This window comes from Trichomycterus rosablanca, chromosome 18, assembly GCF_030014385.1.
Source record: "Trichomycterus rosablanca isolate fTriRos1 chromosome 18, fTriRos1.hap1, whole genome shotgun sequence".
Lineage (NCBI taxonomy): Eukaryota > Metazoa > Chordata > Actinopteri > Siluriformes > Trichomycteridae > Trichomycterus > Trichomycterus rosablanca.
In genome coordinates this window covers 7,627,089-7,882,574 of record NC_086005.1, presented here as the reverse complement: position 1 = coordinate 7,882,574, position 255,486 = coordinate 7,627,089, and the positions used below count along the sequence as shown (strand labels likewise).

The 255,486-nt window shown below is 38.4% G+C and overlaps 15 protein-coding genes and 1 long non-coding RNA gene across 34 annotated transcripts; 3 read left to right on the top strand and 13 right to left on the bottom strand.

The window, feature by feature from the left end:
• Nucleotides 1-1,685: 1,685 nt before the first annotated feature.
• nfil3 (nuclear factor, interleukin 3 regulated) lies at nt 1,686-7,587 on the bottom strand. Its single transcript, XM_063013964.1, has 2 exons — nt 7,450-7,587; nt 1,686-3,532 (listed from the first exon to the last, which is right to left on the bottom strand). Exon 2 carries the CDS (start codon nt 3,399-3,401, stop codon nt 2,040-2,042), a length of 1,362 nt encoding a protein of 453 aa, XP_062870034.1. The 5' UTR covers nt 3,402-3,532; nt 7,450-7,587; the 3' UTR covers nt 1,686-2,039.
• Nucleotides 7,588-16,043: 8,456 nt separating this feature from the next.
• On the bottom strand, nt 16,044-96,372 carry ror2 (receptor tyrosine kinase-like orphan receptor 2). The gene is made up of 9 exons (XM_063014257.1): nt 96,302-96,372; nt 46,516-46,599; nt 36,526-36,813; nt 33,645-33,675; nt 22,420-22,541; nt 20,224-20,538; nt 18,423-18,668; nt 18,100-18,305; nt 16,044-17,471 (listed from the first exon to the last, which is right to left on the bottom strand). The coding sequence occupies exons 1-9, from the start codon at nt 96,354-96,356 to the stop codon at nt 16,044-16,046; spliced, it is 2,775 nt and encodes a 924-aa protein (XP_062870327.1). The 5' UTR covers nt 96,357-96,372.
• A 2,296-nt stretch (nt 96,373-98,668) lies between these two features.
• Nucleotides 98,669-112,262, bottom strand: sptlc1 (serine palmitoyltransferase, long chain base subunit 1). Its single transcript, XM_063013772.1, has 15 exons — nt 112,209-112,262; nt 110,096-110,203; nt 109,412-109,506; nt 109,138-109,231; nt 106,566-106,638; nt 106,331-106,463; nt 105,999-106,128; nt 104,674-104,763; nt 104,393-104,500; nt 103,294-103,389; nt 102,513-102,609; nt 101,611-101,665; nt 100,882-100,999; nt 100,662-100,735; nt 98,669-99,977 (listed from the first exon to the last, which is right to left on the bottom strand). Exons 1-15 carry the CDS (start codon nt 112,260-112,262, stop codon nt 99,884-99,886), a joined length of 1,419 nt encoding a protein of 472 aa, XP_062869842.1. The 3' UTR covers nt 98,669-99,883.
• Nucleotides 112,263-117,536: 5,274 nt separating this feature from the next.
• Nucleotides 117,537-145,306, bottom strand: cdc42se2 (CDC42 small effector 2). Its single transcript, XM_063014288.1, has 5 exons — nt 145,093-145,306; nt 129,085-129,362; nt 120,006-120,107; nt 118,599-118,716; nt 117,537-118,479 (listed from the first exon to the last, which is right to left on the bottom strand). The coding sequence occupies exons 2-4, from the start codon at nt 129,136-129,138 to the stop codon at nt 118,615-118,617; spliced, it is 258 nt and encodes an 85-aa protein (XP_062870358.1). The 5' UTR covers nt 129,139-129,362; nt 145,093-145,306; the 3' UTR covers nt 117,537-118,479; nt 118,599-118,614.
• A 606-nt stretch (nt 145,307-145,912) lies between these two features.
• lyrm7 (LYR motif containing 7) lies at nt 145,913-151,285 on the bottom strand. Its single transcript, XM_063014197.1, has 5 exons — nt 151,236-151,285; nt 148,579-148,651; nt 147,737-147,807; nt 147,502-147,583; nt 145,913-147,343 (listed from the first exon to the last, which is right to left on the bottom strand). The coding sequence occupies exons 1-5, from the start codon at nt 151,251-151,253 to the stop codon at nt 147,273-147,275; spliced, it is 315 nt and encodes a 104-aa protein (XP_062870267.1). The 5' UTR covers nt 151,254-151,285; the 3' UTR covers nt 145,913-147,272.
• A 704-nt stretch (nt 151,286-151,989) lies between these two features.
• On the bottom strand, nt 151,990-157,269 carry mat2al (methionine adenosyltransferase II, alpha-like). Of its 2 annotated transcripts, XM_063014219.1 has the most exons (9): nt 157,145-157,269; nt 156,705-156,782; nt 155,576-155,698; nt 154,614-154,726; nt 154,093-154,236; nt 153,795-154,013; nt 153,033-153,215; nt 152,623-152,756; nt 151,990-152,408 (listed from the first exon to the last, which is right to left on the bottom strand). In XM_063014219.1, exons 1-9 carry the CDS (start codon nt 157,218-157,220, stop codon nt 152,306-152,308), a joined length of 1,173 nt encoding a protein of 390 aa, XP_062870289.1. In that variant the 5' UTR covers nt 157,221-157,269; the 3' UTR covers nt 151,990-152,305. The 2 variants fall into 2 exon arrangements, with proteins under 2 accessions (XP_062870289.1, XP_062870290.1); XM_063014220.1 differs by lacking the exon at nt 151,990-152,408 and having other exon boundaries at nt 152,619-152,756.
• A 3,615-nt stretch (nt 157,270-160,884) lies between these two features.
• Nucleotides 160,885-165,429, top strand: si:ch73-234b20.5 (uncharacterized protein LOC449923 homolog). The gene is made up of 3 exons (XM_063013784.1): nt 160,885-161,012; nt 163,544-163,705; nt 163,815-165,429. Exons 1-3 carry the CDS (start codon nt 161,010-161,012, stop codon nt 163,956-163,958), a joined length of 309 nt encoding a protein of 102 aa, XP_062869854.1. The 5' UTR covers nt 160,885-161,009; the 3' UTR covers nt 163,959-165,429.
• Nucleotides 165,430-165,443: 14 nt separating this feature from the next.
• hnrnpd (heterogeneous nuclear ribonucleoprotein D) lies at nt 165,444-174,901 on the bottom strand. 7 transcript variants are annotated; one of them, XR_010015229.1, is made up of 9 exons: nt 174,555-174,900; nt 171,957-172,125; nt 171,550-171,711; nt 169,969-170,100; nt 169,675-169,768; nt 167,816-167,959; nt 167,015-167,167; nt 166,576-166,677; nt 165,444-165,925 (listed from the first exon to the last, which is right to left on the bottom strand). XR_010015229.1 is itself a non-coding variant. In XM_063013780.1 (8 exons), exons 1-7 carry the CDS (start codon nt 174,680-174,682, stop codon nt 167,034-167,036), a joined length of 963 nt encoding a protein of 320 aa, XP_062869850.1. In that variant the 5' UTR covers nt 174,683-174,900; the 3' UTR covers nt 165,444-165,925; nt 167,015-167,033. The 7 variants fall into 7 exon arrangements, 4 of the variants coding, with proteins under 4 accessions (XP_062869850.1, XP_062869851.1, XP_062869852.1 ...); XR_010015231.1 differs by having other exon boundaries at nt 167,015-167,118; nt 174,555-174,899; XR_010015230.1 differs by having other exon boundaries at nt 165,907-165,925; nt 166,612-166,677.
• A 7,811-nt stretch (nt 174,902-182,712) lies between these two features.
• hnrnpdl (heterogeneous nuclear ribonucleoprotein D-like) lies at nt 182,713-186,779 on the bottom strand. 2 transcript variants are annotated; one of them, XR_010015251.1, is made up of 9 exons: nt 186,564-186,779; nt 185,668-185,836; nt 185,400-185,561; nt 185,125-185,256; nt 184,914-185,031; nt 184,333-184,497; nt 184,129-184,223; nt 183,639-183,743; nt 182,713-182,979 (listed from the first exon to the last, which is right to left on the bottom strand). XR_010015251.1 is itself a non-coding variant. In XM_063014116.1 (8 exons), exons 1-7 carry the CDS (start codon nt 186,653-186,655, stop codon nt 184,153-184,155), a joined length of 909 nt encoding a protein of 302 aa, XP_062870186.1. In that variant the 5' UTR covers nt 186,656-186,777; the 3' UTR covers nt 182,713-182,979; nt 184,129-184,152. The 2 variants fall into 2 exon arrangements, 1 of the variants encoding a protein (XP_062870186.1); XM_063014116.1 differs by lacking the exon at nt 183,639-183,743 and having other exon boundaries at nt 186,564-186,777.
• Nucleotides 186,780-188,137: 1,358 nt separating this feature from the next.
• enoph1 (enolase-phosphatase 1) lies at nt 188,138-194,592 on the top strand. 3 transcript variants are annotated; one of them, XR_010015244.1, is made up of 7 exons: nt 188,138-188,293; nt 188,399-188,500; nt 189,661-189,863; nt 190,840-190,972; nt 191,061-191,184; nt 192,280-192,547; nt 194,534-194,592. XR_010015244.1 is itself a non-coding variant. In XM_063014018.1 (6 exons), exons 1-6 carry the CDS (start codon nt 188,210-188,212, stop codon nt 192,417-192,419), a joined length of 786 nt encoding a protein of 261 aa, XP_062870088.1. In that variant the 5' UTR covers nt 188,138-188,209; the 3' UTR covers nt 192,420-192,951. The 3 variants fall into 3 exon arrangements, 1 of the variants encoding a protein (XP_062870088.1); XR_010015243.1 differs by lacking the exon at nt 194,534-194,592 and adding an exon at nt 193,207-193,424; XM_063014018.1 differs by lacking the exon at nt 194,534-194,592 and having other exon boundaries at nt 192,280-192,951.
• Nucleotides 194,593-194,661: 69 nt separating this feature from the next.
• On the bottom strand, nt 194,662-197,698 carry tmem150c (transmembrane protein 150C). Its single transcript, XM_063014020.1, has 7 exons — nt 197,625-197,698; nt 197,253-197,306; nt 196,765-196,797; nt 196,599-196,666; nt 195,325-195,452; nt 194,995-195,172; nt 194,662-194,872 (listed from the first exon to the last, which is right to left on the bottom strand). The coding sequence occupies exons 1-7, from the start codon at nt 197,696-197,698 to the stop codon at nt 194,664-194,666; spliced, it is 744 nt and encodes a 247-aa protein (XP_062870090.1). The 3' UTR covers nt 194,662-194,663.
• A 6,252-nt stretch (nt 197,699-203,950) lies between these two features.
• Nucleotides 203,951-207,184, bottom strand: LOC134332881 (stearoyl-CoA desaturase 5-like). Its single transcript, XM_063014712.1, has 5 exons — nt 206,995-207,184; nt 206,010-206,140; nt 205,137-205,342; nt 204,816-205,048; nt 203,951-204,170 (listed from the first exon to the last, which is right to left on the bottom strand). The coding sequence occupies exons 1-5, from the start codon at nt 207,182-207,184 to the stop codon at nt 203,980-203,982; spliced, it is 951 nt and encodes a 316-aa protein (XP_062870782.1). The 3' UTR covers nt 203,951-203,979.
• A 1,927-nt stretch (nt 207,185-209,111) lies between these two features.
• Nucleotides 209,112-229,001, bottom strand: sec31a (SEC31 homolog A, COPII coat complex component). Of its 8 annotated transcripts, none has more exons than XM_063014645.1 (29): nt 228,832-229,001; nt 226,066-226,145; nt 225,617-225,740; nt 224,573-224,771; nt 224,376-224,471; nt 223,967-224,107; nt 223,612-223,754; nt 223,222-223,321; nt 222,845-223,003; nt 222,549-222,701; nt 222,208-222,438; nt 221,683-221,757; nt 221,512-221,562; nt 220,334-220,954; nt 219,328-219,433; nt 219,044-219,222; nt 218,714-218,840; nt 217,675-217,820; nt 217,324-217,497; nt 217,065-217,244; nt 216,366-216,461; nt 214,821-214,914; nt 213,528-213,923; nt 212,948-212,983; nt 212,209-212,267; nt 211,359-211,604; nt 210,998-211,117; nt 210,843-210,914; nt 209,112-210,356 (listed from the first exon to the last, which is right to left on the bottom strand). In XM_063014645.1, the coding sequence occupies exons 2-29, from the start codon at nt 226,142-226,144 to the stop codon at nt 210,177-210,179; spliced, it is 4,383 nt and encodes a 1,460-aa protein (XP_062870715.1). In that variant the 5' UTR covers nt 226,145; nt 228,832-229,001; the 3' UTR covers nt 209,112-210,176. The 8 variants fall into 8 exon arrangements, with proteins under 8 accessions (XP_062870715.1, XP_062870717.1, XP_062870721.1 ...); XM_063014647.1 differs by having other exon boundaries at nt 213,573-213,923; XM_063014651.1 differs by having other exon boundaries at nt 220,334-220,516.
• Nucleotides 229,002-231,957: 2,956 nt separating this feature from the next.
• Nucleotides 231,958-232,846, bottom strand: LOC134332764 (uncharacterized). Its single transcript, XR_010015304.1, has 2 exons — nt 232,668-232,846; nt 231,958-232,083 (listed from the first exon to the last, which is right to left on the bottom strand). It is a non-coding gene; the product is annotated as an uncharacterized LOC134332764 (long non-coding RNA).
• A 587-nt stretch (nt 232,847-233,433) lies between these two features.
• snx30 (sorting nexin family member 30) lies at nt 233,434-249,001 on the top strand. 2 transcript variants are annotated; one of them, XM_063013891.1, is made up of 9 exons: nt 233,434-233,686; nt 236,259-236,447; nt 236,909-237,019; nt 238,300-238,458; nt 240,394-240,583; nt 241,127-241,326; nt 242,557-242,643; nt 243,344-243,496; nt 244,567-249,001. In XM_063013891.1, exons 1-9 carry the CDS (start codon nt 233,540-233,542, stop codon nt 244,636-244,638), a joined length of 1,308 nt encoding a protein of 435 aa, XP_062869961.1. In that variant the 5' UTR covers nt 233,434-233,539; the 3' UTR covers nt 244,639-249,001. The 2 variants fall into 2 exon arrangements, with proteins under 2 accessions (XP_062869961.1, XP_062869962.1); XM_063013892.1 differs by lacking the exon at nt 233,434-233,686 and having other exon boundaries at nt 236,300-236,508.
• A 1,094-nt stretch (nt 249,002-250,095) lies between these two features.
• On the bottom strand, nt 250,096-255,011 carry LOC134332307 (solute carrier family 46 member 2). The gene is made up of 4 exons (XM_063013893.1): nt 253,934-255,011; nt 252,476-252,559; nt 250,489-250,645; nt 250,096-250,361 (listed from the first exon to the last, which is right to left on the bottom strand). Exons 1-4 carry the CDS (start codon nt 254,904-254,906, stop codon nt 250,313-250,315), a joined length of 1,263 nt encoding a protein of 420 aa, XP_062869963.1. The 5' UTR covers nt 254,907-255,011; the 3' UTR covers nt 250,096-250,312.
• Between the last annotated feature and the right edge of the window lie 475 nt (nt 255,012-255,486).

Genomic DNA, 255,486 nt, shown 5'->3' with positions numbered 1-255,486 from the left:
ATAGGAAACATCTGGACTGCAGGCAGGCCAGTCATGCACATACACTGTGTCTATTAAGCCACACCGTTGTAGCGTGTGCGCTGTCTTGCTGAAATAACCATGGACCCAGGAAATAAGAGCACTGACGCCAGAATGTTCTAGCCTTTCCCTTTTCGAATTCCATTTACAATATTATTCATGGTAGATGGTGAAAGCCCTCAATTTTGATTGAGAAATGTTCTTTTTGAACTGATTAACAAGTCTCCCATGAAGCTGGTCACAAATTGAGGAGCCTTGACCCATTTGTGCTGGCAAAGTCTTCAGTGGATCCTCTTTTTAGATTCGATCATAATTATCTTATGTTACAATTCAACCTGCTTATTAAATAATGGTTTAATATTTATATAAACATTTTTATAAATGTTCTGTAAAATCTTATTTTGCCCATCACTACATTTTTAAGATTGTTGCAGGCATTAAATTAAAAAAATGTTTATTTATTTTTAAATTGCTACAGGGGCAAAACAAAAGTGAAAAGTTTAGGAGTTACCCCTTTTGCATACAGTGCTAGCAATCCTTCACAAGTAACTGTATTTAAAAAATACCTATTGACCATGTCAAAAGGGTGGAAAAGAAAGGTTCAGTTCTGGCTTTACTGATACATGAAATGAGGAGTGAGTGTCAGGTTGCTTCCATTGGAGACAACAAAGCCACATTTTGGCCGTGAATCACTCACAGGGATAATCTCTAATTTATTTAAATATTATCCACAAAGTGACCTTCAAAACGAATAGCAAATGGCAGCTGGAGTAAAGTGCATGGCGAGGACAGTTTGAAACAGGCAAATAAGCTTGGCCCACCTGATCATTTAATGGTTAGTGGGAGGCTCCCCCTCGCATTGAATTTGGTGACAAATCTGTAATGATTTGGGGGAACTTAAGCAAGGTTGGAATCATGTAGATTTGTCAGTGTGAAAAATTCTTGAATCAAGTCAAATAGTTAAACAGCCCTGTCAGAGCAATTTTTAGTGCAGGTCCCAACCCAGATAAAATCAGAAAGCTAAATCTTTGCTAAATCAGGTACACTGACCTGAAAAATATGCTATGATGATCCCTTATATGGGAGCAGCCGAAACAAAAAATATATATGCTTAATTGATTATAATAAATATATACTGTGCACTAAAGAAGTATGTGTTAACTTATTTTTACCTAGAAAATCAACAAAAAATCTAATTTAGCTACTGGGTTTTATAAAAGGTTGGCTTGCCTAATAAAATATCCATGCAGTATAGGGCCACTTTGCCACAAATGTAAAAATGTCCTAACAAAGTAGATTTAATTATTTCTAGGTAATAAATCAAGTTTAATTGATGTAAATCACTGAGACTGAATTTGAGCATTTCGTAACCCTGTTTACACCAGATGCAAATTTTTTTTTGCATAAATTAATTACACACAGCTTGTAAAACACATATAGTGACTTTTTAATTAATAGTACTTTCAGCTATTTAAATCGTAAGATCGTCATATTTCTTGAACATGCTTGAAATATCAAGTAAACTGTTCTTTTCTCTACTAGTTATTTAGTTTGAGACATTACCCACAATGCAAAACATGTTACTGTATGTGGTTTGAAAATCACCTGTCATATTTCTGGCTGGAGTCATACGTACAGTATTTGTACAATAAAGCATTACAATGCAGTTCCTTAAGCAATATTTATTTTATTAAGAGTTTATGAACATGAAAAAAATGCTACCTACTGTTCCGCAAAGGGAACCCAGGGTACAAAGTGTTAACCTCCATAGAAATTACACAGTAAACAAAGTTTAAAGGAGGCACTGTCAGTCTAGAGCTGCAGTTCATTCAAAATCTTTAGACAATTCATATCACATTACAATTTTAAACACCCTGGAAAGGTGAACGAGACAAAATGGTGCTTCAGTGCTTACGTACATTTGTTGTAAACAAACAAAAATAATAATAAAAAAACATACATTAATGTACAAATCTTAAAGACAACAGCATGAAAACTTGCATGTAGTAGCCCAACAAGCCTCAGTTTGAATAACATCCTTTCAAAAACAAGTCATGTTTAGTAGTGCTTTTGGTGGACTCAATAACGGACCCCTGACGTGTTGCAAAGAGTTTTTTTAGTGAGACCACTTCTGCCGACAGGTCAGAAATGCCTTTTTTCAAGTACAAGTTCTCGGATTCCGAGATGGTATAGCAGCCATCTCTAAGGTCAACCAGTTTGTTAGTCACAGGCCCGGGCGAGTCAGGGCAGAGTCTGTTCTTGTAGGCAACTGGTAGAACCTCTGGTTGGTTTTTGAGCCAGTACTCAGACTGTTGGCTCCAGTCCTGGATTCTGTTCGCCTGCGGGGACAATGGGCTAAGACCTGACTGGGTGTATTCTGGTGTAGTCCCATGACCTATCTGGTAGCATCCTCTCGCAGACATGTCGATTGGGGAAGACAACTTCACTGAGGTGTCGTAATCAGGATCGATAGACTCCACTTTGATCTGGCGGGCTCGGGACTTGATTCGCAGCTTGTGGGGCAGAGCTGAAGCGCTGGCATCTGGCACTTTGACAGCAGACACAATCACGCTCTTTTGGTCTGCACTGGAGGATGCCAGACCTCTAGGGACTTGCTGTTCATCTTCCCCATCCGAAGACTTGCTCACAATACCATCGTCTCCATCTGAGGTACGGGGGGAGTTGCTTGATGATCTGGTGAGTTGTAGGAAAGGGGATGGCTGGGAATAACTGTAGTGAGGATGGCTGTTCAGGTAATTTCTGTAAAGTTCATATGGACTGGATCTTTCTCTGGCGAAGCTGGCACTCTCATTGGCCTCTTGCTTGAAGATCTCGGGAGTCCTGCTTGAGTCTGATCCATCTGATGAGGTGCTGTGAGGTGAGTGCTTGATAACAGATATGCAGCTGCTGCTCAGACATGATGAATCCACCTCTTTGGGGTAGGGGCTTTTGTCACCGTCAGGCGACATCAATTCCTCAAACAGGGAGTTAGTAGCAGTGGAGATCTTTTGCACCTCCTGAGCATAGGCAGCTGAGCTTAACAATCCAAACTTTAACTTCAGGGACAAGAGCTCGGTTTTAAGCGAGGCGTTCTCTTCGCCCAGCGCCATCAGCTTGTTCTCCAGGACCATGTCGTTGATGCGGCGCTTCTCCCGAGAGCGCTTGGCCGCCTCATTGTTCTTGCGCCTCCGCTCCCAGTAAAGATTGTCCTTCTTTTCGTCTGGAATAAACTCTCGCTTTCTGCGGCACGTGTTTGCTTTGGCCTTGAAGGACATGTTGGGGAGGTTCTGACCGGTCAAGTCCCTGTCTGCACCCTGCAGAGCCACGGCTAAAACCAGGGCATCGTCTCTGTTGTAAGGAGGCTCGTTCTTAATGGCCTGCATATTGCTCAGTGATGTGATCCTGGTTGCATAAGCTCATAAGATCTCGCTCATTTGAAGCAGAAACACAGTCATCATAAACACACTAGACGAGTCATGGGTGCCAGTCTGGAGGAGATTTGATCTATGAGAACCTGTTGAAAAGACACATAATGAACAATGTTAGAAATGACAGAAGTATACAAATGTTAAGTAAAATCTGACTCTAACAATGGCTGACCTCAGTTTTTCCAAGCAGGGATGTCAGCTTCCCATAAAATATGCATGAGTCATTCATCATAAATCATCCTAAATTACAGGCTTACCGCAAGTAATGTTTATCAGCTTCAGATGTTCCAACAGCCTACTTATATTTATGGTGTGACAAAACTCGACCCTTACAACATTTCACCCATGAAAGTATTTTATTTAATGAATAGATAGTTGCGTACTAATAATTTAATCGTTTCAATCTGTTTTTTATACAGATGGATAAAAGAAGCCTAGAAACACAACAAACACTTATTCTGTCTGAAAATAATGTAACTCATGTACTTTGGCCCTTACAGTCACCAGATCTTTACCTAATTGAACACAGTGGGAGATTTTGGAAGGAACTGTTAGATGCAACACATCAAACACTATGAGAGAATATCTATCGGAAGCATGGGGAGTTCTGTCCGTCCAGTATTGTTTTTGAGATGTGTAGATTTTTTGGCAAGTCATTTATTCGTTGCTTGTTTTACCACCACTTTATCCTGGGTACGTTTGACAGGGCGAAAGTAGGAAACACCACAGACAGGTCGGGAATCAAACCAAGGATCTTCTTGCTGTGAAGTAACAGTGCTACCGTCCAAACCACCATGCCACCCTCTTTGGCAAATCACAATGAAGCAAATCTGGTTGCTTGTAGTGACCCAACACTTCACTAAGAAACATTATTTTGGTTATTTTGCTTTCATCTGTAACCAGTCTGTATCGTATTACAACCAAATATTCACTAAAACCAATTTATTCATTAATTAATTTATATTTAGTCTGTCATTTGTCAGTTTATCTCAGTGCCAGTCCACTGCAGGAAATCACACACTCACTTATGTCAAGCCACCTAGTGACACGTTTCAAAAGTAGATCTAATGCAGAGATCAGGATCAAACCTGGATTCTTGAAGGTGTGCTGTGCCAATCATAATCTGCAGCACTATCATGCACATTTTCTTCTGACAATGAAGTTATTAGAATATAAAATTAACGCACTAGATACATTTACTCATTATTCATCTTCACTGACTGCATTATACTGGTCAGGGTTGCGGTGGGTCCAACACCACTCAGATATACTTGGCACAAGGCAAGAACATCAACTCCAGGGCAACATCCACTTACTAATTCACAATAAGCGTAGTTAACCCAGATGTTTGCATGTTTGATAGGTGAACAGGAAAAACTATAGAAAACCTATTAAAAAACTATAGGAACATTCTAATCTCTATAACTGGAGGTGAGGAGCAAACTCAGATTCTTAGAGCTGTGCAGCACCAACGCTAACTTTGATTCTGTAAAAGTTCATTTTTGTTTGAGTGTTATGAATGGGTATTTGTGTGCCAGGTTCAGAGGGTAATGGTAGCAGCATGCTCTGGACAGCAGCACATTGTTCCTTTTGTATTTGAATTCCTCAGTGTTTCTGAAGCGTGACATCATGGCGGGTGCAGCAGTCTTGCTCTTGCCTCTGGCTCATCACATTCAGCAACCTTGTCAGCTGATAATGTTATGTACATTTCACTGAGTTGCTAATGCTCCAGTGCTCATTGTCACAATGTAATGAATTTCATTTTAAATATGTTGTATGGTACTGGTTCATATTACTCTAAAGAACTTAATCTTCCTACTAGGCTACTGGGCTTGTAATGTGAAACTGATATTAACAAGACACATTTTACTCAGCATTGTATATCATTTACATTTTACATTTTCTTCAGTTGCTAAATGCTGAAAATAGAAATTAATATAAAATATATCACTTTGATAGTGAACAATACACCCACCCCATTTACTGAAATCTGAAGCAGTGGCTTGGTTTTAGAGACCCCAAATAACCAGCAGCTTTAATTGATGAAATGCACGCCCAGTACAGTTAAAAAAGAACCCTTCGTTCCAGGGCGCCTAAAAATATAACGAGGAGTTACAAAACTTTTTAGGAAGGTGTTATATCATTTCTACAACACATTATGCAACTGCGCCGCGGCGGAGCGCCTCATGAGCACTGGCATGACGTCATCGGCTGGGGATCGGTTACGCAAAAAAAAGTAACACAAACAGCTATAGGACAGATTTAAATAAAGACTATTATATCATTTTACTCACTCAGTTCACTTAATCTTACAACAGTACTCGTATATCGGCATGATTAAGCAGGAGGATGTGATTAATAAATCGGATCTGGTTTGTTTTGGTTTTTAGGCAGGGGGGGATGGCATTGACCTTCAACGTGTCGGTGATGAACAAGCAGCCGCCTTGACTAATAATCAGGCGATCTGAACTGTCAATACCAGCAGTGGGGTATCGATCAGACCGAATGGGTTCTGTGCTTCACTAAAAATCATTTAAAACCCCCAGAAAGTTTAAAGGTAGGAGTAAGATGTGAACGCTGCAGGTTCGGGCCGGTGCGCCCTTGCTGAACAAAGGAATGCGAGCAGCCATCGTCACTATCACAATCACACGTGGCTGAACTGCAACAATTTACAGTAAAACGCAACAAACCGGGATCGTCTGAAACATGCTGCTTATACAGCACAATAATGCCCTAAAGTTATCACAGCGAGCACCACGAAAGAGCTTTTATGTCGCTTTAATAGGTGAAAAATTCAGCTCCAGATGCGTGTTTGTTTCAGGTGTTCGGCTGGAGGCTTTGTAATCCACTCACATTACAGGACGATCAGCGTGACTCTACAGCGCATGAGGTTTTTTTTAATCGTAGACAAACATCCACTGTGTCTTATCCGTTTAAGTAAAGCGATTAGACATAAACAAGTCCCGAACAGGAGTGTAAAACAATGCGTCCCACTGATCGGCCATAATAGCGCCGATACTGCACCGACACGAGCATGTAACAGTTTGTAAAGACTACAGCGCAACGTGTTTACGCATTTATCCAAGTGGAACAATAAATATAAAGAAAATACACTAAATTAGGGCTGTATGCTCTCCATAGCAGTTCATTCACAACCTCAAGATGCCCTTCATTCAGCATGGATTAGAATAATCGTGAGCGTCAGTCACCATACAAAGCAAATTACGCACCAGGTCTGTCTGTAAGCTTCTCACTGTAAATATCTCATTATTACTGCATTTGGGACACATTTACTGGTAATTTACTTGGGAAGAATGTTAGAGATGCTACAGAACTACAGCACCAGCATAAAAAAAAGCTGTTTATGTAATTTAATTGTATATATTATTTAAACCTTGACTTTTTGTTTCCTTTTTCAGCAACACGAGTAAAATGTGCAAGATCTGATGTATTTTGTGTTTACATTACGTATATACATTTTTAAAAATGTGAATCGTGTCACAATGTAATTCAATTGTATACATTATTTCAACCTAAATAATATAGATTGCATAAACAGAAGGTTGGCTTTTTGTTTCCTTCTTTTGGCAACACAAGTAAAATGTTGATCTGATGTATTATGAATGTACATTTCAATGAGGTTAATTCAAAATAATGTGAATTGTGTCACAATGCAATTCCAATTGTTTTAGTAGTTCCCAGCCTCTATGATTCATGTGCTTACGGGTCACAGAGCAAGTCTGAACGGTCAGTTGAATAGACATGGGAAAATGTAGTCGGTTAATCAGTTAAAATGAAGCAAATCTAAGCAACAGGATAAACGCTACATTCAGATAAACAACATATACATAAATATACTCCTACTTTACCAGCTGAAGATTCAGAAATAGACAAGTGTAGCCATTAAAAACAGCCAGTGTAACAGACTAAACAAACCAGCAACTGTCCAAATAATTCAGTCAGCTGCCCGTAATTGAAGTAATGAAAACATAAACATGCCTACCTTTTATTTCCCCAAGCTCTGTTCTATATTTCTCGGTATTAAACGGCGTGTATGAACTCTTCGTTTCATGAGCAGATAAATTCCGTTAACAGTGAGATAATTCTTCCCTGTTTCTCCTGCGCTCCTTCCCTCCTGACTGACTGCTGCCTCATGGATCTGTGTTAGTAGGTCACTGCAGAAATGTATTGGCAGCGTGTGCTGACTGACAGTTCTCTCAGCCAATAGGAATCCGGCATTTTCCAATTTAAACCAATGCTGTCTGTCTAATGCAAATGAATGAGCTCCTGTATGTTGGGATAGGAATTGCATGCAAAGTGTAACTGACCTAATGGAGCCGAAAATCCAAGAACTAGACGGAGGTATTCGGGGGAAAACCAGGCTGCTCGACTTAAGAGGTTATTGGTCTTGGGTTATTTTTAAGTCACAAGGAGAAACATGTTTAAATGTTTGCTCACTTGATCTTCAGATATTTATTTTTCATTCATTCGTTTGTACAGGCTTCTTAGAAAAAGCGCAAATCGAGCGCAGGAGAGAAAACATTTACACGTGGGGCTCAGAGAGTGGCACTGTCGCCTTGGGATCAAAGCCAGAATAACCCAAAATAACCTGGGTTCGATCCCCAGGTGGGCCGGTCTGGGTTCTTTCTGTGTAGAGTTTGCATGTTCTCCCCGTGTCTGTATGGGTTTCCTCCGGGTGCTCCGGTTTCCTCACACAGTCCAAAGACATGCAAGTGAGGTAAATGTGAAATACAAAATTGTCCATGATTGTGTTTGATATTAAAAACTTGTAAACTGATGGATCTTGTGTAACCAGTAATTAACATTTCTGTCATGAATGTAATCAAAGTGTGAGGTCAAAGGAAAGTGGAGCTCCTGGAGAAAACCCACTCGGTACAGGGGCAGAATTGACACACTGTTTATGTACACAGGACGTTGGAATGGGACCCAGGACCCATTTTGGTGTGCAACACATACACTACTAGTTGGGCCACCCTTTTTTATTTATATCAAAACAAAGTTAAAACTTGATTAAACAGGGATCACTAAAGTACATACCCTTTACCAAGTAAATACACTGCAAAAAGTTTTATAGAATTGAATCGTAATGTGGGTCAATCTGGTTGGCACTTTGGTCCTTTGGATGGATCAAATTCTATTGGACACATCACTGACATTTTACACTGTAAATAACTTTGATGTTGACTGACAACACAAAAAATCCACATACACATGGTCATGTATGTATTGGAACTTCACTTATCACGAAATTATGGGACCACATAGTTTGTTTGTTTTTTTTGTCAAAAAATAATGAAAATAGTAAAGAAAATGCCAGGGATTGACAGTCTCCATGACAATGTAAAAATAAATCCCATTATATTATAATTATAATATTACAACCCACCCACAATAACTTTATTTCTACCATTTTTGGATAGATAAGTGTGCTCCAATTATAAGATCTTAATAATGTCATGACATTTACATTCTCGGCATTTAGCAGACGCTTTTATCCAAAGCGAATTACAGTTGTGACAGTATACAATCTAAGCAAGTGAGGGTTAAGTGCCCAACAGTGGAAACCTGGCAGAGGTGGGGCTTGAACCGGCAACCTTCTGATTACTAGTCCAGTACCTTAACCACTAGGCTACAACTGCCCTGACATACAGATTTTTTTATTTTATTTAAAAAAATATTTTGACTTACGTAAACATTAACATATGTAAACATTTGATTAATTTTATTTTAAATCAAATGACCACCATTTACACCACCAATATTGGAATTATGTTGAAAAAGGAATAAATGGGATAGGTACATCCTTAGTTTACCTATGTCACCATACCTGTCAGAAAATATTATAATTATGCTACTATGATCAACACATAGGTAATTCATGTGGCTTTTAAATAGCATTTTACATTGTTTTCACTTAATTCCATGTTCAGATTGGTTGGCACACGTACACAGCTGTATTATACTGATTTAAAAAAAAAAAAGATAGATTTGACAGACAGGCGAGTTTTTAAATACATTCCACATTCCAATACAATGTTTAAATTTGTCTGTTTTGTCCAACTGTTATTAATGCACAATTTTAATGGTTACCTGCATGTAGTCTCGGAACAAACACCAATGGCTACCTCTACCGTCCTGTTTCAGAGACACAACCACATCACAACCTGATCACAACCTGCTTTATTTAGTTTCAAGCTTGGTCTGTGCGCCTCCTGCTGTTAGTAAAGAAAAATGCAGACCATAATGAAAATCAGTACGTTTTAATGATTATATAGATTATAAAGAAATATTAGGGGATAATCAATATAAATGTGGAGACAACAACTAAAGTCATTAACCAAATAACTCATGTATACCCAGACAGTGAATCATTTTTGGGATAAAGATCAAGATGATTTATTGCTTTTGTCGGTATGATGTATGATTAAAGAAGTTGCAGACACACCAACCCAGATAAGACAAAAGCTGAATTTACTGTTAGACAAATGCCAACTGATTACAACATGCTTTCACTGTGCATGTGCAAATACAATACCAAAAGGCTACAATATATACAATACTTTTTGTCACTATTGCCTTAATAAAGCTATGAAAAAGGACATTATGTGTTAGGCATGTGTATATGATAGCGCTACCCACTCAGTATATGCAAGTTTGCTTGCTCTCCCAGTGTCCCCGTGGGTTTCATCCGGGTGCCCCGGTTTCCTCCCAGAGTTCAAGGTGCAGTCAGGTCACCTGAAGCTATTATTTAAAAAAAAATTGTTGCAAAAGTTGCCCTTAGTGTGTGTGTGTGTGTGTGTGTGTGTGTGTGTGTGTGTGTGTGTCTGCCCTGTGATGGACTGGCAACCTGTCTGGGGTGTTTTCTGCCTTTCTCTTAATGAATCAGACCCACCACGACCCTGACCATGAAAACTTGTGGTAAAACAGACAATGAATGAATAAAGAAATCAATGAATGAAAATGCAAATCTGAAATTAATTATTGGTACCAGGTATAACACTTCTAATTAGACCTGATTAGTCTGTGGTGTGAATGCATACATGTTGACTATTATGGCACCAATTTTCCATGTGAATTATCCATATTTACATTTGAAGAGTCATTAAAAACAACATCACTTCTCAAAACAGAAACAAAGTGGAACGGAAACAAATAAGAACCAAACATTGGAAACTATGGAGTCTGAAATTATGTATTCAAAAATGGCAAATACAAAAATGTAGGCAAATCTGTACCATTTTACTAAAGACTGTCTTAACAATAAAGAACTGTGGGTGAAAATGTAACTGTAGAAGGTAATGTAATGCAAATAATTTCGGTAAACCAGAAAACAGAAAAATGTGGCATGACATGATTTATAGCATGGCAGACATAACCAAGAACCCATTGTTGTCTAGAACTAGGCAGTCACATTTTTGTAAAATAAGCAATCTTATGATGAGGAGAGATCTTCACCATGCTGCTTTTTATTAGCTTTGTAGCGTAGTTTGTGTGGCAAAAGGGGCAATGTTGAAACACGCCCTGACTCAGTAACAGTTTTGCTCATTTCTTTGGCCTTGATGATGGGAGTCTCTTCAGCATATGATTCATCCAACATGATTTGAGTACATCTATGTGGTGGGATGTAGCATGATTTCTTACATCCTCTGCAAAAGCAGTCTTTGTGGAACTCCAGGCCAGATCTTGAAAAGGCAAACTTGTCCACAGAGAGCCCATGTAAGGCCGCTCCGGCTAGGTGTCCTTGGTATTCAGTTTTTCTATTCCTGTTAGTGTAATAATGCTCTTGATCAGTCAGCATTTCACGTAGAGTAAATGGAGCAGGATTATGGTGCGAGTTTACTGCAGGATTATTAATGGGCACATGGATCCCCAAATGTCCACTGACATAGCTGTCTCTTGGATGAACAATATCCTGGACAGGTCTCATGTATGAAGCAATAGGGAAGCCCTCCATCTCAGATTTATAGACAGAATTGAAATCACATCCACTCGAGAGCGCACAGGACAAACTTTTTGGTGATGTTCTTGGTACAGATGCAGATGCTGGAAAATCAGCCCAAGATCCAAGATAAGAGTTACCGGACAGATCTCTGACTTGATGTTTCATCACAGCTTCATTAATACCGTGATAATTAAAGGCTGTTAGTGCTGCTTTGAGTTTCTGGTTTTCGCGGATGAGTTGTGTGGTGCGCGCCTCCAGCAGCCGCTCCTCCGTGCGCCTGCGCTCCCGAGATCTCCTCGCCGCTTCGTTATTGCGACTGCGCTTCAGCCAGTAATGATCGTCCTTCTGCTCGTCTGGAGTAAACTCCCGTTTTCGTCGCACTGGAACATTTGTTTTTAGCATTAAATCGCAGTTCAGTTCACGGTCGCAGTTCCAGTAGCAAGTTCTGGAATCCATAGTAGCAGCAGAGTTGCACAGAACACTTTATCTGATGTGCAGCAGAACACGTGCAGAATTCTAAAATGCAGATTTTAAATAAACTAGGACCTGTTTATGCGATTACAATCATAAAAATAAATCCAGCAAACAATGTCTGAGATTAAATACATTTTTTTGAACCTGCTCCTCCCTTGTTTGGAACCGCAAATTGCAGAACCGCCCACCAAGCAGCGCGCACACCTACACGATCACTGCACCAGATCACGCATACTTCATACGTTCTTATTTACAACTTTACAACTAGTGGTAAGTCCGGGGTAACACTGGGTGTCAGACATGAGGGTGTCAGACATGAGGGTGTCAGACGTGTGTATGAACACATTCTGAACCCACAGCCAGTTTATTAAAGCGCATTCTACACAAATCCAGTCACTAACTCAGACCTAAGAGTAGTGGCCGATCCACATGGCATCTTTTCATAAAGTGGAAAAGGAAAACAAACCTGGACAACAGGGGAACATCCAAAACATTGGTAGCCTAGTGTGTAGAGCTTTGGGCTATCAACTGAAAGGTTGAGTTCCAGCTCTGCCATGCAGCCACTGTTGGGTCCTTGAGCAAGACCCTTAATCCCCTCAGCTCCAGGGGTGCCATACAATGGCTGATATTATATATACAGTATATATTTTTTTAAATAGAAACAAACTAAGATACAAACTGTTACACGGTGGGGATACATTTATTGTGTTTATTTTTTTAAATATCACAAATGCCTAAAGATTTAGGCCTTAAAACTTTTTGTTTGCTTTACAATAATGGCATAACCAATTTCAACATTTCGTAGCCAGTTTTAAAATAGCCACGTCTCTTATCAGGTTAAAATCAATCCAGATAAGTAAGGCTGGCACATACAGAAATACACTTTGGTGTGCAGCCAGCTAACTGCATCTTTAAAAATAGTTTTGGACTCCTTAAAAATCTGTTTTTTTTTTTTTTGCTTAATTCATTAAATCTATAGCTTTGTCACCTTGTGCCAACCAAACCCATGCTGGAGCAAACTATCAATGATGTGTCCATATATAACTTATACACCTATTTTGCAAGCAGTTTGTAAGGTATATATGTTTTTCCCCTATGAAATGCTTTGAAGAGGGAGGGCAGCCTCAATTTATCTCAAATGACTTAAATGATTAAGGTCAAGGATCTGTGCCACTAGCTTTCCTTCATCCAAACCCATAAAAAAGCATTTCCTTGCTTTGTGCCCAGGGGTACAGTCATGCTGGAATAAGACAGGGCCTTCCCCAAACTGTTGTTAAGTCTAAAGGCATAACATTTATTTCTTAGAACTGATTTTCTACCTGTAAGCATTGGGTGTAGCAGAAAATTATAAAAATGCACATACTTTTAGCCATATATTGCACATTCAGAAAGGTGACCCAAATGCATTCATATACCAAACACACGTTTTTAAGCTTAAAAGTACTAAATAAAAATATGAATTCAGTATGTGTCACATATCGCTTTATTTGACACTCCTTGTTCCTGGATGTACACAATACATTGAGTAAGATCTGTTATAACTGCTTGGTAAAAAGCAAATATCTGATTTTCAACTAAATTCATGTAATATTACACACTAAACATAATGAGGGGAAAGGAAAAACAAAAATCAGTTTCTTTCCAAATAATTCATGACATAAATGACATTTTTACAACAGAAGTTTAACCTGAAAGTAACTTTAAAAACATCACACGGATGTTTTAATGGATAACACATGGGTGTTTGACACAAAACTAACATCTGTTCACCAGGTGGCACCTTTTTGGAACTAATCTGTTGTCTGCAATGAACCTGCTAAACTTGTTCCCCCTCTTTACAGGCCAAGCCAATCATGTCTGTATGTAGATGCCCATCCGCCCAATAGCACCACTGTGGATTTGAAACCTGGATCCCAGAGTTAGTGGGCTAGCGTAATTTACAGCTGTGCCACCCGAGCACTCGTGAGTAAAACTTTGAAGCTGAATTTTTAATTTATAAAAAACATGTGAGGGCCACGTGAGGCATGTACTGTGTGTTTGGTTTGATCTCTTTTATGAATGGGGAGGTCATTTGCTTACTCTTTAGCATAACATCTCTAAAGTTTAAATAAAGCAAAAATTGTAAAAAATAATAATCTTACTATTACAAATATATCTGAGCAGAAAAACATCTAAAAACAGTTCCAGGCTGGCTTGATTACATTCCTCCTTCTGATCACACTATAGACACACCCCTAAAGAATTTAAACTCCACCTCCTTCATTACCATTTACAGTTGCATATATGATGTATAAGACTCCTGTTAAATGACTTGTGTCTCCATATACCACTTGCAAAGGCATAAAACATACACTGATCAACCATAACATTAAAACCACCTCCTTGTTTCTACACTCACTGTTCATTTTATCAGCTCCACTTACCATATAGAAGCACTTTGTAGTTCTATAATTACTGACGGTAGACCATCTGTTTCTCTGCATGCTTTGTTAGCTCCCTTTCATGCTGTTCTTCAATGGTCAGGACCCCCACAGAGCAGGTATTATTTAGGTGGTGGATGATTCTCAGCACTGCAGTGACACTGACATGGTGGTGGTGTGTTAGTGTGTGTTGTGCTGGTATGAGTGGATCAGACACAGCAGCGCTGCTGGAGTTTTTAAATACCGTGTCCACTCAGTGTCCACTCTATTAGACAATCCTACATAAATGGTTCACCTTGTAGATGTAAAGTCAGAGTCGATCGCTCATCAATTGCTGCTGTTTGAGTTGGTCATCTTCTAGACCTTCATCAGTGGTCACAGGACGCTGCCCACGGGGCGCTGTTGGCCGGATGTTTTTGGTTTGTGAACTATTCTCATTCCAGCAGGGACAGTGAGGTGTTTAAAAACTGCATTGCTGTGTCTGATCCACTCAAACCAGCACAACACACACTAACACACCACCACCATGTCAGTGTCACTGCAGTGCTGAGAATGATTCACCACCCAAATAATACCTGTAGTGATCCTGGGAGAGTCCTGACCATTGAAGAACAGCATGAAAGGGGGCTAACAAAGCATGTACAGAAACAGCTGGACTACAGTCAGTAATTATAGAACTACAAAGTGCTTCTACATGGTAAGTGGAGTTGATAAAATGGACAGTGAGTGTAGAAACAAGGTGGTGGTTTTAATGTTATGGCTGATCGGTGTATGATTTAAGGTTTTTTATCTGTCTTCAGATTTGCACATGGTCTCAGTGTGGTGGGGCTCACAATCGTGCAGCTGTTTCCAGGGTCCAAATCAATGACGTCTAAATAGAGGCTCAGATATCTGCTGTTGTATCTGCCGTGTCGCTACTGCTGCAGTTAAAACTACATTTTTAAACTCATGTTATAGCACCACCCACGACTAGAGGATTAAACTGTATTGTAAAATACACTTGTATTAATTATCCATCAACATGTGAATGCGTATACAGCTAAAAACTTTATTTTGGGTGAAAATACCTCATAATATCAGTTATTCCATGTAAGATAAATGACAGTCAGAGTGCAAAGTGTGACAATCAATCTTATTTCCTTTCTATCTGACACTTCACAATAATTCAGGCAGTTTCGGTATAAAAAGTCTTGCATAGGCATAAACACATTTCCATACGCATGAATGCAGTAAACATAAGTCTTATTCTCATAGTAACTGAAAACATGAGATAAATATTGAGCACACCTGACGTTTCCAATATGATTGTTAAGTGAAAACACAACAGAAAATCTAACACATTAATGGGCGACGTATAAAAGTCCTCATAAAAATATAAAAATACAATAGTTCATGTTGCACAGCAACAGTAAGAACTGAAATTCTTCTGAATGGCTTCTGCAACAAACGTGATATAAAAAAAAAAAAGAGTCAATGCATCGTGTCAGCAACCCACCTACTGTAGAAAGGTGAGAAAATTCTTCATTGCAGGTGAAAAGCAGCAGGGTATAGCATTCACCAAGAGGTACAGCCTCCAAATGTGAAAAGTCATTTTAGTGAATGACATTCAGTTCAAAATAACATTCAGTTTTTGTCTCAATCAATAATTTCCCTTCACTGCTTGTTTATGCTGATGCTCATACTGGCAGAAGCTACAGTCACACTTCACAGAAAACCTCCCGCTAGATTCCAAAAGGCCACCTACGCCTCCAAATGCATGTCCATGTCATCGATGCGTGGGTTGTCGTTATCCCCTAGAAGCTCAGTTTCAGGGACTGACGAATTATCATTGTGCATGCCGTTCTGGGAGCCTCCATCAGCCGTGTTCTCATCGGACGCCTTGGCATCCTCGCTCAGTAGACCAGCCTTCTCAGTGCCGGACGCGTTGGACGGTGCTGTGGTCACGTAACCTGTGCTAGTAGAACCGCTGCCACTGTGGTGTGAGCCAGCCTTAGGAACCATCGGTGGGTGCATCTGCTGCGAGTGCATCTGCATAGGGATCTGCATGGGGTAGAAGTTCTGGAGGTATGGATAAGCCGGGACAGGCTGGTAGCCATTAACAGGGATGTAAAGCTGCTGTGGTACCATTGGTCTCATCTGACCTTTCATAGGCATAAACTGGGGCTGGGGGAAAGGAGAAGACTTCTTTGGGCTGACATAGCGGGCAGCGCTGATATTACTAACAGGGCTTGTGCTCAGAGAGCTGGTCTGTGTTGTGTTGCTGGCTCCAGAGGTCTGAGCTGAGCTGTTGTAGTTCGACAAGCTTTCCCAGGTACGTAGGCGCGCGTGGATGTCCTTAAAGCGTGGCCGCCGAGCAGGAAATTCATTCCAGCACTCCAGCATGAGTGTGTAGATCCAGGAAGGACAGTCATCGGGGCAGGACAAGACTTGTCTGTTGCGTACCATCTCAATCACATCCTGGTTAGAGTAGCCACAGTAGGGCTGCAGGCCATAGCTGAAGATCTCCCACAGCACCACACCATAGGACCAGATGTCAGAGTCAGTGGAGAACTTGCCATACATGATAGCCTCAGGAGACATCCAGCGGATTGGGAAAGGACTGTTGCCCATCAGTTTGTAGTAGTCAGCAGAGTAGACCTCACGGAACATCCCAAGGTCAAGAATCTTCACATTGAGCTTATCGCAGACAAGGATGTTCCGAGCAGCGAGGTCTTTATGGACTACATGATGACAGGACAGGTACTCCATCCCAGCTGCCACCTGGGTAACTATGTGTAAAAAGTCAGCTTGCTCGAGTGCTGACTTGACCGTTTTGTCATCATCAGAGCTGCCAACATCAGAGTGTGGTGAGCGCATGACCAAGAACTCATGGAGGTCCCCATAGCCAGAGTAGCTGAAGATCATACTCATGGGCTGCTCTTTGATCACTACACCTAAGAGACAAACAATATTGGGGTGCTGCAGACGGGAACGCAGCATAGCCTCATGACGGAACTCTTCCTGAAGAGCGCCCTCATCTTTGTCCTTGACTGTCTTTATAGCCACCACCTGGGTCTGCTCTCCTGGAGCCGTGCCGTAGAGATGGCCTTTGTAGACCTTCCCAAAGCGGTCCTCACCAAGCTCCTCCATGAAGCGCACAGCAGACAGGTTGATTTCTCTGAGCTTAGCCTGAGAAGAAAAGACAATATGCATTTTTAGTCTCACCAGTACTACCATGAGCACTTCTTTTAATGAGCCGGTACATACTTAGCACCATATTTTTTAAATAAAAACCAGAGATTAGCAGAATTAATTTATGACAAAAATTTTATTCATTTTCACACGTCTTAGTTAGATCTAGCTAAAACAGAATTAGGGAGTGAAGATGAAAATTGTCTACTGTCTAGGCTGTAACTGAACCAAGGGATAACCAAAAAGCCTGTCTCAGTTTAGCAACATGCCAAAGAAGGGCTATACCCTTTCAGGAGGTCAGTAAGATATGATGGGGCTAAACCATTTAGGGCTCAAGATCAAGACTTCTTGGTCTTGTCCTGCCCTACACACTTAAGTGTTGCCATATCTATGGGCAGTGGTAGCTTAGAGGTTAAGGTACTTGACTAGTAATCAAAAGGTTGTTGGTTCGAGCCCCACTACCACCAAGTCACCACTGTTGGGCCCCTGGGCAAGGCTCTCAACCCTCAATTGCCCTGATTCGTATTCAGTGATAAGTGTAAGTTGCTCTGGATAAAAGTGTCTGCTAAATGCTGAAAATGTAAATGTAAATATCTATTTCCAGCTGGACTATTAGACACATTACCTGATGCTTGTTCTGGTTGAGCAGTGGCAGCTCCATGTCCTGACTGGGTGAGCCAGTGAGTTGACGGCGTGGAGGAGAATCGATTGAGTCCTTCTGTTTGTTACGGCACATACACACCAGGAAGAACAGACAGGCAATGACCAGTGGGATTGCAATACTGGGGATAAGGATGTACAGGATCTCCTTCTTCATGTTCTCGGGCGGCTCTGGAGTTTAACACATGATGAAAAACATAAGAAAATAATATTCACAGCTTAAAGAATGAGTGATAAATCATTCAAGCATACATGGTGTAAATTAAAGTGACACATGATTCTACTCACTGCATGGGCGGACGTCACAGAGATCGATCCTGATGTGGGGGTCAAGAGTGAAGCACCAGGGGGCCTCCATCTGTCCCCCTGGATTTCTACAAAAGTTGTGGCCCCCTCTTAGCTCTGGGTACTCTGCAGGTGTCAGGTGATGGTTATGTGGATACTGGGTACTCCATGGCTGGCACTGGTGGCCTGACTTGGTTACACTAACAACGCCTCGGTAATTGGCTCCACTACCGTTAAAGCAGCTGTGATCTGGGGGAGAATCTTTCACAAGGATTGAAAATTAGAAAGTAAAAATACACCACAAATTTTACAAGAAGCTGCACAAACTTAATATATAGAGCAGTAATCGAATCCTGTGTGGTCTTATGCTTAAGCTCTTTATTACCACCAGAGGGCGCTCTTAATTCATGTTTCTTTCACATTCTCTACCTGACTCGTCACATTAATCAAACACAACAACTATCACAATATCAAAGAACTCAAGGATCCATCTTTAAAACTACATGGTGTACTTGACTAAGTTTGTCATACGAAATGTAACATTGTCAGCGGTGTTACTAATTAAAATGCTTTAAAAAAGGTGTAAATTTTCACAGGTGTTACCACCTTTCTGTGATCAGAAAATCAGAAAAAGTTGGGACAGTATGGAAAATGCAAATAAAATAAGAATGCAGTGTTCCTTACATTTACTTTGACTTTAATTTAATTGCAGACAGTCTGAACCCGAGATATTTAATTTTCATTTTGTCTGCTCAACTTTATTTCATTTGTTAATATACCTACATTACTCCATTTCAGGCCAGCAACACATTCCAAAAAAGTTGGGACAGGGCAATTTAGTGCTAGTAATGAGGTAAAACTAAATAATGATGTGATTTCAAAGAGGTGATTGTAATCAGGGTTTGGTACAAAAGCATCCAGGAAAGGCTAAGTCTTTGATGAGCAAAGATGGCCAGAGAATCTCCAGTTGGTCAACAAGTATGGTCTGCAGTCCTGACCTGTCCCCAATAGAGAACGTGTGGAGAATTTTGAAATGAAAAATGTGACAATGACGACCCCGTAGTGTTAAACATCTGATGACATGTTTGCAGGAAGAATGGGACAAAATAAAAGCTGAAACACTAAATCACTTGGTATCCTCGGTGCCAAAACGTCTTTTAAGTGTGGTGAAAAGGAATGGCAACATTACAAAGTGGTAAATGCTTTACTGTCCCAACTTCTTTTGGAATGTGTTGCAGGCCTGAAATGCAGGAATGGATGTTTATTAATAAATGAAATTAAGGTGACCAGATAAAACATGAAATCTCTCAGGTTCATCCTGTCTGCAATGAAATAAAAGTCAAAGTAAATGTAAGAAACTGTGTTTTTTTTATTATTATTATTTGCATTTTTCTTGCTGTCCTATGTTTCATGCTTTTTCTGATTTGGGGTTGTACTTCATGTAGGTGTTGGGTAAAATTATTAAATATGATTCTACTTTCCTTGTAACTAGGATGCAAAATAATCTTTTTGACTAAATGTAATGAATTAAGTCTAATTCAATGTTGTGTCTCTGGTGTTACAGTTTTTTGCTGGTAAAAAGTAATGGGCAAAGTCATCCAGATCATAAAAGCATAAAAAAAATCAACCACTGAGTTAAAAAACAATAATAACAAATATTTTTGTGGCATATATCATGCTAGCCCACCGTTTGAAAATTTCTGCTTTACTACATAAGCATCCAATCTTAGTTTAGTCTACAAACAGCCTACTGTCATCATCCAACATCCAGACAGAACTTATGGATTGCAGCAAGTCCACCTACATGTTCCCAGCCGGTCGCTGGGTACGCCAATGCGCATGCAGCTGGCAGCCTCAGGTGATCCTGGGTGGGGAAGCAGACGGCAGTTGGGCAGTTCCAGCTGCATGAGGATAAGTGGGTTGGAACGGGCGATGGTGTACTCGGCTTGGCATAGGTCGTTTTCCAGAGCCTCGCATTCATCCCTGCAGAGCTGCCGCTGACGAGGGCCCCTCGTGCCTTCCTCACACAGGGGAAAGACATAGTGGCAGAAGGAGGGGATGGCAAACTGTGAGCACTGGTCTGACAGATGTGTGGAGGTGCCAATCATGGTAAAGGCAGCTAGAGGTATAGGGAAAGAATGAGAAATTAAGCAAAGTAAGTAGACTGTATTAACAGGATTAACATGACCTTGGAGTTGAATGTAAAGAGATAAAAGATGTGATTACAGTGAGGTGAGTCAACCTTTTACTATATTCTAAACAAGTACGTGAGTTCATGTGTGTACACCAAGAGAATGGCACTAGTCTAACCACAAGACCCATGGCTCTGTTATGTTGTGGGGAATGTTTTTCTGGCATGGTGGGGGTGTACTTGCCTCCATAAAGGTCAGGGTCACTGCAAATGAATACTATTATGACTATTAAAATATTAATTTATATAACAATATTATACGCTAATAGGAATAGAGGTCACCAAATAGTTTGAAAAGTATGATAATGGTGTAAATCATGTTATAGCCTCTGCAATTACCAGATCTCAACTCAACTGAATAACTCTGGTACAGTTTGGACCATCTTGTAAGACAGTACTTCTATTACCTGTATCAAAACAGCCCCAGAGGAAATATCTGAATGGTACTCCCATCCCCCAGAACAGTTCCAGAGACTATTCTTAGTGCAATTAAGCTTTTCTGGCAGCTTGATAGTCCAACATCTTATTTTAATGTCACCATTGGGTATCTAGGAACCTCTTAAACATTAGTTTAATTTATTGATTTACTTTCCTCAAGTAACCTAGGTCTGAAGGAGAGAAACCTAACATAGAAAAACAGTTTCAGAAGTATTTTCTTTCATTAAACCACTTGAAAAAATACATTAAAAGATAAAAAGCCAAACTTGAAATCAACAAAATTATTTTAGGCCAAAAAAAAATCCCATTTAATTTTTCTTTAGTTTTTACAAACATTAAATTTCATTTTAAGTGGTTTAAATTAGAGAAAAATGCTACGTGACAAATGAGTTACTAAAATTGATTCTAACAAAGTCTGGCATCAGTTCCTCACAAAAAAAAACCCATTTTGATCTCTTTAACATGGCTGTTGAGAAAAGCTCTAGAGTTTTTACATATGATCCTTTCAGCTGTCTGCTGGGGCAATTTTCACCAGTTAGATTTGATGCATTACATACTTTTAAATGAGTACCATATACACACACGTCTGCATGTAATCCATTCCATATGCCTTCAAATACAAGTGCCCTGCAGTTAGACGTACTGGATATGGGAACGACACACAGTGCTGTGCATAAGGCTAATGTTCCTGCAACTGTGGCCACAAATCCTACGGGAAGAAAGTCAGGATGTTTACCTAAATGTTTAACAAAATGCCTGAAACTGACTGTGTGTCTACATGTGAACTACATAGACATGAATTAGATACCACTTCAAACTTGTTGATTAAAGTACAGCAGGATTTACACATTTAGATGTGCTTGTTAACATGGCAGTCTTCCGATTACAATAATTTTGGGAAGGTCAAAGTGATTTTCTCCTCCTGTAATTAATGATTTAAATACACACGCACCCAAAACCTGACAAAATATGCTGGATCAAAAATATACATACAGTGAACATATTATTATTAATTTGGTGCTATAAAAACTGTCCAGTCATGTAAGCTTAAGACATGGCCTTTTAATATATTTTTAGTAATTATGATTGAATAGTGACACTTCTTTATCCACACAAACAGGGTCAGTTTAAACGCAACCATTACAAAGCAAATAACATGCTTACAATTAAATTAAATATTTATTTCTTTTATTATTATTGAGTGTCTATTTTGCTCCACTTTTACTGAGCTGGTTGTGTTTACCTGCTGCCTTTAAGCTCAAAACATTTTAACAAAGGTTATCAATGACAATCAATGACATTGTTACTGTCTGTTTCCTTTTGAAATAAACCAGGGTGCCAGAATGACAAAATAAGTAGTTAAGCTTTTACCTGTGATACGGTTTTCACTTTCTCCTTGCATCTGCAGAGACTCCACATAAATGCTTCTGTTCCCGATAAAGCGAGCACAGGCGATGCCGCGATACGGCTGACAGAAGCCCTTCTCATGAGTCCTGAGTAACACAAAATATCAGAATAATTGTAATGAATGCTACCATCACCAGACCACCAGCTTTCAATAATGTTAATTTACTGAATATAACACTGATGTAAATTACACACTATGGCCTTCGCAGATACCAGACCTCAACCGAAATAAAACCCGAGGAAAATTTTGGACCAAGGTTCTAAATAGCCCCTAAAAAAAACACCTGTTTATAAAACATCTTTTGGGAACAAGTTATATCTCCTCACTACAGTCCCGAAGACCTGAGGTACCGAAGCTGTTTTGGAAGGTCATAGTGACTTAACACTTTACAAAGACATACAGTGTATCACAAAAGTGAGTACACCCCTCACATTTCTGCAGATATTTAAGTATATCTTTTCATGGGACAACACTGACAAAATGACACTTTGACACAATGAAAAGTAGTCTGTGTGCAGCTTATATAACAGTGTAAATTTATTCTTCCCTCAAAATAACTCAATATACAGCCATTAATGTCTAAACCACCGGCAACAAAAGTGAGTACACCCCTAAGAGACTACACCCCTAAATGTCCAAATTGAGCACTGCTTGTCATTTTCCCTCCAAAATGTCATGTGATTTGTTAGTGTTACTAGGTCTCAGGTGTGCATAGGGAGCAGGTGTGTTCAATTTAGTAGTACAGCTCTCACACTCTCTCATACTGGTCACTGAAAGTTCCAACATGGCACCTCATGGCAAAGAACTCTCTGAGGATCTTAAAAGACGAATTGTTGCGCTACATGAAGATGGCCAAGGCTACATGAAGATTGCCAACACCCTGAAACTGAGCTGCAGCACAGTGGCCAAGATCATCCAGCGTTTTAAAAGAGCAGGGTCCACTCAGAACAGACCTCGCGTTGGTCGTCCAAAGAAGCTGAGTGCACGTGCTCAGCGTCACATCCAACTGCTGTCTTTGAAAGATAGGCGCAGGAGTGCTGTCAGCATTGCTGCAGAGATTGAAAAGGTGGGGGGTCAGCCTGTCAGTGCTCAGACCATACGCCGCACACTACATCAAATTGGTCTGCATGGCCGTCACCCCAGAAGGAAGCCTCTTCTGAAGTCTCTACACAAGAAAGCCCACAAACAGTTTGCTGAAGACATGTCAACAAAGGACATGGATTACTGGAACCATGTCCTATGGTCTGATGAGACCAAGATTAATTTGTTTGGTTCAGATGGTCTCAAGCATGTGTGGCGGCAATCAGGTGATGAGTACAAAGATAAGTGTGTCATGCCTACAGTCAAGCATGGTGGTGGGAATGCCATGGTCTGGGGCTGCATGAGTGCAGCAGGTGTTGGGGAGTTACATTTCATTGAGGGACACATGAACTCCAATATGTACTGTGAAATACTGAAGCAGAGCATGATCCCCTCCCTCCGGAAACTGGGTCGCAGGGCAGTGTTCCAGCATGATAATGACCCCAAACACACCTCTAAGACGACCACTGCTTTATTGAAGAGGCTGAGGGTAAAGGTGATGGACTGGCCAAGCATGTCTCCAGACCTAAACCCAATAGAACATCTTTGGGGCATCCTCAAGCGGAAGGTGGAGGAGCGCAAAGTCTCGAATATCCGCCAGCTCCGTGATGTCGTCATGGAGGAGTGGAAAAGCATTCCAGTGGCAACCTGTGAAGCTCTGGTAAACTCCATGCCCAGGAGAGTTAAGGCAGTTCTGGGAAATAATGGTGGCCACACAAAATATTGACACTTCAGGAACTTTCACTAAGGGGTGTACTCACTTTTGTTGCCGGTGGTTTAGACATTAATGGCTGTATATTGAGTTATTTTGAGGGAAGAATAAATATACACTGTCATATAAGCTGCACACAGACTACTTTTCATTGTGTCAAAGTGTCATTTTGTCAGTGTTGTCCCATGAAAAGATATACTTAAATATCTGCAGAAATGTGAGGGGTGTACTCACTTTTGTGATACACTGTATGTGGGGTTTCTGCTTGCTACATATGTGTATAACAATTATAATTCAAAACATAGACGTTTACAATCTACATATTAGTACTGGTATGTTTAGTGCCAGTATGATGCATTATACCCAATACATTCAAGATGTGGATTTTACACAGAATAATTTTTAGCATCAGCTCAAAATGCTTAGAACATTACATTTCTTTTACAGAAACATATTTAGGCAGAGCTGTTATGCTAAACATGCATGATTACACCCAAAGCACAGGATTGAAACAAGGGAGGCTTGATGAAGGCATCAAGAACAAGCCAGCATTGTTCTTCAGCTTCACAACAACACTGAGAACTCATTACAGTTTCTACAGATCACTAACATACACCAATAATGTTGGGTTAAAGTCCAAATGTACAGATGTGGTAACAAAGCAACAACATTCACAATAACATTCCTTTTTTTGGGTTAATGCTGAAGAACTGCTTATGTTTTTTTTATAAGGACTAAGAAGTCACAATGATGCATCGCAGTAGAAACCCACAACATCCATGCATGTACTACAGCACCTCTTAACGATAATGAAGCTTCAAATTGGCACCATGCTGGTACTTGGATCTTATCGAGAGGAAGTGCTTGCAGGGGAAGGTACAATAAGAGCCACATTAAAAAAGAGCAGGTTTAAATACACACATACGTTTCTCAATATCAACATTTTGAAAGTCAACACCAGTACCAGTGAAACTGAACAATTATCATTAGCATTTCAGTCATTTGCAGGATCATTTGCAGTCCAGTTAATAGACTATGTTTTTCCTAGACTGCCTCAAAGCTCTGGAATTGTGCCCCAGAATATGCAGTCTCTATAAACATTTTTACAACTAAAATCAAAAGGTTTTAGCTCAACTAAATTTAATCTGTAAATATTTCATAGTTGAAGCATTTTGACATTTTTAAAAACATCAAATAAAGCTGAGAATTAATATTTATATATTTATTTTTGTAAATGGAACTAGCAGAAAGTATTCTTAGCTGAGTAACAATATTTAGACTTACACAGTATTTTATTAGTCATGGAGAATTTTAAGTAGGACTTTGGAAACCCATTAAAAGGCATCAACACCAACACAAAAATATTTTACAATGTATTGTTTTTTTTTGTGGTTTTTTTCCAATGTAGTAGATGCAGCACTGATTTGAAGCCAACATCTGGATCCTGAGCCAAACCATTCAAAAAGGCAGCTCCACTGATGCTTTACGAACTCAGTGTATTACATCTCCTGACCTCACTGACCCACAGCGCTAAGTGGAATCCTGGTGTTTAGAGAGATCCAGTACTGAAGTACAGTGGGTTGTGCAAGGACTGATGAATGTGGGTTTGTGGGTTCTGACTGAAGCAATCCAGCAGATCTCACACAGTTTGTTTATAGTGCTGTGCTATGCTGGAGCTTAACTGTTTTTCTCATCATCTATTTTATCTCATGCTGAATGAAATAGATCAGTACTGACAGACACATAAGAGCTATATGTTGTGGGAGAGCACCAGAAACTGGATATAGTTTACAGAATGTGGGACTGTACCAGTCCGCCTGTACTTATTGAACCAAGCCATCCTATATATCTAATCTCATCTGCCCCCATTCTACCTCCAGAATTTTAAGATCTTCTGACCAGTTGCTTTTAACTGTCCCACGCACTCGGACGAGGTCCAAAGCTGACCGGGCTTTCTCTGTGGCCACCCTGAAACTATTGAACAGCTTGTCACTTTTTATTAAGGCATCCCCTACAACTGATCGTTTTAAATCCAACTTGAAGACCTATTTATTTTCACAGGCTTTTGGGTTTTAGCATGGCTTTTTCTGTGCCGACTGTTTTATTTAAACTGATTTTTATTTTGCTATATGTCTTTTACTGTATTTTATGTCAATAATTTGCTTTATTATTGTTCTGATTTTATTGTACAGCGCCTTGGATGACACTTGAGGTCTTTGAAGGCACGTTATAAAAAAAAAAAAAAACCTGACTGGACTTGACTGACAGATGAATACATAAATTGTTGGTAAGTGTTTACCTGAATAGCTGCATGTATCATGCATGTATCGTGACATGCACAAGTGTTATGAAATTGCCATTGCTGTGCCAATTAATAAGAAGTTCTAATGTTTTGACCCATCAGTGTTTATTATGTATTTTGACAAAATGAAACATGTTAAAATCAAAGAAAAAGCTGGCAAAATTAACACTGGATCAAGGCTTGATTTATCAGCCATCACTTGAAATGTAGGCCAGTTACAGCAGGATATAAAAAGTGTACGTTTAAAACAGGGACAAACAGCATGGCCCCTTTTCTCATCCACCCAGGAGAAGCTTTTCTCATTTTTCCTTTGAATGTAGAAGCGATTTGATCCCGAACACATGCAGCAGTACCCCAGTTCCCATAGGACTTCTCAGGCTTTGTGTAAATGATGAGAGAAGTGCATGTCAGAAGAAAAAGCCCAAAGGTTTTCGTTATGAGAACTTGTACATCGTTTCTGTTCCAATTTTGAGGTTAGAATATGTGAACGTGTTTGTGAAGGGTTTTACAAAGCTTCCCCCCACAAGAATTTCTGCACTGTTCACATTTCGAGTTGCTAGTTTCGTTGTGGATTGATGCCAAAAAAACTGTTAATGTCCAAAAAAGCATGGTCCTGTTGACATCGATATCACATATGGTTACAATTTTGCTTTAGTTTAAAATAACTGGGAGGAATTTCCCTCCAGAAAATGTTTGAAGACTTCAGCTTAACAAGAAATAGATTTACTTCATACTGTGCTTGGCTAAAACAAGATGGGCAAAGACATATCTGCATAAACAGAAAAATGAAACAAACTGGTTAAAGTAATCCAAATCCTATAAAAGTATCCTGAGCCAATTCTTTACTTTTTCCTAAAAACATGGTAGTGTTACTAATCCACATCCAGAACCATGATCTGTTTACAAAAGTTGTCACACAACAAACACCAAGCTACTTAATACCATGAGGCAAATTAAACCACTTTTAACTTATTACTTAGGATTAGGGATGTAACGATACACTCTACCCACGGTGCGATACGATTCACGATACCGGGTTCACAATATGATATTTTCCCGATTTTTTAAAACAAAATGAAATTGAAGACAAATTATGACAAAGTTTCTTTTTGTTATTTCTCTTTAAAATATAATAAAATACTGTATTTGTGCTGTATTTATAATACCCTGTTTGTGTAAAAAGAAACTGAAATGAAATTTTAAAACAAATCCTACATTATATAAATAAACGAATAATACAAATAAAGAAAGTATCCTCACATGAATAAATTTGGCTGGAAAACTCTGAACCTGGCAACCCTGTAGTGACGTCAACCAGGTGAGGTGAATAGCGCCAGTGCCCTCTGCTGTTTAAAGTGAATATTGATTCATTGTACATGTCAACCGATTTGAATAGTGCCACATGTGAATTGATTTTTAACTGTCTTGTGGTGCACTGTTACATCACTACTTTCCAATTTATCCACTTTAAATTTGCACATGTAACGCCTCTTACCAAATATAAATATGCAAACCCTTCCTAGACAGATGCACTACACTTCACAACGTGGTCTAATACTAATGATAAGGGAAGAAGAGAAAAGCCAGTTGTCAACAACAACAGTGACAATATACCACAAATTCAACATGTAAATTTGAGCATGAAAGACAGGACAGGTCAGGTAACCTCAAAGTGTACGGTCATGAACGTTCTGCAGGGTCGGGTAGTTCCATTTTCCTGAGTAAACACAGATAAACCGTCTAACATTTATAAACAGATATTGATTTTAATATTTTACAAATGGTTATGGAGCTTGTTTGTGTGTCTTTGAGCAAAGAAACCATCTGTAGCTGTTTATTCCAAAGCCTTTTGTAAAAATATGCCTTCATGTGGTCTCAGCTCTCAGAGTCTCTCTACTGAGAGTTCCATCTTCTCATCTGGATGAAATCCGTGATCATTTTTCTCCTCCCAATATTTACGCACAGACGTCTTGGATGGTGTTACTTCAAAAGGACGAGCTCACAATGTGTCCTTGTAAATGCACATGGCAATAAAACATCTGGTCATTTTTGTAGGGGATCTTACAACAAATGCTTATAACTATTTTTTCTTAATCTGGTTTGCTCAACTTTTTTTTATTATCCTGGATTCTGTAAAGCTTTGAGACAATGTCTATTGTAAAACAGCGCTATACAAATAAATTTGACTTGACTTGAGTAATTTAGCGCCTTGTGAAATTAGCACATTAGGTCATAGACTACATTCAGGTTGTGCCATTTCTTTGGCAGACATAACATGCACTATTTAGCCATGTTACAGGCTCAGCTAAAACCTGACATGCAGAACAGGCCTCAGACTTCATATCCTGGTCTTGAACCAAGTTAAACAGAGGAGGTGTTGTACAGCACCCTGTGCAGGACCCTCCACCTGCTAAGAGCTGACACTCGTCAACTCTCTCCCAGTCCAGTAAAACAAGCACAATGTCCTTATTCAATAACCTAATGGCATCACATTCCCAAAAGTCACTCTTAAGTTCTCCAGCACATTGCAGCATTGTTCGAACGCTCAAGGGTAAAGTAATAGAATCATGGATGAGACAGAAGATCCTTAAAATTGCTCAGATGCCAATGTTCCCAGTGGAAAAGCAGCCCAAACAGAACTTGACAGTGGTCATATGGCTATGTTGCAAAAACGCCTAATCAGCTGTACCCCAGCAGGGCCAGTTCTGAAGGTTAAACACTGCAATACATGGGAAATGATTTCTTTTTACTTTTATCATTTAAGTAATTTTGTTTTTACTGCATTTCACAACACCTTATAAAAGATTATGATAAAACAATAAGAGTAGTTTTTAACACTGTATGAGAAAAAGGGCATGTATTAAATTTATTTGGTAAAAATGTTTCTTTTTATTACTTATATTATTATTGATGATAAAATAAATATTGTTCTACTTACATAAAGAAGTTGTGATTCTGATGTTAATGCAAGTTTAACAAATTAGCAATTATTGGTGCTTAATTTGTGCATTTGAAAATTACATAGGGGTCATTGGATGGCACACCAGCGTTATGCACTAGCCCAACATCATGAAGACCAGAATTCGAGTCTGACCAGTGCCAAACTGGACACAGTTGGGCATTTTTATTGGAGAGAAGCCCAGCTGAAGATTTACCTTTGAGCTTCCAGCACAAATGGTGGACTAATACAAAGTGCATAGTGTTCCTCCCTATTTAAACCCTTTTTAGCTAGCAGGGGTTCGGTGCATGCCATCGGGGAATTGAAATAGTTAACTGGGATTTTCAAAATTATATAGGCTGATTTTTTGGCACATTAATTTCAGCACATTTATAGTAGCATTAGATGTGAAATCTTAATCTTAATACCCTCCAGGACTTCATCAACCAAACACACTAATCGTTGCACTTTATCCATTACCATTACAGAGTCAGTATATAGTAAGAGCCCTGTTTTAGGTTACTATTCGCTGAGGGAAGGCTTGCTGGCATCACCACAAGATGGCAATAGTTACCACTGCTATAGTGCATATAAAAACACAACAGCACACACACCACAAAACAACATAACACACCCCCAACCCCACAAATACAAACGCTCATTATTAGGCAACAATGCAGGGCAGCAGTTATTTACAGTTTGGGAAATATATGAAGGGTCACTGAGAGACAAAAGCATTCCTCCTTAGTGGAATTTACAACACTGCCCTAATCAATCTGTGACCTAAGACCAACTACAGGATCTGCAAGTACAAGATCAGCCTCTGTTAAGAACTACACAAGACCAGTGCCACTCCTAGCGTACATAATTATTTGTATTTATTATTACAGTGAGGTCCTTCCATCATACTGGGATGGCTTAACTAGTTTTCTAAATGACTAATGCTGTGGACTACTGTCCAGATTATGAGCCAATATGTCTAGCCTAAAACATCTACCAGTTCCCTGCTTGTTTCCAATCTGCAAGTAATAAGCTAACTTTGTATGAAACTATGCTCTATCTGGACTAGTACATGGTCACTGATAATCCTAACGGACTATCAGGTTAGTTAAGAGTTAAGAGTCCCTTGGCCGTATTATTTAAAACAGGAGTGCCCAGCAGTGGTAGACCAGTTAACATCAGCCCTTACCCAGATCTGATACTACATTTCTTCCCAAGAGAATAATGATTTTACGGCTGGTCAGTTAATTATATTTTAATTGTCACCAAGATTTTTTGATTCTTTGATTAAATAAATAATATGAATATTATGATTTGTTCAATAAATCCAGCTCAGCTGCCTACTTGGTTGAATGCAGTAATGACATTATTTTGTAGTGTAATATGAAAAATTTCCATCATCATTATCAGGTATTAAATAATAGTCAGAGCTTAAGTGCTATGTGATTAGTGTATTACTCAAATTTAAAGTACAGAAGAAGCTTTTTCTTAATAAAAAAAAAATCACCACTTTATAGCACTTTGATGTCTATAAAGTGGGAATATAAAGAATTCCGAAACCATTCCACTTTAAAGAAATGCCTCCTCTGCTTGCCAAACAGCTATAAACATGCTGGAAAACTTACTCACTGAATCCATCGGCAAGTCAGAACAAAAGGGTACTTCACTTTACTTTACACATCACTCAAGAACCATGTGAGTTCCTTAAACTCATGGCATACCATCAGCATGAATTTCAGAAAACAATCCAGCAGGACCAGCAGGTAGCTGAATGCTTGACTTAATGGACTTATAACAAAAAAGCCTTTCATGTACATTTTAAAAGTACAGTGTTTTTACTTCATCTTCATCTGTAGCATATGTGTGAGTAACCCAGACAATAACTTTTCCAATAACTTCAACACATTTCCTGATACTGAGAAAGGAACCATACTGGGAGTCTTAGAAACGTGCATATAATATAAAAGAAGGCCAGTTTTTAAAGCAGTTAATGCACAGTATAAATGGGGTTGGGGTATATTAATTTCCATCAGCTGATTCAGTTCAGTAAAAGTTCAGACTGTTGATTTGAGACTTAAACCTTCAGCTTGCATGCACCAGTGAACTGTTCAAACACATTTGGAGAATGAATTTAAATCAGCACAAAAAATACTTTTTAATGTATCTGTATTTAAATTATACATGTATTTTTAATTAAAAACAACAGAACTATTAAACATTAAAATAATAAACAGAAGATGTGTGTCAGTATGGAGTCATGGTAAACTCCACATGTGGATCTGGGGGTAACTTTATTCATTTTTATTGATTGATTTATTCTATTTCTTTTATGCATTTTCTTCCAATTTAGTTTAGTCAATTTGTCTTCGGCTGCTGGGGATCCCCGATTGCAGTCGAGGTTGGTGTATTGCTGCTCACGCCTTCTCTGACCCACACGCAGCCTAACCTTTTTTCACCTATGCACTCTGCACAGGCACCTCTCTATCTGCCAATCAGGGTCCTTACACAGAGTTTGAAGAGCCCACCCACATAGTCCGGTCATCCCGCCCTCGCAGAAACGTGTCTGCTGCAGGCACTGCCAATTATGCCCACTAGATGGCGCCCAGCCGACCAGTTTCGAACCGAGGAGTTCGGAATCTCCGCGCTTGTGTGCTAGCGGAATATCCTGCTGTGCCACCTATTCATTTTATTATTATTTTTTCAAAAATGTTGGATATTTTAAATCATGTTCCTATAAAAGGTAGAAATCTGATTATAATCTTATAATATCTACACTAATCTTTATTAAAGAGCTTTAATTTACCAGCTGCATCGTTATTAACTTTGATTAGAATGTTTAGTTACTGCATAATAAACAACCTACCAGCTATTCTGTGTTTATGCTTATCTTACTGTTCTACATTACTGCCATGTTCAATACATTATGCTGTTTTTCTTAAATAAAGTATAAAGATGTGTTGACACAAAACTTTGTGTCATGTGTTTTCAGTTGTAACAGGATGCTTTAAGCTTAACAGAAATTGGCAAAATTTGCATCCATAATATTGGAGAATATAGGTGTGTAACTTTTTTTTATTTGTGGATTTTCTAAATCATGTTCCTATGAAAGTAGAAAACTGCTTATCATAATCTTATAAGGAAGAGGTTTAATATACCAACTGCATCTTTATAAATTTAGATTAGCAGTAATTTAGTTAATTTAGTGCCATTTTAGCTTCTGACACAAAGTTTAGACAACAAGAAAAAACCCTGTTGGGTTGCCAGTAGTCTCTTTTTGCCCACACAGTCAATACTAAACACACTGCTGTTGGATCAAAGTGTAATCTGAGAAAAACACCACTACCACCATTAAAAGGTTTTAATGTTTTCCTCAGCAGAAATGATGTCAGATAAGAGATTCCTCCAAATGCCTGGTCATCACTGACTGGAACTGAGATAAATCAGATATTAAGCACACCCTGGCCCTTCATGGACATTTTTCTTACCTCAGGAGGAATTCTCTTCTTTTATTTGGTTAATGCCAGGCACTATTTTGAGTCTAATTCAATTTAAAGAAGGTTGGCCCCCACTCAGATGTTAGAGATGACCAAGCTTAAAGTATTTCTTTCTGCACAGTAATGTCAGGAATACTAAGGACAAAATAGGCATAGTTGAAGGAATTTTATCAACACTGTTTTTAACCAGGATGGTATAAGATGGTAAGTTGTTATTGTATTAATGCTGTGTTTAGTTACCCTTCTTTTCTGGTAACAACCAAGAAAACTAAAAAGAAAGTGACAGCTCCCTAGACTTGCAAATTTAACCCTGAAAAATCTGTTACATTTCTAAAATCTGCTCTCTTAAATCGTAACTTTCTATTTACTATTTACACTATTTTTACTATGTTTGTTATAATAATGTTGTAAAACCTACATAGTAGACTTTTAAAACAGAAATGTTTACAGATGTATAGTGTATGATCATTACAATGTAAGATCATTTCAAACAAGCTACATTAGTAAATGTAAGTTAGTGTAAGTTTGTAGTTAGAAAATTAATATTTGATTAGTGGACTGAGTTTGTGCAACCTCAGGAAAACTTCTTACTGTCTCATAAAGTGTAATGCAACAGTGTATGAGGTGTCAACTATGGGCTGAGGAGCAGAAAGAACACTTACGCATCATCTGGGCCATGAGTTGGAGACTGACCTGTAAAAATCACAACAAAAGAGGATTAACCATAAGCTCACCTGAGCATCAAATAACTTACAGTACAGTCCTACAATTTACAAATTACATGTTTTAAAAAATTCTGTCCAAGCCTTTTTCTGAGAATTTGTAAAAATGTCTGGAAAGAAATCTGAAAGCTGATTAATATTAAATGTATTTATATTTTAAAGTTTTGTAAAAATGTTTTCTTAAAATATCTGACAAAAATTTTAAAGTGTCATGTCATGTTTTATTTAGTCTGTGCCGTTACCTACTAAAATAGTAGAATAGTTACCCACATAAAATTGTTGTTTGTTTGTTTTTGTAATGCCATGTTGTCATATCTACAACATTCAAGGCAGGAATTGGTGTTTTTTGCTAAATTTATTTGTTTTGTATTATATATGTGTATGTATATATATATATATATATATATATATATATATATATATATATATATATATATATATATATATATATTTATGTTTTCAGTTTTATATTATTAAGGAAATTGAGAACTGTTTCTGAATCATCTTAGGTGAAGATTTCTATTAATGTATTGTGCATTTGTAGTTTTTGTCTTTCATAGTTGTATTTTGGACATTCAATCAGGAAAGTGTGAGATTTCTCCTAATATTAAGTATTTGTGAGTTAATCTGGCATGGCCTATTCTACATCTACTGTATATTACTTGGTCCATAGTGTATTTTTGGTTTATTCCTGGTGTTGGGGTGAATCTCATGTAGTTTGTTTGTTTGTGTGTTCCAGGGAAGTTGCCATTTATTTTTTATGTATTCATTTAGAAGGGTTTGATGTCCATGGAGGGTAGTTTATAGTTAATGATTTTTTTTTTGTTGGATTCGTTCTCTAGCCAACTAATCAGCTCTTTCATTTCCTGAAATTCCACATTAAATTGTGATTATATTAATTAAATATTTAATTTATTTAATATATAATATTATATTAATATTAAATTAAATATTTGAATACTATTGAATTAACTACCTATAGTTTACTTTATATAAACCAAACTGAAATCCCACTATTTGTACCCATAACCAATACAAAGTAACTATATATACTGGACCAGTACTGTAAGTTCTCCTTTTTTGAAAATGTTCCTAGCCAATTTGCAACACTACTCAAAAAATGACCTAAAAACTACAGTTCATCTGCTTTTAAATTCTACATCTATCACCGTTAAACCCAATCAGTTATTTGGTAACATTATACAGGAAAAAGAAAGCAATTACATCTACCCAGGGCTCTCATTATACACATATTACAGCAATGTTCCGTATATATTTGCTCATTGCATTAATGACATCATGATGAACTTCTCGTTTAAGCAGGAGATTTTTCATCCACACCAGATTTTCAGTGTGAGCCGACTCAGAGCTAGCTCTGGTTTTCACTCGACCTTCTGCATTTAGTGCAGAAGAATAACAGCATTGTTACACTAATATAATTCTGGAGGGAAGCAAGAGTTACAATTCCAAACACGCTCCTAAACAGGCATGCAGGCGGCTGTTTTGGGGGCGGGGTGAGATAGGGCCTGTAACTGAATGTAAAACAAAAATAACGGTTTTATCCTTGATGCTAATACAAGTGTTGAATAATCAAACCCTTACTGCACTATGGTAGTGTAGTGTTCAGCAATCTCCTACCTGGTATGTCAACTTTTTCTGTAATGATGCTAATAAAGCCTCCGAAAAAGCAATTTTATATTCTATATACAGTATCTAGTTTCCCTAATAAATGTCCATGTGCACAATAAATCAACCCCAAGCCTCAGTACATGGTGGAACACACTTCTGACACCTCTCTTGTAAAATATTGACAATTCTTCTCATTCAAAAGCTTGTAGCGTATTGAGGTTTGATGGTTTTCATACTGCAACTTTGCTGTATATCCCACCAAAGATTTTCTATAGGATTTAAATCTGGAGACTAAGGAGACCACTCCAGAGCATTCCAGGATTGATTCCTTAACCAGGGTTTGGTTGACTTGGATGCGTGCCTGCTGGAAAGTCCAATAATCACCAAGGTTCAATTTCACCACAGAACATTCCACCCCAAAATGCCTTGGTATTTCCGTGAATCAATGATCACATGATCAAGCTTGCCAGTTTCTAAAGCAGAAAAACATCCCCACATCATTACTGACTAAGCTCCATGATTGACTGTGGGGATGGTATTGTTCTGGTCATAAGCCTTACCTTTCTTGCGCCAGACAAACCAGTGATCCATGTGACCAAACAGTTCCAGTTCTGATTTTTCACTCTATAAAACTGTGCCCCAGAACTCCACAGGCATATCCAAATTCCTTCTGGCTTATTCCAGTCGACCGTTTCTGTGCTACTTGGTCAAGAGTGGTGTGTGAAGTGGAGTCCAACCATGACGTGTGCGACCGCCACTTGGCCTGAGCGGTGTGGTAAATTATTATCAAAGTGTGACTATGAGACGAATCTGCATTTGTGTGAAATAACCGTCAGATTCACTCTGAAAGTGTCCACATCTATCTGTGTTTAGCTGGATTTTTCTCCTGTTTCACTTTTAAACTTGTGTTATAGCTCGGGGTTCTGAGAAATTGTGAGAATCAGCTTTTCCGAGAAAGTCTAAAACGCTTATCGTTAAAAAAGCGGGACCATGGAACGCATTAACAGGTTTCCCATACATCCTTATGGGAAAAAATACCTTGAAACTCAACTCTTTTAAACTCGACACCACTCTCAGAACCAATTGACGTTGAGTTTCAAGGTACCACTGTATTATTAAAGATCATCTGTGGTAACATCATACACCATACAGTGTGTACATGTTTAATAAATACTACATTCAAAACTCTTACCTAGGCGCACATAAAGAACCCCTGTAGCAGTAATAGTCTTGAGCGAGTTGGAAGCAACACACTGATAGTATCCTGTGTCAGTCGTGTCCAGATCCTGAATACGCAGTTTGGAGCCATACTCGTTTTTGCGGATTGAGATGCGGCCTTGTTCCTGCACCACGGGGGCGTCATTCTTTAGCCAGCGGATGGTGGGCCATGGGTTGCCTGTCACCTTGCAGTGCAGAGTGGCTGTCTGGCCCTGCATGATGGTCATGTTGCTTGGGGGCTCCACAAATTCCAGGAAGTGTCCTATGGAAAGGGGTGGCAAAAAGGGCACAAAGGTTAGAGTCCCCCGACCTTAAAATGTGTGAGAAACAGTTATGCTGAAGCAGAAAACAGCATTTCCTAAACTGCTGGAACAACACTTATTTTATATAATGCCAATCTTCCGGTTAATAGCCCAAAGCTCTACCCACTAGGCAACCACTGTCCCTAGTGTTAAGTTAAGTAGGTTAAGGTTGCCAGGACCATGATGAGTAGGTTTTTATGGATAATATTCAAGATTTTATTGTGCAGAATGAGGTCTGATTGCTCCTGCAACCCAAAGCAAAAGGCATAGTACATTAAGCCCTCATTATATATACATTTACACAGTATAAGCCTTAAATTTGTATTACGATTTAATTCATTGCACCCAAACACCAAATTAAGATTACACAGTAAACCGTACACATTTGCAGCTTAAAACATTTGTGATTTTCCTCCATTTACGTCTCGGTTACCAAAAATGCAGACTCCGTGATGAGAGACGTATGACACTGTGTCTCACAAAGCACAGAATTCCAGTGAGAGCGTGATCCGCCACATCTGGATTAGGTAACAGTGTATTTTTTTTTTTTCAACCCAAGAAACAAACATGCTGTTCTGTGCAGCTCCGGCTTGATGGCTGCGGGGTGAACAGGGGGCATGAGGAATGGGTTGGGTTGGTTGTGTTGGTTTTGCCGGACCGATGATACATGAATATTTTGTGAGACAACCACAAGAAATACTGACAGACCCAACTTATGACCTGTTAAAAATGAATATTTACAGTTTAGTTGGCAAAGTGCCATTCATTCACTGGTGCAAAATATCATCAAGTTGGAAAACTGAGCCTAATCATGTTCTAAGCCAACAACAAAAGAAGGACTGGTGAGTGTCAAATGAACCATCCCAAAAATGGAATGTACCTCAGTAAATCTGTTTATAATCTTTATATACAGAGTGGAGCTGCATTTTGTAGCTTTAGAATGCAGCAGATTTTATTTTGCTCAGTAAGATTTGCAAATAAGTGAGAGGTGACACGTTAGTGTTAGGGCAACATTAGTTTGCATGATGGAAGCTGGAAAGAAGCCTTCATAATACATAAAGGGCCAAAAATGTAGGGCTAGGGTAAGTACAAGGCAACTGTCCATTCAACTGATTTATTGATTCTGATCCGGAAACTAAGAATAGAGTTGAATAGAGTGTCTAATAAAAATATATTTAATTGACTCACTGTTTACTATAGTAGTATGTGGTTTGGGATGCTTTGCTCTTTATGCAGACGTAGAAATATAAATCTACATATAAAAGTATTCACTAAAAAACCCAGTTACTTCAAATGAAATAATGATTTGAAAATAATACCTAAAGATAACTAAGGAGGCTTTTTTAAATAAGTAATAAAATACTGATATAACAAACAAAATGTCTTTATTTATTTAGTTGTTTAACACCGTGTTTACACAGTGGTATATTCACAGCAGAAAGGGTTATTAATTATCATCCAATGTATCAGTCTACAGTCCTATTCAAGCACTGTTCTAATATGTTGGTCTTTAGATGTACCATATTCTGCCAAATGTCCTCATTTTGGGATAATGTGATGATCAAGACTGAGAGGGCAGGATGATGGAACCTCTGGTCAGCTTTAGTGTGAGAAACATGTGACCTCAGATCATGTGTGGAGCCAGACGAAGCTCAAATAAACACGAAGCGCCAGACCTCCACCTTATCAGCAAGACATGAGGACCCACTTCGGACACACCAACCCCCGTCCTGGCCAGCATGACTGAGGTTATGTCTGTTTAAGCCCTAGGTTACTCCTACAGGGCAGTACAAACATCTGACAAGGGAAACAACCCCATATGGAAGCCCTGAGTCTGAGCCAAGTAAGTAAATATACAAAAAATAATGCAAATGTCTACAAAAAAGAACACATAAAATCATTCTGAATCTTTTAAATCCTTCAGAATTCCTTCTAAATATTAGACACCCTACTAGGCTGGGTATCACACATGTGACAAAAGAAGTTAAACTGGGGCCTCGTCAGCTGAACAAAGCTCAAATCCTATAATGAGATGTTAAACTGTGTCCTACAAAAGACAGAAAACCACTAGTGTCCCAACAACGAATGGGTGATGACAGGTTGCGGCTCCATTTAATCCAGGGAATGATACGAATCGGAAGCAGGAGAAAAGGGACACTGGGTGTGTGAGGAAAACATGTTAGTACTTTACGCTGAGGAAAATAGCAGAAAGAGTAACAATGCTCGAACGATAAAAATAAATAAAACTGCCGGTAAAAGTGTTTAAGATAGTAATTGTGTGATGGGCACGTTGTAACAAGTCCTTTACAAGCTCAGATCCGCATCAGTGCAAATGATTTGTAATCTGACAGTTTTGGACACGCTCAAATGAGCAACTATACGGTGTGTTAAACTGTCTCATACCACTAAGAGAAACTGTTTTGACAACACTAACTACAGGACCTGTTTAACAAAAGGTCTATTATATCAGAAGTTAAAATTAATGGAACACTTAATCATTTAGTCCTTTCAGTAGTTTCATGCCAAGACAACTAATAACTGCAGTATTTACAGGGTTCACAGTTTTGTTCGATAACCATTAACATTTCCACGGTAATCGTATAAGCTGGTCAGAACTGCTGTTAAAATTATTAAGTACAGCTAAGCCATGCATGACACGAATAAATATAAAACACATAAAAAGCACCCAGATGGCACAGCGGGATATTCCGCTAGCACACCAGCTCCGAGATTCTGAACTCCTCGGTTCGAAACTCGGCATTGCCACCGGTCGGCTGGGTGCCATCTAGCAGGCATAATTGACAGAATGCATGGGTAAAAAAGGGTTCCACTCAAGACTGCGCACGGGTCAGAGGAGGCATGAGCAGCAATATACCCACCTCAACTGCAATCAGGGACCCCCCAGCAGCGGAAGACAATTGACTATACTAAAATTGCAGAAAATTCAGGGGGGGGGGGAACACATTAAACCAAAATCAAGAATGTTCAAAATATGTGATTTATTCAACCTCTTTTCTGTTCCATGTCATTCAGCACATTAATGCTTTTAGAAAAGCTGTGTAGACCGCTTAATGCCACCCTTCCTTCATGTAGTTGTCTGCTGTTGCCAGACAATCAAAACAGTACATTTTATGAACTAAACAACACTAATACACAGCAGTAAGGATTAATAAAGCTTAACATTTATTTATTTATTAGGATTTTAACGTCATGTTTTACACACTTTGGTTACATTCATGACAGAAACGGTAATTACTGGTTATACAAGATTCATCAGTTCACAAGTTTAATGTCAAACACAGACACGGGGAGAACATGCAAACTCCACTCAGAAAGGACCCGGACCACCTCAAAATTTGGGAAGGTTATTTAAAGATAGTGATTTGGATTATATTATATATGTTTAGAATGTCTCATAATTGCTGTACTTTTACCCATTTCTACAGAGTGTTTACTTTCCACCTAAACTAGCCAACTAGATCAGTGCAAGGGAGTCTGGTTAATGCCGTCAGTAATTAGATATTTCTAAAATGATCACCAACATGTTTTTTACTCCAATATTTATGTTAAGTAATATTTGGTGTATGTTAATAGCTGATCACAATATATTTTAGTGTGTGACTATGATAAAACCTCTTTATTTATACCCTGTAATAGACTAACGCTCTGTTCAGGGTGTACTTTCACCTTGTGCTTTGTGTTTATGGTTGACACAGGACACAACAAGACCCTAATCAGGATTACATTTACTAAAAGCATTTTAAGTTACTCTAGTAGCCTCTAGTTTTAACTGCTAATCACATGTGGTCGGTTATGAAATGAACAATTTCATCCTAAAGAAGGTTGTGGTGGGTCCAGATCCACCCAGAAACACTGAAAGCAAAGCAAGAATACATCCAGGACAAGGCACCAGTGCATTGTAGGTGAGTGGCATAAAAGTACACTAATTCTATTACCAAGTTACCTGCATATATATTAAAGTACTTTATAAAATTGTTATTGCAAATGTGTTACTATTTTAAGATTAAACTTCATATCTTCAAAACAATTCCTCAAAAGAGACTTTTTTAAACATGGGCTTTTTCTTGTAAACTGGCAGGGACAAGCACTGGCTTGCTGGGTTTCTGTTGAATTAGAGCAAAATATGTGGCCTTAAAAGGTGGCACAGCATAAAGCTTCTTTCTGCCAGGAGGACAAATCTTGTTTAAGTACACCAGGAGTTTCAGCAGACTGACGTGGTCCTGTCTGCTGGTTGATGTGCCCTGTTATGGTATAAGCAGACATTCCACTGGCTTTTGTTTACATTAATAATGCACCAGGCACTCTGGAGCAGACAGCAGACAGAATCAAATTTTACAAATTGTGAGTGTGAGTTTTTTAGAGTGATTTGAAAAATCTGATCACTAGCTACCACATCTGTACCATATGGGCAATTACCATTAATAATTCCAACACCCTTTTCCATAGGAAAAAAATTAATTTGAAAATATGTAAAAGTTATAATCAACAGTATACAGAGTAAATTGTGTATTCTATTACTGCCTGTAGCCCGTCTGTTACCTCCTGTAGCCCATTTATAAATTAGAATGGACATCCATAGGACTCCCACGAACCAGACATTAATTGGGTGGTGGACCATTCTCAGCCCTGCAATGACACTAACATGGTATAATTCATTAGAATGTTGGAATATTGTACTAGAATGAGTGCATTAAGTGCAGCAGTGGTGTTGGGATTTTGACAACCTGTTTACATTTCTATTACTGCCTCCTTATTAGAAACACAAGCCCTTTTAACACAGGGTGTTTACATTTTTAGCAGATGCTTTAATGCAAAGTGACTTTCAATTGTGACTGAATACAATGCAAGCAATTCAGGGTTAGGAGCCTTGCTCAGGGACCCAACAGTAAAAACTTAGCAGAGACTGGGCTTGAACCAGCAACCTTTCAATGTTACAAATATGGCCAACTTAGTCTGACTTTAATGATTCATTTGAGAACGTTCAGCCGACACATTTAACTTCACTTTTACCTCAGTTTTTTTTTAGAGTGAATCAGCACAGGAATGTGCACGGATAACACGACCAGCAATAAGAGACGCTTCTTAAAATGGCTGTGCTGAAGTGAGGGGGCTTGAGGCCGCTTGACGCAATGGAAAATCTGCAAACGGTGCCCAGCACCACAGAGAAGCACTCAACCATGATGTCACCAAAATGTTTAATGAAAGTTTCCTAGCCTGCTGTTTGGAGTATGTCCTCATACTCTCATGCTTAATCCATATTTTCCTCTTTGTGATAACCTTTTTAAATGAGCTTCCCTTCAAATCCTTTAAACTTCCTCTTATTCAGTGTTTTCTTGGCTTTGTCTGGGCAGCACGAGCAGGCAGACAGACTGAAGTGTGTTTGCTTGCTTGTTTGTGGGCAGCCATGATCAAGGTGTTAAACTATGTAGGTGGTGCCGTCAAGCCCCTCTAAGACTGCCTTGTCTCTCAATCAACCAAGGTTTAATGGGTGACAATTTGTGTGGACATGTGCTACCTACTTAGCCACCATGCCGCCCATTTCCATTTACAGCATTTAGCTCTTGAAGGTTATATTTCTTGCTCAGGGCCCAGCAGTGGCACCTTGGGGAGGGGGGGCTTGAACCACTGACCTTTTGAACACTAGTCCAGTACCTTAATCACTGAGCTACCACTGTCCATAAAGCTGAGACAATCAAGATTCGTTTTTTCCGGAATTACTGGTCACAATGCAGTGACACACCTCATACAGGACGTAAATCAAATTAGGTGCTAGGTGACCACAATTACTTAGACCAGCAATCAGCTAATGGCATCTGTCTTAAATAAAAGCATAGTAGGCCATTTTACGCATCATCCATTATTATCCACTAGCTGAGTCCAGCATTCTGAAAGATGGATACCAAGAACCGAAGACATAGAAATAAAGCAACAAGTGGACATTTAACATAAGACTCATCTAGAAAGCTTGGACAAATGGTGCTAACTGCCCTATTTTGTAAGCAACAACCTGTGCACAAGAGCGGCATTTCTTACTTTAAAGGAGACTGCATTCCTTTCTCCCACTGATCAATGGTCTTTTGGAATCCCAGCTACAGATGGTTTGAGCATTGTTGGGCTGACACTGCTTAATCAGTTGTCTATTGATAGTAACACCAGTATTTAGAAACTGCTTGCCTGGCGCTCCTAAATAGCAAAACCGAAAATCATTTCCCCCATTATTGATCATTTGCAAGTTTAATCTTTGCCTTTTTCCAGAGCTATCCACAGCTAGGGGTTCAAGACTGCATGGACCATGAGGGAATGAAATCCTGGCACAGTCTTCAAATGTCTTGAAGAAAGCTCTAGCTAGCCCATACCCTTCCAGAAAGTTAGTAAAAAGTAAGAATGGATTGGAAGAAAAAGGTTTAATGGTTAAAAAAAGGGTCTGATTTGGCAATCTGCAGTGTATTAATCCATCATCAATACTGTTCAGAAGCCAAATTCAGTGGTTGAAATCACATTATTGGCACTGATGTGTTCAGCTAAACAGAAGCGAATTGAAGATGCAAATCCAAAGCAAATAAATATCAACCCACAGCTTCCTCCTCCATTTAATGGCATGCCTTCCATCAGGCCAACACATATTTAACTGTGTAAATGGCTGAAGAGTGTGGTGAAATTCTAATGGCGCAGCCAAAAACGTCGAGCATATACAATTAACAAGTAAAAAGTCCAACTGAGCTGCACTGAGTCATCCCATATAACACGAGGCGATGACAGACGTGCACTTGCTCAGTGGGGTAAAAGAGATTATACAGTATTGAATTATTACTGGGTCCTATTGGCATTACTGCCCCATTTTTTTACTGCTTTGAAATCTGACTTCACTTTTCAGTATGTGTGGCCATTCCTCCCTATTTCTGCTTTGCTACAATGTGTAAAAATGTAGTGCCTTAAAATGTGAACTGTGAGTCTGCTTTCTGCTGTGCAAATTCAACAACCCAGATCTCTGTTAAGACTCAGAAACAGAGCAAAGGGTCAAACCCCATGTTAATAACTTTACTTTTGACTTTGTCCTGCTTTTAATTTGAAAAGAATGCATTTGAAACACACTCCTCATCACTTTATCATCTTGCTATTGTTTTAAGAAATAATTCCTGATTACATTAATCCCAAGACCCCCTATTGGCCTCGTGGCCAATACAAATAATTCTCCTTAGCACAATTTAGCACTTAGCACATTTTCCTGCTTCTATTAAATGGGGCTGGTGTACAAAGTGGTACACATATATTCCTACATGATTTATGTGTGGCGCATGCTCACGTACTGACACGCGCCCCAGCACAGACCACATTAAGCCATATATCAAGATCCAAATCTTCACAAGCAGCCTACATACTCGGTCTGACGTGTGTGACTAACCAGAGCATTGTAAATGCTCCTAAAGTCATTATTTTCTTTCATTCCACAGAATGAGGACTGCTGGGCTGTTAGTCGTCAGTGCTATTCATGAGGAGGAGATGGTATGTTTGGTTTCCAGGTACAGAACAGTGGTATGTGCAAACATAAGTCAAGACAAGAGGGGAGGAAGAGTGTCCAGTCTGTGTTAATTCATTATTTTAAGGTTAATGACTTCCGTGCCTTGTAATCATGAAGAACTACCCAAGCGTGTCCAAGGCCGGAAGTTTCAGGGATTGTTGATGGGTTAGGGCTGAAACTTTGAGGAACTTTAGAGGAACACCTGGACTTCTCAGTGAAAGAATCTAAAAGCATAACAGTGGAAGATTCCGAGCTATTCATAAGTATAAATAGAAAACTGGTAAGCATTAGACTCCACACAGAAACCAAATGTCTCTTCATTCCTTCATTTATTTATTTGTTTAAGCACCGATCCATCCTTTATCAGGGGCATGGCAGGTCTGATTCACCAGGGCGAAAAAGAGGAAACACCCCGGACAGGTCACCAGTTTATCACAGAGCAAACACACATACTGTACTTACACCTACAGCAAATTGTTTAGTAGCTCCAATTGGCTTGACTACATGTTTTTGGACTTGTGGGAGAAAACCAGAGCACACAGAGCAAACCCACACAGACACAAGGAGAACATGTAAACTCTACACAGTAAGGAGTTTGGCCACCCAGCTGGGGAATCAAACCCAAGCCCTTCTTGCTGTGAGGCAACAGTGATACCCACTGCCCCACCATGTCGCCCCATTAGAAATTTGTCTTATTTAAAATGTTTGGGTACATCCAACGAGCTAATACAGTCAACAAGCTATCCATCAAACGAAATAAGTAATATAAAGGCTGAAATAACAGTAATATTAATTTAAAAAATATTAATAACTTGGTGTTTATTATGTATTTAGCCAAATTATTTACAGTGTGCCTACCATGTTAAATCAGTTGAAATGTTATATGGACTGGCCACACTCAGTTCTGCATTTCAGCTAAAGTTTATACATGAATGTTCTGGTAATATATGCTGTTATAATGCCTGACATGAAGTGTTATGACTACTGAAAGCAGGATGCCACATCTGGCATGACTGGTTTATGACACTCTTATGTCAGTGTCATTACAGAGTTCAAGTAAAGTAAACATTTTCTATTTCGGATCAACCAAATTATTAACAGTGTGCATGTTAACTAAACAGCAGTGTGTCCCGCCCACAGCATATCCTTAATATTATCAGAAAATCCTGATGGGTCCCATATCCAAAAAAAATCAGTCCCAAAAAATTAAGGTTACTACAGGCCAAACACACACCAATTGGCCGCACTGATAGTAAGAAGTTGAGTACTAATTTAGAAGACAGGTTTTTTCATAGCAACCCACATTTTGTCCATGATTTTACTGCAACCCAGGCAACACAAACAATGCATCAAAATAAAACACAAGACAATATATACTTAATTAATGAAAATGGTCGCAATCTGTTCCCACTGTGGTTTACAATATGTAACGTAAAGCCTCCACAAGGAATGGTCGTGTACAAGTTCATTTTGTGTTTATGTGCCTGTTAAATTTGTTTATTTAATTATTATTTTTTTTCTCTGTGACCCCAGGGTTTGAAAAACCCTGGCCAAGAGTAGTATGACCCAGATAGTCCATGAGCATATACAAGGCCATGTAAGTTTTAAGCTGTAGGTTTTTTTTTTGGTTTTTTTTCCCCTCTCTTTTCCCCCAATTTTTATCCCCCAGTCTAGTCATGTCCAATTACCCTGAATGCGTCCTCTATACTGATTCGACCCTTCACCACTGACTGAGGACGCCTCTCAACTGACCTCCCCCTCCGGTACGCACAGTCAGTACAGATAGTGCATTTTTCACCTGCACGAGTAGAGTTCATATACTTGACACCCCCATCAGCATTATTCCTCAGCCCTGTGCAGGCGCCATCAGTCAGCCAGCAGGGGCCGCAGTCGCACCAGTTATGAGGACCTATGATTCGACTTTCTTACCTCTAACCCTGAACAACAGCCAATCGTTGTTCATGCTGCCGCCCATCCTAGTCGGAAAGGCAAAGCTGAGGTTCGATACGATGTATTCAAACCCCCCCCCCCCCCCCCCCCCCTCTGGTGAGCTAGCGTACTTTACCGCTGCGCCACCTGAGCGGCCTAAGCTGTAGGTTTTAAGTGAAACTGGTGTATGTACCTCCAGGGGTTGGCATGCCTCCACTCTGGGCCTCAGCCAGGGGCTCAATCTCTCCAGACTCCGACAGGTTCACATCGGCCACTGCTGAAAAGAGAAAGGGTTAGTGGTTCCCTCCTGACATGGTTTTGGCCCTACATGTTGCAATTTGTGCAGTTAAATTATTGATAAGTGTTGATGGATAGAGTTCTAAAAACCTCTTCATATTATCTTAATCTGGCTAATCCTCCTCAACAGCAGCCATACATACACGATAAGATTTCTTTCAACAAGAAATAACCAAAAGCCCATTTAAAGCAATAAAGCAAATCCCTGAGAGAGGAGGAAAACAAGAGCACGGGAAGAGCCAACACTGGTTTACATGTTAAAACGGATCGTAGCAGACACGCTACAAAGAATCAATAAACAGAGAAACAAATCATAGAAAATATTTTAGCTCCAGGGGGAAAAAAAATCAGCCATGGCAGATTCAAAAGGCATGGAAGCCACAAAACCAGAAATTTCATGGTGAAACGTGAACCGGGCTACAGGAGAACAATTTCATCTAATACAGATGTTGAGCATGAAAGGTTCCAAGTACTGTGATGCTAATGAGAGTGGGCATTGCCAAAGGTGGAGATTCTGAAACAGATGAGTTCATCCCTGTAACACTGACCAAAGGATCTGCTTATAAGTCATAAAACAGAGCAGTCGAGTATTGTGCTTTTGATGTAATACAAAGCGTACCTAGCATCCATTAATTACAGTATATAAATAAGACATAATGGCGCTGACACAGGACAGATAGCCCTAGAGTAATGATGTTTTATTGGTCTGATTACATCTGCATTACTGACTATATATAGTCTGCTCTTAATCAAAGTCATAACAATAATAATAATAATAGTAACTTTAGTGATAAACTGCTTCCCTGACACTTTTCTGAAAAACGTCTAGACAATTTTTAAACACAAGTGTTTTACTAATAATCACAAGTTGTACAGCTACATGGGTAGCAAGTGAGCCCCTGTAATGCATCCTCCATCAATCTTCACAGTGAAAGGGGGGGGGGGGGAATCTTCACAGTTAAGTCTTACTGTTGGTTTGGTGTATACACCGATAAGGCATAACATTAAAACCACCTCCTTGTTTCTACACTCACCGTCCATTTTATCAGCTCCACTTACCATATAGAAGCACTTTGTAGTTCTACAATTTCTGACTGTAGTCTATCGGTTTCTCTACATACTTTTTTAGCCTGCTTTCACTCTGTTCTTCTATGGTCAGGACCCCCATAGGACCACTACAGAGTAGGTATTATTTGGGTGGTGGATCATTCTCAGCACTGCAGTGACACTGACATGGTGGTGGTGTTAGTGTGTGTCGTGTTGTTATGAGCGGATCAGACACAATAATGCTGATGGAGTTAAGGGCTTTGCTCAAGGACCCAACAGTGGCTGCATAGCAGAGCCTGGATTTGAACCGTCAATCTTCCGGTTGATAGCCCAAAGCTCTACCCACTAGGCTACCACTGTCCCTAAGCTGGAAGGTTTAATAAGTTTGTCATCTATAATCAAAAACTAATTAAATTTATTCCAACCTAAAAAAAAAGAAAGAAAAAGTTTTTTTCTTTGACAATAAATTATCTGTAACAAGACAAGAAGTCATTTCTGCCAGCAGGTTTAACTGTCCTAATAACATATTATTTCTGAAAATACTCAAGCTAAAACAAATCCCTCCGCCTTTTTCTGTCTTTCCCGCCTGATACAGCAAGATCAAAAAGGATAGACGCCCAAACGTCGTGATTTACGCTGCTGTTATTTTTCATTCTGCTAATCTTTATGACAGCCTCGTATAAAGTGCTGTAGGAGTCTGTAAGTACGAAACCACATTTGGCACGAACCAAGCAGCTGCTTCACACTGGAATCGCCCATGTAATTATACAGCATTCTGTTAGCATGTAGCATTCACGAATGCTTTTCTGGCCTAGCTGTTAGCACATTAATAAAGACGTTGAAATTAGGTCAAATCTGGACTGTCACAATCAATTCGGTGCTCACAGGAAGACCACAGAATCAGACTTGTATAACCCTGAAAAACAATGATCTATTAACATCTGTAATTGATTTAATCGAAACGATCATTTGATTCATCCAGTGTTCTCTTTGAAGGGAACAGTTTAGGCTTCTATAGCACATGTACAACATTATACAAAAGTGTTTTCTCTTTAATTTCCAAACGTCAAAGAGAACATCTGTGAATCTGACTGGCTGTTCATTGTCAAAACACGTTTTATGGGCTCCAAATGTCCTCTATGCTCTATTTTTGTTCATTGTCATTTGATTTTATGGCTGTGTGTTTCCATCCAGCAAACTATTTGCATAAGCTCAGCTGACTGGAACACAAGATACAGGCTAGAATTCCTTGTAAGGTTTGTATTAAACACTGTCATAATTTAGTCATTAAAAAAATCCAAAATAAAGAATTTTTTTTTTACTGATTTTTATTTCATATTGATGCTGTTAAGTTAGTGATTTTAATTTACCAAAATCACCTGACATTTTAAAAGATACAGTATGTAAAAACAATGTGGAAATAATGGTATCTGGTCCAAAAAAGTAAAAAAATAAACAAAATAGTGATGTGTTATGTAGGTGTGTTTTATTATACAGTACACATACTGTACATATACACCAACCAGGTCCATAACATTATGACCACTGACAGGTATAGTGAATAACACTGATTATCTCTTCATCACGGCACCTGTTAGTGGGTAGGATATATTAGGATATATTAGCAAGAACATTTTATCCTCAAAGTTAATACAAATACGAATCCTGGTCTAAGGAAGGAACAGTGGTAAACCGCCAACAGGGTCATGGGCAGCCAAGGCTCATTGATGCACGTGGGAAGCGAAGGCTGGCCCGTGTGGTCCGATTAATGTGCTGGAAGCAGAAAAAATGGGCAAGCAGAAAGGATTTGAGCAAATTTGACAGGGGCCAAATTGTGAAGGCTAGACAACTGGATCAGATCATCTCCAAAACTGCAGCTCTTGTGGGGTGTTCCAGGTCTGCAGTGGTCAGTATCTATCAAAAGTGGTCTAAGGAAGGAACAGTGGTAAACCGCCGACAGGGTCATGGGCGGCCAAGGCTCATTGATGCACGTGGGAAGCGAAGGCTGGCCCGTGTGTTCTGATTCAACAGATGAGCTACTGTAGCTCAAATTGCTGAAGAAGTTAATGCTGGTTCTGATAGAAAGGTGTCAGAATACACAGTGCATCACAGTTGCAGGAATGTTTTGGCAGCAAAAGGGGGAGCAACACAATATTAGGAAGGTGGTCATAATGTTATGCCTTATCTGTGTGTGTATATATATATATATATATATATATATATTATAATTTTAAAAAAAAATTTTTTTTTTTTTTTAAGAAGGCTATCTTAGGTGTACCCCATTTTAATCAAAACCAAGAAGCTGCAATTATTCCATGGGAAACGTCTGGAAAAAATACTACCATAACTGATTCAGGCTGGAGTAAAATTACAGAGATATTCCAGGAATAATTATTAGCTAACCTCCTCATATAAAACTAATCACAAGTTTTGGCTGAAAGCACACTGGAGCATTTATTTAATACCCAATTTATACCGGTTTTAAGCCAAAATAACATAAAAAAAACAAGGAAATGCACTGTTATTGATTCAAAACACCAGTGTGACTGGTTTCTAAGCACTCACACAAACTACAACAGAGCCAAATGCCCCCTGTTGTGAAGTATGTGACAGAATTATTGATTCATTGACTTAAAAGTAGGTACATAAGGTGCTTATTATAAAATAAAATGTATATATTGTGTGTAAGAATTCTGATTTGCAAATTGCCAAGCACACTTAACTGATGTATTGAAACCAAACCAGTGCTTATTAGTGTCTATTAGAGCATCTGACAAAAACAGACCTCTTACAGACTAGCTAAACAGATTTCCCTAAATAAAATCTGACTACTAGCAACAGGAAATGATACTGCCGGACGAAGGAGAGATGGCAGCAGACTGTTTGAGCTGAACCATTAGAAATTGCAGGTTCATAGAGAGGCATGAGCTGAAGATGCTACAGTGTGAGGTTGAAGGATAAATAATAACTTTAAACAAAGCTAAAGCAAACATAAATGTGTAGTGTATGTAAGTATTACTGGATTTTTTGTAGTTGATCTATTGATCTGTAATGTGAACTAAATGTGTAAAGCTAATGACCACTTCATTTTGTACATCTGTCCGACAAGCTAAAAGCCCATATATTTTAAAGTCTGTCTACTAAAAACAGAAAATGAGAGAACATGCAAGCTGCACTTGGCACTGTGCTCCACTGTGTCCTGAGGGAAAGAACTCAGATGAATGAGCAACTGTTATTTGGCTGAAAACCAAAGCGATTATGAATGCTCACATGAACTGCCAAATGAAGACAGAGCTGTTAATTGTTTGAGTTTTTACAACAGCTACACAACTTCAGCATGCTTAAATCATCTGTCACACAGGTCTGAGTTAACAGCTCTTTAATTTACTGTATAAAGAAGTGGAACTAAAACAGGTGTGATTTAGCTTTAGCCGCATTTCTCTTTATGCTGGTCTTCACATTTTTGCAGTCTACACATTACTAGGCTCTTTATGTTTTTAAATGGGGGGCAGACTATTGCATTAAGGATTTCTGGGTTTAGTTTAGTGTTTAGTTTTTAATGCCATGTCTGCCCTTGGGTCATGTTCATGGCAGGAAAGTTGTGATATGTCATTTTTATAGGTTAACAAAAAGCCAGGTAGTCGCTATTCTGTTGTATGTCTGTTGTTCATTATACATGTTAGCTTTAGTTTTGTTATTGACAGGAATTTTAGGAATGTCTCTGCTTTTGTGTTGTTGAATAGTTTCTTAATGGTCTTCGCTGTTAAGGACTGTTGTCTCTCGCAGCCATAATTGACACATTCTAGCATCAATTGTTTTATTAAACTGAATTTAGCATGCTGCACAATATGGGGCAGCTTCACCATTTAATCAAAAACATGAGTTATTCTGGTGTGTTCAATATGACTTGTGTACACCGCTTGGTTCCAGAAGTTTCTGAGATTGACTGGCATCTTTTTCCATGATTTCTGAATCCACATGTGATGGGTGTGTGATGGACTACATGGTCTGAGGTGTCTAAGGTAAAGGGCAAATGCACTGTGTCACTTAATAGTATAAAAGTGAGGGTCAATCACAAATGTCCTAGTGGTCCTCTTAAATAATCAGAACATATAATAAAGTAAAATATTATTTAACATTATTATTATTATACATCAGCCATAACATTAAAACCACCTCCTTGATTGTACTCTCACTGTCCATTTTATCAGCTCCACTTACCATATAGAAGCACTTTGTAGTTCTAAACTTGTGGTGGATCATTCTCAGCACTGCAGTGACACTGACATGGTGGTGGTGTGTTAGTGTGTGTTGTGCTGGTATGAGTGGATCAGACACTGCAATGCTGTTGGAGTTTTTAAACATCTCAATGTCACTGCTGGACTGAGAATAGTCCACCAACCAAAAATATATCCAGCCAACAGTGCCCTGTAGGCAGCGTCCTGTGACCACTGATGAAGGTCTAGAAGATGACCGACTCAAACAGCAGCAATAGATGAGCGATCATCTCTGACTTTACATCTACAAGGTGGACCAACTAGGTAAGAGTGTCTAATAGAGTGGACAGTGAGTGGACACGGTATTTAAAAACTCAATCAGTGGTGCTGTGTCTGATCCACTCATACCAGCACAACACACACCAACACATCACCACCATGTCAGTGTCAGTGCAGTGCTGAGAATGAATGCAGAGAAACAGATTCACTGCAGTCAGTAATTGTAGAACTACAAAGTGCTTTTATATGATAAGTGGAGCTGATAAAATGGACAGTGAGTGTACAAACAAGGAGGTGGTTTTAATGTTATGGCTGATCAGGGTATATTTACTAAAGACTTCTGGAAATTGAAGCCAAAAGAAATTTTTGGTTTTTTGTTTTTTTTTTGTTTTTTTTGCCTGTACCACCCATTTTATCCTGATCAGAATCCAATTAAACAAAAAAAAAACAATAGGCTCAAGGCCAGAAATGCAATCTAGACAGGGCATCTGTCTATAACAAGACATAACCTCTATTTACAGGGTCTATAGATGACCTTTTACATACATACACACATACCTGACACACACATATAAAATCTATCTGTACAAGCTTCTGTACATTACCTCCACTTCTTCAATTCATTACTTGGAAACACCAAGAAAGTTTTTCCTGGCACACGTCATGCTGACCAATAAATAAACCTGCACACACCACAGCACCCTGGAGCTACATCTCTATAATAAACAATAACAGTATAGGCTAACTTCAGGCAGGCTTGCATTTGGGGTGCCTACACCAGAAAGGAGGGTGGACAAAAACAAAAGGACCAGTGTGGAGGCCCTGGTCAAAAGGCTGATCTGATATTCTTGGCTCAGCTTACCTGCCAGCGCTCAGGTCCTTGAATCGGCACCTTTCACAGCCCATTCTCCGTTTTCAGTAAACGCTGTGCCTGGCAACCGTCGTCACACAGGCTGCTCTCAAGCGCTCGTAAAGAGGTGACGGCAAACAGCACAGAGTCTGAACCCCCTCTCCAGAACTCCCTCTGGGGCACAGTCAGGTTCTGGGTCGTGGAAGAGGGGGTTGTACTATTGACCAGGCTGAAAATGCATGAGCTTGTTAACACTCCATTTTGCCCTAAAGAGGGTCGTTCTGTCTTAAGATGGGTGCCAGAGTAATAAAATAAAAAGAATGATGCAGAAAATCTGCTAAATGCCAAAAGTATAAATGAAAAAGTGCAGTGAACTAGAGCTGGCTGCCTCTAGGGGGGAAAAGTACATAAAATAATAATTCTTGCTGAGTAATGGTTACTCTATGTTCAGCAAATGTACTCACTCTCTTTTGCACATTTAGTTCGCAGAGCCTAACCCTAAACCCTAACCCTAAACCCTAACCCTAAACCCTAACCCAAGTCACAATACAAATCAGTGATTTTCAAAATAAACACATTTACACCAATTTGTTTAAAATCAGAGGGGCTTCGTGATCTTCAGGCAGAGATTGCTTCTAGATATTTGGTTGCCCCAGGCTTTATAGATAGAGGGAAACTTTATTTGTTAGCCCCCTTTCATGCTGTTCTACAGTGGTCAGCACTCTCCCAGGACCATTACAGAGCAGGTATTATTTGTGTGGTGGATCATTCTCAGCACTGCAGTGACACTGACATGGTGGTGGTGTGTTAGTGTGTGTTGTGCTGGTATGAGTGGATAAGACACAGCAGCGCTGCTGGAGTTTTTAAACTCCTTATTGTCACTGCTGGACTGAGAATAGTCCACCAACCAAAAATATCCAGCCAACAGCGCCCCATGGGCAGCGTCCTGTGACCACTGATGAAGGTCTAGAAGATGACCAACTCAAACAGCAGCAATAGATGAGCGATCGTCTCTGACTTTACATCTACAAGGTGAACCAACTAGGTAGGAGTGTCTAATAGAGTGGACGGTAAGTGGACACGGTATTTAAAAACTCCAGCAGCACTGCTGTCTGATCCACTCGTACCAGCACAACACACACTAACACACCACCACCATGTCAGTGTCACTGCAGTGCTGAGAATCATCCACCACCCAAATAATACCTGCTCTGTGGTGGTCATGTGGGGGTCCTGACCATTGAACAACAAACAGGCTAAAAGCAGGGTAAAAAAAAGTATGTAAAGAAACAGATGGACTACAGTCAGTAATTGTAGAACTACAAAGTGCTTCTATATGGTAAGTGGAGCTGATAAAATAGACAGTGAGTGTAGAAAGAAGTAGGTGGTTTTAATGTTTATGGCTGATCAGTGTATAATGTTTGGTAAATTTGTCCTGAAGCATCTCAGAGCCCATGTCTATTCATTTATGGGTACTGCCAAACAAAAGCAAGTCTGACAAATGACTGATCAATATTATACCATGATGATGAACTGCAGTATGTTTATGTATCATGAGCATGAACACACCAATATTACCTCATGTGTCACTATATTAATTAAATATTACATTTACAAACCACTATTTTCTTCCTCCTCCCATTCTTGTTGGGTTATATTTTTACCTTGGAAACACTGGAGGCCAACAACAAGCCTGAACAAGGTACAAGTCCATAGAAGGGCAGCATTCACTTGTTCACTGTTACTCCTATGGCAACTTACCAATGAGCATGAAGTGCAGGAGGTAAGTGAAGTACCCTGAGACATTATCCAGACCTGAAAATTGATTCTGGAAACCTGGAGTCCATACAATAACTATTTAACCTTGTAGCTGTTCTACTTTTTTTTGTTTGCAAAACCACAGCAAAATGTTGCGAATTCCATTATGTCATATATATATCACCGACCCCCAAATGCAACACACTTTGATTTGCTGATACCGTTTCCCCTGCCAAATCCCAAAGGAAGACGAACTATCAAAATCTGTACAAAACAGGTCTGCTAAATATTAAATAAAACTCTCTAATGTCTAACATGTCTGGAGATGCTCTTAGCTAATGGTGAGCTGCATGAAAAACAGCTCCTACAGGTGCCCGAAATCTGCCAGCCCGCAAATGATGTGACCTGGCAGAGATACACTGGGAAATATGTGAACCCTGGACTTTATTTCTTCTCCTGCTTCCCCTCTGTTCAGGAAATAAATAACAACCCATTCAACCTCCCACATCCAAAACTCCCCGACACATTTCTCAATGGGCCAGTAACTAGACTGCAATTTCATGAAGTCAAGTCTGAAAGGTTAGCCTTCAAGGTTTACGCTTGTTTAAAGACACGGCGCATGCTGGCTGTAAGCCATGTGCAGTACATTGTTGTTGTGTTACAATTATTGCCAAACGCTGTTAAAAAGGGAAATCTGATGACCTGATCTTTTGTGGCCTTTTTCAGCCTGGTATTAAACCAGCCTAGTAATTGGAAATGGTCCTTTACCAGGAGTGCAACACCACACTGCACTCTCGCCCTCTTGCTTAATTTCTAAACCCTTAAATTACACACTAAATTTCCCACCATGTAAGAAGCTTGTAATTACTCTGGTGATGTAATTTCATGCCAGCGTACATCCTGAAGGAACCCAGGCAGCAAAACGTGAGTTGCAAATGCATTCTAGCAAAGAGGGGGGGAAAACACTATCAACACAAAAGCTCTATTGTTCACACAGGAGGGTAGCGCTGAGACTCATAAACGTTAACAGTTTATTTCGTCACCATCTTATTACTTTAACTGTTACCCTGAGCCTATAAGCATTTGGTAATAACTCCACACAAGCCAGAGTAATACGGACCATACATGTCATACCTCACTGGCTAATTCCGTTAGCATGCTAAAATTACAAGCATGCTCAGCATACAACCATTACTGAAATTATCCATCACATCAAAGAGGAATGTAATAGCAGGTCAAGGGAATCAAACTGTAGTGGGCAACTGGGATTACAGGGCAAAAATGGGCACTTAAGATTTTCTGTTGATGGATGAGGACTGGAGGAAAATATGCAGACACAAACATTTTAACAACAGAGCACACCTTCATATGAAACATAATCAGACAGTTCTGTCTTTTCCTTTAGTCTGATTTTTAAAAATCATTTACAGAATAAAACAAGAGGAAACAATTTTAGAAACATCTTGAAACGTTTTACCCCCATGAAATGCTCACATCCAGTAAATTTCAGTGCACTTATTTTCATTTTTACCCCAGTGTTACCAATCTGTACGTTTTCCAACCCAACCTGAATCTGGACACATAAAGCAAGGATGCACCTCTTGTCACTTAAAGCACAACAGACACTTGAAATCCATCCAACTACGTGTTTCAGACTTTCTTTCTTCCCTGCTTTTCCCTACTTGTTCTCAATCTAGTCATCCCCATTTCCCTCTATTGGAAGCATGCCACTAGCAACCCCCCTCATTGGCCAGGGAGGGCTAAAACTATCCTACACCCCCTTCAATACACACATAGCCACCTGCATTTTTTCACCTGCCTTCAGTAAAATCTCAGAGAAAGCTACATCCTGTTTAGAGAGACATGCAAACGTCTCTAGATCATCCACTGGTAGTGAAGGCACCTTAACCAGCAAGCAGAGGCCATAACTGTGTTTGGGCCATACTGTCTTTCTCCCATACAAGCACAGCCAATCATGTCTGTGTGGGCATCTGGTTCATTGCTGGCACAACTGAGATTGGAATTCAGCCTGTATGGTAATGCCAGGTCTGAATCTTGTGGTCCCCAGACTTCTAGTGCAAACCATTCACTGGTATGACTTAATTGGTAATACTTTAATAGTCAGTGAAGTGTGATATGGTTAGCAATCAAAATCCAAAACTAGTTCTGTCTTTTGCATAACAATAGAAGTTCTCTATAGGATGGGCAGGATGATATTTCTTATTAAACCAATATTTCCCTTGATAACGTGACAAATAAGCAACAGAATTGAACACCTATGTTGTGATCTATGTGATCCTTTTAGCTATAAAAGCCACTCTATGCCTGTGGGAATTTATGCCTATTCAGTCAAAAGAGCATTTGTATAGCCGGGCACTGATGTCAGCCAAGAAAGCCTCAACTGATGTTCCAGTTTATTCCAAAGCTGTTCAGTTGGGCTGAGGTCAGGGCTCTGTGCAGGTCACTGGAGTTTCTCTAAACCAAACTTTTCCAAAAGTGGTAGCTGAACTCTTGTCAACGCAGGAGGTCCGGAAGTGTAGAACATGTCACATTGTGGTTGTTAAACTAAAAATATAGCAGGCGAGCAAAAAGGGTCAGTAGAGAAGGATACAGAGAGGATGAAGGTCAGGAGTAAGAGAGTGAATGAGCGTAAGAGAGCATAAGTGAGAGATGGCCGGACTCCATTGAAGACGTATGCTTTTTTGTAGCGAGACTGTAATTACATGCTAGCACTCAAGCTCTGCTCCTCAGATCTTCCACACAAATGATGAGATAATAACAGCTCTCCGAGCTCTCTCCACAGACATAAACTGCGCTCCGTACAACTCGCCAAGCTCTGTGTTTATCGACAGGAATTTTGGTAGTCATAACAAGGCCACTAAATATAAAAGTGAACAAAATGACGGCTGTGGTGAACAAAAAAAATGTCTCAATATCAGGTACATGTGTGCAGCAGCCCCCTAAAGTACCTTACACTGTAATTAGGCTAACTGCATGCTGTAACAGCAAGGCTGTGGATTCGACCACATGCTGCTGAGACTGATCATATCAGGTATCACCCATTGAGCACCAAGAAAAACAGAGGCCAATAGAGTTAGTTGGGTATCATGGCTCAAAATGCTTTATGTCCAAAGTACTGAATGTGAATCAACTGCAGCACAAAGCAAAGAAAAGGAAATTGTATTTAATATTTGGCACTAAATACATTTAACCAGTTAATTTATTATACTTATTATATTGTTTAACTTCTACATCCTGTCTGTGTGACTTGTGAATTATTTCTGCATAACCCTATTTTACAACAAATAACTGTCCTTAAAAGCTTTACAAAAATCCAGGTCCAAAACCCTTTCTGAGGAAGCCTACGGTGATGATTGCAAGAAGAATCTCTTCAAACATTATGAGGAGGAAACCTTAAGTGGACCAAGACTCAAACCCATCTATATAGATAGACGAGACTATATCTGTAACATATCAAAGAAGGTATACTTATTGTTGGTTATTATTATCTCCACTCAACTAGTGCAAACATTACAGGCTTCTGTAGTAAATACCCAGCATCAGATACCGATTTCAGCATCATATACTGTTTCTGAATGGGTTAAATAAGAAACCAAGTTCTGCAAAACGGAATTTAAATGTCTATAACCAACATTGCTAACATCTAGTTCATGATAAATAGAGACTTATATCATCAGGGGCTTAAACATGCAACCTACTCAGGGTGAACATTTTTCTGATGTTCAAATGATTCAAAAATTTCATGTTCTGCAAAGCAAAGCAGCTGTAAACACAAATTAAAGCCCATTTGCTGACATTGCTAACATAATCATCATTAATCATACAATATGCTTGTCAGACTTGGATTGTCAGTCTTTATGAATTATTACGATGCTGAAAAGTTTGAAATTCATCTACAAAGAAAAACATTTTCCAGCAAACTACACAGTCATGCATGTCTAATTAATCATAATGTCAGTTCCAGAGCCTGAAAGAGGGAGCAGAGAGACTGTAAGGGCATGCCAGGAAAAACCCTGGGGACATGCCAGGGTTATCAGGACAGTATTAAGATCAAAGGCTGCACTGGCCAAGACTTGTCATGGAAAATGACCATGAGGTATTTTTTTTAAATCAGGCCAGTCCATGACAACTCTGTCTATAGTAATCTGTTTGACATTTGAAATCAGTGTTTCTATGCACAAGTACAATATCTGCAGAAAATTATTAATTCACACTGAAATGCCAGGATGATAGGGCAATGCTAAACTAACAATCCAGCAAAGAGGTTAAACCAAAACTAACTCTTTTTATAGGTAAAAAAAAAACCCCAAAAAACTATGTAGTAGTTAAAGCTAATGAAAACAGACTGGATGTCTGGTAAAATAAACACAATAAACAAAAACAACACATAATACACATAGAAAAGCATTTTAAAATGAATTAAGTACAGTGGTACCTTAAAACTCAACGTCAATTGGTTCTGGGACTGGTGTTGAGTTTAAAAGGCATTGAGTTAAGGTATTTTTCCCATAAGGATGTATGGAAGACCTGTTAATGCGTTCCATGGTCCTGTGGACTTGCATATATTTTAGGCATATGTAAAATAATGGGGTTGTTTTTGACACTTATATACTAAAAAGAACACACATATAATATAAAAACACTGCATTAAAAAGCTGATTTTTACGATTTCTCAGAACCCCGGGCTGTAACACAAGTTTAAAAGTGAAACAGTGAGGAAAATCCAGATAAACACAGATACATGTGGAGCTTTCAGAGTGAATTTGACGGTTATTCCACACAAATGCAGATTCGTCTCATATGCGCACTTTGATGACGTATTGCCGCACCGCTCAAGTCGAGTGCTGGACAAAGCGGCTGTTCATTGTTAATTTGAAATTAAATAAGTACATTTTTAAAAAACAAGTTGAGTTTAAGGGTACAAATTTCTCAATGAAGGGCGTTGAGTCTCAAAGATTTTGAGTTAAGGGTTTTGAGTTACAAGCTACCACTGTACTAGATGTAACTTTTTTTTGTTCTTGTAGATTCATTAAACCAATTCTTTATTACATTAAGTTTAGTAGGGTCCTAAAGTCATATATAAGCAAAACAGTTCATTGGCACTGTCAGAATTAAATCACGTCAGGAATAACCTCACAGTTAATTGGTCAAGCCAGTACCTGCTGTATGTTTGAGATCCCTGAGCTTAGAGTTTATTTTATTTAAGTGGACATTCTTTCTAAATCACTTATTACTGCTAATAGAGTGAGGTATAAGCCATCTCTCTTAGCATCCACAAAAAATGCACAAACCACCATCAATGCCAGCAGTTCTCCATCAAGGCATTATGGTTAACCAAGTGATTCAGTTTTGGCCTGGTGTGAAGCAAAGAAGCCAAAGTTACTCCCCCGTTAGTTATTCTTGGCTCTCAAAATCATAGCCGGCTGGAGATGTGAATGGGTCATTAGAGATGTACAATGCTATTATTTTTTGGTAGCAGAATCACAGAGTGTGTTCTCTTAAGTGCCTTTTGCTCAACTCAGATCTTGCTGGTGTTTATAAATGGCCTGAAAGGGTCAGGCGAAGAGGAAGAAAAAGTTTACATAAGCTTTCCCAAAGAGCCAGAACCAAGAAAGATGCTCCATTCTTCTTTTCTGTCTTTACAAATCCTGGATAAATAAACATAATATAAATCCAGGGGGCAAGAGTTCCAAGTGAATGAGCAGCTTTTGTGGAAGATTTACCCTTTTTAATGCCTCCTATTCTTTTTTATTCAATTAGGTTCTAATTTTAAACTATCCCTAAAAGAAGAAAAGTTATCTTCCCATTTAAACACTTTACCATTTAAGTACACATTGTTTTATTTAAAGATCCTGAAGACGTAACATTATTTGGGGAAAATATATATGCACCCATATACTCAATAATCAAAACAAATCCGATGCTCACTGTTGTTTTTATATGTTGTCTCTATTGCAAGTCACATTTTCCTCTTGGCCACATTTCAAAGTATAGTTTAAGATTTAAAAGAATACAGCCAATCCAAATGTCTGAATAAAAGTTCAAAACAACATTATTGACAGGAAAGTGTAGACACCTCCTTTCCTGATTGGTCAAAGTCCAGTGGCTCATATAATTTAGTCCTGCCCCACCATTTACAAGGACTGAAACATCACAGAACCGCACAGAATGGAAACAAATTTCAAAATAAGATAAAACACTTTCATTGCATACACAAATACAAAGTAAATTAGCGAGTAATCCACCACTGCCAGGTTGCTGCTGTTGGGCCCTTGAGCAAGGCCCTTATCCCTCAATTGCTCAGACTGTATACGGTCACAGTACTGTAAGTCGCTTTGGAAAAGCGTCTGCAAAAAGCTGAAAATGTAAGTGTAAAAGAAAGCTGGATTTGTGTTTGTTTGTTTGTTAAATTTGATTTACAGTGGTCATAATGTCACCACTACCTGAATCTTTCATAATAACAAAGCTGTCTGTCCAGATACTGATCTTACTCAAAGCTACAAAGCTGTTCAGCACTTTATGGTGCAACGTTTTATCATGAGCCATAAGTGTGTCCAGTCTTAATTTTTCATTGGCTGCTTTTAAAGGAGCTTAATTCCCAACTGTTGTGGGAAGTGGAAGAAAAGTCACTGCATTAATTCATTAATTTAAATTGATGCCAATTATCCAAAGCAACTTACAATTCTAAATACTGAATACAATCCAAGCAATTGAGGGTTTGATGTCTTGTTCGAGGACCCAACAGTGGCGATCTAACTGAACCAGTGGCTTTCTGATCACTATTTCTGAGCTCACATTGCCCTATCAGGCTTTAAGTGCTGACATCAAAAGGTATTTGAAAAAAAGCAAGGCCTAAGGAATGCATACTGCTGGTGTGGTCTTTTGGAAGACAACTATGAATTCCTGCTTATAACAGTTAATAATGCAAGTAATCCTATGTAGAGAAGAATGTGAATGTATGGATATTAAAGGCACATGGCTAGACACAGTGTCTCTTAAGCCCAGGACTGCTTGCTGGTTGCATGGTTTTTTAGACTTTGGCTCCTCTGTTATTTAATTCTCCTCCTGGAAAACTCACAAAGAACACATCAGCCAAACTGTGAGCTCCAGCACTTCTTACTGACAGAGCCAGAACCGTAACCTTCGACCAGACTGTGTCGGCATGTTATATCTGCGCCAGTCCGGTATGACTGACGTGATGTTTGGAAGGCAGTATGGCATACGTTTCTGGAGAAAGGGGGACAGGCACCGGGCCAGCAGAGTGGTTTATCTTTGAGAATTTACAGACTACTTTGCTTTTATTAATTTTATTTTCCTCGCATACGTTTACTCTGTGGTTACAAACAGTGAAGAGATAAATTGTGTTTACATGATCAGGACTTCACCGAGACATATGGGTATGTGTGCCATTCTTGAAGTAATGCGCCCGGTTCTGAAAACAATCCGACAGAACTGCAACGGGTTTGTGTAAATACATGATGCTGGTTACCTTGTATGGGGCTGATTACAAACCAGCTTAAGGCTTGTAAAAAGAGATCTGCCACCTGTTCCACTACATTTGGGCATAAACTCGAGGATGTACTTTTTCCTCTGAGCACTGCTAAACCTGTTCTTGACTTGGGTTGCATAAGTTAACATGGTAACCTACTCGCCTCCGAGGTTGGGCTGCAAACCCATTCTGTGCAAATATCACAGTCCTCCCATGACAATTAACATCTAAGGAATGTTCCACATACATACATCATGTTCCAAAACTACCACCCAGATCTGTTCTGCAATAAAGAAATGGCATTTAAGTGAAACAAATACAAAACAGCAGGCAAGAAACTGGAACTGCTCAGCGCTGTCTTTAAACTGTATTCCATCTCTTCAACAAAACATGTTATAGATTTGATTTTTTAATTAGACTTAAGATAAATAGAACCCCCTGTGATGTTCCTGCATTAGGAGTGTATGGATAAAACCCTTCAGATGGTCTGTTGATTGTATATTGTAAATGTTTGTAAATGCTTATTCCACTGTGCCCTGTCTGTAATGTATATGCTATACTGTAGATCAAAGTATCAAAATGCACGGATGGGCTAAACATGCATACATTAAAAACTAGTCTCTAATGGCTACAAGATGAACTAAAGCAGCAGGTTAAAAGTGGAATAAATAGCTTGTGGGCTGTACGGCCAGTGCTTAATCAGTAATTATTGGAGTGATTAAAGTGTCAATGTAGTTCAAGCATTACATTATGGCCCTTTTCCACTGGCCACCCTAAGGAAAAGAACATTTTTAAATCCATGATCTCACATTTAGTGGTTGTTTGCATTGCCAGTGACCCGTACTGTACCTAAGTACCTAAATTGGGTTATCCTTCTTGACCAAGGACCAAGTGTACCAAAACGGGCTAAATGGGTGGAGTGAGACACAATGCACATGGTTGATTGGTCATTTACAATTGCCAGAAGAGTGAGAGTGTCATATTAAAATGATCAACTGCAGACGCCGCTCAGGTGCCGAAGCGGTCAAACACGCTAGCACACCAGAGCAGAGATTTCAAACTCGTCGGTTCAAAACTCAGCTCTGCCATTTGGCTGGGCTGGGCAGCTACATGAACAGCAATTGGCTGCTGTTCATGCAGGGTGTGGAGCCAGATAGGGACATAGGGAGTCGAGGAATAACGCTGATCAGGGTGTGGCTCTCCTTACAAAACACAAAGCTGATCCACATATGAACTAGAATCATGAAAAAATGCAGTCGGCTGTTGCACACGTCAGAGGGTGCGTGTGTCAGTCTTGCTCTCCTCAATCAGAAATGGAGATCAGCATCAGTAGAGAGGAAGCATAATGGATTTGGGTAATTGGATATGACTAGCTTGGGAGGAAAATTGAGGGGGGGGGTGCAAAAACAAATAATAAATAAATAAATCAACTGCAATAGACATTACTAATGCAGCGCAGTGTCCAAAATAAAGAGATCATTTACAGTTAGCGTAGCTTGGTTTTCTCTCAGAGTCTGGTAGAGAATACAGTCCTACCTCTAGCAAACTCTTCATACTAAAAGCACATTAGTTACAGTACAGATAGTTCTGTGTTTAGATGTGTACCGTGTCATACTGTGGAGGGTACCATACAATAGAAAAGGCTCAGAAAAGTAGCCGGTCTCTTCTGCACTTTCTCTGGTTGTTCTTTTAATACTTTGCAATGGCCACTTTATGGCATGAACACTAATAATTAACCAGTTTAAGTACAGTTAGTAAGTAAAGGAGTAATTCGCCCCAACATTGTGGGCCAAGCCCAGAGGGGCCCTTTTGTGTTTTTAAGGACCTGGAATGACAACAGTTTCTTTATGCAGCCGAGGACACTTAACTGCCTGTGCAAAAATGAAGGTTATGTCAGCGGGGTCCGTTTTACAACAGGTCTATTATTCTATTAGTGAGTCTAAGTAATCACCCTATTCAGCTCAGGACTAATGGCAGTGGTGGAAATATAAAGTATGTATTTAGTTTGGAGGAATGAAACACAGAGTCTAGTCTTGTTGAAGTTATTTTGTTATTTGTAGTGAACGTAAATATTTTATGCTATTTTATGCTTAGTGAATGGATTCACTGGACCTGCAAGCTGTAAATATGTTTACATGCACACTAGAAATTATCCTAATATTTCAAGATATTCTAATTATTCTAAAAGATGTGGATTTTAGCAGTACTAAAGATATTTAGGTCCAAAACAGCCCTGACCCGTCGAGGCATGGACTCCACTAGACCCCTGAAGGTGCGCTGTGGTATCTGGCACCAAGATGTTAGAAGCAGATCCTTTAACTCCTGTAAGTTAGTTTATTACAGGGGTCAGCATGGGCACCCTCACTGGTCTGTGGCTATGCAGCCCCATACGCAACAAACTGTGAAGGACTGTGTATTCTGACACCTTTCTATCAGAACCAGCATTAACTTCTTCAGCAATTTCAGCTACAGTAGCTCGTCTGTTGGATCGGACCACACGGGCCAGCCTTCGCTTCCCACGTGCATCAATGAGCCTTGGCCGCCCATGACCCTGTCGCCGGTTTACCGCTGTTCCTTTCTTGGACCACTTTTGATAGATACTGACCACTGCAGACCGGGAACACCCCACAAGAGCTGCAGTTTTGGAGATGCTCTGACCCAGTCGTCTAGCCATCACAATTTGGCCCTTGTCAAACTTGCTTGAATCCTTACGCTTTTCTGCTTCTAACACAGCAACTTTGAGGATAAAATGTTCACTTGCTGCCCAGTATATCCCACCCACTAACAGGTGCCGTGATAAAGAGATAGTGTTATTTACTTCACCTGTCAGTGCTCATAATGTTATGCCTGGCCGGTGTATTAGCATTAATTAAATTACTAAATTCAGTTAGCATTAATATTCAATATTAAGTAATATTAACAACATTTGTGTTATACAGCCCAATGTCTTTCTGCTTTGATTAAAACACAGCCAGTGCAGAGTGACAGCACTTCAAAATGTTATTTAGTAAATAACATCCAAGTGGCCAATACTTCCATTAACTTATTATAAATATACAGGTCTATACAGTGTACATAGAAACAATAGCATATTTCTCAGCACTTTTTTACCTCTCAGTCAATACAGTAGTTCCATTTTTAGCTACCTGACTGAAAAATACTGATGCTAATGCTAACAATCACTTTCAGCCGTAAAGACAACGTACACATATAAATAATTTGTGTCCTGTGTAGACATTCTTACATTGTAATTTACTGCCATGTTAAGCCTACACTGCTCCTGAAACTCAGCAATGTAAGCATAAATAACCTCACATTAGATGCTAGCTAATGTAGCTCATGTTTGATGGCAGGAAAAAGGAGAATAATTTGAAGACACTGCCTGCATTTCAAACACAACATATAAATCGAATTAGCTGAATCCTCATTCCAAGTTTATCTGAGGCTCCACGGAGCAAAGGTAAAAGTAAGAGTTACAGCTAAAGTTCTGTAGTTCATTTTCCTTGTCTGGAAGCACTTTTATGGTGTTCTTTACACACTCAGGATTTGGCAGGTACATGTAGAAATTACAAAAATATCCTTACACTTTGTACACCACTATGTGGTTCCTTTTTGACTCTTTACCAGCACTTTTCTGACCTAGTTTAGCACAATACAGTTTTAATGTCATGGATCAGTGTCCATACAACATGATTTATTTCACTGAAGATATATCAATATCTGTAAACAGCAGCTATTTATGTAATGTTTGACATTTCTTTTGTAATACATTTCTACAGATCAAAACAAGAAAGTAATGCTAGCCAGTGCAAAAGACTGAAACTCATTGGATGGATTTATTTCATTTAAACAGCTCTGAGCATGCATTTAGATTCAAACGCTAAAATTAAGCTGAAAGAGTTACATAAAGAAATAAACTTTGGTAGTCAATACCAATACCTTTCCTGTACTCTGGTTTTTTCCTACCATCCTGGAGTATTTAGATGAAAGACCGGCTGCTCTAAATTGTACCTAGGTATGGGTAAGTAAATGTGGGTCTGGGTTGCCTAGTCATGGATTGTCATGGAGTGTATTCCTGCCTTACGCCCATGAACCTAACCCAGAAAAACACAATTGATTCTTAGGTGCCAGGTCCAACCTTTTGACATCACTTCTAGTGCCTGATATTAGTAATGTCAGGCTATAAGCTTGGTAAGCAAAAAATGCAGTGTACAAGTCTGAGAGCAACACTTAGCGTTGTATCTGCAAGTTGTGCAAACATACAAATAGCAGTTTTAACATGGTGTAAACCAAAATCAACATAAGTACCACAGATCCTGGAGCACGACTAGAACATGATACATCATTGTTACAGGGTAACAAAAAAAACCAAAAACTCTGCCATCAACAGTAACTCTATAAGACACCAGAACTTAAAAGTGGGAATAACAAACTTCCAAATTACATGTTTGTGGTATTGGCTCTCATATTCTTCTATTAGGGGTTCTCACTAAATTATTCATGACCTTGCTGTCACCCACTGGTACAAATATGGCAAGACCCCAATATAACCTGTATTAAACACTCTGGTAAAAGACAAAAAAAACAACAATGGGCTGTTGTCATAGTAATTTAATAACATGATTTGAAGTCATCTACAGACACTCTAGCTGTTCATAAAGGTCTGTAAGACAGAGTGAATAAATGAGTATTTAAATATTTTAATTTATTTTGACTGTATGTAACCCACATGGACATACAAAGGACATGCCAAACCCTGCAAAGACCATCTATAGAACTAAAACCAATAAATAATTATCCAACAGGCATGGTTGTAGTTCTTTATTTCCTATAAAAAACACAGGACGAAGTTACAGTGAGAGCCAACTTTATTATGTTTAGAAGCTGTTACTAAACCCCAATAATGCCAAACCCTTACTATTGGTGTTCCTTAAAGTTTCCATAGTGGTCCTTATGCCTCCTTAGGAATTAAACTCACAAACTTATCATTGTAAGTACCTTAACTACACAGCTGCCCCATTGGAAAAACAAACTGTGCAGACAACAAGCAAGAACACTTTCAGGCCAGCAAGTGTGATTCCACATTTAACAACCTCTGCAGAGTAACTCACCCAGAGAGAAGTTTCAAACGAGACATGCCCCGTGTTTCCCACCTCGCTCAATGATGCACATGTGCTGCACTACAAACTGCTCACTGATAAAAAACATATCAGCAACATCAAATAGGATCCAAAGGCCTTCGAGGAGAAAGACCTGATCAAAGACTTAGTGCTCAGGGCGTCCGTGTGTGGGATTGTCTGTTTGAGTTTAAGTAAAGCCAAGGCCAGGGTAAGGCATGCAGTCTCAAGTAAACTAATCCAAACCAGGACAGGGAGAAGCATGGCAGCATCAGGGCAGCTCTGGCATCCATAAAGACAATGTTGCCAAATAAAGCTCCTTGCACAAGACCTGTTATGTCCAATATATACAAATGTGTTAAAGATTTATGAAAAAGACAAACCTGACTAGACTAGATGTTGTTGAAGCATTTTGATGGCATGGCTGGATAATGAATGGTTTGACAAGTATGAAAACGATGTTAACTTTGCAATCACTGAATCATAATCTTGTTAAACATTTCTGGAAGATTTTGGACTGAAATGTTGGACAACTCTCTCCACTACTTTTAATAATATTCCAATTAAGGGGATGTATTTTGGGAGAATGGTGTTCTAGTCCTTCAGTACAGTTTCACATACTTGCAAATTCTATGCCAAGGTGCCCTAAAGCTGTTGTGTATTAACACTTTAATAAAATCAACTCTTTTCTTTCTTTGGGTTGGCACCTTTCTGCGATGTATTGTGAACATATAAAGAACAATCGTTTTGATTTTTTGAACATAAGTCTGTGACTACTTTTCTAAGCATTTCTTCAATATTTATTCACAGCATTCACTAAAATTAGGAGGCCCCGCCCCAGTTTGGTAAAATCTATACAATGCTTTTTTCAGACAGACACCATCTGTATGACTGATTTAATTTAATTTTCTTCATGTACTGTAATTAATCCCAGGAATACACGGCGACTGTGCTGCATTCAACAAGACTCCAACCTCCCACTCTCTCCTCTGTGGCACTGCCATGTGCTCAGCAGATGTCCAAGAAAACAAAACCTAGAGCTTTTTTATGTTGTATCCCAGGCTCACCAATCTGTATAGTGGTTTTACCTGACAATATCTGACCTATGATTTAAAGGCTCATTAATAAACCATGGATGCCAGTTAACTGAACATAAAACTCTATTTTTTTAAGCACAGATATAATGCAGATTTGTGTACTGTCATACCACAACCAGAGGTTAAATCATTTAGACTCAGTCATATTTTTGGTGCTGAATACACTGTACATGTTCACTTAATTCACTTAATCTGCTTAAGAGCCATGACAAATCCAGTGTTGACTTTATGCAAACATTTTTGCGAGTGGTTCTAAGGAATGCCAGTCCTAAACAAACAGGCGCTTGTGAGGAGAGATGCACATCCAACAAGACTAACAGAAGATCTTTCTGGAAATTATAATCTAACGTCTTGTCCTTTAAGGATGACGAGCATGAAGTCCTACTTAATACATTAATGCAGTTGTGCACCATGACCACATCCTAGTGGCATGTCTAGGATGTTTCCTACTTGGCACCCATTGGGACCGGGATAGGCTACAGCTTATAGAGAATAATTGCTGTTGCAGGGCAGTCATGGGAGGGAGGGTGTATATGATTGAAGACCTGGAATGGACTGGTGCCCAGGGTATTCCCGCCCAGCACTCCCGGATGTGCAGTGACCCTGACCAGGTAAAGCAGTTGACAAAAATTAAATGAATTGAATGATCGCTGCTGCCAGATGTATACAGTTATATGGTATGTGCTTACAAAAAAAGTACAAACCAAGTTTAGAGGTTTTTAGAGATTTTAATAAACAACATTACTGCAGGTCCAACTTCAGCTATGCACATGTTTATTTTAATAAATTAAAATTAGATAAATTTTTTTCTTTTGCTAAGCCACATATGTTCTATGTGTCCATCAATTACTGACTGGACCAAATTGAGAAATACATGTATACAACATGCATCTCCGTTTAATCCTCTCACCCCATATTTGATCCCAACTGAGGTTGTAGGCATAAGACCACATTTGTGCTTGTAGTTAGTAAATTACAAACAAAACAAAAAAAAAACATCACAAAGTCAAAATTGGAGGAAAGCATTTATGGTTTAGAAGTCACCAGAGGAAGTCTTTACTGTCTGTGAACAACTGCAATTAAACTTAAAAGAGACTGAGCCCACTAACTGCCACACATCTCCTCTCCCGCCCACCACTCCAACTTTCATCAAACATAAACAATAAAGCAAGATAATACCGGCTGTATTTGGTCTATGAAATGATTTAAAACTGATGGCAATTTATCACAGTAGTCCCAGTTAAAAATTAATAATAATTTTAGTGAGTCTTCTTGTAGCAATATTGAGTATTAAAAATCTGCTAAAATAATAATATCCTTTGTATACAAATTCCTACTTGAATTGATGGATATTGCCATAAGTCCGGTCCAAAGCAATATCTGTTCTAGCTGGATTCCTGCAGCCAACTCACTATGAATAAATCCATTTAAGCAATGAGAGCCAGAAGGCTCCATCTATAGGGGCACATGAGAGGGCCGTCTGGTAAGCTTCATCTCCTTCCTCTACCTTTCTCCAGCTAAAACTCCCTCTCAAACCCCTCTCAAAACTTTCCTTCCTTCAGGACTCTTTGTTCTTTGTTGCCTGCCATCTCTAGCCACATTTAACCCCCTGTAAACAGCCCTTCCCTGTCCATTATTTCACTTTCAGTCCTGCAGCAAATGCCTTTTGGTCAGGCAAACTGGCTTTTTAAAGGGTGATGACCTCAACTGCCATGGTTATGGCTCTAGATCTGAGGACAGAGCCATACTGACCTTAAGTAAACAGATAGATTTTACATCAATGGTATTTTAACTATAGGGTCGACCCCCCCTTTGGGGACCCAAACACGCTGCTGGTGAGGTAGGAGTTTAAAAAAATAAGGAGTTGACTGATTGAAGGGGTTGCTGTTTCAGGATCAACACCAATATGCATAATTAGCAATCAAGTAGACAGTCAATAATATTACCATAATATTTAAATTATCATACACACCATGTTTTATATATCAGCTTTTTCAGACAGTACAAAAAGAATGCACACCATGTTTTAAATGTTGGGTATATCCGCTCTGTGATGAAGAAAAACTAATGTACCAGTTCTTTTAAATTGAAACATTTTTTACCCTATCAAGAAATTATGTTTATGCTCAATTTTATAGCAATTCATGGCCACAGGTCTAAGACCCATAATACTGGGTGTACCAAATAGTAATATTACTGAACAGCTCCAGGTGAAGTGGTGTGCCTAATGACATTGTGTAAGCAGCAAGTGACAAAAAGTTTGTGACTGCTTTAACCTTCCAGATTGATAGCTAGTGTAGTCTAAATGAGACTAATCTTGTGGGTAGAAATTCATAACGACTTTCTTAATGTGGAATAATAAGGGGTCAAATTTTTCAAGAAAAGGATTACTGGAATGCATGTATATGGTGGATCAAGAAAGTATCCAGGCTTAAATTTTCTTAAGATGTTTATAGAAATCAACTGGGAGTCTACCTGTTGCCATTCGAAATTATAGCACAGTGTATATTGTGGGATCCCATCAACCAGGTGGGGACAACAACCCTGTCAGGACAAAAACATGCCATTTTAAGGAACTACTTTGATCTACATTGATCTAACTCTGTCAAGGCATAGATCAGGGATGAAAAAAACTATATCTAAGGGTTGGTAGTGTTTCCACATGTTCAGCATAGCCTTAAACTTTCCCAGTGTTGGCCTTTCAGCTCAGTTGGATATCTGTACAAGAGCAGCCTTGGTCAGATTAGGTAAGAAAGAACCCAATAGTCACTTAAACAGAGCTCCAAAAGTTCTGTGCAGATATGGGAGAAGCTGTTGGACAGACAAATATCTCTGCAGCACTCCATAAATCAGGCCTTTATGGCAGAGTGGCTAGACAGAAGCTAATGTTGAGTAAAAGGCATGCAAAAGCATGTAAAAAACATCCTTTATAAAACCTCCTCTAGAGCACACAAACTCTGACTGAGGTGACAGTTCACAATTCAACATAACAATAACTCAAAGCACACAGCCAAAAAAAACACTTGGGAGGCCTCGGGGCAAGTCTCTGAATATCCCAGCCAAAGCCCAGACTTAAACTGCATTGAACAAATGTGGAGAAACCTGAAGGTGGCAGATCACAGACGCTCACTGTCCAATCTGACAAGACTTCTGCCATAAAGAGTGGCATAAACTGCCCGAATCCAGGTGTGCAAAAGGACTTGCATCTGGAATTAATGCCAAAGATATAGCATCTGATAACCTTTTTGATTGAAAGGTTTTTTTTACATAATTCATTTTTTTTTAATTTAGTGCAGTCAATTTGTCTTCCGCTGGTGAGAGATACCAGATTGCATCCATGAAGAGCATTTCGCTGTGCACGCCTCTTCCGACACGTGTACAGCCCTTCTCTTCTTGCCCCTGCATTGTGCACAGGCGTCTCTTCCGCCAATCAGGGTCCTTACACAGTGTATGAAGAGACCACCCCCACACAGTCCGGTCATCCCGCCCTAGCAGATACGGTGGCCAATTAGTAACTGCTGCAGGCACTGCCAATTATGTCTGCCAGATGGTGCCCAGCCGACCGGTGGCAACAGCAATTTTCGAACCGAGGAGTTCAGAATCTCGGCGGTGGTGAGCTAGTGGAATATCCCGCTGTGCCACCTGGGCGCCCGACATAATTTATTTTTAAAAACTCTTAAAACTTTGCTTTTTTACTTTGTGGGAGAATAATTGTAGATTGATAGATATAAAATTTTTCTTAAATCAGTATTAAATTCTTAACACAAAATGTGCAAAATTGAAGGGGCCGAATACTTTCTAAATCCACTGTAAATTACACGTACAGAGAGCTAAGCCCAAAAATGGCATGAATACCACTGATTCACTAAAAAAACAGGCATGTTAGCTTAAGTACTTTATAAATACTAAATGTGTTGAAGGATAATAAAAATATACCAACCATCAGGCAGCCCTTTGCTACTGATGTCATACACTTCAGCTCAGAGCATACCACACACCAGTGCAAAAAATTCATCACTGCTAACTGCTAGTCATATCCTTTTTGGCAGGCTTGTGAAAACCCAGGAGTGAAATAAACAGTTCAACCTCCCTCTGGCTTTGTGTGTTATATCATTATTATTTTAGTTTCCATATATAAAAGGCCCTGAAGTCAACCAGTACTTGGATTTGCTTTTGGATGTTGTTTTCACAGTGCATGCCTGTCCAACTTGTGGGCTTTCACTTGTGTACCTTACCGCACCTCACACAGAGTACACAGTCGATCCAGTCCTTTGATGGGTACAAAGCTGGCATAAACATACAAGGATTAGGTCAGCAAAGTTTGGATTTAGAAAAATCTGACCACCTCCAAACACCAGGCACATATCCTCTCAAGTCTGGCAGAACATTTTTCAGACACTTTGTCGTGGTATGAAGCGAAAAGAGGACTTAGGGGTAGCAAAATCCCACTAAGCACCGATACAGGGAGCCAACTGTGTGAAGATACATTCTTGGAAGTTACTATTCTTGGACATGTCTAGGCAATAGATGTTTAAAAATCAAGGCCACAAGGTAAGTGTGAAAGGAGTAAGGTTTCTTCAAGAAACCGCATTAAAGGGCATGAGCGATGTTGCTTGCTGGCTGGCTTTAATCAGTACTCTGTTCCAAACACACTGCCAAACCACATCGTAACTGATACTTCAGAGTGGTCCTCACTGAGGGGCAATGTTAAAAGGAAAACTCATGCCCATTGTGTTTGCTGCACCATCTCTGAGGTTTGTTAACATGATTCCATCATAGTCAGAAAACAACACTGATTTTGCAGTGGAAAAAAGCCGCACTTTACAAAAAAAAGAATCATAACCAGCATCATAGAGAAATAATTCTAAACAATCCCAAATGCATAAGGTCATGGTGGCTATCATAGTATAAACTATCACATATGGACAAAGCTTTTCAACTGACTAGAGTAAATAAAACAATATGACACCGTCACAAGTTTTATTAAATAAAACTCAAATCTGAACATTGTATAGCAGCTGTTTCTTACCCAGGGGAGGACAAGTGGAGTGAACTTTCACGCTTACTTTTAAACCAAGCTAGGCTCTGGTTTTTCCCAGCAGGACATCTGGATGCCATTTCTAGCTTTGCAAACTGCTTTTTAATTGCAGCATTAATCAGATGTCCAAAACACCATTCTAGAGGTCATCCAATAACGTTCCAGTTTATTTGATGAGTGCTTATCGTAACGGTGTTGAGAAGTTCAGTAAAGCTCTTATCTGGGATCAGTGCTAATTAGGCAATTATTGCTTCCTTAAAAAGAGAGAAAGGTTAAAATATCCAAGTGTTGCCATATCAAATTAAAATACCAAGCTACAAAATGACTTCCTGTGCAAAATAGCTTTCCTCTTTATGAAGAGTATCAAACTTAAGACATTTTAAACCAAGTCTTAATACTTGAGTCCAAATAAATCCAAACAGCCTACTCATTAGGAAGTCAGTATATCAGTATGGGTTGCACCAGGAAGGCAATCTGACATAAAAATAACTGTACCACATAATTTACACAGACCAGAATGATCCATTGTGGTGAACCCTAATATGGGAGCAGCAGAAAGGAGAAGCAGCCAGTATTGGCAACACATTAAAGAGTCATAGTGTTTGTCTGCATACGCCAGCATCCAGCTGATAAGGTTAAAAGATTACATAACTTGGCCAGTCTAACCAATTAGATCAAAGCTGCTTTACGATAGCATTTCAACAGGTTTAAGATGCTTACGGACAGCCGGATGGGTGCTTTGTGTGGTTTCGAGCCAGGCAGATTAGAAGTAGAAGTCACTTTACAAAACTCAGTCTTTTTGGAGATTGATGCTATGGCTAGTGTAAGAAAACACTGTTCTAAATAATATACAAAGGAGTACTTAATATTGTAAAAATATAGCAAACTAGCAATATAGTATGCCATTTTTAAAAGAACTCTGCTTTCAGGAGAGCACATGAGAAATGTTGAACAGTAGAGAAGCTTAATTTATGTCCTGGTGTTGAAGTGGTTGAGTTCTTAAATAACCACTTTCAAATAAACTGTAGAATTCTGTTGTGAGAAGCAGGTTTCTTATGTCACGGCATGTTAAATAAATAAATGTCTAAAAGGAAATCACCAACCTGAGGTAATTTTTTCACCCACTTTTTTCATCCATGTTGTCAAACAACAGCTATCAAACTAAAAGAGGTAGGGCTAGCATGGGCTTCCTGCAAAACACCTTAAGCCAGTAACCATTTTTTGATCACATGACTCATGACTGTGTTTATATTTTTTTGCTAAAGCTCTATTCTTCTTACAGCATTGACATAGAAGGGGTTTAAAAATCCCAAGAACATTCCTGATACACTCATAGAAGTACAACATGCACCACCATGTTGGTGTAACTGTAGTGATGAGTATGCTACACCACCCAATACACATCTATAAGTGGGACACCAATGGGGGTCCTTTTTGATTGTCAAATGAGGGGTGTCAAAAAGATTGTAAAAGATTGTGGGTATACAGTCACTGACTTTAGACAAAGTTCATCTTTATGGGATGTAAATACTGGAAAACTGTACTTTATAAAGTGCTTGGATGGTGTATTTTGTAAATGACCATTAAGTATTTATGTTTAATAAACATATGTTCACCTTTTGGAAAATAGCTACCAGAAATGCAAACTATTTGACAGATATTCCCAAACTTTTCTTTCAACAATGTGTAAATATTCATTAAGCTCTTATCTTAAAAATCTCCTATCTAAATTTTCAGAATTTGGGAGACACCAGTTCTTATACGTCTACCTCTTTCCTTCCTAATAAAACTAATAGGACAGTCACAATCCATGTCAAATGGCAACAAGGGGCACAATTTTATACAACCCCAAGGCAGCCTTTAGCACAGAGACAGATGTACTTGTCATTATTCCCAAGGTTTTGTAAGTTCGACAGACTACAGCTCCCACTGAGAGAACAGCAGGACTCTGTACCAATCCGATACTTAAAGGAGGAAACAGGAGACTCTAGAGGAAAAGAGGCCAAGCCTACATCTTCAGTATGCTCAGAGTAAATTACCATGGAGACTTGAGTGCAAGTATGAATGGGTAGAGGCTGATTTAGTGGGATCTGGTTTACAGCCGCTCAGCGAGCAGATCCACAGTGTCCTGTCAGTGTTTACAACTCTCAAGTTCTTCATGTGCTCGGTCAACTAGCCTTGGTTTCAGAGTACCTGTAAAAGACCATGGTCCACCTCACTAAGTGCTCAAGCAGACGCTGTAAAAATGTCAAGGTTGTTACAAGTCTCAACTGGCCTTCAGATCAAGTCTTTCAGTGACACAAAGAGTGGACAGGATGATCAAGAGATTTGAAGTACGCTTGACAGATTCAAAATTGTCATCAAAGATCTAGACTGTAACCTCTTGCTATACTACACTAGAAAACGCCACAGGTAATGCTCTTGTACTTTTCCTTAAGTTGATATTCTGGTTTAATTGCATAATTGGGCCTTGTGGTGGCAGCGTTTGCAGAAACTTAACTGCTTTACTCTAAGAAGAGGGCTCCTGGCGGTCATATTTGCACAACGGTCTGCAAGCCAAGACCACAGCTGCTTTAAGTTTACCTCATGGTGGAGGCAGCCAATAGCAAAATAGCAAGATCTCATGCAGGTGTTATTCAGACAGATTAGGTGCAGAGGGAAGACAGAGCAGTGTAATTAGACCAAATCATGATATAACATGGAAGCATGCAGCCATGGACTATATATCTGAGAGATGGTTTATCACTCACTCAGTTCTGATAACCTGGAAGCAAGTGTGACTGTGAGAATGTACAGTGTTTGCTCTACCAGATATGCTAAAAGTCAGAGAATGGATTAATCATTTTTCTATGGCTACCTAGTTGATATGGGTGTCTGGTTGAAGAGGTGCCCTCTCTTATGTAAATCGGACTCTGCTCTTACCAAGCAAGATCTATTTATGGGAGCCATGCTTAATCAACAAAAGCATTTACTGTGACCTGGGTGTTTCTCAAATAACACAAATACAAACTACTTACAAATGGAAAACATCTCGTACTTGTGCGATTATTCCTGAGAGTCAGGGTCATGAGAAGATAACATCAAAACACAACATCCAATGCCAAAGGACCCAAGCGTGACAGCAAAAGAACTGCAAAGCTTAACTGTATCTAATATAAGACACAGTTCACCAAATAACTGTAGCCAAATCCCAATGCAGCAAATGAAATAGATAGCCATGAAGACCTAAATCCTAAATCCTGGTTATTTGGTTCCAAAAAGCCATGTGATTACCTGTTTGTACAATACACAATCTTTAATCTGTTGGATTTCTCTTCTCGGTAGATGTATGGAATAGAACCACTAATAAACTATAGCCTTCAAACTATATTTATTGCCATGACTGGCATTAATATTAAAATAAACAGCAAGACACAGGAAAGTGTCTAATTATTTTATAGTTTAAAAATAGTAAACCGTTGCCAAACACAGGGTGTAAATGGTCACGTCTAAATATTTCAATCTCTAAGTAATATCAACATTATAATTAAAACAGCCCTTACAACTAACATTAAATACCATTTAAAAATATTTATGGGCCCAAGTTGTGAAACTATAAAGCAATGTAATGTAAAATATTCATAATGTAAGGAAAAGAAAAAAAATAGTATAAATTATGCCAATGTGTACATTAAAAAGAAACTGAATAAAAGGTTTAAAAACTTCAATTAACTATTTTATAAGCAGAAGAAGTACACAAGCCTTATATATAGCTTACAGCATTGAACATGTCGGTTTTAATTTTTTATTTTACAGCAGTATCACAGCAAAGCTATGGTAGAAGAAATAACTCAGAGTACCCTGCCGTCAAAAAGAAAAAGCTCTGAGATTCAGCATGAACATAGAAAAACCAAAAAGCATGAAGTCAGCTGTGAATTTTCTTGCCTCAAAATTTGATGTGTTCATAAAAGTTTAAATAATTTCTTGAGATTTATAAGATGTTATGATGTGTATTCAGCACACTGACACGTTTCCAACATTAACATCCTGGGGATTATAAACAGAGCTGACGGGAATGACCAGCTCTGGTATTGTTCAGCACTTTAACGGAAAAACCATGTCCTCAGCAGATCATAAAACATTACATCCACCTATAAGGTTTAATTATTATGGTCCTATTTAAGTATAAACCTTGTGCACACCTAATGTTTGTGCCAGTCAGAATCCCGGGGTTAGAATAAATATAATAAATAACAGACTACAAATGCAAAAAGTTGTTTTTGCAAGGATTACATAAAATATGTGAACACCTATTTAAATTATTAAATTCTGGCATTTCAGCCACACTTGTTGCTAAAAGGTGTATAAAATTAAATGATGCTCCCAATGTTGTGGCAACTCTACTGGAAAAGAATAAATAAGAACATTGATTGCAAACCAGTTTTACTGGTTTTAATATGTTCGTTGTTTTGGAATGGATTGTCCAAAAAGCTCATGGTTACTTATCGACATACCTTTGGGCATATAGATTAACCTGATGGTAGCTGGAATAAATGAAATGTCTGAGATGAGTGAACTACCTGGTAGAAGACATAGTCTGCATTTAAATCCAAGTTTATTACATCACTATTTATTTTAATTCAGCTAATGAAGGTTCAGAAGGTGAATTTAAAGAGATCACTATGACAAAATGTTTATGGTATTGCATAGCTACAAGCTTGGATTCTATTAATAAGTACAGTAGTGTTAATAAGAAATAAAAGTCACCTATACTAGTACAAATCCAGACCAAATTCCTTGGCCAGGAAGGTGAAAAAGATCCCAAGAGTTCCTTTAAAATAGCTCAGAAATTCCTGTGCAGAGATGGGAAAAGCTGTTGGACAGACAACCATCTCTGCAGCACCCCATAAATCAGGCCTTTATGGCAGTCGCAAGACGGAAGCCACTGTCAAAAAAGGTATATGACTGCTTGGAGTTTGCTGAACAGCATGTAAAAGACTCTGGCAACATAAGGAAAGTTTCTCTGATCTAAAAAGATGGAAATTCATTTGTTTGGGCAGAAAAGCAAGAAGTATGTCTAGCACAAAAACAGGCGCGGCACATAACCTGGCTAATACAATCGCTATGGTGCAAAATGGGAATGGCAGCATCATGCTGTGGGGGTGTTTCTCACTGCATGGACAGACTGGTAGAAATTAACGAGTGGATAAATTTAGCCCAATGCAGAAAAAGCCTTGAAAACCTTTCAGAGTAAATACAAACTCAGACTGAGGCGACGGTGCACTTCATGCAGCACAAACAACAATGGAGTGGGTCTCCTTATCCCTGAGTATCCTTAAATCCTTGTGTACAAAGCTAGTAGAGATGTATCCAAGAAAACTTGCAGCTGTATCACTGCCACAGAGGTTTCTACAAAGTATTGAACAAAAAGGCTGAATACCTTTGTGAATAAGAGATTTCAGGTATTGATTTTAATAACATTTAGGTAAAACTAGGCACTCGGGTGGCACAGCAGTAAATCATGCTAGCCATCTAAGACAGAGATCCAGGGGTCGAAGCCTGGATAAAACAAGGGGATATGTCAAGGACATTCGGTATGACGCAGTGCCAAGTAAGGTATACAGATTGATCCGCTGTGACAAGCCCTAAAAATATACATTCACCATATTACACCCTAATACAATTCAGTTATTTAAAATAGTTCATTACAACCTTAACATTATTACCTGCAACCAGCAGATGTTAGAGGTGTAACTATTTTGCTGTAGACGTCCTGCTGCAGATGATGATTTTACAAGCCTGTCTGAGTATTGGTGAGCAGCACCTGTGTGTAAGGCAGTCATTACAAACCTGGCTAAAGTTAAATGATGCTTGCACAAGAAACTGGCACAGTGGAATAGGCAAAAGCAATAAATTAGTTTAGCATCACAATTGTTTTGTGTCCTCTGTGTACTAATAAAATATTACTTAGTGCTTACAAGTATATTAGTAGTTGTTTTATACATATGTATATATATATATATATATATATATATATATATATATTTTTTTTTTTTTTTTTTTTGGTAATGCATTTTCTCCCTTTTTCTCCATTTTAGCGCATCCAAGTGCCAGATTGCATCACGCTTCCTCTCCACCAATGCCGATCCCCCCTCTGATTGAGGAGAACGAAGCTAACCCACACCACCCTCCACGTGGGCAGCAGCCGTATGCATTTTGTCACCTACACTTTGACGAGTACAATGCGACCAGCACTGTGTATGGAGAGTCACACCCTGACAGCACTCTTTTCCCGTCTCTGTGCAGGCACCATCAATCAGCCAGCAGAGGTCGTAATCGCATTAGTTATGAGAGAGTCCCTATACGGCTTTTTAATATCCCACCCCTATCTGAACAACAGGCCAATTGTTGTTCATGTGGCTGACTCAATACAATGTATTCGAGATCCCAACTCTGGTGTTCCAGCGTGTGTTTTTACTGTTTTTACTGCATATAAGTAGTTTTGCTTCAGAACATAAAACAGACAATCCCTTTCTACTGCTCAGATCAGAGTCTATGTCTATACTTTCACTACTCCATGTGATGTGATGTGATTGGCCACCGTCATGAAAGAGCATATGCAGATGTGAAAATAGAGTACATTTCTGGAACAAACCGAACAGGCAGTGTAATCCAGGTAATGACAAATTGCAGATGGTATCTTTGGAACAAATTTACTAGAGGAGGTTAAATCACATTTGATACAGTGCACATTTGATTATAGTTAGCCAAATGCTGTAAAGTCTAATAATTGCAAACTGGTTTAGAATATCAAGCACAAAACCATGCCTTGTGGTTTTAAAAAGTTGGCATCAAAATAGATTACACTGACTGAATAGGTCAGTTACTTTTAATATGAAGCTTATAAAATGCTAGTCAGTCAAATTGCTTCCCTGCTGGAGATGTCCTGTTATTGGAAAGTAAAACGTCCATGAGCACGAAGAGCTTAACCTTATAGCAGAAACCTACATGGGCGCTCAGAGCAGGATAGATAATTGATAACATGCATAAACAGTTCCGGGCCCAAACCTAATAATAACCGGATGGCTAATGCAATGGAACACAGTTCCAGCAGTCATGCTGTAAAATTTTGTGGAATGTTATTTAAGAACAGTGCAGGCTATTACAGTGGTAAAGGTGGAAATATTATCATCCATGGCTTTGGACAGGATGTTTGGGTGACTACTTTCTTTAAAAACATAATATTGCATGGTTTTATTAAGTCAGTGTGACATTTTATAGCTGTAACGTAAAAAGCCTTAAATAATAATGAAACAGAAATGAAATTTAATAGTAAGCAGTAGTTGTTTTACAAACAGAACATATTTTCAGATGTTCTATCAGATATAGCGCTTCACTTCTAAAATGCTCCACAATAGGAAACAAATCATGACATCAAGCAGACACCTACACCAGTGTATTTAAATTACCGCCTCAGCACACCATTTTACAAGCTCACAATAAAAGCCTACTAACAACACAAGCAGGACATGATGGCGACACCACACATTCAGTGGAGTGAATAAGATCAGGCTAAATCCTCTCAGAGGGAAACACTGATCCAATAGAAGAAAGAAAACACAAGAGGAGCCACTTGGTGAACACAATAGAGAGGGATTGAGTATCTCCAAGAGCAAAATGATCCACTGAAGAATGCTCTAGGTGGACTTGTTGATAATGGAGCTCTTCAGTCACCAACTGTCCCAGACTAAAGTACAAAAGGAAGCTTGTAAACATCCTGATACATTTCCAATTCCCCAGCTAGCAATTCCTTTGAATCTTAAGATGATTCAGATGGTCAAGTATCATCTTAAATGAATAAATATAGCTAATCAAGCCAATGTTAGGCGTTCGAGTGGCACAGCAGTACCATTCGAGTTCAACTACATCTACATAGACGTGATTGGCTATGTTTGAGGGGAGTGGGTATGCACTGGTGCCCTGTCCAGTGTATTCCTGCCTTGCACCCAGTGTTTCCTAGTGTAACCAGACCTGCCATGACCCTAACCAGGATAAAGCAATGATTAAACACAAGAAACTAATGCTAGAGGCAAGCTAGATTAGGTAATGCAATAAAAAAGGAACTTAATAACTATAATAACATTCTTGTGGTGGGGGGTAATAGATAAAATCTATCATTTTCATAGGATAATATGCTATTCCTGCACTGTATTAAATACATGCAAATACAATGCCGGTGACTGTAACTGCAGCATGAATGTTGGTGGCAGACATTAATTTCAGTGTGTCAGAAACTGTTGGTTTCCTGGGATTATAATGTGACTGGTTTGAGCCGACAGGAAGGATTTGGGAACTCAAAGTTAAATCCAACACATTTACAATCACAACATTTAACAGATGCTTTAATCCAAAGCAACTTACAGCTGTGATTATATACAAACCAAACAAGTGAGGGTGAATGCTGTGTTTAAGGACCGAAGAGTGGTAACCTGGCAGTGGTGGGGTTTAAACCAGCAACCTTTCAATTAGTTACCATTGAGCAATCACTGGCCTCAAAAATCAAGGAATCCATGCCATAAAGAATTGAAGCTGTTCTGGCAGCAAAGGAGGGGGGTCTACCCAGTATTAGTATAGTGTTTTGTATCAAGTGGACAGTAAATGTATTTTAATGGGAACAGTGCAACTATTTGAACCTTGTGGCAAATGTAAATTACTAAATCATAAACCAATGTATTATGGCACTACTGTTAAAAATTTATTCTGCTTATTTTTTCCAGCAGCCCCCTAATTGCTTCCAAGGCCCATAGTCTGAATAGCACTGCTCTAGAGCTTTCTTTATTAGAAAAGTAAAACGTTTTATTTATATTTCACTGCATTTATATTTTACTGTTTATTTTACTATGAGCTATGTAAATAACTGATCTTACACTGAGGCTCAGGGTATTTTGATTATTTGGTCTTTGCACGGGGAGTGACCGTTCGGCTATAATAAATCAGATAAAAGTAGGATATTTTGGGAAACCTATACTCATAAATGAACATGTGGTAGCCATAATAGCAAGAATAAAGAAAACGATTGTGTGCTTTAATCAGCGTTGTTCACCATGCTAGAGTGAAAAGGGTAATGCTGAGACAAGTACCAGGTACAGCACTAATACAATTATACAAAGAAAAACAATTTGAATTAGAAGAAGGAAGCTAAAAGGCTAAAGGTTTTGGGTATGAAGAATACCTTCAGGAAAGCTGTAGCTCAGACTGGGTAAATGACAACCATCAGTTTAAACTGCTAGGCATCATCTACTTCTGACGTTTACAGAAGAAACCCAGGAAACACTGATCTGCTGACTCAATCTCACACACTTCCAGTAAAATAACACTTTCACTGCTGAATGAATAACCCTCATCTGCTGTTATTTTCCTTGATTTAGAGAGACAGAGTATCGCCTAATGCCTTTAAGGCTATTTGGCCTCCGAGCAGTTTGGACAGATGGATAAAGTACACAAGTGCTGCAGAGGTGAGACACCATGAGAGGATAGAAAAGTAATGAAGCTGGCTGCCTAAGCCCTTTACACATCTGACTCAATACTAATGATTTTAGAGAAAAAACAAAAAGAAGTCAGGTGATACACTGGCACTGAAGAAAGCTTGTAATTGGCTACACTGCCCTACCGTCTGCCATAACAGAAAAGCTGTACAGCATTACCAGGATTTCGGATTCGGTGCTGACAGCAAGATCACTGTCGCTGGTGAAAGCAGTGATTATGGGATAACAGGTGGCAAACAAGAAAGCAAGTCACTGATGAAGTGTCTGTGTAAACTGCATTGAGCTGTGAGTTATGGTACAGCTTTGCATATTCAATTTTAAATCCGCAAATACCAACATCTATACAATATGTACATGTATAAATGACGCAGAAACCAGATTAGTGTGACAGGTGACAATTAAAAGTATATTCAGATGTTACATCCAAGAGACGTACTTAACATAGCCAGTTAAATATTAAAACACCTTGTTAACAAGAGAGGTCAGAGGAGAATGGCCAGACTAGTTCTAAATGACAAAACGGCTACAGTAATTCAAACAGCAACTCTACATCTGTGATGAGCAGAAAGGCATCTTGGAACCCACAAATCGTGTTGCTCTTCTGTCAGCCAAAGGCTCACAAGAACTGGACAGCAAATGGCATGTTCTGATGAACTGACATGCAAATGGTCGGGTCAGAATTTAGCATGAACACCTTTCCTATCAGTTGGCCAACATCAGGTTGCAATGATTGTGAAACATCACCACGTATTGTATAATTTCTTATTTAGCTTTGTCTGGATAACTCAGTCTCATACGCAAAGACACAAAATGATAAGCAGCCCTTGTTTATTCAAACCACAACCACATTCCCCAAAAGTCTCTCTTCTACATTCTTGCCTCCTCACTTTGCCTGTTCAAAGTTAAAATTCAAATCAAGATCATAAAATCAAAAGGTTAAACAAGTCTAGAAACTAAAACAAAAGGAGTTTGAAAACACAGATTTAATGAGAGAACAAATAAAACCGAACAGCTAGAAATCCTCAGTAAGCCGTTGCTTAAACAAGGTTTTCCTGGAAGTCTTTATCATCTGGCTTCTATTAATTGAGTTTAGGACTGCCTTCACAGTGTGTAGGGGGGGTTGGTGACATTTGGGAGCGAGGGAAGAGACACATTATGTGAGTCATCCAGCAAAACAGAATGAGTTAATTCTGACTGTTGTCCAGTAAATTCACGCTGGAGATCTGGCAGGAAATTATGCAAGTGTGGGTACAAGGGCATGGATGACATTATGGTATCATATGTGATTAATAAAGCAGAGAGGGGCATGAGGGGGGAAGAAATGACCAGGAAAAGCAAGCAAGCCCAATCATGAGCCATGAAACATTACAAATGCAAATCAATTAAACCAGGAGACACTAAAACGTTTATAAAAAACACTTCCCTAGTTTCCAGTCTTCCATTTCAATAAATGCTACAAATATTTTAAATAATTACAAATACTCTTCCCAAAACAATGCATTCTCCACTAAAGTAGTGCTTAACAACCTAAAATCTTATTAACATACCAGAATCTTCAAATGTGCACAAGAATGCACAAGTAACAAGCAGACAACCATAGGATTTCAGTATTGGTGTCTCAATCTGTTTTTATTCAATTTCTTAGTCATTTATTTAGCCATACCTAAACCTACAACGAAGTTGACATTAAATATTTTGCCCCAAAACGTTGTGCGTATGTCAAACCTAACAGTGTGTCAATCTTATCTTATTAATTACATATTAGGTTAAAGTAAAATAAGCTATTTGGGACACAGCCAAATTAGCAGGCCAGTCAACAAACAGCTTTGAATAATTTCAGTCTTAATGTGAATCCTTAAATAATCTGTTTCTAAATGATAATGATAACAGCCAAGTCTGAAATTTTTGTATCATTAATTAATTTTTCTGTAGGTAATATTCACAGATATCAAGCACACAGGATTCTAACTGGTCATAAGAAACATAGATGGTGTCAGAGCGCTGTAATATTCTGAATGTCAGGTGTGATGGATTTAATTTGTAGAGCATATAAAAGTGCTAGCACTCAAGCTAAATTTGCACTGTTATGATGAACTCAGATCCTCATTTTTACTGTCATTCAAGTAAAGTTAATCATTGTCAGGGGTAACGTTTTAACTAAAGTCAAAGACAGTGTTTGAAACTGGTTGTTATTAGTCAACAGATTCCTGTCAGCACCCAGATGTTTATTTGTCAGTACAAAATGAGATTTCTGTGTAATCCCTCTATTAAAGTTTGACAGTGCCAATCACCCAAGTTCAGTATTAAAACACTTTTAACTGACATCCCGATACAGCTGGTAATTTTGTGGTGTGCACACATGACAACTGCACTGATAAGTGTAACAAACTGAAACATTATAAACCCTGAAGCATCAAAACTGTGCCAAAAAACACAAAGCAGTTTCTATTAAAAGCTACTATTCCGACTGCATGGCTTGGTTTCTTCAGCTCTGCCAACACCTTTCAACCCAAACGCTGGTTAATAAACCCAGCCAGCATCGGATTAACTTCTGTCTTTATGGTACCAGTATGTCTTTCAAAGCTGGCTGGCAACACTGAGCTATTTAATCTGCTCTGAGGTTTTATCACTGTCTACATGTAATGGTGTTTTACCACATTCAAAAGAAAACTCCAGATGTTATCTCCATTTAAAAGCATTGATAACCCCTATCCTCACAGTGTCTTGGAGGCAGTAATTTTATCCAAATGCCAGAGTTAAAACAACGGTATCTGTCTCTTAAAGACAGGGTCTTACTTTAAAGTCAACACCACAACGCACAAGACAAAAATGTCAAAAGAGAATAAAAAAAAGTCACAGATCATAAAATCTATCAAAGGAATTTGGCTTAATGTGTGTCAAAATTCAACAGCGGATTTATGTTTCAGCAAAATAATTAGTATCTCGATTCTGTTTAAATATATTTTGGTTGTGTAGTATCTTTTTTTAAATGTGTAAACAATATTAATAGGGTATTTTTGCTATTGCTCAAACTAGCCCAAATAGAAACCAATAGAATTTAAGGTTTTAGATCATTCTATGCTATTCAAGCTATTCTTAGAACTGCTTATAAAAATTATTTTAGAATAATTGGACTTAGAGAGCAGATGTGCAGCCCCAGAGGTGTGAAGCAAACAAGTATAAGTACTTTGTTGCTGTGCTTTAGTATGATTTTTAAAATTTGTCGTTTATATAAGAGCTTCGTTAATTTCGTTCTTCGATGTTGCTGGAAGCTGTCTATATTACAGACAATTAAGATTCTACTCTGAAGACAAATCTACAGGCCAAACTGATTTGTCTTAAGATAACCATTAGGTTTTATGGCCACAAGTCTGAAGGTGGACAAAAGGCCAAAAGTCTGAAGGTGGTCAGAAGGTAGGGCATTTACTGTACGTATTACTAAGCATGATGGCAGTGATATGCTGCAATTCTGTTTCCAACCTGTGGAGCTGGTGCATTGCAGAAAGTGGTTGGAATCATGAGAAAGAATGCCGCAAATATATATTGCTGTATTGTTGTTGTTGAAATAGTGAAATAAGAATAGAATTGCAATTTTGCAACCTAGTCAATGTCCTGACTTAACAATATCAATAATATGTGAATTGAACTAAAAGGTCAAGTCTGTGCCAGAAAAACAACACATTTGGTTGAACCAGAATCTAAGTTTAAGAACTAAATATTATTAGAGAACTGTTTAAATTTAGTTTTAAAAGCTTTGGTGCTGGAATTACAACCTTTGCTATTAGACTGGTGGCCAATGTAAACAGCACAATTTCCGATTCCAGTAAAGTTTTAGGACTTTCTGAAGCGGTAAAACGTCCATGCATTTTAAGTCCTGCTAGCTGTGTTCTTTCCTGCATTCCTTCTCCAGCCTCCATCACCAAACTATGATTAGCTAAGCATCTGTGTGTCAAGAGCAGCAGACTTTGTCTAACAACTTGTAAAATGTCGGTTAGCCACATCACATGTAATTTCCTGGTAAGACTCTTTAACTACAAATGGTAATTATATGTGAAACAGCAATTCAATACCTGGTCATAAGGTATAGTGATGAGAAGACAACTTCAACACTGTACAAGTTAAAACTACCAACTACCATTGTCATATACATTACTATAGATAAATAGGTGGTAGTAATTGGTGACAGAGTCATAAAAATGTACATAGTCATGCAAACCAAAGCTTTCTATAGTGAATACAGTTACACACCCGGGGAAGTATGTGCTGAAATCCACATCAAGTATGTGTCCTGTGTGTGTTTACTGGCTAAATTAACAACAGACGGCACAACGTTGGTTAATGGCTCATTAGAGGACCAAACTGCTTCATGGCGCCTCAAACCATCTCCACAGCACATGTGGGAAATAGATGAAAATGTCCATTCCTATCAATAGAAAACTTAATACAATAAACAATGGTGACACATTAACTGTTATGGTTGGCTGCCAAAGATAAATACATGTGCCTGTTTTAAAATGGCTTTTAAATTCCTTAGATGTCATTAAAATGTTGTAAAATGGCACAGATGTTGAAAAGCACATAACGTAGCAAAAACAGTTAGCAAAATGATCATGTATACAATTTTCTAAATTAATACTTAACAAATATTAAGAATGCTGGCACACATGCTCACAACCTTCCTTCCTATAAAGTCTTACAAAAAAAACTTTCAGGGATTTTATTATAATTAGTTAGGGGAATAAATAAGTTCTTAACATGTGCAAACACTGACTAAAAGATACTCCCAAAAACTACAACTACTAGACTCTCACATGAGACATGTCCGATTTATTTTTAATTTTCAGTAAGAGCTAAAACCCATTACAGTTCTGATAAACTATGAACATTCCAGGCTTTCAGAGTTTAATTTTCACCAAGGCATAAACAAAACCTCAGTATTAAAGAGTTCATTTCAAGTTCACCAGGAACAAACCACATCCACCGCAGTTTTAAACACATGATTATGAAAGCTACACACAAAGTATTCCAATCTCTTGGGTCTGTCAGTGCTGAGCATAATTAGAGGACTTTTCGAACACATTCTTCTCTCTGAGCCAGGAGTTTAAAAATGCAGCTTTCAATCAACATTTTTTAACAGTTACTTTCTGCTGTGTGTCTTACAGGCTTTAGTACCAGGCTGCAATGCCATCTTATGGAATGCCAAAGCTGTAACGTGAACACCTGGAGAATTTTGTCTCGGTGTAGATGGAAACGTGATAGACACTCATAAAAGATCCTCTGTGCATTTGGCTGACTTCCATAATCTGGCTCATGTCTCCAACAGTGTGTGCTACATGTCCCTGACAGATCACTGTGAAGGGTATAATATACGTTATCTAGCTGTTACTGGAGGAGAGGCAGCATAAGATAAAAAAGCTGCTAGACTCTGGTGTCTAATTAAGTAGTGGGTCAACTTCCAAAAAACAATCATGACTATTTTTAGCTAAAATGTGATGGTGTCAAAACATTTAAAAGAAAAGTGCACTTAAATGTTATTACAAAAATATAATAAAAAGTTGTTAAGATATGGAACGGTAAAGAATACAAGCTTTAGAAACCTGCCTGTCCTGCCATCATTCAAATAGGTTTCCTCCAGGTAACATTTCTATTTGAGAGAACGATGAGTTCAGAATTTTATCAAAAAGTGCATTATGTCCAAACCCAGAAGCAAAAATATGGGATGGGGTTGACTATATTTCTCCTCCAAACAAATCATCATGAGGGTGCTAGAGTACGCTATCTCACCACCAGATTCAAATCGTAGCTGTGCTATCAGTTGACTGGGAGATGGATTGTCACCGTGTCCAGAAAATTCCTGCCTTGCAACCAGTGTTTTCCTATGAAACCATAAGCCTGACCAGAATAAAGTGTTTGATGAAAATGTAATCAAATAAAACAAATCATTGGAAATGTTGGCATCTATTTATAAAACATTTACATTTCTGGCATTTAGCAGATGCTTTTATCCAAAGTGACTTACAGTATACAGTCCCAGCAATTGAGGGTTAAGGGTCTTGCTCAAGGGCCTAACAGTGGCAACCTGGCAGTGATGGGGTTTGAACCAGTAACCCTTTGCTTACCAGTCTAGTACCTTAACCACTAGGCTACAACTGCCCAAACCTTTCCTCAGCAGCATTATGAAATGACCATATTATGTTCAGATACAGTTGAGACATGCAGCAATGTTTTTAAAAGCAAAAGTAAAAAAAAAACCGTCACTGTCACTGAACACAATTAAGCTTCAATTAAAAAGTCATTTATGCAAAAAAAAAGTAATGGTAAAGAGTAAACAAACCTTCCTGCACTTGTATATTTGCTTAGTAAACACATATTGCCTATTAAATACATGAGGTAAAGTGTAGGAATAAAAGCTTTGTTGTTGTGCACATTTATATTACAATTCTGCCCTAAAAGGAGAATATCTGAGTGAGCGGTAACACCTGCTTTTCTATTGCTGAAATTTTTAACCAGCAAACGGCAGCCAAAAAATCTCATAAATCATATCTGTCATCATCGAAGCATCTGTGCTTCGCTTTCATCTGTTTAACAATGAAAGTCGAGTGAACATTTGTGCCTAACCATCTTTTTAATAGCAAAACTATTCCTAATTCCCTCTTTTTCCCTATTTACTCATAAACTCACAAGACTCTGAGCATAGCGTGCAATCCCTCGCCTTGGAGAACATTACCGACCCTTTACAGCTCAACCGAGCCTCATGGCATTGCACCCACAGTGATATAATTAAAGTCTTACAAGGCAGCGAAATAAAGTCAGACAAACACCAACAAAATAATCTATCATTTCCTCAACTTGACACCACTTTTTAGTATTTATGGACAGGCTTTTGTCAAGAAGGATGTTTGCTATTACATTTAAGCACTTTATATTTTTGTAATTACTTTAATCCACAGAGGGAACGTTTCAGATTTTGGGTAAACAAATAGGTGCAGATTTTAAGGAACAGGTCAAGTTGACTGGAAATAGATGTCTGAAAGTGTTGTTTATTTGACTTGTCACTGACAGACTGCAATGAGTACACTCAGCCTGTGAGACATCACATGACATCCGACGACATGACACTAATGACATTTTCACTGACGGTTTTTAACCACAAATAAACAAATGTGTGTGTGATGCATTACTAGTACAGTCAGTTTGGGGGCAAACAGCTTAACCACAGGGAAGTGCACTTGTCGGTGCGGTCTTAGTGCAGGTCTTAAGCCTGAATAAAATACAAGAGGTTGCGTCAGGATGGTAATTTGGCGTAAAACTGTGTCAGATCAGGTATACAGACCAGAATGATTCACTGTGTCAACCACTAAATATGGAAGCAGCAAAAAGAGAGAGAATACAGAGCGGAGGAAAGACAGCATTTTATATCTGGCACAGATATAAACAGCTCTCAAATTAGCTGTTTCATCAAGCAGACCATGTCAAAGTTCCTCAAGTAAAAAGCCTCAAGTAATAAATATAGACCTTAAAAGAAACCTTCAGAAACACTAATGATACCATCAAATGTAGATGAAAAAGCTAAATGTGTTTTAAAAACAAATATCAGACTTTATTACAAATAAAAATAAAATAAAAAAACTACTTTAAAATGTGTTTAACCTACTCTCCTTCCATTAGCGTTCCACATAAAGAATTTGGAAAGGAAAAAATCACCATGCATAGAGACCAGATCCAGTTTTCCAGCATCAGGCAACCACATTAATATTTTTACTGAGGCTGAACATGCTTTAACGCTGATGGGGCTAAGTGTCAAAAACTGCCGTGTCAGCTTCACATCCAGTCCTCCTGACTACTGCTTAGCTACCACTGCTGCACATGGAAAACAATTGGTTTGGATATGACAGACTGTTTGCACAGTTTCAGAACAAATGAGAGCTTATCATTAAAGTCAGAATTAAGCTTGCATCAATCAGAGCTAAATGTTTTGTCAATGTTTATGTAAGAAGATACAATCGGCTCATGTCAATGGATTATCGCCTTGTGGTCGTCAGAGAGAGAGTTTAATCTGCACTGATCTGGTGTCATCAGATTCATTTTAGATTCAGGGATAAAACCCACTTCCTTTATGGTCTATTGTGAAATTTATGGCCGGTCCAGACATCTGTTCTGCCTGCCATCATCTGTTAAGATGTTAGTCAACTCAGTTCTGATGCATTCCTAGGAGCATAAATCAGAGAGGCCTGTGATATGTTACAATCCAATCCTCCACAATTTCATGCTGCAACACATTACATCTGGTAAACATAAAGTTGCATGTCTTACTTGCCACTCTGTTTTACGTTTTCGGGTTTTGAGACTTTACTATTTAAGAGACCCCCTCTGGCCTGGGATATTTAAACGAGAAACAAAAGTTCAGTGGATTTCCAGTTTATTCATAAAGTGAATCTGCAAACAGCTTGAAACAAAATGTTTTTAAAAGAGTGTAAATGTAAACTCTTACGATGGTTTATCTGAAAAGAAATAAAAATTCCTTACACATCTGTAAGACTGAGCATACTCACTCACTCACTTTCTTAACCGCTTATCCAATTAGGGTCGTGGGGGGGTGTGCCGAAGCCCCTGGATGGGGCGCCAGTCCAACGCAGGGCAGACACGCATACATACACACACACACACACCCATTCACCTATAGGGCAATTCAGTGTCTCCAATTAACCTGACTGCATGTTTTTGGACTGTGGGAGGAAACCTGAGCTCCCAGAGGAAACCCACGCAGACACGGGGAGAACATGCAAACTCCGCACAGAAAGGACCCGGACCGCACCGCCTGGGGATCGAACCTAGGACTTTCTTGCTGTGAGGCGACAGTGCTACCCACCGAGCCGCCCAAGCTGAGCACAACCTATATCAAAATAAAGAAAAGGAGCCTGACCATTCATAGACCATTTTGTTGGTTAATTACAAAATCAAGGAACAACCTCCACATCCACATAATCCTCAGGGAACATCATCTCATTAATCTGCATGCCCCACCAACCCTCAGCAGAAGAAGCGGTTACTGAATTTAAAGGAAAAAATCTTTAATAGACCTTTGATGTAAAGAATTTTAAAAAACAGCTGTTAACAGCTGTAAATAAATAGTGGAAATAAATGTGATTATAATTTCAGCTCTTTCTGACATTATTGAACATGTTATATAAGTTCCAATGAGCAAAACTGTCAAAACACACATCCTAAACATATAAAGACTTTCTTTCTTGGCAAAGCACTATTGCTAGAGGTTAAGTTTGAGAGGCTTATAAGTGAAGGAAATTTTCTTCTAATAATAAAATATGCTCACTGTTGACTCAGACTGATTCCTGGCTCCACTTGGCTAAGCAAGCTTAGTGAGTTTGTTCCTAAGGTAGCTCTGGGTGGCCTGTGGAAAAAATGTCACTTTATGGGTTTAACATGGAGCCTGGATGAATTAGGTTCTTAAACTGTCAAAAGAAATCTTCAGCTCTGGAGACAATTTCACAGTCTTAAGTCATGCAAAACGACAGCAAAAAAGCTGCCCAAACACTAAAAGGTTTGAAGCACTGCATACTGTCAGTCAGTTCATGAACATACACCTGATATTAAATCTGCTGGGTCGTAAACAGCAGGGACAGACAGAAAAGTCTAGAGTTGTAGAAAAATGTAGAGACACTGGAAGACCACAGCTTAGTTGGCTGTAATCAGCAAACACTTCAAGGAAAGTGCCTGCAAATCTTCAGCATTATTGTTGTTTGTTGTTTATTCAGTGCAATCAGGACTCTACTCTACAAAAATACAAAGTTAATTAAAGCCAGACTACCTTTCAACAGCGCCTCTTGCTTTTGAAAGCCCAGCTCAGACTGGTTTGGTTCTAGTGCTTTCCCTTATCTCTTCATTAAAGCTTCTTTCAGCTCTCTCCACATGCAGCAGATTATCGGATGACATGCTGCTGTGATCTCATTCCATTGGATTTCTGCATGGTGGAGCAAATATCTTCACTAACCACAGGTATGCTACAGAGCATCCTACAGTTTGTCAATAGTGATTCAGCCAGCTGAGGTGCCAACCTTGGCATGTCAGTGCCCGGAGGAAACAGCAAGCTGCCTTGTTTGGAAAAGATAGTCTCTGGAATGCCAGTCCCTAGGCTAAATAATTCTTGAAAAAAATGTTTGCTGACCACAACCCTCTTAAGTGCAAAATTTTACAGCCTGGAAATGAAAGGGATAGCTGTCATCATTCTGACATCTCTTTCCATTGAGAAGCATGAGGAAACTAGTGAAAGAATTTACCCGGTCACCAATTCACACACTCCTTCCACACAACAGTGCAAAACCCATGCAAACGGCTTACCATAATTTTAATAAACAATTTTTTTTTTTATCTTTTTGACATGTAACTATTTTTTTTTTTTAAATCATTTTCTCTATGTGCATATTCCACAATAAAGTAGCACCCAAGTCACATACATTTGTCCTTTAGACTGCTCCTGTATTTAGGGGTAGCCACAGCAGATCTGGTCCACAGTTTTTAAGCCAAATACCCTTCCTAACCCAATCCTCCTATTTAATCCAAGATTTGGACCAACACTAAAAAAGCACTGACCCAATGGCTAGTCTGTTTTGTCCCCCAATCCATGCAGACGCAAAACCGGACCCCAACAATATCACTTCTAAAATTCTGAACATAATATAATCTGTTCTTTGAATATAAAGCTCATTAACACAGTTGTTTTATATTATTAAAACTATTAATGAATCCACTTTCACAGTTAATTGACTATTTTTGCAGGTCTTAAAGGATCAGAGAGCTTTTTAATGGATTTCCACTCTACTGACCCTGGGTGTCAGGCGCTTTGTAGATTTTCCATCTGCCCTGGTTAAATCTGGATTAACACAATGAACTCTGGCTAACTTGTCAACCGTATCCACTTCAGTTAACAGTTTAATTGCCAGGCATAGGATTGGGGGAAGCCTGATGCTGTAAAACAGCACAACTTGCACGTTCCTTCTTTGTTCCATCATTCCAGAGGCACTGGAACAACTTACTCCTTCATAAATTAGGGCACTCTTTGTTGGCTCTGTCTTAGTGGAACCGGTTTTTCTACACCAGTGGGGGGAGATTTCTATAAGTACTGTAAATATGCCCCAGATGTGTTCCTTCCAACCCTGGCAGGTCTGTTATTAAACTCCTACACTAATTTAGCATCCGCAAGGACCTCTGTGGAAGCTGTGCTCAAGTGAGCTGGTCAGCGGGAAATTAATCATCAATCATGTTGACTGGCTGTTATTGTTTAAATTTGCTTTGCTAAATTAGGGCTGTGCATGATGGGAAATAGAAAATGTCATGGTTGTGCAGTCTGTATACCAAACTTAGTTAGTGTAGCAGCTTTTCACCAAAGTTTTAAAGGAAGTTATCTAATTAGAACCATTTATAATGCTCACCTCATGGATTCAACAAAAAATAGACTTGGGTGGATAACTGGTCCAAGTATAATTACTCAGAATGGTGAAATAGGATTCCATTCAGTATTTGACTCTAAAATTAGTTTTGTGTTCTTGGATGGTTAACAGTTTCAAGTTGAAATACATGTAAAATGTAGTGACTGAAGATTGTAAACAATAAATGAACATTTGACCAGTCTAAGCCAATAGGTGCTTTGAGGTAGAACATCTTAAACTGCTTAACTTATGCAGTTATCCTACCGTGTGCTACTTTTAGGAAAATTGAAAAGGTCTCTTGGGAGGTCACTGGATGGTAAATGGGTCCACATATTACCATTCATAATCCTGACTTTATTTACTTAACCAGCATTGGAAAACTTATCTTTGATGGCTATTGTGTCAATAAGGGACAGTGGTAGCCTTGTGAAAGTTTTGGGAAGGTAATCAGAAAGTTGTGGGTTTTAATCCTGGCTCTGCCATGCTGCATCTGTTGGGCCTTGGAGCAAAGACCATTAGCTCTCCTGGCTCCACTGGCTTTATTTAATGACCAACACTTTATTCTGACCCCAGCTTTCAAACAAGATGGGATATGCAGAATAAGATTTTAGTGTACTGTACATGTGTGCATCTATATATGACACATAAAGGTATTCCATCTGCCCTAGATTATTATTATGTTTAAGTAGAACCAATCTGAATGCCAACCTTGCACTTCATTAAACTGCTCTTAGAGGAAAAGGGTATCTATACCTGTAAACAATCCCTGGCACACCTTAAATTAAAAAAATGATAATAATACAAACAAGCCAGTTGATCAATTCACCAAGTCAGCATTTACCTAGTAAAAAGCATCAACCCACTTTTCCTAAAAGCAACAATGTAAATAAAAAAGACTTGGCCCAAATGGGTTTGAAAGAGGGGTTGCTTGAAAATGAATTGTTAATGTTTAAAGAATCCGGCCCACCTAAAATCCTCCTTTGTTTGGTTCTAAGACAATTGCCACTGAGTTCAAGGTCTCTTCTAGCCAAGTGACTCAATTAGCATGTCAATGGTATTGTTGAATATCTCAACACCTTGCTCATAGGGGGTAAGTTGTGCTCTCCAAAAGAGCTGAACCTCCTGTGGTTAGGCACAAACTGTGGTTGGTCACCCCCCACAGACCTTTAACTCAAAACTAAGACAAAGTCTTTTATTTAGGCATATATTCACTGATTAACACACCACTTATCCACCATCCTAAAGCCTGTTTCAACACTTCATAGCTTAGTGCTAGACTTCAGACTGGCTTAATTAACCAGACCAACAAACTGTTTTCCAACACTTTCCAGGTGAGAGACAAGCCCAGCTCTTGCCCTGCTGGAGGGAGTGATAAAAGGTTTAGCGGGGAACCTTCAGGTCTCAACATCTGCCCCAACCCCCTTTAACCCCAAAGCAAATGGCATCAGGCCCAAAACAGGAAATATGGACATCTGTCAGGCCCCCTGAGGGGAGGAAAATTAATCAGGCAGTCCAACAAAGTCTGCTGTTCACTTTTCTATATGATACACATGCTTATCCCAAAGGCTCTAAAATATGTAGTCATGTACTTCAGTAGTAAAGTTAAGGTAGACCTTATGAAAATTCCACCTTAATTTAGTTTCCAGTTACGCACCAGCTTTTGTTTGTGCACAAAGTTTGTCAACACAATAACACAAATGTATTGATTTATATCTCTAAGCTTTCTCTTGTCTACCTAGTTTTGTTTACCCTGTGGTATCCAGCATTCTCTTTACAGTGGATATAAAACACAAACGCTTACCTGCAGTGGCCAGGACGCACATTACCAGAAGAAGCGTTTCCACACAATGCAGCATTACTCCACAGGTAATCCTTATTAAACCCATCCTCTCACAAACTGATCTCAGCCAAATCTACCAGAGCATCCGAGCTCCAGAACAAGTTTGCACACAGTTTCTCCGCTCTGTTAGGAGCAACAAACCCCTCTGGGGTGATTAAGAAGTCTCCAGGTTTTGGTACAGAGCTCAGGTGCGCAGTAACTGCAGCTCTAGTTCTTGCTGACCGGTTCTGAGCAGAACAGCGCGGTTCATTCCGCAGAGAACTGATAAAACCGCTGTGATCCTCAATGCTGCTGCTGAAAAACTGAACTCACTCAATCACTCCGGGAAGGAGCACTAAACTTCTGACGAATCATGGGGCAAAGCTGAGGGAGGGAAACGGAGAACCTTTAAAAACACGCTGACTAAATAAAACGCGCCACCTACCGGCAAAACACACGAAGTTTCTCACAGCTCTGCAGAGTAAAACATCTGAACCTTTTCATGATAGACACAGAAGAAAGATTGAATATACACAGTACATCCAGTTACATACTGGGCAAAAACAAAGAAAATAGTTGAACTGGTTGGCACTATACTGACCTCCACTGAGCAGATATTTATTTGGTAATGATTGTTCTTATCAGAGTGTTTCCTGCCCAGTGAACTGGACCCACCGCGACCCTGAATAGGATAAAGCGGTGGTAAAACGGATAATGAATAAATGAATGAATATGAACACTGTCCTTTAACCAGAAAATGGTGACACAAAGCTAGATTAAAATGATAGAACTACATAACGTTTACATAAATAGTGATCAGAAGGTTGCCGGTTCAAGACCCACCACCGCCAAGTTATCACTGTTGGGCCCCTGAGCAAGGCCCTTAATCCTCAGTTGCTCAAATTGTATTTAGTCATGAATGTAAGTTGCTTTGGATAAAAGTGTCTGCTAAATGCCACACATGTAAAAGTAAATATGTGTTTTTTATTGAATCTAATACAATGCTTTTGTTACAAATTAAAACATAAGCAGCATGAAAATTTTGATACAAAAAAATTAAATCTTAAAAATAAATGGTAGAATTCCTTATTATTTGGTGTGCCTTCTTTTTTCATAACGACAGCATGTACTCAAGCTGGCATAGTGCAAAATCTGATAATCCATGTTGTCCTGTCATGATTTTACATTATTCCAAAGAGTATCTTGTGATTTTACTAAATGCTTGTCTTTCTCTCTCCCCAAAATTGTCAGTTTGACTGTAGAGGAAAGTTATGAGTTAACATACTCATAGTGAGAAGTGACTTTTGCAGGAATTACATCTGTAAGTCTAATTGGCTAAAATCAGAAGTCTGGGCTTTGGCCAGGCCATTTAAAGACAGGTTTTGGCACTTTGCTTCAGGTTCTGAGTAAGAATGCACTCTGTAGGAAGTTTTTAATGAAGCATTTTTGCTGTATTTGGTTGCATTTATTAATTTTTACAAGTCTGCCTGTCCATGCTGCTAAGAAGCACTCCATAGCTTAATTGTTACTGCCACCACGTTTCACAGTGGGTATGGTATTAGCCAGGTGATGTGTTTTTTGCCAGACATAGTGTTTGCTGTTCTGTTCAGAGGTACATTTTCATCTCATGAGAACAAAGAAGCTTATTTCTCATGTTGCCCGGGTACTTTACATGCCATTTAGCAAACTCCAAGTGGATGTCAATCTGAAATAAAGGCCTGGTTTATGGAAAGCTGTACAGATTGTTGTCTAACCAACATGTTCTATCTCTGCACAGGACTTTAGAGTGATGATTGGGTTCTTTTACCTTTCAAAACAAGGCACTTCTTGCCCGGATGCCCAAATTGCCAACTATGAGAAGGTTCAAGGTTATGCCAAACTTCTTTAATTTTAAAACCTTTTAAGACAACTTAATGCCTTGAAGTCACAAACTGTAGTAATGACGAATCAGAAGGCAATGAAACTATGTTAAATAATGATAGAACTTTCTACAGCACTAAATGAATAAGCTGTATATGTCATTGTAACTTGTGTATATACAGTTGTACAATTCTCGTCTTCCATTCATTCAGTTAACAAAAGAAAGAGTTGCAGAAATTATCAAAAATATTAAAGACAATCTCAATTTCATATCATACATGTCCCTACAAGACCAAGTGTATCTACATACAGTACATGAACACAAACTAATTCAAAAAATACACACGTTTGGGCTCCTGAGCAAAGGAACCACATTAAAAAAGCAAGAATACAAAAGAAGAAAAATCTAACAGCTGTTATGTCTCAGTTTAAAGGATTCAATGATTTTTTTTAAACATGTAACATAAAAACAACACATTGAACACACACCCCTTTTACATTTTATTTGGTTAAAAGAGGCACCCCACAGTTAGCAGCAACATCATGTAGAATTTTGTATGTTACTATTAAATTAAAACTGATTCGATTTGATCTGTACAGGAAACAAAAGGGTTGCATCCTTAAGCTGCAATACATAACTTTTGAGAATTTTACTTCACTCTGGGGATCCACTGTTTTAATCTCAGCTGTACTTCAGCCAGTCAGGTGTCTGCGTGGACATGATTAGATAATGTCTGAGGGGGAAAGCGCACTATGCCAGTCCTAAGCCCAGACAGAAATAGGAGGGTTGCTTCAGAAAAAGCATCCAGCATAAAAAACGAATATGTGGATGAGATCTGCAATGGCAACCCATACATACTGGAGCAGCAGAAAGAAAAAAAACTTCACCATTCCAGCACACAGTTATTGCAAGCAAGAAGGATCTCAATCTGTGTTAGCAGCTTTGTTTTTTTGAGTAAATAACAGAGAAAGTTATGTACTGCAGTTTTAAAATAATTGTGCATCTAAAAAGAATCAACATGTTTATTATTAATAAAACCTATAATAAAAACTAAAACAGTCATGACATTTAATTAAGTAAATACAAAGGAAACAGTGACACATAAGTGCAGTCATGCCGTCATGAGAATCTGACAGTTTCATGCAACATAAAAAAAATCATGTAAAAAATAACTTAATGGATTTTCCAGGTAATAAAAAATGTTCTTAGAAAAGCTGAAAACAACACTAGAAAATTTCCTCAAAATAAAAATATTTCTGCAAATAAAAAACACCGTTTTTAAAAATTACTTTCTTGTTGTGAAGGGAGATTGTATAAAAAGAAATATGTATATAAAATGTGTGTATGTTCTTGGTCTTTCAATCAACATAATGTTTTATTGTTTTTGATGGACCTTTATTCAAGGTATTAATTGTAACAAACTGGTTTGGTGACGGGAACCGACTGCATGTTTAACCTTTGACATTCATTTCAATGTGAAACTGAGTCTCAAACTGCATTTAAAAAATAAAAGTTAGTAAAACACACAGAGACAACAATCATTAATTCAGTTCTGATGACACAGGACACGCTGAATGTCTCAAAGTGAGGTCCGCAATTCCAGCAGTCATGCCTAAAGCACCTTGAATGGGAGACAGGATGGGAGAAGCTCTGCAGTTGAAAGACTAGTTTTTGATATCCAAATGTTGCCAAGGCTCAAGTCATCAGTTCAGCACAGCAAAAGCTGCTTCTCGAATACAGGACGCTGCTTTCTTAATTTCCTCCTCGGTGTGCTCAACAGTCACCACCAGTCTGATGCTGGAGGAAATAAGTTAACAAACGTAAGTTAAATGTGGGAATGTTAAAGACAAAGTAAATAAAATATGATTATTATTTATAATGTTTATTTATTTATTAGGATTTGATCATCATGTTTTACACACTTTGGTTACATTCATGACAAACAGTAGTTATTCGTTACACAAGACATCAGTTTAATGTCAAACACAGTCATGGACAATTCTGTATCTCCAATTCACCTCACTTGCATGTCTTTGGACTGTGTGAGGAAACCCGAGCTCCCAGAGGAAACCCATGCAGACACGGGGAGAACATGCAAGAAAAGGACCCAAACCGCCCAACCTGGGGATCGAACCCAGGACCTTCTTGCTGTGAGGAGACAGTGCTACCCACTAAGCCACTGTGCCGCCCTATTATCTATAATGAAACTGAAGCAAAATTGTATTCACTATTTTTTTAGGTCAACTGGTTTTAGGAATAAAAAATGTCAACGTTATATCAAACAAAACCATTTCTGTCATAAAGAGTTGGACTGAAGAATTTAAAAGTTAGCTCTGCCAACATCCCTGGCACATCAGCAATTTTTGTAGTTCTTATTATTAACATAACAGTAGAATGTTGGTAAACATCTCAACAGATGCATGTGCACTAACAATATTGTATGCTAATGTTTTTTCAAGTCAGTTATTAGCATTAACTCACCTTGGTGGTGGAAGGAAGCGTTCCTCTTTTTCTAGGTAGCGAGCCTGAGTCAAAGCTATCTGTCTGACCAAACACTAAAAGCAAACAATCAAACAAATCAATTCCAACTAACTGTAACACAAAAGCAAAATGCTAAAATGACCTTATATGGTGCATTAAGTATGTCTAAGGTAGAAACAGTCTGTAGGAGTAATGTACATTATTTTGCTCTGTCTCTTACATAATCAATGATGGAGCGTAGTTTCCTGACATCACTCTCTCTGGATCCTGTGCTGTTTTCCAGCTGCAGATGAAGTGCTGGAGCGATCACCTTCCCAACTACCTTTAAACCTGGAATGCTAGAATTTACACAATGAAAGAGATGATGCCTGAGTTAATCAAAAAACTTATTAGAAGTATTAAGTGTAGTGTAAGCTGAGTGTGCATCCAGGTGCATCATGCATGCCCGCGGGTGTGTGTGTCACTGCAGGAGAAAAACTTGACATGCAGATTAGTGTAAGCAGCAGTCCTTCATTTTCTAAAGCAGCAATAAGTCTGGATCACATTCTGCTGCACTAATAATAAATCTAATAAATGATGATTTCATGGTATTATGACTAGAATGGTAGCCCTACAATAAATTACTAAAAATGTGAAATATTTTTATATGCTGAGATAAATGGAAAAGTGTAAAACAGATTAAAACAGTTAAAAAAATATCAAAATATTATACTACTATAAACACTAGAGCATTCCACCACCATCCAATAACAAGCACATCAGTCAAGTTTGTAAAATCTAGTCTATGATTCGCACTTTACAGTCATCTGGCCACTAACAACAGAGCTACACCATGTTTAATTAGTATTATATGAATTACAGCGAGATGATTCCATTTTAAAAACTCAAAAATATTTTAGTCTACCATTAGTTCTTTGTTTGCAGGAAAATACTCAGCAATATGACTTACCCTTGCAGAGCTTTATGGGCATGTTTGCACTTTTCTCTCAGGATGATAAAAATGTCTGTACATAAAAAAGAAGTAACATTAGCCAAATCACAGCCAGTAATTAAAACTAATCTAAACTAGTAGTTAATCATTTTGCTTGGCCAGCGGGAACCTGGCACTTAATTGGCATGCTCTGTAGAGACATAAGCCAAGGTGCTTCTAGCTTTGCCAATTTTCCTAGACTAAGACTGATTTTCTGCATCTTAACAAAGCAACAGCCGGTAGTCACAATACTACCCTTTTGACCTTAACAGAACTAAAACAATACAAAGAAAGAAAACCTAAAGCTTTTATAATGAAACTTTGTTAAGGGAAAATAAAAATAATATGGCATCACCTTATTTGGACCAGAACCAGTTTTGTTTTGGCCTAAAGAGTAACATTATTAAGTACCTCAACCCTAAAGGAGCTGCACATTTTCCATTTAGTCAGTGATCACAAAAGGAAAAGATCTGTGATGGCAGTATGCAGAGTGCTCAGGTGGCAGAGCGGTCTTTTACACTAGCCCACCGCCACTGAGATCAGTGTTGAAATCTTAACTGTGCTATCTGCTGTTTGGGTGTCTCCACAGACATGATTGGCTATGTCTGAAGGGATGGACTGATGTCCCATCCAAAGTATTCCTGCCTTGCGCTCAGTGTATCCTGGTGGAACCGGGCCTGCTGTTACTCTGTCCAGGATAAAGTGGTTGCGAAAATTCTTAAGTGAAATGTTCTTGGTGATTAGAGTAAAAACTGAGACAATATCTCATTAACATACTGATTGGTTCTTCCTTCTATTTAATGATACATTCATACAGAACTTGTGATGCAATATGGGCTTGATCTACATTTTACTGTGTATGTGTTTTTAAATGTCTGTACCTGGGTCCTCCTCCATGATGTGAAGGGCCTCAATAGCAGCGGCAGCAAGCATGGGTGGAAGAGAAGCTGAGAAACAGTAGCCTTGACCAGACAGACGCTAAGTCATTCAAACAAGCGAGAAACATCAGTGAGAAATTAGGACCTAAATCACATTACAGCTCCATGTCTGAAAAGCAACTTCCCTTATAATAATGGTTTCAATTTAGTCAGGAACTTCTTTTCAAACAAGTGTCTGTCTAACAGTCTCTGTGATCAAGCGTTTTTTTTTCTGCCAAGAGTCTAAATTGCACATAATGGTTACTTCATAACGGGTCATTTGTCATGTTATTTAGTCTGCATTTCAAAGCAGATGCGTACTGAGATGCAGCCATTACTTCATCATTCAAACAATGCTCATCAAACCTGGATCACTGAGTGCAGAGGAAAGTGTGTATGTTTAAGTTGCTGTAATGAAGGTGTACAATGTTGCCATTAAGATAATCCATTTCAATTCAATTTTTAGCATTTACCAGATGTTTTAATCTCAAACATCTTACAACAGTGATTAACATAATCTAACAATCTAAGCATTCGGGGGTTAAGAGTCTTGATCAGGCCCTTGGGAGACATGAGGCTCAAACCAGTGACCCTCTGATTACTAGTCCAGTACCTTAACCACTGAGCTACCAGTGCCCATAAATCATTAGATCATTAATAAAAAAATTTGAACATTTACTGCACAACCTTTAACCTAAAAATTCAGCCTTTAATTTGCAAATAAAAAAAAAAACTCATCATGTACCTGGTGATCGATGACGAATGATCGTCCACAGCAGAACCCGCCTATGGAAGCCACTGCATTCTCCATGTTGGCACTTATAAGGTCGATGTCATCAATCTGTAACATATGTAGTAAAATGCACAGTAGAGATACACACCACAGGCTATGATCATACTGAAATACTCTGTGGTTGCAAAAGAGACATAGGCTTTTGCACAATCAAAATTACCATAATTACCGACTTGTTGTACCCTTTATAGGGTAGTTTGTCAAGTTGCACTTGTTTATACATAAAGGACTATGTAATAGGACAAAATCAGTTCAACTAGTCAGATACAGCAAATTTGGTGCAAAAACATTTAAATCATGTGTGCTAATCACTCGTAGTCTTCTTTCTATTTATACCAAATTCTTTGCAAGATACACTGGTGATCGTAAATGATTCATAAATGAGCATGTTAGTACTCTACCAACAGCTTCTATATTTTTTTAGGATCACTTCTATTTTGCAGAATACTACTGTTTAGAGTTAGTTTTATATACGTTGGTTTTCTTACTGCCAGAGGATCTTTGTCATTTCAAGCTCAGACTTAACATAAAAATTTTCACCAATTAAAATCTGAGCGGTAGAACCCAGGTTTCCAGAACAAATTAGCATGGCTGAGATTTCATCATGTTCTTTTTATATTTTAAGGTTTGCTGACACTAGCTTTTTAATATGGTTTATTACACTTACAGGATAGGATAGAATTTATTAAAATACATCTGATAGCTCTGATGTGGTTATAGAACACAAGTAAAACTGCTTTAATAGAATGCAGGCTTTTGCAAGTTGTCACAGGGAAACTATCTGCTGCCGGCTCTGTTTACGATTTACATTCTGAATGCTGAACTGGTTCTGCTCACTGTGTTTATGTTCATCTTACAGCTCTATACTACTTCCACGTTCACTATGTTACATTGTTTTAAATGAATAAAGCATGCATTAGGTATTTATATAAAAATTTGCATGTTTCATTAGAGACTAACTTCTGCAGTACCAACTGTCCTGAATATTTGTAAATAAATATTGGAAACATAGTAGCTGTGAGCAGAGCGTAAATAACCAGGTTCTACTCACGTTGACTCCAAAGTGTTCAGTGACTCCTCGCCCGTGCTCTCCCAGCACACCAAAAGACATGCTCTCCTCCAAAAAGATTCGCACTTTGTACTTGTACTTCAGCTTCACCTGGGAATGGAGACACATATTTATTAGCTATGCATCACTTAAACACATCAGAAACTGTTTGCTAGCAATTGAGATGAACATATATTAGTGTTCACATGAACATATATAGTAATTCAAAAAGATAAAAATGATCTCCAAATTCAACCTTGTTTAAAATATTAAAATATTCTTACCAACTCTGGAAGAGGACACAGATCTGAAGTGTTGATGTAGAGTCCCTCCACAACAATGAATTTTCTAGTGACCCTAGCCTTGCGTGGATTCTGGTGAAATAATAAATAGTATTGTTACAGAACAGCAAATTGTCATTTAGAAAACAGATGAATCCCAACTGTCCAATAAATGAACATTGTTTAGTATTTGTGTTTTTTTAATAGACAGAGAGCATGTGCGGTTAAAATATATGGCAGTGGTAGCACAGCGGTTAAGGTTACTAGACTAGTAATCAGATGATTGCCAGTTCAAGCACCACTATGCTAAATTGCCACTGTTGAGCCCCTGAGCAAGACCCTTACCCTTCAGTTGCTCAAATTGTATTCATGTAAATTGTCATAATTGTAGGTTGCATTGGATAAAAGCATCTGTTAAATGCTGCAAATGTAAATACCTGAAAAATGTACTAGGTTTTAAGGCAGTTGTAGCCTAGAGGTTAAGGTACTGGACTAGTAATAAGAAGGACACTGGTTCAAACCCCACCACTGCCAGGTTGCTGCTATTGCGCCCTTGAGCAAGGCCCAGACTGTATACTGTCACAATACTGTTTTGGATAAAGGCATCAGCTAAATGCCGAAAATGTAAATGTATATCAGCAAAATTCCACTACCTAATCAATATTACTTTTTATTCCCGGTCTACTAGAATGCACCAGGCTATATTTAGACTGGCAGTGATCAGACATTTTTATCCGCTTCCAGTCAACCACAGGATGAAAAAAGCATTGCACCATGCCAAACTCTGTACAGACAATGACCAGAAGTGACCCTGATGCTGTGCAGCACCCATAATATCTGTGGCACCACCATGCCTTTTTCTTACTATTGGTTTTAATTTGCACTGTGTGTATTCAAATCAAATCAAAAGTACTGGGGGCTGTTCTGTCAACATATTTATTCATGTCAGCTGAATTTTAGAAACATAAAAGACATATGCATCAAATGAATTCATCAAAAGAACAATGTGTGTGTCTCTGTTTCCTGCTTACAATTGCCACATGTTTTTTATAATGCACACCATTTGAAAGCTGACATTTGAGCTATTTTGCATGTGGTTTGGTATGATCTAGAATGTATTAATTTATGTATTATGTATGTATTAATTTAAACAGTATTACTAGGAGATTTTTTGGACAGAGCTAAGCCCCTATACACTAATTACATATTTGAAAAACTACTTAAACTATAGCTTTATACATTACTCTTGCCCATCAAAGACACCATCTCATGATATAGAGCGTATGGATGTGACGACAGTAAAAACCTTTTGCTTGACCTTTACTTACCTTTTGATCTTCCTGCTCCTGCTCCTTCAGCAGCCTCTCCAGGTCCTCCATGTCATTGTGCTTGAAGTACTTAATATAGCTGCGGGAGGCCTGCAGGCCCTTCTGGATGGAGAAACACGCTGCCTCATCTCTAAAGAAGCCATTCCAGACATCAAAAGCTCACTTAATAACAAGATTTATATCTGTGGTATTGCAGTTCAGTGAAGCTTAAGCATAATGGATTAAATATGTGGTTCATAAAAATCTGAAACACAGAACCAGACATGGAGTATTGGCAGAAAAGACTGTGTGGACGTGGTTCATTACAAAAAAAGTTTCAAATATTCACTTACACAAAGACAATGTCACCTCTCTTAGAGTAAGCCGGAATGGCACTGGCTATGGTGGCAAAGCCATAAGAGTAAATAATGGCCTCCTCAGTTCCCATAAATTTAGCCAAACGCTCCTCTAACTCCAGGTGAACATCTATAAAAATGGATAAAGGAATGTAGTATGAATATAAACAATCTTAATCATAATCCAGACCATCACAAGTAAGAAGAGACACGTTTGAAGTTCATTACTCACCAAAAGTTCCATAAAAGCCTCTTGGGCCACAAGTACCCACACCGTACTTCCTAAGAGATGCCAGGGCCTTTTTCTGCAACAGAGAAGTTAAGAAATGCTATGACTGCATGCCATTTCAAATACATGAGCATACAAACCAAGTTATTTAAAAATAAATACATAAATTAAAACACACTGATTAATATTAAATACATAATTGGTAACACACTCAATAGTAAAAATCCTCTAGTATGCTTTAATCTGTAATACTAGCATCTGGTTTAAATAGCTGGTAGAGCAACACAGCTGAATACTTGATTTTGATTGGCCAGGTGTTTCTTTACAGCTGTGCAAGCTGCATGGTTAATTTTAGGTCTTCAGATGAGTGACAAATCAAAGCTAAATGAGCCGTCAGAGTTCAAACATGTCTACCCTGATGGAAGTTGATGATAAGGTTTTCTCTTCCAGGATGACAAAGCTCTCACCCATAGGGCATGAAGAAGTTACTGAATTGTGTAAATAGTATAAAAACTATATATATCCTGTTAACATTTATGGTATTTAGCAGAAGCTTTAATCAAATGCAATTTACAGTTGCAGGCAACTACTATCTGAGCAATTTAGGGGTTAAGGGCATTGTACTAGGGCCCAGCAGCCCTCTGATCACCAGTCCAGTACAATATACCACTAGTCTACACTCTAAAAAGTAATTCAGATGGCCTTTAGCCAATACTTAAATATATGCACTGCTGTATGATTAAAAAATCAAGTTACATTATATTACACAATTTTTTACTTGCAGTTCTGATAACGCACAAATTATAAGTGTTGTTTCAACACACTATAATGAATCACCTGAACTTAAGATATTTGGTTAAACAATAAAGAACAAAATTTAGCTTCTAGCAACTTAAAATACATACACTGTACGACTTAATTTTCTCAGTAGTTTGAATTCGCCCCGCCCACACGGACAGAAACGGTGTGTGTTCTCATGGCGTGCTTTCTTCATTGTGGAGTGAGTTTTTTTACAAGCAAGGTGAGCGTTCTAACCGTTACAAACATTTTTAAACCTATATATCTAGAGATTTCACTTTTGTGATTTGAATAATTTGCCCGCTTTGCAGGTGAAGGTCGGTAGGCACAGACTACAAGAGCGAGAGAGCGGGGAAGAGAGTTTGAGTGCTATGCAAATTAGCTAGCTAGCTGGCCAGCTTTTCTTCAGCCTGGCATAGACCGACACACCATTTGGTGTTATAAACTGAGTAAAACTTGACTTTTTCATGGATTAAAATATTTCCATTTACATAAAAATTCGCTGGTGAGCTATTAAAAACGTATTTTTTGTCTAGTCTATTTTGTGTTGTTTGTGTAGCAAAAGTAGCCAACAACTATGCTAAGGTTAGCTAGCTAATTATTACGTGTATGCGTTCTAGGTAAAAAATAAACTAAACAATAAACATTACTCATTTGTTTAATGCATATCATTTTTCAAATACTGATATGTGGAATTTGTTTTTTATAGTCATAGTTTTTATTGTTGTCCACTAATGGGATTTGTTAAAAGTAGATGTGTTCTGTAATAAATGATTTTTGGTAATAATTCATGTTTCCATGTTCTTGTATCATTGTTTAAATTGTTTTACATTCAGCAGATTCAGTGCAATGCTAACAAACATTCAAATTAATGTTTAGAGATATTAGGCTACAGGATGTTGGATCAACGTAATTCTACGAGCAGTTGGCATAACTCAAAAAGACTAATGCAAAATGTTGCCTTAATTTTTTTTGTTGACCCAATGTTTTATTTAATATTAACAACTTTTAAGTTAAATGAATATTAAATAAAACATTGGGTCAACAAAAAAAATCAAGGCAACATTTTGCATTAGTCTTTTTGAGTTATGCCAACTGCTCGCAGAGTTACGTTAATCCAACACAATATTATAGGTTTGGTGGATTAGCTTTCCATAATTCAGTAAAAAGCATTTTTAAATAACATTAACTTAAAAATATCTGTTCATGTTGACAGTTATTAAGTTTGTGTAATTTAAAATATTGTGTTGGATCAGCATAATTCTACGAGCAATTGGCATAACTCAAAAAAACTAATGCAAAACGTTGCCTTAATTTTTTTTGTTAACCCAATGTTTTATTTTTTAGAGTGTAGTAGCTTAACAACAAAGCTAGAACTGCCCAGGTATTATCATATACTACAACATTTGCAGTCACCACATCTCAACTCATGGAAAAGCAATCATGGGAGATTTCAGAACTTGGAGTTAGATAGGGCTCACAACCATTACCACCACACCAAGTGAGAAAATAACACCATTAAGACCATAAATTTGAAGCTATAAAGGAAACATAGTACAGTTAACACTGGGATTGAGTATTTACCTGTATTTTCATACTGAAATAATCTTTTATCATAAAATGTATTAATTATGGTATGTAGGATTCATCAAAACACACCGAGCACTAAACCGCTCAGTATCTGAGCAGCTCTCTGCAATCACAGTTGGATAAGACCCAAACTCTTAGACACATGGAAAAGCAATTAGGCTAACGTCTGTATTCACAGCGGACAAACCTTTACACGCTCTTTGTCGAGCAGGCCCAAGAAGTTAAACGAGGCAAAGTTAATGCACTCCTTTCCATTTACAATCATTTTGTGGCTTGGAGGGCTGTAAAAGAAAAACACTAAAATTAGAAGCACAGTACACTCAAATTATTCCATCATCTAAGAGAAGCCAGAGCTGCTGCAATTAGTCACATGGGTGAAAAATGTTTCAAAATAGCAGTAGGATTTATACCAGTAGTCTTCACAATATCAACCAATTGGATGAGGTGTCAAGCAGTCTTACCCAGACACGACATCATAATTTAAAGGTGGTTGATCTTTGGAGAGAGGAGGAACCAGAGGCTCTGGCTGCCATTCTTCAATTAACTCTTCTTTTTCCTGAAGCAAAAACAGCCAAAACAGACCTCAGTAAAGTGACCCTATACTTCAGAAAAAAACCCTCTGAACTCTTCTTTAATATCATGAAAATCTTTTACATGCCTGTAAACACAGCAGATACACTGATGTGCTGAAACCGCCACAATAAACATTTTTTTTTTTTTTTTTAACTTTGACCAGCCAAGGCATGGACTCAACAAGACACAATGTACACACTTATTAGTGTGTATTTACTGCAATTACTCTATAAAATTTGAAGGTAAAATGCAGCTGTAACATAAGCCTTTATAATAACTGTGATGAAGCATTGTTAGTTATAGACACTCCTGTTTTCAAATTTAATGTGCCTTAATCATAAATGCTACCAAATCCATTGCAACTGTCAGTTGTGGTGTCCATGGCCCAGGGGAGTTAGGTGTGCATATTTTATTTAACGTAATGTACTAAGGAACTACAACTCTAGCTAACACCAGCTAAAGATAGCAAAATTGGATGCATTACTTAAATTCACTCTTAGTTACTTTAATAACAATATAAAGGTCATGAGTACACATTCACTGTTAAATCAGAAGGAGTAAAAGTGAATTACCTTCTCTGTGAGATCAGACCTCTCTTGCAGCTTGTAGGTCTTTGAGAACAGCAGTCTGATTATCCATAATATAAGGATTCCTTCTAAAATCAAATGATACGCTGGTGCCTGCAAGAAAAATGAAAACAAAGTTTTGTGTTCACTTTTCTTATGAATGCAAACTTCAGAATGCAACGTACAATGCAATCTTAATCATATATAAAACATATATACAGTTAAAGTCAAAAGTTTAAATACACTTGTGGGGGGGAGGGGGAGACTAACTGTTTCCATAAAGACTGGGACATTTTGCACAATCCGATAAAAACAGAATCTGTCATTTGTTAATTCTCAAAAGTACAAACATTTGGTCAGTTGTCACTGACTTAATAGTATTTCGTAAATATAAACATTTACAATGTGTTGCCTGCAAGACACTAAAAATAAATGGGACAGAAATGTGTATTACCCCTGTGTTCCATCACCTTACCTATTAATGACGCTTTTTAATCGTTTGTGAACTGAGGATACTAACTGTTGCAGTTTTGCAAGTGGAAGTTTTTGCTTGATACAAGACTATTGTCTGAGTCTCCACTTCATTTCACACTACACATTTTAATAGGAGACTAATCTGGACTGTCGGCAGGCCAGTCAAGCAAATGCACTCTGTGTCTAAGAAGCCACACTGTTGTAGTGTGAGTAGAACGAGTTTGTGAATCATTTTACCAAAATCACTTTTATATTTATTCAACAAGATTTCATCAACTTAATGTCATGTTTTACACTACTAGATTCTTGACAAGACATGTAGTTAGGTTAAACAGGTAAAACCACTTAACCTGGAAAAATAACCTACTGAGCCACCATGCCACCCCAAAAAAACCTTATAAAACATCAGGACCTACAATTTTTTTTTATTATTTTGCATTATAAGTATAATGTTATGAGGTAAAAGCCTTAAAACATACAAATACATAAATACAAATTACTGAATTAAGGCTGAGCAATATTAAATAGCACTGTAATATAAACACCACAAAACACATTTCTAAATATTGTCAGGTGAATGTTTTTACACTAGTACATGCTGTTTACTGTTGTTGATGTTAAATAAAAAGGTCTACACTTTCTTTATAATTTGGCTTCAGGGTTTTAATTATGCTTTGTAGCCCTCAGCAGAGCAAACAACACCCCTGTTACCCCCTTGTTGTAAAATAGGAAATGTTTTAATGGTAGTTAAGTTTGTTTTAATGGTAGAAAGTTTGTAAGTTTCAGTTTTAATGGAAGTTTCTTATTGTTTTGCTCTCTAGTACTAGTTAAGTAGTTTAATTAGAGTCTAACAATTTGGAGGGTTTTGTCTGACCTGATATGTGAAGACCTCTTTCACTATTTCTTACAACACAGATCTTACTGTCCTGTATTAAAATTTACTAGCTTTTAGGTTATGTTAATGTATAAAGTGAATAGATACTGTGTGTACAATTGAAAAAGACATATGCACCAGAAGTAGGAAGATAATCTCAGCAGCCATGTTCCATAAATAAAGTAAAAACATTATCAGACGTTTGGTGGCTGGAACAACTGAAATAAGATAAGATAATCCTTTATTAAATAGGATAATTAAATCCATGTTAGAGTCTGATTTGAAGGGCTCATTAAGCACATACAGTATGGATGAGGTGTCTGGGTGTCAACACACTTATAGCATGTCAAGTCTTTATTCGTTTGTACGTGAGGACCAGCAACTGAAATAGCAGATAAGCGATTTCATAACTGAGAACAGCAAACACCTATTCATTTAGAGCCGTTTAAATGTAGAGTTTCATTGAAGCGGGCTAATAAATCATCTTTAAGGCTAAATCCTAAACGGTTCAACTTTCCCTACATATGTGCACTACAAAGTTTAATAACAATGAATTAAACTCCCTAACTAGTGCATTACATTTCTAATAAGTAGCCGTTTGGGCTTCAACCAATAGCGTTAGCTGGTTGGCAACCTAAGTTTACTTCCTGTATTAAAATGTAAATTTAAGTTATTTCTCAAACAAAAAACAACGACAACATAAAAGTCGCTTCTTGATATTAAAAAATGAGACTGTCTTAAAAACAAAGTTCATTTAAATATTGTACTAACCTCGTAAAACGCTTGCACCATCTCCACTAACACCCACTGTTGCCCTGTCGCCATCTTGGTCGCGCTGAGTCACATGACCAATCAATAAGCGTCATTCTGGGTAAAAATGTACGTGCGCGTCCTCGTGTGGCCACCCACTGAAAATACACGCAGTAACAAGATAAAGTATTTACGTTTCTTTTACACTGCACGGTTCTCTATATTTATGTTTTATTCCCGTTATCACACAGTTAATAGTTATTTTTATTGTATTGGCCCGTGCTGTACAAAAGTGCTACATTTTAGTTACTCCTCTTAACCAGGTATTAAACCCCAATTCCTTTGCACTATACATACATACAGTATATCCACACCCACTTGCACAAGTGTGAATACAAGCATTAACCCAACATCAAATTAAACCCAACATCAGCTGCAGTCGAGCAGGAAACTTAAATATATATGGTATGAGTCCAGTGGTGCCTTACAGCAACATCAGTTCATAATCAGCCCAGGCTGTTTCCTTTGAATTGGCCCAGTTTACTTTGGCTTTTTACAATAATAATCAAACCCGACTTTTTGCGTATCCAATTACGTGTCCCATCAGCAAGAGATCCTGACATTACATTAATATTTTTACATCAGTAAACTGAGAGCATATCTGAATATTGGGTGTCCCCAAGTATTTATACTTACATACTTGCATTGGTAATGGTATAGTTCTATATTAGTTTTAATTATATATATTTTTCTATTGTAGATTTAATATAAAAACAGTGATCCAGTGCCACACTGAATCTCATGGAGCAAGGCAAGTTTTGGTGGGGTTACTTCAGTATGTCCATCGGTGATAAAACCGTCTGTCAGGTCTGTCACACACAACACCTTTTAATTGTTCATTGAATTGTTAATACACGTTAAGCAGATGCATAATATCGAGTGTATAGGCTTTACATTCTTTTTTAGTATAAGCAAAGAAATAAAAAACTCTCTCACACGCACGTCTAAACAATCTTTCTCAGTCTCCCACAAGAGGGCGCTGTTAAACAATTCTGTGTAAGATTAGAATTAAAGCGACACAAGGATTTGAAAAGGTGCCAACCAGTTTTTTGTAAAGAAGGTAGTTTTTATTTAAGAATATATCATTACTTTGATTTATTCTTGCCTCATAAGGTTAAGATGATAGTTAGGCCTGTACTGTTTTATGAAAAAGAAGCATAATCTTCATGATATCTATGTTTGCAAGCAAAAAAAAAAACACTGAATTAGTACAAATATTTAGTAAAGTAAGTGGGAGTGCTGATGTCCTCCTAACCTTTATTCAGTCATGCATTTTCCACTAACAGGTCAGGTGCTGTTCCAAATAATTAAGTGTTCATTAGTTACGCCAATGTCAGTGCTGATGAAGCGTCTGCTACTGACACACACATACACACAGCACAAGTTGTGACCTTTAAGGTTTAAAAGTGGTTATCCAAATGTCAACATGCAATTTAGGTTTCAATTTTACATTTTAAGGGCAGACTTGAGTACACGTAGATCATGTTGACAATTCGTGTTACATAATGAACAGTGACTGGCATTGTTTTGGTGAGGTAGTAGTAGACGGAAGCATAAAAAAAAAACCTCTCATACAGGTATCAGGGGGCCAGAATCAAACCCAGATGATCAGGGTTGTTGTTATGCAGCACCCATCAACCAGGTGTGCCACATTGATTGGGTTTGTATAATTATAGTCTAGGGAATAACCAGATGGAATGTGTTTATGTGTCATATATACATATAGTTAATTGAATTCTTTTTCCTCACATCCTAGCTTGTTTGGAGACTGGGGTCAGATTGCAGGATCAGCCAATTTATGACACCCATGGAGCCAAGAGGCCAAAGGGCCCAACACTGGCAGCAGAGCAGAGCTGGGATTTGAATCCACAACTGTCTGATTAATAGCCCAAAGCTATCTTTACTAAGACTACCACTGTCCCTGTGGATAGCGTCTTTCAGTCATGTTCCAAAATGTGGTCATTAGTGTAAAGGCATTTATTGCACCAACAGGTGACTAATTCCATATTGTGGATTAATGCCCACATAATGTTAGGGTTGCCACATACTTTTCCATGTAGTGTGCAGGAAGATCCCTGATAGTCATCTTTACTTAGCATTTGCACGGACGTCCCTGAAATGTAGAATAACAAGAGTGTGCGTGTACAAAAAGAGGAACTAAAACCATACAAGATGAATTACCTTACTGCTTTTCTAGGCTGTTATTTTCCATAAGGGCAAGTGACTAAAATAAAAGTGGTTGGAGTATATAAATAAACCTGTTCACGTACAAAGACTGACTTTATGAACACAGTGTACTTTGTATATACGACGAGAGAGCCATCATGACATGACGTCATCAAGGAACCTCTTCATTTGCAACCCAACAGGTTGCCTAGCAACAGCATGCAGGGCCAGCTGACTGCTTGTGAAATGTAAATGATCAAAGCCTTTGTGAACGTGGGATGCCATGCACAGAGCTTCTGGTCCTGTTCAGTGCATCCATTGAGCTATTCACATGGTCTTAAAGTGACTGCTGATCACATCCTCCTGTGAATTCCTTGAAGTCATTTGTGTGGGTGTGACTCATGCTATGATGCGATTGTGAGTGGTACAGCTGCTTTGCACTGTCAGTCGCTTGAGTTTGTTATGCAACCGCTTTGCTAATCCACTCCTACACTGTTTATTTTGCACAGCCATCCTCCCAATTTCTGTAGGTGCATATCACACAATATAAGACACATGCCACTATCTAGCATTTAACAGCAACCCAGGTTTTTGCTGGCTAGCTATCTTATTTTATTTAAACATTTGCCAGAACTTGTAATTGTGTTTAAACACCACACAATTACCTTGTACACATAATGAAGAAGAATGAAGAATGCCTTTATTTGTCATATATACATATACACATGTACAGTACAATGAAAATCTTTTTCTGCATTTCCCAGCTTGTTTGGAAACTGGGATCAGAGTCAGCCATTGTATGGCGCCCCTGGAGCAGACAGGATTAAGGGCCTTGCTTAAGGGCCCAGCAGTGACTGCATAGCAGAGGCTGGATTTGAATTGACAATATTTCGATTGATAGCAGGCATGTGTAACTGAGTAACATTCAAAATGCACATAAAATGTCTCATTTATCAACATATATAGTAGCAAAAATATACAAATTTGGCTGTAAATGAAAAAGCCACAGCAAAATCAAACATTTTAGTCCACATGAAGCACTATGGAGTTTTTATGGAGCTAATAAAAAAAATCCAAAAGATCTGACTTAATAAACGTTTATAGACATATAGAGTTCATTTAAAAGATACCAGGTACAAAATGTAGGTTTTTCCCGCTTTTCCCATAGTTGGACTACTGCATAATGTAACAGAGTTTATTGTGCAGCCCTAAACTGGACTGGTGTTTAGGGCTGCACAATAATGTTTTGGATAGAATGTGCACCCATAGTGACTCTTAGGAAAATAAAGTGTTTATCATTCATTTTATTTTATTTATTCATTCAACCACTCTGACAACCACCCAACAGTGGGACAGTGGTAGCCTTGTGGGTAGAGCTTTGTGCTATCAACTAAAAGGTTGAGAGTTTGATTCCCACCTCTACTATGCAGCCATTGTTGGGCCCTTAAGCAAGGCTCTTAACCCTCTCTGCTCCAGGGGTGCCATACAATGGCTGACCCTGCACTCTGACCCCAGCTTCCAAAAACAAGCTGGGATATGTGAGGAAAGAATTTTGTTGTACTGTACACCTGACAAATCTTCTATCTTGATCAGAGTTGCAGGAAGGCCGGTTTCACTGGGACACATGATAAAATGTATGAGTGCAATTTTGTATTCTTAGTAATAAATCAAGTAATGTAACATGAAAAAAATATTTATTTCAGTAGAACACATTTGGTTACGTACAGGCCAACATGAGACGCAAAAGAACATAAGCGTAAGTGTCTAAAATGTGCTAGAATGGCAAAAACAATAGTTTCTAGTTAAAGTCCCTGATGATGCAGTTCATCTTAGATGATCTGAGGTTGAGTGTCACTACAATTAGAACACTGCCAGTTACACAACTTCGTTCATAGGCTCACTATACTGGAAAGATGTGGTTATTAACATCTTCACCAGTTTGCACCTTTGTAGATATGACATGTATGTATTTGCTGATTATGCAAACACAATGTTTCATGGAATAACAGAAAGACATATAACTTTGTTCAGCTAAAATAAATATTGCCGAGGGATTCATTTTGATAGCATTGAAATATTAGACATTAGAAGGAAAAAGTAAACAAATAAATAAGAATAGTTCAAATTGTGGCACATAAAGCACAATATATACAAACTGAAAGCACCAAAAAGCATGAGCCTTTATATAACTGGGATGTGAGTTAATATGTGACATTATGTGTCTAAATATTGTGTCATTTTATCAGAAGTTAATTAAAATTTTTAAGAGGCTGGACACTGTGTAGCATGGCTTATTCAAAGCTCTGTAATGGAACACACTTCACATTTCCCAGAATTTTTAATATTCAAAATCCATTTAATTGTACATTGTACAAGTGCATATTTATTTAATAGCTTTAATTTTACAACCTGTTAAAATGTCAGCCTTTAAACCTGAGCAAATGTTTAGAGATGCTGACCTTCACGATTCATTTTGGCTTTGAATGAATTATTTAAAAGCATGTTGAATAAATATATAGCTGATTTCCAGCTGATAACATTGGTTCTGGGTCATTCTTTAAAAAGTGTTGCAAAACGTGTAAGAGCACCATCATAAGAAGCATTGGATCAGAAGTAAGAAAAAAACATACTTAAACACTGATACATTCATATTTCATTTCCTTCTGCAAGATTTAGCAGGCATAATTGGCAGTGCCTGCAGAAAGGGCTGACCGCAATATGTGGGCGGAGTCTTCAAACGCTGTGTAAGAACCCTGATTGGCGGATAGAGGCGCCTGTGCAGAGTGCATGGGTAAGCAGCAATATACCATCCTCAACTGCAAAAAATCAGGGATCCTCCAGCAGCGGAAGACAAATTGACTACACTAAATTGGGAGAAAATGGGAGAAGAATGCATAAAATATAATAAAAAATATATAGCTTTTTTTATACAATAAAATATTACTGTTTATTCTTGTTATTAATTTTAACATGCTACTCTGAACACTGAGAATTTTATATTTTCAAACTGTAGGAAACAGTGTAAAGAAAATCTGTGGGTTGAGGGGGGTACTGTATAAATGAAAATGAAGCACAACAAATAATCATCAGTAATAATAGAGAAAAGCTGGCAATGAACTGCAATTCTTTAAAACAAATTGTGTTTATTAAGCGCTGAAACTGTAACACCGTGGGTCCAGCACCATTTGAAAGCACTGGCCACAAGGCAGGAATACACCCTGAACATTGCAGTCTATAAATATATAGGAATATGTCTTCCTAGCTGATGGCAACACTAATCAAAGAACGACCCATCTGTTTTTGTCTTTCACAGAAAAATTTCTAAATAAACTGAAATGACATATCAGCACAGATCATCAGGACATAGACTACACTGTCATTTTCACATAGACTGTACAGCAAATGACTATAACTTAAGCATTTACATCAAACTTATGGTAGAACACTTACAGCAGCCCGGTGACAGAAATGCCAGTTCTGCATTTTAACATCGTTGAAATAAACATATTACCACAAGGAAGCGCAAAGACAGATGAGATGGAATGTGATATGAAATGATGTAAACAGCAAAATAATCCAACTTCTTACATAACACCATTGATCTGGGTCTGAATCAAAAACAAAGGTACGTCTGGTCAGAACACAGTCATTATTCCATTAACTGAGCATTTTGGCACCACATGGCCAGCGCTTGCAAGTATTTTTGAGGTCCTTTGCACCAGTCTTTAAACTCAACCGAGCGTGTGACGAAAAAAAAAATCTAACAAATCCAGAAAGAAAACTGCCTGTACTCGCAGGTTCCAGACCTTCACGTATGAGTGCTGAGAGTGAGCTGTTCACAGCAAACCACAGACATGGGAGGCAAAGTTACACAATGCACTGCAAGGTGGGAGATGAAGGGGCATGCAAGCGTCCGTTACAGGGCGAAGAGGACACCGATGCTCATAAACAAAGCGTCCTCAGTCCTATGGAGTTCACAATGGTCCATGTGTTTGCTGGACAAGAACAGGTGGAAGTTGGGAGTTGTCATTGGTAGACAGAGGCCATGGCAAGCATCAAAGGAGGCCTGGTGGGAAACAAAACATCAGTGTTGGTCATAAAAAGCTTCCCACATTAAATCAGTTATAATATATAAAATATTTATTGGGCTTTTTATGCATGAGGATGCAAAAAATGTTTAGTTACCTCATCAAGTTAGCCATTATCCTGCTTTTGTGTCCACTAGCTGCATCTGCATATTGATGGGCATGGTCTCATGTCCATATCCACCTTTTGACTGCATTTGGTTCTGAATTGAGTTCACCTAAACAAAGGACAAATATTTAGTAAAAGGGACAATACCATATCAAACTCTAATAAATTATAGGTTGTATATTAACTACATGTCTAGATCATCAGTTTGTCTATTTGCATTAATATAGAATTGCCCCCCCCCCCCCCCCACCCCACCCCTACAGCCATAATAGTCTCAAATCTTCCAGAAAATCTTTCCACAGTATGTGTTTATGGTTTTAATACATCCCAAAGTGCTCAGTGGGGTTGAGGTCAGTCTATGTTTTATGGACCTGGTTTTTTAAACACGAGTCATGCTGGAACCGCTGCCACAAAGTTGAGGTAATCTATTTATTTTCTATTATAGTTAGTCAGCTTAGTTTTTATAGTAAGGACTTTTTAAATAGGAATGAAGTCAAACATGCTGCAGTGAGTTCTGTTTTGGACGGGGCGATACGCGATTTCAAGGACTGGTCGGGGCGCCTGTGTGAGTAAGAAGGGGGAGTCACAAGGAAATACAGCTCTGTGTGCCAAGCTAACACTGGCAGGTGATAGGAAAAGGCAGCAGATTGGACACGTGTCAGATGGGGCATGTGGTGATCTGGCCCTTGATCAGATCGGGGGTTGTGCAAGCGGCAGTGGATTCACAATCGGAAATTGGAAAAGACTAGATTGGGAGATAAAGGTGGAAATAATCCAGAAAAAAGAATCTGTTTGGGAACATTTGATGAATCAATTAAACATCTAAAATCAAACTAAACCTGGACTGTAACATTAACCATAACCAAATAATAACACTATTAAAATATGACTACACTACTATACTTTTTTATTATTATTTATGCAATTTCTCCCATTTTCTCCCCAATTTAGCATAGACAATTTGTCTTCTGCTGCTGGGGGATCCCTGATTGCAGTCGAGGTGGGTATATTGCTGCTCACGCCTCCTTCGACCCGCGCACAGCCCTTAGCAGAACCCTCTTCCATCCATGCACTCTGCACAGGCGCCTCTCTATCTGCCAATCAGGGTCCTTACACAGAGTTTGAAGACCCCACCCAGATAGTCCGGTCATCCCGCCCTTGCAGAGACGTGTCCCTGCCAATTATGCCCGCTAGATGGTGCCCAGCCAACCGATGGCAACGCCGAGTTTCGAACCGACGAGTTCAGAATCTCAGCGCTGGTGTGCTAGTGGAATATCCCGCTGCGCCACCTGGGCGCCTTCTACTACTATACATTTTTGACCAAAACCTGATTTAAAATAACCTGGTATATCTCATTTAATAAAACCAAGGTGGTATGCTTTAAAATTCATGACTTACAGAGTCCATGCCACTGAACACATCTCCAGAACCCACATGTGCTGTGTGGACAAAGTTTGTAGGTTCCCCAATCATACTCCTGTCAATACGCCTCCGCCGCTTCTGTAATGAAAACAGAGCATATGTCAATAAATAAATAAATCAATTAAAAACAAAAGACTAACAAGATGAAATCTAAATGGAGAAGTTGATGACACAGAGCTGCAGCTTGTTAGCACAACTTGCGAGACATATGAAAGAGAATAACGATGAATCCTTATTAAAATACTGACATTTACATTTTAGGGCACTTAGCAAATGCTTTTACAACTGTTACTGATGACATGCAATTAAGGGTCTTGGTCAGGGACCCAAAAGTGGCAACTTGGCATGGGTGTGGCTTGACCCAGCAACCTTTTAATTACTAGGCCAGTACCTTAACTGCTAAGCTACAACTGCCTTGAACGACTGTTTAAAATGACAGTTTAAAATGTTTAAAATGCTTATAAACCTTAATAGAGGGACATGTGCAATCAGTGCTGAGGTTGCTTGTATGAGCCCCCTTTAGTACAGATTTATTGTACAGCTGAGAGTTTAAACTCAGTGTCTCGTATAACCACAGTCGTGTGAGTAGATGTTCCTCCTCTGAGGTTTAGCCTGATTAAAAAGTAATAGCTTGTGCTATGATGTTGGGGTGCTTGTTATCAGCATCAGTAAATCCTTCTGCTACTTAATAACTAGGCAGCAGCTGCCCACAAACGTGCACTTGTTACTATGGCAACAGAGCAGCGGGTGAGTCAGTGGCATTTTACACCTCGCTAGGCAAGAAATAACAAGACCTGCAGTTGCATTTTCCAACCGTGGTCAGAACATTTCTGGGTTCTCCATCCATCTCAGTTATTATTATTTTTTTTTTTTTACAGTTGTCAAGGTGCAGTCCTAGAACATAATTATATGTTATATGACAGTTATATGACAAACCCGGCCAAAACAAACCTTTCTTATGAAGAAAACTCTAAGTGACTTTTGGGGTGCAGTAATCAAGTCAAACCACAAATATGTGTTTTTAAATTTAAATATTTTTGACATATTTTTTAAAATGCATTTCTCCCTTTTTTCTCCCAATTTTTAGTGCGTCCAGTGCTTACCCAATTGCGTTTTGCTTCCTCTCTAGTGGACTGCATCTTATCACCTTCAATCCCAGCTCTGGTGTGCTAGCGTATTTTATCGCTGTGCCACCTGTGCGCCCCAATTTAAATATTTTTGACAGTACTTTTTTTTATAACAAACAAAAACTTTTCTGTTTTCATTTCACTTTCATCAACCGCTTTATCCTGGGCAGTTTTCTCCTGGTAATAGATCGTGCAGTGTGTGACCCCCATTGCTGATCAGTGTGAAAACCACAATGACTTAAAAGACTCCCGATTACAAGAGATCTATAGTTGTGTAGTGTGAACTGTACAGCAATCTGAACACCTTGAAAGTCATGTAGTGTAAACTTCTGTTAAATCTTTTTTATCTACTCATCAGGACTTAAAATACAAGCCTCCAACTGTGCAATAATTTAGCTGCAAGAAGGATCAACTTACAAAATGCTACTCTGGCCTAAAGCCTGTGTAAAGTGCAGGTCAATCAGAGGAATCCCTCCCTTAAAAATAGCATTGTCTGTTGGAGGGTATGAAGTCTAGCTCTGAAAGTTACCCTTCCATTTTTAAAGCAAAGGTTTTTTTTTTGGTTTTTTTTTTGGTTTTTTTTTGGGTGTGGCGCTCAGGTGGCACAGCGCTAACTTACCACATCAGAGACCTTGGGAGCTAAAGTTTAAACCTATGGTATCGACTTGAAAGATGTTATAACCCTTGCGGGGCATTCAACAGACAAAACAAGCTGTGTCTGAGACAGGGAGGTCAATGTGGTTTCATTGCCACTGCAGAAAAGCGACCATAGCTGTCAGGTTAATGCACCAGCATGAGTGGTGGATGATTCCACATGCAAATAAAGAGAAGCAGCCAATGACCACACATGTCTGAGGGGGTGCGTGATAGTCTGCAGCTCTCCTCCGCCCGCTCAGGGTTTGGAGATCATAAGACAGCCATAGACCAAAATCACATGTATGTGGCTCTAAGAGATTCATTGCAGATGACACATGCGTAGGTAAACCATGAAGAACTGAAAATTACCAGCAAGCATGAGATTATAGCATGTGGGAACACATGACACACCTACACAACATTAATATATGCAATTTTAACCAAAAACCACTGCAGGGAAGGACTTCTTGTATGTGTAATGTGCCTGTGACTCTCACATGGCATACCTCATCTTTGAGGAAGTTAAAACTCTTATACAAAGGCAGGAATTCAAGCAGCTCTAAAATGGGAACTACGGAGGAAACCCGGCTAAAACGAGTGCAGCCATTGTAAGAATGTCACCCCCCATCCCCTTCCAAACAACCCAGCCCTTGTTAAGCCTTGTTGAGTCAGATTTGTATCTGTTACAAGGGTTGTATCAGTTACAGAGTCATTTTACAAATCAGTTCACAACGGCAGTGAGATCTGATGAATATCCAGTGCAAAAAAAATCACAAACCAGCAGGTCTGGGTTCTAATATTAACTTGGAGCCTAAAACCCTTTCTAGGTCTGGTTCAGTCTGTTTCAAGTTTTAGTTCTAGTCTGTTTATAACATATCTGCTACTGGTTTAGGAGGGTAGGGACCAAGGAGCCCTACCATTTTTTTAAGTAGCTACTTGCAACGTTGTAAGCCAGATCACACACTATGATATGGGTCAGTGTTGATCTATTAACAGAAATGACATTCCTTTCAAATTCCACTCTCTTTGACTTCTGGCCACAGATGGCATTGTTGAACTTCATTCATGAATTCATTAATTCATTGTTTTACCACCGCTTTTTTCAATTCAGGGTCGCAATTTACCGAGCAAAATGCAGGAAACAGCCTAGACAGGTCGCCAGTCCATAACATGGCAAACACACACACATTCACACCGAGGGCAATTTGGTAAGACTAATTGGCCTGACATGTCTGGCCTGCATGTCTTTGGACTGTGGGTGGAAACCGGAGCTATGGGAGGTAACACACACAGATACGGTACGAACATGCAGAAAGGACCCTGACCGCTCCACCTGGGATTCAAACCCAGGACCTTCTTGGCATTAGATTAGACAAACATTTCACAGTAGATAAAAATAAAAAAAAAACACTGAGCAAAAGAGCCAGTGTTCCCAACCCGGTGAACATGCCAGTGTCTGGCTTCTCTGACTCATTTAGCAGTTCGTCACCACATACAGGGCTTTAAAACACACGATTTCCCTGCAGTCGCTACACACCCCTAAGCACTTCCATCAGCTTCTAGCAATCCATGAACAGGGAGAGGCCAGCTGTTTAACCACCACCCACTTGCACTGCTGCTATCCTGAGAAATATTTTGCAGCTAGTTTTGGCTCTCTCAATGTTGTCTTTGTAGAGATAAAAAAAATGACGTGTCTTCAGCTCTCACGAGATCCAATCACCAAACCATCATCATCACATTCAGCCTACCGCAGCCTACTCACCGGTTCTGCAGTACTGCAAAGACATGCAATGATAAACTACTGAATGACTAAACTACTGGAGTTTGTGTGTTCTCTCTTTGATCATGTGGGTTAACCAGCCAGATTTTAGTTCAGATTCACATCAGAATAAATTAATTACATATAATCAACTGATAATAATATTTTTGTGTTCATAGCTATTGCTAGCATTTGTATTTTTCCAATATTGAGATCATACTGTATTAACAGGTTGTACACAAATGAATAATGTCATCTGACTCATTCAGTTTGACTCATTCAGTTAACTTATTTAAATGCTAGGAAGAGTTTCCTAGTCTTCATTTCATTACATATAATTTTTACCCCTGCTTTATCCTGGTCCGCGTTGCGGTGGGTCCGGTTTCCTGGGTGAAAGGCAAAAACATACCCAGGGGGAAGACGGTGATTATTAGTGGATTCCGGTCATCCCCTTACAGACATAGCCAATCATGTCTGTGTAGGCGCTTGTGTAATCATGTTTATGTAGCACCTGCTGAGAATTAAACCCTGATCTCGGTGGTGGTGGTGGGCTAGCGTAATGGACTACTTCGCCACCCCAGCAACCCTGATTCCTAGTCTTTAATTTAAGTGTTAATAATTCCACACAACACAAGCAATTTCAACATTTTGAACAAACACATTTTAGTAGAAACTAAAATCTGCTGTGTGCTGTGAGTGCACCTTGATGAATAAATGGCTGCAATTGTCCTGCATTAAACAGAAAGAACAAAAAGCCATGCAGTGAAGAAGAGGACAATGTATAGAGAAAAGCAGGGGTCAAATAACTGCCTGATCATCTACATGTCTGTAGTCAGTAACCACACAGGAAATGATCCAGACGTTCTATCTTGCTCTGCACTGCATTGTGTTACATAATTCTGACTGACTGCAGTTGCGGCACACACTGCAGCTTATCTGAACACAGAGCTCTGATCTGTTTCTTTAACAGATCCATTAATGTCAAATACGCTTTTACAACAGTACAGAGACACTTGAGAAATTGATTATAGCAAAAGTCAATAAATTAGGTTCCAGGATTTAGTGCCACCTTCATGTCACGTGTCTGTTACGCAGACCATCAGGTCTCTTATGTCCCTGCAAAGATGTTTAAGAACTTCCAGGTCAAGATCAATTTATATTCTGACCTGACAAATGTTAATGATGTCAGCATCACCATTTGGCTGCCCTACTTTCACACTGACATAAGCCCTCATGGGAAAAGTACTGAGACAAAGCATGAATTAAAAGTTATTATTAGACAGTTGTGGTTTATTATTATGGAAGAATTGTAATGGGAGAACATGCTGGCCTAACACTAATCCTCAGAAGAGTGGAGGAACAAAGATAATTGATCTAAAATAAACTGATATGATCACAGCATAACCAAATATCACTGGTTTAAAGATGTTATATGTGCAGTACAATATAAAATTATTGGTTAGGAAAATGTAACCAATGTTACAAAGCAATGTAAATATAAAGCTTTATTCATTTATTTTGACCTTTGGGTGGATTTAAAAAAGCAATTAATGTGGCATACACAAATGTAATGGCCTAATTAAAATTTTTTGAGCACTAAAATTTGCAATATATCTCTGTCCATCCATCCATCCATCCATATAGCTATATTTCAATCTATCTATGTATGACCAAAGAGTGTCACAAACTACCATGTGCCCCTCCCAACATGAGCGCAGTCGCCAACCACTTCTTTTTAACTGTAAGATGGGGTCTCACAGAGAGCAGTCTCATGTATGGAGTGTTAGGTCCTGTTTCTGGATCTCAAAGGTGGTGGGTTAGCGTAAAAGATTGCTGCACCACTTGAGCGCCAAAACATTTTTACATAAGGCAAGAACACAAGAAAATCAATGTGTTTGGATCTAAAGTCTATCACATTTGATTTATTTATATCAGTCTTCTAATAATAAATCACTACTGACCCCTTTTTTGTGGAATGCAACATTAAACAATTTTAACAGAATTTTTTTCTTTCAGTGATATTGTTTTTGCAGAGCAATATTGTACACCTCTAGGACTAACAAAGTGACAAGGATACAGATTTTTTTTACTTTGAGCAGATTCTGTCTCTAACTGATGTGGCATGTAAAGAAATACAGGGTATGCTTTCACTCTGTTTCACTTCATCTGACTTACTATCACCCGGGAAATATAACAGCATGATTAATATATCTTTTCCAAGAATTTTGTAGGACTCTCTGAAATGTTAAGATTACAAAAGATGGAATGTAGTTTCTGTCAGACTGTGTGTGAGCTTAACAATGTGTGAACAATTTTAATTCATTCTCAACATAAGAGCTTATCCAGAAGCATATGACAAGTCTAAACTGGGACACAGTTAGACACACATACACACCCAGACTTGTCTTGAGGCAAAGTAGCACCTAATTAAAAGAGCACCCTTATTCCAAAATATCAGTCAAAGTTAATACCAGGGGAAAACACTGACTGGCTGAGAAACATATTATTATTTTTTATCAATAATTTACAGGCTGTGTTTGAATATCATTACTTACTAAAGTACTTTGGTCTCCGCACTACTGCCGTGTTATTCAACTGTGACAATAGATGTTTGGAACAGAACCAGGCAAATTCAATGAGAAACCCCACACCCAACTTTCACTTGCCAACAATCATTACCAAAGCAGAGCAGGTAGAGGACAAGGCTGTCAATGGATGTTTACACCAAAAAACTCCAAACTGCAGCTTTAATTAAATGATTCATATTTTGCTTATATCACAATTATTTTGTATAGTACAGAACCAGAGGTATCATACTTGTACCATTTTAATTCTAATCTTTATTTTAATTCTCTAAAATAGTTCTAAATGACAAAAGGTGGACTTATGTAAACTGAGAGCACTGGCTGATGATTTCACCATGTACTTTGCGTAATGATTATTAAACAATATGCCCTTGTACGCTGTAACAAGGGGCGGCACGTTGGCTAAGTGGGTAGTACTGTCGCCTCACAGCAAGAAGGTCCTGGGTTCGATCCCCAGGTGGGGCGGCCCGGGTCCTTTCTGTGTGGAGTTTGCATGTTCTCCCCGTGTCTGCGTGGGTTTACTCCGGGTGCTCCGGTTTCCTCCCACAGTCCAAAGACATGCAAGTGAGGTGAATTGAAGACACTAAATTGTCCATGACTGTGTTCGATATAACCTTGTGAACTGATGAACCTTGTGTAATGAGTAACTACCGTTCCTGTCATGAATGTAACCAAAGTGTAAACATGACGTTAAAATCCTAATAATAAACAAACGCTGTAACAATAGGATTTTCCTTCATAGAGCTAAAGAGTCAGCCAAACCATCACAAACAGCGCAAGATTAACATTTGTCCACCAAACTGTTCCACACTATCGTAGGCAACAGTAGTGTTCCCCTGGAGTCCAAAAATCAGAGATCTGTCTATCAAACTGCCAGATGTTCAAGTGTGAGTAAGCTTATGACTAACAGTAACTTCCAAAAGCAAGTCAGAAACTGGACATTAAGTCTTTAAATCAATAACTATATCGTTCAGTTGAGCTGTTGTTCGTAGACCTTTTTATTCACAATTACAGAGCAGGTAGTTAACCAAGCAGCTCTAGCAGGAAAAGACTTTGTTGACTTAGTATCCAATGACTTAGTGTCCCTTTTTAAAAGTCACTGGGCTCTTAATTACAAATTTGTTCCATTCTACTGCCAGTGTTTGTTTAGGTTTGTCTGGACATTTTATAGTTAAATGGTTGATTTTATGCACCTGTTAGCAGTGCATGTGAATGAAGTAGCTGAACTCACTAATAAGATGAGTCGAATACAATACTTTGCAAAATGTATACGAAAGGTCCCCCAAAGAGGTCAAAATACAGCTTGAACTCTGAAAGTTTAAAAGTAATTGATTATTGAACTTAGCCACCTGCTTATCTTAGAGGTTCACAAATATGTCAGTCCACAAAGGTCAAAAGGCCAGCATATGCTAATTAGTGCTACTATTAAATATACCAACATAATTTGTTAAGCCATTTGAACTTTGTGCAGCCATGCCTTTTACTGTAGGGTTGCCAAGAAGTTGATTATGAAGCTAGTGAACGTGCCAGATTCTTTGCATGCTTTGGCCATAAAAGGTCTAGAATGGCTAAGCTCATCTCCTCCCAATAGTCGCTATATACAGAGCACCAGACAGGGAAGAGATTTTGGGATGTATACCATTTAGACCAGAAACTGTTCAGGCTGGGAACAGTTAGTGTATAACTAAAGTGTTCCATTATCAGTTATATTTGATGCAAATACAAATAAAAAATAAACAGTTTTGACCCACCCAGATGTTGAATGTGTATGCAGCAAAGTGGATTGTACTACAGTGCACCCTGGTACCATCTCTTCCATGAATAACTGATATGCACGAGTCTGGCTGTTCTGCATGATCTTGGAGCCAACAGGTGGACCATTTGTTGGACCAGTCAACCTTCTTGTATTGTTTTGAGGTCCAGTTTTGACGCCTGCATGTCTGTTGTAGGTGCTTTTGGGCAGGAGTTAGCGTGGGCACTTTGGCCTGCGGCTATACAGCCCCTACACAGAAGGTTTATCACCAGTATTAAAATTATCTGCAATTTGAGCCACAGTAGATCAGACATGCCATGGCCTTAATGTGTTCTGGCATTTATAAGACTTTGCCACCCAACAACCTGTCAGCAGTTTGTGCTTTGTCCCTCCTTGGACCACTGTCAGTGGGTACTCACCATGGCTGTCTCTGAGCACCACTTCCTGTTATACTTCAACCCAGTTATCTGGCTATAATAATTTAACCTTTATTAAAGTCACTCAGGTGTTTAAGTTGCCCATATCTGTTGTATTCCTGCAGCATTTAATTTGGTTTAATGTTTTAAACATGCTATTTGGGAATTTTGTACATTTTGAAGAAAATAATGGTTAATGGTCATTGTTCAGCTCCTGGGCAGAGTCTTTGTAGATGACTATGTTTCATAAACTTATGCCTCATAAACATGACAAAATACATAAATGTACAAAATACACAAGCTAAGACCATACCTGAGTGGAGCTAAACACCCAGCTTAGATTGACTGGATTTTGTAGATAAGTTCTAGTTATTTTAAGCTATGCAGTGACTGCTATGCAGTGTGGCATTTATACAAAATCTTATCTGTAGTAAAGCTACAGAGGCAAGTGGAGACAAACTGTGGCATTATGTGTTGTCACATTATCTTTCCCTGAAGAGGCCTGGTGATAGCATTTACACACTGAGTTAAGGCCGCTGCCTGAAATAATACTACCCAAACAGCAACTAACAAACAAGGTAAGCTCGCCACCTGCCCATATTTCCTTTAACAGAAAACAACAGAAGCAGCACCCTTACAAAACAACAAAATCACAAACATCATTGCGTGAATAGAAGCCCTGTACTAAATCAGCACAGGTGCTGCTCAATAAGCAGTGATCACTTCCTGTTTCCTGTGGTTTTGAATGGGTCTCTTGAGATGAAGAGTGAGAGACTTACCGGCTGTGGCTGTTCAGCGATGCAGCAGTTAAAGCACAACCAGAATTCACTCATGACTACCAATCCTAAAGTGCCGCTGTGCCAGCGTTTGCAGGGTTAAAGGTGAGAAAAAGCCTGTAATGAGGACGGTAAGCACAGCTGGCCGGACCCAGTAGATGATGACTGCTCAGATGGAGGTTGTGGAGGGCTGTCCAGGCAGAGAACCTGAGAGGGGAGAGATCCTTATCCTTACACAGGGAGACTCTCTTTGGTGGCTTTCAATGTTAAACTGCTCAGATCTGTAAAACAAATGTACAAAACATGAATAGTTTACACAGCTACAATCTGGACATCAGATGCACTCAGAAATGCCATAAAAGTTCAGCACATATGTAACAAATAAGTCAAGTGGGACAGTTTATTATTGTAAACTGAGAAGATTTAAATCCTAAAGCCAGCTTTTGCTTTTACAACACCAGAGCTAATTAATAGCTGGTTACGTATCCTGCTTTGAAGGGAAATTAGTGTTGTTGCTCATTACTGTGCAATTATACTAATATGTACTTTTGTGCAAGACTTCAAGAGGCTGCTGCCCTGGAAAACAGGAGCCCATTCAGAGCAAACAGCAGGCTATTTAGAACTGGCTGGATTTGGGCCATGGCAGCCACATACACAAGTGACAAGGGTTTGTATTGAGCTGTCTTGACCTAAAAGGCTCATTAGATGTCAGAACAGTCAGCTTTACCATTACAGTTCCTCACTGACTGCAATAACACAGTGCCAGGGGACAACAGGCCAGGCCAGGGTACTGGTGGACACATGAAACACCATCTGATCTGGATCTGGATCCAGTGAGATTCTAACTTAAGAATCATTATTCCATATTGAAATCAAAATTATATATTACATGATGCAATATGAAACCTTTGTTAACTAGTGAGTTCAGCCAATATGGACACAATATTCTGTACAATATTTAACAGAAGCATGAAATTAAGTCTGAACCGTTTACTGTTACTGATATATCAAAATGTGTTGTATATTCTTTTTCCTCAGCTGACATTTATTCGGTACTGTGTACTGTCTAAGAACACACTTGTCTCTTGGTCCCGTAGTGTCTTTCCTGTCTCTTTTTTACATAAAAAATCTCACTCGTATTTATTGTACTTCTTTGTATTTATTACACTGTTTTTATCTGCACTGTGTATATTGTACTTTTTGCACCACGGCCATTAGAGAACCTTGTTTTATTTCAACATCCACTTCTATATAGCTGAAATGACAATAAAAGCATTTTGAATCTTGAGCCTGCAGTCATGTAATCTTTATATATATACAAAAGAGCTCAATTATTTTAATGTAACATTGCCACTCAAAGTTATCTTTCCAAAAAAATGGTTAAGCTTCTTGGAGCAACAACACCTCTGCCGCAAAATGATGGGCCACTCAAGCCCACAGACTAAGTCTGCAAGAAATACACTGACATTAGCTCTATTCAGCATCCACACTACTCTGGAACACTGACTTTGATGTGAATCTTTTCCCTAACATAATGCCAGACAGCAATACCACTTAATGACTGAATGAAACCAAATCGCTGTAATGAGATAAAAGATTCTCTTTAGAATCTAATAAGAGCCTTCCCAGATAAGAGAAGACTATTACAGAAGCAAACGCAGACCTACTTTATTTCTAATCCCATGGTCAAATCTCCACAACCTCGGATCCATATTGTGTATAATGTATATGAACACAATATGAACACACATATGCTATCAAATGCAATGATCATGCAAACACCAGTACTGAGGCCTAATAACACTCTAATAACACACTAACTTGACTTTGTTACCAAGTCCAATGGTAAATCCTAATGGTAACCACAGCTGAAGCTATCCCAGCATGCCTTTTTACTCCACTTTGACACCAGCCACATAAGAAGTATTCAGCAGGAAACTATTCTCCAGTCAAAAAACCCATTGTGGAACTTGGAAGTCATTACTGTTCATAGTGTGGAATTCTAGCCATTAATGCTGTATACTTCACACAGAGGCCAATGCAGGTGTCACAAACCAAAGCGCTCCAAAAGAGCTTTTTAAGCCCAAAGCAGGTGCAACCCACACCTACCTTGTAAAAAATGTCCTTTTTTTTTAGTTTGAATGTAAGTGTCATTCTTTTGCCTTTCCCTTCAATGACCTTAGTTACTGCCCAAGTGACCTACTGTAACTGGAATCAAGCTGGGTCTGAGGCGTCACCGTCTGAGTCACTTCTGGTACCTCCACTTCTGCTCCATCCCACAGATGTGTTCTGTAATTGCCACTAGCAAGATCTAAGCCGACATGCTTTGATTTATGCAATTGTATGAAAGTGCTGGCTGGAACATAAACTATGTAGTGTGAATTTCATTATAGCTGCAGATGTGGGGGACAAATCTTGTAGACTTCTGAAGCAGCAAGTTCTCACAAGGGAGTTGTGACTTAAAAGGGAGTTGTTTGGCAAGCCCAAACAACACAATTCTGATAGTACAGACTTCCATTTAGTTTAGGTAACCACTTCATACTGGTCACAATCACAGTGGGGATCTAACATTTCCAGAAACACTGGGTGGGCAGTGTGCTAGTCTATTGCAGGGAATAACACTCTCACCCACACCCATCCATATTTATGGGAAACTCCGATTAGCCTATTCACCTACCAGTAAGGAAACTGAAGTACCTGAGGAAGACCCATTTATTAGTGTTGGTGCCTCACAGATATAGGATCTTGGGTTAGACATTATTTATACAATGAATAATGATGTAAGGGCTCCACAGATAATATATTACATTTAAACATTCTACCAAACCAGCTTAATGCACTTAGAAATGAGTTCTCTATTAATTATTTGGAAAATGAAAACAAATGACTATTTCACACACACTACATTGATAGACTCTGTACCCAAATTTTATTTTACAGGAAATCCAACATCCGTCTACTTCTACTAGGCGTCAGATGTGCCATTCATCTAACCAAAGGCCGTCCTGTACTGTCACATCTCACATCCTGGACTTAGAAGAGAGGCTTTGTCGACAGAGCTCAGCTTCAGACATGTGTGCCAAATATGTATGGAAATGAGTTGTTGAGCTCCCTGAACTCCATCCTCTGCTAAAATTAGCCGCTCCTTAGATTACTCTGTTGATGTGACTGTGACTGATTTCTTCTTTCTTTTTAATCTCTTTCCTAGAATAACCTGGAAAAAATCTGAAAGATACTGAAGCTTTGGATGGGTATGAAAGAAGAACTGGCCTGTTGGAACTGTGCAACTTTCAACCATTCTAATGCAGCTTAAGACTGGAGCTAACAGAAACGTCTTAACATAAATGTTCATATTAAACTTTAATTTATTTAACATTATTATTTTATGTTTGTTACTTATCAAACATGTTAGGACAGTGGAAGCTCAGGTACTGGATTAGTAATCCGAATGTCGTTGGTTAGAGGCCTGCATTTGCCAAGTTGCCACTGTTTGGCCCTTGAGCAAGGCCAATAGCACTCCATTGCTTGGATTGTGTTCAGTTGCAATTGTAAGTCGTATTAAATAAAAGTGGCTGCTCAGTGCCATCAATGCCAATGAAAAAATAGCATTTTATATTTATTATTAGTTATTTTAACAAAAACTTTCACAGTTATTCTCATAACACATTCACATTGGGGCGTTTGTTAGACACCTTCATTCAACACAACTTACAATTATGGCAAATACAATCTAAGAAACTTAGAAACTTAACTTAGATATTTTCCCACCAGTAGAGACTAATCAACAAGACAATCTATTGCATGCTCTTTAAATGCACAGCAATCCTTTCCATCATCTTACAAAAGGTCCCCAAGTCTAAATTCATTGTCCATGTGGGAGTAAAGAAAGACAGTTCATCGCTCAGGGCATGAATGGCTGACCCTCCCATGACACATTACTGTTAGGACTAGCGCTAAATTGCCTCTGAAGAAAGAGCAGAGGGAAGCGTTTTCCTGGGCTGGATGTCAGAACTGATGTGCAGGGATGTTTGCAGAAAAAGCCTCATTAGCGGTGAATCAGTTTTAAAAAGCAGGTCGAGTGAAAAAGAGATTTTCCACAAGATCTGCAGTACAAGAGACCAGAGGCAAGTGCAACCAGTGCTGAGTAAGACAAGTGTGAAGAAATGAAAGTGAGAAAATGAGAACGCATACCCTTATAAGAAGCTCTGCACAGACTATACCAAACAATGCCAATACCAAACATAGTTTTATCTGAAATTTCTCAGAACAAGAAACAACTGACCAATCAAAGAGCAAAATTAAATTAATGAAAGAAGCTCAAATAAAAAACAAACAAACAACAGAATCAAAATAATATTTTGGCAACTCACCCATTGCTGATACGGTAGTATAGACCAGCAGGTTGCATGCAACCAGTGTGTGACGGGGCTAAGGAGCACAGTGCTCCGAGTGCACTCCACTCTGCAGGAGGTCTTTGTCCTTCACTCAGTCACGGATCAGTGACCAAGCAGCATTTACTTGCTCCATCACTAACCCCCAATCCAACACTACACTCCTGCATGATTCCCAAATAAGCCATACCCCCAGTCCCACCCCTTGACCATCATCCTCCAGCACACCGTTCAGCAGAACCATGACGTAGGTAGACGTAAGCAGTTCTGTCCTCAACTTGAACAGCTTGCATAATGACGCCAGCAAAATGACAGCATTAATAGAGCTAACCCAAATTAAACTCTTAGACTTGATTTAAAAAAATACACACACAATGATCTTATCTTACAAAGCATACAGAACTTTACTACGAGTTGATTTTCTGTCCCTGCTCCAAAGAACTTTCCTATAAGACCCCATAATTTAGCAACCATTACAGTTATCATAAAGAGCTGAGGAAAATTACAGGTCAGCAAAAATAATCAGGCATGATCACATATCATTTATCAGGAACAATGTAGTTCTTTCTTTTGCCAGATTTACTTGCCACAACACCAAATGGGAAAACTGCCTGCCTTGTTGCTGGAGATCAGCCCTCAAGTCCTCAACCCCAAGTCTTGTTGCCACAGCAGCCACAACCATTGAGAAAGGGGTTTGTAAGACATCACAATAGACCCACAATTTCCATTCTTCCCATCCTTTACCTCTCACTGTTTTAAAATGGGTTTTGGAGGGAGCGTCAACTCAAAATTTCCATACAAATGGGTGACACATTGTAACTGCTGCACAGGGTGTGAAAATGTCTGCAATTATTTGTGACCTGGATTTCTGCATCAATTACTAGATCTAATCATTATTCATCTTTATCATTTTGTTTTCATATTCTACCACTGTTTATCCTGGTCAAAGTCACAGTGGGTATGGTTTTTCCAGGATCACTTGGTGCAGTGCAGAACCCCAAGACATAGTCTATCATGTCTGGATATGGACGCCCTGCTATGGATTTGAAACCCGGCTCCCAGCACCTGTGAGCTAGTGTAACTGACTACTGTTAGTGTTGACAAAGCATATCCAACTTAAAAAGCAAACAATCATAATTTTTATTACGTTATTAAACACCTTGATACATCATTCACAGACCATACTAGAGCCTCTGAGCCTCTCCAAATGTCAAGTATTTGTATAAAAAGATGGATTTATACATAATTCATGCTAAAATACAGGTCCACTTTCACTCCATTCCACTTTTTCCATCAACTATAGAAATGCTCAGGATTCATACAGTAAAGACACGCCATGACACCTCTATTAGAAAGCAGCCATGAGTCACAACACAGAGTTTACATTATGTTAAGCAGAAGCATTCCTGGTAAGCAGCGTGCAAACCTACAGCACTGAGAGGATTCCTACAATAACTAACATTCCTAAATGGATTTGACGTTCATAACTTTGAACGCTGTGTAACATTATTACATTAAGCTCCTGAATTCCAAAGTAAATGTTATTTTCCAGTATTTGTCAGAATGTCAGAAAGTCTTGTTTCTGCTTGTAGTGAAACTACAATAACAATTCCTTCTAAGGGATGTAATGAATTTAAACATTTGGCCCTGTTATTGCTTATAAAGAAGTTAATTGCCTCCAAACCTTGATTACAAACCTGGCATTTTTGTTAATGCAGCATTCTTTTCAGACCACGTCTTTAGATGGAAGCCTGTTGTGACCATATGGCACCTACTTTTTTATTTTCCTACTAGATAAAATAAAGAATCAGTAAAGTGAGTGACATCATAAACACTGACAGGAAACATGTGGAAGGCCTTCCCTAAAGAGTGAATTTAGCCGAGAAAGGGGGGCCACTTTCTATTAATAGCCATGGCTAAAAATTAAACAACCAACCAGCTCATTTTGATGTCTGATTTCTCTTTGCTCTATAGTTGTCTATCTTTACTGTACGTGTACTACTTAGCAACTGTTTTCAACCAACAGTGTCAAAAATGACTTCTTTGTTAGTTATTGGTTGATCATAAACATCCCTAATATGTACAATACTGAATACAAGACAGAAATGAAAAAAGTCCAGACTTAAGTATTTGCCTGCAGTGTATAAAATGCCTTTTTATTGTGCAAACTTCATGCTCTGTTACCCTCAGCTTCCCCAAGAAACTTTTGCAACTGCCAAGTTAAGCACTCTGTTCAAGGCAAACAGGGAAGTGGAACAAAGAAATAAAAAATAGCAAAATAGCATCACTGTGTAACACAGATACAGTTCCCCAAACAGCAATAATAATTTCTGCAACTACACACCCATATAAGATTACACACGAGATGTTTTATAGTGTGTATTTTCAACATACAGTCCAAAACTCATAATGCTGAAATCTAAACCCACATCATTTTGCTCATTGTTACATGATGTTAAAGCCAAACTATTTCCAGGGTTACCATCTATTTGCAGCATGTGTGTGATCTTAAAGCAGTTGGACTGCATCCAAAATCTATCTGCTTATCATGCCAGGGGCTACACTAATATTGTTATACTTTTTGAGGGTCAGCATCACTTGAGAAAACATAATGGAGTCAGAACATTTTCATGTCCACAGAGATATACAGTGGATTCAAAAAGTTTTTGGGACTCCAAATTGTGGTCAGGTGCATCCTGTTTGCTCTTATTATCCTTGAGATGTGTCTAGAACACAACTGGAGTCCACCCATTGCAATTTAAACAGACTGGACACGAGGGTCTTCGAGGGCCCACAATTTACACTGCATTGTCAGAACAAATACCAGGTCATAAAGTTCACAGAATTTACTGTGGAGCTCCACAAACTGTGGCAGGGAATAAATCAGGACAAGGATATAAAACAGTACATAAGACTTAAGTGTTCCCAGGACCAAAGTGGTCTCAATCATTTTTAAATGGAAAAAGATTGGGACAATCTTTAACCTTTCCTAAGTTTGGCTATCCAGCCAAATTAGGCAGGCGTGCAAGATGGGACCAAACTATTAGTCTAAAAGAGCTCCAGAAGTTCTGTGCAAAGATAGGAGGACCTGTTGGACGGACAAGCATTTCTGAAGCACTTCATAAATCAGGCCTTTATAATGGAAGCCACTGCTGAGTAAAAGGCAACTGACAGCATATTTGCAATTACATCAAGAATATTCAGAAACCTTAATCGTAATCACTTTTAAAAGTCATCATAACTGTTATTCAACAATTATCAACTCAGAAAACAGAAGACATTTTTCTCCTTGTCAATCAACAACAGCTTTTATGCTGAAACCCATTGTAAAGTTTTTGTTCTATAATACTAAAAGGAGGCCGATTTTATCTTATCTGCTAGTCTCTGAGCCAGACTTGATCTCTATATATGAATACACATCTGGAGAAATGTGGTAGTGAGTTCAATCAAAAGTGCAGGCTACACCCCAAATACTTTCCTACAGTCTACCCTTGTATTAAGTGCTTTTTAACCATTTAATATTAAACAAAACTGTCCTGAACTTTAGAAATTAATTCTTCACATTGAATATATGAGGAATTAGCCTACTGTCCAATTAAATGTCCTTGGAGGTCTGTACAGTGCTTACATTCTCCCAGTAATCTATTATTCATCTTTACCTCCTATAAAGGAATACCACTGAATCTGTAAGTTTTATGTAAACAACATTTAATATAGTGTCCGTTACTTATGCGCCATGCAGCAAAAACCTTCCATTACATTTTTGGTGACTTTATAGCCATGCTAGTCCTTTCCTTGCAGGAACTATACATTTGTACTTAACCAAAAACTTGTTTAGTTTAGGCCAAGTGGATGTGGGGCTTTGTACAAATGGCTGCATACAACTGCCATAGTCTTTACACAGGGAAAGCATTAGCAGGATAGAAACAATATAAGTAAATAATGAAAGTGCTGCTGATAAAGCAGACTGAATGTAGTGGCTATTATATTAATAGATATAGAAATAAAATTATTTACTATTTAAACATGTAATGATAACTTGTAGCTGATTGTTATTTTTTTAATTAACAACATTGTTTCTTTAATGTGGTGACACGGTGGCATGATAGCGCTGTCGCCTCACAGCAAAAAGGACTGGGGTTCGATTCCCTGGCCCAGCATATTCTCCCTGTGTCAGCATGGGTTTCCTCCTGGTTCTCTGGTTTCCTCCTAAAAGTCTAGAATAGCCCTAAGTGTAAGTGTGTATGTAAATGTGTGTGTATCTGCCCTGTGATGGACTGGCGACCTGTCTGGGGTGTTTCCTAACTTTCCTAATAGTATAAAAGCACCTAAGTCTGACACCCCAGGACTTTTACGTCCAACATTTAACGTCACTAAAATTGTCTTAACTTTTCAGTCAAGTGTTAAGTTGTTTCGTACATTACTGTAACAAACCTGACAATAGCAATCTGTGCTTAGGCACCTTGCACAGTGTCTTCACAATGCTTGTAACTATTTAAGGGTCACAAGAAATGTTTTATTCATGTTTTATTCATTTAGTTTTTATTATTAAATGCATGCAAGGTTCAGATAAAGCTTTTGTATTACTGTAAGCAGAGTAACAACCTTCCGTTCTTTTGACCTCAATGCATTTCAATGACAAAAGTGAGCGCATGTGGTTTACGAATGCTGCCAGCGTTTGAACAAACAACAAGGACCTGACTGAAAGAACAAAACATTCCTTGAGCTTAAGTCTCTCGTTGACCTGCTTCCTCGAACTTCTATCACGTTCCAGATCTTGGTCATGTGTGATAAGTGTTACAGAAAACATCTCTGTTCCCCAGACGGCTTATTTAGAGCCCCTATAGCATTTTTTATTATGATGTACTGTGAATACTATGTGTGATTTATGATGAAATGGTGCCTGGCTCCGAGGGGTCGACGTTGCACTGTAGAGAGAATTCTTAATCTGTAACTGTCAATGCAAAACAAGCCGTGCATCTTTCAGTGCAGTTTTTCTTCACTGCAGCTTGCACAAGATCAACCACAGATACCACCGGGACTACAGATTTGCCAGTCTGCTGCATGCAACGTTGTAGGGGGTTTCCCATTACTAAATGTTATGTCTTATGTGTTTCATTTGTTTTTAACCAGTTTGATCCCAATGTAGTAATAAAAAATGTAGTCATTTCATGTGTGCCAATTAACACTACATTCCCCTATTTTAATATAGTTACTAATCTGAAAGGATGAGGGATATTTTAAGAAATATAAAGCCAGCCACTGTGTCTTTTTAAACTGCTGCTCCTGCTACATCATATGGCAACCTGAAGGTTTGCATATGGTGTATGTTTAGGATTTCTTATAATGATGTCCTTGCTTAAACCAAATTAAATTATTTGTTTAATAACAATAAGTTGTTTGACAACATTGTGACTTAATAAAAAAAAAAAAAAAAACACAAGCTATGCTGGACTTTGGCTCCTCAAAATATCAGCAATACACTTCTGTACTAAGCAGATTATGCTATCCTTTTTTAAAATTTTATTTATGCATTTTCACCCCCTTTTTCTCCCGTTTAGGACGTCCAATTGCCTGATTGCGCCACGCTTCCTCTTCACCAATGCCAATCCCTGCTCTGATTGAGGAGAACAAAGCTAACCCACGCCGCCTACGACACGTGGGCAGCATGCCGTATGCATCTTATCACCTACACTATGACGAGTGCAGTGCAGCTCAGCGTTGTGTACGGAGAGACACACCCTGAGAGCACTCTTTTCTCATCTCTGTGCAGGCGCCATCAATCAGCCAGCAGAGGTCGTAATTGCACCAGTCATGAAAGAGAGACCCCATCCGGGTTAGTCCCGCCCATATCTGAACAACAGGCCAATCGTTGTTCATGTGGCTACTCAGCCTTATCCGGCAGGCAGAGCTGAGATTCAATATGATGTATTCGAGATCCCAGCTCTGGTGTTCTAGCATGTGTTTTTACCGCTGCACCACCTGAGCGGCCCATATTATGCTATCCTTGATATAATATAATAAATCTTTCCAGGAGTCCATAACTGACTAAAAAAGTCCTGTCTCAATCCACTCTTACTGAAATCTGAACTGGCTAAGCTTTACGGCTCAAGCATTATGATGGTGTAATGAGGAGAAAGCAAATGTCTCAATTCAGTTTCATTACAGAAGCTATTCCAACTATCTGCAGATTCAGCTTGGCTGACCTAAAAGGCAAATATTCATTAAGTGAGGAATGCATTACCAGGGAAACCAGAAACTAAAAGTGTTACCAGTAATTGGTGGATTACGTGCTGTCTGTTATAGGAAGTGACCACCATGGCCATGTTTTTGATGATTTAAGGAGTTCTTTGGGTCCTTACTTCATGTTTTTACGTAAAACCCTTATGCAACGAAAGACTGCTGACAAAAGCTTCTGTACATCTGTACAGCTTTGGCTGTGTTCTGCACAAGAAAAATTCCAATATTTTGGTTAAACAAGACAAATCAATTGTGAAGTAGAAGAACATTTAAAAAATCTCTGACAGTAAATAAGAAGAGGTACAATGAAAATGTTACAAAAATTAGCTAATAATTAGTCATATTAAGGGTTGAGGGTGTCCGGTTCCATCGGGAAAACATTGGGCATGAGGCAGGAACACCCTGGATAAGGCGTGTCTTCACAAGAACATCCCAGCAGATAAATGAGCATGCTTTTAAAGCATGAACCAGTAAAGAAATGGCACAGTGGCCGCGCTGGAACCAGAGCTGGGATCTCAAATACATCGAATCGAGTTTCAGCTCTGTCTGCCGGCTGGGCTGAACGGCCATATAAACAACGATTGGCCTGTTGTTCAGATAGGGGTGGGATATTAAAAGGTGTGTCTCTCTGTACACAGTGCTGATCCGCATTGCACTCGTCAAAGTGTAGGTGACAAAATGCATACGGCTGCTGCCCACGTGTCGGAGGGAAATGGAACAGTGTTTTTCCTGCGTCATGCCCAGTGTTTCCAGGTGAGAATATAGTTTAACATAAAGCACCTAAAAGAAGGGAAATCAAATGAAGAACATGGTTTTATAAGGAAATATATTTGAGCCAGATGGTTATTGTTTTTTAAATCTACAAATATATAAACACTGTGGTCTCTCTCTAAGAATTACACATTCAAACCACATTAAAAGCATTTAAGGGGGAATTTCTCACCTCAAAAAAATTACATTTCAGGCCCCGAGTAATCAGAGGTAAAGACCAAACCCAGCTCCCATAAGCTTTGTGACACCAACACTCTCCGATATGCCACTGTGTCTGTATTATGAGTGCACACAAAATGATCCAGAATACTAGAACTTTCCTTGGTTTAACATCTACTATATTCTGTTTATACCAGCCCCCACAAACTACACTAATCTAATCTAAGTCAATTTTGCTTCAATTTCACCTAAAGCGGTTTTCATTCCAGCAACATTCTTCAAATAAATAACAGCTAGAGCAGCATCATGAACTGTTTGTGAAAAAGCAGATGGTTATGGCTCTTGATTTGAGGTTCAGTTACTTTACAGAGTACAGACCCCACTTGGCATGAAGTCAGGGTTTCTACTCATTTGACGGACACACGGTGAATACGTAATGCTCTGGGTGTTTTTCCAGGGCAACATGACAAGCATGGGTTTCCAGATGTGTGGCCGTGGAGTTTAAAGATCATTTCTCATAACCCTGTTCCCCTAAGGTGCTGATATAAAACACACACTTCACACTCAGTTTGAAATCAAAAGGCCTGAGAATGATCAGCTCTTTATGAAAGCAAATGTAACCACATCAACCGGGTGTTAATGTATGGTTCTAAGCTCCGGGGTCCATAGGTCTGACAGCTCTGGTTCAGTTACTCGGCTGAACTTAAAGAAGAGGTTTGAGCTTTGTTGTGTTAAGTTGGGTCTGGCAATCTATTTCAGAGTTAATAAAATGAGGTTTATTACTGATTTTAATGTTGGCAGGTTCAAAGCTCACTCACTCACTTTCTTATCCATTTATGGCCGCGGGGGGTGCTGGAGCCTATCCCAGCTTTTTAATAGGAGCAAGGCACAAAGTAACACCCTGGATAGTGCGCCAGTCCATCGCAGGGTAGACACACATACATACACACACACACCCATTCACCTATAGGGCAATTCAGTGTCTCCAATTAACCTGACTGCATGTTTTTGGACTGTGGGAGGAAACCGGAGCTCCCGGAGGAAACCCACACAGACACAGGGAGAACATGCAAACTGCACAGAAAGGATCAAACCCAGGACCTTCTTGCTGTGAGGCAACAGTGCTACCCACTGAGCCACCGTGCCACCCAGGTTCAAAGCTGTAATTCAGAAATTTGCCCATTTCCAATGTGCATTTTGTATTCAGGATCCCAGACCATTACATACAGTGGATGTCTTAAACATAGCTAGATCCTTTAAAAATAAACATATGGGGTCCAAATTAATTAAATTTCCTCTGAGCCACAATATTTAGACTAAAATGCTGTGCTTAAGAATTTAGCTAAACAAACTCAGTACAATATGCTTAAGTGACGTGTATGAATGTAGTTACATGCATCAACATAGTCATGTTTGCTTCTAATGATTTCTCATGGATCCAGTAGCAAGCTCATTTTGAGATACTAAAGCAAACCAGCATTGATACTATTAAAATGATTTGTGTTCAGCAATTATTTGCCCTCATTAAAAATACAAGGAGGGTGTGCTTGGGTTGTACAGTGGTCTAATGCTCACCACTGCAGAATGTTTGAACTCACAAGATCAAATCTCAACAGAGCCACTGACCTAGCCAAGCGTCCACACAAACACAACTGGCCATGTCTGAGGGAGGTATGGGGTCAGATGGGGTTTCTTTCTGCTGAGATCTCAGGGACTGGCCCAGGCACCCATGTGAGTGGGGGTGGGGGAGTCACATGGAGCTTAGCATGGCTCTTCATACAAGATATGACTTTGTATCGCAACTCTGACAGATGATAAAAAGCGGCTGCAGAATCTCAAATGAATTCTCTCTCAGTAAATCATACTGCAGGTGTACTTGTGTACTGAAAGGCTGTCACCAAAAATAAACAAAAGCAGTTTATTTAGTGCAGTTTGAGAGCTTGAAGTGTCGACTGCTTGACGCTGGACTTTCCATTTGACTCAAACGACTAAGTAGGAATACTGAAAACAAGCTGGACTTTTATTCGTTACAGGCCCAGGAGGATTCAAACCCAAACACATTCTGATGAATAAACCTTTTAGGAGGAATGGAGTGGAAAACGGTTGCCAGACAGCCAGTAATGAAGGATGTTTATTAGTTTTTGTAACACACGTTTTTTCCTTAGTTATTACACACATTTTAACAAATAACAGCCATAAGATTTAACATTGTTTTTTCTACTTTAGGAAGGTATTTGGATCTAGAACAAATACCCAGTGTTTCCAGTAATTACCCAACATATGTAAATGTAAATAACTTAGCCCTGTTACTTTCTTTAATCATTTCACCACTGTCTTTATTAGGAATCAGCATTAAGGTATGTGATCATATTCTAACTTTACACAGAGTTAATAGTATAACTGAAATACTAACATGGATTAAAAATGAGCACCTGCAGCAAATGCTAAAACACCACTAAAAAAAGACATGCAATAACAGCACAATTTGCCACACGAGTCACCAACTTGCTATTTTTTGCCATATTGGTAGCATGAGAAACCTGTACATGTGCATGTAAGATTAATCCACTAACATCAACTTTACTGAGGGTAAATTAAGACAATATACTACAGCACTATTCCTGCTGGCATGCTTCAGGCTTTCAAGCAAACATGTTTTCTTTTAATTTTTGTATGTTTCCCCTTTTCCTCACACTCTATTCCTTTCAAATTCCTGCTTGAAACCCCTCTGCTTCTTGACCAAGAAGAGCCACAAACCAGCATGTGCATCCTTTAAAACACATGCAGTCCTTAGCTGCTTTATTTTCTCTGGAGACTCATATCGCACATATTGTCACCCTATGCCCTCTGTAAATGATCCACCACTTGTGTGTGGTGCTTCGACCAGCCAAGAGAAATCACATTTACAGTGGCAAAGACGACCCCTATCGACCACCCTCCCTCAGGCATAGCGCACTGTGTTTTGTTAGACTGTTTCGTTAGACCTTCCTGGTTGATAGTCGAGAGTTCAAGCTCTCAGTGATGTTGGGCAAGTGCATTAGACCACCACTTGAGAACTTTTCTTTCTTGACACTAGGAATGGCAAAGTGATATGGTGGCACAGTGGGACCTGCCTTTAATCCTTATCTTCAGTGTCTGTGTGGAGTTTTGCATGTTGTCCCTCGCCATATACATATTTGCTATGTTAGGTGTGAGTCAATGTAAATAAGTGAGCGTGTGAAACCCTGGCAAAACAGACCCTGTATATTCTGTATTCTATTCCATAGTTTCTATTCCCACCTTGTGCTTTGGTTTTCTAAATACAATGACCATTACTGAAAAAAACCTGTTAGTTGATATTCATCCCACCTAGCACTCCGCATTAATAGGCAAGAATCCAAATCCACCATTAACCTGATCAATATAAAGGTATTACTTTAGCTAAACGAATGGGTGAATGGATAAATGAAGTCATTTAAAAACTGGGCGGTCTCACATCTAGTGCTGGACAATTGGGTGTATATAGTTTTTAATCTTATTGCATGCACTGGGGTCGGCAAGAAGGTCCTGGGTTTGATCCCCAGGTGGGACGGTCAAGGTCCTTTCTGTGTGGAGTTTGCATGTTCTCCTCGTGTCTGCGTGGGTTTCCTTTGGGTGCTCTGGTTTCCTCCCACAGTCCAAAGACATGCAAGTGAGGTGAATTGGAGATACTAAATTGTCCATGACTGTGTTTGATATAACCTTGTGAACTGATGAATCTTGTGTGTAATGAGTAACTACCGTTCCAGTCATGAATGTAACCAAAGTGTAAAACATGAGGTTAAAATCCAAACAACAAACAATGCACTGGGGAAGCACAGTAGCTCAGTGGGTAGCAATGTCACCTCACAGCAAAAAAAGTCCTGGGTTCAATCCCCAGGTGGGGAGGTCTGGGTCCTTTCTGTGTAGAGTTTGCATGTTCTCCCCGTGTCTGCGTGGGTTTCCTCCTGGAGCTCCGGTTTCCTCCCACAGTCCAAAGACATGCAAGTGAGATGAATTGGAGATACAAAATTGTCCATGACTGTGTTTGACATTGAACTTGTAAACTGATGAACCTTGTGTTTATGTCATGAATGTAACCAGTGTGTAAAACATGACGTTAAAGATGACATGCACTAAGAGTCAAGACATGCAGAGAATTAGGTGTGTGGGTTTTGTTAGGTTGGTATAATTCAACCCCATAGCAGATTAAAAAAAGAACTGGTGGCAAAACACTGGCACCAATATGCTGGTTGTTATTTCAATCAATAAACCTTGGCAGGTGTGTCTATGTTTAAGTAGATTAAACTAAATCCTAATGATGCTCTATAATGCTTCATGAATGACGCTGTTGCTGACACGTCGGTAAACAATCAACGGACCCGCTAACAGGACAAACGAACATCTTGTACCTTTATTCTTATTAAAATAAATATAAAAACAGCTTCCTTACTGATCTGGGCGGCTTCTTATTCCAGAAGCTGCTGTTCCGTTGTCTCTTTCTTCACTGACACGCAGGCGACAGTCTCACCTGTGCTGTGATATTCTCCTGAGCACAGTCGACCAGTCTGTAACCCGAACAAACCCGAACAAACCCGAACAAAAACGAACAAAGCCGAACAGACTGCGACGTGGAATTTATATGAACCGACGATACACACAGCGCGTCTAATCTGGACTCGACACCGGTACTGAATGACTGCAGCCGGCTAAAACAGACAGGAGTAGCTGTGACAGAACAGTGAACACTCCCATCAGCTCTACGGAAACCTAGAATTTTACAGACGTGACAGCAGCGCCCCCTGCTGACTTCTCAAAAGTATAACCACAAGGTCTATGACGTAATGATTACTGCGAAATTACACCGAACCAACAAGCTCTGACGTAAAAGATGAGTCAGCAGTATAAGTTACTATTAACGATTACTATTCATTCATTCATTCATATTATCTGCTTCATCCTGGTGGGATGCAATAGGAGCAATTTAAGGCAAGACGTCTGTGGCTGTTCTTGGACAGTGAGAAGAAACCAAAGTACCCAGAAGAAAACCCACTTTATATATATTCACTTTAAACAGCAGAGGGCATTGGGGCTATACACCTCGCCTGGTTGCCAGATTCTTGGTTTTTCAGCCAAATTGGGCTTAATTCAAAATTGTTTTGCATAGTTTGTACCTACCTCAAAAATAAAAGGGCATTTAGATAAATAAAACATAATCACAAATACAGTATATTATTTTCTTTTTTTAAGAGAAATAATAAAAGGAAACATAATTTGTCTTCAATTTCAGTTTAATAAATTGGGAAAAAATCATATCATGAACCCAGTATCGTGAATCGCATCGCATCGTGGGTAGAGTGTATCGTTACATCCCTAGTACTGCATGTATAATATAGCACTTTCCTGCAAGTACACATTTTTGTCATTGCACTTTAATCTATTAAATCAATTAATTAATTATATTAAGACAATTTTATTTTGGTATGCTTTTGAAATATAAGGAGATTTATGCTGGTTATTTATACAGTATATACCCCTTTTTTAAAATCCTGATCTAGCTAAGGCAGGTCTAGTTCAAGGCAAGAATGCCTTAAACAGGTCACAAATCCATCACAGGGCTTCAGCCACCCTCTCCTCGGACACAGCCAATTGTATAGATGGCCAGTTGGCCAACCACTATGCCGCCTGAGCACCTATATGTATGAATATTCAATACTTAGTTGCCCTGCTTCCTTGAAGTACAAAATATAAACAGAAGTCTTTATTATTATTTTTTATTTTACGATATTTAAATGGATCACTGACCCCACACCTTTTACTTTCTTATACTATAACTGGTCCAAATGAAAGATTTGAAGTTTTAGGGCTTGTTCACAGTTTGTTCTTGGGATCTTTCTATTAACACTGTGTATATTTTACAGCACATCAACACATTTATTAAGCAATTACAACAAAATATGTACAAATATACACTGTAAATACACTGATAAACTTACATATACAATTAAATGCAAGTTACAATGTAAATACTTTGGTTGCAGTTGTACTCAGAAGTTACAGAATTAACTTGTGCTACATTTGTAGCAGCTCTTCTGTGAATCTGTCAGATAGTGACAAATAAATGTATATTGCAGAAATACGTCACTTATATGTCAGTAAGTATCTGAATTTGACAGGGGCAGTTTAGAACAGAACAGTTTGCTGGTTCAAACCCAAACACCACTAAATTGCCACTACTGGGCCCTCTGAGCAATGCACTTAATCCTTAATTGTTTGCACTGTATTCAGTCAAAACTGTACGATGCTTTAGATAAAAGCATCTGTTAAACATCACAGACCAAAGTAAGGTTCATATCCAGATCCAAGGACTCTTGTGCTGTACGAGTCCCACACCAATGCTGCACCACTGTACTGTCCCACTATTTACTGTAAGTTAAATTATATTGTGCATATAAACCAAAAGTATTTCACTCTTAATTAGATAAGAAACATTGTTTAACTTTTGAGTACAACTAGCAAAATGTAATGCAACTGCCTTAACTATTATATATCAACATCTTGGTTCTTGCACATCTGCAGAAGTTGTCCAAGTTTCTGAGGTGTATTCTGAGGGGGATCTGTAAATCCACTGGGTCATGCTTTTTCTCTGGGCGTGTCACAGTAAGGTACGTTTTCTAGAAGAAGGCTGTCACGTGGTCTCAGTACTGCACATAGAAACAGACAAGTTGTTCAAATTAGGCACTATTTATAATTAACTGGTCACAAAAAATGTCATACAACAGTCAGTGCAGGTATGCGCAAAAGCTGTTTAGGGCAACCACAGTTGTTCCAGCCCAGGTCAGAAATAAAAGTGTCAACACACCAAGCTTATTTTCTCCAACATGCTGTGCTTGTAGAACGTTTTCCCGAAGAATGGTCTCAACAGCTCTGCCCATCTTAATCATCTACAGGAAGAAATCAGGTCAAAGGTGCCATTCAAATGTTCAAAATAAAGACAGATAATAATCAACATCAAAATAATATATGAACATAGTCAAATCAGTAATCTTGCGCTATCTCACTTACAGTTTCAGTACAGAATGAAGATTTGTACATACCTGTTGAATATTTTCCTCTGATGTTTCATTCTTGTTTTTCCTAAATTCTTCATTGATCTTTAATCTAGCAGCTGCATTCAAAAGGAATACATTTCAAAAATATAACAAATGAAAAGATTATAACTGTATTCTTCATAATCTGCTGTTATATGTGTCCCACTGTTTTAAAAGCAACATTCTCTCTCTATTTTTTTCATGTTTGTCTGTACGTTTAAACCACAAGGTCAACACAAGGAAACCCGGATCCTGTGGCAATCAGTCTGGGTCAATCATCTATCTGATGATTTGACCAGTAAGATCTGCATGCTTTGTTGCTGGTGTCTGGGAATTACAGCTCAACTATTAACTTGAACTCATTAACTGTTGGCAATCTGATCACAAACTGAGTCATCTTAGATCTGCTTGATATGTAAGTGATATTTGTTTGTGATAAAGTACCCAATAATAATGCAAATGTGCAATGATGGCAGTGTATAATAATAATAATAATAAAAATAAACAACCACAATAAAACATTAAGAAGCAGCTTAATTTGTTGATGCATGCTCAATAATCCAGGTACACAAAGTTGAATCAGTTCATCTGGACACAAGTTTGTTGTAGAGATAAGTTTCGTCACTCAATCCAAATGACTTCTTCAGTCTGAGCTGGTGGTGGATACCCCAACCTTATATGCAGCCGATTTGCATAACAACCAATCACCGTCCATTGCATAACAATGGAATTGGTGATCAGGTCCATATGCAAATCACAAGCAGCTTAATTGTGATTTGATGGTAGAAATACAATTAGTAACTGCGAAAATGTAATGTAAATGTGGAAATGTAAATTACAAGACCTACCTGTCAAAGCTTTGTTATCCTCTTTGAACACAATGATCCGTGTTCTATGAAGAGCTTTAAATGTTTTAAGTACCTGCAAAATACACAACTATTACAAATGCAGAGAAAAGGTAACAAGGGCTTAGCTTTATTTACGTTTTCGCCATTTAGCAGATGCCTTTATCCAAAGCGACTTACATTACAGTTACAGTATACATTCTGAGCAATTGAGGGTTAAGGGCCTTGCTCAGGGGCCCAACAGCAGCAACCTGGCAGTGGTGGGGCTCGAACCAGTGACCTTCTGATTACTAGTCCAGTACCTTAACCACTAGGCTACAGCTTTATCTTTTTAATGAGAAAGCTGTACCTGGTGTAAGAAATTACAGAAATACACGTTGCAATATCACGTATTTCTTTACATAAACATGTTAATTTCTATAACATTTAATAATGTTTTACATTAAAATGGGAAGATCATGAGTATGAAGTAAACACAATCAACTGTTTAATGTTAATGTGGTTAAGATACTGGACTACTAATCATAGGGTTGCCGGTGTTCTGTCGATTTGTCCTACCTTATTGAAATTTCCTACCATAGTGCAGATTTATAGATATAGTAAATATTTGTAAGTTTTATCGATTTATTGTTATTAAAACTAGACTAGAGACAGCACATCTCGAGAGATCTGTATCTTAGTATAAACTATAGATAGCATTTCTCGATGGATCTCTATCTTTTTATAAACTATAGGTAATACATCTTGATAGATATGTATCTTGTGATAAACTATAGGTAAAACATCTCGATAGATATGTTTCTTATTATAAGTAGTGGTAGCACATCTTGATGGATGTGAATCTTATCACTTTGGTAGCACATTTCGATAGATCTATATGTTATAATACACTATAGGTAGCACATCTCGATATATGTATATGTTATTATAGCACGAAATTATAGGCGTTTCACGCGTCAAAACGGATGTGCGCATGCTCGGTAGGACATCTCGATGATGGGATAAATCGACAGAACACCGGTTAAAGCCCCACCATCACCACAGTTGGGTCCCTGAGCAAGGCCCTTAACACTCAATTGCTAAAATTGTATCACTCATAATTGTAAGTCGCTTTGAATAAAAAGCGTAAGATAAATGCTGTAAATGTAAAGCAGTTTTACTAGTGACAGAAACAGGGCAGACTAGAGTGGCAGTCTAAACTGAAGCCTAGCTAACAGACATCAACTATATACTGTATATATACAGGGGTTGGACAATGAAACTGAAACACCTGGTTTTAGACCACAATAATTTATTAGTATGGTGTAGGGCCTCCTTTTGCGGCCAATACAGCGTCAATTCGTCTTGGAAATGACATATACAAGTCCTGCACAGTGGTCAGAGGGATTTTAAGCCATTCTTCTTGCAGGATAGTGGCCAGGTCACTACGTGATGCTGGTGGAGGAAAACGTTTCCTGACTCGCTTCTCCAAAACACCCCAAAGTGGCTCAATAATATTTAGATCTGGTGACTGTGCAGGCCATGGGAGATGTTCAACTTCACTTTCATGTTCATCAAACCAATCTTTCACCAGTCTTGCTGTGTGTATTGGTGCATTGTCATCCTGATACACGGCACCGCCTTCAGGATACAATGTTTGAACCATTGGATGCACATGGTCCTCCAGAATGGTTCGGTAGTCCTTGGCAGTGACGCGCCCATCTAGCACAAGTATTGGGCCAAGGGAATGCCATGATATGGCAGCCCAAACCATCACTGATCCACCCCCATGCTTCACTCTGGGCATGCAACAGTCTGGGTGGTACGCTTCTTTGGGGCTTCTCCACACCGTAACTCTCCCGGATGTGGGGAAAACAGTAAAGGTGGACTCATCAGAGAACAATACATGTTTCACATTGTCCACAGCCCAAGATTTGCGCTCCTTGCACCATTGAAACCGACGTTTGGCATTGGCACGAGTGACCAAAGGTTTGGCTATAGCAGCCCGGCCGTGTATATTGACCCTGTGGAGCTCCCGACGGACAGTTCTGGTGGAAACAGGAGAGTTGAGGTGCACATTTAATTCTGCCGTGATTTGGGCAGCCGTGGTTTTATGTTTTTTTGGATACAATACGGGTTAGCACCAGAACATCCCTTTCAGACAGCTTCCTCTTGCGTCCACAGTTAATCCTGTTGGATGTGGTTTGTCCTTCTTGGTGGTATGCTGACATTACCCTGGATACCGTGGCTCTTGATACATCACAAAGACTTGCTGTCTTGGTCACAGATGCGCCAGCAAGACGTGCACCAACAATTTGTCCTCTTTTGAACTCTGGTATGTCACCCATAATGTTGTGTGCATTGCAATATTTTGAGCAAAACTGTGCTCTTACCCTGCTAATTGAACCTTCACACTCTGCTCTTACTGGTGCAATGTGCAATTAATGAAGATTGGCCACCAGACTGGTCCAATTTAGCCATGAAACCTCCCACACTAAAATGACAGGTGTTTCAGTTTCATTGTCCAACCCCTGTATATATGCACGTCAAAGGGTGAAGATTTCCTATACAAGACAGCATTCCTATAAACCACTTCACTATACAATTATACACAATACCTGTCCATGTTGCACCTTATAACGATGATAACCGTTAATAAAGTTTTAATATGTGTTACTAACCTTCAAGCGTGTCCCCATCTTGCATGTACACAATTTCCTCGATCACCGCTTACTCGCGTTGTTAGTGAAGCAGCGCCATCTACTGGGTTGGAACTGCGATATCAAAGCCATGCAGCGTTCATGTTCCTCAAAGCCCGTCGCCATTATTTTACCAAGATTTGCGGTCTGGCACGTACGGAGGTCCAGAAACAACGTGTGAATTTTTAGTTTTTTGGTCTCAGGTTAAAACAGTTGTTTGGAATGAAACCATTTTCTGCTTAAACTGTCAATTAAATGCACCGCAATTATTTATTTATTAGGATTTTTAACGTCATGTTTTACACTTTGGTTACATTCATGACAGGAACGGTAGTTACTCATTACACACAAGGTTCATCAGTTCACAAGTTCAATGTCAAACACAGTCAAGGACAATTTTGTATCTCCAATTCACCTGACTGCACGTCTTTGGACTGTGGGAGGAAACCGGAGCTCCCGGAGGAAACCCACGCGACACGGGGAGAACATGCAAACTCCACACAGAAAGGACCTACAGTACTATCCACTAAAACACCAAGGTCTTTGACTTTTCCCAGGGAAACTCCTCCCTTCCAAAGTGTCCATAGCAGGCGGTCTTCTGACAGATTGGGCTTTTTAAGCCACCGTGCTGCCCCAAGTCAGTGCTTCATTTTTATTGAATTTATTTTGTCCTAAACATACATTATGGGTTGTTTATCATCTGCAGGAGTGTAAGGAAGAAAAAAACACTCACAAAAGCGTTACAAGAGTTTTTATTATTTTTCAGTTGTTTGCTGCTGGAAAGCCAAAGTGTACCACTTGCAATATCTGCTTAGTTTCCTAAAAACTTTTTCCTATGCACTTTTCTTTTGTGGCCCAAAAACAATTAAAATGTTTTAATCAAAAGAAAAATTAAGAATCTCAAATTAAAGTTAATACCTCTTCTTCAAAAAGTATGATAAAGCACTACAGCCACACAATCTTCTATCTAAAAGTTTCTTGTTTTTTTGTTGAATTTTGTGGGTGGATATTATCACAAGTAAAGAGACATATTGATGGACATTTTTGAAGCACTAAAACACCAAGGTCTTTGACTTTTCCCAGGGAAAATCCTCCCTTCCAAAGTGTCCATAGCAGGCAGTCTTCTGATAGATTGGTCTTTTCAAACCAAGCTCTCTATACAAGAATAAAAGACACATAGGAACATTACTTTACAACCCATTTAGCAGCTATTATTATACTGTTTATATTCTATATATACATGCATACCTTTATATTTATTACTTCCATAAGCATAATTCTGGCTAGCTAGTCAGTCAAAAGGTTATGCAATGTAAATGATGTAAAATGGTGGTGGTGTTGTTCTTTGTTTTTACTTAATTTCACTTACTTGACAATTACTCCTGGCCTTAGGTCAAAATTGTTTTGAACAATACGTAGAAGCTCATCTTCATCTCTGGTGGATGTTCCATAGTGGAAAATGGAGATTGACAAAGGACGGCTTATGCCAATGGCATAAGAAATCTTTAAAGAAAATATTACTTGTATCAGTGACAGCATTCTTACAATTTATGAGTTTTTTAGTGTTTATCAACTTGCAGCTTGTCTGCTGTTAAGAAATAAAGAATGATAAAAATTGTCCTATACTCTTAATTGGTTTGCAAGTTTTTTCATTAGCTTGTAGGATATTACTAAAAAAATTTTTTAAAAAATAGCTTTCTCTGACCTACAACTAAAAATATTAGATGTGACAGGCTTCTAAGCAGGTCAACCTAACGTGCCTGTACTGACTTTTCTTACCTGTACCAGGACCCGTTTGCATAACTTGGCTTTGACAAGAGATTTGGCCACCCAGCGGGCTGCGTACGCTCCAGAACGATCCACTTTGGTGTAATCTTTGCCAGAAAAGGCGCCACCACCATGGCCTCCCCAGCCACCATACGTATCAACAATAATCTTTCTTCCTGTAAGACCTGCATCTCCCTATTTCATACAAAAACAAATCAATTACATATTAAAATCGCATGTTAAATTCTTTATTTTTATGACGTATCTGAAAGTCATAAAGTAACTGAAGCCAGATTGAAAACTGTGCAAATTCTTGGAATCTTACTAGAGACCAGCTTTCATTAATCATGGGTAGAAATGACAGTATAAATTCAGAATGGGTCTCTTAATTAATTGTATTAACAAAAAATATACAATAATCACCATGGTAAACATTATATTTTTGTATCATGTATAACAAGTTTAGCAAAATGTGGTTAATTGGCTGCAAGTTGAAGCAAAAAGTAAAAAAAAAAATCACACTAGCAAAATTTGTTTAAATAGAAAATCCGACTCAATACTGAGCCCCATATGAACCTGCCTCCGGCAGGTGGAAAGAAGCAGTTGGCTTCTGCACACGTCAGAGTGTGTGTTAGTAACGGCTCTCTTCAGTCAGGAGTGGAGGTCAGCAGCAGTAGAGGAAGCAAAATTTGATGGAGTAATTGGATACGACTACATCAGAAGAAAAATTGGGGTGGGGGGGTGGGGGGATGCATTAAAAATCTAATTACTTACCTGTGGACCACCAATGAGGAACTTTCCACTAGGCAGCAGGTGATAGATAGTCCTGTCATCCAGGTACTTGGCTGGGATTACTGCTTTGACCACTTTTTCCATCAAATTCTGCCGTATTTCTGCTAGGGTAATGTAGGGTTTGTGTTGAACTGAAATCACCACTGTGTGCACTCGGATTGGTTCCATGGCTCCCATGTTATCACGGTATTCCACAGTAACCTATCAGTCACATTATTCCAGTTGGTTCACTTCATGTAAAATTGTATTGTAAAGTACTGAGTCCTTCCTATTTTTGTACCTGTGATTTACAGTCAGGCTGTATCCATGGGCACTCTCCATTTTGGGACAGCTCTTTCATCTTATAATTGAGCTTATGGGCCAGAAGTATGGTCAATGGCATGCACTCCTCTGTCTCATCCGTTGCATAGCCAAACATCAAACCCTGGAGCAAAAGTAATAATACTAATATAGACCCATAGATGCCACTACTTTACAAAAAAGTATACAAATTAAAACACCAAAACAATTGTAGGACAAAGGCAATGATGTAGACAAATTGAAAAATGGTAAAAAAGCAAAATGCACTTAAAAGTAAAAGCTGCATTGCTGAAAAAGACATGGTGTCCAAAATAAGAATCACTAATAACAAAACGCTGAAGTAAAATAGTGTTTTATCAAATGTGAAAATGTAAGTTATGTAATCTATATTACGCATACAAATTTTGCATGCATAAGTTTAAAAGTTTAAGAGCTCATTAGTTTTAATACATAAGCATACTTTTAAAATACAATTCTAAACAGCATAACTGTAAATACAACCTGGTCACCAGCGCCAATATCCTCTTCATCACGACCTTCAAACACACAGTCACTGATTTCAACACACTGGGGCTGCAAGGCCACCAGGACATTGCATGTCTTGTAGTCAAAACCTGTTGAGACAAACAACAAGATAAAAAAGTCATGACTGACTCTGTTACATTTTTAGTATCACTTTGTCCAAGTTGTTTATGCTTTATTTATGAATAAAGCAATGAGATTATTTAGTAATGATAATGATGAGCATTCTTTTTCATAAAATGATTGTCCAACATAATTACCGGTAGGCAACATGAAAAAACAACACATCTAGGCACACTACAAGCTGCCAAGCTGCCACTACAAGCTGCCAAGACCGTGTGCCTAGATGTGCCAGTGTATATGAAACTGAACTGGATACATTGTATACATGTCATAAAGATATTTTTCAATAGTTTTTTACTGATGTTAAACCTTCTTAGTATTTTTACCCATGCCAGCAAGCATGTCAGGGTGTTACAAATTCAATTCCAAAAAAAGTTATACAGTAGATAAAATACAAACGAAAACAGAAAGCAGTGATTTGTAAACTGTCTATAAATGTGTTTGTAAAAACCCTGTTCAGTACTTTCAGTACAGGTCTGGCTTGTCTTTATCCAGCCCCCAGAACTAGGTGCTGGAATGAACTTACCATGTCTGTTTGAACAGCTGAGTCTCTGGTTGTCTTCAAAAGGCAACTAAAGACCCACCTCTACAAAGAACTCAAATGGAAACTAACCTTCTATTTATTAAGGTCTGTTTTTATTTCTTAAAAAGAAACATATACTTTTGTTTAACCAAGGTTTTGGCATATTTGGGTCTCAGACTGTTGAAAAAGTGCTTGATGAAATAAAAATGTCTCTAAGGTCTCTGAACTCTGGGGTCTATGTACCAGTCCCAAACCTCAGTCTTTTTATCATGTTAATTTTAAATCTGCATCTTACCCTTGGATGAGTCGTCATATCCTATATTCTTTACAGTGTCTCTGACCGCTTTCTGGATATCAACCACAGCTCTCGATGTCACCTCTCCACACAGTAGGATCATACCCGTTTTAGCCACACATTCTGTTTTGGAAAACAAAACAACACTTAATTTTCATTAATTTAAAAAATTGCACCTACACCTACTGTCAATTTAACAGGTACTGTACATATAATATTCATCTAACATTGCTAACTCACTTGTTCACTCAACTTTTTCTTTCACCTCAGGGCAGTTAGTAGCCAGTCCACCTACTAAAAACCCCAGACATAGGGAGCATATACTCAAAACTTTTGAACCCTGCAGGTTAAATTCCAAATAACTACTGCGTACTGCATACTACACTAGTGTTCAGACATTCAAGCTCATTTGCATTTTTTTGCATTTACGACATTTAGTAGACGCTTTTGTCAAAAGCAGCTTACAACTGTGATCATATACAATCCAAGCACTTGAGGGTTAAGGCCCTTGCTCAAGGACCTTAAACTGGCAACCTAGGGTTTGAACAAGGGACCTTCCAATCAATAGTCCAATACATTGACCGCTGTGCAGTGTCATGACAGGTAGTTGGCACATGACATGAGCTTAAATGACATTACATACTATTAAAGCTTTTATGTTGTGCTATTATGTTGCAATTGAAGTTTAAATTGCAGTAGTGTTAAAGAGCTGACCAAGTGTCCATCAGACAGAATTGACTTTGTCTGAGGGAGGGCGGGTTAGATGGGTTTTTCCCTTATTGCAACTGCAATTTGCAGTATAAGAAGGTACAGATGCCGATATTTGGGGGGGGGGGGGGGGGGGGTTCACAGGGCATAGCTTGACTCTCCATGTGTGCTCTGTGTGGGATCCCATAACTGTCAAAAAGCGGTTGGTAATTGCACGTGTCGAAGATAATAATATACTGATACACTGCAACTATACTTGTATGATAGACCTGATAAACTGTCCGTTAGGTGTAGTTTATCTAGACTAAGCATACTTACAATATTGTTATGTTTTTAACAGGCTCGTAACTATACAATATTAATTAAATAAAAAATACAAATATTATCTGCTGCAATTTTTAAATATATTCAAAGCTCATACCACATGCCACTCTGGATTCAGGGTCTTGGGAGAGATATGCATCTAAAACTGCATCACTTATTTGATCACACATTTTATCTGTGGGTGAGAATGATGATGCATTTAGAAAAAAAACATGCAAAAAATCTGTAAAAGAGTTTTCATAATATCTGACACAAATCAAACCTTTATTAGTTTATGAGGAAAACATGTCTGGACTTGAATCAAAGTACATGGGGCTGTGAGTAAAGCTAGTTAATATTTTATAATAAACTAGCCGAAATAAATAAATAATTAACGGTCTTATGGTGACTTGTCAGATTAGTTGTAAGCAAAAATCTAAGCAAATATAATTTATATTTTGCAGTAAGTGATATTGGATTAGCCTGATTTGTGCCAAGCATTAAAAGTTCCCAACATTATTTCCTTTTTTTATGCATATAGCAAAAGCAGAGCCTTACCAGAGTGGCCTTCACCAACCGATTCCGATGTAAAAAGAAAGGTTTTGCCAGGTTTGTTGTACACGGTGTTATTCATTATGAATGTAGAAGACAGAACAACAATACACCCTGCTTTACAGCTGTAGGAGGTCAGAAGAAAGAAGTAATCTAAAGTGAGGACACACAGCTCAAATCTGCTGGGTGGGGTTAATTCTGATATGATCACATGGAAACCACATTGACATATCAAACTGCTAGTATTGCAATTTTAAATATAATGCTAGTAAAATCTTGTTGTTAGTCATAAACAGAAGTAAGAACAATGTTTGTTTTAAATACACCAAGGTTAGCTTAACTGGTATGTGCATTCATTAATTATTTAATAAGCTACACTTACAGATGAACTTTGAGGGTACACAGTTACTGATTGTATCCCATTTGTTGCTCTGTATACTTTGGTATAACATGGTAATGAAAGGATAGTGTTCAGGTGCAGCACGGTTGTTAGGATTTTTAAATACTATTTAAGCTTAGCCTACTGGCCTCTTTATTAGAAACACAAACCCTGTTAGCACTTGTAGTAGGTTAAAGACACAGTTAAAGACACAATGTATTTTAATTCTCCACTAGTCTTCATCAATGGACACTTTTTGATCACAGTAAGCTGTTGTCTTTATAAGTTGTTTCAAAATACCAACAACCCTGCTGCACCTGACACACTCATACCAGCACTACACACACTACAATGTTAGTGTCAGTGCAGTGTTAACACCACCCTGGTCAGTGGGGTTCCTATGGGGGGCCATTTCATGAACGAGGGGGCAACATGTAGGCTACAATTAGTAATTTTATACCAACAAAGTTGATATGTTGTTATGTATGTAGGCAAGTATCAAATAAATGTGTTTGTTCCAGTTTTTGTTTCCTTTTTTGGCTATATCCAAAGTGATGGTATATCCAAACAACTGAGAGGCCCAACTAGGCATGCCTGAAGATGTTTTGGAAAGGGGGTTCTGTCAACTAAATATAAAAGCTCTACACCAACAGCTAAACTGTGTGCTTATCTGAATTTTGTGTGTACTTAGGTCAAATGTATGACTTATTTAACATGTGGTGCTTGAGTGGCGCAGCGGTCTAATAGACTAGCCCGCTACCACTACAGGCCAAAGCCTTGTGTGCGCCCTGTCCAATGTTTTCCCCACCGTGACCCTGACCAGGATGAAGCGGTTGATGAAAATAATTTAGAATGGAAATAGAATTTGTGCATTTGAAGTTCTTGTCATATGAAATAATCTGTATCTGTTTTAAATATCATATTCTGTCACAAAATGGCAATACAAGTACCCGTGTGGCTAAACCTAGCATAAAACTAGGTGTGTCTGTGCACTTGTCAATATGGTAATAAACACTAAAGGTGACTTCTGTAAGAGCATTAATAACATATCGTGCCACCACTAAATCTTGAGCAACACTGTACATTAAATAATAAAGACAGTTTTTATTTGGCTGAGTGAAATATTTGTTACAGTTCAGTGATAAATTACATTTTGCAACTTTGCCTGATCATGTGGCAATTTAAATATGAAAACTAGTTTTGTCATGACCTCCTCATGTTCCATCTTGGAAGTTTTAAAACTTTTAACTGAATGTGTTGGACTTTGATATTTTGCATAATAGTTTTAAACAAATGACAGATTACATTACCTCACTCTCAGGGTGAACAACAAAGCAATAGCAGTGTTTAGAAATACAGTATACATTAATCCCTCCTCGATGGTGAAAATCCGCGAAGTAAAAACATGTGTTTATATGGTTATTTTTATAACCCGATTCCATCGGCTTTAGCATTTAGCATCTTGTCATTAAAACCAATGGATTGAGGTAGCACAGCATGCTAACGTCAATATAACATCTCTCTTCATGTAACGATAACGGTTACATTTCCTGACAAGCCCGAACTTGCAAATAAAAACACTCGGTACAAATTTATACAAGTTAAAAATCAGTAATATTTTATTTACGTTTAAAAAGAACTCCATTCGTTTGTCCATACCGTCAGCCATGTTTATTTTTCTGCGAGAGAAGAGCACCCGACCCGCAATGAATTCTGGGATTGTCTTGATCACTAAGGCAGCGTCGGATGCTCACTCGTTTTTGAGTGAAAATAACGTTGAAACGTTAAGAAGTGAGGATATTAAGGCATCTAGGATTTGGAACAGCCTCCTAATCGGGAGTACGCACAGGATGACGTAAAATGCGTCTATGTAGAGAGAGAGCTAGCTTTTCAAACACACCCCTTGTCTGCAGAAATCCGCAATTGATATTTAGACATGCTTGCAAATAAAATCCGCGATAGAGTGAAGCCGCAAAAGTCGAAGCGCGATATAGCGAGGGATTACTGTACTGCTCATATTCAAAATACAAATGTCAAGTATTTGTTGTTGGTCCAAGGTGCATTTTCAAAGGGCAGCATCCAGAATGCTGATACTTTATTACTCTTAGGGGAACACTGTTTAAGTACTTAATTTCTTTAAAATGTATACACATACAGTATTTACATATTTAGCAACATTTAATCAGCACTACTTATTGCTAACAGGTTTTTAAAATCAATTTCATGAAATACATTATATGTTTCTGATGTTGTAGCAACATACCTGTTCCAGTATGGCTGCCCTTCTGGGTACCATAAAGACATGGACTGAGCTTGGGATGAATAAACTTTAGTGACCCACACAGATCCCTGACCTCCACCTTGTGACACCTTTGGGATGAATTCAAATGTTTATAGGAAGTGAAGCCCTTTTATTAAACATTAGTGCCTGATCTCACAAATGGTCTTTGAACTGAATGGACTCTGCCGTCTTGTGAAACGCCGTTTTAGAACAGTAAAGTGGTTTGTGGTGGTGGAGTCTTCATTTTGATTCCCATAGTTTTGGATTGGATGTCCAACAAGCTTGTGGTTAGTGTGTCCAAATATTCATAGTCATAAGGTGCATTAAATGCAAAAATAACCATGAAATAAAAACTATTAATTACTTAGAATTGTTCTGTTCTGAACTGCTGTAACATTTTCATCTGTCCCTTCTCTGACCACTGTCAGTGAGTACTCACCGTGGCTGCCTGTAAGCACCGCTTGCAGTTTCAGAGATACTTCACCCCAGTCATCTGGCCATGGCGATTTGGCGCTAATCAAAGTCACTTATACCTGATAATATCCACTGCATTTCACACATGTACTACAAGCAACTAACATTTCAGATATCCCTTACTGCCACATGTACAGTTGCTATAAAAATGGGCCTTGCCCAGGGTTTAAGTTTGTTGACATTGCCACTGGCCCCTTTGTACCCCTCAAAACCAGCCCTGCAAAATAATACTGAGGAATAGTGTGAGCAAATTTTTTGAAAGTGCATTCCAAGTGTATTTTCCTTTTAAATAATCACTCTATTTTATTAAATTTTACAGTATTTTGCCCAACCTTTTTCTTTTATTACCTTCCAACTACTCATTGCTGTTGTTAACAGTCTTGTGATAAGAACAGTGGCCTTCGCCCAGCCATGGTGTGCAGAACAAATGTGTATCAGGTGCTTGCCCAGCCCAGGGTAGGTCCAGTCTAAATGACTGACTGACTTAGGGCCAATAGGCAGCCAGTGGTTATCCGGCAGTTGTTAATGTAAACGCAGACTGGGAGGGGTGGCCTTGTGTGCAAATTAGTTCTGTGTCTTTCCTGTCTATTTACGCTGCTTCGAGTTAATGCTTACAGCAGCAGGAATACAAGTTATATCCTGTATCTGTTCAGCAATGGTAAAGTGTTTGGGTTAAAACTCTGTTGTTTGTGTTAAGACCTGTGAAAAAGGTGAATAATCATCCAAGAAGTACCAATATGGTAAGTGAAACTGTTTCCTCTCTGTTTGTCTTGTGACTGTACTTATTTGTATAAGGTTAACGCCAGCTTGTTTGCTCTGTGAATTAAACTTCTTAGATAACAGCAGAAAGGTAAGTTAAAACTGTATACAGTTTTAAAACACAAAAGTTTAAAATGTAATTTCAACAGTTTCTTTATATAGAAGCTTATGATATATAGAGGAAATTCACTGTCTGTTTCGAAAGGAAGTAAAGAGGAACTCTTAGCAAGATGGCAGTTTGCAAAATGAACAGTTTGGCTGACTAAAGCACTTTCGAGGCACAATGGAATTTTTTACTTCTGTGTAAACCAGGGTTATATTGTTAAGCAATGATTACAAACTTCTAAAATGACTTGTCCACTGGTGATTATTAAACAAAGTTTTTAATAGTTAAATCTGAAATAGTAAAATCATATTTCCCCCCTATTAGATTGCTACCATATTTAGGGGTCGCCCCAACTACACTGATCAGCCATAACATTAAAACCACCTCCTTGTTTCTACACACATTGTCCATTTTATCGGCTTACCATATAGAAGCACTTTGTAGTTCTACAATTACTTACTGTAGTCCATCTGTTTCTCTGCATACTTTGTTAGCCCCCATTTCATGCTGTTCTTCAATGGTCAGGACTTTCCCAGGACCACTACAGAGTAGGTATTATTTGGGTGGTGGATCATTTTAAGCACTGCAGTGACACTGACATAGAGGTGGTGTGTTAGTGTGTGTTGTGCTGGTATGAGTGGATAAGACACAGCCAACAGCGCCCCGTGGGAAGCGTCCTGTGACCACTGATGAAGGTCTAGAAGATGACCAACTCAAACAGCAGCAATAGATGAGCGATCGTCTCTGACTTTACATCTACAAGGTGAACTAACTAGGATGGAGTGTCTAATAGAGTGTACAGTGAGTGGACACAGTATTTAAAAACTCCAGCAGCACTGCTGTGTCTGATCCACTCATGCCAGCACAACACACACTAACACACCACCACCATGTCATTGTCACTGCAGTGCTGAGAATCATCCACCTAAATAATACCTGCTCTGTAGTGGTCCTGTGGGGATCCTGACCATTGAAGAACAAGGTAAAAGCACTTCTATATGGTAGGTGGGGCTGATAAAATGGACAGTGAATGTAGAAACAAGGAGGTGGTATTAATGTTATGCCTGATCAGTGTATGTCTGTGTGGATGCCAGACGTGCCGATAGGACAGCTAAAATTTAAAACCCTGATCTCAGTGGTAGTCGGCTAGCGTATTTTAATGCTGTGCCACCCAAGTGCCCTTTATTACCGTGTCATATAAAGCATAAATGAGAGATAACTGAGCCATCAGAACAGCTAATTACATCTTGGCATAAATTCAAGCACTGGAGTATTGGAACATCATTCTTACAAAAGATATTTCCATAATTACGTATTTTATGATAGATATGGAAAGTGTTGTTGGAGACTTGGGTCCTCACTCTTCCATAAGTATGAAACTGGTTTGAGATTTGGTGTCTGCCACAGCGGATGATTTACATCACTTTCATGCTATTTCAAACAATTTAGTGATCCCTTATGCCCCATTGATCTTAAAAATACCACTCTTATCATGATAATATTTTATTATATTGATTAGGAGATTAGTTTGAGTAAGTTTGTTTCCACTGTTGGCACAGTGGTCTAATGCGCTAGACCGGGTTTGTGTCTCAGCATTGCTACCAGCCTGGTCGGGCGCTCTACAACAGAATTATCTTCTCGGCATCTTTGGTGAAAGAATATAGGGAACATAGCGCATCTCATAGACATATGCATATCATTAAAAGAAGCCAGCTGCACTCATAAGCTATCATGTCATACATTCTGCAGTATTTGTGTGTGCAATGCAGAATTGGCTATTAAAAAAACTTTACATTGATTTGCAGTGACCCTTCTTAGTGAAAGAGAACTAAAACCATTCCAGCGAAATTCCCTCATAACAGCCACTGGAGAGGTCAAGCATTCAAGCCGGTACTGTTCTTTTGGTGCATGCCACTCATGCACTCACTTTTCAAGAATAGGGTGAAGCATGAATCATTTAATCATATCATATCACAGGGGCAAGTGATAGCTTAGTGGTTAAGGTACTGGACAAGTAAACAAAAGATTGCCGGTTCAAGCCCCGCCACCACCAAGTTGCCACTGTTGGGTCCCTGAGCAAGGCCCTTAACCCTCAATTGCTCATCGTGTTCCGCTCATTGTGTAAGTCGCTTTGGATAAAAGCGTCTGCTAAATGCTGAAAATGTAAATGTCATATCACATTGCTGTAGATCTGTGTTTTGTTTGCACCACAGAACTATTTGTAATAAGGAGTTATTTCAAGGTCAACCAGGCATACTTAGCATTTTTATAGATGCCAGAGAGCACTGTAGGATGATAAGGAACTGCTTAGTTGTATCAGCTGCCTGGAACCATCTGAAACTGTTTGGTTTCTTCTTTACCAGTCTGTTATGCATCATTGTTTTTTCTTCTATATTTACTTTCTAGGCTGAGTACAATACTCAACCACAAGGCTCCGATAAGCTAAATCAAGTACAGGACCAAGTCAATGATGTTAAAATTATCCTAAAAGACAACATAAACAAAGTGCTTGAAAGAGGAGAAAGACTCGATGACCTGATCGAAAAAACAGATGATCTTCAAGCCACTGCAAGTTCCTTAAGTTACAGTTTAATTTTCTTATGTAATATAGTAAAATACTTACTCTACCTCTACATTATCTGTACTTACATTTCTTTTTTAATGCATCTTTTAACAGGCTGACTCATTTCAAAAGACCACAGTACGGGTTGCCAGAAAATACTGGTGGAGAAATACCAAAATGATGATTATTATTGGAGTGGTAGTACTCGTCATTGTTGTGCTGATCATTCTTATGGCAACTGGAGTCATTCCCTCATAATGTAATCAGTTTCCTTGTTTCTTATTCAGTGTAAACATGGGGATTATGTTTAGGTGACAATGTTTATACTCATTTTATTACTTCTGGGTTACAATGTTTGGCTGATAACCTATTTGATAAAATGTAATGTACAGTAAGTTTGCACACCTTTAAATCAACATGTAAGACTAGGCATAGAGCATTTCACTGATTTGAGCAAAAACGCTTCTGCAGTACATGTTTAAGATAGTGGGGTGGTGCATATCAAAATGTTAAAGTATGTATCCCAGTTCAGACTGACATAAATTGTATGCCCTGTGCCTCAATAACTCTTACTTACCCTCATTCATCAATTCATACATCACATACTGACTTGTTCTATAACTTATGTTGAATTTGCTGTGTTTGGTTGCAGGATATGCCTTGGTTGCACTATTTTACTTCTTTATTAAATTTTATTTGTGTTGTCTTATTTAAAAATGACCCACCACTGTGTTTAACTGCTAAAACGATCCCTAAATGAAATTGAAAATGAAACTTTAAATTTGATGACTTTACCTAGAGTGTCCACAAAGCTTCACAAAGTTTGTGATGAATGACAGGTTGTTTCTTAATGAAAAATACATTTGGGGTTTAAATTCCAATTAGAGTTCTTTGTTTTTGGAGCTTAATAAAGGTGGGTTATTTTGGACCCCTAAGACATTTTACACACGTTTTATAGGCGACTTACAACCGAGATGAAATAAAATTCAAGCAATTGCAGGGTAGGAGCCTACAGTAAAACCAGCTATCTTTAGAAGACAAGTTCAGTATCTTAGCCGCTGAGCTAATACTGCCCACAAGTATGTTTTTGATCCAACAACCTCTGGATTAGGCCCAGCATGCTTCCACTGCACCAGTCTGCATTCTGATCACCCCAAATGGAACTCCAAACCTTAATCCCTGGTTCAGGACGCCAGTGCCTTATCCATTAAGCCGCTAGTGCAGAATGTTAAAGACTACATGAAGGTTAAACAAAGACACTTGGACATTTCAATCTAAAGTTACAAGACCAAATAGTTTAAAACAAAGCAGTGTGAGCTATTCAAATCAGAATTTCACTTCAACACTACAAAACATGACACTAAGTTAATTGTTACCTCTGGCCTCCTCTAGACCTTTGAAACTTTACAATGCCTTTACAGCTATAATTTATAATTACACAAGTATTTTGAACTTGGTGAAGGAAGAGGTAGAGAAAGTTGTGGGTTTCCAATTGCTTAATCATATATTGGGCTTTTTCAGTTATGGTCCATCCTGTGTCTAACTTTAACCTGCTTCACAATGTTGTTCAGTTAAATATTATGTTTTCTTATCGTATCTTTTACTGTATTTCCTGGTTCACAATAAGTTTTATTAATGAACTTGTGTTTTACACAGGACATGATTAGCATGTAAATACTGCTTACTGTACAGAATGAAACTGTTTGTAATAAAGACATGCTTTCACATGCACCGAGTTCTCAGTTGACGTTTTTTTATTTGGTTTTAATGTATTCCTAAATCTTTTACATGTTTTCTGTAGCAAAATAATACTAGCTTATTATAAAACATGTATTGTATAATGGACATTTGTCCTCTATTCATTTAAACTAATAAATACTTACTATAAATTCTAATTTTAGAAACATTACTTCATGACGCAAAAGCACAACACTTGCAAATGAGGAATTTGACTGAGATTATACTTTCAAACTCTTAAACAAAAGTTAGCACATAAATTTAACACAAAGCAAAAAGTCTTTCTGAATGTGGTAACGCATATTATACGAGTCATACGCTGAGTTAATTGTTGATCAGAATCCTTAACAAACAGTTGGTAAAGACAAACCCTACTGCAGATGTTAAAATGTAGACTTTTACTTTTTTAGTCATTAACCCTCCATATTAAACAACTGCTTTGAATTAAAGTTGCTCTCTTCTTAGTTAGCATCTAATAATACCTCCACCTGAAAGACAGAAAACATAAATATTAATTTCAAACAAGAAGCGCTGCATTATTTTCCAAAATGCAAAAGCCTACATACAGCATTTGAAGTGTATAATACAAAAATCCCTTAAAATTAAGCCCATACACATATTTATAGCCTTTAATTGTTAGGAAATGCACAATTATAATTAAAAACTTATTTTATGCAAATATGTTGAAACAGGCTATAAAAAAGAATGTGTTAGATGAATTTACAAGCTTTTTCCATCACGGTCACTAGAAAAACAATAGAAATATGGAAAATGAAGCACTTCTCCAATGTGATGTCCGAGTACAAACCAGGTTTTAATTTAAGGACTACTGGCTTTTACTGCTACACGAGCTATAAATAAGGAAAAACAAGCATTACAGTTAAGATTAGAAGTGCATATTTTAACACTGGTAAGTCCAGAGAAAGCTGAATCCTTTGAGAAGTAAGCAGTTATTTAATCATATCAGTCATATTTAATCATTACCTGTAAAAAATGGAATTACAAAATTACAGAAATATAATTTTACATAATGTTTTTAAAGACATGTAAAAAGACAACATTAATAAGCTGGATGTAGCCACTACATGTATTCAGTTTTTTTTTAATAATTTATATACAGGATGTTGGAAGACCATACCAAATGGGAGCATGCGAGAGCGTACGCCTCTCGTACCCTGTCCGCATTGAGCGGGCCTGTGAGACTCAGGAAGTCCGCTCATGGCCTGCTAGGAAGTCCCCGCTGGCAGGTACAAACAAGGTCAGAGTTAGGAGACAACATTCTTCTTTTGTGCTCTTTCCTTGCAAATCCTTATTTTTCTGGTACCCATTTAGCAGTACTGTACCTGTTAACTTTATTACTTTTACAAAATGGCAAGACAGCCAAAAACAAGCCATTCTACTATTGCCAAATGGCTGATGTGACTATGTTAGCATTACAGTAAAGCACGCCAGGGTGCTGTAAAAAAAAACTTCATGGAAATTATTAATTAAAACACAAATATACATTAAATAGGATGATCAATGTAGAATTAGTTCTTTATTAACGATGGCTTGGATTAAGTAATGCGACTGCATACCTGTGTGTACGTTTTGAAGTTAATGCTTGTAGCATACTAGTAAGGCTTGTAACTGTTTTGATGGCCACCTCGCCTTGGAGATTTGCCGTACCCACTCTGCTGGTCTGCAGGTTGAGCAGAGAACATGAAGGGGAAAGTCATTGGCTGGTAAATCTGTGTGAACAAGCCAAAATTTGACTAGCAAACAGCCACAGATTTTACTACAGAAATCTATCATTTAGATCTACACATTAAAATGGAACTTTTTTTTAATTAAGCAAATAAATAAGCCAATTATTCAGAGAATAATTTAAATCAAATGTTAGATATGTAGATACTTGTTAGATACTTACTTTACACTGTATTCAAAGATACTGTATTTCAAATATAACATTTTCTGAAAATATGGCAGGAGACAAAAATATTAGGAGTAAATTGACGGAATTTTTAAAAATAGTTTATTCTCTTCTAAAAATAGTCACTGGCTGGAGGTTCATTTCTCCAAGGCCTACAAATGTACATTTTTAGTTCTTGTTGAATGGTCTCAAGGCACTTGTGACAAATGAGTTTTGAAGGCAAGACATCCCTTTCCCATTCCACATAGCACCACATTTCATACAATAAATATCTACATTATACTTCAGGACAAAACAAGCACAGTCAGAAACAAACAAAAAACATACAATCTAAACAACTAGGTTTAAAGCTTAGTGTACAGTTGTCCTTATATTAGTATCAAAAATCCCTGATACATTATTTTCTTTAAGAGTTTCTTTTTTTGTCAGCGTTTTCACAAACAGCATTACATACTGCTGTAGTCACCATATCCGTAGTAGTTGTTGTAACCCAAGTAATCATAGCCCCCGTATCCACCATAGCCTTGATTGCTGTAGCCGTAGTTTCCATAATTTCCATATCCTTGATTCCAATAGTTTCCATACCCATGATTCCAGTTCTGATTAACACCTGAAACAAAACGTATCGGGTTGTTAAAATGCAAAAATACCACTAACATTAGTAATGATACCAATCATTATGATATCTGTACTTTTTTTTTTTATGTTCATGGTCAATAGTGCCAAAATCAAGTGCTGACTAAGACCTGAGATTTCCTAAAATTGACCCTGGTTTAACTCTTGAAAACCTTTGATCCACAACAAAAGCAAGAGAATCAATCTTTCGTAAGCAAGAAGAGATTAATACAGCCAGTCAGTACACACTTATAACATACTGGCATACTTGTAACATCAAAATTAAACCTGCTTGTTTCAAAGTGCATCATCAAACACCAAATTCAGTCGTGTTTGCAGATCAGAATCACTTTATTTCGCCAGGTATGTTACACATATGAGGAATTTGTTTTGGTGATACACATAATAATACACATAATAATACACATAATAATACACATAATAATACACATAACAATACACATAATTATACACATAATTATACACATGTATGACATGTAGCATGTTAACAGTCCGTGTGCTGTCTGGTTAGCTGTTAACATGTCTGGTTGTTTTCGTTTTTATTGTCCTGAGTCTCCTGCCAGACGGAAGTGTTTGAAAGAGGTGATGTCCAGGATGAGAGGGGTCTGCTGTAATTTTGCCGGCACGCTTCAGCACTCTGCTGTTGTAGATGTCCTGAAGTGTTGGCAGACTACATCCAGATGTAAGGGAACTGTTTCATTGTTTTTTATTTCTAAACCAACTGATAAAAATGTTTAATACTGAGCGAAATTATTATGAATATTATTACTATTATTAATTGCTGTCAAGTCAATATTGACTCCTGGTGACCATATGGATAGTGTTCTCCAGAATATCTTGTCTTCTGTTTGAGTCTTGAGGTTTCTCAATGGTTAGTTTATTATTTGGATTTAGCATCATGTCCCAGTATTAAGGTGAAACTCTGCTTATCCTTCTGTAATAACAACATTTATGTCCTCAGGAGAAGCTTTACTATACTGACTGCATCTCTATTCATTACAATTAGCATGTTTGGTGAGCACTTGTAATTTTTTGCTACCGACTTCAGTTTATAGTCTACATTCATGATTCCGAACCGGTTCTTTCCACATTAATGTTCTACATTACTGCTATGTTTGCTACATTGCACAGATTGTCATTGAATAAGGCTAAAAGATGGGACGCTATATGGTTGTAGGGTATCTGTTAACCGCACCACAGTGGAACATTCTGGTCTGGCTTTAAGAACACACTGACAAGTGTTCCTCTCAATGGCTAGGCTGTTTGCACCCAAGCCCAACCATTTGATTTTGCCTGTGGGCGCATCATTTTAATCCAAACCTCGAAAAGATGCAGACAGTGAATTGTCTGATTTGAATTGCCTCAGATGCAAGTGGCAATTAGGTGCAACTACAGACTAAATATGTACTACAGTACGAAATTGTCAAACATTTCAGTATTCTACTCTGTGATCTGGAACATAGCCAATCGCTCACTCTGCCTTTGCAAAGCACTGGAATGGTTTATACAAATGAGTTTCTTCCTGCCCTCGAATAAAGTTGTTCCCACCACTGAAAAGCAATATTCTCTCATGTTTCTCATGACTGTATTTCATTCAACAAGACTATTCCAACTCAAGAAAGCTTTTGATTAACATTAAAGTACTAACTTTTTGTATCAGAGTTTAATAAAGCTACTATATACACTTACCTCCTCTACCGCGACCTCTGGGTGCATAGCCACCTCTTCCACCCCACTGCTGCTGTTGGTACTGCTCCTTGGACATGGCCACCTTGACTTCACACTGTGCATACAAATGAAAGCAAGCATTGATATTAAAGGCTTCAATATATAACCAGAGCAGTTTCAAGATAATTTAAACTGATCAAAATGACCAGCACCAATGATCATGAGCGATCTAATAAAACTATGACACAATGATACAAACACAAACAAGTATTTACAGATTAATGTTATGTCCAAAAGTTAGCACTGTGGCCTTACCTTGCTGAGACCGACGTTATGGTACTTCTTTTCTATAATTTTCTTCACTGGCTCCTCCTCTTTGAATGTAATAAAACAGAAACCTCGCCTTTTGTTAGTTTTGTTTTCCATTGGCAACTCAATAGACTCCACCTGAAGACAGACACAAAGACAGTTGTCACAAAGACAAATTCTCCTTAATTTAGGATCGTCTAGTAAAATGACCACAATTCACAGCTGGTATGTGGAAATCCAAGATCAGAAACGTTCATTTACACAATTTCACTAACCACTTAATCTCGTCAGTTAAAAGGTTGCAGTGGCACAAAGCAGAAATATACCCTGGACAGAGCCCCAATCCATCGTAGGGCAGCGCACATTCACATCACACTCACTCACACCTACAGGAAATTTAAGAGCCACCAATTCATCCTCACAAGTTTTGGGAGAAGAAAGGAAATCAGAGTCAGTGGAGGGACATATAAAACTCCTCACAGACAGTGACCAAAGGCAAGGATTAAAGCCATGTGAACAGCACCAATGTTGCTTTGTGGCGCTCACTCTATTAATTGTGCCACCATGCTGCCCATGCCAAATACCAAATACTTAACAATAGTAATTGAACCTGCCAGTTAATGGTCTAAAACCTGGGACTAGTATAAAATCATGTATTTTCATCAATTTGCTAATATCCAGTGCAATTTATTTCAGTTTTATTATAATATGATTCTAAATATTATAAATATACTGCAGCAGAAAGAGAGGGGCAGGGTTACACGTACAGGGCATTTTAATGAGTTAAAAAAAGAGAAATAATCTGAACTAAACTGTCAATGTGGTTGGTGGTAATATTATTCCTTTAGGGCGTTGTGTAAAGTTGATCTGTTGGGAAGCATAACAGGCGCACCCTGCTCTCTGAGTGAGTGTGTGGGTTTGTTTGCATAGACATTTCTAAGTCTTTGGCCATACTGTTGTGAAACTGGGATTAAGATATTTATTTTATCTGTATGCTGTGCCCTGTACACATAGCATGGTGTTAAACCTTGTTAAAATTAGGGCTGTCCTGGTTTGTTTGATTTCAGTACAGTATTGTGCAAAGATCCTGGCGCAGACAGCATCACACGAACTGAACAGCACCATGCAAGCTTGTTAAGCAAAACACCACAGGCATGACTGCTGGATATTTTAAGATAGCATGTGTTCAAGATAATGTTCTATGAATGAAATGCAACATTTAACACATTTAAAGCATGAATTTATTGTTCATATGCTAATCCACCAATCGAGTAATCACTCTGATGTGCCCGCCCTTACATTAACCTCTACTTACACTGGCATTTAGCAGAACCGTTTTATTCAAAGCAATTGTGCCCTATAAAATGCAAGCAATTAAGGGTTAAGAGCCTTGATCAGAGAAATCAATCTTGTCAATTAAGCAGTGATGGGGCTTGAACCAGCAGCTTTCTGGTCACTAGACCAGGAGCTACCACTTGTAAACCAAGCTACCACTTGTAAATGTAATGTAAAAGTACATAAGGAAATACTTATAAAGCTCCATACTTTACACTTTAAAAAGGAAATATGAAGATGCCCTTTACACACCTCTCCAAAATTACTGAAGTACTCTCGAATCTTTTCTTCAGGAGTGTCTGGTGAAATACCACCAACAAAGATCTTCTTTACAGGCTCTTTGGACTTCATGGCTTTTGCTTTTTTGGGGTCGATGACTTTTCCATTAAGTTTATGTTCTTTTTGCTGAATCACCTAAAATCAACAGGCAACATATCACAAATAGTAATAACATACAACAAAATCAGGTTTAAATGTACATTTAAAAAATAATGCAGGGGTATGACATTGCAGAGTTTAACGTTTTATTAGAGTTCAATTGCATACTTAGGTCTCCACTATTTAAAAAAATAATTATAGACTTCAACAAAGCAAATGCTACATTTTGCAGTGCAGTGAATTTGCACGACAGGGTTTAGACAATCATGACCAATTTTTACCTTTTCCACACTTTCAGCATCTTTAAAAAGAACAAAGCCGAAGCCTCTGGATCGGCCGGTCATCGGATCCAGCTTCAAAGTGCAGTCTATAACTTCCCCAAACTTGGCGAAGTAGTCTTTTAAGTCTTTCTTTGTTGTGTCCCAGCTTAAACCTCCAATAAACATTTTTCTGCAGCAAAAAAACACAGGGATTAAAATTTGAGTAAGTTAAAAAAAAAAACTGAGACCCACTAATGAACTGGTACCCTGTATTATTTATATGGTAATCCCAGGTCAAGCCATGAAATGAAACCTGAAAAATGACATGTTGTTGACACAACAATGTAAAAACTGAGTCACAATCATCAACAGCAGCTAGGTATTTACTATGGCTGTTACCACATCTGTCATATTGTTTTCAGTAGAGATTAATGAGTACCGATACTGGTATCGGGTATTTGCCCGATACCGCGCTCATTAACTTGTACTCGTACTCGCAAACGAGGCTCCGATACTAAACATCCGATACCGTGTACCTAGTGCACGTTGCTGCGTTATGCCTAGTTCACACTACACGATTTTTGCCCTGATTTTCGCTCGGCGACTGGTCGGCGCTAGATTTGCCGGCTCGGGAGCAACTCGGCGTTCGCTCGGCGATCAAAACTCGGCTCTCGATCGCTAAGTGTGAACTATCCAATAACTCGATCCGACCGGCTCGCCGAGCGCTCGGCGACACGATCGAGTTTTCTAGCATGTCAGATATCTGATCCAATAGGTATTGGTATCGGTATCGGCAAGTACAAAAATACATGTACTTGTACTCGGTTGGGAAAAAATGGTATTGATGCATCCCTAGTTTTCAGTATGAACAATTCAACAATGTATTGCAAATAGTTTCATTCTATTCAAGCTTTCAATCGCAACAAGTCAGGCTTAATCCATTGTGCTTTGTCACAATCATTACAGGCTTAGATTAGCACAACTTTTCTTTACCTGTACAGATATCACACGTTTCTTAGCAGCTACAGGTCAGTGTGATAAGCAGCACATGAACTAAAAATAAGTAAGGCCTGCATTTCAACCCTGATTTGTTAAATGTAAATTATAAATATTTAAAATAAATACAAAAACAAAATATTGGCTGGCTGTATGAAACACCAGTAACAACAAACCATACAGCAGGTGAGAGCACTAAAATAGTTTGTTTAATTAACCGGGCACCATGTTTCATAAGCCAATACATTTTAATAGTTATAAAATATAAATAGTAATTATAAAAAAATAAAAAGTAAATAAATAAAATGTAAATAATTGTAAATCAATATAAAGAATATAAAGTAAATAAAATAAGAACTGTTAATAACAGTATAGAACTAAAAATAACATTGATTTACTTTTAATCTTGTGGCACTGAGTACAGAAATAAGAATACATTTTTGTAAACTAAAGTAGAATTAGCTCTAATTAAGCTTCTTTTTGTTAATCCCTGCACTCCAACACTAACTTACTTCATTAGTAGGTGTGATGCTTCTTGAACCTGTTTTCTCTTAGTGCTTTGGGTAGTGCTTTGCTTATTAGACAGACTAACATGAATAGATTTTCTTTGCCAGCTTAACTACCTTTTAAAAACACAATGTTATCTCCCATTCTAACTTCTGTGTTTTATCAGTGAGAGTAAGTCTCGTTTTGTGTATAAATTATAACTCACATTAACTTAACCACACAACCACACAACAGCATGGCCAATGGGAGACCTGGTTTCTGTCCTCACCTCCAATCACTGTCTGAAAGTGACTTTCGTTTCACAACATGCAGAAGGTGGACTACCTACGTATATTATGCAGTATATCAGGGTAAAAGTAACAGTGTGACATGTATTAGTACCCTGTCAACAGTATATTCCTGCCGTGCGCCCAGTAATTCCAGGTATTTCTGAACCCATTAAGACCTTGCTCAGAATGATGCAGTTGGTGTAAATGAATGAATTAACTACAAATAAAACAAATACCTAAAAAAGATCTGTAAAAATACTAAGAGCCTATGTAAATTTAACTTCTTAAAAAATTGCGACTGTTTGTTTCATTTTTAAGGAAATCAAATTCATCACAATTATATTAATAATTGTACTCTCTGTAGCATGAATCAGGCTAACTAGCTAGCTAGCGAATGACTAATTACTCATTTGACCGAAGACAATATTCGTGACTGTTCAGAAATCATAAACACTTATTGTTTATTTGTTTTCAAACAAGTAACTATTTAAAGCCGCTATTTAGACAACAATACTGAAGGGGAAAATTGCATTATGACATTATTTGCTTTAAAATGAAGTTGGTTGACGCTTAGCATTACTTGATGCTAGGCTAGCTTTTAACGTCATCAACTTAGTACAGATAAATGCTTGACAAAATGTAAACATTCACAATCTATGGCGCTGTTATTCAACAACGATTAAACATTCAATAGATATCATTAGTTAAATTACACTCATACTGACCTGTCACTATCAACTAGCAACCATAAATCTGTAAAAACTTATAATGTCATCCACTGGGTAACCTAGCCAAACCGGTTCCCACCCAATGTCACTTTTAATGTTTCTACTTAACAAGCACTCACCCCTCATCGTCTTCGTTTTTACTCGCATCGATCTTGGATCCCTCTGTGTCTCCAGCTCCTTCATCAGTGGTCTGTTCCTCCTCCATCTTCATGCTCGCTTCTTCTCCCATCATCTGCTCCTCCGACATTTTTACCTCGTACTAGATCCCTAACAGCTTCTCCACACCTTACTAATCAGCAACACCCGGCGTCAGATCTACTAACAGCAGCTATGACTCTGGTTTTAGGTTAAATGTTTGGATTGAATTGTTGAATAGGTTAAATGGTTAGTTTAGACCTGTTTTATCAACACAACCAATACTAACAGCTCGCCGGCGCTCTGACACAAAATGGAGGCAGAGGGAGCAAGAGTTCATGATTCCACCACCAGCAGCAGCAGCAGCTCCATAGAGTGACATCTAGCTGCAGCCCAGCACACCAACCATAAGATTACATCTACAGTACATTACTGTACTATTGGGCATTTAGCAGACGCCTTTATCCAAAACGACTTAAATTACAGAATACAGTCTGAGCAATTGAGGGTTAAGGGCCTTGCTGAAGGGCCCAACAGCAGCACCCTGGCAGTGGTGGGTCTTGAACCAGCGACCTTCTGATTACGAAACCAATACCCTAACCACCTTCTGATTACTAGCCCAATACCCTAACCACCTTCTGATTACTAGCCCAATACCCTAACCACCTTCTGATTACGAGCCCAATACCCTAACCACCTTCTGATTACTAGCTCAATACCCTAACCACCTTCTGATTACTAGCCCAATACCCTAACCACCTTCTGATTACTAGCTCAATACCCTAACCACCTTCTGATTACTAGCTCAATACCCTAACCACCTTCTGATTACTAGCTCAATACCCTAACCACCTTCTGATTACTAGCTCAATACCCTAACCACCTTCTGATTACTAGCTCAATACCCTAACCACCTTCTGATTACTAGCCCAATACCCTAACCACCTTCTGATTACTAGCTCAATACCCTAACCACCTTCTGATTACTAGCTCAATACCCTAACCACCTTCTGATTACTAGCCCAATACCCTAACCACCTTCTGATTACTAGCTCAATACCCTAACCACCTTCTGATTACTAGCTCAATACCCTAACCACCTTCTGATTACTAGCTCAATACCCTAACCACCTTCTGATTACTAGCTCAATACCCTAACCACCTTCTGATTACTAGCCCAATACCCTAACCACCTTCTGATTACTAGCTCAATACCCTAACCACCTTCTGATTACTAGCTCAATACCCTAACCACCTTCTGATTACAAGCCCAATACCCTAACCACCTTCTGATTACTAGCTCAATACCCCAACCACCTTCTGATTACTAGCTCAATACCCCAACCACCTTCTGATTACTAGCCCAATACCCTAACCACCTTCTGATTATGAGCTCAATACCCTAACCACCTTCTGATTACTAGCTCAATACCCTAACCACCTTCTGATTACTAGCCCAATGCCCTAACCACCTTCTGATTACTAGCCCAATACCCTAACCACCTTCTGATTACTAGCCCAATACCCTAACCACCTTCTGATTACTAGCCCAATACCCTAACCACCTTCTGATTACTAGACCAAAACCCTAACCACCTTCTGATTACTAGCTCAATACCCTAACCACCTTCTGATCACGAGCCCAATACCCTAACCACCTTCTGATTACTAGCTCAATACCCTAACCACCTTCTGATCACGAGCTTAATACCCTAACCACCTTCTGATTACTAGCCCAATACCCTAACCACCTTCTGATCACTAGCCCAATACCCTAACCACCTTCTGATCACTAGCTCAATACCCTAACCACCTTCTGATTACGAGCCCAATACCCTAACCACCTTCTGATTACTAGCTCAATACCCTAACCACCTTCTGATTACTAGCCCAATACCCTAACCACCTTCTGATTACTAGCTCAATACCCTAACCACCTTCTGATTACTAGCCCAATGTCCTAACCACCTTCTGATTATGAGCTCAATACCCTAACCACCTTCTGATTACTAGCTCAATACCCCAACCACCTTCTGATTACTAGCCCAATACCCTAACCACCTTCTGATTACTAGCCCAATACCCTAACCACCTTCTGATTACGAGCCCAATACCCTAACCACCTTCTGATTACTAGCTCAATACCCCAACCACCTTCTGATTACTAGCTCAATACCCTAACCACCTTCTGATTATGAGCTCAATACCTTGACCACCTTCTGATTACTAGCTCAATACCCTAACCACCTTCTGATTACTAGCCCAATGCCCTAACCACCTTCTGATTATGAGCTCAATACCCTAACCACCTTCTGATTACTAGCCCAATACCCTAACCACCTTCTGATTACTAGCTCAATACCCTAACCACCTTCTGATTACTAGCCCAATGCCCTAACCACCTTCTGATTACTAGCTCAATACCCTAACCACCTTCTGATTACTAGCCCAATACCCTAACCACCTTCTGATTACTAGCCCAATACCCTAACCACCTTCTGATTACTAGCTCAATACCCTAACCACCTTCTGATTACTAGCCCAATGTCCTAACCACCTTCTGATTATGAGCTCAATACCCTAACCACCTTCTGATTACTAGCCCAATACCCTAACCACTTTCTGATTACTAGCTCAATACCCTAACCACCTTCTGATTACTAGCTCAATACCCTAACCACCTTCTGATTACTAGCCCAATGCCCTAACCACCTTCTGATTATGAGCTCAATACCCTAACCACCTTCTGATTACTAGCCCAAAACCCTAACCACCTTCTGATTACGAGCCCAATACCCTAACCACCTTCTGATTACTAGCCCAATGCCCTAACCACCTTCTGATTACTAGCCCAAAACCCTAACCACCTTCTGATTACGAGCCCAATACCCTAACCACCTTCTGATTACTAGCTCAATACCCTAACCACCTTCTGATTATTAGCCCAATGCCCTAACCACCTTCTGATTACTAGCCCAATGCCCTAACCACCTTCTGATTATGAGCTCAATACCCTAACCACCTTCTGATTACTAGCCCAATACCCTAACCACCTTCTGATTACTAGCCCAATACCCTAACCACCTTCTGATTACTAGCTCAATAACCTAACCACCTTCTGATTACTAGCCCAATACCTTAACCACCTTCTGATTACTAGCTCAATACCCTAACCACCTTCTGATTATGAGCTCAATACCCTAACCACCTTCTGATTACTAGCCCAATGCCCTAACCACCTTCTGATTATTAGCCCAATGCCCTAACCACCTTCTGATTACTAGCCCAATGCCCTAACCACCTTCTGATTATGAGCCCAATGCCCTAACCACCTTCTGATTACTAGCCCAAAACCCTAACCACCTTCTGATTACGAGCCCAATACCCTAACCACCTTCTGATTACTAGCCCAATGCCCTAACCACCTTCTGATTACTAGCCCAATGCCCTAACCACCTTCTGATTACTAGCCCAATGCCCTAACCACCTTCTGATTATGAGCTCAATACCCTAACCACCTTCTGATTACTAGCCCAATACCCTAACCACCTTCTGATTACTAGCCCAATACCCTAACCACCTTCTGATTACTAGCTCAATACCTTAACCACCTTCTGATTACTAGCCCAATGCCCTAACCACCTTCTGATTACTAGCCCAATGCCCTAACCACCTTCTGATTACTAGCCCAATGCCCTAACCACCTTCTGATTACTAGCCCAATGCCCTAACCACCTTCTGATTACTAGCCCAATACCCTAACCACCTTCTGATTACTAGCTCAATACCTTAACCACCTTCTGATTACTAGCCCAATACCCTAACCACCTTCTGATTACTAGCCCAATGCCCTAACCACCTTCTGATTACTAGCCCAAAACCCTAACCACCTTCTGATTACGAGCCCAATACCCTAACCACCTTCTGATTACTAGCCCAATGCCCTAACCACCTTCTGATTACTAGCCCAATGCCCTAACCACCTTCTGATTACTAGCCCAATGCCCTAACCACCTTCTGATTACTAGCCCAATACCCTAACCACCTTCTGATTACTAGCCCAATACCCTAACCACCTTCTGATTACTAGCTCAATAACCTAACCACCTTCTGATTACTAGCCCAATACCTTAACCACCTTCTGATTACTAACTCAATAACCTAACCACCTTCTGATTACTAGCCCAATACCCTAACCACCTTCTGATTACTAGCCCAATACCTTAACCACCTTCTGATTACTAGCTCAATAACCTAACCACCTTCTGATTACTAGCTCAATACCTTAACCACCTTCTGATTATGAGCTCAATACCCTAACCACCTTCTGATTACTAGCCCAATACCCTAACCACCTTCTGATTACTAGCCCAATACCTTAACCACCTTCTGATTACTAGCTCAATAACCTAACCACCTTCTGATTACTAGCTCAATACCTTAACCACCTTCTGATTACTAGCCCAATACCTTAACCACCTTCTGATTACGAGCCCAATGCCCTAACCACTAGGCTACAGCTTGCTTGTTCAGACAGCAATCACTGATATATCCGACTTTAGTACTGTACTCCTATGTGATCATAATATTTATTTATAAAAGCAATAAGCCACTCGAGACTGTGCGTTACTGCTTGTGTGTGTGCCGATGTATTTTAATAAAAACTATATTATTTCCCTCACCACACTCATTGCCAGTCGCAACCGACTGATCCAGATATTCAACATGCTAGATATCTCTCCTCAGTCGCGAGTGCTCGGCGAGCCGCTCGGATCAAGTTGTTGAGCAGTTCACACATAGGGATTGAGAGCCGAGTTTAGATCGTCGCGCGAACGCCGAGCTGCTCCCGAGCTGCCACATCCAGCAGCGACCAGTCGGTGAGTGAAAATCAGGGCAAAAATCGTGTAGTGTAAACTAGGCATTAATTGTTAATCCTCTCTGCTCCATGGGTGTTATACGATGGCTGACCCTGCGATCTGACCCCAGCTTCCATACAAGCTGGGATACGTGAAGAAAGAATTTCGTTGTAGTGTATACCTGTATATGTATATATGACAAAGGCATTTTATTGAACCTGGCCCCCTTAGTAAATAATAGGAAAAAAATAATAGGCTATGGCCTAATGAGTCTAACTGGATTTTATCCAGTTATTAAAGTGGGAAAAGTGCTGGTGCTCCTCTTTTACATAGTCGTGAGTGTATCAGCTGGCATCAGCACATTATTAAGTATTAAACTTTTCTATTCAGAATTTGTTACTTGCCTTGTAGACTTGTCAAGGGAACGGGAACAAGTGAGCGTCTCACAGCGCCCCCTGGGTAATGCAGTTTATTTATACCTACGGTTATTATGAATAGACCACTGAAGTCGTGTCGTCATTTTGTAGGCCACGCCATGTTGTTATGCCCATATTTGGTAACCCGGGTCTAAGAGAAATTTTGAATGGGAAATATGAATGGAGATTTCGCAAATTGCCTCTCTCGCATCCTGTAGTCATAAAAAATGTTCCAAAGCTGTTACGTTTTGTTTTATGGAGATTCTTCTGTCTATTATCACTGGATTATCTGAATTATGAAGTCGTTAAAGAGTCAAAATATGAATATTGCTACATGTAAGCTAATGCTACTGCGCACGGAATTGACGTCACTAAACTTGAAGCCTCTTAATGTTTTCTTTTTTCTTTCTTTTATAAGCCTCTTAAATAAGCGCACGAAGCAGCGCGATTCAAAAGTGTAACAGTGGAGTGATATTCACAAGTTTTGGTTGATATTTTTAGTAGTTAGCTACATTAAAGTAGAAAGCAAGGATGTTGGGTGTTACGCTTTTGGTTGTACTTAACAAAATCGAGCTGCTCGTTTCGTTGTTTTGATTGGTGTAGTTCAGTGACGTCTAATTAATGTGCAGTAGCATTAGCTTTCGTGTAGCATTATTAGTATTACGACCCTTTAACAACCTCGTAATTCAGAGGATCCAGTGATGTACAAGAGAAAAATTTACACAGGACAAAACGTACAGGGTTCTGAACATGTTTATTTAGCACAGGATAAGTTAGAGCCGGTTTTTTGAAAACCCCATTCAAATTTCCCATAGGAAATCTGAGTTAGACCCGGGTCTCCAAATATGGGCATAACGAGGACTACAGAGGTCCATTGACCAGAAGCTGATATAAAGAGGGCAAACAAGTACCGACAGCTTAAGTACCGGAACGCAAGAAATTACGTTACACCAATCTGTCTGAGAGTGTCGGCTCACTCCGAGCGCTGTTTGGAGTGGAAAAAACGTTTTTTCTTTTCACTTTAATGTCTTAACTGCTAATTATGGTGGTGAATTAATTCCCATTTTCCAGGATAATGTTATCCATTATAAACATACACTAAACTTATTGTTAGTTTGATATGACTTGGAGTAGCCATTCCATTGTGACCATAAAGGATGTGAATGATCAGCAGAAATTCTAATATACACAGACATGAATTTGAGGTTACCGTCTCATGCGGCTATGCTGCAATTTTTTTGTCCACATTTTGATCCAGCAAAACAGTTTGCAGTACAAAAATAGGCTAATCTGCATTCAACAAGCTTAAGTGCAAACTAAGCAGAAAGGCAGTGCTCTTAATAAATTAACTAAAATAGTCAGCTAGGAAACATAGCTAGCCAAGTTACCAAGTATTACTCCAGCTAACAACTAGGGCTGTCGCGGTGACAGAATTTCCCCTTGCGGTATTCAACCTGTCTCTATCGCGGTATGCGGTTATATCGCAATTTTTTTGTTGTTTTTGAAAATTACTTAATTGATCTGGATTTTAGAGCTATATAAACAAGCTTTATTGTTAGGCTATGATTCGATATATTATTGCTTTATAATGACAAAGATGAGACAGCTTTAAGACCAATGAAATGCGTGTTTATTGTTAAATACAGAACAGAGCAGGGATGCGCGTCTTTTCTCTATTAAAAAAAGGTTTAAATAAGCTTCTAGCCTAGGCTAGATATACACTGTGAAACAAAAAAAAAGTGTTTAGGCTAAATATTTTAAATGCACATCTAATCAAAATATGGCAAAAAAATAGAATAAAGAATAAAGTCTGTAAGAGTTTAAACCTGCGTTATCATGCGCGCTAGACGAACCAACATGTTCACCTGATGTGTTTTAGAGAGGATCTGAGTGGGGTAGTGATGTTCCCCTCGGCACTAAAACCCTCTCTGATGGTGCTCGTTGCATTAATACACTGTAGATGTACTGAACCTGCATGCGACTTTAGAGATCAGAGAAAGTCTAGCCTGGTTATCGCGCCACTATTAACCATCTATTTAGTAGGTATAATTAACATAACAATATATACTACGTTTCAAGTTATTATTCGTTTCAATACATTTTTATTCAACGAAAAAATGCATTTAAATCATTCCAGCAAGAGAGAATCTGCAGGCTGCAATGCCATATTAACCGTCATTAAGTGTTTTAGTACACCAAGGCTGTTTAAATATAGTATTTATTTAAATATAGTATAAGTATTTATTGAGTGTGAACTCAATTTAATCATTAATAAACTTGCCTATAATTCCTGTTGCGATTGTTTACATTTTAAAACACAAAGCCTGGCACTCAGCAGCAACGCATGAGAACAGGTTGCGGGAAAATGTCGCTCCTAGCTCATTTTCATTATGAATTTATGTAACATTTATTACGCACGAATGTAAGCGTATAAAACAAGATGGACCTGCAACAATAAAAAAAAGGAGAAGAAAGAAAAAACGTGAATATCGCGGTGTTGCGGTTGTCCAGAATGCCCTGCGGTTGGCTGGTCTATACCGCGATATTTCAAAATTGCGGTTAGCGCGACAGCCCTACTAACAACAGTACAATGTTTGGTGAGTCTGTTATGTGGCTGACGCTTGATTATTGCAGTCATTAAACCAAAAATGTATCTGAAGCATCAATAACCTATTTGTGTGTGAAGCAGTAGCACATTCTCCACTAATAATTTATTCAGACAATTATGGACATTTATTTAAAACATTAAGTAAACTGTGTTCCAAAAATGTTTAGTCTCAATCCCTGATAGAAAAAAACCATGCTTAATAAAGTGTCTCATTTAAAATGCATACACAGTCCTACAATGAACAGAAAAGCATACACAGACAGGTTTTGTACCCGAATTTAATAGCCCATTTATTCAAAACTGAAAAAATAAGGAGAACATATCCTTAATCAGGATCTATGAACACAATAGCACAAAAAGGTTCTACCTCAACAAAGTACAGAAAACAATATTTACAAGGTCAGACACTTGTCTTCAATCTTTAGCGGACAAAAAAAAAAAAAGTTTTTTAAAATCAAGACGCTCTTTGAATAAGGAGGACAGGGTATCCACAAGCTGCGTCTAGGGTACGAATGCTCAGTCTGCCCACCTGAGAGAGAGGACAAAAGATAACTTTAAGATTCTGACAAAGATAGAATTTCATAAAAAAAACAAAAACTCCATGATTGTTTAACTTGCTGAGCTGTTGACTTTAAACTATTAAGATCACTGTTTAATTTTAAAGATCATATGTACAATTAATGTTTTGGTGAGCAGATTTACCACCAGCAAAAGCTCTAACTTTACTAGAATGGTGGAAAATTTCAGCAAAGTGTTACCATCTTATTAAATTTAAGTTCATTTCCAGTTTGTGTGAGTTGTCTTAAACATTATGTGAGCTTGTTAGAACTGGTTTACATATGATCTTTATTATCTATGTTTTGTGGAGAAGGATTGTGGGGGAACCATTTGACGTTCTCTATGGAGTCTAAAGAAGAAGCAAGCATTATGAGTTTACAATTTAGAGTAGGGAACGTTTTTAAGAAAACAAAAACCACTGAGGCTCCACAACTGAAATACAAAAACACTAAAATAAAGAGAATACAACTGCAGGGTTAAAATCATTAAACTTTCACTGTTAAATACCTGTAAAAAATTCATTTTAATAACTGTTAACACTTGACAAATTAAGGACAAAAAAAAATCAGACATCTCCTGCTTTACGTTAGCTTTTTTAACGCTGGTACAGGAAGTTGGAAGAGACCATACCACAGGACAGCGCTTTCTTGTGCATGCCGTGCTCTCTGCCCGCTATGTGCGACGCCCAGAGAATTTCGTGGTCAGGTGACACACGGCCTGCAATGAAGTCCCCCGCTGGCAGGTACAAACAAGGTATAACAATCAGAATTAGGGAAAGAGTAGAAAAATAAGGTGGTTCCCTTACTTTGTACCCTTTAGCAGTACTTTACCTGTTACCAATGCTATCAAAACTATGTTATTTCCTTATGATCACCTGTTAAAAAGCAGGGAAGAAAGCAGGAAAATCTACAGAAAAATGCTTACATTTTTCCAAAGAGCCTTTTTATAAAAGCACACTACTGAGCAAGCATTAGCAATTAAAGATCTATAGACATCCTTAAATTGAAACTCAAAGAGTTGCATAAAGATGCATACCATTCAATTGTTTAAAAAAAAGTAAACACTGTCTATTGATCTTTAAAGATGATACTCATATTGAAGGGTTGATTTATAGTCTTACCATAAACTTTGCAGGGCTTTTTTATTAGTATGGCTGATAGTTATTCTGATGATTTCCACTCTCTTTGGAGACCTTGCCATAGCTGCTCTGTTGACCTACAAAGAATAATAAATTATCCTTAAATTGTTTATCACACCCTGATGTTGACTACATATGCAATATGTAAACTAAATAAATATGTACATACTACATATAACATCTTACCATTGTAATCATAGCCTGTTCCATATCCATAATTCTGATAGTTGTAGCCTGAATAGTCGTACCCAGAGTAGTCGTTATATCCCTGGTTGTACCCATTGCCATAGCTTCCATAGTTTTGTCCATAGTAGCCATTACCATACCCTTGGTTGTAGCCCTGACTTGGTCCTGTACACATGGAATAGGCAATCAAAATAACAAAATTAAGGTTACTATCTCCAACAAACATCTACGTAATAAATGTAAAATTGATAGTTTGTCATAGCTGATCAAGAAAGCTGTACATTGTTCTGGTTAATAAGCTAGTGCTAGTAAACCAGAAAATAAAAACAAAAATATGATGTCTGTTTTGTTCCTCTAGGATTTTTCCTCCCTTTCACCCTAATCTAGTAATTTCCAGTTCCCGATCGTGAATCTGCTGCCACGTGCACAACTCCCTATCTGATCAAGGAGAGCTGGATCAACACACAACCCCTCTGGCCAGTGTCTAATCTGTGGCCGCTTCCTATCTCCTGCCAGTGTTGGGTTCCCCCATGAAGAGCTAGGCTAAGCTCTATGTAATTTAGACATTAGGAGACAAATACCTCCTCTTCCCCGACCTCGAAATCCTCCTCTTGCTCCTGCTACAGCTCCAGCTCCTCCTCCTCCTCTGCCCTGTTGCTGTCTGTAGACTTCTTTTGGTTGGGCAACTTTAACTTCACACTGTAAGAATAGCAACAGAAAGAATTAGCTGTAGACTTAAATAAAATAGCCATGTTTGTCTATCCTATTGCTATAAACAAATGGGGGGTGTACCTTTCCTGTTCCAATTTGGTGGTATCTGTTTTCCAACAGCTTCTTAACTGGCTCTTCATCAACGTATGTTACGAAGCAGAACCCTCTCCTTCCATTCGTGCTGGTATCCACAGGGAGTTCAATATTTTCAATCTATTAAGAGGGAAATCTGTTAGTAACTAGTAAGAATTATAAACAACTATAAATGTCTCAGAATTAGGATCCCTAAAGATCCATACTATAGTACATAGCCAAGCTTTCTTTGTTTCTACATTTTATTTCACATGTGGGCCTACCTCCCCAAAACTGCCAAAATATTGTCGAACTTCTTCCTCTGATGTTTCTGGGTGAAGACCTCCAACAAAGACCTTTTTGGGGGGTTCCTTCTGCTTCATGGCTTTAGCTCTTTTTGGATCAATCAGTTTACCATCCAGTTTGTGTTCCTTCAGTTCCAAAACCTAAACACAGACATGGTTTCTACTGATTAGATGGATTGCACCAGCTTTTCTGTACAGCATTTTAGTAAAGCAAATCTGATTCCTCTGTTCTCTAAATATAACTCACCTTGTCAACACTAATTGCATCTCTGAAAAGCACAAACCCAAAGCCTCTGGATCGACCAGTCATTGGGTCTGTTTTGATGGTGCAATCCAGCACCTCCCCAAACGTGGAAAGATAGATTTTAAGGTCTTCTTTGCTGGTCTCCCAACTCAGTCCACCGATAAACATTTTCCTATAGATGAAAAAGGACAATGTCAAAACCATAGCCCACTTTAGAAAGCTTAGCTCAGTGAATTCATGAATTGCGCTCACGCTCACACACATTTACATATATATATATATATATATATTTACCTTTTGGTGTGTGTGTGTGTGTGTGTGTGTTGGGGGGGGGGAGGGGGGGGGGGCAATAAGTTTAACATAATTCGGAATGAGGTTCTAATGGTAACAATAAACAAGTTTTATAAGGTTGATTTTATATAGTACAGCATTTTTGGTGCACTGATAGCCAAACTGTAATATTAGTAAATTCGACAACACTAATAAAATATCACAAAACTACTGTTGCAACAACATCCACTCATAATTTCTAATAAGTACTTTTGTCATAATAAACTACATACACTGGGTACATACTAGTGTAATAAATCATGGTAAATCTATAATTCATCATTATCGGTGGACTAATTTGCAGAGCTACATGCTACTGCTAGGATTGATGCTACAACCTAACATGCGGGGTTGCGACACAGTTTACGTATACACTATCTGGCCTATTCATTCGGTGGACTAGCTGTGTAGTAATTTATGTCGGTTAATTAAACGGTTATTAATTATATTATAATAACATTATAATTACTATACGCTGCTAAGTACATGCAGAGTGAATCGCCACCTCATTGTTATTCGCTATTAGCATTGTTCAGCTCAGGCTTTTCAGGCCTTTAAGCGCCACTCACCCGTCGTCCTCCTGGTTCTTACTCGCGTTGATTTTGGAGCCTTCTGGAAACTCATCAGTGCTGAAATCACTCTGCTGTTGTTCTGTCTGCATTTTAAAATAAAAAGAAGCGGGTCGGGGACCTCCCTACACTGGTACGACTATTCTTTTAAAAAATATAAGCCAACAGCACACACCGCCGTTTTTACTGAAATGGCTGCCTCTGCGCGATGACGTAAGTGAGAGGGCGGAGCATAAAGCTCGCGCCGTAAGAACTAGATTTATTCCTTTGTCTTGGTCAGGGTCGTAGTGGGGGCGGCGCCACCCAAAAAAACGGCACGGCAGGAAAACATCATGAACTGGGCGCAAAGTCATCTCAAATCATACACTCAGTCATAAGTTTAACATTAACATACTAGGGTTGGGTAACAACCATCTAGCACTTTTTAGGGGTGGGAAGAAACCGGAGAACCCGGAAAAAACAATAGCAGAATAATCTAAAATTAAATAAAGTGATTTGACTGTATGATCTTGTATGCAGATTAAATAAACACAAATAGTTACTTTTAAAAAGAAACTTTGCTATATAACCTATTATTACATAAAAACACTACAATAATGTTTAATCTACATGTTAATAAAATACATAAATATTATATATCTATCTGTATGTTGTGTTTTACTCTATATAACATTGTATAGGTAAAGTGCTACTAAAACCCAAACAGTAGACAATTAAAAAAAAATACAAAAATACTAACAAATCGGCGAATCAGCGCTGATTTACATGCAAAAACAAACTTTCTGATCTTTAACTCATTTTTATTAGAAACATGTCATGTACATGATATGTAGATCATACCAACTGCACCAGAGCTGCGCAGAACAGATGCGCATTCACAAGAGCGCTCCAACGCCAGATTGAGTTGCCAGATTGACTTTTTTAAATGCTCATTTGTCTACACAAAAGGTTTTTTTTTTCAGTTTATTACCGGGTCGTTTTTTCTTTAAGGCATGCACACTTGCGATGTACTAGTTGATTTAATTTAAGCAAATAAATGATTTCAGATGTTAAATTATAACATTCATTTAATATGACTCTTTTTGAATTTTTATTTTTGAAATTATTTAAGCTGCCCACATATTTAGGGATCACCACAGCAGATTATTTTGGTCCGCATACGAGGCAGTTTCTACACCAGATGCACTTTCTGAAGCATCCCTCCTATTTTTAGGAGCACTGTCAAGTGCATCCCCTGAATAGTGAACTGAGGCCCTGTCCATGGTGTATTATTTAAAATTATTTTTTAAATCTGTAGCCACACTTAAAAAGCTTTTTATTTTAACAGCTGTTAATACATATTTTAAATAATACCAATTTCAACTATATAGGTGCATTTTCAATTGTAAGGTAAACACAATTAATAAAAAGCGTTTAGCTCTTTGTTTTACCTCTAGAGGATTTTGGTAAGTGTATCTGGCAACGCACTGACTGTGCCATGTGTTAGCAAATTGCTAGGCGGTTAGGGTGCAATTACTGGTTTATCATCAATAGAGAGTTTTAGCTTTTTAACGGGGAGCAGTTTGATTAATTTGTTTACTTAAATGTTATGAACATTTGTTACTGAAAACTGTCGCCGCGAATGTGTCGTTTGCCATTTCATAATAATGGCAACACTTACAGTTCCTGAAGGCGTTAGCGTCTTTCTGTTAGACATTGAAGGAACCACGACCCCGATCACATTTGTGAAGGTAAGAATGACTGTAACTTCTGATTAATCTTCTGGACCTTGAAGCATGAACTTGTCATTGTGATACTGTAGGAAAATACGTTGATTAATGTTGTTTTGCATGCAGGACATTTTATTTCCTTACATCAAGGATCACTTGGTGGAGTACCTAAGTGCACACTGGGAGGAGGATGAGTGCAAACAGGATGTGCAGCTCCTAAAGAAGCAGGTCATTTATCATTACAACAGCACTAAATAATCTAAACATCATGTTTACATATAGAAGGATGCATATTATTGCTTCTTTTTCTTTGTGGCATGAATTTTACACGGTTTTAAAGCATTTCCTTGAGATCCCGGTCCATGTTGACATGGCAGCATCACATAATTGCTGCAGATCTGTGTATCCCAGTCTATCCACACCTCATAGATGCTTTATTGGATTTAGATCCAGCGACTAGGGAGGCCAGTGAACACAAAACTAATAGTCATGTACATAAGACCAGTCTGAGATGTTTTATGTTCAGTGACATTTAAGATGGGTAAATTGTGACCATAAAGGGGTCCAGCAACTGGTTTTGGTAAGCTTGTACATGTTTACAAACTGTATACAAATAGTTGTCTTTATTTTCTAAATGAAAACAAACACATGAAATAATGAGTGGCAAAGTGAAGCAAGGTTCACTTATCAGGGGCGGCACAGTGGCTTACTGGGTAGCACTGTCGCCTCACAGCAAGAAGGTCATGGCTTCTATTCCCAGGTGGGGCGTTCCGGGTCCTTTCTGTGTGGAGTTTGCATGTTCTCCCCGTGTCTGTGTGGGTTTCCTTCGGGAGCTCCGGTTTCCTCCCACAGTCCAAAGACATGCAAGTGAGGTGAATTGGAGATTCAAAATTACAAAATTGTCCATAACTGTGTTTGACATTGAACTTGTAAACTGATGAATCTTGTGTAACGAGTAACTACCATTTCTGTCATAAAAGTAACCAAAGTGTGTAAAACATGACGTTAAAATCCTAATTAATAAATCAATAAATTGGACCAGTCTGAGATGTCTTGTGCTCAGTGACATTTATGATGGGTAAATTATGACCATAAAGGGATACAGCAACAGCTTTTGGTAAGCTTGTACATGTTCACAAACTGTATACAAACATTTTTCTTTATTTTCTGAATGAAAACAAAGGCATGAATAAATAACAATCTGAACAAACTGAAGCCACGTTCATAAGACCCATTTTCTGAGTGGTATCTTCATTACCAGCCTTGCCACATTTTCTTATTAGGTTTATTTAATTAGTGCAAGCAAACTGACAATATTGAATAGGTGGAATTCAGTCAAGTTCTGTTTAGTTTAGAGCAGCATCTCACTTAAACCTTCATATTTTCAGACCGAGGAAGACTTAAAGCAGAATAGGGCTTGCCGTGTTCATGCCGTGGACCAAACAGCACACACAGATGAAGAGAAGGCAATCCGGGAGGTGGTGGATGATGTCCTGTGGCAGATGGCTGCAGACAGAAAGACCACTGCTCTCAAACAGCTGCAGGGCCACATGTGGAGATCAGCCTATGTTTCCGGGAAAATAAAAGGAGAGTAAGTATGAATGAGCTGTTCTTTATTATCTGTGTTTGTGCAGAAGAAATTCATTTTGAATTAAATGTGCATCCAAACACTTGAAAGTGGAGTTTTCACTTAAAGTAGCCAAAATAACTTGTTTTTGGTCATTGCTTCCTCTTCTAGCTCTCCACTAGATTTTGGATCATGATTGGGGATTTACTTTCATTTAGCCACAAGGCCCACAGTGAAGTTAGCTACTTATGTTGTGCAGTTTTGCAATTGTGTTTCCTAACACTTTGCTAACAAAGGGACTGTGGGATTTTTGTTAAATGTAAAGATGATTGCATCATCATCACCATGTTTGTGTGCTGTTAACAGATGGATACAGCATTTTTACTTTGCTATAGAATTTCCCACCTGACCTTTTGGGGTCCAGTTCAAACATTTATAAACAAACCCAAATAATTATTACTTTTTCACAAAACTTCAAAGCTTTGTAGTACAGTGTCATGTTTTCATGCCCTTCACCAAACATATATTCCTTTGTCAGACTCCCTGTTGTTGAATGGAATTAGTTTTTCAATGCTTCAGAGTCTAATGGGAGTGTGCTTTACACTGCTGCAACTGAAACTTAACATTAAACATGGTCATCTAGGCTTGTGTGCAGCAACAATAAATGTCTGTGTGCTTAATAAAAACTATCACATTACAATAACAGTGGACTTGGATACTTTACCAGAACTGAAATATGATTATGTGCTATGTTGGCAGTCACTGACCTCATCAGGTTGACCCATTCTGTCGTCAGTGCTTGTCAGTAGAGATCAGGTGACTTTATGCTTGATTTAATGCATGGTTTTGTAAAGGGTGTGGCTCAAAAACACTAGCCCTCTACCTAAAAGCCCACTATATACTTTTTGCCTTGTACTGTATTTGTGTATTAGCTTAGTTTTTTTTATGCTGTGTAAGGTGAAACAGTAGTAACGCCTGCATTTGTGTGTGTGTACCTCAGAGTGTATCAAGACGTTGTTCCTGCTATCAGAAGATGGAGGCGACATGGTCTTAAAGTCTACATTTATTCATCAGGAAGCATAGAAGCTCAGAAGCTACTGTTTGGCTATTCAGTTGAAGGGGATCTTTTAGATGCAAGTTATGGTTTTCTGCTTTTCAGATATATTTTAGGTATTAAATATGGAATTCTATGATTAACATTTTCCTTAATGTCTGTTTCAGCTCTTTGATGGTCACTTTGATACCACTATTGGCGCTAAAGTGGAAAGTAAAAGCTATGAAAAGATTGCAGAGAGAATTGGTTGCTCACCAGAAGACATAATGTTCTTAACAGATGTCACACGAGGTGGGTGCACAGTCACTGTACGTGATATATTCGTTTTCCTGGAGATTGCTTTTTCCTCTTTGTTTGAAATAACCTAACATAGCATCAAGGGAATATTTTAAAGTGTTTGTGCATTGTTATAGCAGCTTAACCTTTTCAACCTGATAGATCAGTGCAGTGCACTTACGTTTTCTTACATTGTTGTCTGCAAGTGTCAGACTATTTTGGAAAGAAAAACACTTGAAGCTTCAGAACCAGTAAACCAAATGAGTTTCCAAACCTGAAAATTGTCAGGGCAGTTGTAGCCTAGCGGTTAAGGTACTGGACTAGTAATCCAAAGGTTGCTGGTTGAAGTCCCACCACTGCTGAGCCCTTGAGCAAGGCCCTTAACCCTCAGTTGCTTAGATAATATACTGTCACAGTGCTATAAATCGCTTGGATGAAAAAAGTGTCTGCTAAATGTAATGAAAATGTAAATGAAATTGTCTATAATCGCTTTTAGTGCACTATTTAAAGTAGTAGGTGGTGTAGTGGTGCTATCAGCCAGACCTCTACACAAACCTGATTGGCTTTGTCTTTGTCAAGTTTAAAGACAGAAGCTCTGTGTTGGATTGGTGCTCTTTCCAGAGTATACCTGACTTGCGCTCACTGGAACTGGACCTGTCCCTAACCAGGATAAGGCAGTTGATAAAAATGAAATAGAATAAAATTGCTTGATCGAGTGTAAATTTTTTCCATAAAGGGTAACATTTTTGCTTATATTTGCAAAATACAATTAAACTGGTCAGCCAACAGATTAAAAGTCGTTTCTTTGTACTGTTGTCATGTAAACGAACGGTTTTTTTTATTGCATTTTACAAAAATTCCAGAATTAGTTTTTAAATTGGTTTTCAAATAGACAGCTTTTTAAAACACAGCCACAGTTACTAAACGGAAGTGTACTCAGCCGGATTATTACAGTAAAAGGGAGCACTTTACTTTAATATATTCAGATGTAGTAAATATTTATGGGTGTTTCCTGCATTAGTAGTACTCGACCTGCAGAACCGGCTGATACAGTGTAATCTGAGCCTCTGTTAGTGTTGATATACATTCTGTACATTCTCTATTTTGCAGAAGCAAAAGCAGCAGAGGATGCTGGGTTAAATGTAGCAATTGTTGTGCGGCCTGGCAACATGGAGCTCACTGAAGAGGAGAAGAACCTTTATAAAATCATTACAACGTTTAGCCAGCTGGAGCTCAGCAGAAGTGTTTGACAGGGAAGGATGAACAGTGTTGGCAGTCTCTAGCGAACTGTAGTGAAGTGAGGCGTGGGCTGACGTCAGCTCCCGTCAATGTAGCTTAAAACTTCTGACAATTTAAGATGTTATGCAGCAGGTTGCAGGTGAATTAGTATTGTACTTACAAAAATTCAAGGTGCTTGTCTGTTTTGTTTCTGAACAAAATCATGTTAGATATATAATAGCACATGATACTTGTTTTTTATGCTATGATACATTGTTATGTGAGTGTAATTTAAGTTAATTCAAAATAGCCACATGACCCTTGTATTTTTCACAGCATTGGTCAGCAGATTATAATAATTGTACATGTTTCTTTACCCAGAAGTCTCTCATAAATACTGTGCCATTATGTTAAACTTGAATCTTAAAGTGCAAATGTGTGTACCGACATGACTGAAACTTTAAGGGTCTGTTATGGTGTAACAGTAAATCAACTCTGGGTTACAAACTGTTCAAAATACTTTTACCTACATGCTATACAAATAAATAAACAGGTAAAACTAAAGCAGCCTGCAGAATGATGAGTGTGACTTTTAAAGCTGCCACTTAACTTTAATTTTACTTCATTGTATCACAAATATATCAAACCCATCCAGTGTTTTTTGGAATGAGAAGCAGATACGGTTCCTCAACATTGTCGACGTCAAGTTTCCCAAACAGCATCTTTTAATTACTAACATCTGGCAGTATTCTTGTTCTAAAATGTATCAGTTCATTCATTTATTCATTGTCTGTTTTACCACCGTTTTATCCTGGTCAGGGTTGCGGTGGGTCAGATTCATTGGGCGAGAGACAAGAAACACCCCGGACAGGTTGCTAGGCCATCACAGGAAGACTTTAGACTGTGAGGAGAGAACAGAGCTCATGCAGGAAACCCACACTGATTCAGGGAGAACATGCAAACTCCACCCAGAAATGACCCTGGTTGTCCATCCGGGGAGTCAAATGCATGCCCATCTTGCTGTGAGGCGAAGGCACTACCCACTGCACCACGGTGCTACTCATTTATCATTTTATCGTACCATTTATTGGTCTTTGTGCTACATTGCTCTTGGAAAATTAAAATGTTACAAGTTACAAATCTCAGTACTGCCACTGTTCAGCTTGCTCAGCTCAATAAGAATAGCAATACCCAATCTCTGGCATATCTGAACTTATGGAATATGTTAAGTTACACTCCACCAGATTTTTGTAGTTACCTTAGCACTAATTGAAGTTATGTTATAATGAAGCAGATGTTGGCCCTGACAATCCAAGGCTGAATCCCTATAAAGAAATGACATGGAAATGTAAAAATGAATAAAAGTAAACATGTTCTTGTCTGTGGGCTCAAGTGGTGCAGCAGTTCATTACGATAACCCACTACTGAAGGAATCCAGGCTTTGAAACTCCAGCTGTGTGAATAGCTGGTTGGGTATCTACATACAGACATGACTGGCTACGTCGGAGGAGGGGCAAAATGGTCAAAGCCCTGTGATGGATCAGTGTCTGGGGTGTGTTACTGCATTGCACCCAGTAATTCCAGGACCAACAGCAACCCTGAGGGATAAAGCAGTGGTAAAACATGAAAATGAAATGAATAAAAATACATTTTCTGGTACTGCACAACAGTAAAGACTAAAGCTTAAATGAAAATAGAGTTTGTTATAGCACGTGCAAACAGCACAAGTTTCAAAGTAATAACTGTTGGAAAACACTCGTAAAATGACAACTTTTTTTAAACTCATGACTCATGTTTATGATGTTTATCATCTTTATATAAAATGCCCTTTATGAAAAGTTGGGTAGATAAACATGTACTGAAAAGTTAGTAACAGTTCCCACATGGATTCAGTAGACAGCACAAAACGTACTGCACTTTAACATAATCACTGATCTTTGAAACACGTTTACTGACATATCGACTTGCATTGACATGTAGTTGTGTAGTTATGAAGTCCTTTTTAAATTAGACGAAAATGCTATTCTAGTCACATAGTTCATAATGCACCTATCTACACATTCTACTCCAAGACACTTCACAGTACCTACATTCTGCAATACTTGTGGCATGAAAATGATGTCTTTGTGCTTTTCAATACTTGCAGGTCTGCCTACAGAAAAAACAACCTATTTTACAGCTTGCAGAGAGATTACATTCAACATGCATTACTGAAACAGATGAATACTGGAAGATGCAATATCTTAAAGTACAGTAAAAAATGTGGCCACCAAGTCCTATAGTTGGTCCGACTGGTATTCTGAAACCTCAGAGAAGCTCTCCGACAGGCTCATTGGAGGCTCCTGGTCGTCGCTGCACACTATCTCAAAGTGGTAATGTCGGAATTCAATAGCAAACGTGCCCAGGAATGTCAAGTAGAACATGACCAGCGCCCACTGTGCCCGAGCAGCGTGCATGTGCAGGCGTTGGGCCATTAGAGCGAAGTCTGTGGTGCTGTGTCAAGGTAAAAAAAATTCAGAATTTTATATTTACCTTTATATTTACCAGCCTTAGCTTTAGCAAAAGACCAAACAATTGACTTTTTTTGTTTGTGCACGAGAAGGATACAAAGCAGCATGCAGGAAGTCACTGCTCCAGACAACAGGAAACGAGGAATTCCAGCTCGTCTGCCTTCATTTCGCAAATTGACCTTCAGTGTTATAAATGACTGGACCCAACAGAATAGTGTGCCCAGGCCGAAAGTCATGGATGTTCCAATATTGTGGAGCTCCTCATCATTTGACAGCTAAAAAAGATTGAGCAACATTTATAACTGCTTAACAAAAATATGCTTCAATTTAATAAAGCCATTGATATACAGAGCATTGCATGAATAATTACATATTGATTACGAAAGACACATAAGAGCAACACAGTTACTAAAACAAGATTCCATACCTGGAAATTCCCAACTAAGGTCATACCAAAGCAGGCCAAGGACAGAGCTACCAGACTCCCGATGTTGAGCCAGGGTTTGTGCACTCTTGGCTTTAGCTGCAAGTATCTCAGAACACCAAGGATAAAGCCTAAAAAGTCAAAAATGTGTAGTGTTACACCAATGCTTCGGGGGAAATTGAGGCAAAATGTAGGCAGTATTTAATGTAGGCTACATAGACTTTACTTATATTAATACTTACCTATAAGGTTTTTTTCATATTTAGTGTTTATTGTTGCAAACAACAATCATAAGCAAGATTAAGAATTATGGTAAAAAGATTACTATGGCATGTTTGAAATTCTTTGAGTGCCAAGTTTATGGGGCAGTGTTAGCTCAGTGGTTAGAGAACTGGACTAGTGATCGGAAGGTTGCCGCTGTGCATGATGACTAAACATCTCCACTTTGGTCTCATCAGTTCAAAAAATAGTTTGAACTATTTTAATATTATATTTTAGAATTTTTAAGGTTTATTTAGATGCAACTGTGCAAACTCTTCATGCTGCCATATTCTTTTTAGAGGAAAAAAAAACTACTACTACTACTACTACTACTTGCTTGTTATTTTTTTTAATTGTGCTGGCATGACCATAAGTATTACTTACAGAGCCCTGTAGGTTTTCTGAGCACTAAATGGTCTGACCTTGGACTGAATTTGATGGGACGGCCACTTCTGGGAAAAATTAACAAAAGTCTTAAAGGCTCTACATTCGTAAAATACATTTCTCTTCGTCTATTTGTAAATTGTTTAAACTGTTTGGAGATGGCCTTATGACTCTTCCCAGAAGAGTAACTCTGTAATTTCTGAGGTTATGGTTAATGAATTGTTTACTGGCACGACACATACACATTCACCTCAGTGCCCCAGATCACCAAACTGCCAAAAGTTTTGCAAACTGCCAGTTTTTAAGACTTATTCCTATTTTTGATGTTCATCTTATACTAATCTTTAATAAGCAACACCTGGCTGATAATTTCCTCCTGGTTTCCGAATGTTGGTTTACTTGTTTAAAAACTACGTATTAAAATGTTGTATTTTTGTTGTCAGCAGAGGTTAGTTTTTTTTAAGAAAGGTTACACATTTTTTCCTGCGACTGCATGTGTAAAACCAGCATCCCTCTGATTTACAGTTGTTTAAAATAATTAGTTCTGATTCACTTTTGTAAACCTTCACTTTTGTAATTTAAGTAGGAGATCAGAAAATAAACCCAGTCATATTTTCAATAAAGTGTCCTACCCACAAAAGCTGCCATGTTCATGACTTGGCTAAAAACACAGCTGGCTGGTGGAGCATCACCTGCAATGCTAAAAACAGAAAGATTTATTAAAGTGGGCTTTCTAACAGAAGGCGTTTAACATACTGTATATTAATGCTATAGGAGTGTGTCATTGTGTTGTTGTACCTGATGTATGGAGGGGACTTGGACACTGATCTCCTGTAGGAAACACTTATATATTATACACAATATGGCCAAAAATGTGTTGACAACTAAGCATCACATTCAACACCATTTGCATTATGGTGTACACCGTATGTCATTACTTCCCCTCTGTTGCTATCACAGACATCATTCTTCTGGGAAAGACTTTCAAGTATCATGCAGACATTTGATTTAATTTAGAGCTCCTTCACGCTAGCCAAGGGGGCATGAGACTGTCATAGACCCCCCCCCCCCCCATGCTTTGGTGGTGCAGCAATCTATTACACTAATCCACCACCTCTGAGATCCAGGCTCGAATCTAAGTGGTCGAATCTATCTATCCATCTACACAGACATGATTGGCTATATCTGAGGTAGGAGGGTGACTGAAGCCCTGCGATGGATTGGCGTCCTGTCCAGGGTATTTGATGAAAATGAAATAAACAGAAATAAGCAGAATCTTTACTTACTTATATTCAGCACTGAGTGGTGTGATTTTCTCATCCTCCACTGCTATAAAATACCTGTTTTAAACATAAAATAACCTTAATCACTCCATCAAACAGTATGGCAAGAATAAAAAAGAATTAAGTACAAACAATTTTACACAAAATAGAATAACAACAAAAGACAAGCAACAGTCAATCAAATGATTGCAATATTTAATTTAATTGCAATGCAGATGACATGAAATAAAATTTTACTGTGTAAAGATAAGTAAGAAGTACCACTGCAATTAATTTAATGAAGCAATTAATATGAATTTGGACAAACCATTAACCTAAAACACTTACCAATTATCACTGAGAGACAAAGTAAAAAAGTTTAAATATTGTACTCACACAACCCACAAGCCTGCTGCTGTGAAGAACGAAAACATAATAGGAAGAAACGTCCAGGGGCTGCATTTCCTCATGTCTCCTCAAGCTTTTCCTAAACAAAATGCCATTTTTATATTCATACTGCAGCAATATACACATTCGATTTTGGAGACAAGAGGTCTTAAAAATACCTGATCAGCCTTGAGATCCAACAGATGCCTTCTTTCTAACAGCAGAAACAGTCTGTAAAAAAACATTTTAATTATTTTTTGTATTATCCATACATATTACATTTACATATATACTATATATGAACACCTCCTGTAATTGGACAATCATTGCTAACATGTATATAAAATCAATTAGCTGGCAAGAGCTTGGGAAATGTCTTTTTGGGTTTCAGCAGGACTGTATGCCAGTGCACAAAACAAGATCCATAAAGATATGGTTTAATGAGTTTGACATGGTGGAACCTAAGTGGCCTGCACAAAACCCTAACTCCATTATACACATTTGGGATTCATTAGAACATTAATGGAGAGCCAAGCCTCATCCAACATCATTGCCTCACTTTACTTTTGGAAGCATTCCCAGAAAAGTGGAGGCTGCTATAGTAATGCCCATGGTCCTGTGTCCACATAGTTTTAGCTATATAGTGTATATTTATTTGTTTATTCACATTAATAAATAGTTAAGATTTTAATAAATAAATCAAAACTAATTAAATATTTTTGTTTTACCAAACACTGTGTTAAAAAAAAAAATGATGTAGATTCAGCACTGACTCAGTGGACAGCTCCCAACCACATTAAACACATTGGTTCCACATTGGCAAAGGAGTAAGACAAGGCTGTATTCTGTCCCATTCCTGTTCAGCCTGTATGCTGAGAATAAAAGAAGTAGTATGGAAGAAAAATGATCAATGACTCAAGATTGGTGGGAAAAAAAACATCAGGAACCTTTAATATGCAAATGACACAACTCTCATAGCAAAAAAGCCTTCAGAAAGACCTTGACCCTTACAAGTAAAGTTAAATAACACAGTACACAGAAAAGTAAACAGGAAGTAGACAAATGTCACAACAGCAGGGAAACCACTTACTACTGATGGAGAAAATGTTAAAGTGGGAGACAGGAAAGGACCCAGCAGTTCGAACAGAAAATAGGATGCTCTAAAGAAACACCAAGTCGGAATCAACTTAATGGCACTAAATATATATAGTTTCTCAAAAATACTAAATGACACACTGGCATTTAACTACACTGGCATTTAACATTTCCTTCTAGTCCAGTGCCTTTAATGATAATTATGTCGGGTATGGGTCTGTGCATCTGCAGGTACCTACACGTATTAAGATACACGCTTACGAGTTCAGGCCACAGCTTTAACTATAGTGAATAAAGAGTATGAGACTGTAATGGAATGGATGGGAACTCCCTCTTTGGTATTTATTTATTTATTTCATAAAGGGGATTGATGGATGAACATATAGGCAGTTAATAAGGATGTGGGAGGATTTTCAGACATGTCCTTTTCTCCCAAACTTATTCAGCACTCCATTTAGGAGTTACATATTGCATTGTAATATAGAGCTGCTACTCTGTTATTACTGGATTCTCCTTGCCAAATTGTCTTATTTATTTGGTTGTAGATTCATTTGCATTCGTAAGGGTTTCCTGCTAGTACTCTTTTTCTTCAGAAACATGCATAAGTAAATAAATTACTCATTCCAAACACACATAACACATTATTTTCCTGTACATTTTGATGCCTGATTTATTAGTCTATGTTAATGCTTTTCATCCTTGGAGCCATATCCAGGACGAATTCTTGCCCTGCACCTAGTATTCCTTGGCGGTACCAGACACACAGCAACCCTGACCAGGACGCAGTAAAAAGAAATCCATACATAATTCTTTAAAATGTAATGAATGATCCTTTATTTATGTGTTAGGCTTCCTATTGCTGCACAGCTGCACTGTCTGAAATCTAATGTTTAGATTTCCTGAAATTCCTCAACTCCAACAATGACTCACTGTAAAAGCAAAAGCATTTTGTTAAGAGTAAAGAACCACATTTATAATCATTCTGCTAAACAGACGAGCTCCGACATTTAGTATATAATGGAGATATGATTACTGTAATGATAATTAGCTGTTAATTTAATTAAAACACGAGCAGTATTACAGAAAGACAGAAAGGAGTTTCCTCTCAGGCTCTGCCGGATGTTTCTCTGTTAGCTCAGACAAAAATGGAGACTAGCCTAGCGTAGGGCGTTTTAATCCGAATAAAGAAGCTGTTGTTTAGATAATATAGTTTACCTGAAAACCAGTGTAGTGTTGTTCGGTGTAAAATCCTCGTCTTTTCCTCATTTGACGAAGACCTGCTGGTGTCCGTGGTTTGTCGTTTACAGGCTGTTTAATCATCCACACCGTGGTGCTGCTGGATAGTGAGTGTTGTGTGATCAGTGCGTGACTGAGACGGTTGGGTTTCACATTAAAACACTGGCAATATGAATAAACACTCGGTCAGTCCTTCATTAGAGCTTATAAGAAATATCTTATATGCACAATTCACAAAACAACACGTTCAGCCTAACCCTACAAAGCTATGAAGAAGTACACGGACCAGTTCTGATGGCACCTGATATTGCATAGTAGCCACACCAAATGGTTTCAGGTAGTTAAAGCAAACATATGCCACCAAGGGAACTTGAGTGAAACACATTTAAGAAACTTTTTTAAGAAACAAAAATATCCAACATCCATATCACCCAAATAAAATGATGCTCATTTAAACTAATAACTGCTCACACCACCTTTAGGTACTGCATCAACTCTTTAATCCGACACATATTCATATCACTTTGAAGGAATTTTAACTCACTATACTTTATGCTTTAAATCAGTCACATTGGTAGGTTTTTAGACATTAACTATTCAATTTGAGTCTTCAAACAAGCTCTATTGAGTTTAATAGACTCAGTGATGCACGTATCTCATGGACAGATGCTCTTACATTTTAACTAAAAGAATTTTCTGATCGGGTGTGCAATACATTGTACCCATCACTCATTAACAAGAAGAAGTATATGTCCTAATGCAGCAAGAGACCCTTATGGTCACAACAAACCATTACACTATTACCACCATGCTTAATTGGTGGTATAATGTTTTTTTCCAAACTATGTCCAATCAATTCAAATTGCCGGCTGACTTCAGTTGAGTTTGGAATGAAACAGCAATATTAGCCAAAATATTGGCTTAAAATTAATATAAAAAAAATACTGATACCATCTAGATGGTTGCAAGCACACCCTTAGGTCACAATCCATTACTGGGCCCCACACACTTACCATTCACTCGCACCTAGAAACAAAGTAGAGCAGCAGTTTTACCTTTTTTCGTCATTAGAGATTGGGAGAAAATTGTACCAGGAAATAGCCCCCACAGAAAAAAGGCCAAACATCTTTGATTCAAGGTCTCCAGGTCCATGGTTCTGCCCAAAGCCTACAAATACTCTTGCATCACCATTCAACATCTATAATATTATTATAATATTCATTTTTGTGAATGTCCAAGAAAATGCAGATCTACAAATTGAATGCTTTTCTGTAAAATAAAAATGTCCTTCTGATTTTTATAAAGTGCATAAATGCTGTCCACCCCACCCAGAAATTAGAACAATAATGCTCTGTCAGACATCTGGCCAAGGGTGGCTATTGCCCCAAGCATGACAATAAATTGTCAAACAGCAGTGCTGGATATTACAAAAGTAAAAATGTTCAAACTGGATCACCAGTAATTAAGATCTTGAAAATGTTTCATAGTCCGGCACATGTTCTGTATTGTTTACACTTCTATAGACTTTAATACTCTACTATTGGCTGGTGTAAATATGCGGCCAGCAATTTCATCCATGGCAAAGGAGGTGTGTGCTGGCATATCCAAATCAAGAGAGTGCAACAAGGGAAAATATCTGTAAGAAAGTGTCATTTAAAAAAAATTTTCTCAGAAATCTTTAGGAAACTTTATTCTGATAGCACTGGCGACAGATAAAAATACTTGCATGCACTTACACAGAGCAAAATAGTTACATTACCACACATCACTGCATTTATTAGCATTTACATATGAAACTCTTTAATGTGGTAATTATGAAGTTTATACATTTCAGATTTAATTTCTCCCATTATTGCTTTGTGTGCCTCTGCTTCTTCTAAAACGTTTCTATAGGCTTAAGTCTAAAAAAGTCCACCTACGTTTAAAATGACAGGCATGGATTCAAATATACACTTCTTCTACATCTGTGCTGCCCACATGGAGTTAACCAATTTAATAGAAATATGTATTATTTAATTAGTTATGGTTAAAATATTAGAAACAGGTAAACATCAAAGGTTAAGAGTGTGTTTCTTCAAAGGATGTCATTATGGTGCCACTTTGGCACATACTGTAATCCTGTTTGTATTCATGTGGGCTTAATTCACTAAAGTGCAACTTTTTAAGTAATCATTAGGTTTCATTGTCACAAGCATGAACAATATGGGCATGTCATTTAAGGGCTTTGTTCTGAAGATCTTAAATTACAAAAGTAGCCAATTTCAGACAAGCCCATACCTATTACAGTCAATGTCTAATTACTATGATTGGTGTAAAATCTAACCATTTTTCCTAACTCCAAATTTATTTGATTAGCCAGGATGTTTGGTTTAATAGTCTCAAAGGGCCAGACTTTTACCTCTAATGATTGAATGATTGAAATTGGCTGGTGCACCTTTAAATCTAAGTATTAGTGTGGTTAGCTAGTACACTATATGGCAAAAAGTATTTGGACACCTGACCATAAACTTGTTAGTGAAATAGAGTGACCTCTGTGTGATATTTTCAGCTATGACAACAGTCACTCTTCTGAAAAGGCTTCTCAAAAGATTGATATATGTCTGTGGGAATTTGTGACCATTCAGTCAAAAGAGCTTTTGTATGTATGGGTACTGTTGTTGGTCAAGAAAGCCTCAATTGATGTTACAGTTTATTCCAAAGCTCTTTAGTGGGGCTGAGGTCAGGGCTCTTTAAACCAAACTTTTCTTCATGTGCTTTGTGCACAGTCAAGCTGAAACAGGAAATGGCCTTCCCTAACTGTTGCTGCAAAAGTGAAAGCATGCAATTTCCTTTTATATAATTAATTTATTACCCTTTTAGCAATTGTTGTGGATGAAAAACATGAATTAAAAAATTTGAAGTGGTGTCCCAATACTTTTGTCCATATACACATGTGGACAAAATTGTTGGTACCCTTCCATTAAAGAAAGAAAAACCCACAATGATCACTGAAATAACTTCTGGTTAACAGAATAATTTTAAAAAACAAACTAATGAAACTGGGAGCAAACTGCTCTAGCTGTCTCAGGTTTGAAGGGTGCCTTCTCCAGACTGCATGTTTCAGCTCCTTCCACAGATGTTTAATAGGATTTAGATCAGGACTCATAGAAGGTCACTTTAGAATAGTCCAATGCTTTGCTCTTAGCCATTCTTGAATGTTTTTAGCTGTGTGTTTTGGGTCATTATCCTGTTGGAGGATCCATGACCTGCGACTGAGACCAAGCTTTCTGACAGTGGGCAGCACATTTTGCTCCAGAATATCTTGATAGTCTTGAGATTTCATTGTACCCTGCACAGATTCAAGACACCCTGTGCCAGATGCAGCAAAGCAGCCCCAAAACATAACTGAGCCTCCTCCATGTTTCACAGTAGGTACAATGTGCTTTTCTTTGTATGCTTTATTTTTGCGTCTGTGAACATAGAGCTGATGTGACTTGCCAAAAAGCTCCAGTTTTGTCTTATCTGTCCAAAGGACATTCTCCCAGAAGCTTTGTGGCTTGTCAATATGCACTTTGGCAAATTCCAGTCTCGCTTTTTTATGATTTGCTTTTAACAGTGGTTTCCTCCTTGGTCGTCTTCCATTAAGTCGACTTTGGCTAAAACAGCGATGGATTTTCACCCTTTAAAAAACTTGTGATGCTAATTACAGGACACACCTTGGTTTAACATGTCCCTATGGTCAAATTATTTTCAATCTTTTTTAGGGGTACCATCATTTTTGTCCAGGCCAGTTTCATTTGTTTGTTTTTTAAAATTATTCTGTTGAACCACAATTCAAAAGCAATGTCTGATTTTCGTTAGTTGATTTTTAGTAAATGTTTAATTGTTATTACTTTTGTCAGTTTCAGGTTATTTCAGTGATCATTGTGGGTTTTTATTTCTTTAACGGAAGGGTACCAACAATTTTGTCCACATGTGTAAATACTTTGTTTATATAGTATATACTCCACTTGTACGTTGTCATTTTAATTGGTGCTGAGAGTTGCAAGGCTCCTCAAGTGCTTCCATCACCTGTCTTTAGCCTCCGAGCCATGATCATCTCCGGCGAGGCTTTCTTCCGATTGCTGGCAAGGCCGAGCCAGCACATGAGATCGATGAAGCATGTTGTTGGGTTTAAGCGAATTCCAAATTCACTAGCAGAGTAGTCAAAAGGAAAAGTGTGATGGAAATTGTGGAAACCTTCTCCTGCAAGGAAAGTCATAATGGCCAATTAAAACTGATACTAAAATGTTCATTTAAAAGCATTTTTTAAACAAACTTAAATGGAAAAGTCTAATAATAATAATAATAATAACCTACAGTCTTCCAAATGGAACATTTTAAATTGAGTAAGGTATTGTTTATATCAAATTAAAAGGTGACTCTGGTCAAACCTTTAAACAATCTGCTCAAATGTAAAAAAAAATGGTAAGACTTAAGAAGTTTTCATGTCCCATGTAACTGTAACTACATGTAACTGTATACAATATATACAGTGTATATATACTGTATATATATTATGTCATGGATTCTCATTATAATAATAATTGGAGTTTATGTAGGTTATATAACCCCAATTCTAACACAATGCCAGCTAGCACTAATCATTTAAATATCAGATGAGATGGATCATTTTTAATAATAATTTATTAATTCTTAATAATTATTAATAAATCATTATTTTATTTAATAATTATTTTATTTAATTATTAATTATTTTTTAATAATTTTAATAATTTAATTTAAGAAATATTATAATAAGAGTCAACCATACCAGTTAACCATTTCTGAGTTCAGAATGACTTAAAAAATCTATAAAAAAACCCACAACGACTTGGAAGGAAAACATACCAATGGCTCCAATCGTGACAAATTGATTTTCCCGAGGATTAATGTTCTTGTCGTAAGGTTGGTTTCCATACATATGGGCAGCGCTGTTGACTAACCAAGCAGCATTGAGAGAAATAGTATAGCGCAGGATAGAGGCCAGGAAGTAGGAGTTCCACATGCTTTCTCCCCAGAAAAACCATGGTACCAACGTGGGCAGCAGGAAGCACATGACCACCACTGAGATTTTATAGTATCTGGGTTAAACAGAACACGACAGTGTATAAGCATGGTATTATTACTACAACAACCCAAAAACATACCACATATATGAAGTGGACCTACTTTCTCTGGAACACTACAACAGGATCGGCCAGCAGGTCACTCACATCCAAGCGCTTGCCTTTCTCAATAACATCCCTGTGCTTAAGCACAAAGAGCCAGCCTATGTGTGCGAAGAAGAAGCCACGCTTTGCATTGTGAGGATCAGCATCTGTCTCTGAGTACTTGTGGTGGGCCCTGTGATCTCTGCACCACTCAAAGATATCATTCTGGAACACAAGAAGTGCATGTGGTGTACAAATAAGCAATTATTTGTATGAATCAATGCAATCTATATATTATGCAGGTCAGAATTGTTTTTATTCTCAATTCACAAATGACTGAAAAAAAATAGTCCATAGTAATCAGGAGGATTTAGAGGGAAGGTTGTCGATGTTAGATTTCACCAATGCTCCAATTTAATACATAACCCATTATGTAATCATGTAGGATGGCAGCACTGTGATACAGCAGATAGTGTGGCTGCTGCACAGCATCAGCGTCCTAGAAACGTAGGTTTAAATCTCACCTTTGATCACTATCAGTGAGGGGTTTAGAATGTTGTCCTGATGTCAGTGTAAGTACTCAGACTGAAGGTTGAAACCCAGTCAACCTTCCTCCATCAGGTCCTGTTTGGATGCCTGGCCAGGCCAATAGCACTGCCTGGGATTCGACCAGTAAAATATTAGTGATCTCAGTATTGGTAGGCAAGCCTATGACTGACTGCACCACCCAGGCACCCATATCAGTATTTATAATGTTTACTATGAAAGCACTTCTGTAAGTCGCTCTGGATATAGATCCATGTTATAGATCATGCTTACTCTCACGTTATGTTTACCTTTGGACACATCCAACAATCCATTATTTAACAGCATCACAGAATGTGTGTCTCACCTGGAAGGCCATGGAGTTAGCAACAGCCAGAAAGATTCTTAAAGGCAGCTTGGCTTTGTAGGACCTGTGGCTCCATAAGCGATGGGCTCCAGCAGTGATCCCAAGGGCTGTAAACATGAAACACATGTATGCTGCAAAAGAAAAAGCACAAGGCTTTGGATAGTATAGGAGTCAACACAAAGCGAACATGAAATAGATGCATTCAAAATCATTTACAGGGCATTTAGTCGAGCTACACAGGTCTTTATTACCTATGAAATATGAACTCTACATGCTCAATGACTAACCAACATTTTTAGGCTAGAAAGTGTGCAAAATGCTTATTGTATAGCCTAATCACTTAACACAGGAGCATGTCAGGGTAAAGACGTGTCAGAAGTGAGTGTGCAAGCTCCTCAAGGCCCATATTTCTATAGGAACTAAGACTCTTGGCTATTTTAAAAGATGTGAAACATGGCATTGAGTGTTGGCACACACCTGATGTTTGTGACATGTACAACGTTTTTTGGAGTGCTGGAGTGCTAGTCTTGGTGACTGCTTAATCTCCCTCTCCAAGATATTGAAAATAATGCTTTCCAAATCCCCGAATGAATGTACTGGTTGGATAGTTGATTACAAAATTACGAAATGTCGTTGGTAGTTCATTAAAAGACTGGGCGACACCTGGCTCAGTGGGTAGCACTGTCACCTGACAGCAAGAAGGTTTTGGGTTTCGATCTCCAGGTAGAGCGGTCTGGGTCCTTTCTGTGTAGAGTTTGCATGTTCTCCCCATGTCTGCGTGGGTTTCCACCCACAGTCCAAAGACATGCAAGTGAGGTGAATTGGAGATACAAAATTGTCCATGACTGCGTTTTACATTAAATTGTGAACTGATTAATCTTTTGTAACGAGTAACTACCTGTCCTGTCATTAATTAATGTAACCAAAGTGTGTAAAACATGACGTTATAATCCTAATAAATACATAAATAAATTAAAAGACTTACACCAGATCCAAGTGAATGGATGAGCTTTGGGGATGAGGAACAGGGAGTAAAATGCGCCAAGATGAAGCAGACTCATGAGAATAACGTTTCTCCAGACGATGTGCCAGCGGCCGCGGATCTCGACTCCATCAGACGCACCATCATCATCAGAGGAACCACTACAGCCCTCACTGACCCCAAACTCAGGCATCTTCCAAATAAATTCGACCTCAAGACCACTAATAATGAAAGCTAAGAAGTAACTATGAGCTGAAACCCATGAGGGACTTCTGTTCGAGCTAGAGCAGCTGATAACCGGCTGATGACGGAGGCTGGAGACTCGCACTCTGCAACAGTGGAGGATACAGTATGGAAGGCCACAAGGGTCTAAACAGCACCAGGTCTGCTTGTAACCAGGTCAGATTTTTTTTGTGTGACCAATCACACTTTGCAATGTAGAATCTGCATGATTATTCAGTTAATTGATTTGTATAGTAATCAGAAATGGTATAGTAATCAGAAATAGTCACAAAGTGATCCAAGTCTAGATCTATAGCGCTGATTGAAGCAACAGGGCTTACCACATGATTGTTAGTAATATGAAATAAAGTAATTGTTTTAGCAGTGTGTTAATAGTCTGATGATTTGGGAAACTTAAGGCTTGGATGTACTTTTAAGACGTCCGTTCCTTTAATGCTCAAAATGTCATTGGAACATTTTATTTACTTCTGACTTTGGATAATTTCATTGGATCAACCCTACAGAAGACATTACAAAGTGGATCTGCCCACAACTGCTATTTGTAGATTCATTTTAATTCAGTGTGGAAAACCTTACTTTACTGAAGCATCTGTACAATTTGGTCTTTAGACTTACCGTATATTAAAGAGTTTATTTATGTGAGGAATCCTAACAGAAGGAAAACTTAAAAAAGCAGTTCACGTACTAAATGTTGCATTAGAATAAAAAATAATTATATCTAAAAGGACTTTGAAATAAACTGGATGAGTATTGTAGTAGAGTATATTGAATGTGTATTTTTAGTCTGCTTTGGGGTGCACTCTGGAGGGATTAAGGAATAGTAAAAATCACTTCAAAACAGACAGCCACATAATGAACCTACTTTTAAATTCCACTTTTAGAAAACAGCTGGCTTAGTAACATTATTACATACCAGTGTTAGATGCACCATGTATCACTTAAAACCACATACACCCTGTTGTAGCAGCACCTAAAAAGCACGTTGAAGGTCACAGGACCATGCCTAATGCTTTGGGTTCATAAACCCAACAATATTACAGATCTGATTATATTTTTGCTCCACTCCGCACATGGTGAAACATATGTGGATATCCACCCTATTAACAGAATTCAGAGATTTTAGCCACAACCATTGCTATCAGGTGTCTAAAACCAGTCCTGTAAAATAATAATAATATGATTCTAACATTTTTGTGGCAATATTTCCTAACCTATATTAACATGACTACACCCTTGTGCACAAAACAAGGCCCACAAAGACATGCTTTGACAAGTCTGTAATAGCAGAACACCAGTGCCTTCCAAGTGCCCTGACCTTAAACCCAATAAACACATTTGGGATGTACTGCAACATCTTCATAATAAAGGCCATACTTTAAAATGAGATGTCCAACAAGCAAATGATCATTCCTGCAAGTGTCCATACTTCCATTGTAGGAAAACATAGGCTGCCGTTAATAGGTAAATCATGGGGAATTATGGTATATACATCTTAGTCAAAGGTAGGGCCAGGCAGTGGTTGCTTAATGGTTAAGAAACTGGCCTAGTAATCAGAAGGTTGCTGGTTAAATAACCCACTACAGCCCATCAGGGCTCCTGAGCAACAGAGTATAGAGGGTATAGGACACATATGTAGCTTTTTAATCCTAAACCAAATAAAAATGCAGCTTTATAACAAGTTTCAGCAAAGGCTTTGGCAAATGTTTGAAGATAGAAACTCATGCAATAGAGAATGGTTTCTATAAAATATGAGTGTACAGTTTCTTTTTAACACACTGTACCCCTTAAACCTTTAAAAACATTTAGGACAGCTCAGTCTATCTGAAGTCTGACAAGCTATTAAAGACAGTCATATTTAGAAATAATGCCAATTCTGAGAAATTTTGAGGACTTTATTTGACCACCTTATCAAAGTAAAACAATCACCTATATTTTTACAATGGCCATATAAACATTTTCCATTCATTGCGCCTAAAGGGTACAGTATTCAAATACAAAATAAAAGTTTGGACAGGAGTGGCAATTAATGTTGGCAGAGGTTTTTCCCCCACTCAGATTTCCTGCCAAAAATAGGGTTTAGTGTTTTAAATTCCAGTGCCCCTAAAATGACAATCAAATTTTATGAAAGTATGAATTTTATGAAATGAAGCACTAAAACAACATTCCATTTGTTGATGTAAATGTAGATAAAAGCACAGGTATAGCAGGTATATCAGTTCTGTTTATAATTTCTGCAGAAGCTGTGATATATCTGAAGCAAAATAAGACAAAGCTGTCAATTGGCTGTTCCATTAACATAATGAGAGACTACTATAGGCCAATTAAGCCTCATAACCTATAAACATTATTTTCTTATGCTGTATAGTTACTAATTAATTCAAAGCTAAAAAGCTTTAAATAAATAACATTTATTGAAAACATCTGCTTGTTTCCAAGACTACATTGAGCCTGTTAAATTGATTAAATGCAATGACAAATGTAAAGCAAATTGCAATTAACATCACTGAAATGACCAGGCATACACAGCAATGGGCTAAAATTCATTCAGACAAAACTAACTATGGGTTAAAATGCAAATAACTGAGTACATATTTAAAGCACAACAATCCCAGGACAAATCTTCTCCGACAGTACTCCAGCCTTGTATTTTGACATTTCTAAAACGTGCACCGATTCAAAAAGAAAAAAGGGAAAAAAAGAAAAAAAGGGGAACGTCCCCATTGCACTCTGCTCTGCCATGATTATACATATAAAAAAATGGCTACATAAACACATCCAGGACCAAAAAAACAACTGAAAAAAAGAAAGCCTGTGAACTGGAATGCTTATTCCAGATTTAAGACTGGTGATATACATCAATACAAGTTAAGTTGGTCCTTTTTGACTGATGGCTTGTACTGGAGTTGCAGGAATACTGGTGAGTATTTTGTGCACGCAGGACATCAGACACCCAGTTTATTAGCCTGAGTTAGCACCACCTTCAGAACTGGCATAAAGGCAGAGGTCTCACTGAAGTTGCTGTTGCTGACGATGTGTGTGTGGATGTTGAGGCCGTCAATGTAGGCACGGGACTCAATGCTTCGTGCCATGTTGTGGAGGCCGCTCACAATGGCTGGAGAAAGCTGAAAAAAAAAAAAATCACTTAAAATTGTGAAGTTCTTCCTAACTGGTTTCACTTTCTATTAACCTGCATCGCTTAACTGGATATATTTTCCTTCCAACCCAATAGTGACAATGAAGTGTTTTAAATACACTCATACCAGCACCACACTACTGACATAATTGGCTATGTCTAAAAAGAGAGGGATGGCCAGGGCCACACATAACAGTTTGTCGCCCTGTCCTGGGGTGTGTTTACTGAATTGTTACCAGTGATTCAGGGGTAAGCAGACCAGGATATAGCAGAGGTAAAACATGAAAATAATGACATAAAAATTTTAAATCAATTCTGTATAGAAACCAGGCCGGCCAATAGCACTTGATTGTAACTGGCCACACCCATGCACCGTTAAGATAAAAAGATGAAATGAAACAAAAGCTGGTAGATTAAGTATAATGCAGATACTTTCTATCTGACCAGCCCTTTAACTGATTCCATTAATACTCACGGTTTGTTCTCTCAGTTTGTCATAAAGTGACTCGAGTCTCTTGTTAGCATCATCCAGCTTTCTCTTGGTTTGCTGTTAAGAAGACAGAAAGAGTTAAATTAAACTACAAAGAGAGAAATTAAACTATACTTTCAGATGCTAATTAAAGAACTAACTGGGTCTGTAGCAGCAGCCAAGCATTTCTGGATCAAGCCCTCAAACGTTGTCTTCAGAATGAGATGCTCATCAGGGATGGGCTTTTTGGAGATCTTCTCAGTAGGCAGTGGCTGCATTGGCTTTAAGCAAAAATGTTTAATTAGATTTACAATAAACACTGTTTTGTGACTTTTATTAGATTAAACTGGAAACTTGTGAGCAAGCTAAATGCATTTTATGCATTTTTAGTCTATTCTGTTTAATTTATTAATTGATTGCAACTTTACATATTTTATCCAAAACATTTAGAATAGTAAATATTCTAAATACATGTAAACCAGTCCTAGTCTTATTTAATATAATGAGATACACTTAAAATACCTGTATAACATCTCCAGTGGGAGCCCCTGGTGGCCCTTCCATAGGAATATTGGGCATGGCAGGGTTTCTGAGTGTAGGAACCATGGGCTGTTGTTGCAGTGGGTTGAAGGGTGCAGGAACCCCAGTTGGCTGTGGAGGCAGCTGCTGCTGCGGAGTGGGTTGCATGGCAGCTACAGGCTGCGGGTCTCCCAGTGGAGCCATGATGGGTGCTGTGATTGGAGCAGGAGGAGTGTAGTTTTCTGGGATCTTGGGAGATTTTAATGAACAAAAACAGAAACTTAAACAAACACAAACATAGTTTTGTTTTGTAAATATTTTAAAGATTAGATATTTGCAGCTATGTGAGATTATTGTGCAGATCCTCAACTTAATACCCATTACAAAAGAGCATACATAAAGGCAAACATGGCTGCCAAATAGATTGGCGCACCCAGAAACATATGTCTAATAAAAAAGGCTTGAGGCACCCGTGTGGCACAGCAGTCTGATGAGCTTCCCTACCCCTGCTGAGATCATGAGCTAATGTGTTTGAATCCCAGGCAATGCTTTTAACCTGGCCGGTTGCCCAAACAAACACAGTTGGCTGTGGCTCAGGGAGGGGTTTACTGTTTTCAATTACCATGCACTTGTTATCTCTGCCATCTGGTCAAAGTGCCTGTACTAGTGGTGGGCTTTACACAGATGATGGTCTGGCCCCATCTTGACCAGTATGGTGGTTGTACAGGATGCAAAAGAATTGCATTAAGGAAACTGACAGCAATTAGACTGGATAAAACATGGAAGGAACTTTAAGCTTTTTTGTAACACAAACTGATTGTCATTAGCCAAAATATTGCTTCATCACACCCACCTTCTTCTTTTTAGGCCCTCGGCTAAGAGCAGGAGGATCATTCCAGCCGTTCTGAGGTCCTGAAGCAGAATAAATGAAATCAAATGTTATTATTTATATCTACAGCCAATGCAAAACTGTCCAACCTCCCAAGTCTAATGATTACAATGTGCACTTCACTAAAACTAATGACTTATATAAAACTAATTATGAAGAAGCAGGCTTAACTGATTTGTATATTGCTGGTTTTGTCTGGAAATCATAGTTATACTGATTTTGACAAGTATGCTTGAATAAGCCTTTTTAATAGAATAAAAACAATTCTATCAAAACTTGAGTATATTCAAAAATAATATGAAAAGCTGAGATAAGACGATGTCATTGTTTTCTACATCAAGCTAAATTTAGAAGCAAAGCAAAAAGCTTTCTCAGTGTTTTAGGAATAAAAACACTGTAGCCTGATCCACTGATTAAACATCCAGTCTCATCAGGGTAATGGCTGACCCAGATTGGTCACATTACATACAGCAATGATCAGAATTAAATGATCCTTCATTTATTTTAGCCATTAATCTAGCGCAATAATTTTTTTAAGCAATGCCAATATCGTTTACATACAGAAATTTATCAATGACTGCTTGCATTAATTGGGCAAACGTCTCTGGTATGACACGTAAGAGATATTTGATTAAGTATTATCATTTGTGTAGCATAATTAGGAGCAAAGGACAATTAGGGTCCAGCAAATATAAAAATTCACCTTCTAAAAACATAGTTGCATCTTGAGCAAATCCTCCTGCAGATAAACAATAATTGTGTTTTCTTAAAAGCTGTTAACTACACCAATTTGTGAAAAAAATATTTGACTGATATTTAACTGCATGGTATTTACTTTTATTGTTAAAACATTACATATAAATTTCCAGATACAAATGATTTTATTTTTTACTAAAGGACACTGGCCATTTTCTTCAAGTAATGTAAACATTTTTTGTATCCTACTCTGCACTTAGGTCCACTATGGATTGCATAACTAACAGTAACATGACTAACAGTAGCTTTATAGTAGCCACTGTCTTCGTACAGAAAACATTAAGATATTTCTCATTCACTAAACTGTAATACCCTAGTGTAACAGCACGTCTTTGTGGATCCACTACAGAAACCCCAAACTCATAAGGGATGCATATTAGAAAGTGGGCCAGTTAATATCTTTAAACAATGTTATCTCTAAATGTTTAGAAACTGGCAGTGGCTTGTAAACTCAGCAGCACAGCTGCTAGTGTTGTATATACCCAATCTGAGGAGAGTTTGAAAAAAAATGGCACTGTGGTGCAGACCTGTTTTTTGGGAGGCTGGGATCAAGGCGGGCTCAGTCTGAGTACCTGAGGCTCCGGTTGGTGGAGGCGGGAGATAGGCGGTGGGAGAGCCCGGACCGCCGTGCTGAAAGGAGACTCCAGAAGAGAAAGCAGGAGAAGAGAAAGAGGTTGATGGAGATGGAGGAGGTGCAGAAGAAGACTGCTGGGCAGCAGAGAGCGGAGGAGGTGGCCTGGGAAAGGTAGGAGGTGCATGCTGAGATGAGGTAGGTGTCATAAACTGAGAGGGATAGAAAGAAGTAGCAGCAGAAGATGAAGGTGGAGGAGGAAGCGGAGTAGTCGAAGAAGAAGAGTACTGGAGAGGCTGATAGATCGCTGGTCCCCCCGCACCGTGTGTGAACTGCTGGACTTGGGGGTAGGCTGATGTTTATGTAGACAACAGAGAGAGCAGGCAAAATGCAGTTAGACACATTCAGCATCAGCAGTCTATCAACTATAAACATGCAAAGATGCTCATTTCAAACATCAAAGTTCTAATGTAATTAGTATTAAGAATACAAAAGAGATACAGTTGTATCTTCATGCAGAAACTAATAAAGTGCTAAATGAAATGGGAAAACCCTATTTAGTTTGTTTGTTTGGATTTTAACGTCATGTTGGAAACCTATTTAGACCTGGATGTTTAATGCATCTTGTATTAGAATTGTACCCTGACAAGATTTTAACCACAAGCATTTACCCCGGCAGTCTACAGTCTTTTTTTATCCTTAAAATGAATTGGTTTTTTTTTTCATTCTTGCAAGACAGTTACAATCATTTCTTTTGAATGCATACTAGTTCCTTAAAATGGCATTGACAGAACAAACAGCAGTGCTGCCTAATTCTAAATGAATCTGCACAAGTAGCAAAAGCTCTTGTTGTAACCAACAAACACAGTGCAAAACCCCCTTATAGGGTTCATATATAATATACATAAACTGTGCATGTTGATAATAAATAAGGATGTTCAGTCTTGGAAAACTAAGCCAAGATATCAGTCATACTTTTAATGTTTTACCCACCGTGCAGTGGGAAATTGATACAGCTGTCCAAATGAGGTGTACTCTACTTTTTTGAACTAAATTTTTGCAAGATTTTAATATCTGGTTAAAAAAATCAGTTATGCAGCTGGATGCAACAGTCTATATCATATAGTGTTTAGAAAAAAACAAACACCACAAAAATGTTTGCTAAGTTAAAAAGATTAAACACTCAATAACCTGATGTGCGTGAGTGAGTGAGAGAAAGGCACAAGCTGAATTCTATCTGAACACTTACGCTGATATTGCTGCGAGTACATAAAAGCATTGTGGGCAGCAGGACTAGCACTCACTGGAGGTTGCATTGGGAAGCCTGGTGGCTTTGGTTCAATCTGTAAGAAAAGAAAGAAGAAACAAGAAAGATGGTAAAAGATTATTATTATTTAGAATCAGTCTGTATGCCCGTTATTCCAAAATACGGCTGATGTTTTAGCTGGCACAAGCTTGCCTACAATCAAGTCATATTATTATTCTGAAAAGCCTTAAATAATTTTTTGAATTCTTCTATAATTAATATTTCATTTGAATTCTCTCTTACTCTGTCTAAAATGATCATCAATAGAAATAAAAACATTTTAGTCAATCAACTTGGTTCCATAGTTTTAATATGTTAAAAGAAACACTTACCAAACATTTGATGGCCCAATTAAGTACAAATGTTTTAAAACACCGGGTTGCTAGGTGTGTGTTTAACAAGTCTGGTTTCCAGGCAGATATTTGTAGGTGTCAAGTTTTTAAATGAGAAAGTTGGCCAGATTTAATTAGAAAGGCAATTAAAGCTTTTAAGACACCACCCACTATCTCCAAAGTTACCATGGCTAAAATTTGGCAGCCCCACTGTTTCTGCTCCTGTGTTTGTCCCAAGAAAATGTTTAATTTTAATTCAAGATGCATCCCAATTTATTATAAGTAGTTTTTTCCCCTTTTTTAAGATGTTAATCAAACAGGGTAGAACTGTAGCCAGGTGTTGTATGAATGAGTAACATTATATGCTTTGTTGTCAGATCCTTTGCATTACAACATGGAACTAGAATGCGAAACTATAAAACTTTTTTAACATAGAAATTTACAACTATCCATTACTTACAATGTACAGTACAGATTTGTCAAAGACAGCAAATTTTATAAATGTTTTGAAAACAAGGAAATATTTTCAGTACACATTGATGCAATGTGATATGCTTCACCATAGTTGTAGATGCTTCCAGTCATCCTTACTTACAAGAAGTAAAAAAACCTCTGTATTAGTCATGCACAATTCTGCTCAATATTTTACGGTATGAGATGAGACAAAGAGTGAATTTAACATGCAGACGGACACAGGAGTCTAGGTAAAAAACAGATCAAAAGTGTGGAAGATCAGCAGCTGCAACTGGACATAAAACACAAAATGAAAAATACAGAAAGAAAAACAAACATGACCCAAGTTGAGAGCAACATAAATATGACCAACAGATAGACAGACAGAGTGGATCCCAGTGAGCACTGCAAGCAAAAGCTGGTTAAGCGAAGCATAAAAGGGGGAAAAGGACAAAAGGTTTAAACATCTTTGAATTTGAGCAGATAATTTAAAAACTGTTACATTTTGTAAAATTTTATTTTTCCATTTTTGGAAATTTACTGTCAGGATTTTTTAAGCCAATTCTACACCACAGCTTTTTTTCCAGAATTTTTGCTTTGCATGAATAAAACAGTATGAATTGTTAATAGGTCAGTTTCTAATTTTCTGGTACAGACAAAGGGTGTGTGAGTGTGTGTGGTGCAGGCACAGCTCCATCTGTACCTGCAGGTCTTTGGCTGGGGCTAGCGGGCGAGGGGCACTGGGCAGAACTGTTGGGGTTTGATTACTCCAGGAAGTAACAGTAGAAGCAGCCCTAGCCTAAATACAACAGAGACAAACACACACACACACACACACTGCAGCTGCTGTCGGGTGGTAAAGATGGACAGGATGTACAGGATAAATGTGAAAGCTTGAAAAGGGAGGTCACAAGGATTTTTTTGGATACTGCACATCTAATAATTGGGGTCTAACAATCTTCACACTGATTGTTAGTCTAGGTAAAAAAAGCAAATACACTCACACAGCAATGTTTAAAAATCTGTCATGCAAAACAAGACGTGTGTGTTGCAAAATGTATCAAACAAATGGTACTGAAGTCTTGCTTGTGAGTAAGTATCTATAATTATTGTGCAAAACAAAATAAATGTGGAAAAATACCATTTATTATAAAAATTGTGTTTAAAAAGAATAAAAATGATTTACTAGAAGTTAGAATGATGATGAATGGCATGCATTGCCATATAAACAATAATTCAGCATGACACCTTGTCAAATACTGTTATTAAATGTATTACGGCCTGCTTTTACGTCGTTACTATCATCATTACAAATCTAAAATGAGTTGTGACTCATGTAAGAAGTTTTTCTGGTCTCACTTACTGTGTGTGTTTGATTTAAGACCATGTGTAAGATTAGTACCTGCTGGTAATACTGTTGTGTGGGAGCAGCAGGAGTGGGCTGAGGAGGCAGTGGTTGGACTGGTGTGTAGACCTGTGCAGGAATGGCTGCAGGTGCCACTGGCTCTCTGTTCTGTACAGGAGCTGCTCCTTGCTGACCCAGTGCTCTGCTCAGACGCTCTCGCAACTGCTGCACTGGTACCTAGAATTATACAAAAATAGGTAAGAATGACTGCAGTCACTGTTTTACATTAAATATCTACTATTTTAATTGTGCTTGCCTGGTCAGTGTTGGTAGGCAGGTAGGAGATGGCGGTTTGTAGGCTGCCCTGAGAAGCCAACAGGCTGGCATACTGACTCATTTTCTCTGCCAGCAAAGCACCCAAGGCAGGGGCCACTCCACCCTGAGTCTTCTCCACGGCCTGTCGTAACACCACCACTTTTTCCACCAGATCCTATGAGAAAGACAGTTACGTTGACCCTGGTTATGTCACCTGGATATACAGGTTATAGATAAATGTTTACAAAGATCAGTAACAAGGAAGACTCCATGAGTGGTTGTTATTAACACAGAATGCATTACATGCTCAAAAATCAATTTAATACATGCATTTATTAGATTAGAGCCTTACCTGCAATAACAGTGGGCAAGCAGAGTCCTGTGCTTTGGACCAGCAAGACACCAGCTGCTCTACACTGCCTGCACAGATGTAACAAAGACAAGCTTCTGCCTGCAGAGCTGGATCATCGGAAGCCTCCAGTCTGGAGCCCAGCAGGCCTAAACACCACACAAACACACGACTCAGTGTTTCATCTCACACTCTTAGCCCATATTTACATGAAAAAGTTATGCATCTGGTCATTTCTTTTGGTTTAGAAACAAGTTTTGTTTTTTTTGACAACCAAAGAAGCAATAAAGGCTTGTGCAGATTCATTTGTGTGCTGCACATTGCATTACTGCCATCCTAGATCAGCCACCTCCTGTGCAGGTGCCTTGACAGGCCTGCAGAGAGGGTGACTGCAGCAGCAACGAGGAACCCTGCGTTGACCATTGTCTCATCCCCTACAGACACACAGCTAATCGTGTGTCTGTGTAGGCGCACGGCCGGTCAGTTACACAGCTTGAATTTAAATTTGTGAACTCAAGATCCCAGCAGTGATGGACTAGCGAGACAGACAGCTGTGTTACCTGAAAACCGGCTATTACCATTTCAAAAAGTGGTATTAACACTGAGACATAACACCCTAAAAACTTACATGGGGACTTTAAAGGGGAAAAACAAACACTGGCATATTTTTTGAACAACAAGGCGACAAAAATCAGTTATTAGTACGGATATGAGTCCTTGACCAAATCAAAACGAACTTTTCTCTCAAAAAGCATATAACCAAACTGAAGCTCTTTCTTTGGAAACATAAGAACAAGTTTACTGGAAAAGACAACTATGCTTGAAAGAGATGAAGGTAAAAGAGGAAGAGAACAGCCAGTAACAAGATGGATGGATACAATTAGAGAAACAATGAATAAGCCATTACAAAGCCTGAAGGCCCAAGCAGAGGAAGAGGAGTCGGACTTGACAGCACTTAATTATGTAGATATAATTATTATTAAGGAAATATTTAAAGCTTGAACATTATCATCTTAAAAAGTTTTGTCTTTTCTATACACACCACAAAGAGAGAAGAACTCCTCAGGTTTGGCATAGGTCATGACTGCAGCAAGGGCCTCCTTCCAATTCTGGAGATCACATGTCTCAAGAACATTCAGCCAGTCTTTCATCACCACAGCACTGATTATCTAGAGGGTGAGATGCACACTTCAGATTTTCAGGCAGATAAATTATTAACATTTGGCAAACAGTCGCAATAAAGCTCTAAGCAAACACAAAATGACTGGTATACTTTTGTTAAACACAAATACAATACATAAATACATTTTTAATAATCTCTATGTCACAAAAATGCCCAAAGGTAATGTTATGTTTCACATTATAATATTACCTTGCCAATTTTGCTTTGGGTTTTGGTCAAATATTTCTTCTGGGTCTTTTCAAGAAGCTCTGGCCCACCAGCGATGGCTAGGATTATAGCATCAGCCATTCGGTTGTCGTGGAGACAAAGGTTTACAGCGGCTTGGAAGTCCCCAATTAGCAGGGCTTGTGTGATCAGACCATCTATACCTGTAACATCAAATGAAAGCCCAAATCACAACGAATTTACTCATTAACTTTTTTAAAACAAGAAGTGCACAATAAGTGGTACAGTTGATAATGGCTGACACTTGCCTTTATTTGTCATCTTAGACGGGATCTGCTTGGCAACAGGTTTCTCTTGGACAGGAAGCTTTTCAAGCTCTGGGCTCTCTTCAGCTGCAGGTCCATTTTCTTCCTCCTGAAGATGTGTCAGAAGTGTCACTACATTTACATTTTTGCACTACCTTTTAACTTTGTATATCTGGCTCTTTCAGACTAACAATTCTTACATTCAAATATTCCTTTATATTCTAGGTTACTCTACAAGGTCAACATGCAGCACGACAATCAATTATTATATGGTAAAAATTGGTCACATACACCTCAGGTTAATAATGTACATAAGAGGGAAAGAAAGTCAAAGGCAACAAACACAAGACTAAGTAGGTTGTCTATAAATGCAAATGAAGAACATGCTGCTCCATTAGTTATTAGTTCATTATTGACTGTACATACAGCTTTCTTAATGTTTTAACCAAGAGGTAGAGGTACTGCACATTTTGTCAAATAAATGTCCTTCTTGCTTGACCTTTGTAGTATTCTTCAAGTAAAGCAACATTTTTAAATCAGTCATTAATATAGTCATTAATCAAGCATTCTGGACATGAAAAAGTAAAATAAGTGCATGAAATTTAAAGTATTTACAGTACAGTAATAAAAACTGACTGCTAAGCTGACAAACACATATTTATTTATCAAACACATAAATGAATCATCTATTAGTTAAAGGTGGACTTAAGGGACATGTCAGACCCATGAGCCATGTTTAAAAATGAGCTCATTAGCTCCAACCTAAATATGCCATACGTATACACAAAATCTCTACGTAATATGTAGTGCGTGTTGCTAATTATCAGACACTATATTTCCACCATGTTGTCAGCATTCCTGTGTGAGACTCCAAATGATGTTTCAGAGAACATCTTAAGCTTACGTTCAATAGAATACAGTAAGTGAATGTTAGCAAAAAAGACTATGGTAGCATCACACAGGGATGCTGTGGCAGGAAACATGACAACAACAGGCACGGTGAGGGTACCTCCTCCAAAGCTGGCTCCTCTTTAGGTGTATCGGCAGTGAGGGCCAAATCGTCAGATCCCTCGTCATTTAGCGGTACAGCGTTCAGCTCCGGTTCAGCCTCTTGCTTACCATTAACTGGGGGTGCAAGCTCCTCCTCTGGTACATTGTCTAACTCAGTCGATCCAGTTTCTGCCACAGGTTGCTGTGCAATAATGGGTGGTGCAAACAGGGGAACAGACTGGGGGTCAAGTGGTGGTAAGAAACTTGGACTTGGAGCTGCTGACTGAAGGTCAGCCTGAAGCGCGAGATCAATAGATGAAGACTTTTGAAGAATGAGAGGTGCTAAAGCAGATGCAGAAAGGTCTTGGACCGCTGACGAAACTACCATTGGTTTAGGATCACAAGTTGGATCTAAAGCTTGAGGATCCGTTAAACATGTTTTAGGTAAACCTGTCTCAGGGGCATGCGGAGCCATTGCCAGGGAAGACGGAGTTAAAGTCTCATGATCTGGATGAACTACAGACTTAACAGGGTGTGCAGTCTCAAAAGCAGGCATAAGGTCAGACTGTGAAGGTTCTGGTTCTGAAGTAAGGTCACATGTGAGCTCAGATGCATGGTCGAACACAGGGAAGGAGGAAGGCTACAGAGTCACACCAGGGTAAGGATGGAACAGTCACAAGGGGTTCAGCAAACAGGTTTTTAAAAACTTCCATGAGATAAAAGCATGCAAGTAATGGATGAGTGTGGCACAAACAATTTGGATTGTTCAACAATTAGCAGTGCCGAAAGACTAAAGCAATCACAGAGCATTATTTCCTGCAAATTATACAAACCAACAGGAGAAATGAAGAAGGGATGATGAAAAGGATGCATGCCAAAAACTCAAAATCCATTTGAAATTATGGTAGATTTCATAGTCATTCTGTTGCATGCATGGTTGGTTTCCGTTGTATTATTATCATAATAGTTTTTTCTCTCAGCTTGGTAAGAAGAGAAATCCTAAAAGTAACCACTACACTTTAACTTGTAGTGACACCCACCTTAGAAACTGAAATTAACCACAAGTCCTCTCCATGAAAAGACTTTCCATTTAAACCACCTGTCTTGATTTAATTCCAATATTTACCCAATTAAATGTGTAATGCGCCCCATTAATGGATTAGGATTAGTGGAAATAAAACACACTAAAGCACCTACCTCATTGTCCTCATGAGACTTTGGGTCCTTTGCTTCTAGCGCTGATGTAATCTGAGGAACACAACACATAATACAAATTCTCCAGCTATAGAAGTATGTTTAGGATACACAGTTAAAAACAGAATAAATCTATAAAGGAAATAATAGAGAGAATGCATCATGACTACCTACCTTAGCAGCTAGTTCCTCCTTCTGGTAGCCCAGAAGTTCCAAGTATTTTCCCCGGGCATCATTTTCAAAATGTACCTGAAAAGAAAGTAAAGTTCAAGATACCACTCATTAAGATTAGTCTGATATAGTGGGTGTTCTGGATAAAAAACGTCATCTATTGTATAACTGCAGGGCTAAAACTAAACTAACAGTTATTTTAATAATCAATTGATATGTTGATTTCTTTAATTAACAGTTGAATTCCAAATTAATTTGTAGCATTTTAATCAAATATAATGCACAATGCCTTTTTTTCTAACTATCAAGAGAATTTAGAAAATATTCAGACCCCTTAGGTTTTTGCACACCAAATGTAATGTGAAAATTTTTTTTTTTAATGAATTGAAAACCAAAAACTGAAATCTCTGGAGGCAAGCTTAATATTCAGTTCCAAAGTGACCCATAATACCTACATTACAAAAAGTATAAACAGTGATTTTTTAAACACTTACAATTTCATAGTGAGAATTTCATAATGTGTTTTACCTTTAAAAAAGCCCAAATAGTCTTCTCAAATTTATTTGGAGCAGCTGCAATCTTTGATTCACAAAATTCCACAAAGTTTCCAGAAGTGAGAGTGGTCTGAAGTTGGTTTGAGCGGTGCAAGAAATCAATTTCGGTGACAACCTGACTGATATGAACGACATGAGCCATGGGCTGCTGGGGTTGCTGTGGTGATGGTTTGATGTTTTCCAAAGAGACGAGTTTTCCACCGAACTGTGAAACAATAATTGTAGGGATACTCGAGATAAAGACTGTACATTTATACAGGTTAGCATTAACAAAATACAATTTGGAAAAGTCTGTGAGACTCTGATGCAACTCACAGCAAAAGAAGCCCCTACTGGTCTCCGGATCCATTTGGGTGGCTTCTTCAGTGGGGTGATGGTGGCATTAGTGGTGGCATTTTGAGGCAGCTGCAGAGGAGGCAACGTTTGGCCAGTGCCGAAGGGATCCATGTTGGCAAATGCGGAGCTTATCTGCCAAGTCCAAACACATCAAGTGAGCTTGCATGAAAATAGTGTAAATATGAAAACAATAGCCAAAACATGCAGAGTGACTTTTACAAATTTATATATTTATACATTTATTTACAAATATCTACAAGCAGCTGTACTGGTACCTGATCAGCTTGGGCACTGTTAACAGCATCATTACTGCCACCCATGATGGAGTACATGCTGATACGCCCATCAAAGGATGCAGCAGACAGAACAGCTGGGTTTCTGGGGCACCACTGTATGTCAAAACACCACTGAGAGCTAGGCAGCTCATAAAGGACCTGGAAAAAATGATGCCAAAATATGAGGGACAAATTTAAAGTAATTTATTATAACAAATAAGTTTAAGTATAGTAAACAGAGGTCTACACTATTATATCATAAATGTTACAGAATAAGAGACTACACAACAATCATTGATAAGTATCTTGACTTGCTATTAACAAGCTTGCTTTTTGGTCTGGTTGAGGCTTATTTTAGATGTTTTATTATTTCTTACCTCAGCAGTGTTAGGGTTCCAGCAAAGAATACGATTATCTTTCCCACAACTTAGCAACAACTCAGGATCAGCCAGACTCCAAGCAATGGCCAAAACACCTCTGACAAAACACATATGTAAAAATCCATATCAGATGTGTGTTTGACAAGCATTTTCCCAAATATCATGTGAAGTATGACAATGCTAGTATGACAAAGTGTGTGTTCTGAATGACAAACAAGCTCAGGTCATTACACTGATGATGGGTTTAACCTGGAGTCATACTGATAATTGTAACTTTGTCACATTTTTATTCAATTACAGCTTAAAATATATTACAAGATATTTCAACTGTGACTATTATTATGGTGGTTAACTAAACTGTTGGGGAAAAAATACATGCCGAATTACCTGGTATGGTTTTCTAGAACTTTAAGTGGTGAGGTAGCAAAGCGCAGATCCCACATTTGGATGACAGGCATTCGATCATCTTCGGAGGCTAATATGAGCTGAGTGGCAACATCTGGGTTCCATGCCAGACCAGAGCAATGCATCTGAACAATGTGGACATTTTATTTACAAATTGCAGCAATTGTACCATGAATAGATTACATTTGATTACACATTTGATTACACAACATCAGCAACCAAAGTTGAAACAGTCTGTGCTCACTTCAGCTCACCTATTAAAAGATTTCTTAAACAAAAATTCTGTGCATCATTCTGTGCATCACTATAACAAAAACAGAATAGACTGGTGACAAACCCTATTGCTGTGATCGCTGACTTTAATGATGAGGTCATTCTTTCTCAGGTCCCAGATGGAAGCTCTGCCACTGGGGCTGGCAGAGGCCAGGATGTGCTGAACCTGGCAGTTCCATGCCACACAGCTAATGTCCTCTAGAGACTAACAGGAGTGAACAACAAAGAAATCAATTTTCGTTTAGGAACGGGGTTGTGGTCGAGAGACAAGTCATGCAAGATCTTATGCACTAACAATGAGTTATAATAAAGATAAATCTACATTAATTTAAGGACGTTTTGCTTAAAATACACTTTTAATTTCTTATTTGTATTTATTTTTTCCACGTTTTGTTTTATGTCATTTGTTTTTTGGCAGGGGGAAAAGTTGAAATCAATAAAACGACTGTAAAAAATGAATGCAGTGTGCACACCTGTGATTTAGGTCCTGGAGTCATTGGGGTGCTGAAGCTGTTTAAATCCCAGATGTAAATCTCTGACTCATTACCTCCAGAGGCAACAAGGTTGGTCTTTAGAAGAAAAGAAACAAAAACACAGCATGAGAATAGAACATGAGTTAAAAATCGTTACAGTATTAATCAATGTAAAGTATGAAACTACCAAATATTACCTGAAAGGAATTGATGTCAAGCGCTCGAACAGGCCCTGTGTGTTTATCACTCTCAGTGATAACCACATCACTGTCACCAGCAATAATCTTGGATGGGTCATAAACGATGATGTTTCCAGTCTCTCCTCCAGCAATTAGAACTCCAGATGTTGGTCCTTGCTCATTAATGCCATGAGGACTCCAAACCAGTTTGTGGTATCTGGAGAAAAAAGAAAAAGAACCTTATTGCAAAACTAAGGTCTCTAACCTGAACAGGGCAGATCTGTACCACTGACCCTTCACTGAAGGATTGTATCACAATAAACAAATAGTTTTCTGTAGTTCATACCATTTTAAAAGTAAAACTCAATCCATCACAGCTTAAAGATACCTGTTGCATCTCACTTATTTCATTAGCATGTTTAGTGAGCTCCTTTTTTTAATAGACTTGTTAGCTAAAGACATCTATTGCTTAAAATGTACATTCAGAATGCTGAACTGGTTCTGGTCGCGGTGTTAATGGTTACGTATTTGCTTTACATTAAAGCCATGCTCACCATGTTAAACCTTTTATGTATGAAAGATGAAAGCTTTGTTGAAATAAAATTCAGTGATGCTTCATATTATTTTGGCTTGCTATGAACTTGTTGGTTAACTGTCCACTATGATCAGTTTTAAAATAATAGGACATATACATCACTGCTTCAATTAATTGAAACTGCAAAGCCAGTCACAACAGTGTTAAGTTAGTGAGCATTTGATACTTGTTAAAGGCACCTGCCACCTGTCCATATGCTTTACATTCAGTGCCAAGATTAAATTAGAGAGGGTAACTTCTGAAATTACAGTCAAGTGCACCCAGAGGACACTGCAGGTTTAGTGGCCATACAAAACACACAAGCAAAGAGGTTACACACGTATAAAACTAAGAAATGCTGCGTTTCTTTTGCTGAAAGCATTAGTTCCCAGCTTGTTTGGAAGCTGGGGTCAGGTCATAGTGCAGGGACAGCAACCAACAGCAATAACTGAACAATGACTTATTAGCATACAGTGAAGAACAAAAACCTGTGAGGAGAGGAGAAAGCACCACATGACTTCATGGCCAATGTGGGCTCAGCCAGGTCCAGTTCAAAGATCTCCAGGGAGGCAGTGGTGCTAAACGTGGCATCTAGCTGCTGAGCGGAGGTACCTGAAGAACAAATGGCGAACATTTGTTGGTAAACAAACATAAACTAGAAAAAAGCAAATTACTTTACAAGAGCAAATCAGAGTTATGAATACAATAAAGACACCTTACGCTACTTTTACATTGGCAGTAATAAGGATGGGCCATGTGTGATAGCAGTATACTTGAATTATAAGCACTTCTAGCAATCAGCACATAGCAAAGTGGGTACAGTAACTGTACAAAACCATTCATTTAAACTGTACTATTACAAAAGCAAAAAACAATACACATTTAGAGGCTGATAATAAGTGTGTGCGCAAAGTAAAAGCAAGTTTGCATGAATCACCTGCAGCCAAGTAAATCGGGTGGTGCTGTCCTGGGCTCCATGCCTGGATGGCGGTACGGTTTATCTCTTTTAGCTTCATCCTGCGACAGACAGCCCACTACGTAAGTTATCCAAACAACACAGGCTGTCTAAACCAATTTTTGTAAAGAAAGCCATAGTTTGTCATATCAAGATAACCAATAGCAGGTTTTAATATCACACAAACGTAAAGAAAACACAAATATATAGAATAACTCTGAAACTATTACATTTAATTTGAGGTCAAACCAGGCAACAGGTCAAAAAGAGATTGTAAGCAAAAAAAACTAACCATATGCATAAGGCTTTTAAGACTGTTTAAAACTAAAAGCTGTAGAAGCAAAGTTGGATTTCAATGTTTAAAAAAAACCTCTTCAGTTTTACATTAAAATTTAGGCATAATATTTCGCATGATATACTGAGCCCATCTGGGCCTACAGTGTCTTATAACAGGTCTTGGTAAGATGTACAGATGAAAGTAAGATATACAAGTCCATATAATTTAAGAAGTCTGCAGTTTTATTGGAAACAAGCACTGCATGCTCTAATATCCTAACTAGACTAAATGTGTCCTCTGCATGTCCTTTCGGCTAAATAAATTTGGCCTTGTTTTCTCAAACTGTTTTGCTGTCCTGTCTAATTTTGCATAATCCTAAACTAGACAAAACAATAGGCTTAAAACTTGTGACAAAAATACTTTGCATAAACAAATGACATATCTAGACAGTATATAAGCCGTCTGCTAGAGTATTACACTTGTATCAAACTAGGTTAGGTTTTATTATTCCTACTTGCCAGGAGGATTTATAATGCAGTGTAATGTTGTAATTCATTTATAAAAAAAACTAACAAAAATACAGTAACGAATTGGGGGGAGTCTTAATGGTTGTGTAAAATTACTAAAATTACTACTTATTTAATTCTTAGCCCGATTCAAAACGCTCAAAGGTGGACCTGCACCAGAAGGCTTTAGGATACACAGATTAGATAGTTTATTACTGTAGATTTGTAAGTAAAAAATATGCTTATCTACAAAACTGTGTTACTTTCCCTAGCTGATACTAGATACTTAATCATTGAATTAAAGTTTTATATCTCATTTTGGGCAAATGTCCAGTTTTATGGAAAAGTTTGGACACTACTGGTCAAAGTCCATGACTGGTTTATTTTCTAAGTTAAAATATCCTCAACAAGAACCAAAGTTTGGCACATTAGTGAACAATTACTGTTCATTTGCTACATTTAACTTATTGGAATAACCCATAAGATGTGTATGTAATATATATATAAAAACTATGGCAGATTTTACATTTTATACTTACCAACAGGCTCAATTTATTATAAATATAATCTATTATAAAATTAGCAGAAGAATTACATATTTAAGTTTGTTTCCTGTAAATGTGTTTATTCTGCTACATAATCACACTTCTGCTTTTCAGCTAACGGTACTAACCATGAACAGTTTGGTGCATTTATGCTAGCTACTATGCTGACTGGAATACAAAATTACAACAACAAAAAAACACGTTAATTTCATTGGTGTCTTCTGCCCCACGCGTGCCAATATACTTATTTAAACCATTTCTGTGCTAATTTACTGAAACTGATAAAACGGTAATAACACCAAAGCGCAAATACGTCACCTGCTAATCCCACTTAGCAACAAACCAAACGAACTTTATGATTATGAAGACGAGGTAAATTACATGCTGCCTTCACCCGCTGTACAATTTACTGTACATACGAGTTTTACTAAAAGTTGCACGTAAACATAAGTTGCCTTGATGTTCTAGTTTTACCCATTTTGCTGTAAAGAAGCAATTTAATTGGTCTAACAACACATAATACGTCTTTCACTTATTTATTAATCCTAGTCTGAAGGTACCACACGATGATGTTTGTTGTGATTTATGCATTAGTAATTAAAGTGCCAGGTACAGGTCATATGTATTTATGAATTTAGTTTCATTCAGACAAAAACAAACACTTTACAGCACTAACTAGTGCAACTGCAGAGACTATAAACATCGTATCTTGATCATATGGAAGCCAAACTTAAAAGGTCCCCTGCGTGGAAAAAAAATCTTATTTATAACATTTTAAAAGATACAGGAGAAACCGCACATTTACCACAATTGCAAATGAATCAACCTTAGTGTTGCGTTAGGTGTAAACACACTGATTACTAATTACGAATTAACCCAAAATATAACAGTGCTTGAAGGTAGCATATTCAGGTAAATGAGAAAAATAGTAAACAGTGCTTGAATACTTAATATTTTTACAAAACAAAATAGAACAGATAATTATAATTTGTCAAACTAATATTAAACAATCTGGCAACTATTCAGATACCAGATAACCTGGCAGGCACGAAACAAGTGACGTGGACTGTTTAAGGTTCATGATTCAAAACCCAAGTTATTGGTAACACAGCAAATCCTAACAGCACATAAAAACAGAACATAATTACTTAAATTCACTACAAAACAAAACCAACATGGTTGACGAGAATGAACGCAACTAAGCCAGTTAGTGATGGGTTTAACTACTGCACCAGTTATCACACAAATATGCATCCGTGTCTCATACACTGTGACTCTAATTTAAACCAACAGAAGACTACTTTACCAAACTAAGTCAGAATAAACGAGTTACAGTTAATAATAACAAGTGCAGAAGTCGGTGAAGAATACAGATTAGCTACATTGTAGCATTAATGCTAACTGCACTGTACTATCTTACCTTCCCTCTCAGCGCTCCGCACAACCATACACAAACTCATCCACACTCTGCTTCACTGGTGTTAAACTGTATTCGGTAGGTTAAACGCAGTATTTTTGGTGATATTAGGTGAATAATGAGAGTTTGCGATTGCACCGGTTACACACACACAACAGAATTAGTTCCACGTCTCCGCTGACTCCATCAACGTGGCACAAGAAGTCCCGCCCCCACATGCAAAACACTTCCGGCGAACATGGCTGCGTCTCAAACTGCTTAGTACCAAACATCGACTAACTTTTGTTTTATTCACGAATCACCCAAACTATTCGCCTAATTTTATTATATTCACTTCAACTGAAGTAAACAAATTATAATATATAGAAATAAGACAGGACATAAAGTAGTGGCTGTGTATAGTACAATGCTACAGACTCCCCTCTCCAAAAATCAGAATCAGAAATACTTTATTGATCCCAGAGGGACATTGCAGTTCTTACAGTAGCACCCATTTATGTAGAAGAATAAACACTCCAATAATTTAAAACAAGGAAAAAGAAAAATGTGCAAATAGAAGGTAAAAAGTTATTTCACATAATTAAAATACTTACATTATTATTATTGCACATATGAATAACGAATTTTGCACAGATGAACCATAGTGTCACACATTAAGGGAGGTATTATAGAGTTTGATGGCCACAGGTAGAAAGGACGTCCTGTGGCGCTCTGTGGTGCATTTTGGTAGAATGTGTCTTGCACTGAATGTGCTCCTTTGTCTCATCAGTGTCATAAAGTGGGTGTTAAAAAAGCTATAAAAATCACTGAAGCTCAGAAAAGTTTACTGGTTAAACACCATTAAACTATGATGCCATTTTAACATTTCAATGTGAATAAGGATAAGTAGATATGTATATGCTCTCCACTTTTAGACCTGTGGGTTATCAACTAGAAGGTTGGTAACCCACAGCTCTGCCATGTAACCACCCTTGTGCAAGGACCCAAACCCTCTTGGCTCCAGGGGGGCATACAATGGCTGCCCTGCACTCAGACCCCAGCTTCTAAAGATTAGATTATGCAAGTAAAGAATTTATTTTCATTACATTTCTTATATTACATATATATATATATATATATATATATATATATATATATATATATATATATACAGTGTATCACAAAAGTGAGTACACCCCTCACATTTCTGCAGATATTTAAGTATATCTTTTCATGGGACAACACTGACAAAATGACACTTTGACACAATGAAAAGTAGTCTGTGTGCAGCTTATATAACAGTGTAAATTTATTCTTCCCTCAAAATAACTCAATATACAGCCATTAATGTCTAAACCACCAGCAACAAAAGTGAGTACACCCCTAAGTGAAAGTTCCTGAAGTGTCAATATTTTGTGTGGCCACCATTATTTCCCAGAACTGCCTTAACTCTCCTGGGCATGGAGTTTACCAGAGCTTCACAGGTTGCCACTGGAATGCTTTTCCACTCCTCCATGACGACATCACGGAGCTGGCGGATATTCGAGACTTTGCGCTCCTCCACCTTCCGCTTGAGGATGCCCCAAAGATGTTCTATTGGGTTTAGGTCTGGAGACATGCTTGGCCAGTCCATCACCTTTACCCTCAGCCTCTTCAATAAAGCAGTGGTCGTCTTAGAGGTGTGTTTGGGGTCATTATCATGCTGGAACACTGCCCTGCGACCCAGTTTCCGGAGGGAGGGGATCATGCTCTGCTTCAGTATTTCACAGTACATATTGGAGTTCATGTGTCCCTCAATGAAATGTAACTCCCCAACACCTGCTGCACCCATGCAGCCCCAGACCATGGCATTCCCACCACCATGCTTGACTGTAGGCATGACACACTTATCTTTGTACTCCTCACCTGATTTCCGCCACACATGCTTGAGACCATCTGAACCAAACAAATTAATCTTGGTCTCATCAGACCATAGGACATGGTTCCAGTAATCCATGTCCTTTGTTGTTATGTCTTCAGCAAACTGTTTGCGGGCTTTCTTGTGTAGAGACTTCAGAAGAGGCTTCCTTCTGGGGTGACAGCCATGCAGACCAATTTGATGTAGTGTGCGGCGTATGGTCTGAGCACTGACAGGCTGACCCCCCACCTTTTCAATCTCTGCAGCAATGCTGACAGCACTCCTGCACCTATCTTTCAAAGACAGCAGTTGGATGTGACGCTGAGCACGTGCACTCAGCTTCTTTGGACGACCAACGCGAGGTCTGTTCCGAGTGGACCCTGCTCGTTTAAAACGCTGGATGATCTTGGCCACTGTGCTGCAGCTCAGTTTCAGGGTGTTGGCAATCTTCTTGTAGCCTTGGCCATCTTCATGTAGCGCAACAATTCATCTTTTAAGATCCTCAGAGAGTTCTTTGCCATGAGGTGCCATGTTGGAACTTTCAGTGACCAGTATGAGAGAGTGTGAGAGCTGTACTACTAAATTGAACACACCTGCTCCCTATGCACACCTGAGACCTAGTAACACTAACAAATCACATGACATTTTGGAGGGAAAATGACAAGCAGTGCTCAATTTGGACATTTAGGGGTGTAGTCTCTTAGGGGTGTACTCACTTTTGTTGCCGGTGGTTTAGACATTAATGGCTGTATATTGAGTTATTTTGAGGGAAGAATAAATTTACACTGTCATATAAGCTGCACACAGACTACTTTTCATTGTGTCAAAGTGTCATTTTGTCAGTGTTGTCCCATGAAAAGATATACTTAAATATCTGCAGATACACTGTATATGTATATGTATATGTATATATATATATATATATATATATATATATATATATATATATATATATACATATATATATATATATATATATATATATATATACAGATGTACAGCACAATGAAATTCTTTCTTCAGATGGACCATCATTTCAGTGCACCCTCATGTTACTTTTAGGCTTTTCTGATATAGTCATGCTGTCAGTCAGATCTGCTGGAGTATCTGCTTGCACTGCAGTTTTGCTTGCACATGCATGTTTACACTTCAATCATTTTTGTTCTATCTACTTCTCTATGATCTACAGGCTATTATGCACAATTTTGCAATAAAATATGTAATAACAATATAGAATACAAGAAAAAAAAAAACAAGGTCAAGGTCCTTTATTTGGAATCTATATTTATGTAAAAACAATCAATAACTGCATGAAACTTCTTGCTATTCGAAGCCTGTTCATCTGATCTTCTGACGTGATTATCTTTAGTAGAATCTTCCTAGACGACACAGGGGGAGAAAACAAACAAAAATAAATTACATTTATAAAAAAAAAAAACTACTCTTCAGTAACCAGTCACCATTTTACTTCACTGACTGAACCCTCATAATAGAGAAAATAATCCTTCCCTTAATCAGGATCAGATGGGTAGTGAGTTTAATCATTGGGTCAGTCGGTTTTCCAACAGCAAAGCTAGATTTGGTTTTTTTGTTACTTTTAAATGAAACATTAGCATTAGCAACCCCACCACGTGTAATGCACGTGTCTCTACCACGTGGGCAACACCGTTCACTAGCACAATTTCACATATTTATATAATAAAATAACTATCCAATTACATGCTCCAACTAAGAGGATAAAAATAGAAATACAACTTAACTTAATATAATTTCATATTATATATAATCATAATTGTCAACATTGACTGGCAAGCTAAAGGCATGCAAACTTAAGCACTACGCAAACGACTTAATTATACAATGTACATTTAATTTACAACATTTATACACTGCGAAAAATACTAAACAATTAATACAACATTAAAACCGATTATAATTAGAAAATAATTTTACAGACGTTCACCTTATAGTTAAACACATATCCTCCGCGTTAGACACGCATGTTGCATGTCCACGCAGTTTTATGGTGCTCAGGGTTGCCAGATAGACTATTAACGAAGCCTTTTTTCTGCTTTAAAATGAGACGGACTGCAAGCTGAAATTTGTGTTAACGTTTAAATGCAACATATACTGTTCTGGCAACCCTGTCGGTAACAAGCTACAGCAACAGGCAGTGTACATTTCTAGAATAAAAGTCTAACTGAAGGACTGACACATTCCTGGAGTAGGTGACTTTCCAGAGTTTTACATTTAAAATACATTAAATATTACTGGTTAAAGAGCAAAGTAAAAAAATGAAGAAGACAAAATTCATGAAAAAGGAAAGACTATATATAGAATTTGTGGACCAGCTTTTGCCTATTTGGATCATTTGTTAATAGCAAAATATCCAGCACAGACTGGCACTTGGCAGAACAAGAATAAAGGAACTATAAAGGGAACTTCAGATCTAAAAATGTATTTCTCCAAATAAAGATCAGATTTGTTAAGACTGTGGTCTTTTCTGTGGTTCTGTATGAATGCGAAAGCTAGACAATAACAAATTGGGACAGAAAGAACATTGGTTATTATTGTTATTTGTAGTAGTAATAGTAATAGTAGTAGTATATTTTGTGGTATATTTTGTTGTATTTTGTTATAAGTAGTAGGTAATGTTTTGAAACCCTTATATTAAAACGTGCTCAGTTCCGGTTCCGCTGGCTGTGGAGATGCGCGGTGTCAGTCAGCTGACAGATGTTTGGTGCTCGGATTCTCTGAGATCTTTAAACATCTTGATGGAGCAAAACTAGAGAGATTCTTACAACGTTTGTTCTTTAATGCCTTCTCACTATCACCATGAGTGCTGCCGGTACCCCCAAATCTCTGCCCTCATCGGGTCAAAAATCCATCCAGGAGATTGTTCATCCGTTATCAGCCGAGGAGGCTCCGCTCACACCCAGTCCAGAACCACCAGCCAACAACCCCAGCAACAGCAGCATCAAGGTAAACAATTCTCTTATACACGGTTATAAACATGCTTTATTCATTTAGAATCCCAGCAACAATAGTATAAAGGTAAACAATTCTCTTATACACGGTTATAAACATGCTTTATTCATTTAGAATCCCAGCAACAATAGTATAAAGGTAAACAATTCTCTTATACACGGTTATAAACATGCTTTATTCATTTAGAATCCCAGCAACAATAGTATAAAGGTAAACAATTCTCTTATACACGGTTATAAACATGCTTTATTCATTTAGAATCCCAGCAACAATAGTATAAAGGTAAACAATTCTCTTATACACAGTTATAAACATGATTTGTTCATTTACACCTCCAGCAACAGCAGCATTAAGGTGAAATTTCTGTTAGACATTATTATAAACATGATTTATTTATTTACAGTTTAAGTTTTACTCAAGTTATGGGAGTTAAATGTTTTTTGTTTACAACAAGGTTTAGATTTACGACATTTATCCAAACTGACTTACAATTTGAGTAAATGAGAGTTTAGGACCTTGCTCAGGGCCCTGACAGTTGCAACTTGGAGGTCCTTGGACTTGAACTGGCAACCTGTTGATTAGTAGTCCAGTACCTTAACCTCTGAGCTTCCACTGTACTCTTTATATGTGCTATAAAGTGCTGATTATCTAGTAGGGCCAAGGCAGCCTCCAAGTTCATGACAATGCAAATCTTTGGAACTTGTGTTCCGTTACATTTACAGTTTTTGTTTACGTCATACTTAAGGCTATTATTTGTACAGATGATCTTGGTACTTGAAGTTGTAAAAATCTGTAATGCACTTTTGTCCAGAGCTTTACATAATTTTCCTTTGTTATGCTTGTGGTTGAGTCTAATGCATTCAACATGTTATTTTTATTCGAACACAGAGACTAGACAGTAGAAGGGACTGTTGCACCCATCTGGTCTTCCCTCCTTCAGGGCACTGTCAGTTGTATCTGTTAAATGCTTGGCCTGACTGGTGGATTTGCTAACACAAGTTATTATAATGAAGATGCTACAATTTTTTTTTTTATCAACAACTTATTATTAAATTGTCACAATAATCAATCACTCAAGTTACATCTGTGCACTGGTCTTTGTTGGTCCTATGGTTTTGACCTATTGTGCTTAGTAAAAAATAGACCACACTAATAACAGGTATTATGCTAAGACTCCAGTCACTGTCATTAAGGAGTTTGGCATTTTATTTGCGTTTGTCTTGGTTTCTTTTGACTACTACTTCCAAAACATGCAGACGGTGCCTTGGCTACTCTAAATTGCCCCTGAATGTGAGTGTTTTAGTGCAATGTCAGGGATGTATTTTTGCTTTGTGGCCATAACAAACTAAATTGGTTGGTGAAAATTAATAAATTATTGAATGATCAGGTAAGTGTACTTAATAAATTAATACTAAAGAGAGAAAGAAATGTATAAATACTAAATGTATAAATACTAAATAATAAATAAGTATAAAGTGAAGTAAAAATGAAAATCTTGTTGAATTAAATTATTAAAAACAATAAGCATTTGATTTTTTGTTTGATATTAGCCCAGTTCTGAAATGCTCTTTTGACATACTGGATGGATGAAAAGAAGGCTGGCAGGACTATGTTTAGCTTGTGGATGTATAATGGCCTGGTGTTAGTGTCTGCTGTTGATTGAACGTCATCTGAAACGAAGGTCCATTTGACTGTTGTTCCTGCACTTCTATTAGCTCTGGTTGAGCTGCTGTTATGATCAACAAAAGTGATTTGTGTATTTATTCATCATTATTAACCGCTTCATTCTGATCAGACTTGTGGTGTCCTCAAAATCAATCAGTAAACACAGTTTTATTTATTAGTCACTGTATGGAAATGTATATACACTATATGCCTGTCAGTGAGCTTGTTGGACGTCCTAAACCAAAACTGTTAGCAGCTGACACTCCCTATTTAGGCTTTAACAACTTTCAACTTTCCTCAAGAATTTGGAGCATGTTTGTGGGAATTTGTGTCCATTTTGTCAAAAGAGCATTTGTGTCACTGATGTTGGACAAATAGGTGCCTTAATGGACCACACTTTAAATACAATTGTGCTGGAACGAGAAAGAACTGTCGCTACAAAGTAAGAAGCATAATATTTATTTTATCTTTTTTATTTATATATACTTTATTTTTAAGTTTTTAGCACAGCCTTATCCTGGTCAGGAACGCAATGGGTCCTGCTTCTCTGGTACAATTGGGTGGAATGTGTTAACACACCCCGGTCAGGACACCAATCTTTGTCTTGGCTGTCAACTTGTTAGTGCGCTCTCAATGCCCGTCCAAAGCCTGGATAGAAATAGGTGGGTTGTGTCAGTTAGGGTATCTGGTGTAAAAACTGTAGCAAGTCTGGTATATGGACCAGATCCATTGTGGCGACCCCTAAATAAATCAAGACACATTTTCCCTTGTACCTAGAATGACTTCAGTTACAGCAAGTTATTATTCTAACACCCAGTGATGGTAACATCTGATAAAAATTTTGTAATTCTGATAACATTTTAATGAACCATTATCTGTTGTTTATTTTATTTTTTTTTAGGACTTGAGTCTACCCAATGGCAATGCAGTGGACACCTCCAGTCCAGCCTCTTCTTCCTCCCTGCTAAATCGCTTGCAGCTGGACGACGACCTGGATGGAGAGATGCGAGACCTTTTTGTGACTGTGGATGATCCGAAGAAACACGTGTCTGCCATGGAGACGTACATCACTTACAGAGTGTCCACTAAGGTCAGTGGGTATCTCATGTAACGATGTTACGATCCACCTGCCAGGCTTCCTCTTGAGTCTTGTAAGTCTGTGGTAAACTGCAACAACAGCTTTCAGCACGGGACTGATTTGGGGGTTTGATTCCCAGGTGGAGCAGTCCAGGTCCTTACTGTGTGGAGTTTGCATGTTCTCTCCGTGTCTGCATGGGTTTTCTCAGACAGTCCAAAGACATGCAAGTAAGGTGAATTGGAGATACAAAATTTCTCATGACTGTGTGCAACTTGTGTGTAAATGTATTGAGCAAATCCTGCATTCATGCATTTTAATAGTGGGGATCGTCAGTGGTGAGGTTTGTTAGTCAGTGAAAAGCAAAAGTGCTTCTTTCAGACTTGACACTGACTGCATTGTAAAACAGTGAACAGTAGTTACACAGCCTTTTCTTCTTCATTCATGTTTCATCTGGGTTTCTATCACATCTACAGACCACCAGAACAGAGTTTGACCTGCCTGAGTACTCAGTAAGGCGGCGCTACCAGGACTTTGACTGGCTGAGAAACAAGCTAGAGGACAGTCAGCCAACACACCTTATTCCAGTAGGTAAAGCTTTGTGTGCATCTTCTGCAGATTTCATTTGTGTTCATAACCCTTGATGAGATAAAGATGATGTTTTTTTATAATGTAGCTGTAAGTGGTTATTTTTTTTACTGAGAGTAAATGACCACTGTAACTTTACGGGGTAGAAAGATAGCATCAGAAGCCTTTCTAAACAGTTTTTTTTTGTTTAAGGATTAAACTGGATTGCTGTTTTCTGTTAAATGCTTCTGTTAGTGGTCGCCACAGCAGGTCATTCATTTCCATATTTGATTTGGCTTCTGATGCAATCTTTCTATTTATCTGGGCTTGGGATAAGCACAGGGATGCACTGATATGTGTCCGCCTCAATGACCAAGTTCACATAAAGCCATTTTCCTTCTGTAGTTTGTGAGCCCAGCCTGTGATTTGAACCCCGAAACTCAGGGTCTTTCCATAACCCCACACAAGCGCATGGATTGATTAAAGCTATTATGTCCGGGAATTTCAGAAAGGTAAAACTTCCTGACCATTCTTGTGTTAATACTAGGGGTGTCCTGATCCAAGATTTGAGTACTGGTGTTGTATCAGCTTAGATTTGACTTTTTTTATATAATCCAATGAAATCTTTTTTTCTTTTTGCTTAATACGTTTGATGTTAACTAACATGACAAAATCCTCTACATAAACAAAAGATGCAAATATTACATTTGTGTTGGTATTGGCAGATAATTAGTGCTCTGATATTAGAATCATTTGTAAAAATTGAAAAATGGGATTGTGACACCCATATTTAATAATTTACATCTACTAATTTTCCCTATTGCTTAATAGCTTTCAGTCTGAGGGATTAAGGGACTAGCATGTGCTTCCTCTGAGACATCTGAAGCCACCACCTATTTTCAAACTGCAAATCATGCAACACCACTGTGCCGCTCAACAAGCCTAAAGACGGGCACTTAATTCCCCTGCTAGGTTATTTGTGTGAGAAAGAGGAAACCCATCTTTCTCAGACAGAAAATAGGCCCAGTACTTTTTTACATGTCTGCCACATGGCAGTGGTATCATTGGGGATTAAATTGGCAATCTCCCTATGACTGGGCTCCCTACGACTGGGCTTTTTTTTTGTAATCTGAAGCAGGATAATGTTGATGGTAAGCGTGTTTACAGCCATAATGGAATATTTTTCTTTTATTTATCCCAGCTGAAGTTTAGAATAGGTTAACGGTTTATGAGACGGGAACTTTGAACTGTTTAACATCTTACATTCTGTTTTCTTGTGGTTCTAATGTTTTCCCCAAAGCCATTACCTGAGAAGTTCGTCATGAAGGGAGTGGTGGATCGTTTCTCAGAGGAATTTGTGGAGACAAGAAGGAAAGCTCTGGATAAGTTCCTGAAACGGGTTGCTGACCACCCAGTCCTTTCTTTCAACGACCACTTTAATGCTTTCTTGTCAGCCAAGGTTAGTACAAGAGTGTTTGTGTTTCTATTAACATTCTATGACAAAAACTGCTGTGTTAATTTGGGCTCCCTAAGAGTACCCAGGCACAGTGACTTTTACTTGAATCCTGGCCAGCAAAAGCAGTGTTTTTGGATCAGTTTGATTGAATTGTGTGAGTGATGCTCAATGGTTTCTTGCAAATATCCCAAAAGGAAAAAAATTTGCTACTTTTTTTTTATTATGACAGGAGCTTGTTCTACAGGCCCACAGTTTATGCAAGTTACGTTCTTTTACTTAATTGTTATTTAGTTTTTCTGTAGAATTAAAAGACTAGCTCTATATTTACCTCACAAATTCACTTTATCATATAACTCTAAACCTGCACTTTTTAGTGCTCATGGGTGGTGTAGTTTGACAGGTAGCCATAGCTGGGTGCAGTACACTGTAGCGCCAGGGCTGCTTCTGTCATTTATCAAAATCACTAATGGCTTTTTCATTACCCGCTCTGTGACAAATAGCCAGGTGTAATCCCTCTTGTAGACATTCTAAAGACAGCCAGCAGCAGTTATTAACAAGAATAATGTCTCACTGGCCTGAAACATTGATTTTCTGTTGGCAAGTGTTCGAAAGCAGAGCCATCAACACACCAGAGTGTTTGTCTTGGACCTGTGTTTACACTAGTAAGACAACCAATTTTACACCAGTTCTGGTAACCATGGCTCGGTTAACCTCCCAGCGTGTCTAATTCAATATTCATTTATTCATTGTTTGTTTTACCACCACTTAAACCTGGTCAGGGTCGCACACACAGACACTTAGAGCATTTTCTAGTAACTCCACTTGGCCTGACTGCTTATCTTTGGACTTGTGGAAAGAGAAAAGTGAAGAAGCCAGAGAAAATCTATGTGGACAGAGGGAGAACATGCAGAACATCTCCTCAGATCAGCTCTAAAAGTTCACCAGTCCAGTACTATTCATCTATTCCTTAATTTGCAACCCATAACATAACATGTTGGATATAAACTGGTGTAATATTTTCAGGATATAATGAGACATCATTTATGGACTTGTAAACAGCATGTTGTTTTGATATCCAGTATACAGAAAGCTGACTGTGACTGTGTCTGAGACTTCAGTATACTGTTCTAAACACATGGCAAATTAATACACTTTCTTTAGTCTTATAAACATTTATAGAAACTGCTTTATCCTGGTCAGGGTTGCGATTGGGCCAGTTTCATTGGAAAACGCTGGGCGCACTGCAGAAATATGCTGAACAGGACAGCAATCCATTGCAGGGCTTCGTTTCTCAGACATAGCCAATCATGTAATCTGTACAGAAGCCCAGCTGGATAATAGCACTGCTGAGATTGGAACCCGGGTCTAAGCAGTGGTGGGGTACTGTAATAAACTGCTGTGCCGACTGAGTGCCACATTTTCAATACTTTTTTAGTATATAGTATGTGGTTTAAGATTTAAAGTGATGTAAAAAAATACAATCTGCTCACAAGAGCAACACCAATCCACCTCAGTGCACTTAAGTGCATGTGAACGTAACCTAAAATGAAATTCAGGAAAGATTAAAAGTAAAATCTCAGCAGAGGCTCCAACCTGGCTGTTTTAAAGGAGGAAGATTGGACAGGGTCTCTTCTCGCTGCTGCTGTGATACATGATCTCCAAACTTAAGATTGTTTGCCAAGCTTTTCTTGAATAGGAACTAAATGTAGGTAGAAACTAAAGTTGCGACAGTAGAAAATAAAGAGGAAATCACACAACAGTGGATTTATTTGTGAAACTTACTGGTACCAATAATTTAGAATTGATCCATTAAAAATCTTATTAGAAATCTTGGTTTAATGTCATTGTATGTGTATTGTCTGTTATTAGTGTGAATAAAGGGTTAATGTTTTTAGTTTGTACCAGTAGACGGAAGTCTCATGCATATTTGTAATGCAGGATCTGAATAAGAGACAAGGCCTGGCTCTGCTCTCCAAGATGGGCGAGTCTGTGAAGTACGTGACTGGTGGCTACAAGCTAAGAGCAAGGCCAGTGGAGTTTGCTGCCATGGGTGACTATCTGGACATGTTTACACAGAAGCTGGGTACAATCGACAGAATAGCACAAAGAATCATTAAGGAGCAGACAGGTAGGATCTTTAAATACCGCTCAGTCACTCACTCACTCACATTCACCTTCACTCATGTCACGTCACTTTCATTTTTCCGATGGCTAAGCTGTTTAACTAACTCCCCTTTCTCTGCCCACCTAGACATAACCAGTCATGTCTGTGTAGACCGGCTGATAGCACAGCTTAGATTGGAACTCCACACAAACTTCCACAAATACTTTTTGTCAAGGGGGTTTTAATTTTCTTATATAAAAAAACAGAATTACATGTGCAGACGTGACAGAATAAAAAAATAACACTTTACAAGAAAGGTAAACAAATGCAGCTGTGGAAACTAATTTGGTAGGGTTGCCAGATTTCAGCAGTGGTAAAACAAAGCCAAAAATCAGGCTGCCTGGTAAAAAATTAAGACATGGCAACCTTATGATATGCAGCAATGCTGTATTGAAGTAAATGCTATAGTATTTCTACCATCTGATAAAAAGTATACAACCCCTTTGACTAAGATCAAGGTTATAACTCAATCCAAATGAAGTAGAATTTATTTGTGTTTCTCCTCAGAGTATATGGTGGAGATTAGAGAGTATGGGCCCCTGTACTCCGCATGGGCCTCCTTTGAACAGGAGCTCCAGGAGCCACTGGACGGTGTCGCAGGTTATGTAGCTAACTGCTGCAGTGGTCTGGAGGAACTTACTGAAGACATGAGTGATGACTTCTTACCTGTGCTGCGCGAGTACATGCTCTACATCGAATCCATGAAGGTACACTCCCCGTTAGACTTCTCTTTTTTTTTGTTCCTTTTTTCCTTTTCCGACCCCACCTTACTGATCACACACAGTCACTGACTGCCTCTTATTACCAGCTGGTTAAGAGACACACACAGAGCCTTACCATGCATAGAGAGCCATTCCAGGCCACAACTTTTCCTAGCACAGCTGAGAATGGAATGTTTTTGTGTGTGCAGGCATTGTGGAAGGGATTGCCCTGTCTTTGAAGAACAACCAGAAAATAGTCAAAGGCTTGGGGAAGGCTATATGATTCCAAATGCTTTGCTTTTGCTTTGAAATGAGAAACAAAATAACATCTGCACACAAGTCGATTCGACTGATTATAATTAACCATAATATATGAGATCAAAAACAACATGAGCCAACCAACAAAGTTCCAAAAGGACCATCAGTGCATGCTCAAATTACGATTCACAAAAACTAGAAATTGATTTAATGTTTGTAGTTTCGAAAGTCAAAAGAGTGAATATTAGCAGACAAACTGCATCAGTAAAGTGGAACGGTGAGCGCAAGTGGCCACTTTTTAGGGTCATTCCTAAACAACCCAACACCGCCCCCAAAACACCCACAGACCTAAACCAGCACCTCTGTGACCCAGTCTCAATGAAAACTGTTTCTGCTAAAATGTGTGTGGTGCATGCTGGGGGTCATAAGAGCTATTGGGAGATGGCTATGTCTAAATTGGGACAAGTAAAAAATATTATTAAATTCAGTTGTTAAGGGATTAATCCTTTCACGTGTGTCAGCTACTAAAAATCTTGGTGGTAAACAGCAGTAAGAAATGTTTGATTTGAAGGCTGTATTACTAAATTGTAGTTCCTTTTTGGACATTTAACAATACAATAAAATTATTATTTTTACGAATGGGCTGGAAATGCTCATATATTTGAGGTGACTTAAGGCCTAATAAGAAAAAGCTAAGCATTTCTTTTGTTGACTTTTCCAGTCCTTCTGGCCATTATTCTTCTCTGTCCAGCTCACTGCACACTTGAGCAGGAGGTTTCAGGCTAAAAAGCCGAAAAGCAGATTTAATAGTTTCCATATTAAAACTGTGTTACTGTGAGTGCACTGATGCCAAACTCTGTGCTGTAAACTATTTTCCAACATTCATATACGACTGGAAGTTTAATTTGCACTTGGCTTCATAACATCATTTTGAAATGGTTTGTAACTCTTATGCTTAGTGCTACTCTCTGTCTGCAGAATGTTTTGAAGAAAAGGGACCAAGTTCAAGCTGAATACGAGGCCAAACTGGAGGCTGTAGCATTTCGTGAGGACAAGAGGACTCCAGTAAGAGTTAAACAGATTTTGTTTTGAAAAATAGACAGTAGTAGAAGCAAGGCTGGTTTCTATTTAAGTGCTTAGTAAACAGGTGGGTCTTCCTCCATCTTAACCTGCCGCAGTGAACCCCCCCCCCCCCATATGTTGTTTTCCTTTGTATTATTGTATTCCTGTTCGTCATTGTTTACTTCTTCCCTGTATTACCAATTGTACTCTGTAAGTCTCTTTATCTGTTGTCACTGACTTCTTGTATGCCACTTCTTGTATAATTGTTTTCTGCTTGTTTGTTGTTCATTGTTCCTTGCATTACTAATTGTTCTTTGTAAGCGTCTTTGGGTTACTGAAAAGCGCTATATAAATGTGATGTATTATTATTATTATTATTATTTAGTCGTCTTTTGGAAACACCAAGAGACTCAAAACTGACTTTTTGAGAGCTGTTCAAACACAAACAGACAGCTGGATGCTAGTACAGAGCAGAGCCTTAATGCCTGTTTTCCTTGTTTAAATACCACAGCCTATCTAAGTATTATTGACTTTTGCAGGGTGTTATGCTGCCATGTTAGTGTTTTAATGCAGTACCAGACCCACCAGACAGTAACCATGCGCTAGATTTAAACCCAGGACCCTAATGCTGTGGAAAGGAATGGAACTAGATATTTTAGCAGAATTCTGGAGTTGTGAAAATCCTCTGTGTTCCCTGTTGCAGGTGCCAACAGATGTTGAGAAATGCCAGGACCGGGTGGAGTGCTTTAATGCTGACCTGAAGGCTGACTGGGAGCGCTGGCAGAATAACAAGCGGCAGGACTTCAGGCAGCTGCTGACCGGCATGGCAGACAAAAACATCCAGTACTATGAGAAGGTAATGGCTTTGAAACAATATTAAAGGATATTGGAATATAACTGAAGATGAATGACTAAATGAACAATGGGTTTTGGGCATTTTACCACCTCTGCAAATGTTCAAGTATCCTTGCAGTGTTCAAGTATCAACAAATAAATTAAGTTCTTGATGCAACTTTTTAATGCAAACCTAAAAAACAGCATCTGAAAAACATAGTCATTAATTTTGCTAGTCACATTACAGTAATTTCCACAAAGGGTCCTTCACTTTACCACAGTCACAACCATAATCTACTACTCACAAATGCAAACATTATGTTCTTTTTTGATATAATCATAATATACCATAGAAGTGTGTGTGTGATATCCTTAGCGTATTTAAATGCATTTCTTTTAGCCAAAGCCAAATTTTGTTTATGATCGTGGAAGAGTTTAGAAACACATCTAAACACATCTAAACATTTTTTAAACCACACACGCTGTACTCCTGGCCTTAAAAACCCTCGTTCGCTACATCTGTATACACAGTGATCCAGGAACAGTCCTTAACTGCAGCACTTAACTGTGAGCCTGAACTAGCTTGGCAATGCTAAGCCCCTTTAGCCTCTCGAATACTGACACAGCTCTGCAAAATTCCAAACATCATGACTAGAGGGAAGAATCTGTAGTCCAGAGCTGAGCTTGGTGTTAGTCAAACAAGCTAGTTAAGCAAACTTGCTTTCCATAGTCCATTAAGGAAGTTAATTATTGCAGATACTGTTATAATCTATACTAATGTTACTATTATTATATATATTATATATATTCTTCATACCTATATCTATTGGTCTGTCTGTCTGTCTGTCTATCTGTCCGCCAGTCTGTCTATTTAACTATCTGAAACATTATTGATCATAAAAGTAACTGTGCATAAAGCATTAAGTTCTTGTACCAAGTGTTTCCGGGTTGGTCAGCGTCAACCTGAATCTTACAGACTTGACCTTCCACTGTTACAATCTTAAAAAACAGTCCTCACATTCTTAATTTTGGAATTGTGTATGCGTGACCAGATGTTAACAGCTGCTTGTGTGTGCTCTCTCTATTCTGTAGTGCCTTGCAGCTTGGGAGTCCCTCATTCCACTATTACAGGACAAACAGGAATCCAAATCGGAGACGAACTGAGTTTGTCTGTGTGGCCGGCTCTCTGGCTCAGCGTTTGCTGATCCTGTTCGAGATTGTAGCAGTGAGTCCTAACAGGATTCGCTATCATCGGGAACTCGATTATCACGGAGGAGTGAGGGGTTGCACGAAGACCGCCGTCAGTTTATTGCATTCTGATTCGTGAACTGTCTTTAGTTTGTGAGACCCGTCCATGCACTCTTCTCCATCCTTCAGGCCTGAAAGCGTATGTTGTTTAGTGTTCCACCGAAGCACAGCGAACTGTGTCAGACCACAGAATGAGCTGGAATGCTTCACTGAATTAGTGGTGCAGAGAGAAAAAGTCCAGTGAGCTTTACTTCTGCTCATTTTTAAGTACACGGTGGCCAACAACCTTTTTGTGAATTCCTCTTGTCGTGAGCATGGCTCCTTTTAAAATGGTGCTGCATTGTCATCGTCGTTGTTGTCTTGCCCTCTCAGACCATGGAGAGAAGGGCCAGGGAGCGCCCACATTCCTCTGACCAAAGTTTGGTTGATTTTTCATTTTTTTTAGTAACACTATAGATCATGTTTTTGTAACACTATCTTGTGTCATGACATGGCATAAGATTGTAGCCGCCTAATTATGTTCACAGTTTATGTACTGCTTGCAGGATATGAATGAAGGTTTTCTTTCCAGCCCTGCCCGACCTCTTTAAATATTCATGTTCAAATGCTTTTCATAATGCCTCTGGGTTGGCTTGATAGGGCACGAATTTACACACACTGTGGTTTTAATGAATTAACGTTTAAATTAAAGGTTATGTTCAGATGATGGCTGTTTGGATTATGAAATGCATGTAGAAGTTTGGGGTACTGGAGTACTTTTCTGTAAATGATCTGTACCATTGAAGCATTTGGGCAGCAGGAATACTAGTAATGCTCAATGTACACATCTGGAATGTACACATCTATTTTGTTATTTGTAAAAGCTTTAACGGATTAAGAATTATTATACTGTTGTTTCATCATTTAAACTACAAGTATTTGTGGTTCTGTAAGTTAGGCATCTAAGAATGGCTTAGCATGCTCCAACAATACCCAGGAAATCCACTAATTTATTTTTTCTTGGTGCTCATTGATTAAAACAATGACTTTCATAATTTAATGCACCTCAAAGATACTGTTCTATAATGAAGGCTGGGTGGAACAGGAATATCTGCCACCCATGTAATTTCACCAAGGGTCAAAATTCTTTAAAATGTGATTTTTTTTGGACCTATGAAGTCTATTAAAAGTGTTTCCTCTTAGTCAGTGACTAATAAACACAAATTTTAATGTTAGAATTGACAGGACTATTAATTTAACGTGATCTCTGCTGCTTACTCTTAGCATACAGAATAATCTAGACGTACATTTACGAACTGAGAAAAGATCCTAAAATCTTTTTCACCAGAAACTCCCATTTGTTTAATTAGGTAAACATTGTAAATGTATGGGGGTAGCACTGTCTCCTCACAGCAAGAAGGTCCTGGGTTTCCTCCGGGAGCTCCGGTTTCCTCCCACAGTCCAAAAACATGCAGTCAGGTTAATTGGAGACACTGAATTGCCCTATAGGTGAAAGGGTGTGTGTATGTGTGGGTGTGTATGTGTGTCTGCCCTGCGATGGACTGGCGCCTCGTCCAGGGTGTTACTGTGTGCCTTGCGCCCATTGAAAAGCTTGGATAGGCTCCAGCACACCCCCACGACCCTAATTGGATAAGTGGTTAAGAAAGTGAGTGTAAATGTATGACAAAATGTGGATAAAAAATACAACCACACAGCTATATACAGCCTCCTTTACAATCTCTGACACCCCCTACCCTGTAAAAGAGGCATTATCAATGCATCTTTTTTGATGAATTTGCTTAATAATTAAAAAAAAGAAAAATAATTAAATGAATTTCTAAGGGTGCCAATTTAACTGTGGTACATGGGATTTCGTTGGTAAGGGCTTTATGTTTTCCTCTGTATAAATTTGTTTAAATTAAGAGTAGGGTATCTGGGTATAAGCTAATTTATCATAATATGTGCACATGTATGTATGGGCATAATATGTGATTTGGGACACAGTCTGTGATTTGATAAGCTGTCTAAAATAATGAGGAACACTATTACAGTTTTAATAAATTTTCCAGTAGTTGGATTGGAGCATCTTTCTGTTTTAATTCATTTAGCATTTACTGTAGCCTAACAGCTTTGATTAATGCTAAATTTCCAGTTTGGGCCAGATCATCTCCCTCATGTTAATATAATGGGGCTGTTTACACAGAGTCACTATTCCGGGATTGTTTAGCGGGCTACAGGTCATCACTGTGAGATTCTTTGTAAAACTGTAAGCTGCAGCGTCCTCATCTCTGCTCAATGTTGTCAGCATTTTCTGAGGTGTGTAAAAGCTTTTATGTATTACTACTGGATTTTAACTGTCCTCTTGGCTTGAAAGACAGCTTAAAATCTTCCTCTGTTTTAATAAACAAAGAATAGTCCATGATTTTTGAAGCTTAATTTAGGTGGCTCTCTGAAGAACGTCTGACTGAACGTAAACAGACATGAGATTGTAGATTATGTCTGCCTATGTCTGATTCTTATGAAGATACATTCTTTTTCCTTAAGCATATTGCCCAAGTAGTATTTGTTCCCAGTCAGACCTTTAGGACCTTGTTTAAGAATAATGGAAAAGGGTATCAGATCAGTGGCAGCAGTTCTAAAATCACTGGACTGTTTTGTGGTGGTAAAGCAAGCTTTATTCGTGGGCAGATTTCTATGTGAATGGCAGTTTGTGTCTTTGTTCTCACTTATCGTCCTGAGCTGTGGGGAAAAACAGAAGGAATAAGGTTATGGGTACAACTGGCAAAGTTTATTCATTAGCTAGGAAGCTCAGCCTTTAGGAAGAATCTCAGAGGAGCAGATGCCAGTTGTAATGGTTTGTTAATTAAAGTTGGGGTGGTGTGATGCAGTACCGACAGTGAATGGGCTGTTAATGTCTCAAGATCTATAAATACTTGCTTGTCTGCAGTGCTTAATAAGCTTATACTTCAGCATGCTGCCAAATATCTCTTTTTTTTATTTTGTCAAGGAACTTGTATTTGTTTGTTTATATGCACATTTGATAATGTAGAATTTTGTTCAACTTAAAGGAATTTTGACAGTAAATTAATGTTTTTATAGAAATGTTCAGCAAATAACCAGTAGCAAACAGGACATTCATGTAAACTTATCTTTTATATTTTGGTAACCGACAGCAGCTTTGACAAGTAGTCCTGTGATATAAAAGATTACTCAACCCCTAATCAGTCAGAATCCAGAGGTGAACAATTCAATAGAAAAAACCTTATAATGCTATTTATTAAATGAAACCGTAAGGTAAAATGAACTGTATTTTTGCTGACAGTTAAAAATCTCTTACACTAATATCATACCAGATTTGAGCCTCAGGCAGGAGGAATTACATACCATAGTACAATAGTACAATAGTACAATACTGTTATTTTACTGGGTGCTTTACTAAGTTTACCTTAAATTTGAATTTTCACACTTTGCAAACACAGCTACTAAGTAAAGCTACTAGTATGTGCATGTTATTAATTCTGGGCAACACGTTATCACTGCTAATTTTCAGTTATAATAGACATCACAGGTTCAACCTTCCATGCGTATTGAAACCTTTGTGCATAAACTTCTTTATAAATGTTGTGAGCCATTCATGTGATAATATGGCAGCTACATTGAATAGCATTGTAAATGTTAAATTTATTTTAATGAAGGACACAAGGGTGAATTAGGTAACACACACCTTCAGTTGCAAGTGTGAACTCCGGGATTACATGGGTTTCTACATAAAATGGGATCTGATGTAATTAATTCAGAAATCTAAGTAATTCTGACCGCCTTAAGAACGGTTCGAGAACCTCTCTAAGTGTATATTTGCTAAACAAGTGGCATTCTACCAATTCATTTGTATTTTTTTATTTTATAAGCTTATTTCCTTGATAGAACCAGAGGGTGATGTGCACCTACAGAGCAGCCAGTGAGGTGTTCAGTTGTACATAATATTTGTCATTTAACTTTTGTAATGTTGAATTAAAACAGCTTTGTAAAAACTGCATTCTGTTTACATGATCAACCAGAGATCTCCAGTCAGTGTGAGGTTGAATGGGTGAGGTCGAATATGATTATAGCAGTACATTTTTAAAGTCTGATTTATAGACCAAAAACCTTTTTACCCCTTAGTTATGTCATTAATTCCCTTAGTGTGAATTGTTTACTATTGCAATTAATGTAAATTTTGATGGTGAAATATATATTAATGTTTTCATGGTATAATCTTTAATGAATATATTTGAAATATAATTAAAATGTGTAAATACTGTTTTGATGTTCTGTATATTTATTTTTACTACATGAGTGCATGTTGAGCTAAACATTCAAAACTGGACAATATGAATTTGGCCTTTTGGGAGAACTGGATCAAGACTGCATGGTTGCTGCAACCCATGTTCTTTATTGATTTTGCTTTATGCACTGGACATTACACTGTACAATTCAAGTAGGTAGAAATCTCCTGGTATAACACAGAGAAATTAATTTGACTAAATATTAGGAAATTCTGGAAGCAAATGTAACACAGTCAGCCAGAAAACTGAACTGGCATCTACAACATAACAATGACTCAAAGCATACATTAAAATCCATCATGAACCATCTGAAGAAACACAAGCATTGGAACAGTTCCCATTTCAACATACATACTACAAATCTGTGGGTAGATCTTTAATATGCTGTGCTTGCAGGATGAATTGAAAGCTTTCTTCAAGTGACCGTTTTTTTTTCATGTTAGCAAATTATTCATCACCATATTTGATTTAGCACAGTTTTTACTCCCCCAATCACATACCGCCATCATGCACCTTCTGTATTTGTAAGCCAGGCCTAGGATTTAAACCCCGGGACTCAGGCAATGCTGTTATCTGCAGCGTGTCTCTTACCATTACGACACACAAGTGAACTGAAAGCTTTCTGCAAGTAAAAATTATAATGCAAAAGAGAAAAACTCCCATTAGGCTTTAAAACATGTTTGCATATTTCTCTTTGTAAGTTAATAAATGTAAAGTAACATAAAATATGCATAAAATATTTTTTACATTTGTTTTTACCTAATACCAACAAACTATGCATTTTTGCCAGCCAGACTGAATTATTTATGTGGATATGTTAGCAGGTCAGTTTTGGTTTGACTGGAATGCAAATCAGAATGAAGTTGTTACTTGAAAATAAATTAATATATTAACAATAGGTACAGGTAAAAACAACATATTTTTAAGGCAACACATTATTAAAATACAAAAGTATTCATACATGCATTTCCCCCAAAAAACACATAAAACAATAAAAAATGAACTACAATACTTTTTAATAATCACTAGTCTATAAAAAGACAGTGAAATTATAAAAAAAAACCCAGAATGTTAACACAGTGTTTGAAGGCATTGACTCTCATTTAGACAGAATTAAATTTACAGTTTAAATTAAATGCCTTGACCAAATAAATGTAACTACCACTAACAGTCCACCTTAAAATTCTTTAGTAACATAATACAAAAGGCCAAAGTGTTAGTAAACAAGTATTGTGTGAAATTGCTACTGATAAAAAGCACCTCTGATGATACGATGATCAGTTCACTTAAATTCTCTCGTAGGTTTCCTGTCTTGCAGTTCGACACCCTACAATACTTTGGAAAAAAGGTTAATGATACACTTGTATAGAGTTTTAAATTTAATAAAATAATGAACTATTACACAAGCTGTTTAAACACAAGCTAAACAGAATATTTTAGTACCTAAGTTAGCTGAATTTACCTGATAGGAACAACAGCAAAATAAGTGATGATGCTGGATAGGGTGAAGACAAACCCAGGCAAGGTGTTAAAGGTGGACTTGTAGATTTTGGTGTAGGTGGGTGTTGTGGCCAAACCGGACAGTCGGAAGGCCAGCTGGAGCAATGTGAAGGTCATTCCTGTGGAATTAGGAATGTGGAAAAAATGTGGAAACAAATTGTGAAAACAGCGCCGCTCAGTGGTGAAACGAGATTTTGCAAAAATGTTTAGTAAGTATTATGATTTTGTTATTTTTTAGGATTTTAACGTCATGTTTTACACTCTGGTTACATTCATGACAGAAACTGTAGTTACTCGTTACACAAGATTCATCAGTTCACAAGTTTAATGTCAAACACAGTCATGGACAAAACTGTATCTCCAATTCCCCTCACTTGCATGTCTTTGGATTGTGGAAGGAAACCGGAGCCCCCGGAGGAAACCCACGCAGACACAGAGAACATGAAAACTCCACACAGAAAGGACCCGGACCACCCCACCTGGGGATCAAACGCTGGACCTTCTTGCTGTGAGGCGACATTGCTACCCACTGAGCCACTGTGCCACCCCTGTTTAGTAAGTAAAATAGTACAAATCTGTGAATGCTCAGAATAAAGCTGGTTGAGTGGGTATCCCTGTGTGTTTTGCTAATTATTATTTTAGAACACAAAATTATAAATAATAATGATAAATAATATTTATAATTTTACATTTTATGAGTGGGTTAGCTGTTGTAATTACGTTATAAGGATAAATATGTAATATATGTCTGAGGGTGTGGCTAGAGGTCCCAGGGTAGATCTGCATCCTAAAAAAACACCTTAAGGCAATAATAAATGTGAGACTTTAGATCTTTCTTCTGGTCTATATGCTTTGTAATAACACTTTATGTGTCACTTCTATATTAAACTTTAATTTTTCGAGTCACCGCAGCACAAACAGGAGAAAAGAGAAGTTACAAAATAAGCAGACCATGCCCCTTGCTATTTAACACATCTACTTAACACAAATTGTGCAGAGATATCAGGAGGCGATGCTGCCTTTCTCAGAATACCAAAATACTTTCTCTGACTTCTAGTGAGGCCCCTCACTCAAATGCACTGGAGTATGCTTTCAGTTCATCTTTCACTTCCTCAGTCTTATCAGTTTAATAATCTATCTATGCAGAGGTTCTTACTGTTTTAAACTGATATTCACTGCAAGAAAAATGAGTGGTCAGATTCTTACAATACAAGTAGTTTTACAGATGAGGGCCGGACTTCTATAAACTGAAAAATAAGTTTTATTAGTGTATAAAACACCTTTATACGCTTAACAGGCTTGCATCATTTTGCCATTTTCTGTCTCAAAATGCATACACAAATCTTAATGCATTTATCCCCCAATTTTCCTCCCGAAATGTATCAAATTACCAACTTTTTATTTCCACCTCTACTACTCTACTAGTCCCACTCTTGGCCGAGGAGGGTCATAACTAACACATAACTTAAACATGTGTACAGTATCCGACCGCTTCTTTTCACTTGCATGAGGCGTTCATATTGAGATCTGTATCGCAGCACAGAGATCTCCATTTTTCCCTGTCTTATTGTGCACATGCCATCAATCAGCCAGCAGAGGCCATAGTTGCAACAGTTTGTGGAATCCCTACAGCCTCCCTCCCTCCCTCGGACAATCCAATCATTGTCAGTGTAGGCACCTGTCTGGCCATTAGCAGAGCTGAGATTCAAACTTGCAAGCTCAAGATGTCAGCGCTGGTGGGCTAGCGTGTTTTAACTTTAAAGTATTTGATAAAATAGAAGCTTAACAGAAATGAACAGAAGAGAATACAATAAATACACACAATACATAAAAATAAAGCTAAACCCCTACATTTTTTCAACAGCCATCCTCCTGCACCATGGTGGTTAGAGATTAATATATTTATTTGATTATTACACTTTCTTGTGTTTAGGGTGAACTGCACCTACCAGTTGACGTTCCATTGATCTGCTTGGATAGTAGTGAGCGGATGATAGGCATGGGAATGAGGGCAAACAACATAAGGGAACGAGCTAGGAAAGAGAAAAAGGATGGAGGGATGTTACAAAACATTAAACCAAAGATTTAAATGCAAAATCATGGCACTGTGCATAACGGAGATGCACAAAAACAGATACATATAAGAAGTCTTTATTAGGCTTTGGTAATGTTGTGCTAATGTGCTTTAAAACTAAAGTACTTTTTCTTGCTTGTGGCTAAGATCATTTGACTCCTTGGCAGAGGGAATTGTTCACATTCCTTATACTCAACGTACCAGCAACTTCTTTATTCACATGTCTCACACATCATTGGCTGCCGGCTTCCCTATTTCAGTTCCTTATTTCTGACTTTGACACTGTTCACCGACTGTATATATAGCTGCAAACTATGGTGGCCCAGAAGACTGAGGTTTATAATTTGGTGGTGTAAAATGTTCTGTAATGTTGTTTAACTGTGGCATGGCTTCCTAATTCCTTGTTAATGATTATTGACTAAAGGTAGTGACTTGTTTGTGCCCATATACGTACATGGAAAACTAGTATTGCCAAAGTTAGGACTAAAAAGTAAACAAACTGTCACCTTTATACTTAACTTTTGCCAAGAATTTTAAATTAAACTCAAGTTAGCAATGTCCTAGGATTTGCTGGATTGTAAATGATCCTGTTCACAGCCTAACATAGTCATAAATGTTACAGGTGTCAAAGCAAAAAGCCCCAGTCATAATGCAATGTGCCAAATTTGAAGCTGTGGCTTCTTTCATGTGTAGCATCCTCTAAGCCTATGACAGTATAAAGCTTGCTTGACTGAGGAAATTTGCAGCTTTTAATTTATAGCTGTTATCTGGACAAATGTTCTTTCAACATAAGGAGAAGAGAAGTCACCAGCTGTAGTGGATCATAATGACTAAAGTTGATGGAGGCAAGTTATATAACATTAAATCTCTAAATTAATAATTGTTTTTTTTTATTTCTAAGACATTTCAGAAAAAAAAACTTGAAAGAACTTAAATGTGTGAAAATATGTGTTTTAATCATTTGGTTACAGCAAAAGAACTGATGTAGAAATCATTAAAATCTCAAAACTGGCCTAAAATCTCCCTAACAACTGTATGTAAACTTGTGACTTTACCTAGTTGCAATGTCTACCAATGTCTTATATTTTATGATAGAGGTAATATCAGCACTTAAGGTGACTTGTACTTACTTACTAACGCTCTTATTCATTTGTTTAAACAATTCTAACAGGTTTTAGCAGATGTTTGTTCATGGACTGTTGTTTACTTAAACTAAAGTAAGGTAATGTTTACTATGGAAACACTTCTGTAAGTCGCTCTGGATTAGAGCGTCTGCTAAATGCCAAAAATGTAAATGTAAATGTAAATTTTAAAGGCCAAAGGACACACATACCTAAAAAGTACATGGCGGTGGTTGTGACAAATGTCATGAAGTAGATCCCGAACAGGAAGGACAGCATGCCTATCATAATCATACTGGCATCACTAAGTCTGCACCTTGTAAACAGCTGCACTCCTAAAAAGCTGGTGATGAAGATGACCGAACCAGCAGCATTTCCATAGCCCACTTCAGCTGCGCCCCAGCGCAAGGGCTCCTCTAGCACATACACGTTTAGTATCTCCACTCCACCTGCTACAGCTACATCATACAAGATCCCACCAACAAACAGCAGGGCTACGTTAATAATGTCACGGTTATCCACGCTAAATATCTCACTGCTTTCATTCCTATCCTGCTCATTCATTTTTAAAACAAAAAAGGCGTAAATAAGACAGAGCAGGTAGAGCACCACACTGAGGATGGACATCACGACTCCTTGCTTGAGTTCAACCGTGTAGAGATTAAACAGGTGACCTGATGCCAGGCTGCCTAGAAAACCAGCAATCCCATATACCAATTCAATGCGCATAATGCGCAGTGACCTGTCCTGCTGGTCTGTGTTTACCGATATGAGAGCCATAACTCCGGCCCAGTAGGATGAAAATCCGCCGCAGAGACCATGCAATACTGGTGCTGCATACATCACCTTTAATGGCCAATCGAGAGCTATGGTTAATATGAGAAGAACCCGAGATAAAGCATAGCCTATCAGTGGTATAACAATCGGCACCATTCGGTAGCCCTTATCACCAATCCTTCCCAACACGATTGCTGGAATTATAGGCATTAATTTAACCAGCATGTTAAAAACCATGTAAAAATCCGCGATGGTCATCTTCTCCTCGGTCTGCTCCTCAGGGATTGTCCCGTTCTCATCCTCGCACCTCTGCTTTACAAGCATCTGCAGCCCCGTGTCGAAAAATGCGCTCGCCATCTGTGCGCAAAACACCATCGGCTCCAGGTGCGCACTCAAAAAGCCCAGCATTTCTTCCACCTCCTGGTTCACACACTTAGAAATAAGATGAATATTAAGTTTCTGTTAGTCATTCAACTTTGTTTAACTTAAGTTAGAGTTTATTGACGCATCCCTGATTTATTCACTTCCACCACTGGCATCTCAGTGCGCACTGACAGACTGCAACTTCGTCAATGAACAAATCTTAGTTGTATTTCCGTGTTTTACAACCTTTAGATTCGGTTTTAGAGAAAGCACAGAGCGTCATGCGGGTTTGAGGAAGTTACACACTCCAAACTGATTTGTGGATTAGTCATGACGTGCGCAAACACCGTCAGACAGACACTGGGACACCCCTTCTAACATATAAATTCATGCGTTTCAGGCACAACAGTTGCTAACAGGTGTAATAAATAGATTATATAAAGAAAATTATATGCTTGCAACTTTGCAGCAACAGTTCTAAGACTACTCTTTCCTGTTACAGCATTACTGTGTCCCAGTGCACAAAGCAAGCTCTATAAAGACATGAAGAAATGCTTGGTTTAATGAAACACCATAAGTCCCAGTCATTCCCACAAACACACTTCAAAGTCTTTTAAGAAGCCTA

Excerpts from the sequence above, each read along its gene's own strand:
- sptlc1 (XM_063013772.1), bottom strand. The coding sequence starts at position 112,262 with ATGGCGACAGGGCAACAGTGGGTGTTAGTGGAGATGGTGCAAGCGTTT. Across the intron at positions 106,464-106,565 it reads AGGCTTTTATGGAACTTTTG|ATGTTCACCTGGAGTTAGAG; the intron begins GTGAGTAATGAA and ends CCATTTTTATAG. Across the intron at positions 100,736-100,881 it reads TACGCTCCATCATTGATTAT|TGTTTGGTCAGACAGATAGC; the intron begins GTAAGAGACAGA and ends GTTTGCTTTTAG.
- LOC134332881 (XM_063014712.1), bottom strand. The coding sequence starts at position 207,184 with ATGCCTGAGTTTGGGGTCAGTGAGGGCTGTAGTGGTTCCTCTGATGAT. Across the intron at positions 205,343-206,009 it reads CTAACTCCATGGCCTTCCAG|AATGATATCTTTGAGTGGTG; the intron begins GTGAGACACACA and ends CTTGTGTTCCAG. Across the intron at positions 205,049-205,136 it reads GTTGTAGTGTTCCAGAGAAA|ATACTATAAAATCTCAGTGG; the intron begins GTAGGTCCACTT and ends TGTTTAACCCAG.
- lyrm7 (XM_063014197.1), bottom strand. Across the intron at positions 147,584-147,736 it reads CAGAGGAAAATATTCAACAG|ATGATTAAGATGGGCAGAGC; the intron begins GTATGTACAAAT and ends TTCTTCCTGTAG. Across the intron at positions 147,344-147,501 it reads TGTTGGAGAAAATAAGCTTG|TACTGAGACCACGTGACAGC; the intron begins GTGTGTTGACAC and ends TTCTATGTGCAG.
- nfil3 (XM_063013964.1), bottom strand. The coding sequence starts at position 3,401 with ATGCAGGCCATTAAGAACGAGCCTCCTTACAACAGAGACGATGCCCTG.
- hnrnpdl (XM_063014116.1), bottom strand. The coding sequence starts at position 186,655 with ATGCAGACAGAACAACAGCAGAGTGATTTCAGCACTGATGAGTTTCCA. Across the intron at positions 185,562-185,667 it reads ATGCAATTAGTGTTGACAAG|GTTTTGGAACTGAAGGAACA; the intron begins GTGAGTTATATT and ends GTCTGTGTTTAG. Across the intron at positions 185,032-185,124 it reads ACCAAATTGGAACAGGAAAG|TGTGAAGTTAAAGTTGCCCA; the intron begins GTACACCCCCCA and ends CTATTCTTACAG.
- enoph1 (XM_063014018.1), top strand. The coding sequence starts at position 188,210 with ATGGCAACACTTACAGTTCCTGAAGGCGTTAGCGTCTTTCTGTTAGAC. Across the intron at positions 188,294-188,398 it reads CCCCGATCACATTTGTGAAG|GACATTTTATTTCCTTACAT; the intron begins GTAAGAATGACT and ends TTTTGCATGCAG. Across the intron at positions 189,864-190,839 it reads TCCGGGAAAATAAAAGGAGA|AGTGTATCAAGACGTTGTTC; the intron begins GTAAGTATGAAT and ends TGTGTACCTCAG.
- LOC134332307 (XM_063013893.1), bottom strand. The coding sequence starts at position 254,906 with ATGCTGGGCTTTTTGAGTGCGCACCTGGAGCCGATGGTGTTTTGCGCA. Across the intron at positions 252,560-253,933 it reads CACCGCCATGTACTTTTTAG|CTCGTTCCCTTATGTTGTTT; the intron begins GTATGTGTGTCC and ends TCTCTTTCCTAG. Across the intron at positions 250,362-250,488 it reads TTTGCTGTTGTTCCTATCAG|TATTGTAGGGTGTCGAACTG; the intron begins GTAAATTCAGCT and ends TTTTTTCCAAAG.
- tmem150c (XM_063014020.1), bottom strand. The coding sequence starts at position 197,698 with ATGAGGAAATGCAGCCCCTGGACGTTTCTTCCTATTATGTTTTCGTTC. Across the intron at positions 197,307-197,624 it reads GCAGCAGGCTTGTGGGTTGT|GTATTTTATAGCAGTGGAGG; the intron begins GTGAGTACAATA and ends TGTTTAAAACAG. Across the intron at positions 194,873-194,994 it reads GACTTCCTGCATGCTGCTTT|ACTTCGCTCTAATGGCCCAA; the intron begins GTATCCTTCTCG and ends ACAGCACCACAG.
- sec31a (XM_063014645.1), bottom strand. The coding sequence starts at position 226,144 with ATGAAGCTAAAAGAGATAAACCGTACCGCCATCCAGGCATGGAGCCCA. Across the intron at positions 218,841-219,043 it reads CCCAAAGCAAAATTGGCAAG|ATAATCAGTGCTGTGGTGAT; the intron begins GTAATATTATAA and ends CTCACCCTCTAG. Across the intron at positions 211,118-211,358 it reads CCACTGGAGATGTTATACAG|CCAATGCAGCCACTGCCTAC; the intron begins GTATTTTAAGTG and ends TTTTGCTTAAAG.
- mat2al (XM_063014219.1), bottom strand. The coding sequence starts at position 157,220 with ATGAATAACACCGTGTACAACAAACCTGGCAAAACCTTTCTTTTTACA. Across the intron at positions 154,727-155,575 it reads ATATGACGACTCATCCAAGG|GTTTTGACTACAAGACATGC; the intron begins GTAAGATGCAGA and ends TTGTCTCAACAG. Across the intron at positions 152,757-153,032 it reads GCAAACGGGTCCTGGTACAG|ATTTCTTATGCCATTGGCAT; the intron begins GTAAGAAAAGTC and ends TTTTCTTTAAAG.
- si:ch73-234b20.5 (XM_063013784.1), top strand. Across the intron at positions 163,706-163,814 it reads CAGATGATCTTCAAGCCACT|GCTGACTCATTTCAAAAGAC; the intron begins GCAAGTTCCTTA and ends ATCTTTTAACAG.
- hnrnpd (XM_063013780.1), bottom strand. The coding sequence starts at position 174,682 with ATGTCGGAGGAGCAGATGATGGGAGAAGAAGCGAGCATGAAGATGGAG. Across the intron at positions 171,712-171,956 it reads ATGCTGAAAGTGTGGAAAAG|GTGATTCAGCAAAAAGAACA; the intron begins GTAAAAATTGGT and ends TGTTGATTTTAG. Across the intron at positions 167,960-169,674 it reads CAGAGGTCGCGGTAGAGGAG|GTGTTAATCAGAACTGGAAT; the intron begins GTAAGTGTATAT and ends GTTTTGTTTCAG.
- snx30 (XM_063013891.1), top strand. The coding sequence starts at position 233,540 with ATGAGTGCTGCCGGTACCCCCAAATCTCTGCCCTCATCGGGTCAAAAA. Across the intron at positions 238,459-240,393 it reads ATGCTTTCTTGTCAGCCAAG|GATCTGAATAAGAGACAAGG; the intron begins GTTAGTACAAGA and ends TTTGTAATGCAG. Across the intron at positions 240,584-241,126 it reads AATCATTAAGGAGCAGACAG|AGTATATGGTGGAGATTAGA; the intron begins GTAGGATCTTTA and ends GTTTCTCCTCAG.
- ror2 (XM_063014257.1), bottom strand. The coding sequence starts at position 96,356 with ATGCTGCATTGTGTGGAAACGCTTCTTCTGGTAATGTGCGTCCTGGCC. Across the intron at positions 33,676-36,525 it reads GGTTCTTTATGTGCGCCTAG|GTCAGTCTCCAACTCATGGC; the intron begins GTAAGAGTTTTG and ends TGATTTTTACAG. Across the intron at positions 22,542-33,644 it reads ACTCATGGCCCAGATGATGC|GACTCATGAGAAGGGCTTCT; the intron begins GTAAGTGTTCTT and ends TGTGTTACTCAG.
- cdc42se2 (XM_063014288.1), bottom strand. The coding sequence starts at position 129,138 with ATGAGTGAATTCTGGTTGTGCTTTAACTGCTGCATCGCTGAACAGCCA. Across the intron at positions 120,108-129,084 it reads TCGCTGAACAGCCACAGCCG|AAGCGGCGGAGGCGTATTGA; the intron begins GTAAGTCTCTCA and ends TTTTCATTACAG. Across the intron at positions 118,717-120,005 it reads TGTTCAGTGGCATGGACTCT|GTGAACTCAATTCAGAACCA; the intron begins GTAAGTCATGAA and ends TCCTTTGTTTAG.